Below are 243916 nucleotides of genomic sequence, written 5' to 3'. Positions count from 1 at the left end.
CCCCTTTTCCTCTTGCCTCAAAGGCAGTATGACAGGTGACCAGGTATTTTCTCAAAGTTCTGTGGCCCAGACTTAACTAGTGTGGTCTTTCACCTTCCAGCTTTTCCCTTCTCATTCCATTAGGTCCAGCCTTCACAGAATTGGATAGGAGATAGAACTTAACTTCCGGCCTCCTCCTTTTTTCTTTTTCCATTACCTGGTTCTGTCTACCTAGTGCCTTTAGATGCCTAGAAACCTTTCTCCTCTTCCTTATAAAACTTAAGAATCAGGTATTGGTCATATTTACCTTTGCCTGATTTTAAATCAGTGTATTACCTCTCCTAGGAGTATTTACAAATTACAATTTAGCTTCTAACTATGAGAGAAAGCTCCAAACCTGGACTTTGTCTGAGATTAAAAAGAAATTCTTGAATAGGTGGGGATGAAGAAGGACATGGAAGGGCTCATTTCCAGAGTCCACAGAGACTTGCCATATAGGCAACTATCTACTCCAAAAATGGAAGGACTGTAATTTTACAAGTAACTTTTATGTCTCCCACAACCAGAGTTTGTGTCTGTCTCCCTTCTCCCTTCCCTTCCTTGTCCCTCCCTTCCATTCCTTTCCTCCCTTTTCCTTCCCCCTTTCCTCCCTACCCCCCTTCCTCCCTTTCTCCCTTCTCTTCCCTTCCCTTCCTTCCTTCTCTGTCCAGTGAACTCTGAAGAAAAGAAATTTCTCTGTCACTGGAGTGTCCTTTATAGTATAAGATGTAGGAGGGACAGTGGGCCCTGCCAGGAGTGAGGTTTAGCACAAGTAGGACAGCATTTGAGGAAGGAAGAGAAACAGTGTGGTTCTTACACTTGCTGCTCTGTCTGATGGAGCCACAGTCAGAAAGTCCTTGTGAGAGTAGAGCTGGGCCAGGAAAGGGACCCTCTTTAGATGAAGGTCATACATTTGGGGCAATCCCAGGACAGGAGGATATTGGAACAGAGTGGGGCTGGGGCAATGATGTGTGAGTTAGGGGAGACGGAATTTCTTGCCTGAAGAGCCAAAGTGAATGGGTGTGACTGTGTGTGTGTGTGTATGCATATGTCTTGGGGAAAAGAGAAAAAACCTGAAAATTAGTGCTAAGTTGCCATAGATAGAGTTGTACTGCGGACATCAGGTCAGAGTAAGATTAAAAAGTGACTCGAGCATTTTTTTTTTTTAAATCAACTTTTCAGTTTGTTTTCAACTCCATATCCGTTTAACAAATATTGAATGCCATCAGGTGTCAGGTAAAATTCCTGGCTCTGGAAATACAGTAGTGACACAGATAAAAATAAAACACGGGAGAAGGGGGACAGATGAATAAGCAAGTAGTTGGGAAGTGGTGGTTGCTTTTTAGGGTAACCAGGAAGTCCTAACTGATCAGATGACATTGAAGCAGAGACCTAACAAGCTCAGGAAAGCTGAGGTGAGAGCATTCTGGGCAGAGGAAACAGTAAGTGCAAAGGCCCTGAGGCAGAAGTATGCTTAGTATATTCAACACAGAAGCCAGTATGCCTAGACTGATGTGAATGAAAGGAAGAGCAGTAGTAAGAGACAAGGCCACAGAGAAAGAAGAAGCTGTATCATTTGGGACTTTTTAGACCTACAGAAGAATCACTCTGGCTCTTGTATGGAGAACAGACTATTGAGGGGACAACAGCAGAAACAGAAGGACCATTCGCATGCTGTTGCCATAATCCAGGTGTGAGACCCTGTGATGTCTTAAGAGTAGATTTGAAACAGCAGAGGAAGAGGAGTGGTCAGATTCTAGATAGATTTTGAAAGAATCAGCTGATGGATGGATGTGGTATGATGGAAAAGAGTCAAGAATGACTCCCAGATTTTTTTGACCTGGGCACCTGAATGAGAAAGAAATGACCATCTGCTTGCTGCACTGACTGAGAATAGACAAGTATTGGTTTAAGAATATACTGAAATCGTTTCTAGCTGTAAGATCCTGACCACGTGGATACACAGGGTAACTGACCCAGATGGTCTTACCTTCAGCAGCTGACTACCCCAAGTAGGAGGAGATGTAGAAATAAGTGAATTCCATAGGCAGTTTGACCACAAGATATTAGTTGTTAGACCATCTTGAGTGGATATGCTAATGTGAACAGTCAGCTTAGAATTTGAAGGGTTTTGTTTTTTAAAATATTTTATTTATTTATTTGACAGGGAGAGAGACAGCAAGAGCAAGTACACAAGCAGGGGGCAGAGGGAGAGGAAGAAGCAGGTTTCCCACTGGGCAGGGAGCCCCATGTGGGGCTCGATCCTAGGACCCTAGGACCATGCCCCGATCCAAAGGCAGATGCTTAACAACTGAGCTACCCAGGGGCCCCGAATTTGAAATTTTCAGTCTTAAGAACTCCCTATTGTCTGATCTTTTCAAGAAGATATCCAGAAGGAGGCAGAACACCTTGTGATTAACATGGACATTAAGGGTTGAAGTTTGAGCTACATGTATGACAGTTTTTATCAAGATCTACTGAGCTTTTTACTCTGTGCCAGACGTGGTGCTAGGGGCTGGAGATAATAAGGCAAGGAAGATGTGGTCTCTGCCCTGGCAATTTCACAGCCTAGTGAGAGGGGGCAACATGGAATTGATTATAATCCTGTGATGAAGGCTGCAGTAGAAAGATGTATTTTAAGAGGGCAAAAGCCATTCAGAAGAGGGAGTGTGACCTGGGAACAGGGCTGGGGAAGCCAGGAGACCATTCCAAGCAGGAAATGTGATCAGTGCAAAGGCACAGACGTATGCTCCATTTGGGAAGAATTGGAAGGAGTAGAAAAACTGATGAAGCAAAACTTTTGATGGAACAGTGCTGAGAGAGAAGGGTACATAGGTTAGGTTTAAAGGGACTAGTCCTCAAAGGGCCCTATTTTCTTCTGGACCTCATCCTATAGGCCTAGGGAAGCTATCAAAAGGTTTTATGTAGGGAAATGGCAATAGTCGGTTTGTATTTTGTTTTATTTATTCTTTAGTCGATTTGTATTTTAGGTAGAAAGTCAGTTTATGCATTTTGGGAAACATTTTTGAGCTTCTGCTGTATGCCAGGTAGGGAGGTGAGTACTGAAGATACACCAATTCTTAAAGTACGGTCAAAAACCCTACTTTTTGAAGGAAGTCAGCACCCCTGGAGCAGAGACAGGACTGAGTTTGGACAGAAGGGGAGGCACTCCAGGAATCTTTAGAAAGTGGAGGAGCTGGGGAGGGAAAGAAAAGGTGGTCTTGGATGACCCCCTGGCAGGAATGAATGGGTGGAGGACAGTACCTTTAACTGAACTAGAAAGCCGAGAGAATCTCAGTGGGATCATGCAGGGTTTGAGGAGCTCCAGAGGAGCGAGGGATTGATGACCAGAAGGGAGACTGTGAAGAGTAAGAACAGGACCTTTGAGACCAGTCACCTGGGAGGGTTCAGGCACCACTGTCATTGTCTCCTCCTGGTTCCTGGGTCCTTCCTCCCGTCTTTTACCCTGTGGGCAAAAGGAGTCTCTAGCTGTCACTTCCATAACATTTCCCCTAGACTTTTCTAGACTTTTCATTTCTACTCTCTGTCCTCTACCTCAGGCACATCATCTGTTTAACCTGTAAAAGTGTGGGAACCCTGAATAGACTTGCACCCACGGTAGTGTATGACAACAGCCCAGATGACCTTCAGCACGGCAGCCAGAGTTGCTCTCGCCATTCTACCTATGGAACACTGGGGATGGAGAAGGGCATGAAGGTGGATGAAGAAGAGACAGTTTATGGCTGAGGTATAAAGTGCTGCTGTCCAATATGGCGGCCACTAGCCATAGGTGGCTATTTAAATGTAATTAAAATTAAATAACCTTTAAGAAATGCAGTTCCTTAGATGCAGGAGTCACATTTCAAGGGTTCTTAACCACACGTGGCTAGTGACCACTGTATTGTAAAGTGCTGATATAGAACACTTCCATGATCACAGTAAATTTTATTGGGCAGGGGCACCTGGGTGGCTCAGTGGGTTAAGCCTCTGCTTTCCGCTCAGGTCATGATCTCAGGGTCCTGGGATCAAGCCCCACATCATGCTCTCTGAGCAGCGGGGAGCCTGCTTCCCCTTCTCTCTCTGCCTACTTGCCATCTCTTTGTCAAATAAATAAAAAATCTTAAAAAAAAAAAAAGTAAATGTATTTCTAAAAAAAAAAAATTGTTGGACAGACTATAAATGTGATCTTCCTTCCAGACTTTTCTGAAGGCCTGTGAAGGCTTTCTGAGAAGCGTAGGCAAGGAGGAGAAACAGAAAGGAGGGCAGTAGAGGGTTGGGCAGTGGCAACTATGCTTGGTCTAAAAGTGAAGAAGGTCAGGAAGAGGGCAGGGAGAATTACAAAGCCAATCAGAAAATCTGGAGGAGACGTAGGATGGTAAAACCAATTCTTCTAGCTAGGGAGAGCATTCATGGGGAAGTGGGAAAGCCACACAACTTTTGGTTGTGAGGATGATAGCATAAAAGACAGCGGCAGCCAGGACATCAGTAGTTAGAAGATTCCAAGTCAGAGAGAAGCTTACTCAAAGAAAGAAGGTTGAGAGGGCTCTGAGAATGAGGCCAAAATGGTGTGTCAGGGCTAGGAAGTCAATGATTTATTGAGCTCTTCCTCTTTGGTGCCTAGCATCGTGCTAGGTATTCAGCACAGGCGAAGGAGACAATAGGTAAGGGTGGAGGAACAGGGTGGAGGAATGAATAGAACCTGTTCTGAGTTGGGAACGATGGATAAGGATTTGTAAAATCAGGAGAGATCCAGGAGACATTCTAGAAAAGTGTACCCATGGAGACAGTGTTCTATCTGCCTAGTGGAAAGATTGCTGGATGCGTGTCCCTTTCCAAAGGACTTTTTTTTAATTTTTAAAAAAGATTTTATTTATTTGAGAGAGAGAGAGAGAGAGAGAGAGAGTGCCTGAGAACAAGAGCGCACACAAGCAGGGGGAGTGGCAGAGGGAGAGGGAGAAGCAGATTCCCTGCTGAGCAAGGAGCCCAATGTGTGCTCCATCCCCTGACCCGGATATCATGACCAGAGCTGAAGTCAGAGGCTTAACCAACTGAGCCACCCAGGAGCCCTTGCATGTCCCTATTCTGGCTGTGCTTTGAGCTCTCCCCATCTATTCCTTGAGGGAAAGGACCATCTCTTTTTCAGCTTTGTGTCTCCATCACAGAGCACAGTGTCTGACCCAAGGAGGAACCCCCAAGTTTGGTTTGTTTGTTTTTAATATTTTATTTATTTGACAGAGAGAGAGAGAGAGAGGTCACAAGTAGGCAGAGAGGCAGGCAGAGAGAGAGAAGGAAGCAGGCTCCCTGCCAAGCAGAGAGCCCGATGTGGGGCTCAATGTGGGGCTCAATCCCAGGACTCTGAGATCATGACCAGAGCCGAAGGCAGAGGCTTACCACACTGAGCCACCCAGGTGCCCGGTAAAGAGGCTTTCTAAGGAACATTCCTGCAGTCAACAAATATGATCAAACCTAGGCTGGTTTAGGTCTCTCTCTAGGAGTCCCTCTCAACTCTCCACTGACTTGAGTTTTGAAACGATTAAAAAAAAAAGAAGAAGAAAGAAAGAAAGAAAGAAAAGAAAAGAAAAAGGGAAAGTAAGGAAAAGAAAATGAGTTATACTGCAACTGGAATGGGGATAAAAAAGTACAGTGAGGAGTGGAGAGGTTCAACTTTCAGGTTTCTGTTGTCTAATGCCCCCAAGGATCACCAGGCCTTCCTTAGCACTTAACTTATTAGAGAAACAGGCAAGCTGAAAAAAGTCAGGAAGCTGGAGACAAGCAAGAATTAAGAATCAGATGGCAAGAGTTTGAACTGAACGCCTTTCACACAGTAACGACATAAATCTCTAGGATGTCAGGCCAGCAGCCATGGTTTCCAGGGGGCTCATGCCTCCCTTGTTCTCACCTGGCTTCCTTTTTCCCACCTCCAGAAAATGTGTAAGAAGTGGGTTTCCCCATTCACCTAGTGGGAGAAATTCTCAGTTGGACTGAGGAGTAGTGGAACTCTAGGAATAGGCAAGCCTCTACAAGGCCTCAGACGTGGTTCTCTGGAAGGAGCAGACACTAGCTGGCACCATTTAACACCACCGGCCCCAGAGGCTCAGAGACTAACCCTAAGGACTATGGGGTTAGGCTTTCAGCATCCCACTTGCTCCAGATTCATCCCAAGTTCCACTTCTAGCTTCTTTCTTATGAAGCCAAGACTCAGGAGACCAGGTTTGCTGTCCAACCAGACAGGAAAGGATAAGAGATGGTTCTCCCCTGCAGGAAGGAAATTAAATCTAGGCTTTCTGCTTCCTGGATCTTTTTCCTGTGGTCCCTGGGGACCCTAGTGTCCAAACTCTTAGATTCTCAAGGCACTCCCTTGGGCCTTGGGGCAGGATTCCCATTCTCTGCCTCTCCATCTCCCTGGAATTTTCCACTGCAGCTGCCTCCGCTCCCAGACACCCCTCCCTGGGCAAAATTCCCGGCTCCCTCCGCCTCCCTTTCCTAATCACACCTCATTCCCACCCCCAGCCCAGAGGCCCAGCCCACAGTCCGGCCCACTCCCCACACTAACCCCGGTGGTTCCAGTTAGAGAAATGGGAGGCCAGGCCCCTATTCGAGGGTGACAGGGAGGGTCCCACGCTCTCTCCAGGGCGGGGAGAAAGGACAGTGGAGGGGCTGGTCCCCTGTGGGGCTGGAATGGGGGGAGTGGCCCTCCTCAAATCCCCATATAAGGCAGGGCAAGCAGTTAGACTCCTGGATTGGCTGATTCAAATGAGCATTCCACCTGGCAACAGGGTTTCTATTGGCTCTCAGGGAAAATAGGAGGAAGGTGGATGGAGGTTGTCGGTGGCGGTGATTGGAGGGGGGGGAAGGGATTGGAGGTGACCGGAGTGGGGGGCGGTTACCAGGGCAACAGGGTAAAAGCCCAGCAGGGTGTCCGAGACGGCAGGCGGGGCTCGGAGGTGGAGAAGGGGAAGAGGAAAGGAGGGTGGGAGGGAGAGGAAAGAGCGTGCCGGGGAGGGAGCGAGACAGGAGACTGGGTGGGGGGTAAAGGAGAGGGGAGAGGGAGAGAAATGAAGCAGGAGAGTACAGAGATGGAGAGGGTCAGAGATCGCCAAAGACATCAGTGAGTGAGAGAAACAGACTGAGATAGAGATGGGAAGGTCTCAAAGAAAGATGATCAGAGTCCGGCAAGGAAAAACCTGGGTGGGGCTCCAAGATTTTTGAGGAGATGGAGACTGAGAAACTGATGGGAAGAGTGAGAAAGAGAAATTGGGAGGTGTGTACGCCATAGGACCAAAAGATGGTATATTTAAGCACTCAGATACCAAATGATGATGATAGATCAGTGTCTTTCTTATTAGGAAAATGAAAAGACAATGATAATGATAGACAAATACAGAAGTGCGCACACACCAAGGATATCTTTTTCCAAACCCTAGCCTTCCATTCCATCCACCTTCCTGACCGTTAATACATCCAGCTCCTGAAACCCCCAAGCTTCTCAAAATGATCCAAAGATACCAAGACTGCGGGCCGGGAACTGAGGATGAGTGGAACCAGGTGGGGCCGGAACTCCAGGCCTGAACCCCTTGCAAAGGAGGCCAATACAATCCAGAAAGGCTGGGGAAGATGGCAGCAGAGGAAAGAGAAAAGCAAATTGAAAATGTAAACCAATCAGGACCCGAAGAGAGAAGTTGGGGGAATCACCAAGGGTACAGGGCCAGGTGACAGACTCAGATGAGACAGGAACAGTGTGGTCCGGGACAGGGGGGAAGGGAGATCAGAGATGGAAGGGAAGAAGAAGGGAATGAAAAGCGGGGAAGAGCCTACACAAGTATGAGAGATGTGAGGGATAAATGGTTGTGAGGGAGGGGTCTGGGTCAAGGTGAATGAGCTGGGATGAAGAGAAAAAGACCAAAGACTAGTGAGATGAGATGGGTGAAATCGTAGAGGTCCAACATGGAAGAGAAGGAAGGAGCCTGGAGGGCCTCTGACTCCTCCAGATCTCCAGAAAGATCCAGGAAGGGCGGAACCCAGTAGGGTTCACAAAAGTCAGCCTCCAGCCGGGACAGAGGGTGGACTGCCCTTTTGGCCCTCCCATCCCCTCTTAAGGCCACCCAGAGAAAGGAGATGCAAGACGAGAGGGGGAAACCAGCGTGATGTGGAAGTAGCTCCGCCACCCTCTTCCTCTTCTTTAAGCTTTTGGTTTCTCAAATACCTGCCCGGCCTTTCCATCTGCTTCTCCCACCCCAACCCTTGGCAAAATCTCAGGGTTTCTTTGGAGGTGAGGGGGAGGGTCAGAAGGATTCTGGCCATCCCTCTAGTCCGCCCCCAAAAGACTGACTCCACTTTCGCAGGCAGTAGGTCGGGATTCGGAGAGGTCCCTCCCCGCAGGAACCCCACCCCTTCCCACCTCCTCTCCCCACTCCTTTCTCCAAGACCGTCAGTCTCTCCATTTCCCCCTTCTGGTCCTGTCCTCCCTCCCGCCTCTCGCGCGCTCCCTCCCCTCGCTTTCATCCTCCTATCCCCACCTCGCCAACCTCCGCTTTCATCCCCCTCCCCTCTCCTCTCCTCCCAGCTCCCGCCAGCCCCACCCCTGGGAAGCCCCTCCCGTCGGGCAGCGCCGCCTTTATAAGCGGGTTCCCTGCCCGGGGGCGGCAGCGGCTGGTCGGCGGCAGCTCTGCTGGTGCGGGGGCGGCGAGCCGAGGACCGAGCGATCGCTGCCGGAGCGCGCCGGCCACCGCCCGCACCGCCCTTCCGCCCGCCCTCCGGACGGCCGCAGCCCTGCGGGTCTCCGTTCCAGACCCACCCCCGCCCCACCCCGCGCGCCTCTGCCGCCTCTTCCAGAGACCCAGCTTGCTGAGCGGCCGCCGCTGCCGCTGTCGCCGCCGCCGCCGTCACCGCGCCAGGTTCCGGCCGCGGCCACCCTCCGCCGTCCAGGGCCCCTCCGTCCCGGCCCCGGGACCCCGGCTCCCCGCCAGCCCCGGCCCCGGCCCCGGCCCCGGCACCATGTCGGAGAAGAGCGTGGAGGCAGCGGCCGAGTTGAGCGCCAAGGTACGGGCGGGGACGGCGGCGGCCCGGACCCCGCGCGACCCCCGGGCTCCGCGCGGTCTTGCGCCCCACGCCGTCCCCGACGGCCCCACGCTGCCCCGGCGCCGGGTCCCGGTGGACCCCTCTTCACCCTCCCCCACTCCCCGCTCCCCTGCCCGGCGCTGCCTACCCCGCTTCGCGCGGCTCCCGCCAGCGCCCTCTAGCTTCCTGAGCGCTGCACGCCGCCGCTCCGGCCTCGCTGCTCGGCCGTCGCCCGGCCCCCGTCGCCGTCCCCACCCCTCTCCGGCTCCGGCTCGCGCGTCTCTACCCCGTCCGCTTCCCGTCGGAGCGCGCCGCGGCTCACTTTACCGTGCCCCTCCCCCGCTGCCTCTCTCCGCGCCCCCTTTCCCCGTCTCTCCTTCCAGTCTGACCTCCCCTTTCCTCCGCTAAGCGGTTTGAGATCCTCCAGAGTAAATAGGACTCTCCCGGGAGGCTGCTCTCGGGCCCCTCCCCTCGAGGCCCGACTGCCTCTTGCTTCTCTCCACGGACGGCTAGTCTCTCTGTCTTCTCTCCTTTTCTTCCGTCTGTATCCATTTCTTCCCCCTACTGGCCTTAAGCTCGCTTTTCTCTCCATAGCCCCCTCCAGCCTCCCCCCTCCCCCCCCAACACAGACAGACTTAAAGAGTCTTGGATTTCTAAAAATCATGAAGGGAGGCGGGAATAGCCTTCGAGAAAACTGAAGCTCAGCGTTGCAAGACATTGCTTCCAGCCGTCCTTGTTCACATCGGCTCCCTTTCCTGGCTCCATCCCTTTGCCCTTGCCTCGCTTCCAGCCTTCCTCTAATTTCCCTAGGGAGCCTGCTGAGTGTCGCTTTGGGAAACTAATTCGGCCAACGTTTGGGGGCTGGGAGCCCGACTTGTATGGGGTTGGGGGGGGATGGGGTTGGTTGTTGAGGAGGTCACAGAGGGCTCCTAGAGGCCCTTGAAGTGAAAGGGGGCCACCAGTGGGTTTTAAGGCAGTGGCAGCGAGGGGCTATGTGTGAGAGCTGCTAAGGTGTGCCGTGGGGCCCTCCGGTGGGCTGTGCTGTGGCATGTGACTCCGCTGAGTAGGTGTCTTTGTATGTCTGAAATCCAGCGAGTGTGTGGGACTGCCCGTGTCAGTTACATGTGTGCATGTGGAGACGCGGATGTGCTGGAGCCATGTTGCTGCTTTGTGAGTGCGGAGTGGCTCCCCTGTGCCCTGGTGTGTCTCAGGAGTGTGTGCCAGAATGCCCAGACCCAGGCCATGTGTCTCCGGATCTCATGGGCCCTCCTCTTGTAGCTGCGAGTGTGAATCGGTGTCACCCTGTGTCAGTGTGTGTGCCTGTGTTGAGTAAATGAGGCCAGAGAGCTGCTTAGCACAAGACCTAGGTCACATACTCTCCTGGAAAAGGGATCATGGAAGGACAGTGACCAGAAGGACAGGACAGGGGAGGAGAGGGCCCGGCCCCTTGGACTTTGGTCTCCTGTAGTCTCCCTCCCTCCCTTCCTAGAATTCTCCCTCCCTCCCTCTGTCTGGGCAGCCCAGATGGGAAACTCAGGCCAGGGGAGCATAGACCGACCTGGTGCTGGGGCCCCTGGAGAGAAGCCAACCAGCCAGCCCCTCCCCCCCCCTCCAGGCCCAGGACAGACCCAGGATGCCAGGGAAAGCCCACCAGGTGGTAGAGATGCCCTGTCAACCATGGGGCAAAGAAATGAGGAGGGGGAAGTGGCAGGAAGAAACCGAGCTGCAGTGAGAGGGTCCGGTGTCCTGTTTTCCTCTTAGAGGGAGAAGGGAATTGAGTGTCCCTCCAGGTCAGCCGTTCTGCACCAACCCCTACTGCTGTCCCTGATCCTGGTCCAGAAAGGACACACCCTCCAGGGTGATCTACTCGCACAGAAAACTTCCCTTCACATGGAATCAGATACATAGAGTTGTAGGCCAACACCAGATCAGATCACACAGGGACACCCACAGCTGATCAGTGCCTGCCATGGGCAGTTGGGGAGGGTTGGTGGGGGAAGAGGACTGGAATCTAAACTGGAAGACACTGGGTGGTATCCAGAGAGAAGGGACTCAGGAGCATCTCCATCAGTCACAGTATAATGGGACGTTAAATGTGCGCCTGCTGGGCTCCTGGGGGGATGAAGGAGGGAGGGTATCCCAGACAGGTATCTTCTCCATCTTCAGTCTCATCTCAGCCCAGCCCAGCCCAGACACAGACCTTGTCTCTCTTCATCTACCATGTCCAGTACCCTCTCCCTTCCACGTTTCCTTTATCGACATTACCCCTGGAAATGGTCACTTCTACCCCTTCACCACACCAGTGCCGGCGTCAGGGGCACAGCATCCCACACCACCTGCCAGATGTAGGGAGGAAGAAACTACTCGAACTGGTTTGAAGTAGGTGTGCGTCTTGCTGGGCTGCTCTCCCTGTTCCCGTGGTGTTTGGCCACGGAGGAGCCTGAGGAGTAGGGGGACACATGGACAGAGAAACAAAGGCATTCAAGGAGGCTGAGGGGGAAGCTGGGAGGGATGCCCAGGAGAGAGGACTCAGGAAAAGGCCCCAGAGGTAGACAAAAGGCAGAGCAAGGCAGCGGGAGGGGCAGGCCAGGGAGGGGGCAGGCCAGGAAGGCGGAGGGCCCTCAAGAGGGGGTGGGGCATCAGGGCTGAGAGCAGATGGAGGGGATTTGCTTTGCTGAGCTGAACTCTTCAGCCTGTGAGATTTTGGAGAACTTGATGGGAGTGAAGAGCCATTACGTTGGCCATCCATTCCTCTGTTTTCATCACTCTCCCTCCTCCCTTGAGTCTTCGGGCAGGTGTCCGGTCCTAGCCCCCTTGTGGCCTTGAGGACCCTGGGACCTCTGTTTTGCCTCTAAGCTACTGTAGCCAACTCCTTCATTCTCCCAGTCCTCTAAGCTCACTGCAGCAGGAGAACGGGGCGAGAGGGACGGGCTGCAGCTCATTTGTGGTGAGAGGAAGGTGACCTCTTTCTCTCTTGCAGGACCTGAAGGAGAAGAAAGAGAAGGTGGAGGAGAAAGCCAGCCGAAAAGAGCGAAAGAAAGAAGTGGTGGAGGTGCCGAGGGGTTGGAGGGGTCGGAGGGGTTGGGGGAAGATACTTGGGGCTCCCCTCCACTTCCCTGGGGTTGAGGGACGCTGGGTCCTGCCTTGGCTATGGCCCCTCCCAACCCTTCCTGCCCCACCCTTGGCCCTTCCAGACACCCCTGCCCTTGGTGGTGGTGGAGGCACCTGGCAGCCTGACGCTGCTCCTTCTCCCCTCTCTCTGTCCTCACAGGAGGAGGAGAACGGAGCCGAGGAGGAAGAAGAAGAAACTGCTGAGGACGGAGAGGAGGAGGATGAAGGGGAAGAAGAAGGTGGGGAGGGGCAGGGGAGGCTGGGCTCAAAGGAACTGAGTCAGGGTGGGTTTGAAGACCTGAAGCAGGGCTGAGGGCAACCACAGGGGGTCTGTGCCGGAGCTTCCTGCCCTTCCCCAATGACCCGTTTCTGGCTCCTCAGATGAGGAAGAAGAAGAAGATGACGACGAAGGGCCCGCGCTGAAGAGAGCAGCTGAAGAGGAGGTTTGGGCTGGGTTGTGGGGCCTGAGGGGCTGTCAGGGATGCAGCAGGGGCTGGGAGCCCTTTGGACTTGGACCTGGATCCCTGTGGTGCGTGGGGTGGGGCTGGAGCAGGGCAGGGACTGGGGGAGGTCCCGCTCCCATTTTGCAGCTACCCCAACTCTCCTTCCACAGGATGAAGCGGATCCCAAGCGGCAGAAGACAGAAAATGGGGCGTCGGCCTGAGCCCCCTGCCAATGGGCTGGGGATGGGAGGCCCCTCAGGGCCTGGAGGTGGGGGTGGGAACAGACAAGTGCAGCCACTCTCCACCTGGCTCCTGGCTCTGGACCCTGCACCAGAGCTGCCACCCTCTTTGTCCCCAGCCTTTCTCATGTCCACCTCTCCAGACACTGCCCCTTCTATCCTCACTCTGCCATTGTTCCACCTCTTGACCTGCTCCATCTGAGCTCCCCAGCTGGTCCCAATTGCTCTTCTTCCTGTCCTTGCTCTCTTCCTCCCTTCCCCCACCCCTCCTCCAGTAGCCTCTCCTTCCTCACCTCTGCATCCTAGCCTCATGTCCTGTCCATCCCTACCCTGCCTGATCCCTGGGTCTCCCTCAGATCCCCTTCTCTCAGACAGCGCCAGGCCGGGGTGGGGCCAGGGTTGGGGCCGAGCCCCACAGCTGCCCCCCTCCCCTCCCCTCCCCTTTTTGTATAATTTAATAAAGAAACGGTCGCGCTTCTGTTTTTAACCTGTCTCCTGCTTTCCCGGGACAGGGAGGAGGGGGGTGGCAGATGGCACATTCCATCAGGACCCTTCTATAAAAAAGCAGCCAAGCCCTGCTACCAGCAACCACTCAAGACAAGATCAGTGTTCCAGGGTTGGACGTGGAGCTCACAGCTTCTTTGAGAACTAACTTCTTTCTTGGTTTTGGATTCTTGGGGATGCTCCTCCCCAGCAGAGCATACACACTTCCCTGCTAGCCCACACCAGGTCTAGACACTGCTGAGCCCAGTGGAAAGCTACCAGCTCTCTTGTGCTGAACCAGGCAAAGAAGCAGCCTCAGAAACAGGAAGTCCCGCCCCTGAAGTGGGAGAGGGATGAGAGGCCTGGGTCTCCGCCTCCTGGGACCTGGAGAGAGAGTTGTCTGGCATCAAACCTGTCCTCCACCAGGCAGGGAGGAAGTGAGCACTCGGTTGGGCAGGGGAGAAGTCCAGGGCCTCCTGTGGTTCCCAGGTGTGGTACAAGGTCTTCCGCACTCACGCTCCATCTCTGGGCCAGGCTCCTCCGGCTGGGTGGGGTGGGGAGCAAGAGTTCCCCTCTGTCAGTCAGACTTCCTTCTCTAGTTCTGTCTCCGTTTTTCTTGAGTTTGGTCTCTGTTCGAGAATTTCTCCCTATCTCCCTTGCCTTGTTAGTTAAAACCTATGGATCGGGAAAAGCTGCCGAGCACATAGGGGTCTTGAACTGGAGGAGTGTGTGTGGGTGTGACACACATTGACCCCACCATTCTTCAAGAGGACACGTATAACTCACCCAGAATCTGGACTACAGACACCTTTTGGTTTCATACTCTAACTGACCTTGGTCAATTAATCTTTGAGCCTGCCTCAGTTTCTTCATCTGTACAATGGGGGATACATTTCATGAGTTACTGTTTGTAAAGTATCCAATACAGTCTCTCCACCCCATATCTTTACTAGTATATATAGTGAAGGCTCATTATAATGTAGCTTTTCTTTTCCAGGGTCTTGGGGTGCCCCTTCCCACACCTGCCATCTTTAGGTCTGCTTTATTCCCAAAGAGACATGGGATGGGTGGGGAGGCTGAGTGAAAGTCCTGGAAGGTTAAGGGAATGAGGGAGAAGAGGAGTACCAAGAAAAGGGTTTGCCAAGAAGAAAGTGTTAATGTTGGGACTGGAGTAGCAGCTTAGAGTTGGGCAAGCAGGTAGTCCAGGAAGAAATGGTTTGGAGAGAACACAGAAGGCCCAGGGTAGGAAGAATAGTCAGATGGGTGGGGGAGGGGGAGGGTTCGGCGGGGACACCCAGGACTAAGGAAATAAACAAGGGGAGCGCCACCACAGAAGTGGAGGGTAATGCTGCTGGGAATCAACCCCCTCAGACTTTCCACTGCGAAGCGAAACTGTGAGCCTTGGGGTGTGTGTGGGGGGGGGGCGACGGGGAGGGGAAGTGGGGAAGGTGGAGGGAAGGCAGAAGGACAGGGGCAAGGGCCCTGGGGCAGCAGAACTGCCTCCCAGCTCAAGACAGCCACCTGCCTCCGCTCTACTCTCTGCCACTGCCCTGCCCATTTGCAGGGAACCTCCCCTCCCCCCACCCCAACTCCTGCTGCCTGATCTGGCCAGCTTGCCTCTAGATTCCAGCCTCCAGTCATTGGCTCTTCCCTCTATCTCTAGGTCTCTGTCCTTGTCCCTCTTCTAGATTCCCTTCCTCCACCCCAAATCTTTGCAGAACTCTCTTTTGTCCATCTGTCCCTCCCTTCTTTCTGACCTCTTCCCTTTGGGGGCTCAGCGTGGCCCAGGCCCAAGGGGAGATGTGGGAGGCTCGGTTCCTGGTTCTGCTGCTTCTGCAACTCCGGTGGGTGGCTCCAGGTAAGATGGGGCTGACCCTCTGGGAGGGCTACCCTTCAGATCCACGGGTGGGGAGGGGGTGGTCAGTAGGGATGTCTGGACCTCAGAGATGCCAAGGTCCTTAGCTTGGGTGGATTCTTCTAATGCCTTGCTTGGGGCAGTCCTTCTGCTCCCAAAGCCTCTCTTTAGTCTTCCCATTGGGTGGGGAAGGGACAGAAACCCAAGGTCTTCCTCAGCCCTGTGTCTCCTTCAGGTAACTGAGGCTTCTTCTCTACTCCTAAGTCTTTTGGCTCATGGCCCCTCCCCTTGGCCTCTTTTTTCCTCCCCAGTGGAGGCTCCAGGGTCTAGGACAGAGGTCCCAGTGGTGGTGTGGGCCCAGGAGGGGGCTCCCGCTCAGCTCCCCTGCAGGCCCACAATCCCTCCCCAGGATGTCAGCCTTCTGCGAACCGCAGGGGTCACTTGGCACCATCTACCAGACAGGTATGCATCCCTAACTCGGGCAACAGGATCCCCCAAATCCAACAGCATTGGCATCCCTACTCATAACCCCAGGCCCAGTCTAGCCATCGGTCTCCTCCTCTGAGCTGTCAGTCTATCTGAAGCCACTGGCTCAGCTCCCCCCCACCCCGCCCGCCCCGCTGCCTTTCCTGGGAAAGACTGCTCCCCTCACACCTGCATCCCTTCCACACCTGCCTCTCCAGAGAGTGGGTGGCGCTGGCCCAACCCGAGGGGAGACGGGCATGGGGACGGTTAGCGGGCAAAAGATCTCCTTTTGGGTGGCTTTCCTCCTCCTCGAAGTGGCGCAGGCTTCTTCGCCCTCGAATTTCTCAGCCCCGTCCCTCTCTCCCGCCCAGCAGCCCTCCAGCTCCCGCGCCCAGCCTGCGCCCCGCCGCGCCCTCCGCCCGGGGCTCAGGGCCTCGCCGCTACGTGGTGCTGATGCTGGCGCCCGGAGGCCTGCGCAGCGGGAGGCCGCCCCTGCAGCCCCGCGTGCGGCTGGAAGAGCGCGGCCTCCAGCGCGGGGACTTCTCGCTGTGGCTGCGCCCGGCCCGACGCGCCGACGCCGGGGACTACCGCGCGGCGGTGCACCTCCGGGACCGCTCCCTCGCCTGCAGCCTCCGTCTGCGCGTGGGCCAGGCCTCCAGTAGGTGGGGGCGGGCCGCGGGGAGCGGGGCTGGCGGGGCTGAGGCCGGGCGCCGCTGTCCCCGTCGCCCCGGAGGCAGGAAGGGCCGGGGGTAGGGGCTGTGCTTCCCAGGAGGTGCCCGGGGCCCCGGCTGAGAGTCCCCAGTAGGGGAGCGGGAGGGGGTGAGGAACAGAGTGGAAGGGGGTCCCCCCAGGAGAGCACGTGTGTGGGGAGAGGACCCTACGGAGAGACTGTCTCACCCTGGAGCTCCCCTCCCCCACCCACACTGGGAGTGCCAGGTGGAGGAGGGGAGGCACCCCTGGGTTGGGGGGAGAGTGCAGGGCTGGAGTGACTCATTTCAGACATCTGTAGCTCAGGGGGTGGGCTTAGTGGGGATCCTCAGGCAAAGTCTGCAGAAAGGGAAGGGGGGGCAGGGGTGTAGGGGGGAGGGGAAGGAGGCAGGAGGTCCCAGAGCATCCATTTTAAATATCTCCAGGTACCAGGCACTGGACTGAAGTGGGCTGGGGGGACGGGGAAGGCGGCTTTGCAGGATGGTGGTGGGAGGAGGGTTGCCTTTTGTCTTCTAGGAGAAGACAGGTGTTTGCAGTAGGGCTAATCAAACCTCCTTTATCCCTGAGCAGTGACTGCCAGCCCCCCAGGGTCCCTCAGGATCTCCGACTGGGTCATTTTGAACTGCTCCTTCAGCCGCCCGGACCTGCCAGCCTCTGTGCACTGGTTCCGGGGCAGAGTCCCTGTTCGGGAGTCCCCCCATCACCACTTAGCTGGAAGCTTCCTCTTCCTGCCCCAAGTCAGCCCCTCAGACTCTGGGCTGTGGGGCTGCATCCTCACCTACAGAGATGGCTTCAATGTCTCCCTCACGCACAACCTCACGGTTCTGGGTAACTTCTTCGGGCTGCCTTCACCCTTGGCCACAACCCCTCCCTGCCCGCCATCACCTCACCCTTACTTCTGGGTCCCCAGACCAGGTCTCCAGCAGCTAGCTAGGGCCCACCGTGAATGCTCTGGGCCTCACTTTTACTTCGCTTTGCAACATTTCAGCTGCCTTCCCCACTCCTGACTTTTCCCTGGGTCATCCAGCCTCACTGGCAGCCTTTGGTCTCCTGCTGGCCCATGTGGGGGACTCTGAGCATCCTCAGTTCACCCACATTACTCTGCTCCCTTGGGCTCTTCAGAGCCAGACCCCTTCCTTTGCTCTTCTGCCTCACTTCCCTGCTCCAGCCTCTCTGTACCTCCCCTCTCTGCCTCAACTTTAGCTTCTCCTTCTTTCCCAGGTCTGGAGCCCTCAGGGCCTCTGACCTTATACGCTGGAGCTGGTTCCAGGGTGGACCTACCCTGCCACCTGCCCCCTGGTGTGGGGACCCAGTCTTCTCTCACCGCCAAGTGGAGCCCTCCAGGGGGAGGCCCTGACCTCCTGGTGGCTGGAGACAATGGCAACTTTACCCTCCAACTGGAGGCTGTGAGCCAGGCCCAGGCAGGGGCCTACACCTGCCACATCCATCTGCAGGGACAGCAGCTCAGTGCTACGGTCACTCTGGCAGTCATCACAGGTCAGTCCCAAGTGGGAAAGGAACTCCCATCACAGGAGAGCCGGGACAGGAAGGCCAGGCCTTGGCTGGGCCAAGATGGGGCAGATCCGCTTCCTGATGCTAGGCCAGTGGGCACAAGTCGCAGAGGCAACCCTGGTGGCCTCCTCCTTTCTCGCCCCCACATAAAGAACTGAAACTGAAAATCTCCCCTGAGTCACTAGGTGAACATTCCACTCTCCTCTAAGGGACTCCCCTGCTGTGAATTGGGAGGAGGGTCTGAGAAGTTAGAAGGAGAGGTGGCAAAAGTTTGAATGGTTCAAAAGAGGGGGACTCTATCTCTAGAATCCTCCTCTACTTGGGGACCAATGCTTTGGTTCAAATTGCAGGAAGTGGTTTGGATTTGGGAGGAGTTAATAAATCCAGTCCCTTGGTCAGCAAATATTTACAGAGCAAGGGCTTTTTTTTTCCTTTCTTTTTCTTTTTCTTTTTTTTTTTTTTTAAGAGAGTATAACGTAAACACAGGAAAAAAAAACAAAACAAAACAACAAAACCCAAAAACTTAGAAAGTATGTGTTGATGGATTAGTAACTATGAGCCACGACAGCTGGGCTGTATGTTGTGTTCACCTGTGGTCACTGAACCGTAACATCTCATAGTAGGTGCTCAGTAATGTACATTAGGGGTGTCTGAGGGCCTCAGGTCATGATCCAGGGTCCTAGGATGGAGCCTGACATTGGGCTCCCTGCTTGGCTCCCTGCTTCTCCCTCTTTTACTCCCTCTGCTTGTATTCCCTCTCTCGCTGTGTCCCACTCTGTCAAATAAATAAAATCTTTAAAAAAAAAAAAGGTACATTGGTTCAGCAAATCAGTGAATATGCTAATAGGTCTTACATCTCCTTAGGGCCAATGCTGACTTTCCAGGAGAGCTCTGCTTATATGGCATACCCACAGCCCAGCTTCACTCCAAGCCCCATCCTTTCCTCACACCATGTGTCCTCTTGCTGACTTAGCCTTTCTCTCAGTAACTGCATCCCACTCCCCCTGAAACTGGCCTCCTGTTTCCTCCACATCCAATCAGCCCACAAAGCCTCCCAATTTTCTCCATCCAAGGTCTTCTTGAGGGTCAGCTGTTTTGTGTTACTTGAACAGCTTCTCTGCACCACAGCTCACCGGAAGAGATTGTTGCCCCTGTTTTGTTTTGTTTTGTTTTTTTAAGATTTTATTTATTTGTTTGACAGAGAGAAAGATCACAAGTAGGCAGAGAGGCAGGCAGAGAAAGAGGGGGAAGCAGGCTCCCTGCTGAGCAGAGAGCCTGATGTGAGGCTCCATCCCAGGACCCTGAGGCGAAGGCAGCAGCTAAACCCACTGAGCCACCCAGGCACCCCGCCCCTGTTTTATAGAGAAGGGATTTTGCTTAAGTCACACGGCCAGCAAGTGCCAGCCTTGGGGCCTAAGGTCTGGTGTCTGTGTCACCAAACCCTCAGGTTCCTCCACCGCTATGCTCAGCTCCCTGCCCTCTCTCTTCTTACTCTACAGCTTTGAGATGCTCTGTGTGTAGATGTGCAGGTCAGTTCACTGTTCTCTGAACATTCAGAAAAGAGGGCACAGTTCATTCAGGGGGCATCAATGTGAGCCTAGTCATGAAAGAAAAAAAAAAGTGTAAGGTGTGTGTAGGGGAACCAACACACCTGACAGATCTTGAGGTTTCTGAGCATTTGAGTAGAAAGTTGTGTAAGAGAATCCAAGATGGTATTTGTTATGTAATCCTTCCAGGCCAGCTTGAGTTTGAATAGTCCCCGAAGGCAGTAAAGAGCCTGGACAGCTTTTGAACTGCAGAGTGATCTGCCCAGAGCTTTGTCTTGATAAGATTAATTTGGCCCTGACCCCCGATCTCCTCCCCTCAACCTCACCCAATCAGAGCCCAGGTGAGAGCCAGGCGATAGGGACTGGGAAGTTGAGTCTATGGTTTCAAGTAAGGGGGTCGGGCCCCCAAAGATCTCTTCCTTCTGATTTTCTCAGTGACTCCCAAATCCTTCGGGTTATCTGGCAAGCTGAGAAAACTGCTTTGTGAGGTGACCCCGGCTTCGGGACGAGAGCGCTTTGTGTGGAGCCCCCCAGATAAGCAGTCTTGGAGAGGTTCCTCGGGACCCTGGCTGGAGATACAGGAAGCCAGACTCCTTTCCCAGCCCTGGCAGTGCCGGGTGTACCAGGGGGAGAGGCTTCTTGGGACAGCGGTGCACCTCTCTGAGCCGGCTAGCCCAGGTCTGAGACCCCACAATGCCGCAGCACCTGCTCCAGGCCAGTCCTCTTGATCCCACTTTCCAGACCCCTCCCCGCCCACCCGCATTCCACATCTTTTCTTTCTAACCTCCAGCTCTTGTTCAGGCCCCAACCCCCTTCCGCCATTCATTAGCTCATGATCCTGGATAAATCCCCAAACTCCGGGCCTTGATGTCTGCCTCTGTAACATATGAGAGGTGGCAAGATATCCTTTGACCCTGTGCCTAATGTACTTCTTCTCTAGGTGCCCAGCGCTCTGGGAGGGTCCCAGGTGCCCCCAAAACAGGTCATCTCCCTCTCTTTCTCATCCTTGGTATTCTCTCTCTGCTTTTGATGACTGGAGCCTTTGGCTTTCACCTTTGGAGAAGACAGGTGAGTCACCTGAGGGGACACCCCTCAGGCCCCGCCAGCCACTGGCCTCCCCTCTCTTCAGTTTTCTGAGTGGCACCCCTTCCTCAGGGAAGATGATCAAGGTGGACTCCTCATCCTGCCTTCAGAGCACCCCCCCCCCTTCCTAAGCCTCTCCAGGGACTGGAGGACCCAAGGGAGGCTTGAAGGGACTGAGAAAAGGGATAGGGAAGGGCAGGAGGCTGGGAAAGAACAGACACATTTGGCATCTTCCTTATTCTCTTTCCCTTCATCCTTCTCCCCACCGGCCCTCCACGGATTCCCACAGTGGCTTCAGAGAAGATTCTCTGCCTTGGAGCATGGGACTCACCCACCTCAGGCTCAGAGCAAGCTAGGGGAGCTGGAGCAAGAGCCGGAGCTGGAGCTGGAGCCTGAGCCCGAGCTGGAGCCGGAGCCGGAACCGGAGTTGGAGCTGGAGCCAGAGAAACTCTGACCTGGAAGCCCACAGATCCGCACAACTAGGTCCAAAATAAACTCCCCATCAGCAGCAAGCCCGAGTCTGACTCCTTCTTGTCCAGGGAAGGTTCTTGTCTCTGCCCAGCCTCTGGGGGCTCCCTTCTCCCACCTCAGCCTTCCGACCTACTTTCCCCAGCCAATCTCTCTTATCTTCCTCTTTTCTGTTCCTGGCCTCTTCGTGATTCTTTCTGCCTTGGTCTTTTCTCTTGCTCTCTCTCTCTTTCTCCTGGTAGTCGTTTTTCTGAAGCTCCGAAAAAGCCCTCACCCCTTACCTCTAAAGCTCTCTTCTGTGTCCTTCGCTTGTATTATGCTAGCTGCCCTGGTTTCCTTTGTATTTCCCCTGGCCCACCCCATCCCACACTTGGCTCCATTTCACATTGTCCTTGGCCCTTTTGCTGCAGTGCACGCGCGTGCGTGCGCGTGCACACACACACGGAGGAGCCCTGCTATGTCACGTCCTCCAGGGGATCAGGTCTTGCAACCTTTCTGGGCAGCTGGCTGAGGTTCCTGCTTGCCTCCTCCCCACCCCCATGATCCTTGGCTCTGGACAACTTGTCCGGTCCCAGGCACGAGAACACACTGCCACCCGGTGGTCACTGCTTATCATAGCATGGGAGGTCGCTGAGCAGGCGGGGGCAGGTTGGAGGACATGAACAGTCCAAGTGGTCCAGACAGGCCCCAATCCCTGCGTGCAGGCACCACCTCGGCGGGGTTCACTTTCTACGGTCTGCATAGTGTGTGCACCAAGCCACAGTCACCTAGCTGGGGCACTTTCCAGGAGAGGGACTGAACCATGCCCACCTCAGGACACAGAGCCCCGGCCCTGGGAAGGTTATGATCCGAATCTGACAAAGGGGAGTGCTGTGAACAAAGGTCCCATGTGGGGAGAAAAATGCCAGCAAGACTGCTGGCGATGGTGTAGCTTTAGGAGTCCAGAGACCTGGCTTCTGATCCTGTCTCTGCTGATCTCCTCAGCCTCTGTTTCCTCCTATTATACGGAATAATGACAATAACCCATGAAAACAGGTTGCTGTGAGTATTTGATGGTCAAAGGGCTTTGAAAACCGAGGTGCCCCGTGCATATGATTTGTTTGTCTGATCATCCATTTGTGAAAGAGGAAGCCGGCGGGTCCTGGTCATGCCAGGAAGGGTACAGAAGCCCCCATGAGCCTGCCTGCCTCCCTCATTGTCTGTCTCTGTCTTGGAGAGAGCATTCACCTGAGCTGTCCTTCTGCAGAGGGCACACACAGCCTCGGGCCCCCAGCAGCCCCCCACCCCCAGGAACCTAGAGGTCCCTCTGTGATACACGCAGGGCTCAGCAGCACACAGCTCTGCCAGGGCATTTTAACCCTGGACAGGAGGAAACAAAGACTCGTAGGGAGTGGGAGTGAGCCTGCAGGAGTGGGGGCACAAGGTGTCATGTACACGCGCTATGGCAGAGACCCTGCTAGGTGTCCCACTGCGCCTGGGTGCCACGTGCCCAGTGACACAAAACAGGAGGCTGAAGTTATCCCTGTGGAGACACAGTGGCCCGAGACTTGGGGACAGAGGGATACCTCTGTTCTGGGCAGAACCTTAGAGGGTGAGGGGCACCCTCTGAAGCCCGAGTAATGAACCATTTAAAACAGCCTGAGTTTCCGAGCCTTAGGATGGTGGTAACCGTTGCCTTGTCACAGAAACAGTGGCACAGAGAGAGGCTCTGACACTCAACAGAGATCATCACGCTGTAAGGTTAGGTCCTGAAGTTCCTTCGAGAAGCCTCGAAAGCATCATTCCCACCCTTTGCTGTGGGCTGGGGACAGTGGCTGAGGAGACACCTCAGGTCTGCCCTGTGACCCTGCTCTCCTTAGGGTATGGTGGGAGCCCCCTTTCCAGGGGTTTCCTGGAAAGTTCTGTGGGTGGCAATTTTCCTCTCTACTGGGTAACAACCTATGCCCTTTGGGCTGATGAGATCAAGCATTCACCATCATTTATGTGGGGACTTCCCCATGCTCCTGAACCAAGGGAACAGGGAGGGGACAAAGGCAGAATAAAAGGCCACCTGGTTCCTCTACCCACTAAGAAAAAGAGCAAAGGGTCGAAGGGGAAAGGGCATGGGGCTTGGGTATATAGGGCTCCTCCTTTCATTCTTTCATTCTTACCTCTTCCTCTGTGGGGTCTCTCCTAGGGGTGACACATTTCTGCTCCTCTCCTTTCCCCACAAAGCTCCACTCCCCATCTGGCAGGATAACCTCAGACTCTTTTACTGTCCGCTTACCCCCCAGGGAGCTAGCTGAATTTATCTTGCATCTCCAAGTTCATTGGCAAACCAGTGTTCCACATTGGGGTCCTGGAGGGGAAGGGACATGAAGGAGGCAGGGAGCTCAGGAAACTTCAGTGGGGGCTGGGGTGGAGGATCATCTTAAACCCTTGTTAAAAAGGAAGGAAGCAGTGTGCTTGGGTGGCACAGTGGTTAAGCTCAGGTCATGATCCCAGTTCCTTGCTCAGCTGGGAGCCTGCTTCTCCTCTCTCTGCCATTCCCACCCCACTCCCACCCTACCTGTGCTCTCTAGCTCTCTCTGGCTCTCAATCAAATAAATAAACAAAAAACCAACCAACCAAATAAATAAATATCTTTATATTTAAATATAAAATAATAATAAATATAAAATCTTTATTTATTTATTTTACTTTTTAAAAGATTTTATTTAAAAGAGAGAGAGATTACAAGTGGGCAGAGAGGCAGGCAGAGAGAGAGGAGGAAGCAGGCTCCCTGCTGAGCAGAGAGCCCAATGCGGAGCTTGATCCCAGGACTCTGAGATCATGACCTGAGCTGAAGGCAGAGGCTTAACCCTCTGAGCCACCCAGGCACCCCAATAAGTAAATAAATAAAATCTTTTTAAAAAATGAAGTTAAAACAATAGGTGCTCTATTGCCACATAAAAGTTACCCCAAAAGTCAGTAATTTAAAACAATAAATATATGATCTCACACTGTCAGGAAGCTAAGAGCAGCTTAGTGGGGTGCTTCTGGTACAGGGTTTCTTGTGAGGCTGCTAAGATGTGGCCCAGGGCTGTGGTCATCTGAAGGTTTGGCCAAGGTGGAGGATCTGTTTCCAAAAAGGTTTTCTCGGGTGGTGGCTGGTCAGAGGGTGGAGTTCCTCCCTGAGTGGGCCTCTCCATAAGGCTGCCCATGACATAGCAACTGGCTTCCTCGGGGGGAGAAAGTGGCCAAGAAGAAAGCTATCAAGTCTTCACAACCTCATCAAGAAAGGGATATACCATCACTTCTGCCCTAGTCAATTGGTCACACAGACCAGCGCTGTACAATATGGGAGGGGACAACACACGGTGTGAATTGGAAGTAGCAAGAATCACTGGGGGCCATCTTGCTTATGATAGCTTGATAGCTTGTCTCTCATGGGGCAACAGTACCTGAAAGGGAGAGGGGCCAGATGAGGAGAAGGAGCATCTCTGAGTTGCTCCATCCCTAGCTCTGCAATGGGGCTGATAGCCTCTTCTACTGTCTACGGCCAGAGTTTCTGGAAGCCAAACGAATTTCAGGGTCTTGCCAAGTCAAGTGTGTCAGGCAAGAGGCCATATTGTGCTCATTCAGATCACATTTGCCAGTGCGCCCCTGACTTTGAAGGAGTGGGGTTGGGGCAGGCATGGCTTCTAGCTGCTGTGGCTGACAGTTTCTCCAAGGGCTGCAGGTGCCAACTGGCTGAGCCCAGGCCAAGCTCTGAAATGTGCCTGCTCCAACCTCCTATGGGAGGCAAGAGGCCCAGAAGCCTCCCTCTGAGTTGCCAAATGTGGTCCGGGAGTTAGGGACAATATGGCTGGGGTGGAGGTGGGTCAGCCCTCTAAGACTCTGCTTCCCAAACAATAGCCTTGATCACCCCTCCCCCACCTCCCCCATCTCCAAGCCCTACCCCCAACCCCTTTCACAGAGGGTGTCATTGCAGCTGCAGAAGATTCTGGTAAAGAGGCCACCACAAGCCTGCACCTGGGGCTTCCAACTCCCTACTCCACAGGTTGCCGTACCCCTTCTCCAACAGCCTGGTCCCTGACACCCCATCAGCAGGTCACCAAGTGGGCTTCGCTCTTCTCCCCATCTTTCTCCTTTCTCCCATCTTGGGCTCCTTCCCCTCCTCCAGCCTGGAGACAAAACGCACACAGCAAAATTAGCTCTCTACCAGGAAGCAGGAGCCTTCTGGAAATCCCCATTCTCCATGCTTACAGGTTTGTGATGGAGCAAACAGCTTCACTTCAGTTTCTTCTTCCATAAAAGGGGGACAGTAATACCTACCAAAAATGCTTGACATGTGCTAATGTATGTGAAAGTACTTGGAATGTGGAAAATCCCCCAGTCGATGGGAGGGATCACAGCAGTGCGAAGCCTCAGAAGGCCCCAGACGGGCTTGTCAGCCTCATACTCCTCTGTCACCGTGGGAGAAGACTTCTCTTAGCCGTCAGCCTGGCCTTCCTTTTTTTAAAATTAATTAATTAATTGGCCTTTCTTAATGCAGAGGGGAGGTGGTGGGGGCCGGGGTGGGGGGAAATCATCAAGGGCTGGGTCTCCAGCAGCCGAGTTGGAATCCCAGTTCTACCAATATGGTTGCTAGCTCTTAAACTGTTCGAGCATCACTTTCTTTATCTGTGTGATCTGGAGAAGAGCACATATGTCCCATTATTGTCATAAGAATTAAACAAAATGCACAACCATATAAAGTACACAGCAGTCCTAACTGCTCAGCAGAAACTTCCTCTCTCCTCCTGTTTGGAAATCCCAGAGGGAGGGCCAGCCAGGTCCTTGGGGCCTGTTAACTCCTGAGAATCCAACGTCATGGGCGCTCAAGTTTACAGACCCAAGGGCTGGACAGTATCACACAATCCGTCTGGTCTATCGGTTGCAAATTGGTGGCCCTGAGCTAGATTCAGCCCTTTGGAATGCTTTGTTTGACTCAATCAGGGCAAGAACAATTAGCTGCCAACATTAAAATTAGGGGATATCATATAAATGTTTGGTATTCCACCTTTCCTTGAAAGTTTGGTAGAACAGGCAGGCAAGTCTGGGTTCACGTTCTGGCGTAGCTCTCCTATCATCTCAGCTGGAGCTGTGTGCTCAGGAGCTGCCCTCATTAAAAGGTGCATTCCCTCCAGCTGACGCACCTTCTCCCCCCCCCTACTGTTTACGCCAGCCTAATTTCTCACTCATGTTACCTAGCAGGCTCCTGTAGTAGTCATTTGATTTTGTGATCCTTATACTTGGCTTTCCATTCATTTATTCATTCATTCAAAAAGTATTCAACAGGAATTTAAATCAAATCAAAGAAATAGGAGCACTTGGGTGGCTCAGTCCGTTAAGCGTCTGCCTTTGGCTCAGGTCATGATCTCAGGGTCCTGGGATTGAGCCCTGTGTCGGGCTCCCTAATCATCGAGGAGCCTGCCTCTGCCACTCCCTCTGCTTTTGAGCTCTCTCTCAGTAAATAAATCTCTCAAATAAATAAACTCTTTTTTAATTTTATTTTTTTTAAAGATTTTTATTTATTTGACAGAGAGAGAGCACACAGCAGAGGGAGCAGCAGGCAGAGGGAGAGGGAGAGGCAGGCTCCCCACTGAGCAGGGAACCCAGTTCAGAACTCGATCCCAGGATCCTGGGATCATGACCTGAGCTGAAGGCAGTAGCTTAATTGACTGACCCACCCAGGCGTCCAATAAATTCTTTTTACAAAATAAAATAAAATAAAATAAAATAAGAATAACATATTCAACAGCTGGGGCTGGAGGAGGAGGATGGGCAGTAAGTGTTTAAAGGGTACAGAGCTTCATTTGGGGAGGATGAAGAAGTTCTGGAGATGGATGGTAGTGATGGCCGCCTAATAACATGAATGTATTTAATGCCACAAAACCGTAGGCTTCCAAATGGTTTTATTTTTTATTTATTTTTTAAAAATATTTTATTTATTTATTTGATAGAGAGAGAGAGATCACAAGTAGGCAGAGAGGCAGGCAGAGAAAGAGGAAGAGAAGCAGGCTCCCTGCTGAGCAGAGAGCCCAACTGGGCTCGATCCCAGAACCCTGAGATCATGACCTGATCCGAAGGCAGAGGCTTAACCCACTGAGCCACCCAGGCAGTTTTAAATGGTTTTAAAATGGTAAATTTCGCAGTAGGCATATTTTAGCACAACATATTGAATACCAATAAATATCAACACAATTCAATTTCTTTTTTTTTAAAAGATTTTATTTATTTATTTGATAGAGATCACAAGTAGGCAGAGGTAGACAGAGAGAGAGGAGGAATCCAGCTCTCTGCTGAGCAGAGAGCCTGATGTGGTGCTCAATCCTAGGACCCTGAGATCATGACCCGAGCCGAAGGTAGAGGCTTTAACCCTCTGAGCCACCCAGGCACCCCTTAATTTCTTTTTAAAAGAGAGAGTGCACCCTCATGTCTGAGTAGGGGTTAGTGTGGGGATGGAGGGAGAGAATCTTAAGCAGTTTCCATGCTCAGCACAGAGCCCAATGTGGGGCTCAATCCCAGGACACTCAGATCATGACCTGAGCTGAAATCAGGAGTTAGACGTTTCACCAACAGAGCCATCCAGGCGCCCGTCAATATGTTTAATAAAGGATTCAATAGTAATAAGGGTCTACCAGGTCCAAGCACTCTGCTGGGTGCTAAGACAGACAGACAGACAGACATGGTCACCGCCTGAGCCTGCCAGAGAGACACTAAACAGTAATTTCATAACGATTACACCTGGACGAGTATTTGCAAGGGAGAGGAAGCATGGGGTACTGGTCCATCTTACCTTATGAACGGAACCTGGTTTCAACCAGGGAGCTTGAGACGAAGGGTCATGTACAGAGGATATCGGAAGCAACAAGGTCCAGAAATTCTGGAAATCCTGCTGCAGGGTGCGGGGTGGGGGTGTGTGGCGTGCTCCCGTGTCTCCCTTACCTCTGAAGCACCTGCCTCCAGACTTCTTTCAGGTAAGAAATCATCTTCAGGGCACCTGGGTGGCTCAGTTGGTTAAGGAACTGCCTTCAGCTCAGGTCATGATCTGTGAGTCCAGCTCCCAGCTCCATGGGGAGTCTGCTTCATCCTCTGACCTTTTTTTCTTTCATGCTCTCTCTCACTGTCTCTCTCTCAAATAAATAAATAAAATCTTTTTTTTTTAAGGTTTTATTTATTTATTTGACAAAGAGAGATCACAAGTAGGCAGAGAGGCAGGCAGAGAGAGAGAGAGAGCAGGAAGCAGGCTCCCAGCAGAGCAGAGAGCTTCATGTGGGGCTCGATCCCAGGACCCTGGGATCATGACCTGAGCCGAAGGCAGAGGCCCTAACCCACTGAGCCACCCAGGCACCCCAAATCAATAAAATCTTAAAAAAAAAAAAAAAAAAGAAATCACCTTCAGTCTCAGTTAAGCTTCTATTATGTTGACTTTTCTTTCACTTGCTGCAGAGCCCAATGCTCCCCGATACACATTTGGCAGGGAAGCCTTTCTTGATCTCCCAGTTGAAATAAGGCTCCCTATAATAAGATCCCAGCACTCTGGGATTCTCTTTTGTAGCATGTGTCCAATTGTGATGCCATTATTAATTGTTTAGTGTCTAAGGAGGCTGGAGCAGTGACCACATCTAGCTTACTTATTACATCCCCAGCACCCACAGAGGGCCTTGGGCCTAGAAGACACTTGAATGTGGAGGCCTGGCTGGCTCCGTCGGTAGAGCCTGTGACTCTTGATCTCAGGGTTGTGGGTTTGAGCCCCACTTTGGGTGCAGAGATTACTTAAAAATAAAATCTTAAAACAAAAACAAAAATAACACAGCTTGTTGAATATATAAATGAACGGGCAGAACTGGCTTAGATCAGAGGTTAGAAACTTAAATGCCCATTAGGACCTGCGAGGTAATGTAAGTGAGAAAAGCAGGTAGGCTGTAAGCAGGTGCCCAGGAATGGGAGGAAGCCTGAGAAGGACACACACCCTCTCTGTAAAGGATCGCCCTAGAGCTTGCAATGAACACTTGCACTTATATCCATTAACCAAAATTGAGTCATTTAGCCACATCCAGTTGCAAGGGAGGCTGGGATCCACTAGACATTAAATCTGGGCAGCCATGAGCTCAGCTAAAGAAGGGAGCGTTCTATTACTAAAGAGGAAAGAGACAACATTTTGGGGACAACTGAAAGTCTTTGCCGAGAAATAGTGAAGATCTGAAGAATGAACAACAGTTTCCTCGGTTAGTGGTTCTCAAAGTATGGCCCATGGAGGGAGGGGTCCCCGAGACCCTTTCAGGGAGAGTTTGAGGTCAGTTTACCTTCATAAAAACAGTAAGACGTTGTTGGCTTTTGTCACTATGTTGACATTGCAATGATGTTGCAAAAACAATCTGGGTTAGACTGCTGCCTTAGCACAAATCAAGGCAGCGGAGCCAAACCAGGCTTGTCATTATGTTCTTTACCGCCAGGCCCTTGCAGTAAAAAAAGAATACAAATATTAATGCCACTTGCACTTAAGAATGCCTTTGATGAAGCAGTGAATATTAATGTTATTACATCTCAAATGTTGAGTACACTGTGTTATAAAACGAGAAGCAGCACGATGCCTTTCTGCCGCAAATGATTCACAAGCGTGTCTCTGGTAGAAATGTCTGTGTGAATTGTTGGAGTTGGGAGCTCAACTAGCTGCTCTTTTCCTGGGAGGGAAAGGGCGCGGTCACATGGGCACCTTTAAAGAGCACTGAGGGTACCAGCGCTCAGGCTGCTGGTGGAGGATGGCCTAGAGGATGACAGAATGGGGAGGCCAGGAGACCAGTGAGGAGGCAGGGCCTGTCGTCCTGGCACAGGATGGGGAAGGCGCCTGGGGTCGGAATGGATGGAACGGTGGTAGTGGAGCAGAGAGACTTGGAAAGACTTCTGAGAGAGTTCGAAGGTAACATCCACAGGAAACGGCAAATAAACACGTGGGAGGGGTTGGGTGAAGGAGTCGGAGAGTACACGCAGTTGATCTAGCCTGAGCAGCTGGGAGGTGGCAAAGCCCTAGCTGGGCAGGGACTTGCAGGAGAAGGAGGTCTAGAAGGAGGTGGTAAGCCGATGAGAAGCGGTGCGTGGGACACGTTGGGTTTGCTGTGCGGGGAGCGTCCAAGTGGAGATGCCCGATGGGCAGATAGATCTATACATCTGGAGCCTGAGAGAGACCTGGGCTAGAGAAACACTGGAGGGCTGGCCAGAGATGAAGGGCTGGAGGAAAAGGGTCTGGTCCATTGTCACTCTGGGCGTCAATCTGCAGGTCTCAGTCTAGGCCCTCTCTGCCACGCGGGGCCACCAGTAATGCCTCCTGTCCCTCCCCGCTGAACAAATGCCCTCAAGACTCTGGAGTCAGGGGCTGCTTGGGGCTTACCAAATGCCCTCATGTGTCCCCCACCTCCCTCTCACTTCTTCCTTTGAAGCCCAAACCAAACTGCAGTGTCATCAAACCCATCTTTTTTCTTGTTATGCAACAAGTTCAGTGACACTCTGAACTCCAGTCTGGTTCTGCTCAACTTTTTCCCTTGACTTTGGCATTTTCACTTTGACATCTTCCCTGAGAGGCAGGGGGGTGGGGACCCCAGCCCCAGATGGTGACGTTGGGGGTTGGCCCAGGCCTGGGGTGTGGAGGAGCCTCACCACCAGGCTTCCTGTCTCTTCGTTTACATATGTCTCTGCAGAAGTAACAAGCACTCTCCTCAGGGGGCTCCTGGCCGCACACTCCCAGCCTTCACATAGACACACCTGTGTGAGAAGCAGAAGGAAGGGAAGACACAAGTCCCAAGGTAAGATGGATTCGGTCAGCTTCATTTCTTTCCAAGGGTCTGGGAAGGGGAGGAGAACATGACAGCAGATGCGTTTTGGAATGTTCTGGACTCTCAGTTCTCTGCCTACCACTCTGGTCATCTTCTTCTGTGTTTCACACTAAGTGAACTGTGAGTTTCAAGAGTCTGGGGACTATGGCGAACTTCTCTCCACATCCCCCTGCGCATGGCTCAGTGCCTGGAGCAGAAGGTGCTCCTCAGAGTGGCGCTGAGCTAGATCGTAAGGTCAGAGAAGGCACGGATACCTGAGGCCACCCAGGCTGAGAAAGGCAGTGGGAGGCAACTAGGTAAGGGGCCATGGAGGAGAAGAGGCTAGGAAGAGGGGAAAGAGCGAGAAAAGAGAGAAGGAGGGGTGGGAAACGAATAGAAAGAATAAATGTGGATTAAGGAGGAAGGATGCCCACAAAAAAATTAAACGAAAAGGGGAAACAAAGGAAAAAGCAAGAAAATAGAAGAACAAGTGAAATCTAGTCTAGAAACGAGTCTCCCCAGATCAATTTTCCCAATGACGCCATTGCCAGAAATTCACACCAGAAACCATATTTGTTTGCAGCATGTCATAAGCCCTATAACTGAGGTAGGTTCCTTTACCTATCTTTTCTGCTTATATTTGTTTGTACATTTTTGTCTAACTTGGGGCATTTTTAGGATTTTTGAACAATATGTCTAAGGGTGCTTTCGTTTTAATGAGCTTAAAGCTCATGATTAACGAAATTATCTGAAAAGGTTAAAACTGAGCTCTTAGATATGCAATGCTGTAAACATGATAGATACACATTCTTAGGTAAACCCGTCATTAGAAAAATGGCTTCTAAGAAAGTTTTAGATGTCTCAGCTGCTCTAGAAAAGGAGGCAAGGCAGTTTAGAAAAGGATCTGCAGGTCCTTCCTGAGTTTGGTGTGGTGTGGGGGGATGCAGGAGGTGATACCCCTCAAGATGGAATGTCTTGTATAATCCCACCACCCACCTCCACCCTCTTTGTCCTTTTCCCTCTTCTAAGACCTCCATGGCCTTGCAGCGCTGTCCCCCAGGTGTTCTCAGCCTTCCCTTCTAGACATATTCTGGGAGAAGGACCTTCTCTGGGAGAGGGACCTTCTTGGTATGGTCAGATTCCTCAAAATAGAAAGGCCCCACTATCACTAATTCAAACATTTTGCTCTGGGTGGGATAGCTCTTCCTGAAAGTCCCTTTCTTGTGGGGCAAATTTTTAGGGGTGAGGCTGACAGTAGAACCTGATGGGGGAGATAACCCCGTTTCATATTTTGATAAATAATTTCTCGTGCTGTGTTAGATTCTGTGGGCTCGTACAAAATGGCCGCCTTCATAACCTCGGATGAAGGAGTTCCCCGAGGACAGGATCAGAGAGAACTCCCAACATGATTTCCCCCTTTCACTTGGGGGGCACTTGTGTAGAAGAGGTCTACCTTGAAATAAAACTCCCCCCGACCAACTGGTTCTAGGCAGAAGGGCTATAGCGGCTTAGGCCCTGACCCGGGGCCATAATGGTGAGGTGGTGGCAACAAGGGAGTTCGGTAGACCAAGGGTCTTGCACATTTTGGACACTCAACAAATGTTGAATGAAATAACTTTGATGAGGGTGGGTGATGGGAAAGGGGCAGACGGGGGCCTGGGTTTGCAGGGCTCTAAGGTTGAGCTCTGTTCCACACCTTTTGGGGGATAGAGGGGAAGGAAGGAAGGAGGGCACAGCACCCCCCACGTGGGCGTCTGAGGCAAAGGAGAGGATGGCGGAGGTTGCAGCCACTGAACCACAAGGGTCCCTTAGAGGGTCACAGTCTCTAGGAACTGTAAACGAAGACAGTAGAGAGCGTGAATGTGGTGGGGGGCCCATCCCGCAGCGGGGCTCGAGGGGCTGCCTGGGGGCTCCGGGGAGAAGATGAAAGTGTCTGTGGGACCACACACTGTTGCTGTGGTGGGGCTGTGCCCTCTTCCTCTCCCCAGTCTTGCTCCTCATCCCATGTGGGGGGCCAGGGCAAGGGGAACAGGAACCTGAAGAGCTCAGAGAGTTTGCGAATGTGTGTTGCCATTTTGGTCTCACCGTTCTCTTGGTCCCTTTTGATCTCTCTTTTGGTCTCCTGCTCTGGGCATGTGTGCTGCCTTTCAGAATGTCTTCATCCCTTTCCCTCTGACACTGCCTGGTTTGTACTACCCTGGGCTTGGCGTGGGATCAGGGATTATGAGAAGTGTAGCGGTGCCGTTGACGAGCTGCTCTGGGTCTCTCCCTCCCAGCTTCCCTCATTCTCCCTTGGGGCCTCTGTGCACTCTTTGTCCTTTTCCCTTGGTCCACCCTGTAGACATCTCCCTCTCACCCACCTTCGGCTTCAGGCTGTGCTCTGCAGGCTCCCCTCACATCAAAGCTTGTTGAAAGCCTGTGTTCCTGCCAGAGGCCTGGATGCCTGTTTACTGGCAAGAAGGGGCTAGAGCTTAGTGGCAGCTGGAGGTGGAGATGAAAAAGGAGGAGAGAGGCAAGGGGTGCTCCGGGCCAGACCAACAGAGCCGGAATTGGTTCCTGGCGTCCAAGGCCATGAGGAAGAGAGGTACAGACGTGGGGAGTTCAGTAAGGGAGCCATCAGTGTGGGGAGGCACACATACAGAAATGCACAGATGTGAGCAGAGGAACAAGAAGAGACAAAGGGAAAGAGAGAGAGAGAGATGGGGGGGCCAGAGCCTGGGGGACCAGCAAGCCCTCCCAACCTCTCTAAGGCGCTATGGCTTACAGGGTGCTACTGTACTGGGGCAGAGAGCCTCTGGGGAGGATGAGGATGTGGGAATCAAAAGCCTGCCCTTTGGGGCGGCAGCGGAAGCCCAAGTCACCAAAGCAAGCAGCAGCTGGAAACCCTTAGCTTCCTCCACCGAGCTGAGCCCCGGGTGATTTGGGGCAGTACAAGGAACTGGAGGTGGGGAAGGAGCCCTCGGCACAGACCCCAGGATCATGGTGTGAGGAAGAAGAAATGACCACCACCTGGGGGAGGGTCAATAGTGTCCCTAGCCTTCCCCAGACATCTATACTGAATTTGGAGCCTAGGGAAGGGATATTCCAAATGGAGACTCCTTTACTCTCCGCTCACCAAGGACATAGCTGGGGACAAGTCCGGGATAGGGGGGACAGTGGGAACCACTTTCAGACATAAGAGCGACCTTAGCGCACTCTCTCCCCTCAGCAACCCCATGCATGCCCCATGCTAGCTTGTAAACAGCTGCCCTCCTGAGCAGCCTCCACCCTCTGTTTCTGGAAATCTTCTCAATCTCTTCACTTCCTATCTCCCTGGTTAAAAAAAATTCTGTCAGAGACATCTAGCTGGCTCAGGTAGAAGATCATGCAACTCTTAATCTTAGGGTCGTGAGTTTGAGTCTCACGTTGGGTGTAGAGATTACTAAAAAAAAAAAATAAAATAAACTTAAAAAAAAATTTCTGTCAAGTCCCTATTTTATGTTAGGCCCTGAGACATTACTCTTTCAGGCAGATGGAGTGATTAGAGATGGCATTTTTTTTTAAAGATTTTATTTATTTATTTGAGAGAGAGAGTATGAAATGGGGGAGGGTCTGAGAGAGAAGCAAACTCCCTGCTGAGCAGGGAGCCTGATGAGGGACTCCATCCGGGAACTCCAGGATCATGACCTGAGCTGAAGGCAGTCGCTGAATCAACTGAGCCACCAAGGCGCCCCCTAGAGATGGCATTTTTATATCATATCTCTCTATATATGGAGATATATATATATATCCTCATTGGGAGGTCCATGTCCCCAGCACTCATCTGAGAACAACATCCCTGTCATGGGTCAGTGCCCAACGGGAAACAGAATCTGCCTCTGATGGCTCAAGAGACTCCAGAAAGGGGTTCTTCCCAGAGGTGGCAAGAGGGAATCAGCCAGCACATGGAGGCGCACCAGATGTTAACTGCAGCAGGCAGGATCTGGAAGGGGCAAGGGTGAAATAATGTTTCTGGAACCTAGGGAGGGTTTGAGCTGTGGATTGGGGGGCCACCTGACAGGAGCTACAGTCAGGGTGTGGGGAAAAGAAGGGGGAGGGAGGGAGTATAGCAATTGCCAGAAATTAGGCCTGAGTAGGGAGATAGTTAGGGAAAAGACCCCAACATCTTTCTCTGACCCTCCTGTCTCTCGTGGGTGCATCCCACTGGCCAACCCCAGCTAGTAGCAGGGGAGCAAGGGAGCCTGTATGCCAGTCTGCAGAGATCAACTTCCTTGTAGAGAGCAGGGCAGGGAGGCTGAAGAACAGCCCAGGTGTGGGGAGGGGTTGGGGGGAGGGCAATTGTGGGCAGGGGCACAGGAGTAGGCAACATGGATTGGGGTGAGTTGGCTTCATCCAGGACAGGGTGGGCATAGACACATACTTAAATGATCCACTTTAGTAACACAATTAATATGTCGAGTACAGAAAAAAGTCAGTGATTTTCCCTCCTCCATTCAATTCAATTTGATCTAAGTTAACCAAACACACCCCAAATCCCTTCTCGACGCTCCAGCGGGTGCTGGCTGGACCCTCATCTTTATCTTGGAGGAGATCAAGCTTCCCAAACACTTCACCGTGAGATAGAAGGTGGACATGGCCTCGAGGGCATCAGCAGGGGCCTGTGGGAGTGGGCAGGGAGCTGCAGAGCTCAGTCAGCAAAGACGGGGCAGGGACAGAGAAACAGGTCTGGACACAGTCTCCTCTTGCCGAGCTTTGGACCAAGTTCACCCTGACACTGCCCCCAAGGCAGCCACCCCTCTGAGGCCTACTTGCAGTCTGGGCCTGGAGGGTAAAGATACCAGCCCTGTTCCCACCTGCCTTCCAGACATGATCTGGTGGCCTTCCTCCAGTCCCCACTCCCTCCATGTCATCTAGTCCCCTTCCCAAAGCTCTACACAGACCCTGTCCCGTCTCTGCTCAAAATTCAGCAGTTCCTCCCAGTGGTCTGCAGAGCAAAGCCCTGAGCTTCTAGCCTCCCTGGCAAGATTCTCAACCAGGCCTCGGATGCTTTCTCACATCCCACCCCCATCCTCCCTGAGTGCTCTCCAGACTCCCAGCTGGGAGCTGGGCCCTGCCCCCTGACAGGCTGCCTAACCTAGCTGTGGCACAGTGGGTTTCCCCCCTTTCCCTCTAACTTATGGTTTGCACACTTGAGCCTACACCAGTCACCTGGGCGGGGGGGCGGGGGCGTTGTGAAAACACAGCAGGCTAGACAACCCCCATCCCACCCCACCCCCAGTCTCTGATTCAGCAGGACTGGGGTGAGGCCTGAGAATTTGCATTTCTAACAAGTTTGACAGCTGCTGCTGATCCAGGACCACACTTTGAGAGCAGATGCTCTGGGTGCCTGGGTGGCCCAGTCAGTTGGGTATCTGCCTTCAGCTTGGGTCGTGATCTCAGGCTCCCTGCTCACTGGGGAGTCTGCTTCTCCCTCTCCCTCCACCTCTCCTCCCTGTTGGTGTTCTCTCTCTATCTCTCTCAAGTGAATAAATAAAATCTTTTAAAAAAGGAGAGAGAGAGAGAATCGCAGCTCTAACCTCACACTGCTCATTGTGCTGGGTTCATTCAGAGCCTTTCTACACTCCCCAACCATCTCCGGAACTCACAGAAACCAACTCTGAAACAGTATTTTTCTGTTTTCCCCCAGAGGCCTTACAGGGCTGGTCTGAGCGTGAGCCGGGAGTTACCCTCCGTTCCTTCTCTCCCTCACCGCTCACAGTGTATCTGGCCCCCAGTCCTGGGAATTTGTCCTCAGTCGTGCCCCTCAGGACAGTCTTTTTCCACATTTCCATAGTTCTGACTTGTCTCAGTTCGGGCCTGTCTTCTCTCACCAGGATGGTCAGCACCTGGCCTCCTGTGCTTGGCCCTCCTCCAGCTTGTCCCCCCCGCCCCCCCCGTCACTGAAAAAGCTACTCTGCACACCAAATCATGTCCTTCTTGACATAAAGTCCTTTACTGGTTCCCCAGTGCCTAGGGTCATGGCCCCTCATGGCAACATGGCATTTGAGGACCTTCACGGCGTGGCCTGGCCCCCTATCTCTGTCACTACCAGTTTGCCACCTTCTCTGTGAATCCTTTTCTTTTCTTTTTTTAAGATTTTATTTACTTATTTCACAGACAGAGATCACAAGTAGGCAGAGAGGCAGGCAGAGAGAGAGAGGAAGCAAGCTCCCTGCCAAGCAGAGAGCCCGATGCTGGGCTCGATCCCAGGACCCTGGGATCATGACCTGAGCTGAAGGCAGAGGCTTTAACCCACTGAGCCACGCAGGCGCCCCTGTGAATCCTTTTCTGAGGCCACTTTGAGAACCTGCTCTGGCCACAGCCTTGTGTGGTACCTACGGGTGGTTAGGTCCCTGGCTGGGCTGTGTGGGTGCGATTGCCTTTCACCCCCTCATATCCCTTTGTGCTTCAGGCCCAGTAAGTGCCTACTGACTGATGATTGGTGTCTCCTCAGGCCCTGCCCTTTGTGCGGGGAAGGCCCAGTTCCCTGCTTCAGCAAGGCCGCGATGAATCTAGGAGCTGCTCTTAGGCATCTGCTCCTGGTGCTGGAGTTGGGTGAGTGCTCAGACTTGGGGTCCCGGTGGGAGGAGGGGCTGATTGGAAGATGCAGAGGTGAGGGGTTGGCCTTGAGGCCTGAGCTCCTTTTTTCCCCACCTAGCGATGCTCCCCGTGGTCACTCAGGGGAGAGAAGTGGTGTTGGGGAAGGTGGGAGACACAGCCGAGCTGCCGTGCAATGGTTCCGTGGGGCAGAACATAGTCTTCAACTGGATGCAGTCCACGGTCAAGATCCTGGGGCGTCAGATCAACTTCTGGATCACAGGTAGGGTGGCCCAGCTCCCTGTCCAGGGAGGAAGACACCATGGACTGAACATGCCTGGTAAACTCTTGAGATCCCCAGAGGGGTCTGGTTGACTGCTCAGGTGCGCCCTCCCAGTCCAGGGTTTTCCTGTGCCACCTGCGGTGGCCCCGAAGTGGCTCTCTGTGTCTGTTACAATTTCAGAATCTCAATGTCCATGGCCTTATTTTAGTAGATATTAGAGAAATAACGATCATATAAAACCTGTAAGTTCATGGATGTTATTGCTACAGACCTAGGATGATATGTTTTTGCTTCCATTAAAAAGCAACAGAATGATTTTTTTTTTCTAGCTTTTTAAAGAGGAATTAAGATCTTTATACTTCTTAGGAACATATTTTGCAGTAAAGGAGTTTTACTGTCACATTCAGGTTTGCCCTCATGTTCGTCTTTAAATAATTCTTCTTTCTTGTGTGTATGGCCTCAAATCTTCAACATGAAGCACCATATGAGAAAACCTCATCAGCATGAAATGTGTTTTTGTAAATATGTTTTTTATTTTATAAGTTTGTTAGATTTATCATTGTTTGTACTTCATTGCTCATTTTAATTTTTTACTGTTTTTTTTTAAGATTTTATTTTTAAGTAATCTCTACATTCAACGTAAGGCTTGAACTCGCAACCCCAAGACCAAGCATCATACACTTTACCAGCTGAGCCTACCAGATGCCCCTCATTGCTTATTTTTAATATCTTTTTAATTATGAAAAATTTATATGTAACATATAGAAGAGTAGAATAATTAGATAATGAACCCCCATGTATCCCACTCAGCTTCAACAATTACCAATTCATGGTCAGTTAATGGTTTCCTTTCATCTACATCCCCAAACATCCACCACCACATTATTTTATAGCAAATACAAAACACTGTATCATCTAGTCTGTAAATACTCTAGTACATATCTCCAAAATGTAATGACTCTTTTTTTCTTCCCCTCCTAAAATGTAATGACTCTTTTAAAAAAAGATTTTATTTATTTTGACAGAGAGTGAACACGAGCAGGGGAGAAGGGAGAGGGAGAGGCAGGCTCCCCAGCGAACAGGGAGCCGGATGTGGGGCTTGATCCCAGAACCCTGGCATTGTGACCTGAGCTGAAGGCAGATGCCCAACCCACTGAGCCACCCAGTGCCCCCAAAGTAATGACTCCTTAAAAACATATCCACAGTATCATTGTCACCCATTAAGAATGAAGAATAAGGGGTGCCTGGGTGGTTCAGTGGTTAAGCCTCTGCCTTTGGCTCAGGTCATGATCTCAGGGTCCTGGGATTGAGACCTGAATTGGGCTCTCTGCTCAGCAGGGAGCCTGCTTCCCATCCACCCCATCCCTGCCGCTGCCTGCCTCTCTGCCTACTTGTGATCTCTATCAAATAAATAAATAAAATCTTTAAAAAGAAAAAAAGAAAGAAGAATAATCCAGGGTGCCTGGATGCCTCCCTTAGTTGGGCATCTGCCTTCCGCTCAGGTTATAGTCCCGGGGTCCTGAGATCTAGTCCCATACCAGGTTCCTCGCTCAGCAGGGAGCCTTCTTCTCCCTCTGCCTTTCCCTGCTGTCCCCCCAGCTTGTGTTCTCTCTCTGTCAAATGAATAAATAAAATCTTTAGGGGCACCTGGGTGGCTCAGTGGGTTAAAGCGTCTGCCTTCGGCTCAGGTCATGATCCCAGGGTCCTGGGATCGAGCCCCACATCGGGCTCTCTGCTCAGCAAGGAGCCTGCTTGCCCCCTCTCTCTCTGCCTGCTTGTGATCTCTGTCTGTCAAATAAATGAACAGAATCTTTAAAAATAAATAAATAAATAAAACCTTTAAAAAAAGAAGAAGAATCCCCTAATGATGATGCATATCCAGGCAGTATTCAAATTTTCCCAATTTCCTGTCATATTATATTTACATTTAATTTATTTGAATCAGGATTCAGAAAAAATTTATGCATGATATTTGGTTGATATGTCCCTTAAATCCCTTTGAGTTTATGTATTTACTCCCCCAGATTTTTTTCCCTCTTATCACTGATTGGTTGAAGAAATGAAGCAATTGTCTCATGAAGTTTTGCACGTTTGAATAGGAACTGGCTGCGTTCCCATGGTGCGATTTAACATTCCTCTGTCCCTTGTATTGTCCTTAGATTGGTGCTTAAATCTAGAGACTTGATTAAGTTCACATTTAATTTTTTTAAAAAGATTGTACTTATTTGTCAGAGAGAGAGAGAGGGCATGAGGGAACACAATCAGGAGGAGTGGCAAGCAGAGGGAGAAGCAGGCTCCCCGCCAAGCAAGGAGCCCCATGTGGGACTCAATCCCAGGACCCTGGGATCAGGACCTGAGCAGGTGCTGAACTGACTGAGCCACCCAGGTGTCCCAGTAATTTTTTGACAAGAATACCTCACAGGTGGAGTTTGGTACTACCAATTTCATCACATCAGGAGCTATGTAATGTCTATCACTCTTTTAGGGCTATTAAGATTAATTGATAGGTTCAAGTGTTAGCTGTAAGTGATAATTATAAAAACTTTTTTTGGTTTTTTAGTGTTTTTATAGTTGTCTTCCATTTATGTCAAATGCTACAGACATTCTGTTTATTATAGCGGTAACAACTTTCCTTTTATTTATTTATTTTTAAGAAAGAGAGCATGAGCCAGGGATGAGAGGGCAGAGGGAAAGGGAGAGAGAGAGAGAGAGAATCTTAAGCAGGGGCCACACTCAGTGCAGAAGCCGGATGTGGCCCTCAGTCTCATGACCCAGAGATCATGACCTGAGCCAAAATCAAGAGTCAGATGCTTAATCGGCTGAGCCACCCAGGTGCTCCTAAACTGTCCTTGTAAAACAAATGTATTTAATCTAAAAAATGTGAAGGCATTTAAAGATGTTACATTAATAAGATAGGTAGATTTGGCCAAAATCATGTAGAAGATGTGTGAATGGTTGAAGGCTGGGAAACCTGGCTTTTGTCCAGGACTCTGACTTTACTAGTGAGGAAACTGAGGCCCAGGGAGAAGTCCCTGCCCAGAGTTTGTGCCAGGTTAAAGGCAGAGCTGGGGTTAGAGCTTTGGTCTTTCAACTCTCAGGCCTAGGCTCTCCTGGGGAAAGTTATCCTAGGTGCAATCAAAACTGAATTGGCCACTGTGCATAGAAAAGCACCTCTGTTGAGAATGGACATCTCTCGGGTGCCTGGGTGGTTCAGTTGGTTGAGTGACTGCCTTTGGCTCAGGTCATGATCCCGGAGTCCTGGGATCAAGTCCCATATCAGGCTCCCAGCTTCATGGAGAGTCTGCTTCTCCCTCTGACCTCCCCTCTCATGCTCTCTCACTCTGTCTCTCTCTCTCTCAAATAAATAAATAAATAAAATCTTAAAAAAAAGAAAGAAAGAAAGAAAGAAAAGAAAATGGACATCTCCTCTTCTTGCCTCCGTCCACTGGGAGAAAAATCCTGCGTTTTTGGCAAGGAAGTTCTTGCTGGGCCCCAGAGGGACGATTCAGACACCTCCCCACCCCGCCACCGTGTCCACTTTTCATGTTTAGACATGAAGAAAAGAGAATATTGGGCTGGATCTTTATTTATTTATTTATTTAAACCAAATCTGCTTTTCTTTTTTTATTTATTTTTATTTTTATTTTTTTAAAGATTTTATTTATTTATTTGACAGACAGAGATCACAAGTAGGCAGAGAGGCAGGCAGAGAGAGAGAGAGAGAGAGAGGGAAGCAGGCTTCCTGCGGAGCATAGAGCCCGATGCGGGGCTCGATCCCAGGACCCTGAGATCATGACCCGAGCCGAAGGCAGCAGCCCAAACCACTGAGCCACCCAGGCGCCCCTGCTTTTCTTTTTTTAAATCTTATTTTTAATGTCTTTTTTTTTTTTTAAGATTTTCTTTATCTTTTTGATAGAGATCACAAGTAGGCAGAGAGGCAGGTTGGGGGGGCAGGCTCCCTGCTGAGCAGAGAGCCCGATGTGGGGCTCAATCCCAGGACCCTGGGATCATGACCTGAGCCGAAGGCAGAGGCTTGACCCACTGAGCCACCCAGGCACCCCAGGGGCTGGATCTTTATTGACCCAAAGCCATTCCCTAAAATTAACAAAAACCCCAAACTCTGATCTCTTTCTGATATAGGCACACAAAGCAGAAATCAGCAGGTTAACGGCCCTTGGCTTGCCCATGTCCTCTCCATCAAACAGCTTCTTAAAGAGGACCCTATGGGGGACACCTGGGTGGCTCAGTTAAGCTTCTGCCTTTGGCTCAGGTCATGACTAAGGGGTCCTGGAATCGAGCCTCGAACTGGGCTTCCTGCTCAGTGGAGAGCCTTCTTCTCCTTCTCCCTCTGCCCCTCCCTCATGCTTGTGCTTTCTCTATCTTAAATAAATAAAATCTAATAAATAAATAAGAAGACTCTGTGATCATACTAACTTGTGTCCTCCCCTGGCCTATGGGCTCCTGATGCCCATTATGTAATTTTCACTCCTGGGCAGAGCTCAGAACACTCCCACAAACTCTGCAAGTGATTTTCTTGTCCTAGAATTCTATTCTGCTGAATTGCTTGAAATAGGCAGACTTTCAGCTGAGGCTTTATTTTTTATTAATTTTAACATTAAAATGAGTTGAAAAAGTAACACAGGTACATGGTAAACATTTAAAACCATGCAAACAATACCCAGTGTGTTGAAAACAAAATTCACCTGAGTAAATTCGGAGATCTATTTGGCTTTTTCCAGTGATTCCTAAATTGGGCAACATCCTGTCTAACAAACAGAAAAGAGCTCTGTAGAGCTGTAGAGAGGAAAGGTTTTTAAAGGCAGAAAAGGGGTGGGAAAAGGAAGGTTATTAGCAAAGAGTGCATTGTTTCAGGCAAGGTCACCTGCTTGAGGGGACAGAAGGGGTCTGTCAGGCAGATTTCCTCACTAGAGCCAACCAGGTAACTGCAGATTGACTCATTAAAGATTATGTTGCTGGGAAAAGTTGAAACTGCATTAGGTTAGGTATGAAGTCTTGGTTTGCTGATGTAGGGGTTAGCATAACTGACGCCATTTTGGTCCTGTTGGGTCTTTTTTCACAGTTCCCTTCTTTGATCACAGCTCTCAGCTAAACTGAGAGTGACATTAGCGGCTCTCCCAGCTCCTGCTCTGAAGTTCTTGAAGTTTCTGTTGATTCTTTGTCTGATACTCATAGGTCATGACTTCTCCCCCCTAATCTCTGTGACATTCATAGCTTATAACTTCAGGCTTACAATTTTGAAGTTGGTGGTTCTTTTTGTTCCTTTTCTGATGTTCCAGTCTTAGGGAGATCATTTGCTTGGTGGTTAGCAACAGCAAATATTTGGATCAATAAACTTTATTTGGATCAATAAAGATCCAGCCCTTTTCTTCATGTCCAAACGCAGAGAGTGGACACGTGTGCGTGTCTGAATCGTCCCTCTGGGGGCCACAGCAAGAACCTCCTTGCCAAAAATGGAGGTCTTTTCTCCCACTGGACAGAGACAGGAAGAGGAGACATCCATTTTCAAAGGCATCTAAACCCTTTGAGAGAGAGACACCTGGGGGGCTCAGTCCCTTAAACATCTGCCTTTGGCTCAAGTCATGATCCTGGGGTCCTGGGATTGAGCTCTGGCTTGGGTTGGACTCTCCACTCAGCAGGGACTTTGCTTCTCCCTCTCCCTCTGCCCTTCCCCCTGCTCATGCCTTCTCTCTCTCTCTCAAATAAATAAATAAAATTAAAAAAAAAAAAACCAACAGCAACAAAGTAAAGTCTTTCAGAAGATACAGTGCACCAGGGAGACTACTATGATTATTATAAGCAGGAGAATTCCCAGTGTTTGGAGTGTACTTTGAAATCATGATCCCTAAGACCCAAACCAATAAAAATCAAACAAGGAAAAGAAAGACCCCATTAAAAGAGTCACCTTTTCAAGTCAAGTAGCTTGCTCAGTGACGTTATGTAACGGAATTTCAGCTTCCCTAGAACTGTGAATCCAGGCTCAGCAGGTGGTACTGGCCAGTACAGACACTTCTTTGCTCAGCAAAGAGAAAATTAAAGTCTGCCTTATTATCAAGAATCACTTTGGGCAGAGAATCTAAGGATTTTTGTTGGTCAGCTATTATTTTAATAGTGGATTCTGTAATATTTTCAAGAGTGAGGAAGTTCCTGGTTGTATCCTTATTTGCATTTAATACTAGCTGGGGAACACTGATCTACCAAGCTAATTTTGAATCAGGGATACCTACTGGTAATTCATGTTTGAGTCTGTGGTTCAGGACTGGAAAGGTGGCTATCATGGAGACCAGTGAAATTTAAGGGTCTGTAGACCACATGGGTGGTTTTCTTCTGATTACCCTTGCCTGCTGTCTCTTCTCCAGGTTTGGGGTTTTTCACCAGAGACAGGGAAATGGACCAGGGGCTCTCTAGCGTCATGGATAGATCAGAATTTTTTATGACAATTCCAGCAGGCTGAAGGGTTACCCCCTTTAGCAATGACCTGGGAGATCCAGATGATCTCCAAGCCAATGCCAATTTTTTCCAAGCCAATGCCAGAGTAAAGGAAAGAGAGGAAGAAAGAGTGTCATGTTAAGCTTAAGTGTGAAGTTTTTTTTTTTTTTTAGAGATTTTATTTATTTATTTGACAGAGAGAGATCACAAGTAGGCAGAGAGGCAGGCAGAGAGAGAGAGAGGAGGAAGCAGGCTCCCCGCCAAGCATAGAGCCCGATGCGGGGCTCGATCCCAGGACCCTGGGATCATGACCTGAGCCGAAGGCAGAGGCTTTAACCTACTGAGCCACCCAGGTGCCCCGAAGTGTGAAGTCTTGATCTAGCTTCTTGGGTGGGAGCAATTTATCTCAAAGTCTGCTACTCCTCTTCTTAGATAATTTGATTTTGAGGTCTCCAGCTAAAAGATTTTAAGGTGCACAGGGCCAGGTGGCAGGTGGAAACTTCCTCAGCTGTAAGACATGTCCCCAAAGCTCAGGTCCCTGTAGTTTGGCTGCCATCTGGGTAGCAAAGAGGACCTGATTTAGTACCATCCAAGGAGATTCAAAGGCAGTCTTTGTTCTCAGTGATTCCAAATCAAAAGGAGGAAAGAAAATTGGAAATGTTAGTTTGGAGAGTTGCAGCCAGATATTTGAGGACTCTAGAAGAATTCAGGACCCAGTCCAATATACAGGTATGTAAGAAAACCTCAAAGAAAATTAATAGGGTTTGAATCTAATATGGACAAAAGTGCAAGCATAATTTTTGTCTCTATAGTTAGCCCCATTTTTATCAAAGATAATCACAATAAAACTAATTTGTTTGCATTAAACTTGGTCTGATTATTTATATAAGTGCTGCATGAATAGTGATTGACCATATAAACTTTTTTTTTAAAGACTGCTTTGCTGGAACCTTATGAATAAGGTACCAGCTCAGTTTTTTCAAGGGGCTTTTTTTGGCTTCATAAAGTCAACCTTATTTTTTTTAATTAATTACTTTTATTAACATATAATATATTATTTGCCCAGAGATAAATGTTGGTGAATCATCAGTCTTACACAATTCACAGCACTCACCATAGCACATACCCTCCACAACATCCATCACCCAGCCACACTCTCTCCACCTCCCGCCACAGCAACCCTCAGATTGTTTTGTGAGATTAAGAGTCTCAGATGTACAGATGTACCTCTGGCTTGGCAGAGGTACAAATACATTTTACAGTTTCTAGAAATATATGCTTTCTTTTTTTTTTAAGATTTTATTTATTTATTTGACAGAAAGAAATCACAAGTAGATGGAGAGGCAGGCAGAGAGAGAGAGAGAGAGGGAAGCAGGCTCCCCGCCAAGCAGAGAGCCCAATGCGGGACTCGATCCCAGGACCCTGAGATCATGACCTGAGCCGAAGGCAGCGGCCCAACCCACTGAGCCACCCAGGCGCCCTATGCTTTCTTTTTTTAAATAAAGATTTTATTTATTTGTTTGACAGAGAGAGAGCAAGAGAGGGAACACAAGCAGGGGGAGTGAGAGAGGGAGAAACAGGCTTGAAACCTGATATTGGGCTTGATCTCAGGACCTTAGGATCAGGACCTGAGCCAAAGGTAGACCCTTATTGACTGAGCCACCAGGTGCCCCACAAACAAGTTTTTTAACAGCGATAACAGGAACTTATTTGACTAGTTCACCCAGGTAGAATAAAAGTTGTGTGTCTGCATTGTTTTTTATATTTATTTATTTAAGATTTTATTTATTTGACAGAGAGAGAGACACACACAGGGAGAGAGGGAACAAAAGCAGGGGGAGTGGGAGAGAGAGAAGCAGGCTGTCTGCTGAGCAGGGAGCCTGATGTGGGGCTTGAGCCCAGGACCCTGGGATCATGACCTGAGCTGAAGGCAGACGCTTAATGACTAAGCCACCCAGGTGCCCCTGTTTTTATTTTTTTAATTTTTAAATTTTTAAAAAAGATTTTATTTATTTGAGAGAGAGAGAGAAAGCATGAATAGGGAGAGGGAGAAGCAGACTCCCCACTGAGCAGAGACCCTCCCCTCCCCACTCCACCTCTCCACCCACCTACCCTGCCCCTGCAACATGGGGCTCTATCCCAGGACTCTGAGACCATGACCTGAACCTAAGGCAAACGCTTAACTGACTGAGCTGCCCAGGCACCCCTGCACTGTTTTTAATGTTGATAATTCTACAGACATGTCTATTTTAATTAAACCAACAATTGTAAACTAGCTTTTAATTACTAAAGATTACCTCAGATCATGTGAACCTGAAAAGTGTTTGGTTTAATTTTTACTACATTTCTAATAACTTTGGGAATATATAATTCATATAGGCACTTAATTTTCTTTAGCCCCATTAAATAGAGTTCTTCCACAAATTAATTTTGACAATGCCATCTGGAGGTAGAAAATACCACACATATATATAGATATAGACACATGTAAACATCCATACAGATGCAAAGACCTTATAGTTTGCAATTTTCAGTTACTTCCATGAGATGGGTATGATAATGCAAAACTTACTAGCTTATAATGAACAGTTGGAAAAAGTTAAGATTACCTGCTCGGATGGCTAAAGCTTTTTATAAATATTAGTGGTGAGGGGTGCCTGGGTGACTTAGTGGGTTAAACCTCTACCTTAGGCTCAGGTCATGGTCTCAGGATCCTGGGATTGCATCTGGCTCTCTTCTCAGCGGGGAGCCTGCTTTCCCCTCTCTCTCTGTCTGCCTCTCTCCCTACTTGTGATCTCTCTCTCTCTCTGTCAAATAAATAAATAAAATCTTAAAAATATATATTAGTGGTGAGACACAATCTTTTTCATTTGTCAAAGTCTCATTTCTCCCCCTTTTGCTTTTCTTCTGAAGAATTACCTCCCTAAAGTTTATAGATAGGCAGAATACTTACATCTCAAAGGCACAGGGAAAGAATGCAAGTTCCCCTAAGAATTATTTCCTGAAGCCAAAAATTTTTACAGTACTTACAAGCCTTTTGAGATAAATAGGGAAGGTTTGGGGATTGATATAAGAATAGGTGGATTTTGCACTATTTCTAGAGAAGGTAAAGGCAGCTGCTCTCAATTCCCCAAGGAACTGGGTTGTAGCCTAAATGATAGCGAGAAACCCACCTGGCCATCCAATCACGTTATCTTCAAATTGCTCCAGAACCCTCTCTGGACACAAAGTTTCATCTTAGCATAAGGGAGAAGGCTGAAAAACTTAAAAGAAATCCTTTTAGGATTGCCTGGGTGGCTCAGTCGGTTAAGCATTTGATTTCAGCTCAAGTCATGATGTCAGGGTTCTGGAAAGGAGCCCGCAGACTCTGCTCTCAGCAGAGAGTCTACCTGTCCCTCTACCCCTCCCCCAGGGCTTGCTCTCTCTATCAAATCAATAAATAAAATCTTTTTAAAAATCCTTTTAAAGCCCCTTGGACTCTAGAGGTAGCCACAAAGAGGGTGCAAGAGATATTTTATTTTCTTTCCCTACTCCATACTACACTCAGAGATACAGAACTGACTCTGGTAGGAGTTCTCACCTTGAGCTGGCTTCTGCCAGTTTTTCCAGGATCCCATCTGTATGGAGCTTGGGTATCTACCAGAATTTGGCAAAGTTTTCCAAAAGCTTTAATTTTAGTTTTCCCTTGGCTGCTTCAAGTGAATAACATGGCCCTTTACTAAAAAAATCCCATAGAGTCCCAATGACTCTGGGAGGGGTCCAGACAGACAAAAGGGAGGGGCTCCCTTTTGAGGATAGTATGGGGGTATCTGTAAGGTCACTCAGCTGGCCGACTTTTATTTACGGTCTTGTAGTCTCTTCAGAGTGGAAAGCCAGTTCAGGCGGAGGATTACTAGAATGAGCACTCAAATAAAGGACCGAGGGGCTCAGTAGGAGTTACATCACTCTTATAGTCCTTTGTTTTAGGAATACCTTTTAAGGAAGGCATTTTGGAATTTTGAAACTTTTTTTTTTAATCATGATAAGTGTACTCTTTAATCCCACCCCCTTGTTCCCCCATCCCCCCAACCCCTCCCCTTTGGTAACCATCAGTTTGTTCTCTCTAGTTAAGAGCCTACTTCTTGGTTTCTCTCTTTTGTTCTTTGCTTGTTTGTTTTGTTTCTTAAATTCCACCTACGAGTGAGATCATATGGTGTTTGCTTTTCTCTGACTGACTTATTTTGCTTAGTATAATACTCTCCAGTTTCATCTGTGTTGTTCCAAATGGCAAGATTTCATTCTTTTTTGTGACTCAATAATATTCCATTATATATATACCATATCTTCTTTATCCATTCATCTATCAATGGACACTTGGGCTGCTTCTATATCTTGGCTAGTGTACATAATGCTGCAGTAAACATAGGGGTGAATGAATCCCTTTGAGTTAGTGTTTTTGCATTTTTTTAAAGTTTTATTTATTTATTTATTTTGTAACCTCTGTATCCAACATGGGACTCGAACTCATGACTCTGAGATCAAGAATCGCATGCTCTTCTAACTGAACCAGCCAGGCACCCCGTGTTCTTGTATTTTGGGGTAAATACCTAGGAGTGCCATTCCTGGGTTGGAAGGTAGTTGTATTTCTAATTTTCTGAGGAACCTCCATATTGTTTTCCACAGCGGCTGCACCAGTTTGCATTCCCACTAACAGTGCAAGAGGGTTCTTTTTCCTCCACGTACTCACCAACACTTGTTGTTTCTTGTGTTTTTGAGGTTTGATTTAGCCATTCTGACAGGTGTGAGGTGATAATACATTGTAGTTTTGATTTGCATTGATTTGCATTTCCCTGATGATGAGTGATGTTGAGCATCTTTTCATGTGTCTGTTGGCCATCTGTATGTCTTCTTTGGAGAAATGTCTGTTCATGTCTTTTGCTCATTTTTTAATTGGACTGTTTGATTTTGGGGCACTGAGTTGTATCAGTTCTTTATATATTTTGGTTATGAATCCTTTATCAGATACGTCATTTGTAAATACCTTTTTCCATTTCATAGGTTGCCTTTTAGTTTTGTTAATTGTTTCCTTTGCTGTGCAGAAGCTTTTTATTTTGATATAGTCCCCATAGTTTATTTTTGCTTTTATTGCCCTTGCCTCAGGAGATATCTCTAGAAAAATGTTGCTATGGCCAGTGTCAGAGAGATTACTGCCTGTGCTCTCTTCAAGGATTTTTATGGTTTCATGGTGGGTGGGAGATGGACTAAATGGGTGATGGGCATTAAGGAGGGCACTTGTTATGATGAGCACTGGGTGTAATATGTAACTGATGAATCATTAAATTCTACTCCTGAAATCAATATTATACTATATGTTAACTAAATAGAATTTAAATTAAAATTTAGGAGGGAAGGGTTTTAATGGTTTCAGTCTTACATTTAGGACCTTTTTTTTTTTTTACAAGATTTTATTTATTTATTTCTCAGAAAGAGAGAGAGGGCATGAGTGAACACAAGCAGGGGGAGCAGCAGTCAGAGGGAGAAGCAGGCTCCCTGCTGAGCAAGGAGCCTGATGTGGGACTCAATCCCAGGACACTGGAGTCATGACCTGAGCTGAAGGCAGGTGCCCAACTGACTGAGCCAGCTAAATGATGATATAATTGCAGTTATTTCTGGGTTTTTTGCTCTATTCCACTGATCTATGCTATTTGAGGTCTTTTGTGGTTTCACACAAATTTTAGGATTGTTTGTTCTAGCTCTGTAAAAATCGCTATTGGTATTTTCATAAAGATTGCATTAAATCTATAGATTGCTTTGGGTGGTACAGACAATTCATTTTATTAAATTTTTTGTTGTAATTTTATTTAATTTTTAAGTAATCTCCATACCTAACATAGGGCTTGAACTCATGACCCCAAGATCAAGAGTTGCATGCTCCTGACTGAGCCAGCCAGATGCCTTAGTATAGACATTTTAAAAATACTTGTTCTTGGGGCACCTGGGTAGCTCAGTGGGTTAAAGCCTCTGCCTCTGCCTTTGGCTCAGGTCCTGATCCCAGGATCCTGGGATCAAGCCCCGCATAGGGCTCTCTGCTCAGCAGGGAGCCTGCTTCCTCCTCTCTCTCTGCCTGCCTCTGTGCCTACTTGTGATCTCTATCTGTCAAATAAATAAATAAAATCTTAAAAAAATATATTTGTTCTTCCAATCCATGAGCATGGAATGTCTTACCATTTCTTTGCCTCATCTTGAATTTTTTTCATCAGTGTCTCATAGCTTTCAGAGTACACGTCTTTCACCTCTTTGGTTAAGTTTATTCCAAGATATTTTATTGGTTTTGGTGCAGTTGTAAATGGGATTGTTTTCTTAATTTCATATTCTGCTGCTTTATTAGTATATAAGAATGCAACAGATTTCTGCACATTGATTTTGTGTCCTACAATTTTACTGAATTCATTTATCAGTTCTAGTGTTCTTTTTGGTGGAGTCTTTAGGTTTTTCTATATATAGTATCATGTCATCTGCATATAGTTTTACTTCTTCCTTACCAATTTGGATGCCTTTTATTTATTTAGGTTGTTTAATTGCTGTGGCTTGGACTTATAGTACTATGTTGAATAAAAGGGGTAAGAGTAAACATCCTATGGCCCAGAAGCCATAAATATCTATGAAAATGATCAAATCTTACTAAAAACAACCTAAGATTGGGGTGCCTGGGTGGCTCAGTTGTTAAGCATCTGCCTTTGGCTTGGATCATGATGCCAGGGTCCTGGGATCCTGCTCCTTGCTGGGTGAGAAGCCTGCTCCTCCCTCTCCCACTCCCTCTGCTTCTGTTCCCTCTCTCACTGTGTCTCTCTCTGTCAAATTAAAAAAAAAAATTAAAAAGAAAGAAAGAAAGGGGTTCCAAGGAGCTGTACAAAAGGATAGGTTTTAAAGGCAGAGAGTGGGCCAAAGAAAAGTTTATTAGCAGAGAGTGCAAATTTCAGGCAAGGTCACCCTCCTAAGAGGGACAGAAAGGGTGTATCAGGCAGACTTCCTTACTAGTGCTGACCAGGTAGGTAACTCTAGACTGACTGGTGAAAGATTACATTCCTAGGAGAGTCTTGGTTGGCAGATGTTAGGATTAGGCTTAAGTGACTCCATTTTGGGCCTTTTGTCTCATTTTTAATGAGTAATAATAAATTGTCCTCTATTCTTTTTTTTTTTTAAGATTTATTTATTTGACAGAAAGATAGAGATGACAAGTAGGCAGAGAGGCAGGCAGAGGGAGAGGGGGAAGCAGGCTCTCTGCTGAGCAAGAAAGCCCAATGTGAGACTCAATCCCAGGACCCTGAGATCATGACCTGAGCTAAAGGCAGAGGTTTAACTCACGGGGCCATCCAGGTGTCCCAAATCTTTCTCTACTCTTGATTTTATTTCTCAGTTACCTTCTCCAGAGGCAACATTTTTTAAAAGATTTTTTAATTAATTGATTTATTTGACAGAGAGAGAGAGATCATAAGCAGGCAGAGAGGCAGGCAGAGAGAGGGGGAAGCAGGCTCCCCGCTGAGCAGAGAGCCCAATTGAGCTCAATACCCAGACCCTGAGATCATGACCTGAGCCTAAAGCAGAGGATTAACCCACTGAGCTACCCAGGTGCCCCAGAGAAGCAGCTTTTAACCAGTTTTTGTGTTTCCTTCAAGAGATGATCTATCCATATATGTATACAGTCCCTTCTTCTCTTACATAAAATAAATTCATCATATACATGTATGTATATATGTATATGTATGCATTGAGTGCTTACAAGTACCAAGTAATGTTCTACATTACATGCTGGGGATATAATATAGTGGAAAACAAAAGAGACCTTCAGGTAGTGCTTCTAACCTTGCTTTCTTTCTTTTAAATTAGATATTTTGAAGGTTGTTCTATATTCATATGCATGTGTGTTTATATATCTATATCTGTCTGTCTCTATTTCTACCTCATTTCTTTTCAGTGACTGCGAGTTCTTTTTCATAATTATACCATGATTTATTTGACTGACCCATATTGTCGCACATTCAGGCTGTTTTCAGTTTATTGCTATCACAAACAGTGAATCAAACTGTGTATCTCTGAACACATATGCAAATGTGTCTTCGTAAGATAAATTCCTAGAAGTGAAATTGGTGGACCAGGTCAGCTTCATCTTTAGATATCTTTGTGTTATGCAAATTTTTTTCAAATGGCATCTGCTATACAATTTGACTATATATTAATTTGCACCTTCCAATACGTTACTTCCTTTATGTAAATTTTATTGATGTTACTGTTTTTTTCCTCCACATTTAAGAAGTATTACATACTCATTACAGAATATTTGGCAAATGCAAAAAAGAATAAGGAAGAAAATCAAGTGCATGCATACTTCCACCATTCAGAAATATCCTCTGTTAACATTTTGATATATTTCTTTCCAAGCTTTGTTCAGTGTGGATAATGTAATAGATATATTTTTACATAGATGATATCATGCTGTATTACCTTTTATCTTACTCCTCCATAACATTTTATCATGATGGGACAATCAATTATTAGACTAATTTTTAAAAATAATCTCCCAAAGTTTAACAAATACAAAATTATAACTCTTTTATGTAGTAATAGCTACTCTGGAAAATTTACTTGACAGAAATAAGATTGTGAATAGTTCATGATATTTGTGCAAGGATGTTGTTATAAGCATTGCTTATAATACACAAGAATAAAATTCAACTAAATATCCATTAATGAGGAAAGAATTGAACTATGGTACAATGATGGAAAATTATTGAGGTAATGAAAAAAATAAGGGCTTTTAGGAGAATGGAGACATATGTATTAGTCAGCTTAGGCTGCCATAACAAAATACCATAAACTAGGGGGCTCCAAAAATGGAAATTTATGTTTTCACTGTACTGTAGGCAAGAAGTTCAAGATTAGGGTGTCAACACTGTTGGGTTCTGGAAAGAACTCTCTTCCTGGCTTACAGGTAGTGCCTTCTTGCTGTGTCTTCACATAGCAGAGACAGAGAGGAAGAAAGCTCTCCGGCATCTTTTCTTATAAGGGCACAAATTCCATCATGAGGACCTCATGACCTCATACAAATGTAAATCTAATTACCTTTCAAAGGCCCCATCTCCAAATACCAGCACACTGAGTGTTCAAACTACAACATATGAATGGGGGGCAGGGGGATACAGTGCAGTCCATAGTAACTTACTTTGTGCTAAGCACACTAAGTACAATAGAAAACCCTGGACACAGAACTAACATAAGAAGACTCTGGAAGCTGTAGAGAAGAGGACAGACTGGTAGAGACCCCAGTGTCAGAGGAACAACAAGGTGGTGTGTTATCTTTTACCTTGTATATTCTAATCTTGGAACTAAAGAAGTCAGCAGCTTGGAAACCTCAATGGACACAGACAAAAATAAGCTTCAACAAAAAGCCTGCTCTCTCTAACTAGGGGACCAGAAAAGGAGCAACCTAGAAAGACAAAATACTTTTAGATGATAACTGCTCTCCTTCTGTCAATCACCAGAAGAAAAACAGTGGCTCCTTCCCATGCCAGAAGAGGCTGAGTAGGGAGCCTAAACTTCTACCCTCCTGGGGCTATTGAGGCACCCCAATACCCCCACAGGTCCCAGTAGAAACCTGGGCCATTCATTCCCTTCAGCCAGTGGCAAGTGTTCTCAACCTCCTGCACAGTCAGTAAAGATCACATAAGAAGCCTGGATTTCACCTCCACCCAGCAGACATGGGGCACCCCTCCTTGCTGGATGGTTTTCAGAGGAGGTCTAGTAGAGAGTCAAGACTTCCACCATCACTCCACAATAACAAAGCCACAATCATAGGATTTATGGAGATCATGTAGGCAGCTAGAAATTCTACCCCTGCCCAGTTATAAGGAGCATCCCTTTCTAGTGGCAAAGGAGAATGAGAGGGAAACCTAGATTTCTATCTCTATCTGGCATTAGTAAGCTAGCACCACTCTCTTCCCTTGTTAGAGTGATGTCAAAGAAAGCAGTTAAGATAGAAGGCTCAAATAAGATCCAAAATCTCATTACATAACACTCACATGTCCAGGTTCCAATAAAAAGTCATTCATGAAGGGCACCTGCCTGGCTCAGTCAGAGGAGCATGTGATTTTTGATCTCAGGACCATGGGTTCAAGTCCCACATTAGGTGTAGAGATTACTAAAAAAAAATAAATGAACTAAAAAAAAAAGTTATTTTTTAAAAAATCATTCATGATACCCAAAACCAGGAAGATCTCAAGTGGGATGAAAAAAAAGAATCAGTGAATGTCCACACTGAGATGAAAGAGATATTGGAATTCTGCGACAAAGATTTTAAAGCAGTCACAGTAAAAGATCCTTCGGCAAGCAATTACAAACATACTTGAAACCAATGAACCAAGAAGTAAAAGATATAATAAAAGAAGAACACATGGAAATTTTGGAACTGAAAAATATAACAACCAAAGCACAAAGATCAGTGGATGGACTCAACAACAAAATGAAAAGGGTAGAGGAGGGAGCCAGTGAGCTGCAAAATAGAATAGTAGAAATTGTGCAGTCTGGGGGTGCCTGGGTGGCTCACTCATTAAGTGTCTGCCTTCCACTCAGGTCATAATCCCAGGGCCCTGGGATCAAGCCCCACATCGGGCTTCCTGCTCAGCGGAGAGCCTGCTTCTCCCTCTCTCACTCCTCCTCCTTTTTCCCTCTCTGTCTCTTTCTGGCAAATAAATAAAAAAAAAAAATTATGCAATCTGATCAACAGAGAGAAAAAAAACTGGGAAAAAAATGAACAAAGCCTAGGGACCTGTGAGACTATAACAGATGATCTAGTATTTGTGTCAATGGAGTCCCATAAGGAGAGGAAAAAGAAAATGGGGCTGAAAAAAACATTTGAAAAAAAAAATGGCTGAAATGTCCCAAATTTGGTAAGATATTTAGCCTATAGATTCCCTCTCTCCGTGTCTTTCTCTCTGTCAAGTAAATGAATAAAATCCAAACAAAAATAATAATATTTGAAATTATGCAGTGTGTTCTCTGACCACATGGAATCAAACCAGAAATCAATAACAGAAATCTAACAGGAAAATCTCCACACACTTGAAAACAACACATTTTCAGTATTCTGTGGGTCAGTAGTGAAGTCTCAAGAGAAAAAGAAAAGCACATTAAATTGAGTAAAAAAACTTTTTTTTAAAGATTGTATTTATTTATTTTTTAGAGAGCAGGGAGGAAATTGGGGGTGGAGCAGAGGGAGAGGGAGAGAGAGAATCTTTATTTTTCTTTTTTTAAGATTTTATTTATTTATTTGACAGAGAGAGATCACAAGTAGGCAGAAGGGCAGGCAGAGGGGGAGGGGGAAGCAGATTCCCCGCTGAGCAGAGATCCTGATGCAATTTGGGGTTCCATCCCTGAGATCATGACCTGAGCCAAAATCAAGAGTCAGACGTTTAACCAACTGAGCCATTCAGGGGCCCCAAACTGAGTGAAAATTTAAAAAGCATCTAAAAAAATCTTACAACTCATATTATACTTAATAATGAAAGACTGAATGCTTTCCTCTAAGAATCGGAACAGAGCAAAGATATCTGCTTTACTCCCTGTATTCAACATAGTACTGCAACCCCTAGCCAGTGCAATAAGGCAAGAAAAGTATACAAAAGAAATAGTAATTAGAAAAGAAGAAATAAAACTGTTCTAATTTGCAAATGACAAAGAATCTATATTTTAAAAAAAACTCTTAGAATCGACCTATGAGGGACGCCTGGGTGGCTCAGTTGGTTGGACGACTGCCTTCGGCTCAGGTCATGATCCTGGAGTCCCGGGATCGAGTCCCGCATCGGGCTCCCAGCTCCATGGGGAGTCTGCTTCTCTCTCTGACCTTCTCCTCGTTCATGCTCTCTCTCACTGTCTCTCTCTCAAGTAAATAAATAAAATCTTTAAAAAAAAAAAAAAAGAATCGACCTATGAGTTTAGTAAGGTTACAGAAGTTAAGAGGGGGGCGCCTCGGCGGGTCAGTCATTAAGCACCTGCCTTTGGCTCAGGTTGTGATCCCAGGATTCTGGGATCCAGTCGGATCCGGCTCTTTGCTCAGTGGGAAGGCTGCTTCTCCTTCTCCCATTCCCCCTGTTTGTGTTCCCTCTCTTGCTGTGTCTCTCTGTCAAATAAATAAATAAAATCTTAAAAAAAAAAAAAAAAGAAGAAGAAGAAGATGAGCAGGGTGCCTGGGTGGCTTAGTGGGTTAAAGCCTCAGCCTTCAGCTTGTCATGGTCTTGGGGTCCTGAGATCAAGCCCCATGTTGGGCTCTCTGCTCAGCAGGGAGTCTGCTTCCTCCTCTCTCTCTGCCTGCCTCTCTGCCAGCTTGTGATCTCTGTTTATCGAGTGAATAAAAAAAAATCTTTTAAAAAAAGATGAGAAAAATACAAAAACCTATTGTTTTCCTGTATCCTAGCAATGAATATGTGTGTACAGAAATTTAAAAAATAATGCTATTTACAAATGCTCAAAAAATACTTAGGTAGGGACGCCTGGGTGGCTCAGTTGGTTAAGCAGCTGCCTTCGGCTCAGGTCATGATCCCAGCGTCCTGGGATCGAGTCCCACATTGGGCTCCTTGCTCGGCAGGGAGCCTGCTTCTCCCTCTACCTCTGCCTGCCATTCTGTCTGCCTGTGCTCGCTCTCTCCCCCTCTCTCTCTCTGATAAATAAATAAAATCTTAAAAAAAAAATACTTAGGTAAATGTAACAACATGCACAGGATTTGTATGCTAAAGACTACACAATACTGATGAAAGTAGTCAAAGAAGATGTAAACAAATAGAGACATGCCATATTTATAAGTGGAAGACTTAACACTGTAAATTTGTCAGTTCTCCCCACATTGATATACAGGTTTAACACAATTCCTATCAAAGTCCTAGCAAGATTTCTTTTGTAGATATAAATAAGATTATTCAAAAATTTATAGGGAAAACCAAAGAACTCAAAGAACTAAGCCAATTCTCCAAAAGGAGAATAAAGTAGGAGAACTCAGTCTATCTGCTTTCAAGACTTATTATATATCTAGAGTAATCAAAGTTATGTGGTATTGGTCGAGGGGTAGACACATAGATCTATGGAGCAAAATAGAGAACCCATAAATAGACCCTCATAAATACGTCCAACAGAATTTTTTTTTTTTTAATACAAAGGTGTATTGAAGGAAAGATAGCATTTTCAACAAATGGTGCTAGAATAATTGGACATCCATAGGTAAAAAACAATCATCAGCAACAACAAACCCTTGACCTAAGTCTCACACCTTAGTTAAAAACTCAAAATGGGGCAGCCGCCCTTCGCGCCTCTCCTCGCCGACGCCATGCTGCAGTTCCTGCTTGGATTTACTCTTGGCAACGTGGTTGGAATGTATCTGGCTCAGAACTATGACATTCCAAACCTGGCTAAAAAACCAGAAGAAATAAAAAAGGACTTGGATGCCAAGAAGAAACCCCCTAGCTCATGAGGCGGACTCCAGCACTGCCTTCTGGATATACCGATTCTGCTGTTCTTGAGGGCCTCCTTACCATCTGAACCAAAAGTTTTTGTTTTAAATTCCAGCCTCAATAATTTTCCTGTTAGATCCTGCATTGCCTGAGAGCACAGATGGGGCCACAAGTTAAGAACCACCCTTTTCCAGCTTCCTCACCAGTCCCTTCCTCCTTCCAGCCACTTGAGACGGCCTAAGACTGGAATTATGGTGCTAGATTAGTAAATGTGACCTTTAATTACTAAAAAAAAAACAAAAACAAACAAACAAAAAAAAACTCAAAATGGACTATGAACTTCAATGTAAAATTATAGACCATACGAGAGAACTTTCAGGACCTAGACTGGGCAAAGAGTTCTTAAACTTGATACCAAAAGCACAGTCCCTAAAAGGAAACGTGCATAATTTGGTCTTCATCAAAATTAAAAACTTTGCTCTCCAAAAGTCTACTAAGAAGAGGAAAAGATAATTTATTAAATGTAAGAAAATACATGCAAACGACCTATCCAACAAAGGACTAGTGCCTAGAACATGTAAACAACTCTCAAAACTCAATACCAAGCCCCCCCCAAAACAAACCCCAATCCAATTAGAAAATGGCCAAAAGGTATGAACAGATATTTTACCAAAGAGGATATAGAGATGAGAAAAAGCACGTGAAAATGTCTTCAACATAATTAGTCATTAAGGAAATGCAAATCGGCACCACGATGAGGTATCATACACAGAATGGCCAAAATAAAAAATAATAACAATACTAAATGCTGGTGAAGATGAAGAGAAACTGGTTTACTCTGGCATTGTTGGTGGGAGTATATAATGATACAGCCATTCTGGAAAAGAAGTTTGGCAGTTTCTTTTTTTTTTTTTTTAAGATTTTATTTTATCTGACAGACAAAGAACACAACTAGGCAGAGAGGCAGGCAGAGAGAGAGGCCGAAAGAGAGGAGGAAGCAGGGTCCCAGTCGAGCAGAGATGCGGGGCTCAATCCCAGGACTCGATCCCAGGACTCTGGGATCGCGACCCGAAGCGAAGGCAGAGGCTTTAACCCACTGAGCCACCCGGGCGCCCCGTGTTTGGCAGTTTCTTAAGAGCTAAACATGCAACAACCCAACAATTGCCCTCCTGGGCATTTATCCTGGAGAAATGTAATGAAGATTTATGTTGACCCAGAAATTTGTATATAATTGTTTATAGTAAATTTACTCATAATAGCCAACAAATAGAAACAATGCAAATGTCCTTCAGTGGATGACTGGTTATAGCTATACAATGGAATACTTTTCAGCAGTAAAAAGAATGAACTATAGATATATACAGCAACCTGAAAAAAAAAGTCAATCCAAAAAAAAAAGTCAATCAAAAAAAATTTTTAAAAAGTCAATCCAAAAAATTAACTAAAAAAAGTTAATACTGAAGGTAATATACTGTATAATTCCATTTATATAACATTCTTGAAATGACAGATTATAGAAATGGAGTAATTACTGTATTAATTACTGTAATTAATGATTACAGAAGCTAAGGGAGGGAGAGGTTTGGAATCTAGGGTCTGGGGTTGAGGGAAGGAGATATGGCTAGAAAAAGGCAACATCCTTGTGGTGTTGAAAATGTTGTGTATTGGGGCGCCTGGGTGGCTCAGTGGATTAAAGCCTCTGCCTTCCGCTCAGGTCATGATCCCAGGGTCCTGGGATTGAGCCCCACATCGGGCTCTCTGCTCAGCAGGGAGCCTGCTTTCTCCTCTCTCTCTGCCTGCTTCTCTGCCTACTTGTGATCTCTGTCTGTCAAATAAATAAATAAAATCTTAAAAACAAAAAAAAGAAAATGTTGTGTATCTTGACTGTATCAATGCTAATATCCTGGTTGTGATGTTCTACAATTTTACAAGCTATTACCATTGGGGTAACCTGGGTAAAGGGTACTTGAGATTTCTGTATTATTTCCTATAGTTATATTGAAATAAAAATTTTGATTTAGAAGATCAAGAATAAAAAGATTAGCTCTCATAATTTCAAAATAAAACAAACAAAAAATGAAGCTCCATGTGTATGTGCTTAGAAGGATATCTAACATATTTTAAGTGGGCGGAGTAAGTGTATGTTAATATAATGCCGTTTTAAAGATTTATTTATTTATTTGAGAGAGAGAGTGGGGGGGAGGGGCAGAGGGAGAGAATCTTCAGGCAGACTCCCTGCTGAGCATGGAAGCCAATGCAGGGCTCAATCCCATGACCCATGTGATCATGACCTGAGCTGAAACCAAGAGTTGGATGCTTGGGGCACCTGAGTGGCTGAGTTGGTTAGGCCATCTGCCTTCAGCTCAGATCATAATCCCGGGATCCTGGGATAGAGCCCCGTGTCAGGCTCCTTGCTCAGTGGGGAGTCTTTTTCTTCCTCTCCCTCTACCTGCTGCTCCCCCTGCTTGTGCTCTCTCTCTCTCTGTCGAATAAATAAAATATTTTTTTTAAAAGGTCAGATGCTTAACTGACTGAGCCACCCAGGTACCTCAAAAACAATCCCATTCTAATTTAAAAACTCCATATATTTGTATGAGCAAAGAAAAAAGTATGGAGGAATCCACACCAAACTGTTTACAGTAATATTAGAAGGGTAGGCAAAGGAAAAGGGAAGATATGAGTTTGTATAAATTTTGTAATTCACAACTAAAAAGTCAAGACTATTCTCATGCAACTTTTAAAATATGTTATTTTATGTTATTATAAAATATGTTATTTTATATAACATATAAAATATTTTATTTTACATATACATATAAATACACATAAAATATGTTATTTTACTTTTAAAATATATTAAAATATGTTATATAAAATATGTTATTACTATAATATTTCCATTTCATTAAAACTTGTTTTAATACAATTGCACCAAAAATAATAAGATACCTAGGAATAAACCCAACCAAAAAGGTGAAAGACCTGTACTCTGAAAAATACAAAACACTGATAAAGAAATTGAAGATGACACAAAGAAATGGGAAAACATTCCACATTCACAGATGGGAGGAGCAAATATTGTTAAAATGTCTGTACTACCCAAAGCGATCTGCAGATTCAATGCAATTCCTATCAAAATACCAACGGCAGTTTTCACAGAATTAGATCAAGCGATCCTAAAATTTGTATAGGCCATGGAAGACCCCGAATAGCCAGAGCAATCTGGAAAAAGAAAAGCAAAGCTGGAGGCATCACAATTCCAGATTTCAAGTTATATTACAAAGCTGTAGTAATCAAAACAGTATGGTATTCGTATAAAAATAGACCCATAAATCAATAAACCAGAATAGAAAATCCAGAAGTATTACAAGCTATTACAAGCTATAACTCACAATAATATGGTCAATTAATCTTTGACAAAGAAGGCAAGAATATCCAATGGGAAAAAGACAGTCTCTTCAACAAACGGTGCTGGGAAAACTGGACAGCCACATGCAGAAGAATGGCACTGGACCACTTTCTTACACCATACACAAAAGTAAACTCAAAATGGCTTGAAGACCTCAATGTGACACCTGAAACCATAAAAATCCTAGAAGAAAACACAGGCAGTAACTTCTCTGACATCGGCTATAGTGACTTCTTTCAAAAATGTCTCCTGAGGCAAGGGAAATAAGAACAAACATAAACTATTGGAGCTACATCAAAATAGAGCTTCTGCACAGTGAAGGAAACAATCAGCAAAACTAAAGGGCAACCTATGGAATGGGAGAAGGTATTTGCAAATGACATATCCGATTAAGAGTTGGTATCCAGAATATATAAAGAACTGATACAACTCAACACCCAAAAAGCAGATAATCCTTTCTAAAATGGGGCAAAAGACCACAGACATTTCTCTGAAGAAGATAGACAGATGACCAACAAGCATATGAAAAGATGCTCAAGGTCACTCATCATGGGGAAAATGCAAATCAGAACCACAATGCCTTATCACCTCGCACCAATCAGAATGGCTAAACCTAACACCAACAACCTGAGAAACAACAAGAGTTGGGTGAGGATGTGGAGAAAAAGGAACCCTCTTGCACTGTGGGTGGGAATGCAAACTGGTGCAGCCACTGTGGAAAACATTATGGAGATTCCTCAAGAAGTTAAAAATAGGGCATCTGGGTGGCTCAGTTGGTTGAGCAACTGCCTTCGGCTCAGGTTGTGATCCTGGAGTCCTGGGATCGAGTCCCACATGGGGCTCCCAGCTCCGGGGGGAGTCTGTTTCTCCCTCTGACCTTCTCCCCTCTCATGCTCTCTTTCACTCTCTCTCTCAAATAAATAAAATCTTTTAAAACAAATTTTTTTAAGTTAAAAATAGAACTACCTTACGACCCAGGAATTGCACAACTAGCTGTTTACCCAGGGAAACAAGAACACTAGTTCAAAGGGATACAGGCACCCATAGGTACTGCAACATTAATTTACAATAGCCGAGATTTGGTAGCAGCCATCGATGTCCATCGATAGATGAGTTCATCGATAGATGAACGGCTAAAGAAGGTGTGGCATATACACACAACGAAATATTACTCAGCCATAAAAAAGAATGAAATCTGGCCATTTGCAACAACATGGGTGGAGCTACAGGGTATGATGTCAACTGAAATAACTCAGAGAAAGACAGATACCACATAAATTCACTCATATGTGGAATTTAAGAAACAAAACAAATCAGCAAAGGGGAAAAAATAAGAGAGAGAGGCAAATCAAGAAACAGACTCTTAATTATAGAGAACAAACTGATGGTTACCAGAGGGGGTGGGTGTAGGGGGATGAGTTAAATAGGAAGAAAGAAAAAAAAATATTTGGGTTATTTTGGTGCCAACCTAATATTCCAAATTAATATACTATAATATACAAACATTATCTTTTTGTCTAATGTACCCTATTAACAACACTATTATATTTGCTTCTACATTTTTTTAAAGATTTTATTTATTTATTTGACAGAGAGAGATCACAAGCAGGCAGAGAGGCAGGCAGAGAGAGGGGAGGAAGCAGGCTCCCCGCTGAGCAGAGAGCCCGATGCGGGGCTCGATCCCAGGACCCTGGGATCATGACCAAGCCAAAGGCAGAGGCTCAACCCACTGAGCCACCCAGGCGCCCCTATTTGCTCCTACATTTTCGTTTGCATTTTTAAATTATTGTTTTAAGGATAACATTCTAGAAATGAAATTAAAGGTATAAGGGTTTTTTTGTTTTTTTTTTTTTAAGATTTTATTTATTTATTTGACAGAGAGAGAGAGAGCACAAGCAGGGGGAGAGGCAGGCTCCCTGCAGAGCAGGGGAAGCCCGATGTGGGACTCGATCCCAGGACACTGGGATCTTGACCTAAGCTAAAGGCTCTGGCTTAACCAACTGAACCATCCAGGTGCCCCCTGGGTATAAGTTTTTAATAATAGATAGTATATACTGCCAAGATGGCTTCCAGAAAGGTTCCATCCATTTACACTAAGTCTAGCTAACAGTGCCTTTTCCACTAGCACTCTTGCCAGCCCTGAGTAGTATTATTTAACACTTTTCTTCCTTTCTTTCTTTTTCTTTTCTTTTTGCTAATTTGATATCACTGGTGGGGCACTTGGGTGGCTCAGTGGGTTAAGCCTCTGCCTTTGGCTCGGGTCATGATCTCAGGGTCCTGGGATCCAGCCCCGCATCAGGATCTCTCCTCAGCGGGGAGCCTGCTTCCCGCCCCCCCCCTGCCTGCTGGTGATCTCTCTGTCAAATAAATAAATAAAATCTCAAAAGAAAAATATATCATTGTTGTTTTAATTTGAATTTCTTTGATTGCCTGTGAGGTTGAAACAATGTGCTCCTTTCTAAAAATTCCCATCTTTTGTGTCAGTGTTTTTGTTCTGTTTCTAGGATTTGATTTTCCTCCAGAACACCTCACCTTCTCAACTTCCTGATCCCTGACTCCCCTGGCTCCCCCAATTTCTGAACCAGAGAGTCAGGATTTTTTTTTTCCCCTCTACTTCAATCCCTGGTTTCCTATCAGTCACCCATGATGGCTATTCCTTCCTGTAAAAGTGTTTTTCTGGGTGCCTGGGTGGCTCAGTGGGTTAAGCCACTGCCTTCGGCTCAGGTCATGATCTCAGGGTCCTGGAATCGAGTCCCGCATCGGGCTCTCTGCTCAGCGGGGAGCCTGCTTCCTCCTCTCTTTCTCTGCCTGCCTCTCTGCCTACTTGTGATTTCTCTCTGTCAAATAAATAAATAAAATCTTTTTAAAAAAAAAGTGTTTTTCTCTTTCATCTTGTTAAAATGAAAGCAACAGGCCTAAAATCGTGTCACTTATATTAAGGCCCCAAGTCGGTAAACCAAGACTTTATACCTAACCTAACTGCAGTTTCAACCCCCAGAAATGTGACCTTTAACCAGTCAACATGGGAATTTCCTGGTCAGCACTAGGAAATTTACTGATGGACCTGTTCCGGGCAGCCATCACTTTTTTTTTTTTTTTTTGGTCTAATATTGTACTCTATTAACAAATCCAAAAGGTAGAAAAGGGTGTGTAGTGAGAAGTACCCCCCCACTTGTCCTTGGGGGTATTCACTGCCTCTCCCCAGGGGCACCCAAAGTTACGCTGTTCTTCTGTTTACTTCTAGAAATACATGTTCCTATACACAGCATCTGCAAAGAGATAGCTATAGATAGGTAAATTTCTTCCTCCTTTGTAGGCGAATGGCAGCCTGTCTAATATCTTGCTTTGTTCAGTTAATGATGTTTCTTAGCTATTATTCCATTCAGCAAATAGCTTCTTCCTTCTTCTCATACAACATTCCATTGAAGGAGCGAACCATAATTTACTCGACCTATCCTTTCTTGGTGGATGGGTATTTTTGTGTGTGCGTTTGTAATTCCAGTAGATATTATAAATTACCTTCTACAGAAATTGGACTGGTTCATGTTCCTGCCAACAAGGCCTAAGTATGAGGTGAGGCAGCTACACAACTTGCAAAATAAGCCAAAATGGCGCCTACTTCTTGGAATTGTTGTGAAGATTACTTGAGATGATGCATGTAAAGTATTGGGCCCTGTAGGAGGTGGCACTCTGGAGATGATATTATTTTATTTTGGATTAAGGCGATACTGTCTTGGCCAGTTAAATGAGGGTGATGGGACCACCTCACCGGTCTGGGGTTTTCTGATTCTGCAGGAAGTTAGGGACTGAGATCAGAAAAGTCGTGGGCCCTGCCCTCCCCAGGGATGTCATGCCTTCAGGCTACCCCAGCCTCCTCCATCTGACTTCTGCTCCCAGGTGCCTCCAAGCTGAAGAATCGTGTGGAATCGAAAAAAAACCTGTGGGACCAAGGATCCTTCCCTCTGATTATCAAGAATCTTGAAGCAGCAGACTCGGGGGTTTACTTCTGTGAGGTAGATGGCAAGAAGCAAGCAGTGGAGCTGCTGGTGTTCAACCGTGAGTAGATGAGGGGCCCTCCAGCCAACTGCCTTCCTCCCTGACTCCCAATCCTCCACCAAAACCAAGCCTGAGCTGCTCGTGGCTCCTCCACAGTCCTGAAGTGCTCAGACTGCCCCCCGTGTCTCCTCAAACCCTCCTCAGGCTTCTGGTCTTGGTCCCGGTCTTGGTCTCTGTCTCACAGTGGGAAAGGAAGAAACCTGGGCGGTGGATGGGTGGGGAGAAGGGCTGGAGCCAGAGGAAGGAGGGAAAGCAAGAAAGGCTGGGAAGAAGGCCTGCCTGAGGAGGAGAGAGGGAATCTCTGCCTCGGGGGTCTTAGCAGCGATAATGGAGAGACACTCTGGGTTTCCTGGCTTCTTCCTTCCCCTTGGGGGATAGCGTGTGTGTGACACAGGTGGCCTGTTCCTTCCACAGTGACTGCCAAGTGGAACACCGGCAGCAGCAGCGGCGGCAGCAACATCCGCCTGCTGCAAGGGCAGCAGCTGACCTTGACCGTGGAGGCCCCCTCTGGTAGTAGCCCTTCCGTGCAATGGAAAGGTCCAGGGAATAAAAGCAAGGGCAGTGGCCACAGACTCTCGCTGTCCGGGCTGGACGTGCAGGAGAGCGGGACCTGGACATGCACCATCTCCCAGAACCAGAAGACAGTGGTGTTCAACATAAACATCTTGGTGCTGGGTAAGAGGGGTGCCTTTCCCCTGCAGTCTCCCCTCTGCCTCAGTGGCAGGCACACCCGCCCGCTGCTCCCACTGCTCTGCTCCTGGGTCCACTGCTGGTCCACAGAGGGAGGCTCCAGTCCCCTCCGGAGTCGGACTGTTCTATGAGGACTTCCAAGGGGGAGGAGGTGCTGCCTTGGGAACAATCTGGGGTGGAGAGACCAGAGAGGATGGGAGAGGTAGATGGTGACCTGAGGGCTTTAGACTCATGTTCCCTCCCCTTCCATCCCTTGGCTGTCCCCAGCCCATGCCTACCCTACCCCATACCCCCTCATTTTCCTATCTCCGGACCCAGCTTCTTTCTCTTCCCACCTCCAGGTTTCCAGAAGGTCTCTAACACAGTCTATTCAAGAGAAGGGGAGCAGGTGAAGTTCTCCTTCCCACTTAACTTCGAGATTGAAAAGCTGAGCGGAGAGCTGAGGTGGCGGACAGAGGGCGCTCCCTCCTCCCTGCTCTGGAGCTCCTTCACCTTGGAGAACAAGAAGCTATTTGTCAAAGAGGTCCACCACCCCAGACTGCAGCTGAAGGAAACGCTCCCACTCAGCTTTATCCTGCCCCAGGCTTCGTCTCAGTATGCTGGTTCTGGAACCCTGACCCTGAGTCTTGCCAAGGGGACACTGCAGCAGGAAGTGAATCTGGTGGTGATGCGAGGTGAGGAACTAGACTGAGAAAGGGAGGTGGAGGGGTATGGCCCAGGGCTGGCTCTGAGGCAGGGCTGGCCCCAACAGGGAGGCCTCAGCCCTGGACCTAGTTCCCTGTTGGAGCTGATCTGGGGCCTTCTGGTTTGGAGCTGGTTTTGAACTGAGACTTGACATCTGTGAGCCAGCCCGGCGTGGGCTCTGCTGAGAATCCCCAGAGGGCTTGAGCTGGGAACCAGGGCTCTAATTCTGCCTCTGCCCAGCCCTGTGCCTAAGCCCCCTGCCTCTGTGGGCCTCTTTCTCCTAAGGAGGAGAACAGAATCTGCTCTTAGTATGACAGCGTAATGTCAGGCTCGCGCTGAGCTCTTGACTTCCTTATCTCCTCCATCACTGTTACTCCACAAATAATAATGGCTAAATCTTGAGGCTCCCTCTGCATCATACACATTCAAGAGCTTTACATGTGTTTGTGAATTTACTGTGTATTTAATTAATGTCTGGGGCTGGGCTGTCGAGTCACTGTCAGGGACCCACAGATAGTAAGCACTGGGGTCAAGATTCAAGTTCAAGACCCTGGGCCTCGAAACCTGTCTTTTCTTTGTGTAACTGCTTGAAAATGTGCTCTGAGAGGCTCAAAGAGGGGGATTCGTGTGGACTATTTTGACTGCTGTCAAAATAGAGCATGGGGGCTATGAGGGAGCTCAGAGATCCAGGCTCCCAGCCTCAGGCTCTTGTCCCTCTGTAGTGACGAAGTTTACGAACAATTTGACCTGTGAGGTGATGGGACCCACCTCCCCGGAGCTGACGCTGAGCTTGAATCTGGAAGAGCGGGCTGCCAAGGTCTCGAAGCAGCAGAAGCTGGTGTCGGTGGTGGAGCCCGAGGACGGAACATGGCAGTGCCTACTGAGTGACAAAGACAAAGTCCTGCTGGCCTCCAAGGTTGAGGGTGAGTGAGGACTCAGGTTCCGTGGTCTAACCCCAAACCCTTCGCTCTTCAGTTGTGGGACCTTCCCTGCGTCGGACACCACCCAGCATCCCGGCCTCCTAGTTCCTCCGAGAGGGGTGGGTTATTCTCCAGCTGCCTGGACACACAGGGCAAATGAGGTAAGGCGAGGTGTGGTTCCTAACCCCGCAAGTACCTGCCTTCTTGAGATATACAGCCCAGGAATGGGGCCCCTCTGACCAAGAGCCTCCGCCTCTGCTGGCTTTTTTCCAAACCCAGACACACGCACATACTCACACATGCACACACGCATGCCCCATGCACAGCCTGAAACCGCTGCTTCCAGTTCCCCAGAGGGCCCTGGAGTCTCTAAACCTTAAAACCCCTGCCCCAGCCCTTCCCCTTCAGCCCTGGCAGCCTGTGAGAGCCCTGTGGACCCTGCCCTGCTCTCCCGGCCCAAGGCTGAGCCCCAAGTGGAGCTGGGCAGTGAGGCATTCCTGGGGCCCTCCAGAATGGCTGGCGCCCTGATGGAGGGCAGTGGGCTGAAACATCTCTCTCTTTCTCCCTCTCGCTTCCAGTTTTGTCCCCAGTGTTCACCAAGGCCTGGCCAAAGCTCTTGGCCATTGTGCTGGGCGGGATCTTAGGTCTTCTGCTTCTCCTTGGGCTCTGCATCTTCTGCTGTATTAAGTGCTGGCACCGCAGGGTGAGTGAGCCACCCCAGACCCCCCTTGCACTCCTCATAGGGCATCCGAGCACCCGGGGCTTGTAGACAACAGCGACAACAACAGTATCCTGAACATGTGAGCCACTCCCGCCCTGTCCTCTCAGCCTGTCCAGCCGGTTCCCTCATGGCAGACTGGGCCCTGTTCCAGATCCCATGCCAAGGGAGAGACTGGAGAGAGCAAAGAGTTAATTCTGGGACAGATGGCCTCAGCCAGAGTACCTGCTTCTCTTCTCCCAGCTCTCCCCGCTCCCACCTCCAAGGGGCGCCTCCCTTCTGGAGGCCTGGGACCCTCACGACGCTCCTTTCTTCCCGGACAGCGGCAGGCAGCACGGATGTCTCAGATCAAGAGACTCCTCAGTGAGAAGAAAACCTGCCAATGCCCCCAGTAAGGACTGGGTGGGGGGGGGGTGTGCAGAGAGGGAGGAAAAGGGGAGGGTGGCCAGTGCTGGGGGGAAGAGAGGGAAGAGAGGTTGGATGGAGGTGAGAGGGTGGGGGCTCAAGGAGGTGGTGGAGGGCAAAGAAGGGTGCAAAGGGGTGGCTGAGGAGGTGGGAAGCAGGGAGAGGGTGGATAGCAGAGGGGAGGGGGCAGCAGGCCGGGGATCTTTCTGGAGACCAGCCTGCAGCTGGGGCCCATTGGCTGCCACTGCACAAGAAGGGAGAGTGCGGCTGGGAGATGAGGGGCTTCGAGGATACAAAGGAGTCTGGAGAAGAATAAACTTGCTCTGCTTTGTTCCTCCAGCCGGCTCCAGAAGGCATGCAATCTCATCTGAGGCGCAGGGCCAACGGAGTTTCCGGCTCGTAGCCTCCCCAGCTGCCTTCCCTTGCCTTTCCTGCCCGGCTCCTGGGCTTGCGCAGAGCAGATGAATGTAGCAGACCCTGGCACTTCCGGCCCTCTCCCGCTCTCCTTGGCATTAGTCCACCTGCTGAGGCTTATACCATTTCTCCTGGTTTCCTGCACGTCAAGCCTAGCCCTATCGATGATTTCTTCCCAGCTCTTTCCCTCATGGCCCACTGGTCCCCAGGGAATCACGTGGGACCAGCCCTGCCTGGCTTGGAGGGTAAGGCTGGGTGTCTGAAGCATGAAGCGCAGGGCTGTGATTTTACTGGTCTGGACTTTGGGACCAGAGGGGGCAGACCCTAGCCTTAGATCACACAGCTGGAGGAGGGTAGATCTAGATCCAAAGGCTCCTGACTGCCAGCTTCCACTGCTCCATTTGGTCTGCTTCTCAATCCATGTTGGCAGGACACAGACTCACATCGTGACCTGTGCACCAACAGGCACCCCTGGACCCACACGTGTGTACAGAGTGCACACTTGTGCACAGACACAATTCCTTATGCCCCAAGCCGTATGTGTCAGTTTATGAGCCCGTTTCACATTCTTTGTCTGTTTAAACCTTAAGAAGATAGTGTAGAGGGGCACCTGGGTGGCTCAGTGGGTTAAAGCCTCTGCCTTCAGCTCAGGTCATGATCCTAGGGTCCTGGGATTGAGCCCCGCATCAGGCTCTCTGCTCATCAGGGAGCCTGCTTCCTCTCTCTGCCTGCCTCTCTGCCTACTTGTGATCTCTGCCTGTCAAATAAATAAATAAAATCTTAAAAAAAAAAAAAAAAGAAGAAGATAGTGTAGAGCTAGGAGTGTTGGGACCAAGATTACCATCTCCAATTTATAGACCAGAAATGGAACTCAGAGAGGTCAGATGATCACCCAAGGTTACACAGCTAGTCAGTGCCAAAGGATGAGCCCAGGTCTCCTAACCCTTAGTTCCAGGGCTATGCCTTGAACACAGAGACAAGTACCACACAGATGTCTGCAGCTGATTAGTCGCTGATGCCGAGGACCAAGCTCTGGTGAGGACCAAGCTCTGGATTCGTAAAAGCACGCCACCTCAGAAAGGGCTTGCCTCAGAGAGTTCAGAAACATGGAAGAGGAGCCCCCCTGTCTGAAATTCCTCCTCTGTTCACCTGCCGGTGGCAGAATCCTGTTACCAGAGGACAAAGCTGTCAGTTCTCCTAATCAGAGCACAGGCTGGGAGCCACAGGCCCCGTGGGAGAGAGAGTGACCAGTGACCTACCATTCACCCTGTTGCAGAACCTTCTGGAAGGTGAGCTTTGCCAGGGGGAGGGGGCAGGGAGTTGGCTGGAGAGGGAACCCTCTGAGGGACTCCTGTAAAGGGTGACAGAGCCGGGCTTCCATCCCCCTGCCCTGTACTTTCCTTCATTCCTCCTCCAAACCATCCAGGATACAGGAAAATTGGGGTTACAAGAGGCTTCTTCTTCCTCTTTTTGGTCCATTTCTCTCAGGATCCCCAGCCTCCTCTGCCTCTCCTTCCTTCCCTTTCTCACCACCTGTCTCAGTCCTGACCCTAATCTTCTCTTTCCAGCTTGCCCCTTCCAGGAGGACTCCCTCCCTCCCCATTGCTTGCTTGGTATTCCTGCCCACTCCAGCCCCTGCCACAGAAAAATACAATAAACTTACTATAAAGAAAATGCTCTTCTCTGTGTGTTCGTGTGTATGTGAGAGAGACAGGCAGACAGACAGACTCTTCTCTGGGGACCAGGATCTTCTGATCTTTGGGATCAGGCCCAGAGGAGAAGTTGCCAAGCTTGCCAGAGGAAGGAGGTGAAGTTTTCCTTGGTGGGGGAGGGGTTCTTTGGAGCCCGATTACCCCACTGCCCACCCCACAGGGTCCTGTGTGTGCAGGAGGCCCAGACTTTGGGGGAGACGCCGCAGGGTTGCGTGTGCTCTACACACATATGTGTGTGCTGGAGAAAAAGGACCAAGAGAAACTGTAATGTGTGTCTGCCAATTGTGTGCATCCCCAAGAGAAGTGAGAGTTTGTGTTCCAGGAGGAAGAAGCGGTCTCTGTGGGTATGGGGGGGTGGTGCATCCTTTGAGACCGGTGTCGCGCCCCCGCCCCAGCAGCAAACCCTCTAGCACTTGCCCCTCCGCGCTACACTCCAGGCGGGCGCAGCCTTCAGGGATACACACTGACACACACGCTTCCTCCTCCCCGAGCACCACCAGCTGCCTCTCTGAGCTGGTGTTCGTGTCGAAAAGCGGGGTGGGGTGGGGGCAGGACACGAACCGTCTCACCAATGAAGCCGGTTCCCCGCCAGCGTCCTCGCCCCCTCCCTGCCGGCGCCTTCCCTGCCCCTCCCCCTCCAAGTCGCCGCCGTCCAGTTCCCCGCCCCGCACTCGCCCCCGCGCCCCCCGAGCAGCTCCCTGCCGGCCCCCTGACCCGGGGCTCACGGGCGGCGTGTCTCCGGGAGAGGGGGGGTGCTCCGAAAGACCTGGGGTGGGGGGCAGAGGCTGAGTGAGCGGCGGACCGAGCCCGGGAGGCTGGGACCGAGGGTGGGGGGGGGGCAGGGAGGCCCGGAGGGAAGGAGGGAGGGGAGGAGGAGGGCGGGCGAGCTGGAGCCGGCAGGCGGCGGGAGCCCGGGCGAGCCGCGTCGGGAGTGCGGTCTCCATGGCAGTGCCGGACTCAGCCAGAGGTAAGACGACCCCGGCCCTGTCGCCCCGCAGCCCCCATCCCCGCGGCCCCCATCCCCGCAGCCCCCTCCTCCCCACCCGCCTCCTCTCCCCTCCGGCCGGCCCCTCCTCCCCAGCCACCTGCTGTCTCTGCCCGGGAGTACACGGTGGGTGGCGGGAGGGAGGAGCCGCCTGACCTTACCCGTTCACCCCGAAGGGCGAGGGACCCCTGTCCGCTGTGGAGTCCCCCAGATCCTCCTCCCACCTTCCTCTGATCTTTCTCTGTCCTTCACCTCCTCTCTGTCCTTCACATCCTTCCTGCCTCCCTCCTCTCTGACTCCCCGTCTCTTTCTTCCACAGCCCACCCGCTGGACCTGGGTGGGGGGTAGGTGGAAAGGGGTGCGAGGCTGTAGGGGAGAGTAGTGGGGGGGCGCTTCTGACCAATTCCTTCCACCTCCCTCTGGCTGGCCATTACCATGGCAACTAGGGTGTACTGGGCTCCGGATGGAACAAAGGTGGGGGGTGGACTAGGACTTCTCAGGGAGGGCAAGGGTCTGAGGTCTTCCACAGGAAGTAGACCCTCTTACTGCTGTGCCCCATTTTTACCCTTGTTTCCCCCCCAAAGTCATTAGCTCATCCTTCTTGCCTCCACTCTGTTCAGGATTTCACCTGATTTCCTCTTAGCCCCCTCCCCAGGAATCACTGAAGCTCAGCTTCTCAAAATTCAGGACTATCTTCCTTCCTATCGGAGGGAAACTGAGGCTGGGGCAGGGGAGGAAAGAATGGAGGTCTATGGGTGGGAGTCAGCACCTTATTGAACACTGGGCTTTTCTTCTCAGTCTCCCTGTTTCCTGCTCCCTCCTTTCACAGAGCCCCTCTTCCTTCCCAACCCTCCTCTCCCGGGGTCTCTGGGGCTTTCCTTCTATTTTCAGATACTATCACTTTGCCCCCTCTTTCTTTCTCTTCTGCTCAAACTCTCCTCCTTCCCCCTAGTTCCCCATCTTTCCATTTCTGGATGCTTCTGATGTCAGCGGTTTCCCCGCCTTCGGGTTCCCTAGCCCCCCCTCCCCTTGGTCCCAGCCTCCTTTCTCCCATCTTCCCAGATCCCCCATGAGCTAGAGGAGGATCACACAGGCTTGGGGACATGGAGCTGGGCACCAAGACCCCTGGGCCCAGGAGCTGGAACGCTGGGGAAGAGCTGGGATAGCATACATATCCCAGTTTACCAGGAACCTCAAAAAAGAAACAAGTCATGCACCTGCCAGCAGTAGGTCTGAAGAGAGAGTCAGGGACATGAAGATAGGGATTGAATAGTACTGAGCAGGGGATATAAGAAGGGACCTGGGAATGCCAGAGGGAGGAAAAAGGGCGGAAAGGGATAGGAGACAGGAGGTTAGAATACCTTCTTTCCTGCTGGTCTGGAAAGCAGGGCTCTTGAACTGTGTGGGCTGTGTGACTGGCCATCCGACTTAAGGCAGGAGAATGTTCTGAATGACCCTATGACCCCTAGTAATCAGTTATTTCTATAACTTTCTATAAGTTTCCAGAGAAGGGGGGCACAAGACATCTGTCCGAGGCCAGCCTAGGCCCTGCCTTTGCTCTTCCCCTCCCACCTGTCCTTTCTCCCTTGTAGTTTGTCCGGGTGGCTGAGCCTCACCCCCCACACCCCTTGGGGTACCTGGAAGATCCCTGACTAGTCAAGAACCAGAGGACGAAGAGACCCAGAAGTCCTGGCATGGGGACCAGAGCCGCTCAGTCAACCTCATAGCTGGGAAAGCAATCAGCTTGCCTCCCCATCAACGGGAGGGGTACTTCAGGAAGGTTCCCACCCACTATGGAGGCTGAGGACCACCTCTGCTGACCCTCGGTCTCCTCCCCACCCTGCCCTCCACACTGCCCCTTAGCTGGGTCAGTCATGCAATGCTGAGCAGCCGGGTAGGCCCAGGGACGGTCTGCTTCACCAAGGGGCAGGGATTGTACGCATCATGGGCGTGCGTGTGAGTGGGGCTCCTGGGTGAGACCCAGCCCCCACCCCCAGAAGTCCAAAGGGGGGTGGGGGGGCCGGAGGATAGGATGGCTCGGGGAGGGGCAGGGGCAGAGGAGGCCTCCCTACGCTCAAACGCCTTGTCCTGGCTGGCCTGCGGGCTCCTGGCGCTGCTGGCCAATGCCTGGATCATTCTTAGCATCTCGGCCAAGCAGCAGAAGCACAAGCCACTGGAGTTACTGCTCTGCTTCCTGGCGGGCACGCACATACTCATGGCGGCCGTGCCCCTTACCACCTTCGCCGTGGTACAGCTGCGGCGCCAGGCCTCCTCCGACTACGACTGGAATGAGAGCATCTGCAAGGTGTTCGTGTCCACCTACTACACCCTGGCCCTGGCCACCTGCTTCACAGTCGCCTCACTCTCCTACCACCGCATGTGGATGGTGCGCTGGCCCGTCAACTACCGCCTCAGCAACGCCAAGAAGCAGGCACTGCACGCGGTCATGGGCATCTGGATGGTCAGCTTCATCCTCTCTACACTGCCCTCCATCGGCTGGCACAACAACGGCGAGCGCTACTACGCCCGCGGCTGCCAGTTCATAGTCTCCAAGATCGGCCTGGGTTTTGGCGTCTGCTTCAGCCTCTTGCTCCTTGGGGGCATTGTCATGGGGCTGGTCTGTGTGGCCATCACCTTCTACCAGACGTTGTGGGCCCGGCCCCGAAGGGCGCGGCTGGCCCGGAGAGCAGGGGCGGGGGGTGGGGCCAAGGGGGGTGGGGCCGGGGGGTTGGGGACCCGGCCGGCCTTCGAGGTGCCAGCCATCGTGGTGGAGGATGCCCGAGGGAAGCGGCGGTCCTCGCTGGATGGCTCCGAGTCAGCCAAGACATCCCTGCAGGTCACCAACTTGGTCAGCGCCATCGTCTTTCTCTATGACTCGCTCACAGGGGTGCCCATCCTGGTGAGATTGGGGTCCCCCACCGGTTCTCCCCGATATCCAGGCCCCAGCACATTCACCTGACCTCCCAGCCCATCAGACATACAACAGCTTAGCCATTCGCCTTCCTCTCTTCTGCCCACCCCCACTACATCTGTAAGCCCCCTCCCCACCTCTATCACCCATCTCCTCATTCCTGTTACCCCCAGCCTCGTCTTCTGTTTTCCGGTTTCTAGTGCTCACACCACCACCCATCCTCCATCTCTCCTATGGCTCCACACTTCAGCCCCCGGACCTACCATCCAGCAGCCCAGCTCCCGTCCCCATTCCCTAACGCTCTAGGGGACACACCACAGGGTCTCTGAGCACTCCAGTGGAAAACCCAGAGAGCTCGCGCCACCACCCCAGCTTTTTGCATCCCTGTCTAGTCCCGGTTCCTGAATTTCTGTCTGTGTTCAAGTTTTCTGTATCACGTCTGCTTCCATCCCTCTGGACCTCAGGGCTTTATCTCCAGTCCCTGACCCCTGACCTTCCTCTGAATCAGTCCCTTCCCCTCTGTTCATCCCATCTCCACCTCCGACTTTGCCTCTGTCATGATCCTCTGAGAAGTGGGCGATCCTTTCCCGTCTGTCCACCCACTGCACTAGAATACTGGATCTGGGGTCAAGTGGGACCTCTGTGCGCCCGGTGGTGACCCCGCTCCATTCCCCATCCTCCCGCTAGGTGGTGAGCTTCTTCTCCCTTAAGTCGGACTCGGCTCCGCCCTGGATGGTGCTGGCGGTGCTGTGGTGTTCCATGGCACAGACGCTGCTGCTGCCCTCCTTCATCTGGTCCTGCGAGCGCTACCGCGCTGACGTGCGCACGGTGTGGGAGCAGTGCGTGGCCATCATGTCCGAAGAGGATGGCGATGACGGTCAGAGGAAGGCCTGGGCTTTGGCTTTCCCCGGCTTCGGCTCCCTTTCCTGCCCTTTTCTACTGGCCCTTCCCTGCGCGGGGACGGGCTCCCCTGGAGTGCCCCCTGCTGGACGGAACCTGCGCCGCCCCTGGGCTGACTCCAGTCTCCCCCTTTCTCTAATCACGCACCCCGATGTGCACCCACGGCTTCCTCCTGCACCGAGGGCTCCCTGCACCCGGCGGCGGCTTCCCTCCGGAAGCCCACACTACCCAGCTCTGCCTCCGCACTCCAGGCCGAGTGCCTGAGAAACAGTCCAGAGTCCTAAGACAACCCTAAAGGAAGGCTGTGGTACAGAGGGGAGGCTAAGCTCCCTGAGAGAGACCCCCCCCCCCCCAGCTATAGGGACAGTTCTTGGGGGCGGGGTTGTAACTGTTTCAGTGAATCTGTCTATATGTATGAAGCACTAGGGACTTAGCAGTGAATGCAGCAGACCTTAGACACTCTTGCTTTTCCTCTTAGAGATTATAGACTAGTGGGAACAGGATTCTCCCTGAAGCTTATAAAGGGGGCAGGAGGTTTTAAAGGGGGCCGGGAGGGGCGTGGGCATTCCCTGTCTGTAACCACCCTGCCCCTCTTCTCTCCTAGATGGAGGCTGTGATGACTATGCAGACGGCCGAGTGTGCAAAGTGCGCTTTGATGCTAATGGTGCCACAGGACCAGGGGGCAGGGACCCTTCCCAGGTGAAGCTGCTGCCTGGAAGGCACATGCTCTTTCCCCCTCTTGAGAGGGTCCACTACTTACAGGTATGGGGCTAGGGAGTGTACCTCCTTCTCTGGGTACCCCCTTACTACTTGTCTCCAGTCTCTGCTGACGATCCCGACTCCCCACTCCCTAGCCCTGACCTGCAGGGCCCCTAAGGGGTAGGTGAAAGAAAGGTGTGGCAAGAGACGCTCCCCTTCTGACCCCTCAGAACCAGGTTTGCCCATCAGAGAATGTTTTGCAAAATTTTAAGGGGGTAGAGGCATCTTGCCAAGTCCCCGCTTTGGTTCCTGCCTCTACCCCCCTTTGTCCCTATAGCACCCCTGAGTCTACCTGCTCCTCTCCCCAGGTCCCTCTGTCCCGCCGTCTGTCCCACGATGAGACCAACATCTTCTCTACTCCTCGGGCACCAGGCTCCATCCTGCATAAGTGGTCATCCTCTGATGACATCCGGGTCCTTCCGGTTCAGAGCCGAGCCCTGGGGGGCCCTCCTGAGTACCTGGGGCGAAGACAAAGGCTGGAGGATGAGGAGGATGAGGAAGAAGCTGAAGGTGGGGGGCTGGCCAGCCTTCGCCAATTCCTGGAGGGTGGGATGTTGGGGTCAGGTGGGGGACCCCCACGGGGTCCTGGCTTCTTCCGGGAAGAGATCACCACCTTCATTGATGAGACACCTCTGCCTTCTCCGACTGCTTCGCCAGGGCCCTCTCCTCGCCGGCCCAGGCCCCTGGGCCTCTCACCCCGCAGGCTCTCCCTTGGGTCCCCTGACAATAGAGCCGTTGGACTTCCTTTGGGGTTGAGTGCAGGGAGACGCTGCTCCCTGACAGGAGGTGAGGGGAGTGCAAGACCTTGGGGAGGATCCTGGGGCCCAGGTAATCCCATTTTCCCCCAGCTGACCCTCTGAGCCCAAGTGGGCCTGCAGGACTCAGAGGACAGGCCCTGGGTGAGTAACACCTCCAGACTCCGTGGAGATGGGCATTGGATCTGGGGCCTGGAGCCCGATGCTGTCTCCCATCTCAGTGACCAGATGTCCTACTCACCTTCCATCATTCTTAGCAAAATGTATTAAAGCCTGAAGTGTTACCATGGAAACCTCGGTGTCCTGTGTGCTAGGGTGGTAGAGGGTATGATGGGAGGCTTGGGGGTGGAATGGCTCATAGAAGACCAAATAGAGTAGGGGCAGTGACTAGAGGCACCAAAAGATGCCCGGACAAAGACAAATTCAAACATGAAGACATGCAGAGGGACAGGCTTATAAGAGCATCTTGTGCTGGGCATGGACGTGGGCATGGGGAGACACTCAAGTTTGCTGCTTTGGGGTGTGAAGGATCTCTGTCCAGATTTGTGAAGTAGCTTCAGAGTGGGATTCCAGGTGCCATGCCCCAACTCCCCTCCTTCCCCCAGATCCACCTAGGCCTCACTTTCTGGGCAGGAAAGGATTTGCCTGAGTTGGTGTCACAGGCCTGCATCTCATGCTGCATTCTAAGGCTCTTTTTCCAAAAAAGAGGGTGTGGGGGAGGTATCCACTCTCCTTGTCCTGGACCCAAGAGTGGAGGTAGGGCAGGCACAGAGCGGAGAGGAACACAGCTGCAGGGTTACTCTGACCCCATGGGCCCAGGGGTTGGAGTCAAGGGTCCTAAGAGGCTTCCCAGGATGTTTTCCAAAGCACAAGTCCCGCTCCAGTCCCAGCCGTTTGCCATCTGTTCTTCAGGGCCTGTTCCTCGTCCCACACTGTCCCTCCTCTTAAACACTGCTTTCTCCACTTTCTGCCAGGCTTCCCGACTTCTCTGGCTCTCACACTGGCCTCTGCCAGGGCTGAGTCTGGGCCGCATCAGCTCTCCGTGGCCCCGCTCATTCCTTCTCTCTTCCTCTCCTCCCTCCTCTCCATCTCTCCTTCCTTTCCCCTCCCTCTTCCTCCCCCCTTCCCTCTCTCTCCCTCTCGGCTCCCGCATTCCGCTTAGGCAGCCGGCCGGCGCCCCTGGCACCATGCTCCGGCTCCTCCGGTTGCTGCTGCTACTGCTGCTGCTGCCCCCGCCGGGCTCCCCCGAGCCCCCAGGCCTGGTCCCGCTGTCCCCGGGGGCGCCGCCCCAGGCCCCCGACTTGTTGTACGCGGACGGGCTGCGCGCCTACGCGGCCGGGGCTTGGGCGCCGGCGGTGGCGTTGCTGCGGGAGGCGCTGCGGAGCCAGGCGGCGCTGGGCCGCGCGCGGCAGGACTGCGGGGCGCGCTGTGCGGCCGAGCCGGGGACCGCTCTCCCCGCCGTGTTGCTTGACGCCCCGGGGCCTGACTCCGGGCCCGGCTCTGCGCAGGGGGCCTGGGAGCGGCTGCTGCTCCGCGCGGCGCTCCGCCGGGCCGAGTGCCTGACCCAGTGCGGGGCGCAGAGGCTGGGCCCCGGGGGCACCGCGCGGCTCCGCGTGGGGAGCGCACTGCGGGACGCCTTCCGCCGCCGGGAGCCCTACAACTACCTGCAGAGGGCCTACTACCAGGTGCGGGAGCCGCCCGGGCCCCTTTCGGGGGTCCTGCCCTGACCCGTGCTGCGCCGCTACTTGGAGCTTGCCGGGAGGGGGCGGAATGCCGGCGCCCGGGCCTCGGGGTGGGGCTGGGGGGTGGGGGCGGTCAGCGGACACTCTCCTTGTGAGTCTGTCCCATCCAAACGGCGTCAAGTACCCACTGAGGTCGCCGAGGGACAGCTTAAGGGAGAGTGGGAGCAGAGTTGGAGCGGGGCTGGATGGAATCCTGAGGGGGTGGGGACCAGATTGGAGATGGAGGGAAGGGGCCTGAAACGTTAGGTCTTCCTGAGATCTACGTGGAATGATAGCCGCCTCTTCCTAGGAGGGAAGTGGAGGGGATGGAGGAACCCCGCAGCGGCACAGGAAGCACGGGGAGAGAGGAATTGAGTGTGAGGCTTTGCGGGGCAGGGTCACGGCTCCTCCGCCCTGACGCCGAGCATGTGCCCTGACGCCGAGCATGTGCGGGGCGGGCAGTGGACACTGCGCAGCTACCAGTTGGGTAGCTCTTGCCTACGTGGCTGGGGTTGGGGGGGCTGGTCACACACACCTCAGCCCAGGGTCCTAGAGACCTGCGGGTTTTGCCGGTCGCTCGGGTCTCCCCCCACTTCCCCACATCACTTTAGCCATCACTCGCCGCCTTGTCTACCAAAGGGAGACCCTGAGTTGCCTCTGCGGTATGGCACCCACTCCAAAGTCTTCAAACCCTTCTTTCCTGAGCTTCCCCAGTGTACTGGTTTCTGGGGGCTCTGGAGGTTGGGAAGTAATCAGTTCTGACTGACAAGTCTTCCATAAGGTTCTGGGGCAGTTCCAGGTGTGGTTGTGGGGGGCGGCAGTGAGTGGGCAGAGGTCTGACACCCCTGCAGGAGGGCACTGACCCTCATCCTCCCTGCTTCTCAGCTGAAGAAGCTGGACCTGGCAGCGGCTGCAGCGCACACCTTCTTTGTAGCAAACCCAACACACTTGCAGATGCGGGAGGACATGGCTAAGTACAGACGCATGTCCCGGGTGCGGCCACAAAGCTTCCGGGACCTGGAGACACCACCACACTGGGTGAGACACCTTTGGCCAGGTAGACAGGGCTCACTGGACTGGGACCTGTGTGGCCCAGGCATCAGGAGACCTGAGTACTGTCCTTGGTAACCCTGCCTGGAGAGTCCCTCTCTAGGCCTTCCCAAGGATCCCTAAAGTCCTTTGTATGTCCATTCTGATCCTGAGGCCCTGTATTCTCCAAGGTGAAGTGGGACCTGGAGTCCATGCCCCAGATGTGACCAATACCCCTCCCCTTCTTTCTGCTTCCCAGTCTTGCTTGGCACCCTCCCTCCAGGAGCTCGGGTGACTGTCCACTCCCCTCCCCCACAGGCAGCCTATGACGATGGCCTGGAGCTACTGGGGCGCCAGGAGGCAGGACTGGCACTGCCCAGGCTGGAGGAGGCCCTGCAGGAGAGCCTGGCCCAGATGGAGAGCTGCCGGGCTGGCTGTGAGGGGCCCGAGGAGCAGCAGAGGGAGGAAGAAGAGGAGGAAGGAGCTGGGAGCCAGGGGGGCCTCTATGAGACCATTGCCGGTAAGGAGCTGGGGATTCACAGCCCCACGGAAAAGAGTGTTGCAAGCCAAATGGTTCACGTGTGTTGTCTGCAGGCCACTGGGTTCGGGTCCTGCAGTGCCGCCAGCGCTGTGTGGGAGACATGGCCACACGTCCTGGACGCAGCTTCCCTGTCCCTGACTTCCTTCCCAGTCAGCTGAGGCGGCTGCACGAGGCCCATGCTCAGGGTCAGTTGGGGAAGGGTGAGCCCTGGGGGTGACTGGGGTTGGAAACAGGGGAAGTGAAGGTTTGTCTCTCTGTCCATATCCTGAGCCTCATTCTCTTCATCCCTCCCATCTGTCTCTCAATCTGTAGCTGGTCAGGAGGACTCTCCCTGGCTCTCCTTTGGCACCGTTATGGAAAGGTCCTTCTGCCCTTGCTGCTTCTCATCTTCTTTAATTCCCTTCTCTCTTCCTTCCCTTTGAACTCTGCCTATCCTGCCCAGGTATGTTTGAGTGAGCTTTGGAAAGAAGCGATGGCTGACTGCGTTGGCCAGGTGGGAGGGGAGTTTTGGAGTTGTTTGGCGTCAGGAGACCACTTTTCTGGCTCTGCCTCTGTCCACCTGTTTTCCCTGCCTCTGCCCGGGGACCGCTGCCATTCTCACTCTGTGCCCCACCCCGCCCTACTGCTCTGTCTCCAGTGGGGAATCTGTCCCAGGCTGTGGAAAATGTCCTGAGTGTTCTGCTCTTCTACCCGGAGGACGAGCCTGCCAAGAAGGCTCTGAATGAGTACCAGGCCCAGCTGGGAGAGCCGAGACCTGGCCTCGGTCCACGAGAGGTAACCCTCTGCCCCATGCTCACCCTATGAGGTAACCCTAAATCAAATAGAACTGAGAAGTAGCCTTGACTCTGTCCCCACAGCTAGGCACCACAGGCAACCCCAAGCCCAGCATCTGTCTTGTCTCCCCTCCCTGCTCCCCATTGCAGACTTGACTTTCTGAGTCCAAGTGCCAGCCCTTCCCCTCTTGCCCTCACCTCACCCCTACTTGCCCTCCCTCATGTGCCTTCCTGTGCCACAGGCACTCCCTCCCCCAAACCCCCCCCACACACACACATTGAGCACAGATACCCTGAAACTGTTGAACAGGAAGGCACAGGGAAGGGTTTAGGAGCGTGCAGGCTGACCCCTAGAACCTGGGCCTGCCATGCCTTAACTTCCCTGCCCCACTCGACTTCTCCTCACTCCTCACCTTACCCCTTTCCCCCTGATGCCCACCCCACCTCAGGACATCCAGCGCTTCATCCTACGATCCCTGGGGGAGAAGAGACAGCTGTACTATGCCATGGAGCACCTAGGGGCCAGCTTCCAGGATCCTGTGAGTATCTCCCCTTGTCCCATCCTGCCACTTGGTGCTCCCCCAGGAGGAAGGGAACAGTGATGCCCTACGTTTATGTCACTGCGGTTTGCAACAAGGCTTCCCAGTCCCCACACCCCTGGGACACTTGGAGAGGAGTCTGCAGTGTCTCAGGGACAGAGGCGGGTGCCTGTAGTAGAGGGTGGCTTTGGGGTCATGCAGGCCTAAGTGTTGGTCTCTTTTCTGCCATAAATAAGCTCTGGACCTTCACTTGCCTCCGCCTCAATTTCCTTGCCTGTAAAATGGGCTCATCAGACCTTTCTCATAGAACTATTGAAGCCATATCATTTGCTACATAGTAGGGAAGGCTCTGTTCCTGCTGCTTTGTTTACTGTTGTTGTTGTTATGAGGAAACTGAAGGGCAGAGGGTTTGTTCTCTGCTAGGACAATAACATAAAGCATTTTCCCCATCTTCTTGGCACCATTGACATTTTGACCTGATCATTCTTTGTAGGGGATCATTCTTTGCCTGGGGTTTGTGGGACGTTCAGCAGCTTCCCTGGCCTCTGCCCGGTAGATATCAAAAGTAATCTCTGAGTCGTGGCAATCAAAAATGTTTCCAGACATTGCCTAACCCTGGGGGACAAATTCTCCCTGGTTGAGAACCGCTGGCTCCAAGTGTGGACTCTAAAGCTAGTTTAGTATATATCTATGTGTGTATGTTAGGTAGGTCCCACACCCAACATGGGGCTGGAACCCAGGACCCTAGGATCAAGAGTCACATGCTTTACCAACAGAGACCCCGGTACCCTTCGAAAGCTAGTCTGAATCCCAGTTTTGTCACTTGCTAGCTGTGTGTTATTGGGCGTGTTACTTTACCTCTCTGTGTCTTTGAGTCTCTTCCACTGCAAAATAGGCACATTAATACGTAATGTTGTGAACCTTACATGAAAAATCTCCACGCATTCCGCTTCCATGGAAGAAGCTGTTAGAAAACCACCTGATCAGTAGTGCCACACGAGCAGATGTTGGTGGAATTTGGCCCAGCTCCCGGGGCTCCGGACAATGAGGCCAGAGCTTTTCCCACCTCTGCCTTCCTCCTGGAAGCTGGAGGACCTCAGTGTGGTAGTTTGGAGTCGAATAATGTCAGGAATTTGGGCTGGACTTGGTGGGTGATGGCACTTTTCCTGGCTCTCCCAGGATCCCTGGACTCCAGCAGCTGTCATCCCCGAGGCACTTAGAGAAAAGCTCAGGTAGGAGATGCCCTATGGTAGGAGGGGACTGGCCTGAGCTGAAGGCGAGGGAGGGGTCCTGGGAGGTCTGGGGAAGATGGGTCTGCAAGGCCGGGCATGCACTGAGCACATCTCTCACCCCTGAGAGAGGATCAAGAGAAGAGGCCTTGGGACCATGAGCCGCCACAGCCGAAGCCCTTGACTCACTGGAAGGGTAGGTCCCTGGGAGAGCAGGAAGCAGGAGCCTCAAGGGTCTGGCCCGATGGGTCTGCCCTCAGGGGGCGCTCAACCCCCCTCTGCCCTGTCCCTTCTCCTGCAGATGTGCTCCTCCTGGAGGGAGTCACCCTGACCCAGGATGCAAGACAGCTGAATGGGTCAGAGCGGGTGGTGTTGGACGGGCTGCTCACGCCCACCGAGTGCGGGGTGTTGCTGCAGCTGGCCAAGGTAAGAAGACCTGTGAGTAGGTGGCACCCTCGGCTGTTTAGGGACCTCTGGCACAGCATCCCCCTCTTGCCCTCTCTGGTTCTCCAGCAGCTTTGGCGCTTGCCCGCACCCCCCCCCCCACCACGGTGGAACATGTTCTTTTCCTTTCAACTTAGCTGGCATAGGGTGGATGGACACTCTTTACAGAAGGATCTTGCGAGAAATTCTTAGAAAGTACAAAACAAAACAAAACATAAGGGCATAAAATAGAGTGAGTGTGCAGGTGAGGATTCCTTGGTTAGTTGGCCAAGAGTTTAATTAAGGCTTGGCCAGCGGCTGAGGGGGCATACGGGTTACTCTCCCCACCCGTTGAATCCCCTGCGAGTTTGGGTGGAATGATCCATATCGACCAGGCTGAGTCCGCCATTTCGGGAAGCTTCCATCTTCATTCTAGGTTAGCCTGCCTTCTACACACACTTACGGAGTATCTGCTGTGTACTCAGAACTGCTGGGTTCCAGCGGGGAGGTAGGTAATCTCAGACATGCGTTCAGGAGCTCCCTGGATAGAGGAGGCATCAGACAGTGAGACATATTGGTAGACGGGGGTGCGGGGGTGGGGAGGGTGGCTACAAGAAGCATGTACCTTTGGGGCGCCTGGGTGGCTCAGTGAGTTAAGCCTCTGCCTTTGGCTGAGGTCATGATCTCAGAGTCCTGGGATCCAGCCCTGTGTTGGGCTCTCTGCTCGGCAGGGAGCCTGCTCTGCCACGCCCCCCCCCCCCCCCCCCCCCCCCCCCCCCGCCTCACTTCCTACTTGTGATCTCTATCTCTGTCAAATAAAATCTTAAAAAAAAAAAAAAAAAAAAAGCAGTATGTACTCAGCCAAATATAAGTGCTGAAATGCCAAGTCACAGAAGGCTTTCTTGGGGGGGGGCATTTGAGGGGCGCATTCAAACTGTCCTTTTTTTTTAAAAGATTTTATGTATTTGTTTGCAAGAGAGGGGGTGTACACTTATGCACACGAGTGCACACATGCACGCATGCAGGTGGGGAGGGGCAGAGGAAGAAGCAGACTCCCTGTTTAGCGGGGACCTGGCCACCAGGGAGCTAGCCACAAGACTTGATCCCAGGACTTGATTCCGGCGACTCCAGGATCATGACCTGAGCTGAAGGCAGATGCTTTACTGCCTGAGTCTCCTAGGTGCCCCTTGAGCTCAGGTTTAAGGATGAGTTAACAAGGGTGCCTGGGTGGCTCAGTGGTTAAGCCGCTGCCTTCGGCTCAGGTCATGATCTCAGGGTCCTGGGATCAAGTCCCACATCGGGCTCTCTGCTCTGCAGGGAGCCTGCTTCCTCCTCTCTCTCTCTCTCTCTGCCTGCCTCTCTGCCTACTTGTGATTTCTCTCTGTCAAATAAATAAATAAAATCTTTAAAAAAAAAAAAAAAAGGATGAGTTAACAAGGCAGAGAAGGGGAGGAGAGCCAGGCCCTAAGAAAGAAGATGGAGGGGCCTCTGACCACTGAGGAAAACTCCGGGAGTAAAGAACATGTGTCAGCCCCAGCAGTGATTGGCTGGGTGACCTCGTGCAACGTATTTTAATGTCTCTGAGCCTCGTTCCTTCATCTGTAAAATGGGGCTAACTACAGTGGGTTCTTTTAGGGTTTTTATTACCCAGGTAGTCCTGGGTAACACTTTTGGAGAATATAAAAAGTGCTCGGGGGCGCCTGAGTGGCTCAGTGGGTTAAGCCTCTGCCTCGGCTCCGGTCATGATCCCAGGGTCCTGGGATTGAGCCCCACATCGGGCTCTCTGCTCAGCAGGGAGCCTGCTTCCCTCTCTCTCTCTGCCTGCCTCTTTGCCTACTTGTGATCTCTGTCTGTCAAATAAATAAATAAAATCTTAAAAAAAAAAAAAAGTGCTCAGGACTAGCGCTTGCTGTGTCCTCAGGCTATATGCTATCCAGAGAAAGTATAGGGGAGAGAAGCCAGAGGTGGAGGCACAGGCGCAGTGACGAAGGGCCTTCTGTCCCCTGCCAAGGAGTTGGTCCGTGGTGGACAGCTCATAGGAGAATTTAAGGAGGGGTTAGGTTTTCCACACGCGTGCATTAGATGGAGTAGGGTCTGGGGTCACCATCCTGAGGAAGCCGTGAGATCCCTCTAGTGGCACTGTGGAGAATGCACGGGGAAAAGAAGGAGGAGAGGCTTCTGGGTGATGCTGGAGTGCCATGGCTTTAGGTTAGGTCCTCATTTCAAGGGAGTGAAGAGAGGTGGACAGATGAGAAATATTTAGAAAGTCAAATATAGAGAAGTTCAGGGCTAAATCTAGGTGGAAGACAACGGAAGGTTGGAGTCAGGAATAACTCCAAGGATCGGCCCTCCTTTCTGTTCATCACACTAAATTCATTCTGGCCTCAGGACCTTTGCACTTGTGGTTTCTGAAGCCAGGAACATTTTTTTCTCTCACGTATTCAAGTGGCTCCTTAAATATGGTTTGTTTATTTGTTTACTCAGAATATAAACTGCGTGAGAGTGTGTTCACGGCTGTGTCCTCAGTGCCTAGAACAGTGCCTGGCATATAGGAAGTGCTCAGTACAAATTTATTGAATGAATAAATACAAGAATGGAAGGTTAGATGGCTTGGGTGAGTAGGTGGTCTCTCAGAGATGGGGTTTATATACAGGATAACTGGGTAGTGGTTACAAAAAGCAGCCAAAAGAATAGGTGTCAGGAAAGGGACATTCAAATATCAGGAGACACCCATGTGATGGGATTCATGTAGGTGGTAGTTGGGGCTGAGCATCCAGGTTTCTCACATCCTCCAAGAGTATGTCAAGGGTGTCAGAGAGAGGCACCTCGGCCGATGGGGAGCCACCTTGAGCTAGCCAGAACCTGGCCTGTCAAACTTCCTGCTGGGGCCCTGTTTCTGGAAAGACTCCTCTAACCTTGGGTCATCGGGAATGAATGATCAAGCCCTTCCTGCCCCCTTTCCCCAACAGGCCTTACTCTCTCAAAGGCCCCTTCCCTGCTGTAGGAAGCTCTCCAGAGTTCTGGGCACAGCCCCGTAGGCCAGTGGAATTCCAGATCTTTACCAGAGAGTGACAATATAGGCCTGAAAATAGTTGCTCTGTGGGAAGGGGCAGCAGCTCAGGGAAGAGAGCCAGCAGAGAACCCTGGGGGCCTCTGGCCCCTTCCGGGGAGTGGGAGGATTGGAGGAAGGTCTTGCAGCCCTGTGGACAGTGATGTGGGGATGGCCTAGGACCCAGAGAGTGAGACTCCCCGGCCGCCTCTCTTCCTCCTTAGGACGCTGCTGAGGCTGGAGCCAGGTCTGGCTATCGTGGCCGCCGCTCCCCTCACACCCCCCATGAGCGCTTCGAAGGGCTCACGGTGCTCAAGGCTGCACAGGTGAGAGGAGACCCCTGTTCCCTGGGCTGATGCCCAGAACTGGAGAAGAGGGTAGGCAGGGGGCTGGGCTCCCAGACCTGGGCATCTCCTGTGGACTGAGAGTGCCTGAGTCCCCTGCCTAGAGTCAAGGGCGGTGGGAGGGGAGGTATTCTGAGACCTAGGGACCTGGGTGATGGTCGCAGAGCCAATGGAAGGAGCAGTTTGGGGTGATGGACAGAGCTGGCCGCTGAGGCCAAACCCGTGGGTGGAGAGCATGGAAGTAGGGCAGGGGCTGGGGCAGGCCTGCCCTTCCCTGGCCCCCTCCTTTCCTGCCCTTCCTTTCCTGGCTTGCAGCTGGCCCAGGCTGGGGCCGTGGGCAGTCAGGGGGCTAAGCTCCTTCTGGAGGTGAGCGAGCGTGTGAGGACCTTGACACAGGCCTACTTCTCCCCAGAGAAGCCCCTGCATCTTTCCTTCACCCACCTGGTGTGCCGGAGCGCCATAGAAGGTAACTACCAGGGAGCCTAGCCATTCCTCCCCAGCCCCAGCCCCGGCCCTGGGTTGGGCCCTGCACCCCCTCTGCATCCACCCCTGGTGGGCTCTCTGACTCCCTCGCCCGGGTGAGGGCCAGCGATTGACCCGGCCAGCTGTGGTCCCGGCAGGTGCAGGGTGAGTGTGGGCGGCAGTGGATGGGCACTGGGGCACTCACCAGGCCCCTCTGCTTCCCAGGCGAGCAAGACCAGCGCATGGACCTCAGTCACCCGGTCCATGCAGACAATTGCGTTCTGGACCCTGACACTGGGGAGTGCTGGCGGGAGCCCCCAGCCTACACCTATCGAGACTACAGGTGGGCAGACCCCCAGGCGGTCAGGCAGGTGGACCCGATTTGGGGTCTCACTGTCTGCCACCCTTCTTCCTCTGCAGTGGGCTCCTCTACCTCAATGATGACTTCCATGGTGGGGACCTGTTCTTCACACAGCCCAATGCCCTCACGGTCACAGTAAGCTGGGTGGGGGGCGTGGGGGTGTGGTGGAGAGCCCAGCTGTGGGCTCTGAATTCAAAACAGAAGCTTCCCAGAGGCAAATGCAGGGAAATGGCTGGGTCCCCCTTAATCTTTTCCTTTCCTGGCCTCCCCGGCCCTGTCCACCACTTGTCTGGGTTTGGGGGTTCTGGCGGAAGTGGATTACAGCTCCCCGGGAGATGTCAGTGGCCCCTCCAAACCCTGCCTTCAGTGTTTGCCTCACTCCCTCAAGGAGGGTGGGTAAAGCGCACATGTCCCCAAGGTCCTAGTCCAGGTAGAAACCAGGGGCTGGAATTGGACAGAAGGAGTAGGACAGTGATTGTCCGTCATCTACTGCTCTGTCTTACCCAGCCACCTCCTTCTCTGCTAACCGCCACCAGCTACCAATGACCCCTGGTCTCCCCGAGGTGGAAGAATGTCCCCAAGATCCTTATCCTCAATCCCCAGAGCCTGATACCGCGTCCATGCCCTCAGATTGCGTCACACCTGAGGTTCAAAGCTTGGGCAGGGAAAGTCAAGGCCTGGGCAGGGGGTGGGGAGGCCCTCTGTGAAGGCCCCTTTCCTTTGGCTCCGACTCCTCTAGCCTCAGTCTGGTGTTTGTGCTCCCCAAGTGGAGGCAACTTCCCATTTCCCCCGCAGGAGCGTCCCTGAATTAAGGAGTGGGAAGTGACGGGCAGGAGAGCTGAACTCTTGCGCCCTGGCCCGCCTCCTGGCGTTAGGGAGTCAAAGCCAAGTTCTCTGAGAGCCCCCCTCTGTGGCACTGAACCTGCTCTTACCCCTTAGGCTCAGGTTCGTCCTCGCTGTGGACGCCTCGTGGCCTTTAGCTCCGGTGGAGAGAATCCCCATGGTGTGTGGGCTGTGACTCGGGGACGGCGCTGCGCCCTGGCCCTGTGGCACACGTGGGCACCTGAGCACAGGGAGCAGGTGAGGAGGAACGGGAGCAGGAAGTTCTCTCCCTCCTGGTGTGTGAAGGATGAGGGGCGGGGCCAGGACATCCCACTGAGGGTCCTGGGGGCAAGGTGACGCAGGGGATTGGGCCATGCTCTCCTTCCAACCGCTCAGGAGTGGACAGAAGCCAAAGAGCTGCTGAAGGAGCCAGAGGAGGAGGAAGAGGAGGAGGAAGAGGAAGAAATGCCCAGCAGAGACCCTTCTCCAGAACCCCCCAGCCGCAGGCTTCCGCAGGTCCAGGACAAGGCTGGGAAACCGCCTCGGGTCCGAGAGGAACTGTGAAGGACTGAGCCAGCTCCTCGGGGATGTGGCCACTTGACGGGTGAAGGACCATCTTGATGCCAGGACCCACGAGAAGCCCCCATGTGACGGGAGCAGAACAGTGAGCTCTCTGTCCCTGCACCCCTCCTACCTTGGGGATCACAAGGGCTGTCCAGCCCTGGACGCAGAGGACACTGCACTGACTAGCCTAAAGCACACCAGGCCTGGTTGATGGACCTCCAGTCTGAGGAAAGACCTAGGACAGACTGAGGACACAATCCCTTCCTAGAAAGAAGTGGCAGGGGAGAGGGCCTGACTGTTTCACATGTGGAGGATGAGAGGGAGGCTAAACCCAGGGCCCTGTCCCAGCATGTAATAAAGAACTGAAGATCCCTCAATCAAGGGCCAGTCAAGGGTATCATGGTTTCTGTGGTGTCTGCATCAGGGGAGCGGCTGTGGCTGGCCTGGGAGGAGACAGGTGTCTCTGGGCCTCCCAGAGGCGGGGCCTCTCAAAGCCTGTGATTTGTCAGGGAAATCTCAGCCACCTGCTCCCCACATGCAAATGGACCCAAACTCCTGACAGCTGCTCCTTGGGCCTCTGACTCTAAGCCCTGTCTTCCCTCTCTGAGCTCAGCCAAGACGTAGGGCAGCCTGATCCTCTGATTCCAGCCTCACAACCCTGTCAGGACTCCGTGAGTCATGGGGGCAAGGAGTGGGCCAAACCCAGATGGAAGCCGGGTTGGGGTTGCGCTCCACTTCCCACCCTTGGTCCACTCAAAGCAGGGCCAACCCTGTGTAGTCTTTCTCTCTGAATCCCCTGTACCTTTCCCCATCCCCCCAACCCCCCAGGATCAGACCCAGAGGCAGCTGGTTAGGGTTTGTTGAGAAGAAGGATTATCCAGATCAGTCCCATCTAATCTCAGCTCCTGCACCCTCCCCGTATTCACCTGAACCCCCTTCCCCACAACCCTGAACTTAGAGACAAAATCTTGGATGTCGATAATGGGCCACCTCTCACCCTCATATTCGGGCTCCTGGACTGGTTGCTAGGCAGGACCTGACTGCCACAATCATCAGCATTGGTGGGGGCTGGGGCTGGGGGGGGGGCGGCTGGAGCTGTGGTTGCTTCTACTACTCTGTACCCCTCCCAGACCCCAACCTTTAATCCTCACAGCTTTGCTCTAATCCCATGGGGCCTGATGCTCTTATCTCTGCCAACGAGGAGACTGGCCAGAGAAGCACCCCTTCAACCCTTCCTCCCCACAGGGCTGGTGAGGGGCTGCTCCTCTTTATAGCCCCCCACTCTTGCTCACACTTACCCCACCCCAGGCTGGGCCCAAGTCTCTCTAGAAGCCACACACCTCCCTTCCCGCCCTCTCCCCCCGCCCCCCCCCGCCGTTGCCAGCTGATTTCATTTGCCTGACGTTGTTGTCATCGTTGTCGTCGGCCCTACCTTCTCTGTCAGTGCTCCCCCCACCCCCCCCCACCCACCCAGAGCTGGGGCCAGGCCAGGCCAGCTCTTCTGGCAGCAGAGCTGGGGCAGGTGACGGGTTGGCATCGCTGCTGAGGGAGTGAAGAGGCGCCTGGAAACCCGGGAGAGGTCCAGTCAGAGTCCAAGTAAGGGGGAGCTGGCGTGGCTCTGGGGCCGGGGCGGGCTGGGGGCTGCAGGCTGCAGAGAGGGCTCGGGCAGGGCCAGGCTTGGCTGTACAGGACTCCAGACGTGGAGGGGCTCGTGGGGAGCTGTGCGGCCTGCCCCCCAGGCATCTCTCTGCTTCTTGTAGTGGACTCCAGGCCTTGAGTCTGGAGTGGGCGCAAGGGGCGGAACATGGCTGGGTGGGGACCACCCACTCCTATCCTATGTTCCTGACAGGAGCCGGAGCTACCCCTCAACCAGTCAGCCATGGGGGAGATGGAGCAACTACGGCAGGAAGCGGAGCAGCTCAAGAAGCAGATTGCTGTAACCCCAGAACTCTCCTGTCAGGGGACCCTAGAAAACATGGAACCCGGGACACGAGGGAGTGTGGACTTGGGGGTGGGGGAAGGAGGCTGGATTAGCTCTTGAGCAACACCACAGAGACCCCTGACCTGGAAGTGACCAGAGACTTTCTGAACTTGGGTCTCATATTTGAGATGCCCCCCAAACCCTTAGGCCCAAGCCCATCCGCCTCAGAGGCCCATGCACCCACTACCCCCACCTTGCCCTTATGCTCGCCTGATGGCTGCTTTCCCCCCAGGATGCCCGGAAAGCCTGCGCTGACATTACTCTGGCAGAGGTGAGACCTCCCTGTCCCCCTGAAGCAGGGCCAGGGGCGGGGAGGGGAAAGGAGGGGAGTTCCCTGACCAGCAACAGCCTGGTGCCCGAGCTTTAGTACAGCGTGTCCTTGGAATGAGGAACGGCATTAATTAATTCATTCAACAAACATTTAGTGAGATCTGCTCTGGGCCAGGCCCCTTATTGGAAGCTAAGGTTGCAGATGCTGTCTCTGTCCTCAAACAGAAGGCGAGGATGGTTATACCCCCTCGCAGGGTGGCGAGGAGGAAGCGAGGGATGGACTTATGAGCGATTTCTAGTCTCCTAATAGTGTACTGCATCAATTCTAAGTCACGTATTTTCACATTTTGACATCTCTGAGATTGAGATGCAGCCCAAAATAGGCAATGCCTTACAATTAGAATTGGCAGCATTTTTTCCCTTTCTCAGTGATACCTAAAAGCATGGTGCTTCGTAGAGTTGGCAGCATCTCATGTCGGATTAAATACACTAATAGTGAGAGTGAATATCGAACCCTTGCCGTGAGCCCCACACTGGGCTAAGTTGCTTCAATACATAATTTCATTTAATTTCTATGACAACCCCATAAGTTGATGCTATAAACCTCATTCTACAGACGAGGAAACAAGCTCAGAGAGGGTAAGCAACTTGCCCAGGACAACAAAGCAAGTAAATGACAAGTTAAGGCCATGGATGGACTTGAGCCCCAGCCTAAATTGAGAGACTGGGTGGAGTGTAAGGGCCATAGGACCACAAATTTCAGGAGGTGCAGTTCAGGGTTGCCCTGGCTGCCCCAGGGAAGCCAGTGGAAGAGACAGCCAGGCCAGAGTGTCGTGTGGGACAGGCCACAGTGTTGTGTGGGACCAGGCCTCCTAGGGCCTCAGGACAGTGGATGTGTGCCTCTCTTCCCAAGTCCATGTTCAGTGACTTCAGGCTGGCAGCTTGAAGTTGGTAAAGATGGGAGTATGTCCATGATGGACAGCTCTCTCCCGCCCCCATCTCCTCCAGCAGCCCACACTGGAGAGGTGCTTCTTAAACACTTGGCAATGTGCCACTGGCCATGTCTGGTCTCTCCCACTCAGTTGAAGCCGCCCCAGGGCAGGGACATATTTCTCCAAGGCTGGGGGCCTGACCCCAGAGCCTGAACAGAACCTGGTCCAGATTTTGGTGGCCTTGACACTGATATCCAGACATGTGCCCTACTCACCCTGATTTCTAGTGTCTCCTTTTTTGCAGCTGGTGTCGGGCCTAGAGGTCGTGGGAAGAGTCCAGATGCGGACACGGCGGACGTTAAGGGGACACCTGGCCAAGATCTATGCTATGCACTGGGCCACCGATTCCAAGTGAGGCTTGAGGGCCACCCAGGGGTGGGGATGGGAGGCAGAAAGGAGAGGCTTGGGTGACGTGGGCTGCCCTGTCCCCAGGCTGCTGGTAAGTGCCTCGCAAGATGGGAAGCTGATCGTGTGGGACACCTACACCACCAATAAGGTACTGGCCTCACCAGCCCCCCATTGTCCTCCGTTTCCTGGGGGACATTGTGCCTCCTCGCCTCCATCCTCCCCACCCGGGAGCTCAGCTCAGCTCCTGCCTCTGCCCACCCTCCTGCAGGTGCATGCCATCCCGCTGCGCTCCTCCTGGGTCATGACCTGTGCCTACGCCCCATCAGGGAACTTCGTGGCCTGTGGGGGGCTGGACAACATGTGCTCCATCTACAGCCTCAAGTCCCGTGAGGGCAATGTCAAGGTCAGCCGGGAGCTCTCTGCTCACACAGGTGAGTGAGTGACCCTCTCTGCCCATCCCTCTTGGGAGAGGCCCAGGGACTCCGCTCTGCAGCCAGGGCGCTGTCCTCACCACCCCCAGGTTATCTCTCCTGCTGCCGCTTCCTGGATGACAACAACATCGTGACTAGCTCCGGGGACACCACTTGGTGAGGACTGAACGCTGTGGATGCTGGGCCTTGGGGTGCGGCTCTGTCCTGGCCTTTCTGTGACAGGGTGACAGCGTCCTCCCTCCTCCCGCCAGTGCTCTGTGGGATATCGAGACCGGGCAGCAGAAGACAGTGTTTGTGGGGCACACAGGGGACTGCATGAGTCTGGCTGTCTCTCCTGACTTCAAGCTCTTCATTTCGGGAGCCTGTGACGCCAGCGCCAAGCTCTGGGATGTGCGGGAGGGAACCTGTCGGCAGACTTTCACTGGCCATGAGTCGGACATCAATGCTATCTGCGTGAGCACCCCTCTGCGCCCCAGCTCCCGAGACATCCTCACAGGGCACCCCCACACATCCTGCACTCCTTCCCTAGTTCTCTCCCCTTCTCCTTTTAATTTCCCTGGTGGGAATAATTTTACCTTACAGAAAGGCTATGAGTCACGCAAACAGCCCTCATCTACCCTTCACCCATATTCACTCTTGACATTTGACCATGTTTGCCTTATTGTTCTCCGTAGATGGAGGGAGGGATGGATGGAGAGACAGACACAGACACCTAGATATATTTTATTATCTTTTCTTTTTTCCTCTTTGGAGACTAAGTTGCAGATACCATGCCTCTGTATCCCTTAAATACTTCAGTACGTGTTTCTTAAAAACAAGGCCACTCTCTAACACGGTCGCAGTATAATTCTTAAAATAAGATTGAATAATGACACAGTAGAGTCCACAGCCTATATCCATTCTTGTTTCACCAGTTATCTCAAGAATATCCTTAAAAGCCATGTTTTTTTCTGACTAGGAACATGCATTGCATTCCCTTGTTATATCTTTTCACTTTCTTTTAAACCCGAAAAACTTTTTTCTACCTTTTTTTGTCTTTCGGGCCATTGACCTCTTTAAAGAGTGCCACCCCATTTTCTTGAAGCTTTGTCTCCGTTTATCTGACATTTCCGCGTGATGAGATTCAGGTCATGCCTTTGCCCTTGGCCCTATGTGTCCACACCCTGATCCAGCCAGGAGCCCAGAGTCGGAGTTGGGGACAGCCTCCGCCCTTCTAGCCATGTGACCCTGGGCAAGCCGCCCACCCTCCTTCAGCCTCGTGCTCCTGCTGGCAACAGGGAAATAATGCCTGCCTGCGGCTCAGCTCTGCAGTGAGGGGCAAGTGGAGGGTGTAGGGCAGCCACTGGCATGCAGCTGGTGTGGGACAAATGTCATTGGTGAAGAGTGCCGGGGACAGGATAGGCAGAGGCTGCGGGAAAGCGCTTGCCCTGGAGCCCTCAGGATGGGAGAGGTCTCAGGCCACCCAGGTCTGAGTCCTGACCCCCTTGCTGCCTGTACCCTCAGTTCTTCCCCAATGGAGAGGCCATCTGCACAGGCTCGGATGATGCCTCCTGCCGCCTGTTTGACCTGCGAGCAGACCAGGAGCTGACAACCTACTCCCACGAGAGCATCGTCTGTGGTATCACATCTGTGGCCTTCTCCCTCAGTGGCCGCCTGCTCTTTGCAGGCTACGACGACTTCAACTGCAACGTCTGGGACTCCATGAAGTGTGAGCGTGTGGGTAAGGGCCAGCCCCGCCCCCCTACTGCCACCTCAGCGGGAAGGACCTTCCTACTAGCTCTCTTTTCTGGGACCCTTTCCCCTGTGCCCTAATTACTGAATGACACTGAGCTCTACCCTTGTAATCCAGTCCCCCTTGGTTTCCCAACCTAGGACCCTCATCTCTAGAGGCCTGCCTCCACCACCCACTGCTCTAGCTGCTTTCTGCCAAAGGAGCCTCTGTGTCACCTGAGACCCGTGGAACTTGAATGTCCAGTCACTTCTGGATTTCCAGGGCCTATTAAGTGTCAGGGCCATCCACTGGAGCAAGGGGCAATCTCGGGGAACTGTAATAAGCCGAATCAAGGCCACCCCAACCTAGGGGCTTAACGAGGACCACCCTGATCTGAAGCTGAATCAGATCGTGTGGCTTCTCTTGGGAGAGGCCAGGTGCTGAATGAAAATACCTCTGGCCAGAGAGTCAGGATCCAAATCTGAATTCTGTTGCTTAGGGTCCGAAGGCCTGAGGACAAGTCACTTCTCTCTGGGCCTCAGTCTCTTCCTCTGGAAACTCAGGAATGAGACAAAAGAGCTACCTCTCCCTTTTCTAGGGTCCATCAAGGTGCTCCTTGCTTTTTTCATAGCACACTGGTGTGGCCGACCTCTCCTGTCCCTCTCGGCACCCCCAGCCCACCCTCCACAGAGATTGGCCTCAAGAGAAACCCTGCCCCTTAGGGTAATCCTCTTTGAGTCCCCGCCAAAGGCTGAGAGTCCATGGCCAATGTAACCTAGGATTCCTGCAGACGCACATGTGCTCTTTGCCAAAGCAGCATGGGCTAACAGGCTGACTTGTCTCCCTCTTCCTCAGGCATGCTCTCTGGCCATGACAACAGGGTCAGCTGCCTGGGGGTCACAGCTGATGGGATGGCTGTGGCCACTGGCTCCTGGGACAGCTTCCTCAAAGTCTGGAACTAAGGAGGCTGGAGGAGAGGAGGTAAAAGGCCATGAAGACGATCAGCAGCCCCCTCCCTTTCCCCATTTTCTTTTAAGGTTTTTTTCTTCTATGCCCCAGCTGCCACCCCCCACCCAGCTTTATCCTTTGAGGGCAGTGGGGAAAATGGGGAATAAGCCTTTGGGAGGCAGCATCAGGGACACAGGGGCAAAGAACTGCCCCATCTCCTCCCATGGCCTCCCCTCTCCATGGTCCTGCAGCTTCTCCTGTCCTGAGCAAGGATAACTGGCCCCTCACCAGCACCGGGTGGGCCTGGCAGGCTTCTGGTCTGAGGCCCCGGGCCCTGGAATTCCACCTCCCCAGAGCCACTACCTTTGTCCAGACCTGGGTGGCAGAGGGTGCTCAGTCCTGTGACTATGGCTCTGGCACACATTAGGATCCTGGCCCCCTTCTTCAGGTTTTCTCCACTTTCTACCTTCTTTATTTCCCTCCTAAAGGACCTGCAATAAACCGTAGTGCCCGGTGTATGTCTGTGATGTTTGGCTTCTGCCCCACTTCTGTTGCAAAAAGACACAGGCCCAACTTAAGTAATGAGTTATTACAGGTGCAGTGATAAAGGCTGGGTACCAAACAGCTTGGGGGCAGAAAGTACGGGGGAGGTGGAAGCCCAAGCCTCATGGAGAAGGCATGAGACAGATCAGGAGAAAGTATTCACTAGGTGGCCAGCGTAGCATCTGTCCAGTGATTCACTACCACTGGCCCACCTGCGTGTGTATAGGAAGGTTATGCTGAGAAGGAATCCGATTATAGCAGACCTTGAATACCAGCGGAGACTTTATCCTAAGGGCACTGGGGAGCCATTGAAGAGTTCTGAGCAGAGGAGTCACACGGTCAGTTGTGTTTCTCCAAAAGGTCACCCTGGCGGCAGTGTAGGTTGATGAAATGTTGGGAGGGGAGACTGGAGGAAAACGAGGCAGGAGGGAGATGGCACGAAATCTAGAGCAGGAGGGACCCCTGGGGGCTCAGTCGGTTAAGCTGCTGGCTGCCTTTGGCTAAGGTCACGATCCCAGAATCCTGGGATCGAGTCCAGCATCAGGCTCCTTGTTCAGCAGGGAGCCTGCTTCTCCCTCTGCCTGCTGCTTCCCCTGCCCGGGCGCTCACTCACTCGCTCTCTCTCTGACAAATAAATAAATAAAATCTTTAAAAAAAAAATAAAATAAGAGCGTTAGGACAGGGGGGCAAGGAAAGGGATGGGGAATAGATAAAAGATAACAGAATCACCAGGATTTAGTGCTTGGGTATGGGATATTAAGAGGGAGCCATTCAAGATAATGGCCAAGGTCCAGGTTTGGGCAACAGGGGAGATAATGCTGTTATTCCTCGGGATAGAGAATAGGGTATGAGGAAGAGTTTTGGAGGAAAGAGCACAATTTCAACTTCAGACAAACTGACTCTGTAGTTCCTACAGAGCAGTTGGATAAAGGTCAGGGCTAGTTGGAGGGACCTGAAATTACCAAAATATAAGTAAATGATAGTTAAAGTTCTGGAGGGGCACACCTAGGGAGCACAAGAGGAAAAGGCCAAGGACGGAGCTCTGGGGAACACCAGGACTTATGGGAAGTGTGTGAAAGTGGCTTGGAAGACAGGGAACCCAAGTTACCCAGGCTGCTTCTCTACCTACAGTAGCCCACTGCAAGGTTGAGGTAGAACACTGAAAAACATCATTTAAAACCACTTTCTTTAATATACAAGAAACACATGAGTCACAAAGCCCAAGAAAGCGCTGAGTCCCCGAGCCAGGAGTTTAGGGGGGGTTGAAGACAACGAGCCTTTCCAGTCTCCCAGGAAAAGATGGGATGGAGGGGACGCAACATCACTCTGCCCCTGGTGAAGCCAGTGCTGGGGCCACGCTCAGCCTAGTTCTCCACCAAGTTTGGAAAGTGCTGATTTTCCTTGTCCTGGTCCTGGCCCTGCTCCCATACTCGGCCTCCAGTTTTCAGAAGTCGTCCAGTTCCCAGAATGGCCCCTTCCTTTAGCTCCCTAGCATTTTCACTCAGGGCAGAAGGCCGCTTACCCTGCCAAAAGCGGTATGTGATTTGGAGGAGGAAGGGAGGTTGTTCAGGAGAGGGAAGATCTGGTAAAAAGGCCTCCCACCCTCCAGCCTGCCTTGGTCAGTAAGTTTTCACCCTCTCCCCCTTTACCTGTCGTGGTGCCAGAGTTCCGGGGGAGTTGTCATCCTGTAGGATGGTGAGGGGAGATCTCCCTAGTACCTTGCCATTTGCTTTCCATCTATTGTGCTTAGAACCTAAGGTGGGTAAGGGGTTAAAGCAAAAGCCAAAATTAGGGGCTTACAGTTTATTCTTTCTATACTCAACCGTGGACATTATCCCAGTTTCTTTTCCCTCTACCTTGCCCTTAGATTCTGTACCTGAAGATCGGGGCGTCTCAGGGTCTCTTGAAGGCTTGTCCGAGCCCTGGCTGGCCATGGGGGTTTCTGAGGGTTGTCCTGCTTCCTCCTTGGAGAACACCTGCTTGGAGGGAAGCTCAGCCTGGCTGCAGGGTGGCGTCTGGTCCTCAAGGGAAAACTGGGTGCCCAGAGGCAAGTCCAATTCAGAAGATGAAGTTGCCTCTAAGGGCAGAACAGGCTCTGGGGGCAGATTCGATCTGGGGGCTTCGGTCTCAAATACTTCACTCAGCTGCTTCACCAGTGGGCTCGAGGGTTCTAGAGGGGAGAAGTCAAGTGAGATAGTGGCAAATCATTCAGCAAACAGGAAAAGATACAGGAGCTTTAGGATTCATGCCCTGGTGGGTGAGGGATCGGGAAGAGAGAAATCAAGGTGAGAGGAGAAACGTTGAGAGAAGAGTGAGACTGGTTCAAAGCAAGAGGATGGAGAAGATAGCTTTATTAGCCCAACCCACGAATCCTAGGTGACAGCCTTACCAGAGTTTCCTGGGCCCACCATTTACCTCCGGTGCTGGTCTTCATAGGTGTGCGTGCAATGCCAAGGGTAGGAGAGCGGGGATCTGAGTCTTGGGCCTGATCAGGACCCTCCAGCTGCTCCCCTGCTGGTAGGTTGGGCTGTGGAGAACTCTCCACCTGGCAGAACCAAAGGCTACAAGTCTGGACCCGGACTCTTTCTTCCCTCCCAGGTCTCTAGGCCCTGGTGGATAGTCCAGGCAGGCAAGGCCAAAGCCCTCGGGCATTCAGCCTGCCCCATCCGGATTAAGAAAGTGGAAAACTGGGCCTCGGATTAGAAAGTGGAGGGTGTGAGGCGCCTGGGTGGCTCAGGTCATGATCCCAGGGTCCTGGGATCGAGCCCCGCATCCGGCTCTCTGCTCTGTGGAGAGCCTGCTTCCTCCTCTCTCTCTCTGCCAGCCTCTCTGCCTACTTGTGATCTCTCTCTGTCAAATAAATAAATAAAATCTTTAAAAAAAAAAAAAAAGAAAGAAAGAAAGTGGAGGGCGTGAGGGCTTTCTCAGAACGAGGCTAGGCAGAGGCCCACGAAGGCTGACTCTGCCTCCCCCACCCGGGCCCCGCGTACCTGGATGGGAGTGCGCAGGATGCCGGCACTGGGTGAACGCGGGTCCGCCACCCGGGCCAGGAGCTTGTTGTGCCGCGGAGGCCGCGCGGGGGTGACCGGGGCGCTCTTGGCTGAGCCCATCTCATCCAGGAGGAATAAGGTGGGGCAGGGCCCGGCCGGGAGCGAGGAGGGGATGCCTGTGAGAAATGACTCAGGTCTCAGCCACTACGGCGACCACGTCTGACCTCTGACTGCAGACCACCCGATCTTCCCGGTTCCCGGCCGAGGAGCCTTCCCGCCGCCCCGCCAGAGGCCTCTGTGGAGATAATGACTGGTGCAACTGACAGTCCGGCTCATTCTGGGCCCGCTGAGCCCTCTAACTTACTCGCTAATGAACTCAAATCACTTACCAGGCCCCGATTCCTCGTCTGGGTGCACCGCAGCTGGAGCCTCAACTCCCGACGCCGAGTTTCAAACCTCCCGCCACGCCCCTTGCTTTGACTCTATTGGTGGAGCCGACGCAGGCTCCTCTGGGCCTCCTTGTGAGACCCACCTCCAGTGCGGGACGCCATTGGGCGGGGGCGATGTCTATCATGAGAACCGTGGGGCCAATGAGCAGCGGCTCGGCTGGCCCAGGGCTGACACCGCCCTGCTCAGGGGACTTTTGTTCCGCAACGGGTTCGGAGCTGTCCGTCGTAAGACTTTGAGGCGTGCCGGTCTTCGCTTTTAACACCTTCAGTTTCAAAAACCCAAAAAATTTTATTTAAAAAAAAAATAGAGTCATGAGTTTTTACGTGATTTTGTACAGATCCAACTGGAGATGTAGTTATGAAGATTTTTCTGAGGCGACAGAGCCAGTAATCCTTATTGGCTGACGGAGTTATCAATCACTCGGCACGACCCTCTCATACTCCGCCTCATTGGACAGCTCCTGTTCAAATACCAAGAGTACAACTGGCCTTCTACTTTCCGATTGGACAGTACCCAGGAAAGTTTCTGGGATTGATTGGTTTAAACAACCGTCAGTTCCTACTCTTTGATAGAAGACACACGAAGGGACTGTAGGGGTCCCAGAATCCGAGCATCCAAAACTCCGGGACCCTCCTCGCTGCTCTGCATGCGCTCTGCCCTTGGGAGCGTGGGATTGGTTCTCTCGACCATCGCTTGCATCAGAAGCGCTTTTTCATTGGCGTTAGTCAAGAGTGGGGCAGAGGGCGGAGCACTAGTAGGCAGGCTACGTCCAACTGCCACTCTCGCGCGTCCTCCCTTTAGCGCATGCACCTAACGAGTAGTGCTCATTGGACGGCAAGCCTAGGGGGTGGGGGACTGGGAACGGTGGGAGCCTTGGGAGCTGTGTGTGGAGGAGCTGCTGCCGGTGTCATGGCGGAGCTGAGTGAGGAGGCGCTGCTGTCAGTATTACCGACGATCCGGGTTCCTAAGGCTGGAGACCGGGTCCACAAAGACGAGTGCGCCTTCTCTTTCGACACACCGGTAAGCCCATTCCCCACGCCCGCAGCGAGCACGACTTCCTTCCATCGCCCTGGTCATTCTGCCGGGGCCTGCAAGGCTTGGGCTACCGCCTTCCTGCGATGCACCATGGGACTTGTAGTCTCCCACGCTCCTCCCTGCCGTTGCATTTAATTAGCCGGAGTTGTCGTATGACTACCGCCCCCGGAAGCCACCGCGCCTGCCTCGCCCGTTCCCCATCTCGTGGAGCACTGTGGGGATCGTAGTCGCTCTCTCCCCTCATTGCCTTTCCAAGGTAGAGGCGCATCCGATCGTCGGACTACATCCCCCAAGTGGACCCCTGTGAAAGCCTGGGAGTTGGCCTTGCCTGCCGCGCACGGCCCTCCGGGTTTTGTAGTCTCGTGTGGGAGGGATGGGGCGACCCCGCACGGTCCGAGGCCGGGGTTAGGGTTGGAGGGTGGGGACTGCGGTTCGTGGGCGCCTAGTAGTCTGGAGGGGACCGTGAAGAAGGCCGGTTCTGAGAAGGGCCGAGTTAGAGAGACTCCACCCATGGTTAATGTAGACAGGGGGCGGGGAGGTGGGTCATTGGTGGTAGGGAGGAGAGAGAGAAGGGAGGAAAGCTCTAGTCGTTTCTCCTTTGACGTGACCTGGGACTGCTGCCCCCTCTCTTTTTCCCGCCCGTCACAGAGAGCAGAGGGAACCCTTTTAAAAGTATTCCCAGAGAGACGGTGTCTTTCGTGGAGGATACTAAGACCCCTTTCCCATCCCGCTCCCACTCTTGACTAGTTAGACAAAGCCTCCACCCACACCATGCTTCACGTTTTGCAGCCTCCACCCGGAACCTCCCTTCCTGCAGTTCTGCCTTCCTGTGTCACCCTCAAGCGGAGACTAGCCTTTGGCCTGGCCAGAGCCTTAACTGAGAGGGCAGCAGCCCGGTTGGGATCCGCCCCCCTCGCTACCCCTCCCGACGAGCGGCCGCTGGGCCCTGCCCAGGGTGTTGAGCCAGACCAGCTCATGGCTGGGAAAACTGCAAGTCAGAGTGGAAAGGCTACATTAATGCATCGCCAGTGCTGAGTATAGCAGCATGATCTAAGGCCCAGTTCAGGATCATCACTGCGATTTGTGGTTTGCTTGGTTTGCAAGGCTTTGATCTGAGCCTCAGACGATGTGCTGCTTCTCTGGAGTCTGACTTTGGCAAAGCTGAAAGAGGACGGCTCAGAGCAGAGCTCCAGGGTTCCCAAGCCTTGAGGAAACCAGCGTATTTTTATTTCCAACCAAGGAGTTCGGTTACCGGGGAGCTCCTACATGCCACCCAGTTCATCAAGTGCGGGTTGAAGCGCTGTCTTTCTCAGGAGGGAAAGGTTTTTCTTAATTACCAACAGATGGTAGAAGTCAGTGGGTCCCTCTTCACACTCCTGTCTGTCTCTCTTTAGTAACTGCTTCAAATAATCCAAATGGTGTTTTCGTAAGCTTGTTATACTTTCCTCCTCTCATCCCAAATCAGGAGATCTCCAGTGTGGCTTAGTTGCTTTCCTAACTGACTTCCAGCATGTTTGATGATCTTCAGATTGGGTTCATGGTAGGAAGGGAGCTTATTTGACCTCCCTAATGAAAAATGTCCCATTTGCTCATAAACATTGTAATCCACACTGTTCTAGGGAGTGGTACAGAGCAATCAATGGGACCAAGAACTGCCTTAGAGAGTGCCCTATTTTTCATATCACAGAGAATTTTTCAAGGCCACTGAGGCATGTATTATTCAAGGCAGAAGACGCCCGTTGTAGCTCAGATCTGTGGCAAGACTCTTGTTTTCCCCAATTACCTCCTCCACCTTATCCATCACTATTCACAAAGGAACTGGCATACTTGTTCCATTTTAGAGAAGCTCATCCTCTCTCCTTAGCTGTGATTTGGGGTGGACCCTTGTTTTTCCCTGTTTTCTTCCTGGGTTATATGTGTTCTAGCTGTCTTAGCAGGTGCTGCTAGATTATTCTATGGGGGGAATGGCTTTGAGGTTGGCAGTTGGTAGACTTCAGTGGGGGTTTTAGTTATTGGTCAGAGGGGAGGCAGCTGGGTAGTGGCTGGAGAATGCTGGTCTTTATGTCCCTGCCAAATGAGACTCAGGTATAGCAGTGAGCCCCGGACAAGGCATTGTTACCCTGGAGCTAGGCTTTAGCAGGAAAGGAGGGAGAAGACCCAGCGTGGACCAAGGTTTAATGACTTAGTAGGGTGTGGTAAAGGAAAAGTCTGGGCTTGCTGGCAAGCTCAGGAATTGGGTGTATTGTTCAAGTACTAGCATCTCTGCTCGAGTCCGGAAGCTTTTCTGAGTCCTGGAGATGAGACAGGCTTTAGCATTGTGTCCCTGCTTTAGGTTCTGTGTCTGGCATGCAGGCCTTTCCCCTCCTGGGAAAGGACCCCTTTCCCTCTGAATATAATCACTGGCCCTGGAAATCCATAGTATTTGACTCCCAATTTACCTCAAGGAAAGAGAAAAAGGGGAGTGCCTAGGTGGCTCCAAGAGTTAGGCGTCTGCCTTTGGCTCAGGTCATGAACCTGGGGTCCTGCTTAGTGGGGAACTTGCCTCTCCCCTCTCCCCCTGCTTGTGCATGCTCTCTCTTTCTCTCTCTCAAGTAAATTAATAAAATCTTTAAAAAAAAAAAAAAAAGAAAAGAAAAAGGTAAAGGGAGTTCTCTGCAATTGATTGGAAGGCTCCAGAGCCCAAAGAAGGATCAAGAAGGAAGAGGAATGATTACTGACAGGTGTTTTTCCACCCCTGGTATCCTTGGTTGTTATCAAATTCATAGGAGAGGGGTGAGAATCTTCGCCATATACCAGGTTCTAAATGGCTAAATGACTTCCGAGAGCCACGTGGTGTTGGAGAACAGAGCCTTCCTTTTGGAAACCAGCAGTGTCTAGCCTTGGGTCTTGGTTTCCCCACCTGGCCAGGCTGCATCTTCCCTGTGCTTTCCCTCCTGCCTCTTGTACTACAGGAGTCTGAGGGTGGCCTGTACATCTGCATGAACACATTCCTGGGCTTTGGTAAACAGTATGTGGAGAGACATTTCAACAAGACGGGCCAGCGAGTCTACCTGCACCTCCGGAGGACCAGGCGCCTGGTAGGGACAGGGCTGGGGCGAGACTGGGGGACATTGAGGTGCCACTGCACCTCCATTTTGAATCTGTCTCTTCCATTCTGACCTTCTGTTGGTCTCGATTTCCCCCTCTCACCTATTTCTGTTGGTATCATTAGAACTCAGCACCCATGTTTTTTTTTTTAGTTCTCTTTCCTTCTAAGATTAACCCACTCTGTCCTGTCCATCCTCCCCATTTGTCCCTTCCCTGGTACCCACTGCTGATCCTGGCCCTTCCTGCCTGATTGCAGAAGGAAGAGGACACCACTACAAGCACTGGAGATCCCCCCCGTAAGAAGCCCACCCGGCTGGCAATTGGTGAGTTCCATTATGGTTCCGTTTTTCCTGAACTGGTCTTCCCTGCTCTCAGGCATTCCAGGAAAGCCCCAGAAGAATGGGCCTGATCAGTGCCCCTAGAGCTCTGGAGGGGGACACAAAGAGATGCTGTATGGGAGGAGGGACATTTTCCTGTGATGGTCATCCTACCCTCCCTCCTCTTCCTTGTTTTACCAGGCATGGAAGGCGGATTTGACCTCAGCGAGGACAAATTTGAATATGATGAGGATGTGAAGATTGTTATCTTGCCGGATTACCTGGAGATTGCCCGGGATGGGTTGGGGGGACTGCCTGACATTGTCAGAGATCGGGTATGAATACCATCCCACCCTACCAGGGACTCTAGGGCAAGCGGGGCCCGAAGTCTTGGGCAAGCGCTGAGAAAGCTGGAGACTGAGGGGCTAGAGGGACAGGGGAGTGGGGAGGGCTGAGTGCTATCTCTGACCCTCTGCTTCCCCCAGGTGACCAGTGCGGTGGAGGCCCTGCTGTCAGCTGACTCGGCCTCCCGCAAGCAGGAGGTGCAGGCCTGGGATGGAGAAGTACGACAGGTGTCTAAGCATGCCTTCAACCTCAAGCAGCTGGACAACCCAGCTCGAATCCCTCCCTGGTGAGGCCTGGCCCTTCCACCTTGGGGTACAACCCCCCAGAGCATGGCAGAGAGGCCACCCTCCCAGGGGATCTGGTGGGAGAGAGGGTCGGTAGCAGGCTAAGGAGGGGGACTGGGGGAGATGAACTCAGCAAAAGGACACCCAAAGGAGAGAAGAGGGAGCTGTTGGACTGGCAGGGGGCCAATGCCATTACCCTTGACCCCTGTTTCAGTGACTTTCTTCTCCCTGGGTTAGTGGCTGGAAGTGTTCCAAGTGTGACATGAGAGAGAACCTGTGGCTCAACTTGACAGATGGCTCCATTCTCTGTGGCCGACGCTACTTCGATGGCAGCGGGGGCAACAACCATGCTGTGGAGCACTACAGGGAGACGGGCTACCCGTTAGCTGTCAAGCTGGGCACCATCACACCTGATGGAGCCGGTACTCCCGCCCCTCCCCCAGCTCCCTGCCTGCTGGAGTGTATCTTAACTGTTATTCATTGCATATGACAGAACATGTCCATGCGTTCTCTTGATAAACAATGAAAATATTGCAGATGAGACTAAATCTTCAGTTAACCCTCCAAATCCCAGTCCTTTTCTTAGAGGTTACCAGCATTATCTGTTTAATGAGTATCCTTCCAAACCCCTCTGAGCCTAGCACCCTATCCTGTGCGGTAGAGTGACAAGTAACTCCAGCCCTCGCCCTCTTTCACACCATCATCCCTGACAGCCAGTCTCCGAAGGGCCGGTGACCATAACCATGACCGCACTGCCCCTCAGGACTGCCAAAGAGGGTTTCCTTTATGGGCTCATGCTTCTGTCCCACCAGCGCCGCCTTGGGGCAGGGAGTGGGATTGGAGGCCTGGCCAGTCCAGAGCCACCCCCTCTGACCCCATTCCTCTTGCCTCCTGCCCTAGATGTGTACTCCTACGATGAGGATGACATGGTCCTGGACCCCAACCTGGCTGAACACCTGTCCCACTTTGGCATTGACATGCTAAAGATGCAAAAGGTGAGGTCCCCTTCGGATTCCAATGCTCCTCATCCCTCCCTGCCAGGCCCGTCCCAGCCCGAGGCTGAAGCAGTGTGTCAGCGGCAGCTGCCACAGTTATCCTGGTCCCCAGGACATTTGTGCTTCCTTTGAAAAGCTTTCTAGAATCATTTATTCACTCATTGAATACTACTGAGTATCTACTATACGCTAGGCACTGTGTGACTAAGACAGAGTCATATTCTAGATGGAAAGGCAGACACTTATCATCTGCTCAGGCGAATGAGTGACTAACCACAAACCGAAGGGTGCTGCGAAAGAGACCTAGAGGGGTGGTGCCTGGGTGGCTCAGTGGGTTAAGCATCTGACTCTTGATCTCAGGGCTGTGAGTTCAAGCCCTGTGTTGGGTTCTATGCCCAGTGTGGCTCCTACTCAAAAAAAAAAAAAAAAAAAACCCACAGAGAGACAGACAGGTGCTGCAGGAGTGGTGTACACCAGGAGGACCGGGCCGGTTGAGGGGATCGAGGCAGTGATACCTGCGTGCAGAGCTGAGGGGTGAGAAGGGGTAACTTCAGAATGAAAAAACACTTCGAGTGGAGGGAATCCCATTCATTTCTTTTTGTCACCTGGGCAGAGGCCTGATGACTCAAGGCATAGGGAACAATTGCACATGACTTTCCAGAACTGGGACTAGGACTAGCCAGTGTGTATCCTATATGAGAGCCTATAATCATACTCATTGGAAGCTCTGGCCAGGGACCGTCCCAGACGCTGTGAGGGATCAGTGTGAAAAATCCAGGACTGAGTTTCTCACCGGGTCTGAAGTGCGCCTTCCCTTGTAGACGGATAAGACGATGACCGAATTGGAGATCGATATGAACCAGCGGATTGGCGAATGGGAGCTGATCCAGGAGTTGGGTGTGCCCCTGAAGCCCCTGTTTGGGCCTGGCTACACGGGCATCCAGAACCTGGGTAACAGCTGCTACCTCAATTCGGTGGTCCAGGTGCTCTTCAGCATCCCCGACTTCCAGAGGAAGTAAGTGGCACCCCCTCCCCATGACTGTGGACCCCTGCCCCACAGCTCTGCTGGACGCCAGCCTCTAGGCCACACTCCTTCAGCTACCATCAGGACCTCTGTGTTCTGGCTCAGTCTTCATTCCTGTGACACTGTGGCTGGCACACTCCCGTCAGTTCAAGCAGCACTGTCCCCCAGCCCCACGGGTCCCACTGAGGGCAGAACATCGATCCCAGGGCGCTCCCTGGCCTCCTGCCTGACTCGGTAGGAAGGGGATGATCTCTCTACTTGAGACCAGTGACAGCAGATGAGGACCTGCTGTGGCCCTGTAACCCCTGGGGAAAGGGGAGGGCCCGGGACACTAGGAGAAAGACCTGTTTGATCCCAGATAATGGGAGCTATCCTTACCCTTCTCCCAGGCTGCCTTCTCCCTTCCCCTGGCTCACTCCTGGGGAGGAGACTGGGAAAGAAGGTAGCGGAGTGCACTATGCTGGCACAGTGGGAAGGGGAGGAAGGGCAGGTTGCCGGGAAGAAGGGGGACCTGTGCTTCAACCCCGTAACTCCCCACTCTGGAGGGAGCCTATTCCCTGAGCAAGTGGGTAATACTCCCTCCCCCTTCCCTTGGAACCCATGCCAAAGCACCTCTAATTATGCTTCCTTTGGCTCTTAGGTATGTGGATAAGCTGGAGAAGATTTTCCAGAATGCCCCGACGGACCCTACCCAGGACTTCAGCACCCAGGTGTATGTAGCCAGGTCCTATGTACAGAGGCTCCTGAGAGCCTCGCCGCCCCCATGCCTTCTTTCTCCCCCATGACCACTGCCTGGAATGGGCAGCAGTGTAGGGTTTGCCTCCATCCGTGCTGTCTGCCTTGACATGGGCTCCTGGGAAGTCTGTGGTTTTTCACATTGTAGAGAGTTGCCTAAGGGCCATCAGCAGAGATTGGTTTGGGGAGGAAAGGCACAAAGAAAGGTCAGATGGTCATTAGTGGACTGAAGCTAAATGGTTCTCTTGGATGTTAACACAGGGCCAAACTGGGCCACGGCCTGCTCTCAGGAGAGTATTCCAAGCCAGCCCCGGAATCAGGCGATGGGGAGCAGGTCCCAGACCAAAAGGTTAGTCTGGGACTCTATCCCTTTCAGGCTCTGAAATTAAGGGGAGACTGAGGTCTGGGAGATGTCTAAACAAGGCCCCTTGTGGCCTCTTGAGCCCCAGCTGAATCGCTGCACTGGCTTTACCTAGGAAGTTCAAGATGGCATCGCCCCTCGGATGTTCAAGGCCCTCATTGGCAAGGGTCACCCTGAGTTCTCCACCAACCGGCAGCAGGATGCCCAAGAGTTCTTTCTTCACCTCATCAACATGGTGGAGGTAAGAGCTGGCAAGATGGCAAGAAGGCTGTTCTACCCTCCCTCCCTCTGCCTGCAGCTCTCGCCTGTCTCCCTCCCGCCCATTCTTTCCAGTCAGCCCCAGTCAGGCCCTCCCTGGGACACGGGGGGTCTGCGTGCACCAGGTCTTCTCTGTGAGTAGCAGGTGCCCCCGCGGAGACTGGGAAAGCTAAGCAGCGATCCTTTTGCTCAATGGGTTTGCAGCTGAATGCAGGGTACACCCAGAGAAAATGAGATGAGGATGCTTATTGCCTGCAGAGAAAAATACCAATACGTTCTACCACGGTCTCCTATGATGGCACCGGGGTGAGGGGAGGGGCAGTTAATTACGGAAGGATCTACTCTTCTATCGGCATGCCTGCTCAGGATAGACTCCCTTCCTTTCTTCCCTCTCCCTGAGCGCCTAGTGATCCTTTCAGGCCCCTATTCCCCTCCCTGACCGTGCAGACCTCCCCACCCTGCCTCTTCTCCGTAGAGGAATTGTCGGAGCTCTGAAAACCCTAACGAGGTGTTCCGCTTTTTGGTGGAGGAGAAGATCAAGTGCCTGGCCACAGAGAAGGTCAAGTACACCCAGCGAGTTGACTATATCATGCAGCTGCCTGTGCCCATGGACACAGCCCTTAACAAAGGCACGTTGCTCCCAGCGAGGCCTGCGTGTGGTGGGGCTGTGAGGCCTGGGAGGGGCGCTAGGACACATAAGCAGAACCCACAGGGTGCCCTGCTCCCCCAGCTGGGAGTCCAAAGCAGGGCTGTCTCAGGGAGGTAGGAGCACCTTGTCTTGTCAGCGCTTTGCTGGGGCCAAAGGCGAGATCAGCCGTGCATGGGTCACATGGGTTTGGAGCAGGGGGCAGCTGACATCGTCCTGGCCCCAGGGTGGTCTGGCAAGGCAAAAAGGAGGGCAAGAGGCTATAGCCTCTGAAGAACTCACCCACCAATTCTGTCAGCAGAGGAGCTTCTCGAGTATGAGGAGAAGAAGCGGCAGGCCGAGGAGGAGAAACTGCCACTGCCAGAGCTGGTCCGGGCCCAGGTACCCTTCAGCTCCTGCCTGGAGGCCTACGGGGCCCCGGAGCAGGTGGACGACTTCTGGAGCACGGCCCTGCAGGCCAAATCCGTAGCTGTCAAGTAAGTCCTGATGGTCTGCGCCTCTGGTTTCGGGCCGCTGTCAGGGTGATCCCAGGGATATCCTCCGCCTTGTTCTCAGTCTTCCGTCCCTTCCTGGTTGGCTTCTCAGGGCTGTGTCCGTTGGAGCTGGCTCTGAGGGAAGCAAGAGGCCTCAGCAGCAGTTGATGTGGATGATTGCCACATCCCCTTGTCCTGTCCCTGTCATGTTGTCTTCTCTTGTGGGACAGGGTCACATTCTAGTGCAGCTTCTGTCCACTCGTGCTCTCAGTCTTGGCAGGGCAAAGACACATAGTCTGCATTTTGGACAGAGTTTAGATTTCTAGCAAATGGCCTGAGTTTGAACCTCATTCTTTTATTGGCATAGGCTTGAGATCTGAAAGTGTGCTTTGGTCTTAAGGGATTTCAGCCATTCTCCCCCCTCCCACCCTCACCCCTTTGACAGGCCCCTGGCTTCTGCTGCTCCTTGTCTGCAGATGCTCTGATGTCTGCCCAGGGCAAGATAAGAATCTGAAGTGTCTTCTGGGCTCTCAGGTCTTCTACCCATGAGAGGCTGAACCCCAGGGTGGGGGTTTCAGGAGAAGAGAACTTTGGGATTCTCTGGGTGCCAGAATGCTCTCTCTTCCCTAGGACCACACGATTTGCCTCTTTCCCTGACTACCTGGTCATCCAGATCAAGAAATTCACCTTCGGCTTAGACTGGGTGCCCAAGAAACTGGGTATGGTGGCTGGGACGAGTGAGGGAGGTTAAGCAGAAAATGCTAGAAAAAGAAGGGGCCTTACCATGTGTAACCTAGCGTTTCTCCAACTTTCCTCTGAAGGAGGAAAACATTACCCTAAGTGTTTCAAAATGAGCCGAGTTTGAAAAGCATGGACTAAAAATAGTAAAGCACTTGATTTTACACTGATGATTCAGAACCAAAAGCAGTTCTCATGGTGTTACTTTTATACTTGGTAAGAGGTTCTCATTTAGATAATCTTGACACGATTCTCCCAAGTCTTACTGCCCCCAACGGCTTTGAGAACTACTGACTTCACCTCATGGCCTGTCCTAGATAAGTTGAGACCCACAGAGGTATGAGAGCCTTGCGCTGTACGAGTCAGAGGCCCCCGCTCTTGACCGTAGCATATCTCAGGTAGCTCTAGGACTAGAGGCCAGGCCTCCTGATTCCCAGGCCCACCATTACATGACACCAGGACCCCCGCGACTGGAACCGCTCTGAGCAGCTCTTTATTACAGAGCAGTGCCACGGTGTGGGGCAGGGCTTTGAGGAACCCCAAGTGATTTCTCCGGGAGGGCCCCAGGGAGCTGCCAAGGTGACCCTTTTCCCACCGTTGCGATCACAGACGTGTCCATTGAGATGCCGGAGGAGCTGGACATCTCCCAGTTGAGGGGTGCAGGGCTGCAGCCTGGAGAGGAGGAGCTGCCTGACATTGCCCCACCCCTGGTCACTCCGGATGAGCCCAAAGGTAGCCTTGGTTTCTATGGCAACGAAGACGAAGACTCCTTCTGCTCCCCTCACTTCTCCTCTCCGACATGTTAGTGACTCTTCTTCCTGCCTGTCTCTCTCTTCTTTGCCAATGGGGGTCTTTTCTGCCTGCCTCCCCTTGACCCTGTCCTTTGTGTTTCTCCTGCCCTCCCTTTCGAATCTCCCTTGCCCTCTTGTTGGATGTGAGGACTGACTAGAGCACTCCCAGCCGCATTCTCTGTGTGGATGGCAGTAGCGCTGGCCAGTTGCCTCTCTGCCCTTGTCACCTCATCACTTGGGGGTGGGGACAGGCAGGCATCATACTCCAGAAACGGGGCCCATTCTGTGAGAATGGGTGAGGAGGGGGATCTATAGGAGAGCTTTAGCCTCAGTTTTGTGTCTCTAGTACTGCGGGATCCACATCATGGCGTGCCGCCATTTTGGTTCTGGAGTAAGGTGCCAGGCCATGGAAGGAAAATGCATGGAATGGGGGTGGGAGGGTTGGGAGAGGGCCGGGGGGCTGGACCGTGGGAGGCAGGAGGGGCAAGGAGTCGTGTCACCATGCCCTCACTTCTCCCCCCATAGCACCCATGTTGGACGAATCAGTCATCATCCAGCTGGTGGAGATGGGCTTCCCTATGGATGCCTGCCGCAAGGCTGTCTACTACACGGGCAACAGTGGGGCTGAAGCCGCCATGAACTGGGTCATGTCACATATGGATGATCCAGGTAGGCTGGGCTGGGCGGCAGGGTGGGACAGGGCCCCCATCCTCCCACACACACACTTCAACCCCTTCACCCCCGCAGATTTTGCAAACCCCCTCATCCTGCCTGGCTCCAGCGGGCCTGGCTCCACTAGTGCAGCAGCTGACCCACCACCAGAGGACTGCGTGAGCACCATCGTTTCCATGGGCTTTTCCCGGGACCAGGCCCTGAAAGCTCTTCGGGCCACGGTATGAGCTGCCCCTGGCTGAGGACTGGGGGCCCATGGGGAAGAATGGGTGGCGGTGAGGTTCCATCCTTTGTGAGCCAGACCTTTGTGGGACGGCCAAGGCCGAGGCTTCCTCCTTCTTGTGGCTGCACTGAGGGAGCTGAGGCCTTCACTGGTGGTTTTTCTTGCCCTGAACTTGTTGGAAAGAGTAACGCTTCCCTCCTCTCCAAGAACAATAGTTTAGAAAGGGCTGTGGACTGGATCTTCAGTCACATTGATGACCTGGATGCAGAAGCCGCCATGGACATCTCGGAGGGCCGCTCCGCTGCCGACTCCATCTCCGAGTCCGTGCCAGTGGGACCTAAAGTCCGGGATGGGCCTGGAAGTGAGTGTCCCTGGGAAGCAGGATGGGCCAGTGGAGGCTAGCCAGTCCGCTACCAGCTCCTCATTCCCCTGCAGCTCTGCTTCCCTCAGGAAGCAGAGGGGGCAGAAGCTTCTTTCCACTGATGTGGCTTCTGAAGGTGGGATTCTAGGAGGCCGAGACAGACTTGTGACCCAGTCGCTACCCCCCAGTCCCTGAGACTGGCGTCCTGAGTTTGGGCTGGAGCTCAGGGACCCCTCTCATTGTCTCCTCTATAGAGTATCAGCTTTTTGCCTTCATCAGTCACATGGGCACCTCTACCATGTGTGGTCACTATGTCTGCCACATCAAGAAGGAAGGCAGGTGAGGGGCTGGCAGGGCACATTCGAAACTGGGGAGTGCTGGTGGGGAAGAGTGGGGGGCATCCTGAAGTCTTCAGGGTATTTGTGGGAGAAGGTAAAGGGCTGCTGGGCCGGGGCGGGGTGGGGGGGGGTGGCGCAGAGACACCAGAAATGCATAGAACGCCTGACTGCAGGGATCAGCCAATGCCAGAGAGCCCAAGGCCACCTGCTTTTTTCAATAAAGTTTTACTGAGCATAAGCACACTTACTCATGTAGGTGTCGTTGGTGGCTGTTTTCACACTGCAGCAGGAAAGTTGAGTAATTGTGTCAGAGACTGGATGGCCTGCAAAACCTAAACTACTTATTGGCTGGCCCTTTCCAGAAAAAGTTGGTGGTCCTGGGCCTGGCAGGAGTGGGTGGGGGTGGTCATAGAAGTGCTGGAGGATCTGAAGACCGAGCAGGGAATGGGATTGGGATACTCCCTTCAAGCAGGTAGCAGCTAGCCTGTGGGTGCAGGGGCCCAGGATGAAAATGTGGGGGACCTCTGCCCCGGCATCACCCGGATCTACTCCAGGGGCTGTGTCAGAGACTAAGCTGAGCGGAGTGGATGCCCAGTCTGTTCATCCTTCTCCACCCTCCCCCTGCCCGCCTCCCCAGGTGGGTGATCTACAATGACCAGAAAGTGTGTGCCTCTGAGAAGCCACCCAAGGACCTGGGCTACATCTACTTCTACCAGAGAGTGGCCAGCTAAGAGCCTGCCCTGACCCCTCACCGCTGAGGACAGGGGACAGACCATCTGGCATGAGGGACAGGGGCTGAGGGATGGACTTCAGCCACCACCCTCCCTGCTCTGTACCCTTTTTCTTTCCTCAGCAGCAGGGAAGAAGCTCGAGGCCACAGGAGAATGGCCAAGCAAAGCGGGGGGACACTGGAGAGACTTTGGGGATAGAGCAGGAAGGGGATGGGAGGGGCCGGCCACCTGTCTGTGAGACGACTTCGTTGCTTTCCCCCGCCCCTTGGACCCACAGTGCTCTGCTTCTCTGTGTAACCCTGCCGGCCTCTGATGTGGAGGGGGGCTTGTTTGTGTGTGCGCCTGGGTGTAGCTTTGTGCAGCCTCTTCCACGGGAAGGGGGCGTCTGTGCCTCCCCTCCCTCTTTGTGTTTGCTCCCTGTGTGGTCAGGCAAGGAGGGCTGTGAGGGAAATGGGGATCCCTGTCGCCCTCCAGCCTGTCTTTCCCCCACCCTGTCTCTTCCCTGCCCTTCTCTGGAAAATGCCAAAATACACGATGTGAATAAAAAGTACAGTGGCTAAGTTGTGTCCTGTTAGGTACGTCAAGGGAGACCGATCTTGTCTGGGGCCAGCAGGAGAACTACCTCTGCCCCCTCCCTGGGCCTTTCTCTACTTTGACTATTTCTAGAGCTCTTTGGAAATGGGCTGTGAGATGGGGGCGGGGGAGCAAGCACTGGGGCAGTGCAAGAAAGCTAGGGGCTGGGTACTATCAGATCAGGGGCAGTGAAGTAGGGTGACACAGAGCAAAGATGGGATGAAGAACTCCGCCGTCCCTCCAGCAGTCACACCAGAGGGGTCCCAAGTGCCAAGGGCCGCCCTTCCCCCTCTGAACCCTCCTACTGGCCCCGTAGCTGTGGGACTACCTCCCCTCCCCCCATAGGTCAAAGGTGCCTGTTCAGCAATCAGGGATGCAGCTACTCCAACGGGCGGGGGTGGGGGGGGGAGCGGAGGGAAGAAGTCCTTTTCACAGAGTTGGAGACCTGCCCCCTCAGAGCTCCCTCGGTCCAGGCCAGCAATTCGATCTCAGACCGAGCAGCCGGGAGTCCAAGCTTCTCTTGGAAGCACCTCTGGCCCCTGGGGGGCTGTAGTCGTCAAGTGGGGCTCCCCCGAGGGTGGGTTCTCGCCTCCCCCGGAAGCCAGGCGGTGGGGTCGAAGCGCCCGAGCCCCAAGACGCCCCTGGAACGTTGCTACAATAAGGGGGGAGGGGTCATATCCCAGCCTTGCAGCAGCGGCGGCGGGCGGGGCTTCCAGGCGCTGGGCCGGACTAACCATGGCCGAGGGCGGGGAAGAGGCGGAGTTCTGCCTCAGGGCGCTCTACATAAGCGGCCAGTGGCAGCGGCTGCGCGCTGCTTCTGACCTTCAAGGTGTCGGTACCAGCGCCATGGCGCCCTCCAGGAAGTTCTTCGTCGGGGGGAACTGGAAGATGAACGGGCGGAAGAAGAACCTGGGGGAGCTCATCACCACTCTGAACGCAGCCAAGGTGCCGGCCGACACCGGTGAGCCCTGCCCGGCCGGGGGCGGGGGCCGGGGTTGGGGGAGGTCGGGCGTGGCAGCGCCCTCTCCCGAGCCCGCTTAGCCCGGTGTCCGCGTGGACCTGGATGCAGGGCTGGGCGCGAGGGCGGGTGGGGGTCGGGACTTTGACCTCGCAGCCGCAATACCGGGGATGGGTCGAGGGGGGAAAGGCGGGCTACATGTAAGGGTGCCCTCGGATCGTGGGGCGGGAGGGGATTTCTGGGGTCACCGTGGGTGAGCTTGGGCCCGGGACCCTACGGGAGCCGGGGATAGGAACGGAGGCCCTGCGGACGATCACGGGAGGTTGGCGACAGCCCCTCCGTATGGGGGAGGAGGCTGAGCCTGCGTGCGGGGATCCAGCTACCTGCCCCCTCGTCCTTCTGTTCCGTGCGCCGCCGCACGTAGCCCGCGACTCCTCCCCGCGCCTTGCTGGGCGGGCCGAGTTCCCCCACCCCCGGGCGGCGGTGGCCTCCTGAGCTCTCCGCTCTATCCTTCACTGGCCCGGATGGCGCCTGCCTTCCCACGAAGGGGCTGAGCAGGTTCCAAACAAGATGGGCAATTGGGGAATGAGGAGCGATCCTACAGCCTTCTGCAGGCTGAAAATGGGAAAACGCAAGGCCTCGATGAGCTTGTCACCCGCCCCTGCCACCTACGGGCAAAGAATGCTGTCCTCGGCCCTTACCCTCCCACTCACCTCAGTCGCAGAAACACCGGCCTGATCAAAAGAAGCCCTGATTTATTCCCCAAAGACCCCAGTACAAACCCCAGGAATTGGCCCTTTTTGCTTTTGCTAAAAATCCTTGCCTGGGGGCGGTAGGGGTGAACTATTTTAGAAGGGAGGCGTGGTTGGTTGGCTCCGAGAGAATGCTGAGTCTAGGAGGTGCCTAGGCCCAGAATAGCCTGGGGAAATCAGAACCACAGCTGTTAAAGAGCAGAGGGCAGGGCCAGGGTGGGCCTTGACCTCCCAGGGACACCTGGGAGGCTCAAGGAGTTGGGTATGGCCCAGCTGGGGCTGGGAAGTGGACAAAGATGATCTTGCTGAAGTGAAAAGGGCTGGAAGGCAGAACTGAGAAATAAGGTGAAGGCGAGGGCCCTCCAGAACACTGGATGGAGCCTGGAGAGTGGCTTCCTTGTGACCTCATTCCCTTGTGCCATCATTGCCACTCTCCAGAAGTGGTTTGTGCACCCCCCACCGCCTACATCGACTTTGCCAGGCAGAAGCTGGACGCCAAGATTGCTGTGGCTGCACAGAACTGCTACAAAGTGACAAACGGGGCCTTCACTGGGGAGATCAGGTGAGATGCAGGCAGGAGGGGGGCCTGTGGGGACCTTCCCCTCACTTCCCTTTTTGAGGGGAAAACCACAGTGGGCTCTTGGCTGAAACATGGCTTTCTCTCTTCCTTTAGCCCTGGCATGATCAAAGACTGTGGAGCCACATGGGTAGTCCTGGGGCACTCGGAAAGAAGGCACGTCTTTGGGGAGTCAGATGAGGTTAGTAACCAGGAAGGGAGGTAGGAGATGCCTTATTCCAAGGGAGTTGTGTCACCAAATCTGTTCCTCAACAGCTGATTGGACAGAAAGTGGCCCATGCCCTGGCAGAGGGACTTGGAGTAATTGCCTGCATTGGGGAGAAGCTAGATGAGAGGGAAGCTGGCATCACTGAGAAGGTTGTTTTCGAGCAAACCAAGGTCATCGCAGGTAACTCTGGAAAAGGGGAGCTTTGAGCCTGACCAGGGCTACAGAGGCACAGAGGGTGGGGTCAGATGCCCTGCAGCCTGACTTGATCCCCATCCCATGCTGATACAGGAAGGGGAAATTGAGAGGGTGAGAACCCTTGCATCCTCCATATCACTTCTGTTCCTGCCAATGGTATAGAGATCACTTGGAGTTCCTCCAACAGCCACCAGGGGGCACTAGGCCACCACCGGTTTTGATCCCCTGGGCAACGGGCTGGCTATCTCCTTCCTGATCATCCCTCCATTTGTGATCTCTGTCCCGCAGATAATGTGAAAGACTGGAGCAAGGTTGTCCTGGCCTATGAGCCTGTATGGGCCATTGGGACTGGCAAGACTGCGACACCCCAACAGGTAACCGAGCCCAGGAGCTCTGCCCCTCCTCTACCTGCCTGCACAGGACTGGACTGCAACAGAGATCACCTGAGCCAACCCCTAATTTTAAAGACAGGAGCCCCCAGGGTGCCTGCTTGGCTCAGTAAGTAGAGCATGTGACTCTTGATCTTGGCGTCGGGAGTCCGAGCACCATGCTCAGTGTAGAGATTACTTTAAAAAAATAAAATAGCTAAAAATAATAATAGTAAAGACAGGAATCCCCAAGTCCAGAGTAGAGTGAGTTGTCCAAAGACATCCATTCCAGGGTCTGGGGTGGTACTGGAGCTGTGGCTTTCTGACTCAGATCTCAGGGTTCTTTCCCTGAAACCATACTGCCTCTCTTCACTGGGGCCCAGGGTCTTAGCCTTTGAGTGAAAGGCAGGAAAAGGCTTACTTCATCTGGCTTCTTGTTCTAGGCCCAGGAAGTACACGAAAAGCTCCGCGGATGGCTTAAGTCCAACGTCTCTGATGCCGTGGCTCAGAGCACCCGTATCATTTATGGAGGTAGGTGGGTTTGGCTCCCACCTGATACAGGGGTGGACTCGGACCTCCTAGCCCATCCCTGACTATTCCCTCTTTCTTTTCCCTTCCCAGGTTCTGTGACTGGAGCAACCTGCAAGGAGCTGGCCAGCCAGCCTGATGTGGATGGCTTCCTCGTGGGCGGGGCTTCCCTCAAGCCAGAGTTTGTAGATATCATCAATGCCAAACAATAAGCCCCCCCCCCTTCCCCCCCGGCCGTCTTCCCTGTTCTACTAAGCCAGGGACTAGATAGCCCAGCAGCTCAGTAACAGTGCTCCTCCCCCACCCCCCACCCCACACATGCTTCTGATGATGTCGCCCCCTTTGTGGCCAAAGTATACCTCTTAATGTTTACACCTTCCCCTGTAATGGCTGGGACCAGGCCAATCCCTTCTCCACGTAACAAACAATTGGAACGAAACAGGTCACCAAGGTGGCTTCTCCATGGCTGAGAGATGGAAGGGGTGGCATTTGTTCATGGGCCCCCTCAGACCCCAGTGAGGGCAGGAGAGAGAAGCCATCCTCGTCTCCCATCTCGCTCCCTGAGGCCAGGGGCTGAGAGAACGCCCTGTCCTTTGCCCAGAGGCGCTGCTCTCTCCCGTGATGCCAACGCCTGTGTGTGTTGTGTATGTGAGCAATCCCACGTGTGGGGGGGGCAATAAACACCTGGCACTGAGCCTTGTGGCGTGTCCTCCTTCACTGTATTTACCCATATCCTCTCTCTTTCCTTTCTGTGGCAGCACAGAACACTTGTACAGAAAAATACCACAAACAGATTTCTGCAATAGCACATCTCTTAACTGCTTTTACTTGAAAAAAAAGTCTTGCGTACCAGGAGGCCATAACCTCGAGTAATAGCTCCCTCCCATCCACCTCTCTGGGTGGCTCAGGGGCTGTGGGATCCCCAGAGCTTGGGTTAGGGTCGGGGCCCAGCCTCACCAACCCCCAGCCTCTGGCTTGAAAGCAGCTGGTCTAGGCCAGCAGTGCTGCTGCCCCACCCCACTCAAGGCCTCAGCGCCATCTGTGGTGTCCAGGAAGTCACTGGTAGAGCAGGTACCGCTTCATGGCAGGGGGCAAAGGGAGAGCAGATACCTGGCCAAGCCGGGTATCCCCCAGGGCGTGACGCACACACAGGCGGCTCAGGTGCAGCAGGGAGTGTGGCTCCACTGGGAGAGAGAAGGAGGGGAAGGTAAATTTGGATGTAGCCACCAGCCAGACCTCAAACTACAGGGTCCTGCCCAAATTCCCTTCCGCTTTCCTGCTTGGAGTCTTGGTTGAGAGGATGATCTAAGGCACCCGAAATTTCCGCACCTGCTCTTGGCGGTGGTAGGCATCACTGATCTCATGCATCCCCAGTCCACTGGGGGTGAAGCTCTAGCTAAGCATCCCCCTGCCCCCAAAGCAACAGGCCAAGGCAGCTTGGACCAGAGTGGAGCTCATCCAGGCTTGGATTCCATAGAGCCTTGGAGCCGAGAATAATGAGGTGAGAGGAAGGATGGCACTCCTCCACTCTTGAATAACTCTCCACCGGGGAGAGGTACCCACCCTCTGCTGAGCACACAACTGCAGAGCAGGGTGAAGTTCCATCAGCCCTGAGGCTGGGGGCCCCATCTTTTCTAGAGGAGGCCCCACACGAACACCCTGCCTCCTTCGCTGCCCAGGGCCTCAAAGGCCCCTTAGAAGGAAAAAGCACAGACAGATCAGATCCCAGATCTGGTCCACACCCTGGGTGCTTGGCACTGTCCATCCTCTTCTACAGCTAGTCCAGTATCCATTTAGCTCTATGCACCTCTTGCTTCAGGAGCTTGTTATCTGCTGGAAAGCCCTGGAGCACCTCACTATGTTCTGAGCACTCACCACTAGTAGCAAATGGCTTTCCTGAGCCTCACTTTTATCTCTACTGCTGCTGGGATACAGTCAAGTAACAGCTGTGAAGCCTTTTTGCCATTCCCTGCACTGAATAGAAGTAGGAGGCAGGTCAGATGAAGGCCCATTCCCTCTGCTATTATAAGATGTGCAGTGAACTGCCATCCCATACCACAGCCACCAGTAACAGAACAGTCTCCCCACACCTGCCCCAGGGCTCACCTTTCCTTCCACCCAGGTAGCTGATGCGGACCTGGCACTGGCCCCAGACAGCGCTTACTGCCGGATACAGGGTCCTGCCCTTCAGTCCGCGGAAGGCTGGCCCCAGGTAGGTGCCCCCAATAGCGTAGCCCAGAGTTCCCTCTTCCATGTCCAGAACCACCAGTAGCCTCTCCGGCACCTCCAGCTGTTCACCGTGAGGTCTGGCTGGATACTGAGGGGCCCCGGGCCCCTTGCTCTGATGATACAGCTTCCCCCGCCCAATGTCCCAGCCCCACGACTCGCTGTTGCTGCCCAGCAGCGCCGCATAGTGGTCAGCCTGCAGCGGAGCGAGGGCCGTGGCCACGCCCACCACGGCGTGGGTACCCCTCTGTTCCCGGGGCCAGCTGATCTCCCAGGCGTGCAAGCCCCTCGAGTAGCCTTTCTTACCCCGAGCCCCATCAGTGCTCTGGGCCACGGGCCGTCGCTCAAAGCATAACCCCCCTTCCTTGACCTCGATGTTCTCTGAGCAGTCCTTGGGATTCCAGCCGTGGCGCTGTTGGGCTCCCAGATCAGGACGGGGAGCAGACAGCAGCTCCTCCAAGCCCTCGGGACAAGAGAGGTCAGGGTACAGGGTCTGTGGGGTTGGGGTGCTGCTGCTGCCCCCTGCCAGGGCCGTCTGGCCCATGAAGGTGAGAAGCTGAAGGAAAACCCGAGTCTTCCTGGCGCACCTCTCTTCTCAAAGTTGAGCTCCCGCACCGGACTGATCTAGAGAGGAGTTGGGAGAAATAAGGGTTTCAAATGCGGTATCCCGGCGGGGGCTCCTCGCCCAGGCTCCTCATCCTTTCACGCACGTTTGCCCACCACTTCCCTCCACTCCCTCTTGGCCCAACACCTTGCCCTCGCCCATCTGTCTCGGTCTCCCCAGACTCTCGCGAGTTCGACCCCTTTGGACCTCCCCAGGGCCGTCTCCTTTCCCCACCCCGTGCCCAGTCACCGCCCCCGAACCTCGCTTGGCTTCCCAGGCCTGGAGGTCACCGGCCCTCAATAGCAACTCAGCCAAAGGTGGCCGAATCGCGCTGGGCGCAGACTGCCGGCAGCTTCCGCCTCCAGCACCTCCCCGGGTCTCGCCCCGCCCCCACGCCCCGCCCCCACGCCCCGCCCCCACGCCCCGCTCCCATGGCCCCCCGCACCCGGGCGGTTAACCCTCTCGTCGCCGCCCCTGGTCGCGCCCCGCCCCGCCCCGCGGCCACGCCCCCACGGGGGTTCCTCGCCGGCGGTTAACACCTCAGTCGGATCGCAGCTGTGGAGGGCGCGCCCCGCCCCACGGACCCGCCCCCCTAAAGCCTATACCGGGAGGTTAACCTGTGGATCCCGCCCTGAGGTCCTACCTGTCATGGAGGCCCTCCCCTCTGGTTAACCCTTCTCGGCCGCAAAGGAGTCTGCACCTGGTTGTTGAGGCTCACAGCGAACTCTTTACCGCTTTGGGATCCCCGGAAGTGTGTTCTCCGTTGTCAAGACCTTTGAGCCGCTTGAGCAACCGACTCCTGAGCTCCTAGAGAGAAAGGGCATGGGGGTGAAGGAGGGGCTTTCAGTGTGCTGAAATCTGTTTCTGTGTCCCTTTGATTGTGGGTCACTGTTTCTGGACTGGTATCTTTCTGCCCCACTTGTGAGTCGGTCTGTTCTATGCCTGAGGTTCTGAACTCTGTTTTCAGAGGTAGGTGTCCTAGGGCTCGGTGCTGTTCTAGTCTTCATCTTGGATGTCAGTCCGTTCCCAAACTGTTGGTCTTATATGGCGGAATATAATGGTTAAGACTCTGGTTGTGAGTGAAGCAATGTCACTAATTAGCTCTATGACCTTGGGGGAGATTTTGACAAACTTCTCTTAAAACTGTTTTCTCTCTTTCTGTTAAGAGTTATTATTTATTGGGGAGCCTGGGTGGCTCAGTGAGTTAGAGCCTTGGCCTTCGGCTCAGGTCATGGTCCCAGGGTCCTGGGACCAAGCCCCGCATCCTGCTGACTGCTCAGCGGGGAGCCTGCTTCCTTCTCTCTCTTCCTCTGCCCGCCTCTCTGCCTACCTGTGATCTCTGTCAAATAAATAAAATCTTAAAAAAAAAAAAAAGAGTTTATTTATTTTAGGGGTGGAGAGTCAGAGGGTGAGGGAGAGAATCTCCAGCAGATTCCCTGCTGAGTACAGACACTGCCCCACAACCCCCGGCCTCCAGAGTCTCCATCCTAGGACCCTGAGACGATGACCTGAGCCAAAATCAAGAGTCAGACAACCCACTGAGCCACGCAGGCGCCCCAAATCCGTTTTCTCTTATGTAAAATGGAAATATGATGGTACTTACCTCATAGGATTGTTGTGGAGCTGAAATAATCTAGGTAAAGCACTTAGCGGAGTCTAGTACCTATTATACAATCACTGAGCATAACATAACTATTATTGTTAACATTTACTAGATGTCCACTCTATAGAAAGTCAATGTAGGGGCACCTGGGTGGCTCAATCGTTAAGCATCTGCCTTCGGCTTAGGTCATGCTCCCAGGGTCTTGGGATCAGGCCTGCTTCCCCCTCTCCCTCTGCTGCTCCCCCTGCTTGTACTCTCTCTCTGCAAAATAAATAAAATCTTTTTTTTAAAGATTTTATTTATTTATTGTACTCTCTCTCTCTGCAAAATAAAAGCTTTTTTTTTTTAACTTTTTTTTTTTAATTTGTCAGAGAGAGAGGGAGAGAGAGCGAGCACAGGCAGACAGAATGGCAGACAGAGGCAGAGGGAGAAGCAGGCTCCCTGCCAAGCAAGGAGCCCCATGTGGGACTCGATCCCAGGACGCTGGGATCATGACCTGAGCCGAAGGCAGTGGCTTAACCCACTGAGCCACCCAGGCGTCCCAAAAGCTTTTTTTTAAAAGATTTTATTTATTTGACAGAGAGACCACAAGTAGGCAGAGAAGCAGGCAGAGAGAGAGGAGGAAGCAGGCTCCCCGCAGAGCAGAGAACCCGATGTGGGCTCGATCCCAAGACCCTGAGATCACGACCCGAGCCAAAGGCAGAGGCTTTAACCCACTGAGCCACCCAAGTGCCCCAAATAAATAACATCTTTAAAAAAAAAAAAAGGCAATGTAATATAGTGATGAAGGATGCCAAATGTGGAGCCAAGCTAACTGGGTGTGAATACCTGAAGGCCAGTATGCATGTGACCTTGAGCAAACCACTGAACTTCCCCAATACCTGTTTCTTCCTCTGTAAAATGGAGATACTGTTGGTATCTACTGCATAGGCCATAGTGAGGATTCGGTGAGATTATATACATGTGAACTCAGAGCAGGTTTGAGTTCAAATTTAATCATCTATGCTAAGCATGGAAGATGCAACTGTGAATCCCCAAGGAGGTAACAAGACATTCATAAAACAGTTTATTGGGGTGCTTGGGTGGCTCAGTGGGTTGGGCCTCTGCCTTTGGTTCTGAGCATGATCCAAGGTTCCTAGGATCAAGCCCTATCGGGCTCTCTGCTCAGCAGAGAGCCTGCTCTGCCCCTCTGCCCTGCCCTCCCTGCTTGACTCTATGCCTACTTGTGATCTCTCTCTCTGTCAAATAAATAAAAACAAAATAAAACAGTTTATCATGTAGTAGATGAAATTATGAAAGAATAAAGAAAGTCTTATGGGAGTCAAAAGGATGGGACTCCTAACCGGGGATCAAGCAGTTAGGCAGGTGTCCTGGAGTGTTACACTGGGCTGAATCTTAAAGAATGACTAAGAATGGGCTCAGGAGGTAGTTTGCAGGATGGGGGTTGGGTTAGGGTTGCTACATGAAGAAATTATTCAAGACTGAGAGGTCAGCATGAAAAAAGCCAGAAGCAGGAGATGGGTTTGGGGAAGTTTGAAGACTTCCAGGTTCCTGCAGCTAGAAAGAAATGATGAGAGACAAGCCTACAGAAGTCAGTGCCAAATGACAGTGGCCAAGTTAAGGAATACAAATGTTCTCCTGTAGGACAGACCAGTAATGGAGACACATATGAAGAAAACAGGAGAGAAACATGGACAGATACTCATTTTAGAAAAACCACCATGAGGGGACCCAGCTGGCTCAGTCGGTAGAGCATGCCTCACTTGATCTTGGGGTCATGAGTTCGAGCTCCATGCTGGGTGTAGAGATTACTTAAAAAAAAAAAAAAAAAAAAAAAACTTAAAAACCACCCTGGCACAGCAACATAAAGGAGGTTTCGGGGGAAACAGAACTAGAAGCAAAGAGACTGGTTACAGCTGCCTGGGTGACGAGTGTCAAGAGCCTGAAATGAGGCAGTAGAAATAAGGAAGAAAAAAATTCAAGAAACACTGATGAAACTGCAAGTTATGGTGGCTGATTAGATGCTGAGGTGAGAGAAAAGGTTTAGCCCAGAAGACTGTTGGAAGGGGGTACCCCTTTAGCCACACTAAAGCCAAGGCCTTTCACTATGATGATGGAGATGACAGAAAGACAAGCCATTGGAAAGGGGCAGGGGAGTGGGGGAGGGATGTGAGTTCACTTTATGACGTGTTTTTGAGGTATCTGAGCAACAACCAGATGGAACCATCTGGCCCACACATGAAAATTGCAGGTCTGGAGGGGTAGTAAGGGGCCTGGGCTGGAGAAGTAAATTTGGGAGGTGTGACATTCTTTAGTCAGAAGCTGAACTATGAGAGTCAGAGATGGGCCCCAGAGAGAGCATGTAGAGTGAGAAGAGGGTTAAGGAGGACACAGTGAGCAGAAAATTCAGGTTTGACTACTTAATGAGATTTTTTTGGTCATTGGCAACTTTGATGGGAGAGCTCATGTGGGTTGTGGGAGGTGGGAGTCTAGGCTGAAGAGGCTGAACTGGCAGTTTCTGTCAGATGCTATGCTATGTAAAACAGGAGGGCGAAGATAGAGAGTTGGGAGAGATAAGGTGACAGCCATGTCTCAGAATTACCCTTGAAAATCCATTACTGAACCTATCAGATACAGCAGATGTGGGTTTTGTGTAAAATACAGTAGCAGGGGGGCGCCTGGGTGGCTCAGTGGATTAAGCCGCTGCCTTCGGCTCAGGTCATGGTCTCGGGGTCCTGGGATCGAGTCCCGCATCGGGCTCTCTGCTCAGCAGGGAGCCTGCTTCCCTCTCTCTCTCTGGCTGCCTCTCTGTCTACTTGTGATTTCTCTCTGTCAAATAAATAAATAAATAAATCTTTAAAAAAAAATACAGTAGCAGGAGTATCATACAATGGTGCATGAATAAAATTTCGTAATTTTAACTGAAGACGAAAACGTATCAAAAGAAGGATGTGAACCTTAAAACCTGTCATCCACCCAACCTGGATATTCTTGTCAGTGTGACAATAACAAAAAGGACATCATGACTGTGGTGGATGAAGGCTTAGGGCACAAAGGGAAAGCTTCAGCCATGGCCAACTCTAGTTCGAGATTGGGAAGTGTCCCTGCTCAGGGGCTGGTTGCTTAAAACACGGTATTCACCAGTTGTTACCACTGAATCTTGAACTGCTCAAACACTTGATACTCGTTCAAATGTTACATAATGCTACAAGAAGTTTTATTACTTTTTATTTGAGATGTAGCAACTACAAAGTAAATTCATCTTAAATTGTTCAATGATTTTTTTACATATGCTGTGTGATCCTCACCAAAAAGATCCAGAACATTTCTAGCAGCCCAGAGGCTCCTTCTTGCCTTTTCCCTGACACTACATCCTTAAAGGGAACTCTTATATGACCTGTTAGTATAGATTAGCTTTGCCTGTTCAATTTCATAAAATACCATAGAGCGTATATTCTTTTGTGCCTGACTTACTTTTCTCAGCATTAGGATGGTGAGTCATCTATCTTGTTGCATGAAATGGTAGCTCATTATTTTCATTGCTTTACATTACTCTGTTGTATGGCCATACGACAATTTATTCTACTGTTGATGGCCATTTGAGTTGTTTTTGGTTGTTAGCTGTTATAGGAAAAGTTCCTATGTACATACAGTGTAATAGAAGTCTTTTAGTGGACCTGGGCACGCATTTTTGTTGGGTGCATACTTATACACTGAACTGCTGAGTTATAAACATACAGTGTTAACCACATTTAATTTTCTGGTTTCTCTCCACAGAGAGATTTTATTCAGAAATTAAGTCAATCATGGGTGCCTGGGTGGCTCAGTCAGTTAAGCATCCAACTCTTGATTTCAGCTTAGGTCTTGATCTTAGGGTTGTGAGTTCAAGCTCCAGCTCCGTGCTGGGTGTGGAGTCTACTTAAAAAGGGGGGGGGGTGTTAAATCAGGTATTTCAGCATTTTTGCAAAAATTTTAACATATTTGCGAAGATGCCATCTGGTCTTCCCTTCCTGTTTCTCATATCTTTGTCTTCTGGGATGATTTTATCAGTTCCTCATCCTTCTTATTCGTAATTCTCTGTGGCTCTCAAGAAGTTCTTCAATTTCTCCCACAAAGCTGACACCATCAGCTTGCTAGGCCACTCCAACAATGTGTTTCCCTTCTTTGTTAATAGAAAACCCTTAAAATCCTAAATACATTCTTCTCAACATGCATGATCTGTTTTAAGCTTGATTGTTGCCATGACTGTTTACTATAAGTGATGTAACTTGCCAACACTGAAGAATGTCCAACCCATCCAACTCATTACCACATTTAGATTAGGGTCACCATTCATGGCTCTGGGAGTCGGAGAGGAATCTCACTCAGCCTCATGTGTGTGGCTTTGAAATAGCAAATTCTGCTTAGGTCAGCAAAGTGAAGGACACACCTAATGTTGGGGAGAGGTAGCCTTTGATGTCTTCAGGAGCACGCTTCTAAAGAGTGTGGTACCTCGGATGGCAGTGCAGTCTGTAAGCCACACTAAAGCCAAGGCCTTTCACTATGAGGTCCTACTTGACTTCTAAAATGTAGAACTGTAAATCCCAATCATGGAAAGTGTGGTGATCACCTAGCACTTTGCATTTAATCGCTGCAGTGAAAGCAGGTTTTTTTTTTGTTTGTTTGTTTTTTAGGGTACTGGCATTGGTATCCCCATGGAACATGTTTGGCTTATTAAATACCGGGCTATGCTACCACAATGAAAGAGGGAGTCAGAAGTGGTCACAAGGTCATTGTTTTCAATCCAGAGCTTTGTGTTTCTAGTTTGGAAACATAAAAACAGTTGGGCCCTTTCCCCCCAGAAGCTACCAGCCTCATCATATTCTAGAAAAGAGCCATTTGGCCAGTAATTTATTTTAGTAGCTCTGGGTGGTTTTTATTCCCTGTTCTCCACAGATGCAGCCCCACCAATGGTTTGCACATTTTAGAAGTTGAAATGGTTTCTAAATGTTATGCCATCCTTGGGTGGTTTTGAAATCCTTCCGTCTGAAGCTGTCTTCTCTGGCAGGAGGCTTGAACTCTGGCTTGAGACCAAGAGTATTTCTTTTTCCGCCATGTACTGCCATTGTTAGTTAAGCTCTCGTACCTGGTTCCTCTCTTCCAGGAAGTTTAGTGCTCTTTCAGTCTTCCTTAAAGGTTTACCACATGTATTTTGCTGTCACTATAGCAGTTACGCGAGAAACTGATGACCCGGGTTCCCAAGCTTTTTTGAACCTTGACTGCGCATGTGGATTTCTTGAGGTCCTTTATGTACCAGTTGGAGGAGGACATGCCAGTCCTTGGTAAAATGGGTGGATTGCCGTCACATGGGTCCTATTAGAAAAGAGGCATCCGGAAACTCTAGAACCTAGTTTTAAACACACAATTCTAGAATCTCAGTCTGCCTCCTAAGGTAACAGGCACTGAGAGGCGCAGAATTGGAGCCACAGAAAACATGGTCTCGTCTCCCACCTGTCACTCGCACGGAATGGTGGCTGGCAAGCTTCTGCCCTAACCAGTCCACGTTAAGTGCGTCTACGATGAAGCTCCCACTGTATGTCATTAAATCCTCCCGACTAAGATATGCCAATTTTTACAGATTCGTAAGCCGCAGCTCGGGAACGTTAAACGACCGGTCCAGAACTACAGAGCTGGTAAACGGCAGCATCAGGACTTAGAAACGAGAAGCCACTCGCCAAACACTAGGGCAGCGACGAAATGGCGACCGCAGTTCCGTCAGCCCGTGCCACACGCCCCGCCCCGCGCCACCGCCCCCGGTGCTCGTTTGGTAGCTGCCGCAGAGCCCGCGGCAGGCGGAGACGCGGACTCCCCAACGCGCCGAGGTCACGTGGACGGTCATGTGGGCGGGCGCGCGGCGGCGGGGGCGGCGGGGGCGGCGGGGGCGAGGGCTCGCGCGCCCCCCAGCGGCCGCATTCGTGGCCCGGGGCTGCTCGCAGCCGTTCCCTCCCACCCGCCACCTCCGAGGCCAGAGCCCTCAAGCTAGGGGCCCACCCCTGCACTGCAGCTCCCGCCTCCCGTCAACCGCCTTCCGGCGCGTCTGGAACGTTCTGCGCCGGAACAAAGGCCTAGGGCGGAAGCGAGGGTTCCAAGCTGAAAGCCCGGGCTTGGCGGGTAGGGGCTGTTAACCCGGACGCGGAGGGGCGGTTCTGGTCCCGGGCTCCAGAGGGGGGTGGGAGGGCCTACTGCTTCTGCTAGTTTCCCATTCGAGGCTTACACCCCAGTTTCTTTACATGTAAAGTGTCCACTTGTCCGTCCCTCAAAAGCAGTTTTCCTTGCTTCCCCATCTGTCTTCCTGCAGCTATCAGGGAAGACGTTTAGGGACCCTCTACAGGAGAGAATTTTTTTGTTCACCTTGGAGGGGGGAGGCCGGCAGTAGGAGACACCCAGGTTATGTTAGAAACTAGTATAAAGGAGTACACACATTATTATAATAACCACAACGTCTTTAACTCTGCCAGTCTCGCCTAGATTAGTCATCAAGTGTCTTGCTTGCCAAATCTTTTTTTTCTTTTAAGATTTTATTTATTTGGGACGCCTAGGTGGCTCAGTTGGTTAAGCAGCTGCCTTCGACTCAGGTCATGATCCCAGCGTCCTTGCTGGGCAGGAAGCCTGCTTCTCCCTCTGCCTCTGCCTGCCATTCTGTCTGCCTGTGCTAGCTCTCCCTCTCTCTCTGACAAATAAATAAAATCTTAAAAAAAAAAAAAAAGATTTTATTTATTTGACAGAGCACAAGCAGGGGGAGCAGCAGAGAGAGGGAGAAGCAGGCTTCCTGCAGAGCAGAGACCCCAATGTGGGGCATGATCCCAGGACCCTGAGATAATGTCCTGAGTCAAAGGAACACACTTAACCACTGAGCCACCCAAGCCCTTGAGTGCCAAATCTAATACGCTTTTGTTTATCCTTGCTAATTTTAAAAATACAGACTCGAGTTTCCCAGTTTTTCTGTCCTTTATATCCTCCAGGGCATCTACTCCTCGTGAATCCTAAATGACAACTGGAAGGGTGCAAACCTGAGGATCCACAAATTCTTACATAAAGACGAACTGTGTTTACTGCTATCAGAGAAAGGCCAGGAACTATAAGAGGGGATCCTAACCTAAATTCTGGAGCAGGAAAGGCCATTCTGAGGAAGTCACATTTAACTGAGGCCAAGATGATGAGCAGGACTTCCACACAGAAGAGTGAGATCCCCTGAAGAAGGAAGGGGCTTCATGGTGGGAAGACTTGAAAAGAAGGCTCTCTGGTCCAAGGGTGGCTGGGTGCAGTAACGAAGCTCAGGAAGGTAACGTAGCTCAGGAAGGTAACGTAGGAGTTGGAGAGTAGATGGAGTCACACTTCTCACAGGGAGGCCAGTGGGGAAAAGAGTCATTGAGGGAGAAAAAAAAAAAAAAAAAAAGGACAAGGATGACTCCAAGGTTTCTGGTTTGAACATCTGAATGCTGATACAGGGAGCACTGAAGAAACAGAATTAGGGGGAAAGATACAGGACTTGTTTTTGGATCTGTTAAGTTTGAGATGTCTGTGAGTCACATAAATGTTGAAGTAGGAGGTTAGCTATATAAGCCCAGCACTGAGAAAAGAGTTCTTGGTTGAAAATAGAAAATTTCAGCAAAATATGCAATGGTATGCTGAAGCTGGGTTGCACAGGCTTGTGAGAACCGATAATTTTTCATGAATTCTGTAAGCCAGATGTTAAAGGCAGCCATTTAAAAAAAGATTTTATTAATTTTAAAAAAGATTTTATTTATTTATTTGACAGAGATCACAAGTAGGCAGAGAGGCAGGCAGAGAGAGGGGAGGGGAGCAGGCTCCCTGCTGAGCCCAGAGCCCGATGTGGGGCTCAATCCCAGGACCCTAGGATCATGACTGGAGTTGGAGGCAGAGGCTTAACCCACTGAGTCACCCAGGTGCCCCTTATTAATTTTTTGAGAAAGACAGCACAAAGGGAGAGTGAGAGGGAGCCGCAGACTCCCTGCTAAGCAGAGAGCCTGATGTGGGACTTGATTCCAGGACCCTGAGATTATGACGAGAGCCAAAGGCAGACACTCAACCCACCAAGCCACCCAGGTACCCAAGGCAGCCATTATTTTTTTTTAATCTCATAATTTAAATAAATTTTATTTTATTTTTTAAGATTTTAAGTAATCTCCACACCCAACATAGGGCTCAAATTCACAACCCAGAGATCAAGAGTCACACACTCTACCAACTGAGCCAGCCAGGTGCCCCTAAATAAATTATAATTTTTAAAAATAAAAGATACTTACAAGGGGGTGCCTGGGTGGCTCAGTGGGTTAAGCCTGAGCAGGGAGACTGTTTCTCCCCCTCCCCACCCCGTGCTCCTGCTCTATTTCACACACACTCTCTCTCAAATAAATAAAAATCTTTTGAAAAAATGTAAATACCAGAACATATACAAAAGAATCTTTTCATAACCTTGGGGGTGAGAAAGGGTTTCTAAATCAGACACACACAATTCGGAAACCTTACTGAAGCAGTTGGCAGTAAAGAGCACAGACAAATATCAAATTTCTGTAAAGTGACACTATAAACCAAGTATAAGGACAATTAGGAAAAGATACTCTGCATGTAAAAAGGACAAAACATTAGTGTATCCAGGTAAGGTTTTAAAATATGCCCACAAATTCTCTGATACTTCTCCATTCAAAAGGTGAAAGCTAATTCCCCTCCACTTGAGTGAGGGCTGGATTTAATAACAAGTTCCTAAAGAACATAATAAAGTGGAAGGGGCACGTGTCTTTGGAGACCAAGTCATAAAAGGCAGAGGGGCTCCATCTTGGTCTCTCTCTCTCTCCGATCACTTGCTCTGGGGGAAGCCAGCTGCCATATTGTAATGACACTCAGGTGGCCCTATAGAAAAACCCATATGGCAAGAAACTATCTTTTTCTTTTTTTTAAGATTGTATTTATTTATTTGACACAGAGAGAGATCACAAATAGTCAGAGCAGCAGGCAGAGAGAGAGAGAAGAGAAAGCAGGCTCCCCATTGAGCAGAGAGCCCAATGTGGGGCTGGGTCCCAGGACCCTGAGATCATGACCTGAGCCAAAGGCAGATGCTTAACCCACTGAGCCACCCAGGCACCCTGGCAAGAAACTATCTTGCCAGCAGTCATAGCAGTGAGCCTTCTTGGAGGCAGATCCTCCAGCCTCAGTCAAGCCTTCAGATAACTGTAGCCCCTTCCAACAGCTGGATGAAACCCAGCTAAGCCACTCTTGGATTCCTGATCCACAGAAACTGAGATAATGAATGTCATTTTAAGCTACTAAGTTTTGAGATAACTGGTTATCATCAGGTAAGAATTGCATTTGGCAATAACATAGATCCACCCCCAAACCTAGTGGCGTAAACTATTTTCTCTTTTGCAAAATTAAATCTTGAGAGGCAGTTCAAGGTTGTTGTAACAGCTTCATGATGTTCTGCTCTCTACACTTGTTCTAGAATCTTAGCACGTGGCTTATATTCTCAGGGTCATCTCATAGTCCCACATAGTTGCTAGGACTGCATCCATCACATTCCTGTTTTAGACAGTAAGTAAGAGGAAGGGAAGCAGAAAAAAGGGACCTTCTCGAAGTTTCCCCCAGTGACTTCACTAATATGTCATTGACCTATCAGAAATGGAGGCTGGGAAATTTTTTTAGCTGGGCACAACGCTTCCCCCAGGAATATAAAAGTTCTGTTTGTTAACTCAAAAATGAGAAGACTGAAAGCCCCAGCTAAAAAATAAACAGTCTGAATAGACAGTTCTCCAAAGAAGATACACAAATGGCTAATAAACACATAAAAAAAATTGCTCAACATCTTTAGCCATCGGAGTCATGAAAATCAAAACCACGACAAAACACCACATCACATCCGCTAGGATGGCTATAGTCAAGAACCATAGATAACAACAACTGTTGGCCAGGATGTGGCGAAATTAGAACTCTCAGACACTGCTGGTGGAAATGTTATATGGTACAGCCACTTTGGAAACTGGTGTGGCAGTTCCTTAAAAGGTTAAATATAAAGTTACCATATCATACAGCAATTCTACTCCTTACAATTTCACTTGTAAGGAAAAATTTGCCAATAGACTAAATTGAAATGTCTGAGGTCAGGTTGTAATCGTAATAGATTTTTTCACTTTTTACAGATTTTTTTTTTTAATTTTTAAGTAATCTCTACACTTAACTTGGGGGCTTGAATTCACAGCCCCAAGATCAAGAGTTGCATGTTCTACTGACTGAGCCAGACAAGCCCCCCTTTAATAGATTTTCCAAATGAAAATAGTTTCCTTCTGAGCATTAGCATATAATATTTTATTAGGCTCTTACCAAAAATGCTTAGTACATAGCAAGTGCCCAATATATATATTTGACTAAATGAATGAATATGTTGATACTGTAAATATTTTTTTTAAGATTGTATTTATTTATTTGATGGACAGAGATTACAAGTAGGTAGAGAGGCAGGCAGAGAGAGGGGGGAGGAAGCAGGCTCCCTGCAGAGCAGAGAACCCAGTGTGGGGCTCAATCCCAGGACCCTGGGATGATGACCCAAGCCAAAGGCAGAGGCTTTAACCCACTGAGCCACCCAGGCACCCCTGTAAATATATATATATATATATATATATATATTTTTTTTTTTTTTTAATTTTATTTATTTATTTGATAGAGAGAAATCACAAGTAGATGGAGAGGCAGACAGAGAGAGAGAGGGGAAGCAGGCTCCCTGCTGAGCAGAGAGCCCGATGCGGGACTCGACCCCAGGACCCTGAGATCATGACCTGAGCCGAAGGCAGCGGCTTAACCCACTGAGCCACCCAGGTGCCCCATATTTTTTAAAGATTTTATTTATTGGGACGCCCGGGTGGCTCAGTGGGTTAGGGTCCTGGGATTGAGCCCCACATCGGGCTCTCTGCTCCGCGGAGAGTCTGCTCCCCCCCCCTCTCTGCCTGCCTATCTGCCTACTTGTGATCTCTGCCTGTCAAATAAATAAATAAAATCTTTAAAAAAAAAGATTTTATTTATTTATCTGACAGAGATCACAAGTAGACAGAAAGTCAGGCATAGAGAGAGAGGAAAGAGAGAGAAAGAGAGAGAGAGAGAAAGGGAAGCAGGCTCCTTGTGGAGCGGAGAGCCAGATGCTGGGCTGGATCCCAGGACCCAGAGATCATGACCTGAGCTGAAGGCGGAGGCTTAAACCCACTGAGCCACCCAGGCCCCCCAGATACTGTAAATATTTTAGAATGAAATCTCCATAGGGCAAGGGATGGTATCCTCCTTTGGAATCCTTTCATTATAGCACAGAATTCAATATTTTGATACTAAAATTATTATTTTTGTATTGATATCAATTGGGTATGTAATCAAAAGAAATGAAAACAAATGGCCACACAAAATTTTGTCTGTGAATGTTCATAGCAACATTACTCATAATAGCCAAAAATGGAAACAGGTGCCTGGGTGGCTCAGTTGATTAAGCATCTGCCTTTGGCTTGGGTCATGATCCTAGCGTCCTAGGATGGAACCTTGCACCGGGCTCCCTGCTCCATGGGAAACCTGCTTCTCCCTCTCCCACTCCCCCTACTTGTGTTCCCTCTCTCGCTCTTTCTCTCTCTGTCAAATAAATAAATAAAATCTTAAAACAAACAAACAAAAGGAAACAACCCAAATAACCATCAATCGATGAATGAAAAAATAAAATGTGGCATAAACCACACAATGGAACATTGCTCAGCAATCAAAAGGGGCAAAGTCCTGATAGATGCTCCAACATGGACGAACCTTGGAGGTCTAATGCTGGGGTGAAAGAAGGTAGTCACAGAGGACCCCATGTTATGTGATCTCATTTATGTAAAATGTGCAAAATAGGCAAATCTATAGATTTGCAAACTCTACATCTTTATTCATAAATGAAAGTGATGCTGAGGGTTCATGGACTTGTATGTTCTCTATATACACTTAAGTTTAAATATTACTTTTATAATTCTGGGAGATTCTATCTAGACCATTCTAGAGCAAAGATGTCATCAGAGAGGACATGGAGTATCTAGCTGTCATTACACAGTGTAGATTCAGTCCTCGTCAATGAAACACAAAATAAAATCTCTAGTGGCTCCTTCCAGTTTTTAGGATAAAGTCCAGCTTCCTCAGTGTGCTCAGCTCTGTTTGCAGCTCCTACCTCATGTCCCTAAGCCTCCTGTTCCATCCAGCAGAACTACCCACTTTTTTTAAAAATTTTATTTGTTTGTTTGTTTGTTTGAGAAAGAGAGAGAAGGAGGAGGAGCAGAGGGAGAGGGACAAGAAGACTTCACACTGAGTGTGGAGCACCACACGGGGCTGGATCCCAGGACTCTGAGATCACAACCTGAGTCAAAATCAAGAGTCAGCCGCTTAACTGACTGAGCCATCCAGGCGCCCCAGACTATTTTCTTTGCACGGGTACTGACTGGCCTCTCTCTCCTCCAAGACTTACCAAAGATGCTTCCTCTGTCTGGAATCTCTGCCCTGAATATATTATATTATCTAGATACATGTACTATAAAATTATCCCCTGTCACTCAGTAAAAGCTCTGCAAACGTCAGGTATCACTATTATAACATCTGTCTCATTATATTGAATTACTCGTTTACTTAACCCTGTCAGTGGACTGTGAGGCTCCAGATGATAGAAATTGTCCTTTATCGTCCTTGGGTGACCAGTACTCACAGACTGGCACAGAGTAAGCGCTTAATAAAAGCAGGGCTCAATGATACTTCCCTCATCCTTCTGTCATGTCTTTTCTTCCCACCTAATATGTCTTCTTCTTTCTTCTGGGCCAAGGAAAATCACAGCCTTTCCCTCTAGCTACATCAGACCACATGGACTTTTCCTTTCCCACTCCAACAATACAGTTGGGTTCATTTGCCTCACATTTCTAACCTTCCTGTTTCCACATTTCCTTTCTTATTCCTCATGACAATCCCAGGACTGAGGAAACAGGAAAGAGGTGGGGAGGGCCAGGGAGATCCAGACAGAGGGTCAACTATGTGTAAGGCAATTTACCCACATTTTCTCTTTTGACCTTCTAAGAATCCTTATGGAAATGGATGTCTTTATCCCTAATTCACAAATGTGAAGATTAAACCTCAGGATAAGTTAATATAACCTGCTGAGGAACACCTAGGGATTAAACGATAGGGTGGGTTTTGAACCTGGTGTCTCAGACTCTGACAGTTCCATGACATCAAGTGACCAGATTTGTCTATTAACTGTTTTATCCAAGCTGGACAGGGCAGGAGGTAACAGGTCCTGGTTTCTAGCCCACCAGATCTTCCATCAGATCACTTTGTGTGTCATAGTAAGTCTGTAACACACGATTTAACAATAAATCATGATATCTTACCTTGTTGCCTGTTTTATTTATATTAGATCCCATAAGATTGGTACTATCTCTCTTTCTCCTGGCAGGAATTGGGTCATAAATATTAACCACTCTGAGCCCTAGTCTCCTCTTCTTTCAAATATCTATCTCACAGGACTGGTGTAAACATTAAATCACTTGTGAAGACATCTCACACGGTATCTGGCACAAACTCTCAGGAAATACTTGCTGAACCTTAACTTCTTTTTCATCTCCTTCAACAAGTCACGCAGACCTGAGTGCCTGCCTAGGGCTCTATCAGGTCTTGTTGTCTACATTACAACGTTGGATGAGGAGTATTTCAGTGGGTGCTTGTTGGATTTTCTCCCTTACTAGCCCCTAAAAGTTTGCATCAAACCAGTCAGGATATGAGGAAAAGTGAAATGCTCCAAACGGGTTTAGCAATCTACATTGCATTAGCATAGATTACACACACACTCGAACCCCGTCTGTTGGTATCACTTAAGCCTATTTTACAGATGAGAAAGTAGAGTCTCAGGTAAATTGCTAGTAAACAGATTTGCCAAGACTCCAACCCAGGTCTTAAGATACACTGGCCTGGGCTCCTTCCGCTCCACCAAGCCACCTTGCAAAGGTCAGCCAAGTGCAAGGCTGGAGTGGGGGTAGAAACCAGACCGGATACCTTGGTGTTTCTTGCTCCTCTTCCCCCCCTTAGCTTCAGAGCATGTTTCTTCTGAAGTCACAATACTTTTGCTTTGAGGATGTGCGGTCTCTTTAACGTCTTGAGTGACTGTCGCGTAGCCCCGCCCATCTCCCCTCCCCACTGCCCTGTTCCAAGCCCCACCCACTGCTTTTTGCCCTGGGCCAATTAACGCCCAGATTTCACAGGACTGGGGAGTTGGCTTCCTGACCCGGCGACCAATGGTCCACTTGCTCCGGGGCGGATTTTTCGCGTCAGTTGGTCGCCGACCCCTCGCGGCCCTCCTCTCAGCGGAGGCGCCGTTGATGTAGCCGGGTGTCCGGCCCCATCGTTTCCATAACAACAGTACACAACGCCTCCTGGCGCCTTTCCCCTCTTCCAAAACACTCCTTCCTTGTCAGGGCCAAGACCCTCTCCGGAACCTCATTTTTTAGTAGGGCGGAACCAGGGTCCGAGCCCCTTAGTGAAGGATTGGGTGGGAGGGTTGGAGAGGGCGTCAGTCTGGTGCCTCAGAGGGGACGGGGAAATGGGGCTAGACAGGGTGGGAAAGTGAAAAGAAATGACTGGAGCAGGGGTTAGGGAAGGCAGGGAGGGGAGGAGTGTAGGAGGTTGGTAGGAGAACATGGTTGATGGAGGATGCGGGAAGACCTGGGGAGAAGGGAGGTCAGGAAGCAGAGAGGCAGAGCTTCGAGAAGACAATTGGAGACCCTGTGAAGGGCAGGAAAGGCCTGGGAAGGCACTCTGAAGGGAGAGAGGTCCTTGGTGGGAAGTCAAGGTGGAGGCTGGGCATCAAAATGAGATGCTCACAGGGATAAGGAGGGAAGCACAGTTGGAAGAGATCAGGGGTGATGGGAAGGGCACCCCGTCAGTGGAGGCCAGGGAGCTGGAGGTTGGCTAGAGCTCAGGACACATTCCTTTTGGGGAGGCGCACTGAGCTTGATCTCTCACTCCAGAGCCTTCAGCAGGGAAGAGAGATGTCAGATGAAGAGCTGGAAGACTTTGAGTCAGACCAGGACGATCTGGAAAAAGAAGATGATGAGAAGGAGACGGAGGAGTGGAAGGACTACAGGAAGGAGGGAGAAGAGTACTCAGAGGAAGTGAGAGCTGGAAACGGTGGGGTCCTAAGGCTAAGGGAGGGGTTTGGGACGAAAGGGATGCCTGACTCCACTTCTTCTTGCAGTGGATGCTCAACCCCCTCACAGAGGACATGATGAAGGAAGGGCTTTCTTTGCTCTGTAAGACGGGCAATGGACTGGCTCACGCTTATGTCAAGCTGGAGGTTAAAGAGAGGTGCGCTTATGGGGGACCAGAAGAGGGCTGAGGTTGTAGGGTCCAATCTCCTCTCTCACCCTCCTGCCTGGCTGTTGCCGCTGGGAGTCTGGATCTCTCTTACCTTGGCCAGTGGAAGGGAAGGATAGAATTTACTTTCCAGGAGCCCTGTGGGTCCCTGCTTCAGAGCCGGCCTGGGGAATTGGAGACTATGAGCGTCTGTCAGGGGGATTCCTACTGGACTGGACTCCTCCTCTTGTCCTTCAGAGGGTCAGTTCTCAGCTCTTCACAGATGGAAGCCCCTGCTCCCTGTGAAGAACCCACCCACCTTCTCTCCCCCTCCCCCACCACTCCCATCAGTCACCCTTCTCTCCAGTACAAGCCATCTCCACATTGCCCTCTGCTGTAGGTCTCTGCCAGTCCTTGCTGGATTCTTTAACTCTGGCCTCTGCTGTCTGCTAGGGACCTGACCGACATCTACCTGTTACGGTCCTACATCCATCTGCGCTATGTGGATGTTTCCGAGAACCACCTCACAGACTTGTCCCCACTCAATAACCTGACCCACCTGCTCTGGCTCAAGGCCGATGGCAACAATCTGTGGAGCGCACACCTGAACGAGCTGCCGTACCTGCAGATTGCTAGCTTTGCCTATAACCAGATCACTGACACTGAGGGCATCTCCCACCCTCGTCTGGGCAGCCTGGATCTCAAAGGTGGGCCTTTCAGTCGGGCTACACAAGAGTCTCTCCTTCTTAGCTTGGGGCCAGCAGAAGCGGACAGTGTGGTCTTGGGCTGTGCCACACAGTAATCTCCATTCATTCATTCATTCATTCATTCAGACAGCCCTTATGATTCACTACGACATTTCTATGTGCTGGAGATGTAGCAGTAAACAAAACAAAATCCCTAGTCTCATGAAGCTTATATTCAAATAAGGGAAACAGACAGCTACCAATGGGCATAATAATTAAATAAATTTATATACGATGTGCAGAGGAAATAGGTGCTGTGGAAAACAGATTAGGATAAAGGGACTGGGTAGAGGCACAGGTGGTAATTTCAAACAGGCTGGTTAGGACAAGTGTCAGTGAGAAGCTGACATCTGAGCAAAGAATTGAGGGAGAAGAAGGAGTTAAGCATGGGGGGTACTGGGCAGTCCTCATTCCCTCCTCAAAGGCTTGGATGGACATGTCCATTTGGCCCTTAGACTCCCAGACCCCTTGCTTCAGGGCCCCAGAGGTGTCAAGTCTGGAGCCGTCCCTCCTCATAGACACCTCACATTAGAGAGACAGGATGATACAGAGGCTCCTATCATTCAGGTTCTACCGCTGGAAGTTGGGACAGCTCTATGAGCTCATACCACCTCTTGCTCCTTAGGGAACCGCATCCGCAGGGTGACTGGTCTGGACCCCCAAAAGCTGATCAGCCTGCACACACTGGAGCTGCGGGGGAACCAGCTGGAGAGCACCCTGGGAATCAACCTTCCTAAGCTGAAGAACCTCTTCCTGGTAGCTCACTGGGTTAGAGGGTGGTTGGTACAGGAAGAGGGCACAGCTCGGGGCTGAGGGGTGGGGGGCAGGGTGCCTGGCTTCTAGTAGGCTCAGCTATTAACCTCACCATCATCATGGGCATTTGGTATCATTTACTGAGCCCTTCCTACTTTGTAGGGCTGATAATACATAACACATGGGAATAGAGACAATTTGCTTTGATACAGGTAGTAGTGTAACTTACAAATATCAGACTAGAGAAGCCACCTGAATGTTAAGTCTTTTTGGCTCTTGAGCCTCTCGATTCTAGGGTGGTGCTGAAGCCATTTCTGCTCAGTGGAGCAGTGGGGCACATGGGCTTTGGCGTGGGTCAAAGCATCTCCTTCTGAGTCAGAGGGGGCTTTGGTGGGATGGGGGGGTGGTTACTGCTGACCTTTCTCTGGACTGGCAGCTTCTCCTAGACTTCTTTCATGTCTACCCCCATCTCTACCCACTTCCACTCCCCTCCTGCACCCCTGCACTGCCACTCTTACATTTCCCGCGTCTCTGACTTCTCTTCCCTGTTCCTACTACCTTCTCCCGATCTCTGTGCTATATCCTGGGGGCTAGGCCCAGAACATGCTGAAGAAAGTGGAGGGCTTGGAGCACCTAAGCAATCTCACTACCTTACATCTTCGAGACAACCAGATTGAAACGCTGAGTGGCTTCTCCAAAGAAATGACATCACTGCAGTATCTCAATCTGAGGTATTCACCCCTTCCTGGCCCCACCTTGTCCCTGCACTGGACCAGGAGTGACTTCTGACCCCACATTCCTCCCTGGTCCCAAAGCCCCAATCCTAGCCTGCTCTTAGACTCTCCTCTCATCCTCCATCCTGGTCTTTTTTTTTTTTTTTTAAAGATTTTATTTATTTATTTATTTGACAGACAGAGATCACAAGTAGGCAGAGAGGCAGGCAGAGAGAGAGAGAGGAAGGGAAACAGGCTCCCTGCTGAGCAGAGAGCCCGATGCGGGGCTCCATCCCAGGACCCTGAGACCATGACCTGACCCGAAGGCAGAGGCTTAACCCACTGAGCCACCCAGGCGCCCCTCCATCCTGGTCTTTAGCCCTCCTTTCCTTACTGTGTACAGCCTCGGACCCCTGAATCTTTATTCACTCAGTCCACAGTTACTGAGAATGTGCGACATACCAGGCTTGGTGCTGTAATCTGGGAACATCTAAAGGAATCAGAGTTGGTCCCTGTTTTCAAGGGATTCACAATCTGGCTCCAATTCTCTTTTCTTGGTCCTATTCCATGTAAATTTTCTCTGCCCTTCTCCATCTCCTGGACTCCCATTTCCCTTCCCATTTCCTGCGCCCTACTTCTCCTGAGCCCTACTTGTAAGAGATGGCTTCCTTACTGGTATAAAAACATAAGATGTTCTCATATTTGAGAAGAGAAGAATATTTGAAAGAAAATCTCTAGATGGAAAGGCATGGGGATTGATCGGATTGGGGGGGGTGGACTTTCTTTCAGTAACCCTTGTCCATTGGAGGATTTTATGCGTGTTTTTTTAAGCAAGATGGAAGGTAACTGCCTCCTTAGTCAACATGGCCAAATCTTCAAAACTGGCAAAGGAAAGAGAACCTCCAAGATGGTTGCATCTTGGAGTTCCCAATTCCTGCCATGGCTCCTGGAGAAATCTCTTGTTAATTAGTTCTGCTGTGTTGGTCTGGTAGAGTTGGCGGGGGTGGGGGGGTTTGCTCTTTTCCTATTAATAATCTAGACAGAGAAAATAGGCCCTCCTCAATGGCTACTAACTGGGGTTGTTTGGACATAAGTGTAGGGGAGATGCCCCTTAATGCCTGGGAGATGCCTCTGGGGCCAAAGATGCTAGATCCCTAGCTCCAGGCTCCTTTCTGAGGGAAGTACCAACCTAGCACCCACCTCCATGAGCTCAGATCCCAGTTCCTTCTCCACTGGCCTGGGTCCTGCTTTCTAACCTTTGATTAGGTATGACTGATACACAAGCACTTTGACACTGCAAGGGAGATATCCCCCCTCCTCTCCAACTAACTAACGAGACAGGGTTGGTGACATAGCTTTGCTGCTCCAAAAGGAGAACTACGACCAGCACGTTACCGAACAGACTGTGGCACTCATAGTGTTCTGGAAGGGCTGAGGCAGCACTAGAGTAGGGCTGGACAGCCCTGCTCTGCTCAGGTTACCTGGCTATGCAGATCAAGCCAATCCACAGAGGCAGTGTTTCTAGGGAAACCAGAGCCTGGTGAGAGATTCTCCCAGGGGATTTCTTCCTGGTGGTGGGGCCCCCAAAGCCCATTAATCCCCCCGGGGTGAATCCCTCCTGACCACACCTGGCAGGGGCAACATGGTGACTCACCTGGGGGAGCTAGCCAAGCTTCAGGACCTGCCCAAGCTGCGAGCCTTGGTGCTGTTGGACAACCCGTGTACAGATGAAAACGACTATCGCCAGGAGGCCCTGGTGCAGATACCACACCTCGAGCGCCTGGATAAAGATTTCTTCGAGGAGGAGGAGCGGGCTGAGGCTGAAGAGATCCGTCAGAGGTTGAAGGAGACCCAGGAGGAGGAGGCTGAGGCTGAGCATAACTCGGAACCGAAAGTGCCATCCGTGTAGCTCTTTGAGCCTCTGAGGATGGTGAGGAAGCTGACAAGAGAGGCGGGAAGAGGAGGCCAAGGGTCTGTCAGCCCAAGCCAGAGAAGTTGCTATAGGAGGAGGTGGTTGAGGAAGGAATATGGCGAGGAGATCCCTTGGAGAGACCAGGCTTAGGAGTTAGGGGGTGTCTTGGGGTGGGGAGGAAGGACCAGAGGGACTTGGGGGGAAAAGGCTTAGGAGAATACTTTAGGAGAGGAAAGTTAAGGGAGAGAATTGGGGTGGCAGGCAGAGATGCCCATGTGCAGCAGCCACACACGAAGATCAGCTGGAAAGGACCGGTCTGGGGTGTGGTGGTGGGGGCGCTGGGGGTGGAGGGTGGAGGTGGTGGTGAAGGATGAGAGCTGGGCTGAGGAGAGGAGGCAAGGGAGGAAAATTTTGCACTAAAAATCTGAATCTAAAAATAACAGGAAACAGGGATGAGGGGAAGAAAGGAGGACAGGATAAGGCAGAAAGAGAGTGAGGTGACCAGCCCAGGGGAGTGTCGTGGCTGGGCACTCTGGAAGGGGGCACAGGAAGCAAGGGGAATGCAGTAAGGCCCAGGGGCTTTCCTTCCACCCTCTTCCTCCAGGAGATCAAAGACACTGGCCCTAAGACCTGAGAAGACTCCCAGTGAGCAGAGCTTCCACATTCAACCCCTCATCCTGAGACAGAGCATGCATGGCTTCTCTTGGCCATGGGAGAATTCACAGCCTGCTGCCCAGGCTCTGTAATGGGCATCTGGGCAGCGTCTGGGTGGGTCCGATTCCTGATCCCTGCCTGGAACCTGTGTGTGTGTGTCTGGGGGGGAGGGGTGTGTGTGTGGGGGGGAGCTGCTCAGGCAGGTGTAGGGGAACCAGGCCGGGATCTGCCCAGAGGATGCTTGCAGAATTGGCTGCAGAGGAGCTGCGGAGGCGGAGGGGTGTGTGAGAAACAGTTTGGTTTTCAAATAAAGAGACATTTTGATACTCTTGTGTCTGATTGGGGTTGTGAGACACCAAGTCTGTCATAGGCTTCACTGGTGTGAGGCTGTGCCTGTTACTTTCCAGGGGAGCGGGGCGTGGGTGTGAGCGCGCGTGGGTGTCGGGCCTCTGGGCCTGGGTCGCCCCCGCCCCCCCATTTCTCTTCTCCCGGCCTTCCCCCATCTCCCCCATCGGCCCCCCACCCGCGCTCCTACGTGCTTCTCCGCCGGAGGCTCTGACTCATCGGGGGCTCCAGGTCACATGCGCCCGCCCGGCCCTATCGGCGCCTCCCCCCGCCCGCCCCCCGCCCGCCGCCCGGGAGCCGCAGCCGCCGCCGCCGCCGCCACCACTCACGCTCTCTCTGCGTCGCTGCCGCCGCCGCCCCTGCCACCGCCACCGCCACCGCCACAGGCTGAGTCTGCAGCCCCGAGGTGAAGCCCCGGCTGGCCCCTGCGCCCCTCTGGGCCCCCTCCCCTAGCCACCGTGGCCCCCCCACTCCCCCGGCCGCCCTCTCCCCTGGCCTGCGCGCATCCCTCGCCCCGCGGGGCGCTGCGCACCTGCTCCATCCTCCGCACCTCCCCCGGGCATCCGCCCTCCCCGGCCTTCTGGGACCGCTCCTCTCGGTTTCCGGCTGTTGCCCCCTCCTCATCTGAGCGCCAGGCCTCCCTGCACCTGTTTCTAACTGCGCCTTTCTCTACCCTTGTCTGACCCTCTCCCCACACCTCTTCGCCTCGGGTTCTGTCCATGTTAAGTTCGGGGTCTTCACGGGCCGTGCATTTTTATCCTAGCACATCCCCTGGCTTTGCATCTGGGGAAACGTCTTCTCCGATTCCTCGGCATCCCTAGACTTCAAGACTCCCTTCTTTCCCACCCCCCCCACCCCCTTGCCTCTCTCCTTTTACATTACCTCCCGATGCTGCCCCGGGGAGGGATGGGAAGAGGGGAGAATTTGTCTAGAGGGTGGGAGGTGTTGGGGAGGAGGGTGTTGGGGGCCGGGGAGGATGGGCCCAGCCTCGCCTCTTCCCCCAGATCTCTTCTCCCTCCCCACTCAACTCCCAAGGACTGAGGGCTTCCCCAGAACCCTCTCGCCAGACTTCTCCACTGTACATCTCTTGGGAAGAGAAGGAATGGATGTTTGGGAGAGGGACTAGGATCTTGGAATGGGGGTTGTAGTGTTAAGTTAGGGTGGGATGTGGACTCTGGAGGAGAGGCCCAGCTACCCAGACAGCTCATCCTCTTCTTGGATCTAAGGAGAAATGCAAGCCTAGCAGCCATTACACTCTGAGATCTGGGGGAACCCCACCAGTGGGCTGCTGGAGCTACTGAGGGGGCAAGGGAACCTCTCCCAGGGCCCCTCCCTCCTCACTGCAGTGTCCTCCCTTCTCACCGTTTGATCCTCCCCCTCCCCCCACTGCAGTGACCTCCCCTTCCTCACTGCATTGACCTTCTCTCCCCATGGGGTGGGGGGGATCCCTTCTAAAGGCAGGACTGCAGCCAGCTCCTCCCCACCCCCCACCCACTGCAGTAACCTCTTTCCCATCCCTCCCAGCCTCTGGTCCCTCCCACTGATCAGGCTCCACCTCTCTAAACCTCTTATCTTTCTCCCTTTCCTTCCACCAGAGATCTCAGCCATCATGTCGATAGAGAAGATCTGGGCCCGGGAGATCCTGGACTCCCGTGGGAACCCCACGGTGGAGGTGGATCTCCACACTGCCAAAGGTAGTGAGCTTGGCCTTGGGTCTTCCCACAGCCTTCAGTCAGGTTTTCCCCTGGCCCTGGAGGGGATGACGCCTTGATTCCCAGTGGGGATGGGATGCTGAGCCTGGCTTACGAGCCTGGATTGTGGGGGTTGCATCCTCTCTGTCCAGGGGAGCCAGGATAGGCCAATCTGTGTGTCCTGTTTCAGTGTATGAGGTATACCGTTCCTCTGCACGTCTGTGCATGTACCGGGCATGTGGGCATGTGTGTGCTGACAGCATAGCTTCATGTCTGTGGGGTCCTCCTTGTGCATGTGGGACCTCAGCTGCACAGATGAGGAAGCCACTGACTCTGTGTGTTGTGTGTGTGCGTGTGTGTGCATGCGTGTGTGCATTAGAGAGCAGTGTGGGGATGGGACTGGATGTGGCAGGCAGTTTGGAGCTGGAAGGCTGAAGGAATCCCTAGGCCCCTGAGTATCCTTCTGTGCCCCTTCTTATTTCATGTTCCTCTCCCAGGTCTTTTCCGGGCTGCGGTGCCCAGTGGCGCCTCCACTGGGATCTATGAGGCCCTGGAGCTGAGGGATGGGGACAAACAGCGTTACTTAGGCAAAGGTGAGGCCCTTTCTCTTTTCCAGGCTCTCCCAGGCCTCAGCTTTATACTCTTAACCTTACACCAGTTCCCAACCCCCTTTTTGCATGCCCCCCACTTCTGGTCCCTTCCACCCTGACGCAGTTGGGCCTCCCTGCCTCTCCCCAGGTGTCCTGAAGGCAGTGGACCACATCAACACCACCATCGCTCCTGCCCTCATCAGCTCAGTGAGGCCCACTCTTTGCTGGGGGCCAGGGAAGGGGGAGGTGGGCTGGGGCACTGGTGGGCAGGACCACGGTCCCGAAGGAATCTTGGATTAGGGGAGAAGGGATCCAGGGGAGAAAGGTCCACCTCTTGGGAATCATGGTTACCAAGGAAGGGTGGGAAGACTCCTTTACTGCTCCTTGCCCCTGTGGGGTTCAGGTTCTCTAATCCAGACAGACTGCTCTCCCAGGAACCCTGGCCAGAGGGGAACCTGCCTTAGGGCCCAGCCTCCACGCTGGCCTGGGGTGATGGCGGTTCTGCCCACAGGGTCTCTCTGTGGTGGAGCAGGAGAAGCTGGACAACCTCATGTTGGAGCTAGATGGGACTGAGAACAAATGTAAGCTGGGCTGGGCGAAAGTGGGGAGGCGGGAGGGGGAGGACGTGTGGAGCACATAGTGTGGAGCACTATGGGGGCTTCCTTAGGAAGGACTGTCAGGAGTTACCCCAGCTTCCATTCTCCTCCCAAAGCCAGAATAAGAGAAGATGAATTTAACTGCAGTGGGAGGGAGTGACATTAGACAGAAGGAAGAACTTCCTTGCAGCATGAAGAGGGCGAGCTGGCAGGAGATAGCCTGTGGTCTCGGGATGCTTAGAAATAGGTGGAGCTCTCTGCCCTTTCCCATCACGTCGTGTGTGTGTGTGTGTGTGTGTGTGTGTGTGTGTGTCCCCGCTACTTTCAGGGGAGCACTGATGAGGTATTGCAGGAATGGAGAGGGAGGAGGGGGTCTCCTTTACTGGCTACTTTTGGGAGTACAGGTGGAGGCTGGGGCTTGAAAAGATAGGGCCATTTTTGTTCAGTGCCTTCCTCTATAATCTCCCAGCCAAGTTTGGGGCCAATGCCATCCTGGGTGTGTCCCTGGCCGTGTGTAAGGCAGGGGCAGCCGAGCGGGAATTGCCCCTGTATCGCCACATTGCTCAGTTGGCTGGAAACTCGGACCTCATCCTTCCTGTGCCGGTGAGCCGTGCCTGCCCTGCCTGGGCCTCTCCCGGGGGTGGGCGTTGGGCGGGGGGCATGAGACCTTGTGAGGAATGATGGGGGAGAGTGGATTGAGGCAGCTAAAGAGAAAGGATGGGGGCAGGAGACTTTGAGTCTGGGAAGTGGGGGCAGACACTCTCGGGTTAATACTCTTGGGGATGGAGGAGGGAAGTGCTCTGTGAGTTTTCTGTCCTGTGCCCCCCCCCCAGGCCTTCAACGTGATCAATGGTGGCTCTCATGCGGGGAATAAGCTGGCCATGCAGGAATTTATGATCCTCCCAGTGGGCGCTGAGAGCTTTCGGGATGCCATGCGACTCGGGGCAGAGGTCTACCACACACTCAAGGGCGTCATCAAGGACAAGTATGGCAAGGATGCCACCAATGTGGGAGATGAAGGCGGCTTTGCCCCCAACATCCTGGAGAACAGTGAAGGTGAGGCCAGGAGCCCCACTCCCTGCTTGAAGTTTCACTCTCTCCTAGGACATCAGGAAGGGCCACACACTTCACCAGGTCCTGAGGAGTATGGTGGCCTTTGAGCTAGCTCCAAGAGGTACCAGTACTGGAACTGGGTCCCAGAAGAACTGCCACATTCACATGCAGGCCTAAGAGGACAGTCTTTACCGGCCCAGCTAGATTTGTTATCTATCTATCTATCTATATAGTTTAAGATTTTATATACTTGAGAGAGAGAGTGTGTGCGTGCATGAGTGGTGGGAGGGGCAGAGGGAGAGGGAGAAGCAGACTCCCCACGAGCAGGAAGCTTGATGCGGGGCTCTATCCCAGGACCCCAGGATCATGAGTTGAAGACAGACGCTTAACTGACTGAGCCATGTAGGCACCCCTTGTTAGCAACTCTAAGTTCTTACTGGAGGGCCTGGAAATGCTGGGAAGTGGTCTAGGTGCCTTGTAGGATCCATCCTGGACTTGAACTTCATAGGACTCTCAGTTTGATGAGATAATATCATACTCTATGGATTCTATTCTAAGTCTGACCCATTTCCACCCCAACCTCTCAGTGAGCCTCGAAGATCCCTAATTTTTCTCTGCCTTGGCAAGAGCTGTATGGTGAATAAAAACAACAGGAAGTGGTCGAGAGTTCAGGTTCTGGGGCCAAATTGCCTCTATTTGAACCTTGACTTGAAGAGTTACTGGCTGGTGATCTTTCTTACTTAACTTCTCTGTGCTTGTCTTTCTTATCTATAAAATGGGAATAATAACGGTATCTACCTCTTAGTATCATTGTACTTAGGTGACATAGTTAGCCCTCCATAAATGATAGCTATTTACAAACAACCTGATACGAACAGAATTGCATTCCTCTGCCATCTTAAAAGATGGCCTGCCCTTCCCAGCCCTGGGGAAGACCCCACCAGCAACTGTAGTCAGGTTTCTCCCCAGCAACAGTCCTCCACTGGCGCTCTGAATTTCTTTCTTACTCTCATTCCTCTTTGCCCACCCTTCCTGCCGTTAATCTCACTATATTCCATCCCCAGCCTTGGAGCTGGTGAAGGAAGCCATCGACAAGGCTGGCTACACAGAAAAGATTGTCATTGGCATGGATGTCGCTGCCTCGGAGTTTCATCGTGATGGCAAATACGACTTGGACTTCAAATCTCCTGCTGATCCTTCCCGATACATCACTGGGGACCAGCTGGGGGCCCTCTACCAGGACTTTGTCAGGGACTATCCTGGTAAGAACAAGGGGTGTGGGAGGAAGGGCAGCGTGAGGGTCAAGGGACAGCCAGGGATGTGTGGGACAACTCTGGACTGTATGTGGTGCTGGTAGGTGTCAGGCAGAGATCTAAGAAGAGCCTGAAAATCAGGACCGAGGGCGGGGAGGAGCCCGGTCCTGAGACCAAGAGCAGAGACAAGCTTTGTAGGTAGTTTAACTTTGCGGGTACCCATGGTGAATCTGTTTTATCTATTTCTGTCCTAATTAAAGTCATGCGTTCCATAGTTACCAGGATCACGGGGAGGGCTTTGGAAGTAACCAGTGGCGGTGAGAGGTTGACAGGGCCCAGCAGGGAACTTGTATCTGTCAGTGTTTTTTGTTTTGTTTTGTTTTTTAAGATTTTGTCTATTTATTTGACAGAGAGAGAGAGAGGGAACACAAGCACGGGGAGCAACAGGCAGAGGGAGAGGGAGAAGCAGGCTCCCACTGAGCAGGGAGCCCCATGTGGGGCTCGATCCCAGGACCCTGGGACCATGACCTGAGCTGAAGGCATACGCTTAACCGACCGAGCCATCCAGGCGCCCTGTGTCAGTGTTGTTTTTTAAAGATTTTATTTATTTATTTGACAGAGATCACAAGTAGGCAGAGAGGCAGACAGAGAGAGAGGGAGGAAGCAGGCTCACCGCTGAGCAGAGAGCCCGATGCGGCACTCGATCCCAGGACCCTGGGACCATGACCCGAGCAGAAGGCAGAGGCCCTAACCCACTGAGCCACCCAGGCGCCCCTTTCAGTGTTTTTGACTAAGTTGTGGATGCTGAGTGGACCAGCAGGCGCTATGAGAGTAGAACAGAAAGGCTGACGAGGAGCCAAATTACCCTCTCCAAGACTTCAAGGGCTATGACCCCCGCATGGAGGAAGCTGGTTTCCATTTCCCTGAGAGAGAGCAAGAGAAAGTAGACATAAATGCAGAATGAAGGATTTCGAATAGCATTGAGGAAAAGCTTCCCAAATGCAAAATGCAAGAGAGTGAGAGTCTTTTTGAGAAAGACTCTGAACCATTGGGTTTTTTGGAAGATTTTCCTTTTTTTTTTCTTTTATTTTCTTTTAAAGATTTTATTTATTTGAGAGGGAGAGAGCATGGGGGTTGGGGGAGCAGAAGGGGTGGGGGAAAGAATCCCAAGCAGACCTCATGCTGAGTGTTTGGAGCCCGATGCAGGGCTGAATCCCACAACCCGGAGATCATGACCTGGGCCGAAACCAAGAGTCAGACACTCAACCGACTGAGCCACCCAGCTGCCCCTGGTAGGTTTTCTGAAAGAATCGAGCTGAGAATCGGGCAGGCTTATCTTGGAGGCAGGGAGGCAAGGATAGGCAGGCTCAGTTAGCCAGGGGAATCTATCCATTTCAGGGAGCCACAGTGGGGAGGTGTTCCTGCCTGATGCAGAGCCCCTCTTGCTCTCTCTCTAGTGGTCTCCATTGAGGACCCCTTTGACCAGGATGATTGGGCTGCCTGGTCGAAGTTCACAGCCAATGTAGGGATCCAGATTGTGGGTGATGACCTGACAGTGACCAACCCAAAGCGTATCGAGCGGGCCGTGGAGGAAAAGGCCTGCAACTGTCTGCTGCTCAAGGTCAACCAGATCGGTTCGGTCACTGAAGCCATCCAAGCGTGAGTGTCCTCTGGCTCTTCCTGACCCAGCAGCCCGTTGCTACAGGAAACCTCCGGCCAAGTGCTCCCAGCCTTGTCCTGGCACAGAGGCTGAAGAGAGTGGGGAACCTGTAGTCACTTTCCACCCGATGCTTTTTGGCCCTCCCAAAGAGCTTTGTGCTAGACCAGTGTTGGGGCTGGGAAGGGAGTACCCTGCACGAGGGGCTGGGGGTCAGTGCTGGTGTGTGGCTGCAGGTGCAAGCTGGCGCAGGAGAATGGCTGGGGGGTCATGGTGAGTCACCGCTCTGGAGAGACCGAGGACACGTTCATCGCCGATCTGGTGGTGGGACTCTGCACAGGCCAGGTGAGTGCAAGGGAGAGCTATGTGCAGTTGGTGGGTTCTGGTCAGGTGGCTGGGTCTCTCTCTTCACGTGTTTTCGGGTGTCAGGGGAATGTCAAAGGAGTGTTAAGTTTTCTTATAGGAGACGGAGGGGGCAGCCACTGAGCTGCTTATCTTTGGGCACATTTCAGATAAAGACTGGAGCCCCGTGCCGTTCGGAGCGTCTGGCTAAGTACAACCAGCTCATGAGGTGAGGATACCGGGGAGCTGGGAGCCCAGGGCCCAGAGGGTTAAAAGCTCTGTTTGCTCACCATCCCACCTCCAGCACCCAGGGCCTGGAAAACAGTAGCTATCCAGAAAATACTTATTTTGGAATGATGGCTTTACTGATGAGTGGCTCCCATAATCATGTGGGAATGCCCATGCTTGGGCCAGGACATCGAAGCAGCTGCTGTGATGGATTTGGAGGATAGGGGGCCCCCCTGGAAAAAGAAGCAGGATCCTCTCTGCTTCCCTGACTCTTTCCCCTCTGGCTCCTCTCTCTCAGAATTGAAGAAGAGCTGGGGGACGAAGCCCGCTTCGCTGGACATAATTTCCGCAATCCCAGTGTGCTGTGATCCCTCTCCTTGCCCGGAGACTAGGAACCCCTTTGCCACTCTCCTGGAACCTCCTTCTTCCTGTTCTGCTCTGTGACATCTCTCCCCGGACCCCCTGCTGACCTGCTGCACTCTTCCTTGGCTTGTCCAGCCCCAGCTGTGTGCTCTTCCCCCTCTGGGTTCCACACTCTCCACTTCTCTGTCCTTTCTATTCTCTCTCCTCAAAAACTGGCCATGGAACTGAGGATTATAAGGGAGTCCATGGAAGAACAGTCAGGGTCTGGGAAGGGTGCATCTGGGTCGGTTGGTGAGGCGTGTCGAGAGGGGTTGTATGTCACTGTGTGTGTCTCTTCCACCTGTCTTCCATGTTGTGTAGGAGTCAGGAGGCGCGGCCAGCCAAGGTGGAGGGGCATGCTGGCGGCATGATCGTGCCTTGCCCAAGCTCTTAGTGGATTATTTATTCATTTATTTATTGTTCATTTGTCTTAATCAATTCCTCATTTCTCCCTAACTCCAGTATTCAAACCTGGCCTGACAGGAAATGAGTGTGTGTGTGTGTGTGTGTGCGCGCGCGCGTGCGCGCGCGCGCGCAATGTGGCCAGAGATTCGGGGATGGCCTGGGGCTGGGAGGTCTTGCTGGAATGGGAAGGGTAACAGAAAAGGGCCTTGCTCATCAGCTCCTTTGTGTCCACCAGCCCTTAACCGAAGCTGGCTTGGTCCAGAGGTAGGGCTGTGGGCCTGGGGGCTCTTTCCCCTAACTCTCTCCTCAGCCCCGGCTTCCCTGTTCTTCCTCCAGCTGCATCAGAGAAATGTCTCACTCCCCTGTGCCACATTCCACAGTTGCCACCACCTCTGTGGTGTGGAAATGAGCACCACCATTAAAGTCTGAATCACAGTGCTTTGTTGTGTCTGAAGAGTCTTACTCTAGTCCGTTTGAGAGGAGAGAAGATGGAGCACCCGGAAGTTGGTGAACCTGCATAGCAGAGCTGGGGAGGACCCCAAAAGAGGAGGAAACCGAACAAGTATGACTAAGATGATGGCACTGGCTACCCATCCCTGGCCAGGTGGGGACCCTGCTTCCCCTGCCTTGCCAGCAGAAGCCTGGCCCCAGGACCGAGGCAAATGAAGGGTTCTCAAGTCTGGAGTCTGAGCATTCCTAGAAGTGTCAAAGATTTTGTGCGTGTGCGTTTTTAGGAAGAGGGGTTCAGAGTGTTCTCAGATTCCTGTAGGAGACCAAGCCATGGACTAGAGAAGTTCCTATCTAGGCCTCTCCTCACGGGCCATTCCGAGCTGCACCAGCACTGAGTGGGCATCACCTATGAGATAGGGAACTAGGGAGAGAAGAGTGGAAGAGTAGAACCAGAGGACACAGAGGAGGGTCTGAGGAAATGGAGTCTTCTGGTAAACTGGGGAGTCAGAACCACAAGTGCTGGGTTGGCCTGCATAGGGCCCCCACGTGCTGCTGGAGACCCACTATCACTCTTCAGCTCCAAGGGGGCCCTGACTGACTTTGACTGGGGCCCAGCAACCACCCAGGGGGAGAAACCCTCTCCTAGGGCTGGGACACAGAACAGTCCCAGCATGTAGGGGCTACACATGGGGAGTTGTGGCCACTAGAGGGAGGCAAGGTTCCGCTGGACGCCATACTCACTCTGAGCTAGGGGTGGGATGGGAGGAATTTCAAGGTTGTCCCCTCTGTGGGCCTCCTGAAGTGCTTCTGCTCTGAGTTCTGGTCCCGTGCTCTCTGCCACTCTGCCCAGCTCCAGGACTAGAAGAGGATTTGTTCCTGTATGGGCAAGACCCATTTCTCTGTTCTTCTTTCTGTGTCACTGACACCTCAGCCATTTTCAGTTCAATGAGAGCTTCTTGCCCCTGTTCCTCTATGCCTCTTAATTTCAGTGTGGACATCTCATCTTTCCATTTTCTCCTGTCTCCTGTCACCCCTTTCCATTTCCCTTGGGGCACACTGTACTTTTCTCTGGGCCTCTCGGTTTTCTCTGGGGTCCATGATAGCCATCTTTCTTCTCCAACTCCTGGACTGACCAGGACTGTTTTGGACCTCTGCCCTTTACTCCCTCCTTGCTAGGTGGCCTTCTCTGGCAGCCATGCCCACCCCTAGGACCCCCCCTCCCCAGCTCCCGCCAGGTACCCGGTTGGATTGGGTTACAGCTAGTTGTCTGGGCCTCCCAGGCCCCTCTCCCCACTTTCCCTTTGTGCCGTTGCCTAGATACCAGTGGGTTGTGGGGGGCTGGGGCCATAAAGGGAGCTGGGATGTGTGTTGGTGGGGCGTGTGTGTGTGTGTGTGTGTGTGTGTGAGAGATGTACCCCAAAGCTGAGTGGGGAGTCTGGTCCTCAGGTCAGAGAGGAATTGGAGGTGGTAGACCCTGGCTTCTCTGATGCTTCTTATCTTCCATTCCTACCTCTGCCTAAATTTTTCTTTTAGGTTCAGGTGTGTCACCATCCTAGCCTATCCCTCAGTGGTTAAAAAATAAGAGAGAGCAGTTCAGCCTAGAAGGGAGACCGGGAAGGGCCTGGGCCATGGGCCCAGTGGGAGACTGCACTGGGAAGTGCAGAAAGAGAGGAAATGCAATGGAGAGTGAGGAGGAGGAGTCTTGGAACAAAGTTGTGGGGGTGGGGAGAAGGAGCTGGGGCCATTCTAGGGCACTGAGGAAGGGAGGGCAGGGATCAACGGGGAGAAGGAGATAGGGAGCTGGCCTGGTCTCTGGAGGGCCCTGAGGGATAAAAAAGGTGGGCATGGGGTAGAAAAGTGAGTGGCCAATACAGAGGCTTTGCAGAAGAGTGGTGATTCACTGCTAGGCCACAGAAGCCTTCTGGCTCGGGTTCTCCAGTGCTTTAGAATCTGTTAGAGCTTTTTGGTAGTCCCAGAACCTGGCTGAGCCTGGCCCAAGGAAATATGAGGCAAAACCCACTGAGTTGCTACAAATCCAACCTCCTTCCTTTCCAGAAGCCTGGTGGGAGCCTACCATTCAAGGCCCATCCTTGGCCTCTAGCTGGCTTGCCCCCTCACATGCCCTACTCCCACCCCCAATCTGGAGAATTAGTAAAGGCTCCCAATCCAGGCTCCAGCTCCAGCTCTTCCAGTTTCCCAGCCCGCTTCCCTCCCATTCTCTGGCCTTCCCAATCTCAGCTGCCAAAAATCACCCAGTGTCTTGGTGTCCTTTGTCCTGCGAGATGTTGCTGTTTGGTGTGGGGCCAGGGAGACAGCCCAGAAGAAGACACTGGTGGTGGACTGGTGGGGGTGCTAGCTTCAGGCTGCAAGACTGGAAATGGCTGGCCGGCTGACAGGGGGAGGGTTGAAGGAAGAACCTGTGGTCTGGGGGTGGTGGGGATTGTCTCCACAGTAGGAGGGCTGGGATTGGGGGATCACGGTACCTAGGGATTTGTCTCCACCTTGAGCCTAATCCCCACTGGACCCCTTCCCTGTGGCCCAGAGTACAATCTGTGATGACTTGGAACAGGTTTGAGAAGGAAAATGGAGCCACCACCAGACGTAAGGGCCTGAAGATGGTGCCCCGCTCCTATAAATGAACCTCTTCCCTACACGGGGGTGCTTGCCCTCTCCCATTTCTATCACTTCCTTCTACTGCTTTCTTTCCCATCTCCACTCTGGTCTTTCCCATCTCTGACCTCCCTCCATACTGCCACCAAAGGCCTTGTTTATCTTACATTTCCTTCTAATCTTCTTTACCCACTTCCCCCTCTGCCCCCACCCCACTGTATCCAGCTTTGTCTAGCCAACCTAAACCCTCTTCAGTTCTCTTGGAAACCCCCCATCTCCAGAATCCAGCCATCCTGGTGTCTCCCCACCCCTTTCCCACCCAGCTCTACAGGTCCCTAAGAATATACCTCTGCCCCCACCTCCTTCATCCCTTCTTAAGGTTCCTCACCTTTCCCCTTCTCTCCATGCTGACATCTCTGGACTTTCTCCAGCTTTCCATCATCACCCCCCACCCCTTCTTATGTTCTCTATTCTTTTCCCAACACCAATCACCTCCAAACTACTCTCTTCCAGAAACCCCATCCGCATATATAAATGTCTACATCTTTTCAATTTCTTCCCCTCCCCATGACCTCAAGCTTCCATCCCATTCTCCGGCATCATAGCCCCCACCTCTCCTGCTACGTGTCACCCCAAGCTTTAGTCACCCCTCCTTGTCACATATCTCACTACCCCCCAAAGCCCCCACGTAGCTCCATTTTCACAATGTACCCCTATTAGACCAATCTCTGCCACACACCCAACAACCTTCCACTTCCTCTCTGCCACAGACCCCCTCGGCCCCAAACTTCTCCAGTCTCCCCCCTTCTCTGCCCTTAAAACCGATAGCCCCTCCCACCTAGCCCTCTCCGGTTCCCCACATTCCGCCTCGGCGAACCCCTCCCCGCGCCCCAGCCCCCTCGGCCGGCCTCGGCCAACTCACACAGCGCCTCCCCCTCTCCGGATCCCCCTCTCTCCCCCCTCGCAGCTTGCCTCGCGCTCCCTCCCTCGCGTCTCCCTCCTGGCCCCTCTCTCCTCCGTTCCTCCGCGCTCCCTCCTTCTCCCTCTTCCTCCCTTCTCCCATCCCCCTCTCCCAAGCTCCCTCCCTTCGCCGTCCGCTTTCCTGTGCGAGTCGCCGGACGCGCCGCCCAGCCCGCCCGCAGCCCCGCGTCGGGCCGGGGCCTCGGGCCGGGACCCATTTAGGGGGCACCGCTGGCCTCGAAGAGGGGCTAGGAGGGGGTGAGGCGTGGGGGACGACAGCCCGGGAAGGGGCGGGGGCCGCGGGCGGAGGCCGCCTAGGGGGGCCGGGGATCGCGCGAGTGCGGGCTGCGCGGGGCGGGCGCGGGCGGCAGGCGGGAGGCGGCGGGTCAGAGCCGAGCGGAGGGCCGGCCGGGCCGCGGGGGCGAGCAGCGCGGCGGGGGCGGGCGGCGCGGCCCGGGCATTCCGGGCGGCCGGGGGGAGGTGGCGGGCCTCAGGAGGGGCTGAACGAGAGCGCGGACCGGGATCTGCTCCGAGGGGCAGGCGGGCGATCGGGGCCAGGTGGGGGAAAAGGGGGGGGATGGGGGCCGCCCTCCGGGGGGGCCGGGGCCGTCGTCGCCGCCGTCGCGGCGGCGACTGAAGCCGGGAAGAGGAGAGGGGGGCGGGGGAGCGGCGGCCGCCGCCCCCCGGAGGCGCCGGAGCCCCGAATCTCGCTCGGAGCCAGCCAGCCGTCCCGAGCTACCACCAGGTAAGACCTGCTGCCGTCCCGGCCTCGGGCCTGCCCGGGTTCTGGCCCGCGGCTCCCCACCCCCCACCCCTCCCAGTTCCCCCTCCCGCCGCCGCCGGCGCCTCCATTTGTTATTTTCCCGACCCGGTACCCCCACTGCGGGCTCTGCCCGGGCTGAGGCTGGGGTTTGGGGGGTTCAGGGGGTGGGGCCGGACCCGGAGGAAGGATGGGGGCCCGGGCACCCGGAGGACCGGGAAGGTGGAGGGAGGTGGGAGGGTCTCTCAGGAGGAGGGCTGATGGGGCAAGAGGGTAGCCAGGACCCCGGGACCAAAAGAGAAGCACCGAGGTGGAGGGTTGGCAGAGGAAAAAGGTGGGGGGGATGCCCGCGAGGGGGCTTCGGGCAAAGGCAAAAAAGGAATGGAGATATGGCAGCGAGGTGGGGCATTAGGGCTCCAGGAAAAGGCCCAGAGCCCGGGTTTCAGAACTCGGGGTTGGGGGTGCAAGGTATAGAAGGGAAGTGAGAAATGGGGAAAGGGTGTGGTAGGTGGAAAGAGAGGATTGTAGCTGATGAGGGAGAATGGAACCTGGGGAAAGGGAGGCTCTGAAAGGGCCGAGGAGAGGTCCACCTTCGAGAAGCAGCAGCAGAGGTGTTATTGGGTGGAAGTGGGAAGTGGATGCCTTTGTGATTCGATTTTCTTTCGCCCACTTCAGGCCACCTCTGACCTTGTTTTTCCAATCCCAGCCACAGTTACTTCTTGGAGAGGAGCCCACTGGGGTGGAGTAGTGTGGTCCCCCTAGAACTAATGAGGAGGAAGATGGGACCATTGAAGGAAGAGTTAGGGAGAAAGGGTTTCTGGGAGGGTGGAGAAGGAGGAGAGAATTGAACAATCTTATAGGCACTCCAGGCAAGTTGTGACCACCTCCCTCAAATCCCCCTGGAGCTGTGGTTTCTGTGGAGGGGGTCGTATCTTCATTTCTGTTCGGATCTCAGAGATTGCTCTTTGTGCAGCGCGCTTGTTTCCACGGGGCAGGCACTCTCCAGCTCCCTTCCTGGAGGGTGCCATGGAAGGGTAGGAGTTGCTTTGGCAACTGGAGGGGGAGTGGCTGGTAGATGGACTCCTGGGATAGACTCTTGAGGGGCAGGTTCTACCATTTTGTTGCCATAGTAGTGATCCAGTGGGATGTCCTATAGGTGGGGGTTCAGGATTTTGATGGACCTCAGCCTTTCACTCTCTCGTTGGGACTCTTGGTTTGTTCTGGAAGGTGTTTCTGGTGCGGCTGGTGGATGGGAGGTTCCCCAGGGGGTCCACCCACCTTCCATCCAGTAGTCTGTTGGAACAGGTAGACATGTTATTTTCAGGTCATAGGTGTTGCTCCCGGTTCCTTCCCCTAGGCATGGTGAGAGCATGGGAATGCTCCTGTTGAAGTTACACCATCTTTCGGTAGTTCTTTCTGGCCTCTGCCTACCTTATTATTAGGAACTTTTTGTATTTGGTAGTCCTTTTGCTTCTTTGCACTGATAGTCTGACATTTTCTTAAGCTTGAGTCTCCCTGAGTCTCCCTCTCCCTCTTTCCCGGACATCATGATAGTGACCCCTGCCCTCAGCTAACCTTCGACCTTCTATTTCCCTGACTTTGTGGGAGGGACTGGGCTCTCCAACCAGCCCATCCCTTGTGAGGGTGGCCCAGGGGAGAGGGCAGTGGAAATACTCTGGAACAGGAGCCAGGATAACTGGGTCTAGTCCTCACTGTACCTCTAACTGTGGCCTTGGGTCAGTCACTTCTCTTTAAGTCTTGGCTTTGTTGTAAGATGAAGGGGTTATAGATAAGATGATTTCTGAGGCCCCTCTGACAACCTGGCATTCTAAAAAGGCTTAGCTTGGTGCATTGTTCTCTAGGAGTCACTTTGGACTGGTCTGTTAGTCTGGCAGGTCTGGGCCAGCAATCCTGAAATTCACCCTGCAAGCCTTTCCCAGAAAGCCTTGTGTCTCGATTGTGTATTCCCTCTGACGTCCTTCTCATATTTCTCCCTTCTTTTCCTGTTCTTAGAGACTCTTTCCCTTTTTCTCACTTTTGCATCTCCCCAGTCTGGTATTTGTCATTTTTCTTTTGCAGTAAGGCTGTGAAGGGGAATGTGCATAGTGTGTTGCCGGATACACAGTAGGTGTTCTTGAAGTATTTGTTCCACTGACAGGCTACTAGGGCAAGATGGAGTATAGCTCACCTTGATGCTAAAGCATGCTCTAAGTTCAGAAACATCATGTACAGCCCAACCCTAACTGCTCTCCCCTTGCCACTCCTTTCCCCCAGGATTACCTACACTTTTATGACTGCTTTTCTCCTTCAAAGTTACTCACTGATAATTTTATCAGATTTTATCTGTTTAAAACAGTGGCAGTAGGGGGAGGGCATACTTATTGCTGTATTTTTCAGTTCCATTCATGCATTTCTCTGAGCTTTTGGATCTCCTCGCTCTAACTGACTTGGTGAATGGATTCTGAGATTGGGGTGAGACATGGGGACTCTCCTCTAGTGGGGCTGGCAAAGACACACCAGTCACAAATAGTCATCTTTGCTGTGCTTTCGTTGAGTTTGTTTTCCCCTTCTCTTCTGTTGGGTTTTGTTCTTTGGATTTTGAGGGGGTTTGACAATGTCTTAAAACCCATCTACATAACAATTCCAAAATGTGGTACTAGTTGTAGTTGAAGAAAGATGGCCGGTTTGCTGGGCAGAGCATGGGTTTTAAGTTCAGCAGACCTGGAGCTGTGTCTCAGCTCTTTGTGACTCTAAGTAAATCATTATTTAAGTTTTCTGTAAAGGTTAGGTTCACTCCTCACGGCCTGTCTCAGTAGAGTTCAGCGGAGATGAGTAATAAATAATTACTCTGTATTCCTTGGGAGAAACATGCTATCGACTGTGAAAATGCCATTTACCTAGCCAGGCCTCTGCCTCAGTAATAAGTGGCTAAGTTTACCCTGTTCCTATCAAAGCCAGCAGCATTTTATTCGAAAGACCTACTGAAGTGAGTGGGCTTACAGGTCAATGGCAAGGACAGAACAGAGCACCCATATATATGTGACACCAGTGGGAGAAAACGGTGGGAAGAGACTGTTTTTGCTCTCAAAAGACTTCATGGTCAATAATATGGAAGAGATGTGACATTTAGCTAGAAAAACAAACAAGTGTGAGTGAAAATAGCTGGCTGTAGATAAAGGTACAGATACAGACAGGTGGTGTGTCCCTGTCAAATCCAAGTGGGGGTACAGACTCAGAAACTGGTAACTTTGTATTATTGTATTATGTGCTCACTGATCCTCACTGCTTGGGTTGGTAAAGTGAAAGTCCTGACTTTCTAGCCTAAGGGAACCCAAGCACTAGACAGGGGGCCTCAGGGGGGCTCCCAGAAATGAAGTTCTGCACTTTGGGAATACCCAGGTTTGCCTTTGTGTTAGAGAACAGGACATTCTTCTCCCACCTACTCTGATGTGAAAAGATTCTTTTCATATCTCTGGGACTGATCTGAGCCTTCTGAGAATTCTCCCCCCTCCCCCCCTCCCCAGCTTCTGATGAGACTATAGCAAAGTCTAGAAGAAACAGCATGGGCTTTGAAGTCAGGGAGACGTGGGTTTGATTCTGGTGCTGTCACAGGCTTCTGTATATTCATCACACAAAGTTGGGCAAATCACAATCTCAATCTTTGAGCCTCAGTTTCCCCACCTGTATAATGGAAACAAGAATACTGGAGGGTTGGTTATAAGTATTCAGTGAAATTGTAAGGGCTTGACATAAGACAGCACTCAGTAAATGACTTACTATCACAAATACCTTTTTTTTTTTTTTTTTAAAGATTTTATTTGACTGGGGTGCCTGGGTGGCTCAGTCATTTAGCGTCTGCCTTCTGCTCCGGTCATGATCTCCGGGTCCTGGGATCAAGCCCTGCGTCCAGCTCCCTGCTCAGTGGGACGCCTCTTCCCTTTCCCACTCCCGTTGCTTGTGTTCCCTCTCTCACTGTCTCTGTCAAACAAAATCTTAAAAAAAAATTTTTTTTTTTGAGAGAGAGAGCACAAGCAGGGGGAGTGGCAGGCAGAGGGAGAAGGAGAACCAGGCTCCCTGCAGAGTAGGGGGAGCCTGATGTGGGACCTAATCCCGGGACTCTGGGATCATGACCTGAGCCAAAGGCAGATGCTTAACCAACTGAGCCACCCAGGTGCCCTGAGCTACATATCTTTATGCTTCCTGGTAAGGTTCTGTGGAACTCATGGACACACAGGTATTTCCTAGGTATCATGAAGGGTAAATAATGTGACCTCACAGGTCCATCTGAATTTTCTACTTTCTCCAGAGATGAAAGAGATGATGTTGCAAGCAAAGTCTGCTTCACTTGTAGATAGCCTGGGTGGCCCGCGGGGCAGGCCAGCAATGTCTTGGAAGCTTGTGCCTCCTGGCCCAAAGGCCCAGGGCTGGGCTGCGATAAGCTCAGTGATATCCCCTTCAGACACTGTTCCCCAGTTTGGAGACTCTGGTGGTCTCTTCTAACAGGCTTCACTGAAAACAGATCCTGCAAGTTCCAGGTGCCTGCACTGGACACTTGGGAGATCCTGCTGCCTGCTTCCCAGACCACAGCTGTGGGGAACTTGGAGGGGAAGCAGAGAAGTTTCTGTATTCAGCTGCCCAGGCAGAGGAGAATGGGGTCTCCACAGCCTGAAGAATGAAGACACGTCAGAATAAAGACTCAGTGAGTAATAGCTGAAATTAGAGACCTGAATGATGAAGGTTGGAGGAACTAGGGGTGAGGGCCTGGAGAAGTAGAACAGAAATAAGACACACCATGAAGTTAGGTGCTTCCTTCCTTCTCCCTCAGATGTCAATGAGGAGTGGACGGAAGAAAGAGGCCCCTGGGCCCCGGGAAGAACTGAGATCGAGGGGCCGGGCCTCCCCTGGAGGGGTCAGCACGTCCAGCAGTGATGGCAAAGCCGAGAAGTCTAGGCAGACAGCCAAGGTATTCTGTCCTTGGGTCCTCCCACAGGATGCCCAGGCACTGGAGCTGAGGGTGTATGTGTGTGTGTTGTGGGGGAACTTCCTGTCTGGCAGAGGGTGATGGTGGAGGCTTTGGGAGGTAGAAGACAGGGATTTTCTCTTTTTTCTCTAACAGAAGGCCCGCGTCGAGGAAGCCTCCACCCCAAAGGTCCCCAAGCAGGGCCGGAGTGAGGAGATCTCAGAGAGTGAAAGTGAGGAGACCAATGCACCAAAAAAGACCAAAACTGAGGTGGGAGACCCTAGCAGCCATCCTGATGCATTTTCTGACCACTGTTAACTGAAAACTTCCTTTCACTCACGATTCCTACTGTAATCTCACCTGGAATATGAGAGGCCTGGTGCTTATTAAAGGAGTCCTGTCTGTAACATGTCAGACAGGGATGTAGCTAGGCCACTAGATGACCAGGCAGGGCCAGAGGGGACTGGGAGTGTGGGGGATTCTAGGCTTTTTTCCCAGGTCCTGGTTTTCATGAAGGGGCTGGGGAGGAGATTAAAGGTGAGAGGTCTCAAAAGGAAAATGCAGGGGTGGTCTTTTTAAAAACCAGAGGTTTCTAGCATGTGTAGTTAATGGGATGAAAGATGAGAAGAGGGTGGATATAAGCTGGTGGAAGACCGGGATTTGGGTTTAGCTGTGGATGGGGAGAAGGTGCTTGAGATGGACACTTGAGGAAAGAATGGAGTTTCCCAGGGAGGGAAACAACACTGGCTGAGAATGTGGGGAGAGGGAGGGAATCCCCACATGGTAGGTGGGTTGAGCAAGAGTATTCATCACATGGTACAGTGGTATGTTGGGAGAAATGATTTTGTGCAAGGGAGGCCCCAAATGTAGGGGGAGCAAGGAAAAAGAAAAAAAACTGGTCCTCCTTCTTCTGCAGCAGGAGCTCCCTCGGCCACAGTCTCCCTCTGATCTGGATAGTTTAGATGGGCGGAGCCTCAATGATGATGGCAGCAGTGACCCTAGGGATATTGACCAAGATAACCGAAGCACGTCTCCCAGCATCTACAGCCCTGGAAGTGTGGAGAATGACTCCGACTCGTCTTCTGGCCTGTCCCAGGGCCCAGCCCGCCCCTACCACCCACCTCCACTCTTTCCTCCCTCCCCTTCACCGCAAGACAACACCCCCCGACAGCCAGAGCCTGGCTTTGAGCCCCATCCTTCTGTGACACCCACTGGATATCATGCTCCCATGGAGCCCCCCACATCTCGAATGTTCCAAGCTCCTCCTGGGGCCCCTCCCCCTCATCCACAGCTCTACCCTGGGGGCACTGGTGGAGGAGTTTTGTCTGGACCCCCAGTGGGTTCCAAGGGGGGAGGGGCTGCCTCTTCAGTGGGGGCTCCTACTGGGGGTAAACAGCACCCCCCACCAACCACCCCCATTTCAATATCAAGCTCTGGGGCTGGTGGTGCTCCCCCAACAAAGCCATCTAACACTCCAGTGGGTAGTGGAAACCTGCCCTCTGCTCCACCACCAGCCACCTTCCCCCATGTGACACCAAACCTGCCTCCCCCACCTGCCCTGAGACCCCTTAACAATGCCTCAGCCTCTCCTCCTGGCCTGGGGGCCCAGCCACTACCTGGGCATCTGCCGTCTCCCCATGCCATGGGGCAGGGTATGGGTGGACTTCCTCCCGGCCCAGAGAAGGGCCCCACTCTTGCTCCCTCACCCCATCCTCTGCCACCTGCTTCCTCCTCTTCTGCCCCAGCCCCCCCAATGAGGTATCCATATTCATCCTCTGGTAGTAGCTCTGCAGCGGCCTCTTCTTCCAGTTCTTCGTCCTCTTCCTCTGCCTCCCAGTACCCAGCTTCCCAGGCACTGCCCAGTTATCCCCACTCCTTCCCTCCCCCGACAAGCCTGACTGTCTCCAATCAGCCACCCAAGTATACTCAGCCTTCCCTTCCATCCCAGGCTGTGTGGAGCCAGGGTCCCCCCCCACCTCCTCCCTATGGCCGTCTCTTAGCCAACAGCAATGCCCACCCAGGTCCCTTCCCTCCTTCAACTGGAGGCCAATCCACAGGCCACCCACCAGCTCCAACACATCACCATCACCACCAGCAACAGCAGCAGCAGCAGCAACAGCAGCAGCAACAGCAGCATCATGGGAGCTCTGGGCCCCCTCCACCTGGAGCATATCCCCACCCCCTGGAGAGCAGCAGCTCCCACCATGCCCATCCTTACGCCATGTCTCCCTCCCTGGGGTCTCTGAGGCCCTATCCAACAGGGCCCGCACACCTGCCCCCACCTCACGGCCAGGTGTCCTACAGCCAAGCAGGCCCCAACGGCCCCCCTGCCTCTTCCTCCTCTTCCAACTCCTCCTCCTCTTCTTCCTCTCAAGGATCCTACCCATGTTCACACCCCTCCCCTTCCCAGGGCCCCCAAGGAGCCCCCTACCCCTTCCCGCCGGTGCCTCCGGTCACCACTTCCTCGGCTACGCTTTCCACGGTCATTGCCACAGTGGCTTCCTCGCCAGCAGGCTACAAAACAGCTTCCCCACCTGGGCCCCCGCCCTATGGAAAGAGAGCCCCGTCCCCAGGGGCCTACAAGACGGCCACCCCACCGGGATACAAGCCAGGGTCGCCTCCCTCCTTCCGAACAGGGACCCCACCCGGCTACCGAGGCGCCTCGCCGCCCGCGGGCCCAGGGACCTTCAAGCCAGGCTCGCCCACTGTGGGGCCAGGGCCCCTGCCACCTGCCGGGCCCTCAGGCCTGTCATCCCTGCCTACACCGCCTGCAGCCCCTGCCTCTGGGCCGCCCCTGAACGCCACGCAGATCAAGCAGGAGCCCGCTGAAGAGTATGAGACCCCCGAGAGCCCAGTGCCCCCGGCCCGTAGCCCCTCGCCCCCTCCCAAGGTGGTAGACGTGCCCAGCCATGCCAGCCAGTCAGCCAGGTGAGCCTCCGGGCCGGGGTGCAGTTGGGCCTGGAATTGGGAACGACAGAGCGAGGCAACGGAAAGAGCGGTGCGGGGGAACCCCACTCGTTTTCGTGGTGCTTTCTGAAGTACTCCAGAACTTGGCCTCGCCCTCACGATCTGCGTGGGTGGGCTTGGGGGGCAGGGTCACCGCCGGGCCGATCTGGCAGCTCGCCGGCGCTAAGCGCGCGCCGTCCTCGCGCCTGGCAGGTTCAACAAACACCTGGATCGCGGCTTTAACTCGTGCGCGCGCAGCGACCTGTACTTCGTGCCGCTGGAGGGCTCCAAGCTGGCCAAGAAGCGGGCCGACCTGGTGGAGAAGGTGCGGCGCGAGGCCGAGCAGCGCGCGCGCGAAGAGAAGGAGCGCGAGCGCGAGCGGGAACGCGAGAAGGAGCGGGAACGTGAGAAGGAGCGTGAGCTGGAACGCAGCGTGGTGAGTGCGTCACTACATGCGCCATCCGCCTTTCTGGCCCTTTGCGCCGCGCAGGGTGGGTTGGGGGGGGTCATTGCGTCCCCTTTCGGAACGGAGGAGGCACGGCAGCCCGAGAAATCGAGACGGAAGGATTCAAGCGGGAGGAATCCTCGCATTCCTGGGTCTGGGGGAGGACAAATTGAGATCAGAGTATCTGCAGATGGTAGGAGGAGCCAAAATCCAGGAGAAAGGGTTAGGGAAATTCCCGCTTAACTGAGTTCTAGTAAGGTGAAGCATTTTGATTTTCAGCTGGCGAGACAAATGAGTAGCTCAGGACCAGCTGCCTTTTTCCAGACCTGCCGTTTTGACACTGTTTTCCCCCTGTATTCCACAGAAGTTGGCTCAGGAGGGCCGGGCGCCAGTGGAGTGCCCATCTCTTGGCCCTGTGCCCCATCGCCCTCCGTTTGAGCCGGGCAGCGCTGTAGCTACAGTGCCCCCCTACCTGGGTCCTGACACTCCAGCCCTGCGCACTCTCAGTGAATACGCCCGACCCCACGTCATGTCTCCTGGCAATCGCAACCATCCCTTCTACGTGCCCCTAGGGGCAGTGGACCCGGGGCTCCTGGGTTACAATGTCCCGGCCTTGTACAGCAGCGACCCAGCAGCCCGGGAGAGGGAACGGGAAGCCCGTGAACGAGACCTCCGTGACCGCCTCAAGCCTGGCTTTGAGGTGAAGCCCAGTGAGCTGGAACCCCTACATGGGGTCCCAGGGCCAGGCCTTGATCCCTTCCCCCGACATGGGGGCCTGGCTCTGCAGCCTGGCCCACCTGGCCTGCACCCTTTTCCTTTTCATCCGAGTCTGGGGCCCCTGGAGAGAGAACGTCTAGCGCTGGCAGCTGGGCCAGCCCTGCGGCCTGACATGTCCTATGCGGAGCGTCTGGCAGCTGAGAGGCAGCATGCAGAAAGAGTGGCAGCCCTGGGCAATGACCCGCTGGCCCGGCTGCAGATGCTTAATGTGACCCCCCATCACCACCAGCACTCCCACATCCACTCCCACCTGCATCTCCACCAGCAGGATGCCATCCATGCAGGTGAGGCTCCTACTACTTTCTCTTGGTTCCTGGCAAGTGATTGGGCTTTTATGTTCCTCAGGCCAAGACTTCCCTCCTCTAAAGTCTGGCATGAGCCTCTTTCTGGAGATTGCTCCCCTGATCTTTGGCACCCTGTCACCCCCCATCTTCTCATGCCCCAGCCTTGCCACAGGGACTGTAATAATGCACAACCTACCCCACTTCAGAGTCTAGCATTCCACGCATGGTAGAGGAAACCTTGGAGGGAATGCTACCTTTCTGCCCTCAGACCACACCTCCCAACCCCCTTCACATACCTGTTTCCTTGCTCCTTTGGATTAAACTCTGTTACCATTTCTTGTGATCTTTCCTCCTTCCAAGTGGAGGTGTTTTCCCCATCTCTAGATCTACAGCCTTCCAGAAAGAGCCCTTATAGCTTTGGCTGGGGGTATCTTGGGTACTAATTTACTGTCCTTTTGCCATATTATTGTCCAGAACATTGCCAGATCTAACCTTACAGTCCTGGTCATTCTGGGCTCCCTTGTGCTTTCTCTCTTAACCTTCTGTATCTCTTCCTGTCTTACTTCCTAAACTTTCTAGTTCCCTCTATCTCCTTTAAGCCATCCACATCTCTTTCCTTTTCCTCAGACCCCTCTGACAAACTGTAATCTCCTGTTATTTGGCCTCTGTGTGTCCCTGTGTTCCTTACTCCAGTAAGGTCTTGTCCTGGCCACCCACCAGTCCCCTAGTTCTTCCTTTGCTCTTCATTGTTCCTCACTGGGTCTTTCTGTGTTTGATTGTCCATCTCTTCCCGGCTTGGATCCATTTACCCACGTGCGTGGTTTTCTCCAAACTTGCCTTTTGGTGACACCTTTCTCTTTACCTTCTAGCCTCTGCCTCGGTGCACCCTCTCATTGACCCCCTGGCCTCAGGGTCTCACCTTACCCGGATCCCCTACCCAGCTGGGACCCTCCCTAACCCCCTTCTTCCTCACCCTCTGCACGAGAACGAAGTTCTTCGTCACCAGCTCTTTGGTAAGGATGAAGGTGGGGATGGGGAGGATCTGATGAGATAAGGGCAGGAAGGAGGAGATTGGGTGGTGGGATGGGCCTCTTTGGGATTGGGGAGGGGATGCAGAGGTACCCAGAGGAGCTGGGAATAGAAGGAGGGCTGAGGCCCTGCCCAAGAGAGGTGCGGGTTGGAGTGCCAGGCGGAGGTTTGAATCCTCTCAATTGCTGGCAACTTGCAGGACTGGCTTTTCCCTGTAAGTGTTTTAGTCTCCGTCGCCTCTGTAGCTAGCTGTCTCCCAGTCCAGAGTAAGTGCTCAGCATTCCCTCGGTCCTGTGTCTCCTGCCCTTCCTGCCCACAGCTGCTCCTTACCGGGACCTGCCAGCCTCCCTCTCTGCCCCAATGTCTGCAGCTCACCAGCTGCAGGCCATGCACGCGCAGTCGGCTGAGCTGCAGCGCCTGGCCCTGGAGCAGCAGCAGTGGCTGCACGCCCACCACCCGCTGCACAGTGTGCCGCTACCTGCCCAGGAGGACTACTACAGGTGCGTTGGCTTCCTGGGGTGCGGAGGGTCGGGCTGCGGGTTCCTGGGGGGGGGAGCCCCTGCCCCACTTTCCAGCTCTGTGACAGGGGGCCTGGGCAGGGTTGACCTCAATCTCATGGCTCTGCTCTTCATCCCCTCTCCACCAGTCACCTGAAGAAGGAAAGCGACAAGCCACTGTAGGACCTGCCATCAAGAGAGCACCCATGGCGCCTGCATCTGGACCTCCAAGGCCTCCCTCCCAGCCCGCCCCCCAGAGCAGAGGAGGGAGGAGTGTTGCTCCTTTGCAGGGTTTCAGCAGCTGGGCAGAGGGAGGGAGGAAGGGACAGAAAAAGGCCAAGGCTCCTGTGGTAGGCAGAGGTGGGGAGGTGGCGTCGGGGTGGGGGCAGAAAGCGCACAGTATCTTGGACCAGGTCCCTTTTTCCTGTCCCCCTGCTTTCTTCCTCCCCCGTGCCCAGCCCTCGGTGGCCACCGCCCCTCCCCCGCCCCGTTGGTGTGATGATTTCATCTGTTAGATGTGGCTCTTTTGCGTAGCATCGTGTGCTGCCCCTGCCCGTCCCCAGTCTCTGTGCGCGCGCCCCTTCTGCGATGTATGCCCCTTGCCCCTCCCCCACATTAATAATTTATATATATAAATATCTATATGTCGCTCTTTAAAAAACATCCCAACCAAAACCAAACAAAAACATCCTCACGACTCCCCAGGAAGATGGCTGTGACTGGTTCTTTGCGGGCTCTGGGGGCGGAGTTGGGGGTGAGGTGGGGGTGAGCAGTGCCTGGAGAGAAAGCTGTGGAACAGGACTCCGTGGGTGTAGAGACGTGGAATCGCAGAGGAGCTCTCGGCAGGACGCAGGTGCTCCGCTGGAGCGGTACTGCGGAGCTATTCCCTCCCTGCCTCGCAATGCAGGGAAGTCCAGACGCTGGATGCCCGGGTGGGGTGCGGGAAAACAGGCACGCCTCTGATAGAGTCAGACCTAGGAAGCCGCTCAGACTTTGGAGGCCTTTCTGCTGCTGACCCCACAGCTAGGAGCCACCAGAGTCCAGAATTCTTTTTTTCGAATAGATTGAGAAAGGGTCATGAATTGGAGGTGCAGGGCCGTATTTTCATTGGGTTAAAGTGATTAGAACTCCGGAGTCCTAAGTACCCCATGGTTTGAGGAGGGAGCGGGCGACCATTTCAAATGCCTAGAAAAGAATTGGAAGGCGCCACGCTGGTGCGCGCACTTAGCGTCACAAGGCCATTTTAGGAGAGCACAAGAGCCGCCTTAGCTTTCAGCGTTCGTCGCTGCGAATCACTACGTTCTCAAAAACTGAAGGGGGTGTGGCCAGCCGTCCTAGCCAATCAGCTTCGATCTCATTTGCATAAACACCAATCCAATGTTCCCAAACTCTAGAAATGGGTAATATAAATGAGCTCCCTTCCCCCCCGTTTTTTCTTTTGAAAGTTGTAACGTCCTCCGTCGCTTATATAGCAATAGGAATTAGAAAAGGTCACTCTGAGCTCACCCTCACCAATAGTGGCGTTCCTGGATACCCCATGTTCTCTCCAGGCTACTTCCTGTAGTGTTACAGCTCTTTTAGAATTTGTCTAGCAGGTTTTCCGGTTTTAACCGGAAGACCCTCCCTATACGGCGTTTATAACAATAGATCTTTTTTAGTTCTAGTGGGTTTATTTGTTCCATCACTTTCGAATGTTCGGTGGTATGCGTCCTAAGTGATGCTCTCTTTTCGAAAGCAATTAGGTGTTTGTGGCGTGCTGCGCTACGCCCCCCGGCTTCCTCGGCTTCCGGCTGCAGCTGATGCTGCTTCCCTTCCATCGGTTTTGAGAGCTACTCTTAAGAGGCATCTCGTTTCTCCTGAGCATTTCCTTGGTTTCGCTGCACGTGCAGCTTTTGTTACCCTATGGCGTCCGCCTCGGCCCCACCCGCGGCCCTGAGCGCCGAGCAAGCCAAGGGTGAGAAGCATATTCTGGCCACCGCGTGGGCTTCCTGCTGGGGAAGGGTGCGGGTGGAGGGGACAGAGCGAAGGGTGTGGTTGCACCGCCGGGAAATGGGGGCACAGGGTTCCACCCTCTCTCCCGCAGGAGGGGTCCTAGAGCGAGGGAATCTGGGTCGAGTTTAGCGGGTTACTCTGGCTTTAGTCCACTAATTTCCTGCCCTCTTCCCTGCGTTCTCGGCCTGGGCCCGCCGGCCGTGCTTCGACTCCTACCCGGGGATGCGTCTGCGGTGCAGTGGTCCTGGCGGAGGTAATCCAGGCGTTCTCGGCCCCGGAGAACGCCGTGCGCATGGACGAGGCTCGGGACAACGCGTGCAACGACATGGGCAAAATGCTGCAATTCGTGCTGCCCGTGGCCACGCAGATTCAGCAGGAGGTTATCAAGGCCTATGGCTTCAGCTGCGACGGGGAAGGTGGGTCGGACGAGGGTTGGTGGTGGCGTGGGTCCGAGAGAGGGCGCTGGATCCCACTGGGTCCCTGAGCCGTCCTCCCTTGCCTCGCCACACGGAGGCAGCCACAATCCGATGAACAGTATTGGCCATAGGAGCCGCGGGTCTGTTCTGAACTTGTGCCAGGTGAAGTCCTAAGTGCTTTTTGTACTTAGCAGTAATTATATTGTTATCCCACTTTAGGATGAGGAAACAGACTCTAGTAGTAAACTAAGTGCTCGAGGTCACAGCAGAGCTGGAGCCGACCCCTCTTCTGATGAGTTCTAGTGGGGTGTCTGCATGGCAGTATGCTTCTGCAACCCCTCCAGGGGATTTTAGCTGTCTCTGTTGGAGGGCTGGCTGGTCAGTTTCCTTGATGAGATCATGGTGTTCCCCAGGGTTGCTGATTGATTCAGCCCGGCTGACCCAAGGCCCTCCTGTGTTCAGGTTATAGACTTGGGGCCTTATGCATGTTCATACCACGGGTTCTTGTGAGTAAATTGCCAGAACGGTTCACCTGATCATGAGAGGCAGGGTGTTTAGGGGTATTTCATTCACTGTTTTGCCTGGTCTAGACCAGGAAATGGTGGATCCAGACTACCCAGGACAGAGGCCTGCTTGTGCCTTGTTTTGTTGACAGCTACCTGACCAGAGGGGTAAGAGCCAGTGACTCATGCTCGAGCTGCCCGCCCCCCACGTCTGGGCATACCTGTCCCCTGAGGGCGTGGCTTGATGCTCCACTTCCCCTTGCAGGTGTCCTAAAGTTTGCCCGCTTGGTCAAGTCTTACGAAGCCCAGGATCCTGAGATTGCTAGCTTGTCCGGCAAGCTGAAGGCACTGTTCCTGCCCCCCATGACATTGCCTCCCCACGGTCCTGCTTCTGGTGGCAGTGTGGCTGCCTCCTGAGGGTCGGCCCTCCCACTCGGGGAAGACCTTCATGTTCCAGAGGATAATAAACGTGCCTGTGACTTAGCCTCCGTGTCAGTCTTTTGTGACCCTGACAACCCCCACCTCCTGGCCCCAGGTTCCCTCTGCCATTCTAGGCTGCTTCAGCTCCCTGCCCTGATCCTTCATAAGCTCCTGCTGGGAACGACCCTGCCCAGGACAAGATGGGAGGAAGGACATGCCCCTCAAAACCTTGGAGGAAAGTGGGGGGTTGTGTGGTGAGCCTGCACAGGTGCCACCTCCTTTGAGGAGAGGGGCCTCCTGGGCTGTTTTGGAAGCCCCTTAGCTTCTGGGAGCTGGGAGGCTCCCCCATTGGTCGGTGCTCCCTTGGCTGGGGTTACTTCCTGGTCTTTGCCCCCACCTCACTCCCCCTCCTTCCAGTGGCTCTGTCAACTCGAGCTCCAGGTGGAGCTCCAGGTGACTCCTCCCCTCCCAGGGGTAGGGGTGAGGACAGGCTGGCCCTGGATGATCCAGTGGGACTGGGGGGAGAGGCCTGCGGCTGTGGGCAGTCTGAGGCCAGCCCCTCCTACCTGTCCCTTCTCCAGGGATCATTAAACCAGGGGCCTGCTGCTGTGGTGTCATTGGCTTGGCAGGCTTCATTGAGGAGGAAGTTGCTGAGCTCCCTCTATTCCTCCTCACCTGTTTGGGCTGCTGTGCACAGCTGCGCCCATACTCGGCCCTACCCCTCGTGGCCCTCTGCCTGTGACTCCCCTGTTCATCTGGGGAGATGCTGTCCCGTGGGTAAGTCCCGTCCCCCCCGGGTGCCACAGTCTCCTATTAGTTTGGGAGAGAGGTACAGGGTGTATGCTCCCCGCTGGCAGGTGTGGGACCATGAGCGTGACCTGCTGCGTACCTGGCCTGGGTTTTCTTCCTGTCCCTGCCTCAAGATGTAAGGAGCTCCAGTCTCATACCCCTCTGCTTCCTCCTCCTTGTCTCTAGCACCTTCCCTGTGACAGACGCATCTTTCTTCTCTCTCCCTTGCTTGTCTCCCTTCACTCTCTGGTCCCCCTGGTCCCCCGCTTCTGCTGTCTGCTTACCCCAACCCCTGGGTAGTGCACATCACCTGAAACATACCCTGTCTGAAAGGCAAATCGGAGAAAACTCCCCGCTTCCCACGGAATTTCCTGATATCTGGGGTTTGCTCCACTTTCTTTCAGGGTCTCTTCCCTTCCCCCTCCCATGCATCATCCATGCAACAGACGCTATCGCGCATCCCCTATAGATCAGGTACTTAGTAAGGTGCTGACAATAATTTAGCGAAGAAGACAGACATGGTCCTTGCTCTCAGAAAGCTTCATTCCAGTGGGAGGCATGGACCCTTCATTCCAGTGGACACTTCATTCCAGTGTCCAGACGACACAGAGAACCCAATAAATAGGACTAATTTCAGATTTTCAGAAGTGTCATGCAGGAAACGAGACGGCTTCAGGTGCCAGCAAGTGTCTGGGGGTGCCAATGGCATTGTTAACTGGAGGGATCCAGGAGGGCTTTCCGGAGGAGGGGACAGGAGCGCCAAGAGCTGGATGATGAGGCAGAGCCAGCCATGTGGTGCCCATGGGCAGAGGCCCTGCTGTGGGCACACGGGACCAAGGACAGGGTGCAAAGAGAAAGCAGGGGAGAGGGAGGCAGAGACCTGAAACGGCATGTGCGGGCAGGATGGTGTGTCCGTGTGTGGGTGTCTGCCCTGGGCCAGGGACACGTGTAGATGGATGTGGATGGTGAGGTGTGTGTAGTAGGCCTGTGTATGCAGATGCGTGTGTACTCATCTGTGTATGACGAGCAGGGTGTGCGTGTGCAGGACCGGAAGCTGATCTCGCCTGTGCATGGCCATTGATGAGCTTGTTTATTGGATGTGTACTCTGCACTCTGGTGTTGTGTCAGCCTTTGAACTCCCAAAGGGAGGGGCCAGGCTGTGGAACCCTGGGGTGGATCTCCCTATGTAGCTCCTCTTTCTGCCCCTATAGCTCTGGGAGGGAATTCGTGGTCTTTCAGTGGGACTCAAAATCCAAGATGGAAAGGGTAGTCAGGGTTAAGTCATCCAATAGACAGACCAAGCTTCCCAGGTACCAGAAGGAAGAGGGAGGGGAGAATCCATTTCTGGGGGTGTGTGTGTGTGGAGAACTGATGTTTGATATTTGAAAAAGTAATAAAGTAGTCATCATAGGAAACAGAGACTTTAGTTGAGCTTTAACACTCGGTTATTATTTTGCCTTATTTTTTATTGAGGTAATAGCATACATAATGTGCATGAATGCTTACCGTGAGGGCTTAACCTGAATTAAACATACGGCCTGATGAACATCAAGTCTCATCCACCTGTGCACACACCAACCAGCGTTCCCAGCACCCCAGCTGTTTCCTACAAATTGCCATCTCCCAGGCAATTTCTTTGTTTTCATTAAAAGAAATACATACCCATGCGACAACTTTCAAAAAGGGAAATGGGGGAAGGAAGACATCCGCATGGCCAACAGACACAGATGCTCAACATCGCTTATCCTCAGGGAAATGCAAATCAGACCCCCTGAGATAGCACCTCCCGTTTGTCAGGATGGTTAGAATCAGAGAGATGAGAAATAACAAGTGTTGGTGAGGATGTAAAGAAAGGTGCTGGTGGGAATATCAGCTGGCCCAGCCACTGTGGAAACTAGTATGGAGCTTCCTCAGAGAATTACAAGTACAAATACCAGGTGATCTAGAAATTCCGCTACTGGGTATTTACCCGAAGAAAATGGAAACGGTAATTCAAAAAGATATAGTCACCCCTATCTCATTGCAGCATTATTTACAGTAGCCAAGATAAGGAAGCAACCTAAGTGTCCATTGACAGATGAATAAGTAAGGAAGGTGTGGGGTACATATACAATGGAATATTACTCAGCTGTAAAAAGAATAAGATCTTGCAATTTTTTTTTAAAGATTTTATTTATTTATTTGACAGGCAGAGATTACAGGCAGGTAGAGGCAGGCAGAGAGAGAGGAGGAAGCAGGCTCCCTGCTGAGCAGAGAGCCCGATGCAGGGCTCGATCCCAGGACGCTGAGATCATGACCCAAGCCGAAGGCAGCGGCTTAACCCACTGAGCCACCCACTGAGCCACCCAGGCGCCCCAGATCTTGCAATTTTTGACAACAGTGATGGATTGAGGGGTTACTATACGAACAAAAGTCAGAAACAGATCCATAAACACAGAGAATAAACTGATGGTTTGCCAGAGGGGAGGTGGGTGGGAGAGGGGCAAAATGGGTGAAGGCGAGTAGGAGGTAGAGATGTCCGGCTATGGAGTGAATGAACCATGGGGATGAAAGGCATGGTGTAGGGAAGATAGTGGTATTTAAAAAAAAAAAATTAAAAAGATTATTTATTTGTCTATTTATTTATATATATATTTTTTATTTATTTGAGAGAGACAAAGAATGAGAGCATGAGCAGGGGGAAGGGGGAGCGGGAGAAGCAGGATCCCCGCTGAGCAGGGAGCCCACTTTGGGGCTCTATCCCAGGACCCTGGGATCATGACCTGAGGTGAAGGCAGATACTTAACTGACTGAGCCACCCAGGCGCCCCTTGCCAGTGGTATTGTAATAATGTTGATGGTGACAGGTGGTAATTGTGCCATGGTGAGGTGTGGCATACCACATAGACTTGTTAAATCACTATGTTATAACACCTGAAACTAATGTCATGTTGTGTGTCAACTCTACTTCAATTTAAAAAAAGAATAGGGGGCGCCTGGGTGGCTCAGTGGGTTAAGCTTCTGCCTTCGGTTCAGGTCGTGATCTCAGGGTCCTGGGATCGAGCCCTGCATTGGGCTCTCTGCTTGGCAGAGAGCTTGCTTCCTCCTCTCTGCCTACTTGTGGTCTCTCTCTCTGTCAAATAAATAAAAAGTAAAAAAATAAAAAAAAAAAAAACAGGTAGAGGGATGCCTGGGTGGGTCAGTTAAGTGTCTGCCTTCACCTCAGGTCATAATCCCAGGGTCCTGGGACCGAGTCCTGAATCGGGCTCCCTGCTCAGCGGAGAGCCTGCTTCCCCTCTCCCTCTGCCACTCCCCATGCTCGTGTTCTCTCTTTCTGACAAATAAATAAATAAAATCTTAAAAAACAGAAAACATAAAACAGGTATAAGGGAGAAGTAAATGTCACTCCCAGATCTCTCCCCCAGCCACCTGGGGGAGGGATGCCATCAATTCGAGCTTTCTGTGTATCCTTGGTCGGGTTGCTTTTCTCTTGTTTTGGTTTGGTAGTGTTTGTGTTTGTATGTGGAATTACACATGGGGAACATCACAAGCTTCTGGTGTGTAGGGCTCTCAAGGTCAACCAGCCCCGAGAATATGAGCCACAGGCAGGGACCTTAGTCCCTAGCCCCCAGGGGACAGGCCCCTAGTCAGAGTCCTGAGCTCTGGCTGATTCGGAGCAGGCCCCTGGAGGAGAGCCTATGGCTCAGGCACAGGGTGGACAGCACCGAGGGGGCTGGCGGCTCTACTCCCTGCCTGCTTCCCTAGAGCTGCATCCCCTCGAGTTCTGCTCCTTGGCTCCACTGCCTGGCTAGGGCACGGTGTGACAAAGACTTGGGACAAGAAGTAGAAAAGGTGTGAGTCTGACAGCTGTGCGGCGGTCATTTTGTCCGTCCCTCTGTCCCAGCGGCTCCCCAGATATCTGTGTCGTGGGAGGTGAGAGCACCTTTGTATGGTTTGTAAGCACCTACTTGGCTTTGGCTGTTAGAAAGTCTCCCCTTGGGGCGCCTGGGTGGCTTAGTGGGTTAAAGCCTCTGCCTTCAGCTCAGGTCATGATCCCAGGGTCCTGGGATCGAGCCCTGCATTGGGCTCTCTGCTCGGCGGGGAGCCTGCTTCCCCCCCCTCTCTGCCTGCCTCTCTACTTGTAATCTCTGTCAAATAAATAAATAAAATCTTGAAAGAAAGAAAGAAAGAAAGAAAGAAAGAAAGAAAGAAAGAAAGAAAGAAAGTCTCCCCTTCCCTGCAACCCCCAGTGGCCCTGAGCTCCCAGCCTCTGTTTTTGGAAGCCCCCAGGGCCAGCACACAGTAGCTAAAGTCACTGGCTTTGCGAACCAGTGTGTGGGTGACATCCCAGCGCTGCCACGTACCAAATGGCCAGCCCTGGGCAAGTTCCCTACATTCTCTGAGCATCAGGTTCCTTGTCTGTAGAAGGGAGAGAGGCACCAGCTTCGCAGAGCTCTTATGAGGAATAAATCGGCTAAGGCACGTCAGTGACATCATAGCACAGTGCCTGGCATGGAGTGAGACTCCATGAAATGAGACTTGTCACTGTCACTGTCATCGTGAGTGTGGAGTGTGGACCAGGGTGGGGGAAGAAGAGATGGCGTGTGACCGTGTGGGTTCACATTTATGAAGCATGGCCTTCGCCAGTAGGGCGCAAGGCACATTTGTGTCCGTATTCCGTGTGTCGTCACGCTTGGGAGTGCTATGCTCCCGAATCCGATGGCAGATGTGTGGGAAGTGGGCCCCATCCCCACCCCCCACTGCCACCCTGCTTTGCAGTCTCTTCTGCTCTGCTCTAAAACGAGAAGTACAGTGAGTTCCCCAAGGGGTCGGCCGCGCCCCTTCCTGTCCCCGCCCTGCTGGCTGCCCCCAGGCTGTGGAGTGGCAGCCCCAGCACCAGGACAGGAGGCCAGGACTGTGAGGTAGCCTGGGCGCTCCAAGCCAAGCGCACTGAGCCATTAGCCAAGCCCCAGAGTGTTCGGCCTGCCGGGACTGCCCTGCTCACCTCACTCCCCTGCACCCCCAGGATGGTGAGGTAAGGTCCTGGGACCCACGGGATGGGACACAGGAGGCAGGGGCGTCCTGCGGCCAGAAGGGCCATCTCTTCACTGCTCCCCGGGGGCCTGCAGGTGGTTTCACCGAGACCTCAGCGGGCTGGATGCCGAGACCCTGTTGAAGGGCCGTGGGGTCCACGGGAGCTTCCTGGCTCGGCCTAGTCGCAAGAACCAGGGGGACTTCTCCCTCTCCGTCAGGTAAGGGCCCTCCATGCCAGCCTGGGCAAGTGTTTCGGCACCTCATTCCTGGTTCCCTTGTGGCAGTGCCTGCTCCCCTGGGCCCCCACTCTAGCACTGATGTGTCCCCCACCACTGTGTCTGTCTGTGCCCATCCCTTCCCTCTGTGTGTGTGTGTGTGTGTGTGTGTGTGTGCGCGCGTGCGCCCCAGCCCATCGCCCCTATGTCCCCACCTCTACTCTTGCACCTACTGGCCTTACCACCCGGTGCCCCGCAGGGTGGGGGATCAGGTGACCCATATTCGGATCCAGAACTCGGGCGATTTCTATGATTTGTATGGAGGGGAGAAGTTCGCGACGCTGACAGAGCTCGTGGAGTACTACACCCAGCAGCAGGGCGTCCTGCAGGACCGAGACGGCACCATCATCCACCTCAAGTACCCGCTGAACTGCTCCGACCCTACCAGCGAGAGGTGAGGGACTTGCTGGCCCACTCCCACTGCTAGGGCTGCCCCACTGCCTTCCCAGAGCTCTGCAGGCCCCTTTCTTCCACGTGATCCCAGGCCCGTGTCTCAGGGGACGGACCTGCCACCCCTTTCCCTCAACCCCCCGAGAAAGCAGGGGCCATGGCCTTGCCCTTCTTCAGGGTCCCAGTTGGCTGGTGTCCCAGGCCCTCCTGGGGATGCAGAGGCCTAGTGGCTGCATCTGGTAGTAGGCCAGCTCTGTTGTTAGAAAGCTCTTCTTCCTTCCTTGGAGCTGAATCTGCACAGGAGGACATTTAATGTCTTGTCTGAGCAGCGCGGTGATGATGGGTCTGCTTGTGGGGGCTCCATGGGGCTTGACCAGTCCCTTGACCAGAACACGGAGCTGTGGAAAACTGTGTGACAGGTTTGCGCGTGCAAGGGGCCTGGTACCTGGGCACCGGGTAATACTGAAGGCGTTGCCCTCCTCCCTCCTGTCCCTCTCCAAAGACATGGTCCCCGGGACTGGGCAGGCCGCAGCACGTATGGTCTCCCTATAGCATGGGTGGGGGTGGGGGACCCGAACCCTTGGGATCACATGGTGGCTTCTTTTAGCCGCTGTGTCCCAAAGACAGCTCCGTCAAAGTGAAGGGCAGCCGAATAATTCCAGGGCCATTGTTTTTCACCTTCCTGGGGCCAAGGCAACTTGCCTTATTCTGTATGTGTGTGTTGATTGTTGTCATGATTGTGACCCTGGGCTCTGCCAGGTTTCAGTCTATCTGAGAGGCACGCCGCTCAACCCACATCTTTGTTCCAGTCACTGGTTAAAAGTTGGAATTGGGTGAGGCTGAGGTAAGGGCCTCGTGGCCACTGGACGCCACTCTCCAAGCCAGCCTAAAGCCATGGATCCATTCCCTTTGGAGCCACCTCTTTGAGGAGTGAGGCCCAAGCATGGGTGACTTTGTTCATGGTGGCCCTTCTTGGTGGTGGCCCCTCTCCCTCTGGCCCTTTTCCTCTGCTCGGCCTGCCACACTCATGGGGGTTTGCCGCCCAGGCCCTCTTAAACTCTTCGCGTCCTCTCTTCCTCTTTGCCCAAAGTCAGCATCTGCCCTGCTACAGGGTGGGTTGATGGAGGCCCTAGAGGAGGAGCAGGAATGGATGGAGCTGAAGAGGGAAGGAGAAGCTGGGCAGACCCCCCACGGCCCAGTGGGAGCCTGAGGCCCAGAGAAGCAGGAGAAGGACAGAGCTGGCGGCGGCTGCGGGAGAGGGAAGGACTGAGGTAGCGGCGAAGGCTTAGCTGACTCTGAGAGGCCCTTTTGGTTCCCCAGGCCAGGATGCCAGGGTGCCCGGCTCACCCCTGACCCTGGGATTTTGTGTGGGAGGCTTTCTCCATACCTCCCTTTGTGTTCCTTGCCCGAGTAGCTGCCCCTCCTCCTCAGAGGGAATTTGCATTTGTCTTGCCAATGGCTAGCTCTCTGCTTGTGGTCAGCCTGATATTTGCATGGAAACTTCCTCATCCTGGCCCAGGGAGACCAGGGTCAGCCCCCTCCCCATTGCGGGGTGGGGGTGGGGGGAGCTCTGGTCTTCCCTGAGTGGTGGGATGGGGTGACCTCCCCTACCCACCAGGTGCTGCTTCTGGACAGGGCAAGAGTGAGCTGGGGCCAGACAGACTGGCCCCTCTCACCTCCCCCCATCCCTGCGGTTGGAAAATGCCCCCTCCCCTGGTCCCTGGGTTGAGGAAACCTCACACCCTCACTTCTCACTCTCTCCCCAGAAGGAGTTTTGTGTTTTTTCCATCACGTGGTTTCCTGTGGGGCTGGGCATTGTGGGGCTACAGTTTCCTCCTGGGAAGGGGGTGTGCTTCGGGGAAAGGTCCTAGTTCTGCTTTCTGCCCTTCTGAGCCCCTCCGAGCCCCAGCCTCATCTCCATCTCTGGGCTACCCCAGAAACCCCCCCCCCCCACTGTTTCCCACCCCCCCCACCCCCAGGGTTGTCTGTCTTCCTTGGTACCCAGGGGGAGTTGTCCCCATTGTGACTCCCTCGTGACTCCCATCTCCATTGCTCTTTGTGGTTTGGCCTCTGTATTTCTCTTGGTCTCCCTCCTCTTTTCCTAGTGCAGTCCTGACTTTCCTGAGACCCTTCCTTGGTTTCTCCCCTACAGTTCTTCTGGGTATAGCCTGCCTTTCTGCCTCTGTCTTATGCTCTCAGAGGTAGGCCTGGTTAGAACTCCCAAGGCTTCCCTATCAGCTCAGGGCCTTGGGCCAGTGTGATCAATAAGCTTCAGGTTCCTCATCTGTACAATGGGATGGTACCTACCTCTCAGGATTTTCGTGAGAGCAATGGACCTAAACACCGTGGTGGATCTGAGGGGCACCTGGCTGGCTCATTTGGAGGAGCATGCCACTCTTGATCTCGGGGTTGTAAGTTTGAGCCCCACAGTGGGTGCAGAGATGACTTTAAAAAGATATATATATATATATATATATATTTTTTTTTTTTTTTTAAAGATTTTATTTATTTATTTGACAGACAGAGATTACAAGTAGGCAGAGAGGCAGGCAGAGAGAGGAGGAAGCAGGCTCTCTGGAGCCCGATGTGGGGCTCGATCCCAGGACCCTGGGATCATGACCTGAGCCGAAGGCAGAGGCTTTAACCCACTGAGCCAGCCAGGTGCCCCTAAAAAGATATTTAAAAAAAAATATCGTGGTGGATTTTTTTTTTTAAAGATTTTATTTATTTATTTGACAGAGAGAGATCACAAGTAGGCAGAGAGGCAGGCATAGAGAGAGAGAGAGGAGGAAGCAGGCTCCCTGCTGAGCAGAGAGCCCAATGTAGGACTTGATCCCAGGACCCTGAGATCATGACCTGAGCCAAAGGCAGCGGCTTAACCCACTGAGCCACCCAGGCGCCCCAATCGTGGTGGATTTGAAAGCATCTAGCACAGTGCCTGGCCCTGTCCCTCTCTGTGAACATCTCTGCTCAGCGTCTGCCCCTGGGCTTAGATGTCCCTTCCCCTATGTTGCCTTCTCTAGGTGGTACCATGGTCACATGTCTGGGGGGCAGGCAGAGGCACTGCTGCAGGCCAAGGGGGAGCCCTGGACATTTCTTGTGCGTGAGAGTCTCAGCCAGCCTGGAGATTTTGTGCTATCCGTGCTCAGCGACCAGCCCAAGGCTGGCCCAGGCTCCCCACTCAGAGTCACTCATATCAAGGTCATGTGTGAGGTAAGGCAGCCAAGCTTTTGATAGGGCCTCCTGCCAGGGCTCCTGTCTATACCCCAAAGCAGGGGTGGTGGCGTGGGTCAGCCTGGGCTTCAGTCCAAGGCTGGGGTCCAGGGAGGGAGACTCAGATCCTGCGGAATGGCCTGACTTGGCATCCCTCAGGGTGGACGGTACACTGTGGGTGGTTCAGAGACCTTCGACAGTCTCACAGACCTGGTGGAGCATTTCAAGAAGACAGGGATCGAGGAGGCCTCGGGGGCCTTTGTCTACCTGCGGCAGGTGAGAGGGGCGGGCCTGGATGTCTCCTTCCCCTTCCTGAGTGATCCTGCAGACCCAGAAGCTTTTGGGATCTCGAGTTGCTGACTTCTTGCCCCCTCCCTGCCCAGCCATACTATGCCACTCGGGTGAATGCCGCAGACATTGAGAATCGGGTCCTGGAACTCAACAAGAAGCAGGAGTCGGAGGACACAGCCAAAGCTGGCTTCTGGGAAGAGTTTGAGGTGCATGGTGGGGCCATCAGAGTGACTGGTGTGGGGTCCAGACCCCATCCCTTCTCTCCCCACCCCTTACACTGGTCTGGCCCACCTTCCCTCTGGGCGTGGATGTCCCTCCAGGGGCCAGCACTTTACTTCTTCCTCTCGCCCCTCAGAGTCTGCAGAAGCAGGAGGTAAAGAACTTGCACCAGCGGCTGGAAGGTCAGAGGCCAGAGAACAAGAGCAAGAACCGTTATAAGAACATTCTCCCGTGTGAGTACCCTAACCCCAGGGCAGCCTCCATCCCTCCCGCTTCCCAGGCAGTGTCACTCAGGAGACTCCCCTTCCCTGAGCCAACCTCCCCTCATCTCATACAGTCTCTATCCCCAGCTCGAGGAGGGTCCACCTCCTCACCCAGCCTCCCCTCTTCCAGAAAGCCTCTGCCCCATGCAGTGGAGCCTCCCCATACCCCACGTCCACCATCCTCCTTCCTCTGAAACCTTCCTCCCTGCCCCCCAACTCCCCAGCTGCCCACAGTGCTCTGACAGCCTCCTGGCCTCAGAGACAAGACTGGCCTGTGAGCTTAGGAAGGGTCTGCCCCAGAGGCTGGTGAGTGCCTGGCTGACCCAGGCCCATCTCGTTTCCTCCCCGCCCACTCCCAGTTGACCACAGCCGAGTGATCCTGCAGGGACGTGACAGTAACATCCCTGGGTCCGACTACATCAATGCCAACTATGTCAAGGTTGGTGGTACCTGCTCGTCGAGGGAGGAGAGCCTGGGCCCTGGGGATTCCCCATTCACAGGGGCACTGGATCCATAGTCACGTAGGCACAGCCGACACGTTAGGTGGTGAGGGGGGGGGGATGCGGGGGCCCACAGGCCTGGGGTGCAGCTCTCTACACTTGCTTCCAGAACCAGCTGCTAGGCCCCGACGAGAACACTAAGACCTACATTGCCAGCCAGGGCTGCCTGGAGGCCACGGTCAATGACTTCTGGCAGATGGTATGGCAGGAGAACACCCGCGTCATCGTCATGACCACGCGAGAGGTGGAGAAGGGCCGGGTAAGGCCGAGTCCCGTGTGCCCCTGACTCCCACAGCCCTCCTTCCCGGGGTGTAACACCCATCACCATGAAATCAAAGAGAATCCAGGTGCCAGGGCAGAAGGGAACCTCAGAGGGCAAGGTCCAGCCCTTGTTGGGAAACTGAGGCATAGAGACCATTTTGGGTACACACTGTCTCCCAGATCCCTGCTTCCAACCTGGGGCTCTCCTGACCACCAGACCCAGGTTTTATTTTTCCAATTATTTTTTAAAAGATTTTATTTAGGGGCACCTGGGCAGTTCAGTCAGTTAAGCATCTGCCTTTGGCTCAGGTCATGCTGCTGGGGTCCTGGGATCAGCCCTGCATCTACCTCCCTGCTCAGGGGTGAACCTGTTTCTCCCTCCCCCTCTGCTCTTCCCCTTCTCGCGCTCATGCTCTCTCTCTCTCTCTCTCAAATGAATAAATAAAACCTTAAAAAAATTGTTTTAGAGATTTTATTTATTTGACACAGAGAGAAAGCATGTGAGTGGGGTCAGGGGGAGGGGCAGAGGGAAGAGCAGACTCACCGCTCAGCTCCAAACCTGATGCAATGCCAGGCTGGATCCCAGGATCCTGAGATCATGACCCGAGCCAAAGTCAAATGCTCAACAGACTGAGCTGCCCAGGCACCTTCAGACCCAGGTTTTAAATGGGCTTTCTTCCTTAAAGTGTCTCAAGCAACATGCCCCTTCCCACCTGTCCCCATCCTAGCAACAGCCCTCCTGTCCTCTCTCTGCCTCCTAAGTCTCTGGAGTCTGCCCCTCATCCTCACCCCGCTGCCCAGCCTGGACTCCCTCCCTATAGGCTGCCCCCATTGACAGCACATCTCCCCTGGAGTCAGAGGGGTCCCCCTCAGAGCACACACACTATGTCAGGTTGTGCCTTCTCTGAGAATCTTCCTGTGGCTCCCAGTTGTCTTCAGGATCCAGTCCCACTCTAAGAGCAGGCCTTCCAGGCCTGGTGGCTTCCCTGCAACCACCTGCCTCAGGTTCCCACGCCTTCGCAAGAGTGCACTTTCTGCTAGGAAAGGACTTCCTCTCTCTGCACTATCTCTGCCTAACAGACTCCTTGTTTTTGAACCCCAGGCTCAAATGCTCCCTCCTCTGTGAAGCCACCTCTGATTTCCACCATAATCTAGAGGGAGAATTAGTCTCTCCCTTTCTGCCGTGCTCCCCAGGGGGTCTGTTTCCCCTGTTCACCTGTCTCTCTGTGGATGGTGGAGGCCCAGGGGCATAAGCTGCGTCTTCCTCTTTGTTGTGGGCTGGGCTGCACCAGCCGGTGTTTACTGAGAGAACTGTAGGGTCAAGGGCTTTGTCAGGTCTCACCACCTGTTAGTGACTAAGCCAGGACCGGATCCACCTCGGATTCCAGGCCAGTTCATCCATTCATCCAGCTGATTGGGCCAGCACTGGGGACACAGGACCTTGAAAAGGGCCTGGAACAGGCCCCTGAACATCCTCACCTCCACTCTCCCTTTGCAGAACAAGTGTGTCCCATACTGGCCAGAGGTGGGCACACAGCGTGTCTACGGACCCTACGTGGTCACCAACTGCAGGGAACACGACACAGCGGAGTACAAGCTCCGGACCTTACATGTCTCCCCGCTGGAGAATGTGAGTGTCTTCCAGCTCCCTGCTCCCCAGGACCCCCTCCTTGGATCTGCTCTTGCCCGCTGGGGTGGGGGATGGGGCGACATGTGGGAACAGAGGGCACTGGCCCCATGCGCTCTGCCCAGGGGGACCTGGTTCGAGAGATCTGGCACTACCAGTACCTGAGCTGGCCTGACCATGGGGTCCCCAGTGAGCCTGGGGGTGTCCTCAGCTTCCTGGACCAGATCAACCAGCGGCAGGAAAGTCTGCCTCACGCAGGACCCATCATTGTACACTGCAGGTGAGAATAATGAGGTTAGCAGTAGTAATCAAAAGAGTCGCTGGCTGGGAAATACTGGGGACTGAGGGCCATGTGCTCTGGTAAACGATCATTTCCCGTTCATGCACTCAGTGCTCGGCCTGATCCCAGCCGCCTCCGGGCTTCTGGATGGCTCCAGATCCAAGGCAGAAACTTAGCTTGTAGCAACGTTGCTGATGGAGCCTCTGCCTGGGGTGGGGAGCGGGTGGCTTCTGTAGAGACTTAACTGCATGGGCCACCTCCTGCAACCTTCCGGAATACAGATGAGCAAACACCCCGGTGACTTGCCAGCCAGCCCGTGGGAGAGTCTGCGCGGGTGCTCACAACAGACCTAGGTTCCGGTGGCTCCCGCTTTCTCACACGGGCTTACTCAGCCTGTATTTCTTCTTGGCCCTGGCACCTTCCATCTGGGGTCAGTGTGGCTCCTTACGTTTTCTTTCTCCGAATCTGTAGCCCTGAGGGTGCTTAGCCTTCTTCTCTCTTTCTGCCTTCCCAGCTAGGGAGTCTAGCTCGGTCTCCAGGGTGGTGCAGGGATGGGAGATGTTTTCCCAGAGGGGCAGCTGTATTACTAGCTCCATCAAGTTCTTGATCAGGAGCCCTTGTTCCTGCTAGGTGGTGGGGGTGGCCATCACGGAAGAGTGGGGGGCCCCCTCAGTTCTGAGGGTTAGAGTCCTGGAGATGGGCCTACCCATGTGGCCTGGTCTGGGTCGATGGGACCCTGCGGGTGCAGGTTCCTGGACAGAGACCAGTAGGTTTAAACTCCTGCTGTTCTGCTCACTGGCTGTGTGATCGCAGACAAATTACTTCACTTCTCTGACCCTCAGATTCCTCATCTGTAAATTCAGGATCTCCTATGCTTGCTGTGAGGATTCACTGAAACCCTGTCCCTGTGTCTGGAATGCAGTAACCTCTCCAGAAATGGGAGCTATTGATGGTTTAATAACACATCCAGGCCTGGAATGGGGAAACAGGAGCCTGTTTCATCTACTTCCCTTCCCACTCCCTCCAGTGACCCCAGGCTGAGGGCCTCACGCATCTTCCTTCTTCCCACCAGTGACTTTAGTCCTAGGGCAGGGCTGGGTGAGCTGAATCTGGGGGTGCCCCCTGCCTGTCATCTAAGGGACTCTGCAGGGGTAGGCCCATCATTAAGAAGGACCCTCCTTCTACTCCCCTACTACTTCTTGAAATCCCCATGGCCTTTATTTAGATGTTACAGGAAGGAAGTGGGTAAGGGGGGGTTATTTTTGACAACCTGGGTTTGAAATTAGTGCGACTCAGGCCACGAGCCTGGCAGCTCTGCCAAGAGGCAGAACTGGGGTCTCTGAGAGATCCTGAGGTTCCTGGGACCTGTGTGCCCCAGGATGTGGCAGAGGGTGAGGAAAGAAGGGAAACCTCATGCCTCACAGTGCCTCCACACCTCCCCATCTCCTCCCCCCAGCCCCCTTTGTGCCCTACAGCCTAGAAGGCTGCCCTTTCCCTGTCCTCAGGGTCTGAAGAAACAAAACCCTCTTAAAAGCTCTAAATAAAACTTTTGAATGGTGGGGAGGGGGGCTTGACAGGGAAGGCCTCATTCAGGCCAAGGGTTTGGGAGCGAGCTGGGGGAGGCCCAGAGTGCCTGGGGGGCAGGCAGGATGCTGGTGGGGCTTGGGGGGGGGGTCCTAGATCTTCCAGAGTAGGGAGTAGCCCCCAGCCAGCAATGAGGAAGTGAAGCAGGAAGTAGGGGAGTGAGGTGCTGGGAAGAAAGAAAGGGGGAGCAGCATGGGGGGAGGGGGTGGGATCCAGCCTGGGGGCACTGGAGAGCCAGGCCCGCCTACAGATCCCTGGGCTGAAGCGCTGAGCACAGGTGCACAAGCTGGCTAACTTCTACCTCTGGCTAGCGTGCCCGGTGACCCTGGACATGTCACCTCCTCTCGCTGGAGCCTCCGTTTCTGCCAGAGCTGAATGCTGGGGCTCCCCTTTCCCATGGAGGCATGGCCTGGGCCTCTGATGGTGCCCCCTTCCCTCCCCAGCGCAGGCATTGGCCGCACGGGCACCATCATTGTCATCGACATGCTCATGGAGAGCATCTCCACCAAGGGTGAGGGTGACTTGTGGGGGATGCAGGTGGGGGAGGGGGCTGGGTGAGCAGCCCCTCGGTGTCCACCCCTTTCTGGGCCTGGGGTCCAACTGCCACGCCTGCCCAGGGTTGGACTGTGACATTGACATCCAGAAGACCATCCAGATGGTGCGGGCTCAGCGCTCGGGCATGGTGCAGACGGAGGCACAGTACAAGTTCATCTATGTGGCCATCGCCCAGTTCATTGAAACTACCAAGAAGAAGCTGGAGGTCATGCAGGTGGGTGCAGCAGGGCCTGGTAGGGCGCTGGGGGGTTGTGGGTCTTGCCATATGCTGCTGGGACCACGGCCCTTCCACCCCACCTCTGCCCACAGTCCCAGAAGGGCCGGGAGTCAGAGTACGGGAACATCACCTACCCCCCAGCCATGAAGAATGCCCATGCCAAGGCCTCCCGCACCTCCTCCAAGTGAGTGACCCCTGCCTGCCACCTCCCTGCAGCTGCCCGTCCCTCCTCCCTGCCTGGCCTTCCACAGGGGCCGCTGTTAGGGAGGCCTGGGTTCAAGTTCCAGCTTGGCTCTTACTACCTGTATGAGCAAGTGTTTCCCCGAGTGCCCTCTCTGTGGGGCCTGTGCTGGGCACCGGTGGTGTTACTAATGTGGGAGATGCAGCCGCTCCCCGCAGGGAGCTTCTGGTCTAGTGAAAGGACTGTGACCCGCTCTCCTCTTTCAGTTTGTTCATCTGTGAAATGGGGGGAGACAGGGGGTTGCTGGTGCTGGGGCACCGGCCCTGTCTCCTGACCTGTGCCAACTGCCCTCACACACTTGCCCACCACACCTGCAGACACAAGGAGGACGTATATGAGAACTTGCACAGTAAGAACAAGAAGGAGGAGAAGGTGAAGAAGCAGCGGTCGGCAGACAAGGAGAAGAGCAAGGGTTCCCTTAAGAGGAAGTGAGCCAGGGTACGCTCCCCACCACCACTCCCTCCCCGCCCCACTCCCCCAACCCCCAACCTTCGGGCTCCTGCCTGCCCTGCTCCCAGTGTTCCCTGGATCCAGTGCTTTCCCCTGGTGGGATGGGGTGGCAACTACCTCACCCTGCTTTTCCCAGCCTTTCCAGACCCTTCTTGTACCCCTTCTGGGTTCCAGGCACCCTCTTACTCCCTTCTCCCTGCAGCCTCAGGCCTGATCCCCGCAGAGGCCTCCATGGACCAAGCCACAGCCGGAACCTAGGAGCCCGCCCCCATTCTATTGTAATTTAAATGGCTGCGTCCCTACTTCCCTCTTGCTGACGTGTATATAGCCCAGCAAGGCCTCAGGCGGTGCTGGGGCCCTTTACTCTTGTAAATAAAGCCCTTAGGATTACTGTGTGTGGGGGTCTCTAATTCTGAATGCTTGGATGGGAGGGGCTCAGAAGGGGACAGAGAGGGAGGTGACCAGGGAGCCCTGTGTGTGTGTGTGTGTGTGTGTGTGTATTTTCACATTAAAGCTCAGCCTTCACAGTCAGACCCTGTTCTGGACACTGCTTAACATAGGAGTGTGGCCAAGGGCTGGGCTCCTCAGTCTCTCCTTCAACGTGGAGACTGATCAAAAGTACAGTGCAGGGGCACGTGGGTGGCTCAGTGGGTTAAAGCCTCTGCCTTCTGCTCAGGTTATGATCTCAGGGTCTTGGGATTGAGCCCCGCATCGGGCTCTCTGCTCAGCAGGGAGCCTGCTTCCTCCTCTCTCTGACTGCCTCTCTGCCTACTTGTAATCTCTGTCTGTCAAATAAATAAATAAAATCTTATAAAAAAAAAAGGTACAGTGCAGGAAATACAGTCAATGGTATGGTAATAGTTGTGTGGTGACAGGTGGTGGCTGCACCTGTTAGGAGCATAGCCTGCTGCCCCAACTTGTGGGGATCACTATGTTGTACACCCAAAACTGATGTAATATTGTGCCAACTGTACTTCCATTTTATTTTATTTTATTTATTTTTTATTTTATTTTATTTTTTTAAAGATTTATTTATTTGACGGACAGAGATCACAAGTAGGCAGAGAGGCAGGCAGAGAGAGGAGAAAGCAGGCTCCCTGCTGGGCAGAGAGCCTGATGCAGGGCTCGATCCCAGGACCCCAAGACCATGACCTGAGCCGAAGGCAGAGGCTTAACCCACTGAGCCACCCAGGCGCCCCTATTTTTTTTTTTTTAAGATTTTATTTATTTATTTGAGAGAGAGACAGTGAGAGAGAGCATGAGCGAGGAGAAGGTCAGAGGGAGAAGCAGACTCCCCATGGAGCTGGGAGCCCGATGCGGGACTCGATCCTGGGACTCTAGGATCATGACCTGAGCCGAAGGCAGTGGTCCAACCAACTGAGCCACCCAGGCGTCCCTGTACTTCCATTAAAAAAAAAAAAAAAAAAAAAAAAAAAAAAACATATCTGGGGCACCTGAGTGGCTTAGTGGGTTAAGCCTCTGCCTTTGGCTCAGGTCCTGATCCCAGGGTCCTGGGTTCTCTGCTCAGCGGGAAGCCTGCTTCCCCCCTCTCTCTCTGCCTGCCTCTCTGCCTGTGATCTTTGTCTGTCAAATAAATAAATAAAAATTAAAAAACCCCACATATCTATACAATAAAATGGAGCGGGAAGCTCCTGACAGGGCAATCCTTGTCAGGGACGAAGGTCGCAACCAGCAACGATAACTCATTCCAGACTTGTCATGGGTCGGGGCACTGTTTCAAAGACTACACATTCAATCTAGGTGCCTGTGCGATTTCCACTGCACTGCGGTGGAAACTGAGGCACAGATCGACTACCCATGACTTGCTCGCAGGCACAGAACTGTTGAGCAGTGAGGCCGTCTGCCTCCAGAGCACACGCTCCTGGAGCGACAGCTGGGGTCCCCTGAATGGACACACGTGCAAGCCTCCAGCCCTGACTTCCAGATCTCAGCGCTCAGGAAGCGCAGTCCTAGCTCCTGCCACCCCCGCCCTCCTTCCGCAGGTTCCTGGGGGCTCCCGGTGGAGCGTCTAGCTCCTCCCTTCTCCATAGCCGCCGCCTCCACCTTGAGCTCCTGACCGACCGTTTTATATTTGCCCCCTCCTCCCTGTCCTGTGTCCAGGGTGAGGCTGAGGCTTTCTCTTGATTGGCCCGTGAAACCTGTGAGGGTCCCTGTAGCAGGAGAGGCCGAAGGACAGTCCTCCCTCACGGTCTTTGGCATGTGCTGTGTCGCCAGGTGTCCAGTGTGTCCCAGACACTGGAGCCGTCCTGGGGGCATGGTGTGGGCACGACAGTTCCCATCGCTGTGGAGCTAGGAGATGGACCCAGAAGCGGGCCATGGGGCCGCAGATACAATATGGACGGTGTTAAGAAGGAAGCAAACAAAGGAGACAGAGTGAGAGGGGGAGAGGAGAGCTTGGATTGGGCCACACAATAGGCCCTGGAGCCCTTGGCCTCCTGGGGGTGGGTGGGGCATCACCTGTGGGCCTCAGGGCTTCTCTCCCAGCAACGGCTAGAGCTGCACAAAGAAAGGAGGGTCCCACCCCTCTAACCATCCCAGGGCTAACTGCCTGTGGGCTGGGACTTGCACCCAGGGCATTGAGGTGGGTCCAAGAACAGCTCTGCCCTGAAGGGGCACGGCCCAGCCCTCCCGCCCCCACTGAGCCCCACTCCCGCCATACCCCTCCCCCACAGCAGTGGCTATTTCTCCCCTCAGGACGCCTGTGAGGTTTGTAATGGGTAGGCTCCGTGCTGGTGCTCCTGGCCAGCGCTGGCCTCCCGGAGGGGAGGGCTCCCCATCACTAGGGCTGAGGACAGGGGGCGCCCCGCTGAGCCCTGCCTTCTCTTCAACAGGCAGGGATGCCCAGCAGAGGCTGAGCCCTCGCTGACCTCAGGGCTCTCTGGCCCTGGGCCAGGTGGGAGGCCTCAGAAGAAGGGGGTAGCCATGGGGAGAGGCCAAAGGAGCTGGAAGAGAGCCCCTCTCTTTTCTCGTTGTAGACCGGGCTCCCAGTGTAGGCCCAGGGGCAAAGGAGGCAGGTGGGAGAGAAGGGACGTGTGGAAAAGGGTGGGAGGCCTAGCGAGGCCTAGCCAGCGCCTCAGAGGAGGCGCCTAGGGCTGGCCACGGGAGGGAAGGGGTTAAGGCCGTGGGGGGGCAGCCTATGGCAGGAGGACACACCTGTGCGCAGGGGCGGCGGGCGGGGCCCAGGTGAGGAGCCTGCGCTGCCAGGCGGGCGGAGAAGGAAGGAGGAAGAGTGGAGGCTGGGGCAGGCGGGCTCTAGGCCTTTGAATCTTGGGCCTTGACTCCCCTTCCTCTCCTCAGCACTCACTCTGTGGGGGGCAGGCGGCTCGGTGACAGGTAACTGGCCACTGGGAGAGGGAGTAGGGGGACGACCTAGGGACCACAGAGCGGGGCTGAGGGCCGATGATGAATTAGTGTGTGTATGGGGGGGTGCAGGACAAGCTGTGTGGGCTATGGGGGAAGGGGCTCCAAGGCGGAGAACAGGTGGGCAGGGGCCTGGGTCTCCGGGGCTCCGCAGCTCGGGGTGGGACTGGTGGCGGGCTGCAGGGCTCACCCGGAAGTGTCTTGAGGGACTCGGGTGGTGGGGGGATGGGAGCCAAGGTTCTGCAGCCTCTCCACAGGGAGCCTGGGCGGAGGACTGCCAGGCCCGGAGGTGGGCAGGCTGGGTGGGGGCCCCCGTCTTACCCAGCAGTGTTTGGGTGCTGGTTGGGAGTCTCTAATACTGCCGGGTAATGATGGAGGCCCCTGTCTCCGTGTCAGCGACATCTATCGCCTCAGGACCCCCCCGGGCCCCTCCCGATGGCTGCAATCCCCTCTCCGGAACCTCCCCACACACTGTGGAAGCCCCTTCATCTTGAGTGAAGGGTGCTGCAGAAGAGGTGGCTGTCGGGTTGGCTGGCTGCCCACTGAAGGGACACAATGGCCCTGAGGCCCTCCCCCCCCCCCCGCCAGTGGGATTTGTCATCTGGTGGATCCAGAACCCACCGCTAACCTTGGGCTTGGCTCGCACACTCTCAAGAGACCTTACCTGGCCTGAGGCCAGGGTCCCGGTAACAACGGGTCAGCTGTGGCCGGGAGCCGCGTGTCCGCCGGCTCTGGGTCCGTCTTCCAGCACAGTGTTGGATGGTCTAATTGTGAAGCTCCTAACACTGTCTGGTAAAGATGGCCCCCGGGCCGGCTCCCTCGGCAGTGACCTTCAGGGAACCCTGAAGACCATGGAGGCCTCCTGAAGAACCACCTCTGACCTTTACCCCTCTGGGTGGGGGGTACAAATACTAGAAAGGGGGAACAATGGGGAGGAGACAAAATGGCTGCCCCTGGAGCCGCAGCAGGATTTGGAAACATAGTCCTTCACTGGGTACCTGCATTCTCTTCCCGCCTTGGGAAGGGGAAAGAAATAAAGTGTGCCTAGGAACTCGTGGCGGACTGATTCAGGTCACTTGACCTGTCTTTGGTCTGGTTGTCGATTTCGTCTTGGGCTCCTAGCTCCTGAGGAGTGGGAAGCCATACGTGCTTCATCTCCCTGTCCCTTTTACGACACTAACCTGCAGAGCAGGGGAACATTAGGTAATCTAATTTTCTTCAACGATCCAGGATCCAGAAGCGGAAGACGAATCCCTAACCTGGAAGACTTATGTCCTCCCCTACCATGTACTCTAATTCCTGCACATATTTTTGCCCCCAGTGCTAATGGTTCCCAATGTTCCCCGTCTCCCTATAAAAAGAAGGAATGGGAAGCTGTGGCTTCGTTTCTCTGGTGCTTGAGTTGTCAAGCTGTGTCTTGGGACCGGTATGAGGTAGCCGGCTAGGAACTGAAAAGGGGCACCTGATCTGTTCGGAGCCCAAGGCTACCGGCACAAAGAGCCTACCTCCATAGGTAAAACCTTGTTCTACAAACAGCTTCTCACATCTGGAGACTGAGAAATCAGATGTGGGTAGCCCCCAGCAAGGAACATGATCCGCTAGGCTTTTGGAGTCCCTCTACAGGCGCAAATAGCTTCCCTCACAGCTACATGGAAACTTGTTACCAAGGAAGCAGCTCGTGTTGGGGTCATCAGATTTTTTTGGTTTGGCTCAGCAAAGCCACAGCTGCTCCAGCCTTGAAAAAGGAAATGTTGGTGAATAAACGCTGGCGATGTGGTAGAAGTGGAGGGTGGAGTGAAAAGGGCAGCTGGGCCATGGGATCCGAGGACCTGTTGCTCCCAGTTTGGGTCCTGTTTTGGATTTGACTCAGCTGGGCTTTGAGGGTGAGCATTAGGGCCTTCTGGCCCTTAACGCTTTCTTAACCGCCATGGTTAGAACCTTTGCGCCCCCTGCTGGCAGATATAAAGACCCAGGCGTGCGTGATCTGAACCCACGCATGCGTGCCTCACCTCACCCAGCTCAGACACAGGACGCAAGGAGACTTCAGTTTAAATAATAAAAATTTATTGAGAATTCCTGGGATGATGGTTATCACCTCCCGACCTGGAGGGAGGAACCAACACTGTAGGCAATCACTCCGAAATCACACCGTCCCAACACCTCCAGCCAACACAGGGAGGAGCAGTATCACTGCTCCAAAAACTGGTCAGGCTTTGTTCATCCAAGAAGGGTTGGGAGGACAGATGCAGGAGGGACCATCACGTGATACTGGGGGTGGGATGGGGGATGTGCTGGACCCCAAGCTGGCTCCTAGAAAACCAGGGGAGGAACCAGATCCACTTCTTCTCCGGGAGTGGAGTTCCTGGTTACCAAGCTCATTTCTTACCCTTGATGAGGCTGTCACTGTGGAAATGGGACAGACAGACAACACGATTAGAGAACATAAATGTGAGAGGCTGAGCACCTCTGGCCACTCCCTCCTCCCTGAGGGGGCGTGTGTGATGCAGTGGGGAAAGAGGAGCTATAAGACCCCAGAGAAACAAGGAGGTGTCAACACCTTACCTGCCCCTGTGGATACCAGGTCACCAGACGATGGGGAAACAAAAGAGAAAAGAAACGCACCGGTGATTTGACAGTTTCAGACCCCACCTGCTCTAAATCTCCTTTGCTCCCAAGAGAAAAAGACAAATGGGTGGAAGCCAGGAAACTCACTCTGAGAAGAGGCTGGTTCCCTTGGCCATCACCACTTCCCACCTCTCCTCTCTAGCATCCTTCCACGCCCTTAAGCAGCAATTTTAGGGCTTCTGAATAGAGTATGGGGTATCGTCTTTCACTACTTATCAGGACCAAACGTCACAGCTCGAATGCTTTTGACAAGAATAATCCTATTTGATCCCATAAAACCCAATCTTAGGAGAGTCAAGCTAGGGACTGTCAACCACCCACATTTGTAACTTTGGCTCAGAGGGGGTCTTTCAAGCAACCAGACTCTGGTCCCATGCTCTGTGACACCCCACTGTATCAGTCCCATGTCTTACCGGGTGAAACTTTCATCCTGGAGGTTCAGGACGAGGTTGTCCGCAGTGAGATAGATACGGTTCTGTGATGTGGCAATCTGTAGGTCCGGAAATAAAAAACTAGATGCTAAATAAAATACTAGATGGCTAGTATTCACACCTGGACCCCAACCTTGCAATTGAAGAACCACTGATCGAATACACGTGGGTTAGGAACACGGCTACAGCAACGAGCGACAGCCTGGTTTCTGCTCGCAAAGATCCAGAGCAGCGAGCCGACTATGATCTATCAGCACCATAACAGAGGCAGAAAAAGGCCAGGAAGCCCACAGGAATCATGGGTGATGGAGGAAGTGTGTTGGAGAAGCCAGTTTGAGTTGAAACCCCAATGAGCAAGATTCTAATCCCCTCACTCCCAACGTGTTTTCACTTAAAACGATTCTGGACTCACAGCTGCCTTTCGGGGAACGCGGTGCTCCCAGACTCACCGTTTTGGAGATGTTCTGGGCTGCTCGGATCTTGCGCAGTTTGATATAGCCAGGGTTCTTACTCAGGGCTTCTCCCAGGTGAGCGGGTTGGGGTTAAGGGTTCACACAAAGTCCAGTCGCAGCCCCCTGGGGCCAGTCTTAATACTGCAGCCCTTCACCGGGCTGTCAGATCCAAGGTTGCGCTCAGATACCTCGTGCCTGGTCCCACCCGGTCCCCACCTGTAGGCCCCCCTGTAGGCAGCTGCCAGAAACTGGAGGCAGCAGCAGAAATGAAGGCAAGGCCGGCAGTGCTATTGATCTGCCTTACAGTGAGGAGCCAGGCCTCGGGCACCCCACTAAGATTTCAGATCCCATTCCAAACCTCCCACCCCCAGGGAGCCAAGACCAGACAGCACGGAGTCGCATTCGCCTTAGTGTCATCAGCCGGCCCAGGAGGGAGAAGGGGGAAGCATCACGCTCCAGGGACTGGGCAGAGACCTCTCTCTGCAGCAGGATATCATTCTGGCGGCCTCAGCCTCACCCTCCGCCTGCACGATCTTCTGCCGCTGCTCCTGTTTTGCTTTTTCTACCAAAAACTGGGCTCGCTGGGCCTCCTGCTGAGCTGTGTTGGGAGAAAGTGGGGGGTGGTGTCACAGATGTGAGGTCTCAGGGACCCCGTTCTGCCTCCTGCATTTGCAGAAGCCCTGGCTCAAGTCCTCCTGTAACTCACCCACTTGTTTGGCTTCCACAGCAGCCGTGTACTCTCGGCTGAAGCTCAGCTCCGTGATGGCCACGTCATCCAGGATGAGGCTGAAGTCCTTGGCCCTCTCTGTAAGCTCCCGCCGGATCAACAAGGATACCTGGGGGTCATGGAGGGGTGATATGAAGAGACTGGAGAACTGGAAAAGAGGGCAACTGCTGTGATCGTCTGATTATCACAGCTCCAGAAAATGGCAGAAAACAATCCTTTCTTGGTTCTTCAACTAGAACACCTGAGTTGGAAGGGATTTGGTCCAATCTTTCTAGTAGGTCACAGTGACTCATTTCCCACTCTCCCCAACCTATGTACCTCTAGACCTTGCTAGTGTGAGAAAACACCATGCTTCCTACTGCCTGAGCACCCATCCTGACTTGCCCTGTTTCCCACAGTGGCCATCACTGCAGCTCTGAGGTGAAAAGGGATCTAGGGTCGTGATCCTTTTCCAACAAGCTGCTCTTCCCAATATGCACTGCTTCAGGTCTAGGAGGGAAGGTGGGAAGCCACGTATATGGTGACAGCTCAGACCTGGGCCCGCTGGGTAATCAACTGTGACGCATTGAACTTGGCCACCACACTCTTCAGCACCTCGTTGACGATGGAAGGCAGCACTCGCTCCTCGTAGTCTAGCCCTAGGCGCTGATACATGCTGGGAAGCTCCATGGCATTCGGTCGAGACAGCACTCGCAAGGAGATGTTTACCATCTGCAAATCTGAGAGAGAGGTCAGCAGAAGCTGGCCAAGGCTCCAGGGTCCTCACCTGGCCTTTTAGCCAACCACCATTCTCCAAGCGTTTTCTCCTCCACATGCCGCTCTCTACACGGGGTGCAGCGCTGTGCAAGGTGACAGGCCAAATGTAGCCTCTTCCACTGTAAAGTGCTGTCGACTCACCAGCTCTCCAACCAGTAGAGCCGACCTCTCATTTTTGCTTCTGTCCTGTGTTCAACCTCTACTGTAGGCTCTCTTACACTGCATGGTAATCACCTGCCTTCTTTATGAGACTATATGGACTTGAAGATAAGGATTGTGTTTTATGAATTCTTTATCCCCAGGGCCAAGGATTCAGGGAATGTTAAGCCATGTGCACTAAAAACAGTACAGCACAGGTGAGCTACTTGAATTAGTGTGTACATGCCTGTGTGTGAGAAAAGGGACTGGGGAATCTCAAAGACACAGCTTCTACGGATAGTATAGAAGGGAACAGGTGCTCCAGTGAAAAGTGGGACCAAGTCTGCCCAGGACAGGGGGCAATAGTGGACAGAATCAATCAAGCAGTTAAAGAAGACAAGGCTTACACTAAGGCTTTGATCTAGCCAGTGAATAAGAAAGGACAAACAAAAACAAAAAAAAAAAAAAGAAAGGACAAACAGTGCTGTCACTGAACTTACATTAGCGGGGCGACAGTTGATAGGTATGGGTGAACACACAGTGTGTCAAGAAAGTACTGCTCTGGGGGTGCCTGGGTTGCTCAGTTGGTTAAGTGGCTGTCTTTAACTCAGGTCACCATCCCAGAGTCGTGGGACTGAGCCCTGCATTGGGTTCCCTGCTCCTCCCTCTCCTTTCTGCCTCCTCTCTGCCTACTTGTGCTGTCAAATAAATAAATAAAAACTTAAAAAAAAAAAAGTATTGCTTTGGGGCGCCTGGGTGGCTCAGTGGGTTAAGCCGCTGCCTTCAGCTCAGGTCATGATCTCAGAGTCCTGGGATCGAGTCCCGCATCGGGCTTTCTGCTCAGCAGAGAGCCTGCTTCCCTCTCTCTCTCTCTGGCTGCCTCTCCGTCTACTTGTGATTTCTCTCTGTCAAATTAATAAATAAAATCTTAAAAAAAAAAAAAAAGTATTGCTTTAACCAGAAGCAGGTACTTTTATTACAATTCTTTTTTACAGATTTGGAAACCAAGGCCCAAGAGATGTGACACTATCCTCTTGCCCCTGGATCTCCTGCCAGGCTCCCTTGCTTACTGTATGTAGACATCTGCTACGGACTACCAAATGACCAGACCTACCTTTGGAACCTGTAGGGGAGGAAATTTTTCGGGGTCTGGCCCGAATGTCATAGATGATGGGGTACTGGAACCAGGGGATCCTACAGGGGAGGGAACAGGAACAGGTATTAGGAGCCTGCAGTTCCATTAGTTTTGCCTGGTATTTCCTCCCCACGTGTTTCTTGGCCTGTTCCACCTCTTAATAATCACGGACAAGGAGAAATTCTTTTCCTCCTCTGGAGAAGAGGAGTTTGGGGGAGCTCCCAATGTCCAGGAGAAATAAAGGGCAGCGCGGAGTTCTTTGAAGTCCTACTGCAGCCACTGGTGGGTTGGCTTTCAAGGGTGAAGGGTCAGGGTCAGTCCGCTGGGCCCGCCATTACCTGAAATGAAGGCCCTCGGCCAGTATGGTGTCCTGCTGCACGCCACCGATCCGATTAAAGAATATGGCTCTATGTCCGCCTTCCACTGTGAGGAGAGGGGTTGGGATCAGGCTAAAACGCTGCTGAGAATATGTACTAGCCTCTGGTGGGGCGGGAAAAGGGAGTGGGTGTGCGCGGGGCCCCGGCGGGACCGTACAGGGAATCTGGGGGGGACGAGAAGAATCCGGAGAGCTGGTAGAGGTTGCTCACCGGTGAACACGGATTCGCGGACGCCGTAGGCCACAGCGCCGGCCCCCAGCAGCAGCTTCAGCGCCGTGCCCATACCCCGGGGCCCAGAGGGCAGCCGTCCCGCTAAGTCCTTCAAGTTCTGGGCCATGTCCGATCCTGAGGCCAGCGACACCACAGGTCAGAAGCCGGTGCCGGCCCACCTCGACCCCACTCCAGTTCAGAGATCACACCCTTCACACGAGGGTCCGGGGCGCAAGGTGCTCGCGGGAGAAAGGGCACCGGAAATGCGCTAGCGTCTAAACCCGCCCCATCGCCCACAGCGGACCCGAACTTCGCGCACAGGAATTACGTATTCGGAAGTTCCCGCCCCCTTCTGGAACTCTGCCCTTCCAGAGGAAGCGAAGAAGCTTCAGTAGCGCGAAGCTGCTAGCTGTTGCCATTTCCGAGTGCCCACTTTCAAAATGGCAGCAGGAAGAAAGTTTAAGATTAGGACCAGCCGGAGGTTTAATTTAAGGACCTTAGCGCAATTTCCGGTCCGGTGGCAAGATGGCTGCGCCCAATGGCAGATTCCAACCTCGTGAACGGCGCGGTGGGGAGCAGGAAGAGGGCTGGGATGCTGTGGCTCCCAAGCGGCCCCGACTCGGGGCGGGAAACAAGATCGGAGGACGAAGGCTTATTGTGGTGCTGGAAGGGGCCAGTCTGGAGACGGTCAAGGTAATTTGGGACAAGGAAGTGGAGAAGTAGATCGATAGGATGGGACCCCGAGGGTTGAGCGTCAAAGTGGATGGGGAGGCAGGGTGAAACATCGTCTTGGAGGAAGAGTGGCGTAGTTTACTGTCTCTTGGTTTAAGATCCTGGCTTGGCATCACTCTAATTCCATCCTTCTTGAATCCCACCGCAGCTGTCCCGTCTGGCTGCCTATTGATTTACTAGGATTCTGTGATAAAGTCATCTAAGGGGAGGGGAGAGGAGATTTGTCCATCGGGTCGTCCCATATCTTAAGACAAGCTATTAAACAAAGGAGAAAAGTAGTTGGTGCGGCTCAGTTCGCTCAACCCTTTTGCTTGTCAGGACTTTGTGTTTTATTTCGTTTACATGTGATTGTTGGCCACCCTCCTTTAGATTTACTATCCACTTGGAAACACTGGGTCATATTATCTTTTAAGTCTTTTTTTGTTTTTAACCGTCACGCGGCCGTTTCCTGAATAAATCAGCAATTCCATATCTTAAAAGTGCAGTGTTCTCAGTCTCTTGATTTCTCTTACCCTTTAGATCTAAACTTGTCCAGTGAGTAAGCCTAGAAAAAATAGCCCTGGTTTATAAGTCATACTTTGGTTTTAATCTTGTTATTTTTTATTTATTTTTTTTTAAAGATTTTATTTATTTATTTGACAGAGAGATCACAAGTAGATGGAGAGGCAGGCAGAGAGAGAGAGAGAGAGAGAGAAGCAGGCTCCCTGCTGAGCAGAGAGCCCGATGCGGGACTCGATCCCAGGACCCTGAGACCATGACCTGAGCCGAAGGCAGCGGCTTTAACCCACTGAGCCACCCAGGTGCCCCAATCTTGTTATTTTTTTAAAAAGATTTTATTTACTTATTTGACAGAGATCACAAGCAGGCAGAGAGGCAGGCAGAGAGAGAGGGAGGGAAGCAAGCTCCCCGCTGAACAGAGAGCCCAATGAGGACCCCGGGATCACGACTGGAGCCAAAGGCAGAGGCTTTAACCCACTGCAGCCACCCAGGCAATCCTTAATCTTGTTTTTTTATACTTAAGCGTGTGATCTTGATTCAGAAAATGATTGTCCTCAGTTTATAAGGTGGGGGTTAATACTTTGAGAGTGCTTTGGATGTATTACTATTTTTAAATTTATTTTTATTGGCCTTTCCCATCTTTTTTTTTTTTTTAAAGATTTAATTTGTTTGACAGAGATCACAAGTAGGTGGAGAGGCAGGCAGAGAGAGGAGGAAGCAGGCTCCCTGCCGAGCAGAGAGCCTGATGTGGTGCTCAATCCCAGGAGCCTGAGACCATGACTTGAACCGAAGGCAGAGGCTTTAACCCACTGAGCCACCCAGGCGCCCCTGGAAGTATTATTTTGATAGTAATGTATGCTGTGATTCTTTTCCATCTTTACTTCAACCACTTTTACTATACTAAGCTTCCAGTCTAGAAAGCCTGCCCCCCCCACTTTTCTTAGGTAATGATGTTTCTAATTATAGGATCTGATATTCATCCCTCACTTAATTGCTTGTTGTATTTCCAGCCCATTAATTCTGGGTGTCATGTAAACACAAGGGGCTCTTGTTTCTTCATATGTTCAGTGGGGATGATAGTATCTACCTTACTGGGTTGTTGAGGGGATGAAAGGAGATAGTATCAGTAAAGAGTTTAGAATAATGTCTGTCACTTGGAATTACTACTATTGTTATCGATTCTAGGTTCTTTATCAAGTTGGTAAGCATCTGACTCTGATTTTTGCTTAGGTCATGATCTCAGGGTCATAAAATGCATCTCGCTCCACACTGAGCATGGAGCCTGCTTAAGATTCTCTCTCTCCCTCTCCCTGTGTCCCAACCCCTCCCATGCCTCACTTATACAGTCAAAAAAAAAAAAAAAGAAGTTGAAAAGGTCATAGCCAAATTAAAATTCTTACAGCATGCTTGAAGAATTTGGTCAAATTGTCATTAACGGTATTCCGGGGGTGACTGAATTCACAGCTAGCTGACATCTGTACTGTTCTCTTTTCCTTCCCTTGTGCTGCTACCTTGTTGTGCTAGCCTAGCTGGGCCTCTTCTCTCCCATTTTGTTCCTTATATTTGAGACTCACTGGCCTTTGTTAAACTCTGTGGAAGCACGAAGTTCTCTGATATCTTAAGGCCATTACACATAATGTTCTTTTTTTTTTTTTTTTAAAGATTTTATTTATTTATTTGACAGAGAGAAATCACAAGTAGATGGAGAGGCAGGCAGAGAGAGAAAGGGAAGCAGGCTCCCTGCTGAGCAGAGAGCCCGATGTGGGACTTGAAACCAGGACCCTGAGATCATGACCTGAGCCGAAGGCAGCGGCTTAAACCACTGAGCCACCCAGGCGCCCCCACATAATGTTCTCTTAACGGAAGCCCCCTTTACTCAGTTCTTTGCTTCATTAATTCTTTTTTTTTTTTTTTAAAGATTTTATTTATTTATTTGACAGAGAGAAATCACAGGTAAGCAGAGAGGCAGGCAGAGAGAGGAGGAAGCAGGCTTCTCGCGGAGCAGAGAGCCCGATGCGGGGCTCGATCCCAGGACCCTGGGATCATGACCTGAGCCGAAAGCAGAGGCTTTAACCCACTGAGCCACCCAGGTGCCCCGCTTCATTAATTCTTAATGTTCATTCATTTAACAATTATTGAGTCTAATTTTGCTGTTCATTCTTCAATTACTAGTTTCAATATTATTTCTTCATAGAAGTGACTCCCTTCCTGGTATAAATCAGGCCTTCCTGTTTTATTTCTTCATTTTATATTTTTAAAAAGATTTAATTAATTAATTAATTAATTAGACACAGAGAGAGAGAGATCACAAGTAGGCAGAGAGGCAGAGTGAGAGGGAAGCAGGCTCCCTGCTGAGCAGAGAGCCCGATGCAGGGCTTGATCCCAGGACCTTGAGATCATCACCTGAGCCAAAGGCAGAGGCTTTACCCACTGAGCCACCCAGGCACCCTCCGGCCTTCTGTTTTAATTCTTTAGTGAACCCAGTGGTTCACTTTTCTTTTATAATATTCATCAAAATTTGGTTGTCGTTTCATGTCTCTTCTACTAGAAGGATCCATGAGGGCAGGGAATAAGGTTTTAAAAATTCTTATATCACGGGGCACCTGAATGGCTTAGTGGGTTAAGCTCACTGCCTGCCTTCAGTTCAGGTCATGGTCTCAGGGTCCTGGGATCAAGCTCCATGTCAGGCTTTCTGCTCAGGAGGGAGCCTGCTTTCCCCTCTCCCTCTTCCTGCCTCTGCCTACTTATGATCTCTGTCAAATAAATAAATAAAACCTTTTTAAAAAAAGCTTATATCTCCAGTACCTGTTATAGGAAATGAATATACATATGTTCATTCTCTGATTACTCTAGTTAGTGGTTTTCAGGCTTATTAACCACAAACCACAATTTAAAAAATTACATTGTGAGCGGGTACACACAGGCAACTGTAAGATACCAGAAGTTTCATAAACCATTGCCTACCATGGTTACTACATGTACCGTTTTCTCATTAAAAGAACAAAACCCGGGGCGCCTGGGTGGCTCAGTGGTTAAGCCGCTGCCTTCGGCTCAGGTCATGATCTCGGGGTCCTGGGATCAAGCCCCGCATCGGGCTCTCTGCTCAGCAGGGAGCCTGCTTCCTCCTCTCTCTCTGCCTGCCTCTCTGCCTACTTGTGATCTCTGTCTGTCAAATAAATAAATAAAATCTTTAAAAAAAAAAAAGAATAAAACCCCTAGTTATAACTACTGGGTAGAAACTGGGTTATTCTATTCAAGAGGTGCTTCTTTGGTAACTAAGATTGTCCCATGGAGGTGGTTCTTTGTTCTTTTCCTGTGTTTACTCTGACGTTTTTGTCATTTCAGTTAGTTAGTTACATATCTGAAGTTGTTCCCGGACATATACCAATGTTCTGTTGATGCACAGAAAATATAGCCTTTCAAATCTGGCATTTCTATTTAATGGTATGTTTTTAAGACTTTTTATCGACTGTTTTAACACTCCTTGACTCCAAATTGCAATTTGCAATTATTTCTTTTAGCTGCTATAGATCAGACCGGATCTTTAGTTTTGCACTTTTAGCTGCTGACTTTTCTAGTGTACACAAGAGTTCCCAGGATAACATCCCACCCTCACTCATGCCCCTGTTATTCCAGGATTATTTCTGGCTTTGTGCTTGATACTTGAGGAACATGTGGTTTCATGTGGAACATGTGGTTTTATATAAAACCACTGTTCTTCAATATACTTTTTTCGTTTTTGAAAGAGTGCACAGGTACCTGGTGAGACGGGAGGGGCAGAGGAAGAGGGAATCATGACTGGGGCCAAAATGAAGAGTTGGACGCTTGACTGAGCCACCCAGGTGCCCCTCAGTATACATCTTTATCCATTCATCTATTAAGGGACACTTGAGTTACTTCCTAATTTTGGCTATTGTAAATAGAACACTGAAATAAACATACAGGGCTGCATAGATCTTTTCAAATTACTATTTTCATTTTCTTTGGGTAACTACGGTAATGGAACTACAGGATTGTATGATACTTGTATATTTAAATTTTTGAGGAATTCCATACTGTTTTTTCCACAATGGCTGCACCAATTTACATTCCCACCAATAGTGCACCAGGGCTCCCTTTTCTCCACATCCTTACCAACACTGAGTTCTCGCCTTTGATACTAGCCATTCTGGTATTGTGGTTTTGATTTGCCTTTCCCTGAAGAGTGATGTTGAGCATCTTTTCATGTGTCTATGGTCCATCTATAGGTCTTTGGAAAAATGCCCGTTCAGGTTCTCTGCTTATTTTTGAATCGGATTGCTTGTTTTTTGGTGCTGAGTTAGGCAAGCTCTTAATAGATTTTGGATATTCACCCCTTATCAGATATGTCATTTGCAAATACCTCCTCCCATTCCCAAGGTTGCTTTGTTGGTTTCCTTTGTTGTGCAGAAGTTTAGAGCATGTCAAACCACAGGCTATGTCCTTCTTTCCTTTTCCCTCTAAGAACAGTTATGGTGGGAGGGGAGAAAGGGTCAGTGGCCACATAGTAACCCCTTGAAGGGCTTGATGGGTTCCATCTCGAGTTTCTGATTCAGGAGATCTGGAACAGACCTGAGAATTTGACTGTCTAACAAGTTCCTAGATGGTGATTATGAGGATGCTGATTTGGGGACCACACTTTGAGAACCACTAGTCTAGGTAAAAGAAGGTTATGTTACTTTCTGTCATGGTCCCTGTTCTTTAGGTAGGGAAGACATATGAGCTACTCAACTGTGACAAGCACAAGTCTGTGTTGTTGAAGAACGGACGGGACCCTGGGGAAGTGAGACCAGACATAGCTCACCAGGTAACTCCAGGGACAGAGCTGGCAACCCCCTGAACCTCTGGGCAGAAGATCCAGCAGCTGCTGCTTCTCTTCAGTCTGAACTAAGCCTCAGTTTCTGCCTCCCTCAGAGTTTACTGATGCTGATGGACAGTCCCCTGAACCGAGCTGGCTTGCTACAGGTTTATATCCACACACAGAAGAACGTGCTGATTGAAGTGAACCCCCAGACTCGAATTCCCAGAACCTTTGACCGCTTTTGTGGCCTTATGGGTGAGAGCTTTAGGACTTAATGTTCGGAATGAACCCTGCGTTAGTGAAGAAGGGAGGAAGGGGACATGGGATAAATGAAATGTGAACTTTTTAAGAGTGGGGTGGGGAGTGGGGAACACGTCTGACACAGAACAGGGAGGGGCTCTTGATTACCTTCCCAGGTGTGCATGGGTTCCTGGCTGAGTGAAGAAGGGAGCTGGAACTCACTGTCATCCAGCTAGTCCTATGCTCAAAGCTGCTTGTTCAGAACATTTTTAGGACCGTGGTGTGGTTGTGAAGGACATTGGGAGCCAACCTTAACTATGGGTTTTTCTGGTTAGATTTCTGGGTAGAGGAAATGGGGTCACCACCTAGCTTGAACTCTCTTTCCCCTCTCCCAGTTCAGCTTTTACACAAACTCAGTGTTCGAGCAGCTGATGGGCCCCAGAAGCTCTTGAAGGTGAGGTATTGGTCCCCACTGGTTGGGGGTTCTGAGACTGTTTCTGGGGCTGATTCCCCCTCCCCCCTTCTTTCTTTAGGTAATTAAGAATCCAGTATCAGATCACTTTCCAGTTGGATGTATGAAGATTGGCACTTCATTCTCCATCCCAGTCGTCAGTGATGTACGAGAGTTGGTACCCAGCAGCGACCCTATTGTTTTTGTGGTGGGGGCCTTTGCCCATGGCCAGGTAAGATCCGGGCTCAACTCTTGGATTCCTCATAGAGCTAAGGCTTCGTATAGAATTCTAAGAACAGCTGGCATTTTTTGATGATCTTGGGAAATACAGGGTGAGAACAATGCTGGGAGACCAGTGGGGTCTCCTTGTCCTGTCTTAGGCTATATCTTTTGAGGGCCACTGGCATTATTTTTGACAGTGACAAGTCAGGACCTTCTTTATCCTTTGTACAAATTTGGTATTAAATAGTTCTGCGAAATACTAGCTCAGCTGTGTTTTTCCTGCCCCAAAGAAGGGCTTCCCCTATTAAGAGAGTGACAGCCAGCACACAGAAGTCTTTCTCTCTTTTAGGTCAATGTGGAGTATACAGAGAAGATGGTGTCCATCAGCAACTACCCCCTTTCTGCAGCCCTCACCTGTGCAAAACTCACCACAGCCTTTGAAGAAGTCTGGGGGGTCATCTGACAGTAGCGCCTTGTTCTGGGACAAAGACTGTGGCCATCCCTCCACCCTGCTTTCAGCTCACTGCTCAGAGGGGAACTTCTTGCACTGAGACAGTGGGGGCTTGGGGACGGGAGGCTGTACATTTGCTATTTGTTTACCCTATAAATACTGTTCTTGTAGACCTGGCTGTTCTTTGAGGGTTTCTGAAATGAGCAGCAGCTAATGGTGTGAACTGGCGACTCTCCTCAGCCTTCAGGAAAAGAGGTGAGGTTACAGTGTTTGTAGCCGGGTTCCAGGCAGGGCCAGGAGCCAGCCCTGCCTACTTCAGCTATGGGGGGCGGGCGCAGAGAACTGTCAGTAAGAAAGCAGTCAGCAGGGCTAGCAGTGAAAAACTGAACAAAGAGAAGTGATTTTATCTGGTACAGTTCCAAGGTAGAAAAAAGTGGAGCAGGTGGGCCTGGTACCCTCCCCTCCCCCCCATGGGGGGGGTTGGTGGTAACGGCACATATACAATCAGAGTAAATTGGCAGAAGAAAAACACAATAGATCCTGGCTAGAGGGGGAGAGATAAGGCAACGTGCATGGGGGAGCCTGGAGGGGAGACACGGGCCCTCTGCTCCTCCCACGAGAGCTTCCCCTCTGGCCCCAGGTGGAGGCGTGGCTGGTTGCAGTACCGAGTCTTCCCACCCCCTGGCTTCTCTGTTCTGTGCTCTGAGGCGCAGGAGTGCTGTGGAAAGGGAACATCTCTGCACCAGCCCCGCTCTAGGCCACCTGCAAGAGAAGAGACTTGATGGGCAGGCTGGTCAGAGGCCCTCCTTCTAGTGCCTGGTCTACAGCCCTTCCAGCTTCTATCTGGCAAGCCCAAGTTCGAGGAGTCCATGCCCCACGCTGGGTTTCTGAGAAGCCAGGCTACCTTGGGATTTACTCCAGATGTCCCACACTCCCTGCCTGTTAGCCCCAATCTAGTGCTCTGTCCTGTCACTTGGTAGTTTAGCTTTGCCATTGCGGTATTTACTCACCGGGGAAACAGATTATCCCATTTTCTTTAACTTTTCTTTCCTTGGCACCATTGCTTTGTGAACATAAGGCAATATGAAGAGTAGGCTCAAGAAGAAGACGTGGCCGAGAAAATACACGGATTTGTACACCTGGAGGAGATAAAGGCCACTGAGGTAGACACAGGGCAGGGATTATCCTTTACTGCCTGAGCTCTCAGTGACATCTCCTCCCCCGTCCTTGCCAGTAGGCCCTCACTTACCTTCAACCATTTGTCCCATGTGAAGAGACAGAAGGCAGTCATTGAGTAACCCATGAAGAGCCAATGGATGGTCTGCTGCACCAAATAGTAGAAGGGTTGGAGGACAGTAATGGAAGACAGCCTGCTCAGGGCTGGGCTCTCCTGAATGAGGCTGGCAGCCTGGGGAGTGAGCGGAGAGGTCATCAGTGTCTGGCCCCTTCTCATAGTCCCCGTTCATACACCACCCTTCAGGCCTACCTGTCTCTCCACAATAACAATGAGGAATTCCATCTGGAAGCAGACCAGGTATCCTGAGTGTAGTCCATGCCAGAGGGCCAAGAAGAGCAATGAGAGTCCCTGGGATAGTTCTTTATTTCCAAGGAACTTGAGTCGTTTGAAGAAGTAACTAGAGAAAAGGGTGGGTGGGGATGAGCCTCAGACCAGTCTATGCACCGCTGCCATCTTGCCTCTGGCTTCCTAGCGCCCCGAGGTGTGCAGTGGTGGTGGCTGGCTCCTGCTTGGGGCCACCCCAGTAAGGGAGGCAGTGCCATCGGATTAGCTTTAGAGATGAAAGGAGAAGTTCCAGCTCAGTTTGGTGACAGAAAACAGGCCTCAAGCTTAGCCGGGTGAGCCGGGACAAGCCACTCTGTCAATAGCTGCCCAGGTGCTTGCTGCACACTTATGCCTCGGGCACAGGGGTGCGCAGGACAGACCAGCTCCAGCGCGGCTCCCACTGGTGCACTGGGGACAAGTTAACAATGCCAACGAGGAACATAAAACCAGTGGGTAGCAGAAGTAGGATTAAAACTCGAGGCACTTCTTAGGGTGCTTGGGTGGCTCAGTCGATTGAACATCTGACTCCTGATTTTGGCTCAGATCATGATCTGAGGCCATGAGATCGAGCCCCGTGTTGGGCTCTGCTCTGGGCATGGAGCCTGTGTAAAATTCTCTCTCCTTCTCTTTCTGTCCCACCCCACCCTCCTTCTCTTCCTCTCTAAAAAACAAACAGAAAACTCAAGGCATGTCTGGGTCTTGCTTGTGTCCTGTCCTACAGATATGACAGGAATGGGTTCTGGGGGGATGGGAGCGGGGACAAAACTATGTACAAGTGTGTGGGTGTGAGGATGACTGGAGGTTTTCTACCCAGATGGGAAAAGAGGACAGTACATCTGTACCTTCAAATCTGGGAAAGCAGAGGGAGGAGGAGCTAGGGCCCAGACCTCTCTGTCAGTGGCTTACCGGGCCACCCAGGCATTGGTGTTGATGTTGAACGAGGCGATGGTGCCAGTGAAGCGGGGGGTTGTTTCAAAAAGCCACACCTTCATGTTGGCACAGGCATCCCACTGTGCCTTCCCATGTTCGTCAAAGCCATTGAAGCCCAGCCCCGTCAGAATGCACACTCCTTCCTGAGGAAAGGAGCAATTCCATGAGCGTTCAAGCTATGCTCCTTGCCACAACGCCCCCCCGATTGTTGAATGAGGACCCATTTTCATTTTGTGACTTACTGTGACCAGCCAACAGGTGACATATTTGTTCAGCACAAACTTGCCCCAGAGCAGCATGTACATGCAGCGGAACCAGAAAGGGTGGTTCTTGAGAGAGGGAAGAACGGCCGCGCGTTAGGGATGCTCCCCGGGTAAGGCAAACTTCCCTCAACGTTCCTCCTCTCTGCACGCGTGGCTGACTGCCACGCATCCACCTGGCAGTCTGCTGGGTGGCCCTTCGCACAGGCTAAGTAAAAGGAAGACGTAGGGAACCCAGCGGACATCCATTTGCCTTTCTCTTTGGAGAGTCCCAGAAACAGCCTCTTCCCTAACTTTCTAAAGTACCGAGCATTTGGGACACCAAGTACTAAGGGACTTTTTAGATATCCATGGTCAATGTTAATTTAAGAGACAAACCTACCCAGAGTGCGTAGGGAGCTGCTGCAAGCCTTTCAGCTGGGCAGGAGCAAAAGCCAGCACTTCCCCCTCCCTCGGTTTTTGAATTCCCTAGAAGCCCCCAATCTATCAAGAGAAGAAAACAGGCTGGAGAGGACCGGAAGCTACTAGGCTCCAAGGAGTCCCTGGCTGCAATACGTCAAGCTACGAGCTGCTCCCGAGGGAGGGGAGGGGCTGCTCAACGTGCACCTGGCACAGCCCTGTGCCCGCGAAGGTCGTTCAGTGCTGGCTGATGAACATGTCCCGGCCCGGCTGGCATGGACACACCAACTCTCCCAGATCTAAGAGCAAAACCAACATGCATTTGTCGATGGTGTTACCCACTTCTCGCCTAGCTACAGGGATCCTTGCCAGTTCATTTCTAACTTGGACGCGGCCATGCGGCTGCTGCACCAGTCACCACTCACTTCATAGTCTTCAGTGAGGAGATAGTCTTCTGTGATGTGGGGGCTAAGCACAGTGTAGCCCACTAGGTAGACAAGGCCCAGACTCAGGCGCCTGAGAGCAGGTATGGTGCTGGAAAGGAACAAGCAGGGTCACAGCGGGCAGAGCCTTGTCCCTTCACCCTCTGACCTTAATCACGCAGAGGAGTGTTTCAGAGTGTGTGGGACAAGGCGCTCTTGGTGCCAAGCCAACAGTCCGTGTCAGGGAGAGGCAGCTCGACGCATGGCCTCGCCGGTCTTCTCTGGCTACACTGGGCCTGAAGGGCCAAGGTGGAGGACAGGAGAATGCCCGATTCTCAATCTGCTCCTTCCTACCCTGGCTGAATCAAGGCTCAGCCACAGGCCAGGCAACTTCTCAGGAAAGGGATTTTCCCAGTAACTTCAATTTTCTATTCTGATATGTGTATGCGTGTGTGTGTGTGTGTGTACATACATATATACATATTTTCATATATTTAACATCCCTGCCCCCCAAAAAACAGAGAAAATGGGTTTTGAAGGTAGGGACATGGCTGCTCAGGCAAAATCCTGTGGCATAAAAGTGAATTTTTATGTCTGTACTAGAGGGTCAGAATGGATGGCTGGAAGTAGTGTTAGCTGAAAAGGACCTGCTGGCCACAACGAGCAGGAATAGAGTACCCATTTCAACAGTCCTGCGCCTGCTGTGGCCCAGGCCTGTGAGCCAGGGCCACGCTGGAGAACTCGGGCAGGGCTGGCCTTCTGGAAGTCGTCTAGAAGTGGCTTTGTATAAGGTGAGACACCTATACAGAGGTCTGGACCAAGAGGAGGATTTACCTGTTTGGTATCTTCCCTGGTGTGTCAGTCAGCTGTCCCTGCACCAGCTTCATGTAGTGGTTCATTGAGAACTGGGGTCCTACCAAGAAGGCCCCATAGAAGTAGGAGAAACCAGCAACTTCCAGCAGGGAAGGGACACCCCGTATGGCATATTTCTGTTGCTCAGAGGACAAGGAATTCTATGCCAAGAAGAGAATGAATGGTTCAGGATAGCCTTGCATCTCCCCTCAAGAGCCAGTCTATGTGTTCCCCACCCTTGAACCCACAAAACCGGGCTTCTTCAGACAGCCGTCTCTTTGAGGGCATGGTATGGGGAAGAGGAGCCACTTCACATGGAAATGAGGGGTAACTTAGCAACAGTTGACTGCTGCTTTTCCAAATGCCAGGCTGGCACTGATCTCTGGACTTTGTGCATGAGCGGGGTCCGGGGAAATTAGGTTTGTTGATCCTTGCTCAGTGCTCTCTGAACAGAACTCACACAGGCTGGGCAGGGGCGAGAGGCTCTGCTCCTGGCATCTGGGTGCAGTCTTTTGGTAGCAACAGCCTTTCTCCTTCCCTCTGGTTACATTCCTTAACCTCTCTGCGGAGGAATGGGTACTTACCTGATCCTTCCCTCCGTCAAAGTAGTCAACAGCCAAACCTGAGCAGAGAGAGAAGGTGTGGGTAGAGCAGAGGGAGGGCACTGAGGATGTGGCCTGTGGACTGAGTGTAGCCAGGAGCAGACCAGAGGGCACCCAGAGCAAGAAAGTTTATGGTGGGATGGGGGAGGAGCCTAGGTGTAAATGGGGAAGGCAGTGAGCCAGCACTCACCAATCAGCTTCAAGGTCAGGACACAATGTGGCATTGTCCACTTGATATCGTAGTTGCCAGTGGCTGTGTAATAATATCCGGCAAGAAGGTAGGCCTGGTGCAGTGGGGGTGGTGAAGGAAGAACTTAATTCTACCACCTGCTCCTGCTAGGGTTTTATTTTCTCCCTGCTCTGAAACCCACTGTATTCTTTCATTTTTCCTTTATCCTGATCTCCTCCTTAAAGGCTTATTTATGTACCTAAAAATGAAAGAAACTGAACCCACAGAGGGAAGAGACTTGCTCAAGGCTTCTTGGCAAAATGAGGGCAGAACGGAGAATTCAGAGCTTAGAGTCCATGGCTCATTCCAAGCTGAATTCCTGTCTTGCCTTTAAGTGACACCCCTCATGGCCAGCCAGCTGGGCTAAGCCCGGTCAGCACCAAAGAATCCCAGTGTCCCAGCCCTGTGCAAAGGGGGGTTAGCTGGTGTCCCTCCTTGGACACAGGTAACATCTCAGCCCTGCCGTGTGCAGATGAGACACTTGGTGCCTGTGAAAAGTGACCTCTCCGAAGTCAGGCTGCTAAAGTGATGCCGGGAGAAAGGACTAGAAACTGGATCTCCTAGTTCACTTATGCTGCACCACAGTCACCTCCCTGCTCCCCTAAATCGCTGTCTGCTGTAGCTGCGATCTGAGCAGCCCGCCATCAGAGCCTGCCCAGGGGGTGGCGCGGTTACCATCTGGAAGCAGTAGGTAGTGAGGACGGCAGTGACTGTGCGGCCCATTAGTCGGAGGATGAGGAACTGAAGCACAATGCAGAGCAGGGAGTGGTAGAGCTGATTTCCTGCAAGGCAGAGGGGAGCGCAGTTTAGGCTGTGGTTGTTGGGGTTGTTTTTTTTGCATTCCCACCCTTCCTGAAACTTCTAAACACAAGGAGAATTTAAAATTTACAGAAGAAACTTGGGTGTGAGGATTTTTTCTTTGAAAAGAGACTCATGGGGCGCCTGGGTGGTTCAGTGGGTTAAGCCTCTCTGCCTTTGGCTCAGGTCATGATCTCAGTGTCCCAAATCAGGCGCTCTGCTCAGCGGGGACCCTGCTTCCCCTGTCTCCGCCTGCCTTTCTGCCTACTTGTGACCTTTCTCTCTGCCAAAGAAATAAATAAAATCTTAAAAAAAAAAAGAAAAAGTAAAAAGAGACTCATATTTTGAAGGAAGGGAAGGAAATGAATTGTATCAATAGAAGGGACTGGCAGGGAGTTACTGAGTTTCTGAATGTTTGAGCTAAAGGGGTGCTGCTGATGAGCGGACAGTGCCGGCGAGAAAATGATGGGGTCCAGCCGAGGTAGCCATTCTCAAAATATCATCTGGGAGAGGAATGTCCGGAAGAGGCGAATTAAGCTGTTCCTGCACACACGAACCCTCTTTCAGCAAGCACACCATTATAACTTCCCTATCCATCAGATTCTCTGGAGAAATTCTGTTCAAGTCTGCTCCTTCCTGGGTTCTGGCCAATCGCGATGCCACTGCTGAGTTTACTCACCAAAGTTAAAATAAGCAATTGAGAGGCCTGTGAAGGTGTGGAAGAGATGGATGAGGTAGGTGTCCTTGAAGAAAAGGTAACGCCGATAAAACACAGCCAAGGGGTAACCTAGAGGGGAAAAAAATCAGTGAGAGGGTGAACCATTCCTGATGCCCTCCTGGTTTTGTCTTAGAAGTTTAGCGGGCATGAAATGCAGCCCAGAGTGGAAAACCCATACATTCCCCGGAGTGGAAAACCCATACATTCTGTGGACATCGGCAGAGACGGTAACGGCATCCCCAAGAATCAGAAGTCTTTTTGCAAATACAACTTTAAAACTGAAGATAGGAGTTTTACATGGAGTCGGTACAAAACTGGGTCCCCAGACTAGGTGTTCCTTATAGCCAATTAAATATTGTTAGGAATTTTCTCTTGTGTTGTTCTAAATGATTCAAGGAATTATTTTGAGTACCCAATGATGCCCAGGGATACTATTTTACACCTTTATGATCTATCTTATTTCATTACCTCATCTGTTAGCAGAATAAGATCAGCTTACTAAGAGGACAAAAGTAAATTCATGCCAGGCTGCAAAGTCGGATTCCTGCCTACGTATACATTTGCGTACTCCTCACCTACTGAGGTCTGGACATCAACTGTGTTATGACTCCGTGTGAATATCCTGGAAAAATGTTATCTACAGCTGTGGTCCCAGCAAGATCCCAGGGCCATGACTGAACTACAAGGGCTATCTCGGGCTGGGCTGAAAGCGAGCAAAAGATAGCTTGCTGGATTAAAAAGGGTCAATAACATTTGGTATTCCTCAACTACAATGAGCCTGTTCTGAGGTTTTGCTACATGTTCCTAGTCAGTGTTCTAGCAAGAAGTCTGGCTCCCGTGCTCGGCAACACCCCTATGGCAGTAGTGTGTGTGTGCAAAGAACTAGAATCCTTGCTTCTTTCTGGAAGGACACCTCACCTATCCCAACACTGTGTAAATAGTGTTCATGGATTACAGTTGCTGCAATTCTTGATGTCAAATTATAGACTGCACTTAATTTTTCATGGGCAATATGGTGGGGAGCTTGGTGACCTCCATAATGCTCAGGAAAGTGTTATACCCAGAGAAAATGCTCAATTATTTACCAGGTGAATAAGAAGATAGATAATTGTGTTACATATTGGCCTATGTTCTTATAGTCTGTTTTCTCGCGGCCTGGGTACTTATGTATCCTGTTTGTTATTTTATGTTTTTTCCCCCCCTCACGTAACAGTGTATCAACTATCTGATCTCCTTGGTGCCAAGATCTGCCCATGTTCTTGGACTGCTGTTCTCACTGTGGGCTAGGCTCTTTATCAAATTTACAGCTTTGTGCAAGTAGTTAATTTTACAGATATCCTGTGTATCACCGGCTCATTCATTCAACACAGGTTTGTTAAATGCCTACTGTATGTCCAGTATTCTGCTTATAGAACATTTGATGAGGGAGGAGGTGGCATGGAACAGTTTACTTTCTCGCTAGCTGAGATGAAGCGATATAGGATTACTAGCTCAAGGGAGAGGGAGGCATCTATGATCCCTTCACAGTCAGACGAATGAGCAAAGAAATAGGATTGAGTCTCATTATATATCACATGGGCAGAAATTTGGCAGGAACCAGAGCCAGGTACTAGAAAGTATATAGAATAGGGTCTGATAGCCTTAAATCTTTTGCTTCTTATTTTATTTTAAAGATTTTATTTGACGGAGAGAGAGCATGCAGCCAAGGGGGCAGGGGTAGAGGGAGAAGCAAATTCCTCACTGAGCAGGGAGCCTGACGACAGTGGCCTCTGTCCCAGGACCCTGGGATCATGCATGACCTGAGCCGAAGGCAGATGCTTGACTGACTGAGCCACCCAGGCGCCCACAGGGGTATAAATGAATAGAAGCAATAAACAGGGTAGATCTCAGGATGCCTGGGTGGCTCAGTTGGTTAAGCATCTGCCTTCAGCTCAGGTCATGATCTTAGGGTCTTGGGATCAAGTCCCACATCAGGCTCTCTGCTCAGTGGGGAGTCTGCTTCTTCCTCTACCTGCCACTCCCCCTGACCATGTTCTCTCTCTGACAAATAAATAAAATCTTATTAAAAAAAATAGGGTAGATCTTAAATATCTAGAGTACTGATGAGTAAGTTCTACACAGCCAAGAGTTTACCTTTAGGCACGAGGACCTTTGATCAACTGGAAGCCCTAAAGCCATTTCGAATGTTTGAAATTAAAAACAAAACAAAACAAACAAAAAAATAAAAAACACAACACACACTACTCTGCTTCCTGAAGTGTGAATATAATTTAATATTTTCTTGGGGATCTGGGCCATAATTACTCTAGAGTACAGTCATGACCTACCGAGGTATGTAAACCTGCTTGCTCTCACTCTTGTGGGCGCTCCACGGTCCGCATTCTGAGTTCTTGTATCCATTTCTTAGAGCTTTTATGCCCCTTTACTCGCTATTCAGGGATCAGGAGTCACTTCCTGAGCTTTTTCTGTGTGCCTGCCAAGGACAGTTCCTTTCCCTATGTCTAATTTACCAAAGCGTCCCTTAGAAACCATAACTATGTTTTAAAGGTGTTAAAAAAAAGATTTAAGAGCAAGAGTCTTGTGTGCTTTCCTTACAGATGCAGGGCACAGGCCTGGTGACATTTGTCCTGGCCCCTCAAGGCCCTTTTCTCTAGTTTTCAGGTATATGCGGGAGGTGGATGGGGGCTGCTGGGTTCCACAAAGGTAACTGAAGGGTTAGTGCATGCTAGTAAACACAGAAGATGGAGCGGTTGGCAGGAAAATGAGAAGGCAGGAGGCCAGGTTACCAAAAACACAGATCATCACGGAGAACAGCAAAGCCCGGGGTGAAGCCGCAGAGAGGAAGAAGGAACTGTGCGGGGTGAGTTGCTGGGACAACCCAGAGCTGATTTTGAGTGTGTAAACACCAAACCTTGGTCTTGGCTGCCGCTCAGCTCAGCGGGCTCTGGAGCCTGGCTGCCCGGCAGGGATGTGCTGTTTTGAGGAGAGTGTTATCCTACAAGCTGTTTCTGAGTCTTAAGGCTTTTCTGTGGGAGCCAGTGCTTAATATAACGGCTGTAGTCCCCAGAAGAATCTTTAAAAGCCAAAGAAAGGGCGCCTGGATGGCTCAGTCGTTAAGCATCTGCCTTCGGCTCAGGTTGTGATCCCAGGGTCCTGGGATTGAGCCTTAGATCCAGCTCCCTGCTCAGCGGGAAGCCTGCTTCTCCCTTTCCCACTCCCCCTGCTTGTGTTCCCTCTCTCACTGTCAAATAAAATCTTAAAAAAAAAAAAAAAAAAAAAAGAGCCAATGAAAGCACCTCCTCACTCATTCCCTGCCCTCGAGTCTGATTTGGTAGGTCTGAGGGAAGGTGATGTGCAGCCAAGGTTAAGAAAGACTGCTTTAGAACGCCTGGGTGGCTCAGAGGGTTGGGGCCTCTGCCTTCGTCTCAGGTCATGATCCCAGAATCCTGGGATTGAGACCCACATCGGGCTCTTCTGCTCGGCGGGGAGAGTCTGCTTCCTCCTCTCTCTCTCTCTCTACCTGCCTCTGCCTACTTGCGGTCTGTATCTGTCAAATAAATAAAATCTTTAAAAAAAAAAAAAAGAAAGAAAGACTGCTTTATAAAAAATCCTAAGGCAGAGCAGCAGTCTGTATTAGGTTCTGAGAATAAAATTCTAAGCCTGTTGACTAGGGGTTATGGTCTTTTTTAAACAAACAGAGGTTTGTTTTATAAAGTTTTTTTTTTTTTTTTTTTTTTTTTTTAAAGATTATTTATTTGTCAGAGAGAGCAAGAGAGAGCACAAGCAGGGTCGGGGCAGAAGGCAGAGGGAGAAGCAGACTTCACACTAGCAGGGAGCCCAACACAGGACTCGATCCCAGGACCTTGTGATCATGACCTGAGTTGAAGGCAGACACTTAACCAACGGAGTCACCCAGGTGCCCTGTTTTTTTTTCTTTTTCTTTTTTAAAGATTTTATTTATTTATTTGAGAGAGAGAGAGATCACAAGAGAGGTGGGGGCGGGGGAAGCAGGCTCCCTGCTGAGCAGAGAGCCCGATGAGGGGCTCAATCCCAGGACCCTGAGATCATGACCTGAGCTGAAGACAAGGCTTAATACACGGAGCCACCCAGGCGCCCCCAGATGTCCTGTTTTATTTTATTTTATTTATTTTAAAATTTATTTATTTGACAGACAGAGATCACAAGTAGGCAGAGAGGCAGGCAGAGAGAGAGGAAGAAGCAGGCTCCCTGCTGAGCAGAGAGCCCGATGTGGGGCTCAATCCCAGAACCCTGGGATCATGACCTGAGCCGAAGGCAGAGGCTTTAACCCACTGAGCCACCCAGGTGCCCCCAGATGTCCTGTTTTATAGACAAATTTATAGCTTCATGCAACTAGTGAATTTTCTAGATATCCTGTGGATCACTGGCTCATTCATTCCTTTGAGAAATGTTTATTCAACACCCACTAATAACAGGTGCCCTGTTTATGAAACATACAAGAACTTGCTTGGCTATTCTGTATCCGTTTCTTCTTTGATTATTGTTTTAAAGAGGGGGCTTCAGAAACTTATCAGAAGATGCAGAATGCCGATCTAACAAACATGCTAAACCCAAGGATCCCTAACTAGAATGGGAATGTTCCAACGGCAAAAACTAGGGCATCCAAAATACTGTGAACCTCAAGGCACACTGAACTGGGTCCTCGTCAGAGGCTCAAGGAGTCTTGGAGTATCCCAGCAGCATTCTCCAGCTAGTCACTGGATGTTTACTGGGGTCCAAGTGCCAGCTGAGTCAGAAACTGGGATCTGTCACGACCTAGATGGCTCATGGCACTCCTGATTCTCTGTATACTAGCTGTGAAATACTCATGAATCCTACAGGTTCCAAAGTTTCATTTGAAGAAAGAGAAATGAGCTGTTTACATTCCAGTCTGATACATTTCTTTGACCTTTCAACCTATATAGCTATTTCTGGGATCTGGAGGAATAGGATATGATCCTGTTTGATCAGTCAGTAGTTCATATGACCCCGGTGAAAAGAAAATACAGCATTTTTGGCAAGTGTGGGGGAGAAGAAAGGATTAGACAGAACTGCTGTGTGTTGGCTTAGCCCGACACTAACACCAAGTTTTGTCAAAAGAGACAACCACCTCAAATACCATGCGGAGGGCTGACATGACATCCACAGCGCACCGCAGGGGTGTTCAAACATTTTGGTCTCGGGACCACTTAAGGCTCTCAAAACTAACCGAGGACTTCAAATGACATCGTCAGTGTGGATGCTATCTATTAATATCTCCTGTGTGAGAAAACAAAACAAAGAAAAATGTGAAGTATTTAATTACTAATTCATTCAAAAACAGTAAATGGAAGACATTGTAAGTAACATACGTCTAATGAAAACAACTCTATTTTCCAAAACAAACCAATAAAACCATTTAATGAGAAGCATGGCACTCTTTTACATTTTTACAAATTTCTAGCCTTTGTCTGGCTCAGTAAAAGATAGCTGGGTTCTCAAATCTGCTTCGGCATTTAGTCTGTTAATATGTTGTTTTGGTTAAAACATATGAAGAAAATCTGGCTTTACACAGATATACAGTTGGAAAGAAAATCTTAATAGCCTTTTCACATTATTTTGAATATGATTCTTCGATGCCATACCAAAACTGGACAAGTAGTTTATTAAAGGTTAACCTGCAAGCAAACTGGTTAACTTTCCATGCTGTTACATTAAAATCCATTGGCCCCTCATGTGCTTTTTTAAAGATTTTATTTATTTATTTGACAGACAGAGATCACAAGTAGGCAGAGAGGCAGGCAGAGAGGGAGGGGGAAACAGGCTCCCTGCTGAGCAGAGAGCCGGATGCAGGGCTCAATCCCAAAACCCTGAGACCACGACCTGAGCTGAAGGCAGAGGCTTAACCCACTGAGCCACCCAGGCGCCTCCTTTCATGTGCTTTTAATGAATCTTTTACCCAGGCGTGATTTTTTTTAACACCATGGACTGGTCATTTGGAAAATACTGGTTCACTGAGTTAGGCAGATCTCCCAAATATTGACCTCTGTTGTTAGAATACGATATCAAAAAAATCCTATTTCTCAATATCACCACTAATTTCCAGCAGCCAAGTCTTTATATATAGAGAAGTTGTCAAGCTCCTGGTGATGGATATAACTTTACCTGTTCCAGTCCCCAGACTCTGGGAGGCACTGGAGTTACTTTCTGTCTATACGGACTGTCTACTCTGGGGATTGAATACAGATGGAGTCATATAATATGTAGACTTTTATGTCTGGCCATTTTCACTTAGTATAATGTTTTCAAGGTTCATTTATGTTGCTGCACATATTAATTCTTCATTAATTTTTTTTTAATTTGAGTACGCTGACACACAACGTTCTATCAGTTTCAGGTGTACAACATAGTGATCCAACTCATCTCCACATGAAGCTATGCTCCCAGTGCATTACTCTTTATGGATGAATATTCTTCTGTATGGATACACCGTATTTTATTTATCCTCTTAATAGCTGATGGACATCTGGGTTGTTTCCACTTCTTGGGTTTTACTGAATAAATGGGACATTTGTGTCCAATTTTACGTGTGAACATGTATTTTCTGTTCTCTTAGGTATATATATATCTAAGAGTGGGTCTCTCAGTCCTTTTACCCTCTATCCCTGCACCTCAGTTGGTGGTGTAGACCAGTTTTTCAAATTTCCCATTTGTTATGGACCAAATTTCCCATCTGTTGTGGACCAATACAAAGTCACAGGCTACAAAAGTTCCTAAATGTTTGCTCTCACTTTCTCACCTTGCTTTGACTGGCAAAGGGTGGCTGGCTATAATCTGAATAGATCGTACTGACGACTATTTTCTATTTCAATGAAGGCTGTTTTTCTGGCTCCTCCTAACTATGGCTGATTTCCAGGATTTGGTGTTGACCCTGCACCTTGTTGGTGACACTGCCTCTCTGGAAACTGCACTACTCTCCTGTGCCTTAATAGGATGTTCATGCCAAAGACAAACACATCTTCAGCTTTAATCCTAACTTCTCAAGTTTCAGTTCCCCATTTCCTACTTCCTGGTGGGGCATTCTTAGTTTGGTATCTCATGCCATCTAAAACACGGTCTTTAGGAAAACATGACTTCCCGCCTACTCAGCCTTCTCTTGGCTGCTTTTTTTAATTTATGGGGCTACCATTCCCCAGGTTACACAACCACATGCAAAAGCCTGAAGGTGTCTTGTCTCCTTCCTGTCCTTGGGTCTCTGGACATCACTCTTTTCCAATGGTTCTCGCTAACGTCCACCCCTCCTTTGCTTTCTGTACTATGTTCAAGCATAGTACAGAAGGCCTTCAAGCACTCGCCTTTGAACTCCTGCTGCACTTGAGTGCCGGCTGTGACCTCCCACTTGATCTCTCCCGAAGCCTGAGGCTGCCAGCCACCCTCCACCAGAGTACTCTTCTTTCTACTCCTGCTCAGAAAACAGTGACCCCCAAATGACTACTCACCAGGGGACCAGTCCCTAAGCCCAAGACTCAAGGTCTATCTTCTAAACTACATTTCTAGTTTCTCTGCCGCAGCTAAAACCGATCTGCTAGTTTTTGCCCCAACATGTCTTACGTCTTTTGTCTCTAGACCTTAGGTCACACCAATCCCTTTATGTGGAACACCTTCTCCAACCACTCCTCTACCAAGTGAGGTCCTACCCATTCTCAGAAAGACAGCTCAAGTGCTTCCTTCTGTATGGCTACCCTCAGACCACAATGAACCCATGACCCCCTGTATTATGGATTCATACCTTATATACATGGCACTTAGTAGGACCAAGACTCGTTTGGCAAATCATTATATATTAGAATATGCCACTCCTTACATTTTTGTTTTATATTACACTTTTTACCTGTTCAATCTCTTTTCCTCAAGGCCTATGTCTTTGAATTTCCCATAGCACACTAACCTATATACTTGATTGTTTGTTTGATTGATCAACAGTAATGGACTCAAGCATCAGTTTCCTCATCTGTAAAATTGGGGATAGTACCAGCCTTAATGAGTTTGTCTAAGGACTAAAGAAGACAATGCATATAAGGTAGCTAGCATAGTGCTAACTAACTATTGTAGGTGGTCAAAGACTTATACAAATACACATTCGCAGAGAGTGAGAGGGAGGTAAATGGGGCAAACTGTTTTCCAAACACCTTCTTTCACCTTCCTGCTAATGGACTTTACCACCCCTTGTCTCCCCAGACCCTTACCACACTCCTTAGCTCAAATTTCTCTCTCTTTTTTTTTTTTTAAAGGGGCACCTGGGTGGCTCAGTTGACCTGCCTTCGGCTCAGGTCATGTTCCAGGGATCCTGTGATTGAGCCCCGCGTCAGACTCCCTGCTCAGCGGGAAGCCTGCTTCTCCCTCTCCCACTCCCCCTACTTCTGTTCCCTCTCTCGCTGTGTCTCTCTCTGTCAAATAAATAAATAAAATATTTTAAAAAAAAGTTAGTGGGAAGAAAAGCAAGCCTTTTCTGAGAAATTCTGGGGCAAATGGGTATCAGAGCTTCTGAATCTAATCTTCATTCCTGTGACAACCAAATGACTAAGGGATTTCCTTTCCATCTGCATTTCAGAAGAAGATTCATAGCATATTTACTTTATAAGGATACTGACTTTGGCTTGTTAAAGAGCACTCTTTCCAAAATGCAATGCTGAATAAAGGCGCTGGATGGTTGGAAGAAGGCGGACTTTGGAGTGAAGACAGATCTCGGTTTGAATCCCCATTCTGCTACTTACTAGCTGTCATCTCGGGCTGGTTGATCGTTAACCTCGTAGTCCTCAGTTTCTGTTAAACTTTTTGCTCCTCAGCACAAGGAGTATCTAGCTTAGGGCTTGTATATTAAGCCTGGTATATATCAGGTGCTCAGTAAACACGAGACTGCCCCACACCTGCTTTAGTGGTGAGGGGCTCAGCGATCTTGTCCAGTCGCACCCGTTTGCCGATGTCTCCCAAATTTTCATCTTCAGCCCAGACCTCTCCTCAGGACCCCACACTGGTATGGACTACTCAACACTTCGAGAAGGCACATGCCTAAAGAGATACCTCAAATCCAACAAACACTGCTGCCTTACCTTCCTCACTTGAAGCTGCTCCTCCCCTTGGCCGGCCCCATTTCAGCAAACGGCAACTTAGCCTTCATTCCCTTAGGACTGAAACCGTGCAACCTTGCCTCCATTCTTTTTTTTTTTTTTTTTTTTAAAGATTTTATTTATTTATTTGATAGACAGAGATCACAAGCAGGCAGACAGGCAGGCAGAGAGAGGGAGAGGAGGAAGCAGGCTCCCTGCAGAGCAGAGAGCCCGATACAGGACTCGATCCCAGGACCCTGAGATCATGACCCGAGCCGAAGGCAGCGGCTTAACCCACTGAGACACCCAGGCACCCCACTTGCCTCCATTCTTGACCTGCCCCCCTTCTGGCCTCAACCCAATCAGTCCATAAATCCTGTCTGTCTACCTTGAGAGTAAACCCAGAATCTGGCCACCTTGACCCCTGGTCCAAGCCAACACCACCTCTGGCCTGTGTTACCATATAGCTCGCTGCCTGACTCACCTCTCGCTTCTACCATAACACAGCACCCGCAAGGCTTCTATTCTAAGTTAGATCAGCTCATTCCTCTGCTCGAAACCCTCAGAAGGCCTCCAACCTCGCTGAGGAAAAGCCAAAATCCAACCAGAACCTATGGGATCTGTTTGCCCTTCCCAGACCGAGCTTTCTCTGACTCATCTCCACCACTCTGCCCCAGCCAAAGCTCTCCCTTATGGGTAGTCGGGCAGGTTCAACCCAGAGCCGCCACCTTAACAGGTTCCTTGCCTGAAATGCCCTTTGCACAGATAAGCTCAAGCTGTTCAGGTCTTTACTAAAATGTCACCTTATCAGTGAGGCCTTCCCTGACCTTCCTATCTAAAACTGCACATGCTTCCCCCCAACCTTCACCCGCCACCAACACATACTTCCTGTTCTCTGCTTCACTCTTCCTTTTTCCCCTTTGCACTTATTAACTGCTTTTTTACACACATGTTTTATTTATTTACCAGTCTTTGGAAATAGGAATTTTTGTCTATTCACCCCTCCCGCCACTACGCCAGGGCTTAGCACAAATCCGGGTACAATAAAGGTCTCAAAAATATTTGTTGAATGGGTGAGAGAACGAAAGGATGAATGAGGGAATATTCTATTCTCTAGGCTGTCAATAAAATATTGATTAAGCAGCCATTATGTGGTCAGCACTGCATTAGGCCAAAAGGGGGCTGTGGCAGAATTAGAAGAGGTTTTTTAACTCTTAAGGAGCTTTTTAGAGAGGGAGAGAGAAAAGGGGTACCAAACACTGATGTTCACTATTTGCTACACAAAACAGCCAATGCTAGAGAAGTTAGAAAGGAGAGAGAGCAATAAAGACCAGAGCAGTCAGGACGAATTAGTTAAGGAAGACAGTAATGTGGACACGTGGAGGTAGGAAAGAGCCTGGACGAGTCACTTCAAGAGGGGCCCGCTAGCAGAGGGGTAATACAACCTAACAGAGCAGATAGGAAGGTTTGGGAAACTGGGCAGAGTCTGAAACTGATACAAGAGGAAAAAAAAAAATCCATAGGATTGACTGGATGTGGGAGACAATGGAAAAGGACAAATTGGAAGATGAGTGAACCACTGTGACAGTCTTCCAGAGTTTTGCTGGAACGGCTCCTAAAATTGGAACAACTCTCTATCCCCTGTCATATTTTTAAGTCACCATCTGTCATTGATAAGCTTAAACAAGAGCAAATGATGTTTTGTTTTGTTTTTTTCCCCTAAGTCCGTTGAAGCTGCGCTGTTCGTACACATGGAAAATGTCTGGCCAATGGCAGGCTAATCGGCTCAATCAGACTTCCTGTCGAAAGAGGTCTAAGCTCATTTTTAAGTTCCGATAAACATGTTCATATGTTCCCCTCAGAATGACCATCTTATTCTGAATTCTAGTTTTAAGATGGGTAGATACAGTTGCTGCGAATTTGTCACCTAGATAAGACAAGGGCTGCTCATGCTGTATGTTAATTATACTTAATAAAAATAACTAAGGGGCGCCTGGGTGGTCCGGTCGGGTAGGTATCTGCCTTTGGCTCAAGTCATGATCTTGTGGTCCTCGGATTGAGAGCCCTGCTTCCTATTCTCTGCTCAGGCAGGGAGCCTGCTTCTCCTTCTCCCTCTGCTGCTCTGCCCGCTTGTGCTCCCTTTCAAATAAATAAAAATCTTAAAAAAAAGAATAATTAAAAAAAATAAGGGGCTGCTCCTCTTTGCTTTACTTTTGTGGCATCCTGTGAGATTTTTATACTGTGGGGCAACTTACTATGCCTTTTTTCTCCTTGTCTAAGGCCTAAAGGGTGACTTTAAGGTAATTGGGAAAGGAGCGTCTTTGGAGGAGTCTCGAGCTCATCTGTTTTAGACAAGAGCACATATGGAAGCCGCAAATCTAGAAACTGATTCCTTATCCATGCTCACGTACCCCGTGGAAAGTCTTTGTGTATCCCTAGAGTACACATATCCCAACATGAAGACACCTGGCCTTGAGGTTTCCCTTCTGGGAAGTAAAAAAGAAGGCAGTACTACTGACAGAGACACAAAGACTGGAGGGGGAAGCTGGCTCTGGTGGTGCTGCTGCTGGTGAGAGCTGGAGCCCCGGAAAAAGATAAGCTCTCCCCGGGACAGGCCATGAAACACAGGTGGGCCAGGGGCGAGTCTTGGAAAATGCCTATAATTCAAGGCAGTGGAAGCAAAAGAAATGGAGATAAAACAGGAAAATAAGGAGATAAATCAGGTTGGTGGAAACGTGAGAAAGGAAAAAGTATTTTAGCAGGAAAGGAATTTAATCACATCAGACCTTACAGAGCCCAGCGAGGGTGAGGAAGAGGATAAGGTCACTGAAGTCACAGTGACGTCATTAGGAACTCGGCAATGGCAGCAGCTTGATGGATGTGGAGACCAGGAGAAGGTGGCCAGTTAAAAAGGCAGTGAGCAGAGTGCCTGGGTGGCTCAGTGGGTTAAAAAGGCAGTGAGTGGATAAAGGGGAAATACAGGCCGGATATGAAGGCTATCGGTATGAGAAGTTTGGCAACAGACAACTGGCCAGAGAGCATGGCCGCTGAATGAAGGGAACCATTCCTCAAACAGAGGCATTCTGTCCACATGTGTTTGCTGGAAGAAAGCAGTAGAGTGGAAAAGAGACTGCATATGCCACAGGAGCAATGATTTACCTCAGAAAGGAGGAAAGAACCCTGGCTCTTTCCCTGAGGCTGGAAGGCCAGGAGAAGAGGCCGGCAAAGAAACATGGAAGGCAGAGGCTGAAGTTCATGAAAAGAACCTTAATCTCCGGGGCACCTGGGTGGCTCAGTGGGTTAAGCCTCTGCCTTTGGCTTGGGTTGTGGTCTCAGGGTCCTGCTATTGAGCCCCGCATCGGGCTCTCTGCTCGGCAGAGAGCCCGCTTCCTCTCTCTCTCTGCCTGCCTCTCTGCCTACTTGTGATCTCTGTCTGTCAAATGAAAAAATAAAATCTTAAAAAAGATCCTTAATCTCCTCAGTGAAAGCAGTGACGGGGCCATTCTTGGGAAGAACAATGTGACCGGGGGTGGGTGGGTGGACAGGAAACACAACCCATTCCAGGGGCATCGATCGCCCAGAGGTGAGTCTCTTCTCCTTCGGAAGGTTAGTGAAAACCGCAGGGGGCAAGTCCACAGCTGTGGAACATTTCTCCTTCTCCAGAAGTTCGAAATTCTATAGGAATACAGGGGAGTGCTCAGACTTCTGACTGAAAACAACACTGCCAGTTCACGCCTATCCTTGTCTGAACAGGATCTGCTCCAGCTGGGGCACTGGTGGATGGCACGTCTGCCCTACGAGAAGTTTCTCAGAAATGATTCCAAGCAATTTAACTGGTAAGTAACTTCATTATATGAAAACAAATAAATCATACACAACAGAACTTGCAGCTGGCCTGTATCTTAAAGACACAACATGCGACCTCAACGGTGTTTGTCTGAATAGCCACTGTTTGCTAAGGATGCTGGAGCCCAAGAGCACATTTCCTGCGTTTTCCACCAGGCCTACATGGGAGAAAACTTAAAGATTTTATTTATTTATTTATTTGTCAGAGAGAGAGAGAGCGAAAGAGCACGCGCACAAGCAGGCAGAGAGGCACGCAGAGGTGGAGAGAGAAGCAGGCTCCCTGCTGAGCAGAGAGCCTGAAGTGGGACTCCATCCCAGGACCCTGGGATCATGACCCAAGCCAAAGGCAGCAGCTTAGCCGACTGAGCCACCCAAGTGCCCTGGGAGAAAACTTAAGAAGCTCCACTTGAAATCTATGCTTTTAGGGCACCTGGGTGGCTCAGTTGGTTGAATGGGGACTGCCTTCAGCTCAGGTCATGATCCTGGAGTCCCAAGATCAAGTCCTTCATTGGGCTCCCTGCTCAGCAGGGCGGGGTGGGGGTCTGCTTCTCCCTCTGACCCTCCCCCTCTCATGCTCTCTCCCTCTCTCTCAAATAAATAAATAAAATCTTAAAAAAGAAAAAAAATAAATCTATGCTTTTACGTCCTTTTCTCCAGATTCAGAGGAAGATGTCTCTCCCTCCTCTTTAAATATCTCCTCCTCCCCTTGGAATTCTACCCATCTCAGTCTTTCCGCAGAACTTCCCTTCCAGTCTTTCTTGCTAGCTTTCTTATTCTTTCCTTCTTCCTTTATTATTGTCACTGACACCGGTTAGTATCAAGGAACATTTACTGAATTCTTACTACACGTCACACACTGAGTTAAGCACTTTATACACATTATCCCACTTAATCCTCAGAACTATTTGAAGTAAGAAATAATATTATTGTCTTCAGTGTCTGAATGAGCAAAAACACATCAAAGCAGTTAGATAACAGGTCTGTGCTGATCAGCGAGTAACTGACGTAGTTGGATGCTAACCTCTGGTTTCACCTCTAGGTCCATGACTTAAGCAAGCCCCTAGCAAATGACCTCCCCTACCTTCAAACAGCACAGGCTCTTGGTTTTCCCCTTCTAGCCACCCGCCCACCTCTTGTCCCTTTGCTGCTGCTTCTGGCTACTGTTCAGTTCCACTTCGTCCTTTTGTTAATCTCCTAGAATCATTGGATAACTCATTGTCTCTATTTCTCTTTTTTAAAAAATTTTCTTTATTTGACAGAGATCATCAGTAGGCAGAGAGGCAGGCAGAGAGGGAGGGGGAAGCAGGGTCCCCGCTGAGCAGAGAGCCCGATGTGGGGCTCGATCCCAGGACCCCAGGATCATGCCCTAAGCCGAAGGCAGAGGCTTAACCCACTGAGCCACCCAAGCACCCCTTTGTCTCTATTTCTTGTCTATCCCTTTCTTTTTCAGCCTTCAGCTCTGCTTTTAAGGACTGTTTACTGACAAGATTATGTCAACTCTTTGGAATTTCTAGTTACAGATGGCTGAAAAAAAACCCCATTTCATCCTTATTTTACTCGGATGTTGTAATTTTTCTAGACTATGGAAGGTTATCATGGATAATGGGTATTTTGTTTTGGGCAATACTGAAAGGCCATATTGGAAGTACCTATCAAATTTCAGTCAAATTTTTCTAAGAATCCCAGACCAGAATATAAAACAGGACTGCTTTTGAACCTGGCTTATTTGTAATTTTTGTTTGTAGTTAAATTTTATCAAGTATTATCCCATGAAAATTTTATCATAATTACTTCTACTTTGAAGATCTGCCACTAAATTCTTTTTCCATCAAAAGTGGAAATTCCTTGTGCTAAACAACTATGTAGAGAAAAGACAGACATGGAAATAGGAAGGACACTGCCTGACCCTGTCTAGTCAATGTATCGGTAACTGATGAGGCATTTACACTGAGTTACTGATCACTCTGTATCCGGAAGAGTGTTTGTAGATTACAGATATTTAGGTGAGAATGAAGCTCTCACCTTTGGAATTTGTTCAGAACTGGTTCTTTGTTTCTCTTCACCAGATTAAGCTTATTGACATTACGGGCAAGGTGCCAACACACCTTCCACCCTCTGACAATCTTGTATAGCTCGGGCTGAGTCATATGCTGAATGGTTATTCACAGGATATATGGATTCTTAGAATCTGAAGCAATCTTAGAAATTACTGAGTCCAAAACCTTCATTAGATAAGACACAGAGGCCCAGAGCGGATAGCTAACATGCTCAAGGTTAAGAGAGAACAGCTCAAGTTAGAATCCACATCACCTGACTTCCATTCTGATATTCTTGCCACATGCCTTGGCACTTGGCAGTGACCTGCGAGTGAATCACTAATAACTACCTGTGTGCTTTTAAAGCTACAATCTACTTTCAAGCACCTGGTTGCAGACACAGGCACACTCATGTTCATGTTTGCTTATCCTCCTATCTAAAAACAACTATATAAAACTACATTTTCTTCACAATGATTTATTTATTTGAGAGAGAGACACACACACACAGAGAATGAGCAGGGGGATGGGCAGCGGGAGAGGAAGACCTGTAGATTCTCCACCGAGCAGGGAGCCCAATGTGGGGTTTGAGCCTAGGATCCAGAGACCACAATCTCTGAGCGGAAATCAAGAGCTGGACACTCAACTGACTGAGCCACCCTGCTGCCCCCCGACCCCCAAACTACATTTTAATGTTAAATCTAGGTGCTCTCCTGTACTTGCTTTGTTCATTCGATTCTTGGGGACTCCCAGTCCCTATCTTCATGCAGTGCAGTAAGAATACAGCAGTTCCTTTCTGAAAGTCTCCTCCTGCTGAGTATCTCAAATATTTTGACAACTCTGACATAGGATTGAAGAAAACTGGGACAAGTGATCAAAATGTCCTGGGGATAAAAGAACAGAGGGACATTTCAAAGGTAAATGAGTGGATGGCTGTTACTTGTGAGAAAGAACAAAAAAGGGTTTTCTATGAAGGTTAAGAAATACTAGTTTTTTAGTCATTTAACCCAACCAAACCACCTAAACGAGCTGCCCCAAAGTCTCACCAAAAGTAATTCTTTAATTGCTCCATTTAAGTCAAGTGCTCTCAGTAAGAAGCAAGGCCATCTGAAGCTCACAGACACACACGCTGGCTAACTGGTAAAACGGACTACAGAAGCTGAAAAGTTATGACACGATGCAAGTGTTGTTTGGTGTCATGCCACAGGGAGTGAGAGACACGGAGGTTGTCACTAGCTTTTTAGTCCCGGAGTTAGCTGTCCATCATGGCGAGCCCTCCTGAGCATTTCAAGTCTGACTAGACAGCAGCAGGGACATCAAGCACGTGATCTGCAAGTCTGAACATCTGGTTATAGTATTTTTCTATACTACTAGTTTGTTCGAATGGTCACGGAGTTAGTTACTTTAGAAAACTGTTTTTTCCTAAATCTTAATCTACATAAATTTACAGACCGAAGGAATGTTAAAGCTCAAAGAGTCTGCTGACTGGCATTTCTCCCTTGCAGTGGAACAGGGACAAAAGCTGTTCAAGACTGACTCTGAAGTGCTTTAAGGTACCAAAATGCCTTAACAAGCAAAGATAAAATGATACTCCCGTCACCTGTATTCAGTACACTTTTTTTAAAAAGGTTTTTTCACTTTTTTTTTTTTAAAGATTTTATTTATTTGACAGAGAGAGATCACAAGTAGGCAGAGAGGCAGGCAGAGAGAGAGGGGGAAGCAGGATCCCTGCTGAGCAGAGAGCCAGATGCGGCCCGATCCCAGGACCCTGAAATCATGATCCAAGCCGAAGGCAGAGGCTTAACCCACTGAGCCACCCAGGTGCCCCAAAACTCTTTTTTTTTTTTTTTAAAGATTTTATTTATTTGTCAGTGAGAGAGCACAAGCAGGGGGAGTGGCAGGCAGAGTGGCCAGAGGGAGAAGTGGGCTCCCTGCTGAACAAGGAGCCCAATATGGGACTTGATCCCAGGACCCTGGGATCATGACCTGAGCTGAAGGCAGACGCCTAATGGACTGAGCCACCCAGTCCACTTTTATCACATTTTAATTCTTTGTAAATTAATACACCATATGGTGACAAATTCCAGCCAGATTATCTGATCAACCAGAATATCCCTGGGCTCAGAAATCAGGAGTAATCTAGTTCAGAAATTCAGCTCTGCAGCAGGGGTGAACAGATCCCTTAGATCTCAATGTGTTCAACTGTGAAACAGGGAAAGTGCTAGCCGTATCTGCAGGCTGTGGTACAGATTAAAAGAGAAAATACCTGTAAAAGTGTCACACATGGATGTCCTTGAGGCCACTTTAAAAATATTGACATTTGAGCAAATATTTTAAATAAGTCTATCTATACCGAACTTAAACTTCGAGGCTTCTTTTAACTGGCCTGGCCACTGCCCACCTCATGATTAAACTAAATTAAACCTACAGCAAGTTTCAAAAATAAAGGTTTGTAAATTGCACCTCATACTCCCAGGAAGAAGCCCAATGGCCACAAAACTACTAAAGCTTCTGCTTCAAGGCCCTTCCTTTGCAGAGGCCCCTTTTAAGGCCCTGGGGGGTTGGGGCGGTGGTGGAGGCAGGAGCTAAGGACCAGTTCACATGGTCATATGTATCCGTGAAACTTATATAAGCTATTTTTGTATCCTTTTTCCTAAAAAAAGGTCCCCACGATTATATAAACTTCAGGTCCCAAATCCAAGATTTGGATCTGGGATTTAAAAAAAAAAAAAAAGCAACCACCATAACAAAACTAGGCACTGGTCAGAAAATCCTTCTACTCCCAGGATCCCATGGGTACAGGGCTTCAACCAAGGTCTTCCAAATGACAGGCATACTCCCCAACTAAGTTCCAGTGGGGGTTCTGGGTGGGGGTGGGGCATTTGGCAGCAGGGGGTTCCTGGCTGTTGGTGGCTACACAGGCCTAGGGAAGGGTGAGGCTGAGAAGGCTCTGACAGGATTGAGACTGGTAGGCAGGAAGAGCCAGCTGGGGCGTAGGATGCAAGGGTGGTATGTGGGAAGCAAATGTGGAAGAGAAGGGGCACAAAGACTGTCAAATGTAGACTTTGGGTACACTGTCACCCCTAGGCAAGTGTATGGAGTAATGGATTGCCTACAACCCCTCTTCCTTGCTCAATAACAGTCTGACACACAGAGGCTGAAATGCAGTGTACATCAAGAGACTATGGGAAGCAAGGGAATGCTGCCAGAGCTAGAGCGAGGAGAAGGGAGGGAAGGGGGGGCCCCTGGGGTGGGGGTGGGATGAAGTAGCCTGTATTGCATATGCTAAAGCAGTGTGTTTCAGACAGCAGGGGCATCTGTTTAAGTCCAAGAGAGAGGAGAGGATTGCAGAAATCATCCAGCAGAGATGTTTATCACCTGGGAAAACAGGCCCTTTCTGGGCACAGTGAGAAGCAATGGACTGGCTGGGCTCCCACAGCACCCCCCCCCCCCATGGGTCTGCCCCTCCTCTTGCCTCTTCTTTTCCTTTTCTGCCCTTTCTGTTCCTGTTTTCTTCTCTTCCTTCCCTTGCACAGGCCTGAAGTATCTTAACCCCCTTATTAAAAAGATTTTATTTATTTATTTGAGATAGTGAGGGAGAGAGTCAAAGGGAGAGAGGATGAGCAGGGAGAAGGGGCAGAGGGAGAGGGACTCCCAGCTTAGCACAGAGCTCCAGGGACTCAATCCCAGGACTGTGAGATCATGACCGGAGCTGAAGGCAGACACTTAACCTACTGACCTGCCCAGGTGCCCCCTCTCCCCGATTTTCAATGCTTTCTGGATTTTACACATTATGGGTTCTCTCTCAGTAATGCCTAGCTAGTATGCAGTAACGTGGGTTTTCCTCCCCTTTTAATTCATGGCACTGGTCTTCAGTGGAGAAATGCCCTTTGCTCCTGTTGTGACTTGATCTGGCTAGGGCTGCCCAAGGGTTGCCCTGTCCCATTGGCTAATTAGCTGCTCTTTCTTCAACCCTCCCAAATACTTGTCATGAGGATTTCTCTCTTGTGTTTAGATTTGCCAAATCTAATCTTTGTAAGTACAAACAAGGTGAGACTTTTTCCTTGGGCATTTTGGCAAATGAAACAATAAATGCTTTCTTACAGTCAAGATTCTAACAAGAAAAATAACAGCATTATACCCTGTAATTGTCCTCATGAATCTGAGCAGGTGTAATTGTTGGGTTCTCACTCTACCTGAGATCATACATGGTCCCTCTTTAGTCTTTTTTTAAGTCTAGAATTCAGTGAATTTTAGTCTGTTCACAATGTTGTGCAAGCATCCCCAGTGTCTCAATGCCAGAACATTTCTATTCCCCGGACAAGAAACCCCATCCCTCCTAGCAGTCACTTCAACCCTTCTTTCATCCCCTGGCAACCACAACCACAAGCCCACCTTTTGTCTTTAAGAAATCTTCTTATACTGGCGTCGCCTGATTGGCTCAGCTGGTTGAGCAAGGAGTTTCAGGACTGAGTCCCCCATTGGGCTCCCTGCTCAGCAGGGGTCTGCTTCTTTCTCTGACCTCTTCCCTCTTGTGCTCTCTCTCAAATAAATAAATAAAATCTTAAAAAAAAAAATTATTCCGAGGACGTCTGGGTGGCTCACTAAGTTAAGTGGTAGCTTTTGGCTCAGGGCTCAGGTCATGATCCTGGGGTCCTGGGATTGAGTCCCACAACAGGCTCCTGGCTCGGTGGGGAGCCTGCCTCTTCCTCTGCCTGCTGCTCCCCCTGTTTGTGCTCTCTGTCTCTCTGACAAATAAATACAATCTTAAAAAAAAAAAGGCAGGGGGGGGGCGCCTGGGTGGCTCAGTGGGTTAAAGCCTCTGCCTTCGGCTCAGGTCATGATCCCAGGGTCCTGGGATCAAGCCCTGTATCGGGCTCTCTGCTCTGTGGGGAACCTGCTTCCCCCTCAATCTCTGCCTAATTGTGATCTGTCTGTCAAATAAATAAATGAAAACTAAAAAAAAAAAAAAAAAAAGGAATGTGCTTATTCTGGGCATTTCATATAAACAGAATCATACCAAATGTGCCCATTTCTCAGCCTGACATTAACATAACAAAAACATTAGGGTAACAGTTTCAAGGTCCATCCATGCATCCACCTGTTGGAGAACAAATAGTTGTTTCCACTTTTTGGCCTTTATAACAATGCTATCAACATTTGTGTATAAGTTTTTGTGTGAACACACACCTTCAATTCTCTTGAGTATAGAACTAGGGGTGGCATGGCTAGGTCACGCTGTAATTATTTAACTTTGAGACACTGCTCAATTGTTTCCCATGGTGGCTGTACTGTTTTCCATTCCCATCAGCGACCCATGAGGGTTCCAAGTTCTCCACAGCCTCACCAACACTTGCTTATTTCATTTTTTTTTTTTTTTAAATAACCATACCAGCAGGTGTGAAGTGGTATGTCACTGTGATTTTAATTTTTATTTCCTAAATGACTAATAAGCTGAGCATTTTTCTGTGTGCTTATTGGCCATTTGTACGTCTTGCTTAGACAAGTGTCTATCCATATCCTTTGCCCATTTTTTAATTGAGTTATGACTTTTTATTACTGAATTATAAGAGTTCTTGACAGATTCTGGGTACTAGATCCTTATCAGATATATGGTTTACAATTTATTTTTAATTCGATGGGTTATCTTTTCATTTTCTTGGTAGTATCCTCTGATGTACAAAAGTTGGAAATGGGGGCGCCTGGGTGGCTCAGTGGGTTAAGCCGCTGCCTTTGGCTCCGGTCATGATCCCAGAGTCCTGGGATCGAGTCCTACATCGGGCTCTCTGCTCGGCAGGGAGCCTGCTTTCTCCTCTCTCTCTCTGCCTGTCTCTCTGCCTACATGTAATCTCTCTCTGTCAAATAAATAAATAAAATCTTAAAAAAAAAAAAAGTTGGAAATGATCTACTTTCTATGTCGAGCATTTCAATACTAATTGAAGATTTGGGAAGAATTTAAAAAACATTTTAAAATTATATATTTTATTTATTCATTTTTTAAAAAGATTTTATTTGTTTATTTGAGAGAGAGTGAGAGGGGAGAGGTCAGAGGGAGAAGCAGACTCCCTGCTGAGCAGGAAGCCTGATGCAGGACTTGATCCTGGGACTCCAGGATCATGGCCTGAGCTGAAGACAGTTGCTTAACCAACTCAGCCACCCACAAGCCTTATTTTTTAATTCTTTTTTTTTTTAAGTAGGCTCCACACTCAGCATGGGGCCCAATGCTGGGCTTGAACTTACAACCCTGAGATCAAGACCTGAGCTGGGTCAAGAGCCAGTTGCTCAACCCACTAAGCCACCCAGGCACCCCTAAAAATTACATTTTTTTTTTTTAAAGATTTTATTTATTTGTCAGAGAGAGAGGAGCGAGAGTGAGCACAGGCAGACAGAGTGGCAGGCAGAGGCAGAGGGAGAAGCAGGCTCCCCGCCAAGCAAGGAGCCCGATGTGGGACTCGATCCCAGGACGCTGGGATCACCACCTGAGCTGAAGGCAGCTGCTCAACCAACTGAGCCACCCAGGCGTCCCTAAAAATTACATATTTTAGAATAAAAAAATACTTTATAAAACCAAAGGGTAAGACTTGAAAAAACTGGGAGCTTTTGGTGATCTGATGACCTAAGTCCCCATAAACAATTATGTCAGGTTCTTAGTATAAATAATATAAATGCATGCCATCTAGTTCCCAGTTTTGCTTTTGTTTACTACTCTTTAGTTTTTCATTAAAAAAAAAAATTATTTAAAAATAATCTCTAGGGCGCCTGGGTGGCTCAGTGGGTTAAGCCGCTGCCTTCGGCTCAGGTCATGATCTCAGAGTCCTGGGATCGAGTCCCGCATCGGGCTCTCTGCTCGGCAAAGAGCCTGCTTCCCTCTCTCTCTCTCTCTGGCTGCCTCTCCATCTACTTGTGATTTCTCTCTGTCAAATTAATAAATAAAATCTTAAAAAAAAAAAAAATCTCTATATCCAACATGGGGCTTGAACTCAACCCTGAGATCAAGAACTGGATACTCTACTGACTGAGCCAGCTGGATGCCCCTGTTTATTACTCTTTCAGAAGAACCAACAAAGAATTTAAAAATGGAATCAGATTATCCTTTGGCTAGAGAATGAGGATTTCTAGAAGCAGTTAAAACAGCTCAACGTTTTTTGTCAGGGCCCCAGTATATTGGTACTCGAACTATAATCAATCTTTCCCCCTTTTGTCGGAGGTAGACACCATAGGAGCCTTACAGGGCACAACTCCAGCTGGCCTGCTTGCTGGCTTCCAAACTGAAGTTTTGTATTTATGGACAGCGATCCAGAGCGGTGTCCAGGTCCATCTGAGTTTAGAATTGCTACCACAGCAGAAATCGGAAACTTCAGGAGCTAGAAGGCACTGACCAGGTCTACGGGGATGCCACTTCTCATTACAGCATACAAAACTATACAGTGATCAGAACTTTAACCTCCTGGGATCTCATATCCTCCTCAGATCTGCACGCGACATGTGCGCATGAATCCTTTTTCTTTTACAGTGAACTGCCTGCAAAATTACTATCTCACTGTTCATAATTTTATGTAGCAGTATGACTATGTAGGCTTTTCTTATGAAAATGCCATAGCAACATGAATACTTGGTATTGAAAGCATCTTTAATGGACAAAAGCTTTTTATTTTGCATTTAAACTTAGCCTATGCTTGGACTGGGGGCATTTATTTACTTATTTTTTGTTGTTAAAAGATTTCATTTATTTATTGACAGAAAGAGAGAGAGCAGAAACAGAGGGAACAGCAGAGGGAGAAGCAGACTCCCCACCGAGCAGGGAGCCCGATGTGGGACTTGATCCCAGGACCCCGACCTGAGCTAAAGGCAGACGCTTGACTGACTGAACCACCCAGGTGGCACGCCCCAGAGTGGGGCATTTACATAGTCACCTTGTTAACTTCATGTGAGCCAAGAACAAAACCTGGGTCTGATCATTTTTTGGCATGATCTTCACCCTGCTTTCTGACAATGTCCTTATAGCTAGAAAGCAGTAACATTCTACCAGAAGCCTCTATTACTAACAACTTTGGTACATATGGCGCTTAGATAGAATACTTCATTCAAGGTGTCTGGAATTTAATGAATCTCGCTTTATCTTCAAAGCCAGTGCCTGAATAGAGAGGAACTTGGATTTAAAAACCAGTCCATTTTAAGCCCAAAGGCAATTCTTACCCAGAAATTACTTATCTTTATTTTTAGTGTCTTACTCTCTACCTCCCTTCTCATTTTGAAAACAGGCAGAAATAAAGACACATGCAACATCTTTTGGGCTGCATGAATCATGGACAGGCTTTGAAGGTCTCTAGGGAACTACTGAGGCATTACCACGAGAACTCCAGGGGGTGGTCCTAAATCTCCTGGCCCCTGACTTCAGCAGTTGCTGGAAAAATGTCAACACAGAAACACACACACACACACACACACACACACACAGAGACACCCCTACCTTAAACAGTCTATGTTTGAGAAGGGCAGTTTGCCTAGAACAGCTTTTCCTGGCAGCTGCAACTAGGCCACCTCATTTTTGTTAAAGCTACAAGTCACAGTTTATATTAACTGTATTCAGAAATGTGAGTCAGTCGATGAAGAGAAGGCTGGAGTGCTCGAGGTAGGTGACGCAAGCCAGAAAGGGAAAGATGGAACTAGGAGTCCAAGCCCCTTATGGAAAAAACTCCTCCATATTTAACCTTCTCATCAAAAGTGTGAAACAGACAGCGGAGGTAAGGATATGAGTTAGAAGGTAGAGATGACAATGATATCATTGACATAATAATATTAACAGTAACATTCAGTAAGAAGAATGTATTTGAAGAATAAGTGATGTTAGCAAATGGCATTTCTAACAAGTTCCTAGGACACAAGCCAGGAGATGCTAGGAGGTACTCATGCTGCTGGTCCCAAGACCACGCTTGGAAAGGGAGGGATAAGTATTTATTAAGGGAAGGAAGGAACAATTATTTAAAACTACTTTGGGGACAGGGGATGCCTGGGTGGCTTGGTCTATTAAGCATCTGCTTTTGACTCAGGTCATGAGCGCAGGGTCCTGAGATGGAGCCCCGAGTCGGGAGCCTGCTTTTCCTTCTCCCTCTAACTGCCGCTCCCCCTGCTTGTGCTCACTTGCTCTCTATCAAATAAACAAAAATCTTAAAAAACAAAACTACTTTGGGTCAAAGGTTTACACATTTTACCTCATTCAGTCCTACTGAGCTTCCCAATTTGCCTTCCCCACTTTTCTAGGACAGAGGAGAATGAACACATCTGCGCCACGGGTATGACTGAGTGATTCTCTGGATGTTGGGCATTTCTTTGACGACTACACTATTTTTAAAAATTCACATAAATTTCGCACTCTTTCCAAATATTGCTTGTTATGAATTAAATCCAATTTAAGTAACTATTAGATAAACTGCTTAATGCTTAACTTCAATCCTTTAGTGAAACTGCCCTTTGGGAACACGAGGAAATGGATGGCTGAAGTTTAATAATTAGTCTATGGTGACGCAACTAGTACATACTTAATCTGAACACAGTCTGTACCTGGGCCAGCAGGTGTTGGAAGACAACGCACATCCCACTCTTTTATTCTGCCATTTTACCCCCACCTACCCGAAAGGTCTATTAGGTGTTTCTCTCCGACTCCTATATGGGTCCTCTATTGTTCTAATCAAATTGGACCACCTGCTGTTCCTCAGATTCTCTTACTTTTCCTGATCTTCACATGTATATTCATTATTCTTCGTAGCTAGAAAGATTCCTCTCTCATTTCTACCTTACTAGAATCTTCTATAAGGTCCAGCTGAAATACCATTTCCTTTTTGAAGGCCAGTCCCATTTTTGAAAGGCTGCTGCAATAAACACCTCCAGTGAGTTCTGATGGCTGCCCAGATAGATTTAAGGTCAGTAGATATATAATTATTTTTGTTGAATTAGGTTGGGCATATAATCTCATGGGCCCAAATTTCCAGATGCCTCTGTAAATGAATGATTCTATTTGACATTAAAGTTATAATGGCATTCAAAACATGAAGTTTTGGGGCACCTGAGTGGCTCAGTTGGTTATGCATCTGCCTCCAGCTCTGTCATGATCCCAGGGTCCTGGGATTGAGCCCTGCTTCCCGCTCTCTGTTCAGCAGGGAGTCTCCCTCTCCCTCTGTCCTTCCTCCGTGCTCTTGCTCTCTCTCTCAAATAAATAATCTTTAAAACACAAACAAACCAAAAAACAAAACAGAGCATGAAGTTTTGTGCAATGTAAGATACCGAAGTACAGACAAAAAGGAGATGAAAGAATGTATTTAAAAGAAGTTGCCAGGGGTGCCTGGGAGGCTCAGTCCACTGAGTATCTGGCTCCTGATTTCAGCACAGGTCTCTTGTGAGAATTATGAGATGGAGCCCCGTGTCAGATGTGGCACTAGGCGTGAAGCCTGGTCAGGATTCTCTCTCCCCATCTTCCCCACTCTCCTCTCTCTCTAAAAAAAAAAAAAAAAAAGAAATCTTCAAAGACAAAGATTTATATTATGACAAAATCTGTGGCTATGAATTAGAATAAAGTCTCAAAATGTAGACTTTACCTAGACTTTAAGAATTGGAAGAAGGCTTGAAAATCATCTATGGTCAGAAGTCACGTTTGTTTGGTTAATGCTGTTTAATTTCCATCTATCTTGGCTTTGGTCTCTTTATATTGTAATTTCAGTGCTACTTGAAGAAAGCTTTTTGCACTGAATAATAGATTTAGTTCCGAAGGGCCAGACCTGACTGCAGGACCTACTTTGATTTTAAAGGTTTTTAACCTTAGTCATGCTAACCTGAACCTCTGAGGAATGAGTCCTTACCCCACCAAGTGCAATTTCTTCCTTCCTTCCTTTAAAAAAAAAAAAGAAAGAAAAGAAAAGGTTTATTTATTTATTTGAGAGAGAGAGAGGAGGGGCAGAAGGAGAGAGAATCCTGAAGCAGACTCCCTGGTGAACGAGGAGCCCAAAACAGGGCTTAGTCGCATGACCCTGAGACTATGACCTGAGATGAAATCAAGAATAAGACACTTAGGGGCGTCTGGGTGGCTCAGTCGTTAAGCATCTGTCTTCAGCTCAGGTCATGATCCCAGTGTCCTGGGATCGAGCCCCACATTGGGCTAAGCTTCTCCCTCTCCCACACCCCTGCTTGTGTTCCCTCTCTCGCTGTGTCTCTCTGTGTCAAATAAATAAATAAAATCTTAAAAAAAAAAAAAAAATCAGCCTCTTAACCGATGGAACCACCCAGACACGGCCCAGGTGCAATTTCTGATCAGTCTAACAGCCAAGCCACAGTCATGGCCAACACTAGAGGAGACCACTCAGACTAAGCAGGTGGCCATCTAGTCCATTTGGCCAGCTCCAGCTTTGGCCGCTGAGAGGTATTTCATGTGCTGACTCCATCTTGGCTTACCCACGTAAGTGAAGAGAACAGGACACCAAGGGCATTTATCTTTTCCACCCCCACACTCTCTTTGCAATCCCAGTGTGATCAAGAGCAGGGACTTTAGAGCGAGGTAGAAATAGGTTTGACCTCTGACAAGTTACTTAACCTCTGAAGGCCCCAGTTTCCTATCTGCACAAGGGTGAGGATAACAGTACTTTAATTATCTCATGGGTAACCTGGCAGGCGTAGGTGGGGTATGTTGAGTACTTCAGATGATGTTGTAGGCATACCAGTCTTTCATGAATGTCAGCGATTGTTACTACAGGCCAGGTGTGGTGAATGTTAACATACTCTATCAACAAGAATTGTGTTCTCTGCTCTTTGTACATGCCTCTCCATGGTGTTTCAAGCCCTCCCTGGTTCCATTATGATACCAACACTGACTCCTAAAACCCTATTCTGTATTCCAACTTCTCTCCTGAGCTCAAGCTTGGGTTTCGTAACTCTTAAGACACCTGGAGGTGGCCTGGGAACCTAGAGCAAATCCAAAACAAGACCACTGTCTGGCAGGGCACAGTATGGGACGCTCCTCTGGACCTCTCTGCATTTCTGAGATATCATTATCTTTCCAGCAGAAGGACTGAGTGGGTTATTATTTTTATTTTTTTTTAAATTGCTTCTTCATCCTCCATTTAATCAGCGGCCAAGTCATATAGTCACATGCTCACTTAGTCAATAAATACTTCTTGCCTTTTTCAGAAGCCAGGTATGGTGTTCCACTCTGGGAAATACTGTGATGGGCAAAACTGACATGATTTCTGCTCTCATCCACAAATACGGAATCACTAATGGGAATATACACGTGAGAGGAAATTTCAGTGGGTATGAGAAAGTGCAACAGGGACATCATACAAAATCAGAGTCAGGGGCTCCTGGGTAACTCAGATGGTTATGTGTCTGCCTTCAGCTTGGGTGATGATCCCAGGGTCCTAGGATAGAATCCCACATCTGGCTCCCTGCTCAGCGGGGAGCCTGCTGCTCCCTCCCCCTTTGCCAAACCCTCCCCCTGCTTGTGCTTTCTCTCTCTCTGTCAAATAAATAAATAAGATCTTTAAAAAATAAAATAAAATAAAGTAAGAGTCAGGAAAGAACTCTCAGATCACAGGAAGTGACAATCTGAACTGAGACCCCAAAGATGAAAGGAGTCTGTCAGGTGAATAATGAATGAAGAACATTCTGGGTAGCTGCATTAGCAGGTACAAAGGCTCCGAGGTAGGAAACCACTTAATGCCTTTCTCTGAGGAACTGAAAAGAAGGCAGTGTGGTTAAAAAGTTGTGAGCTTGCTTGAGATGAGGCTGGTAAAGCAGGCAGGGGCTCACTAGCTGTGTACGGAAGGAGAGGCACCGGATCCGACCACTTTCTTAGGGGTGGAGGGAGGGGCAAGAACAGAATTAGAGAACAGTTGGGAGGCTACTCCTGTGGTTCTGGTGACAGATGGCCAGCGGCTGTGGCGAAGGAGAAAAGGGGATGTATTGGAGACACAATTTGGAGGTGGTATTGACAGGACTTGGGGACTGGGATGTGGGGAGAGGCTGAAAGGGAGGTGCAAGGCTGAGTCTTAGATTTCTGGTGTAAGCAGCTATAGATGCAAGTGTATACAGAAGCTACTTTTCAAAAGATTCTGCGTTCCTAAAATACCTCACATGAGATCCCTATTTTCTCCTCTTGGTGCAACCACCTTGTCTCCAAGTCCATATAACCATCTGGATCATTGTTCTTTCTCGCTGGCTTCCCTACTTCCTGTCGGTGTCTGCTTCAAATCACCCCATGCTGATAATCACCCCATTATTTTCCCAGTACAGCTCTGGTCATATTATTTCTCTTTCAAATACCTCCCACGGTTCCCTATCACTGACTTAATTAAGCACGAACCCCTTGCTTTGGCTCTCCAGGCTCTATGATCTACCTTTCCAGTCTTCTTTATTTTTTTTTAGTGGGGGGCGAAGGAGAGGGAGGGAGAATCCCAAGCAGTCTCCATGACAGGCGCAGAGTCCAACGTGGGGCTCCACCCCAGGACCCCAAGATCATGACCTGAGGAGAAATCAAAAGTCGGACCCTCAACCGACTGGGCCACCCAGGTGCCCCTTTGGTCTGATTTCCACCGCTTCTTTATTTAAGTCCTGTTTTAGTGCCAGTGGACTACTTCCTGTTCCACCATGTCCACTCCACGTCTACCACTCCAACGCCTTTGCTCACGGTATTCCCTTCCGTCTCACCATCTCAGTCTGCTGGAACCTTATTCAGCTTTCAAAGTTCATTAAAGGTCCAATCTCTCAATCTCATACAGCTTTGTAATTCTCTTATGGCACTTAGATTTGTCTTTTATTGTGGCTGTTAGAGTACTTATTTCTGGCTCATTCCCTACCCCCAAACTGTAGACAATACTTTGGAGTGCCTGGCTCTGATTACTCATACTGCAGGGTCCATTGTAGGGTTTAACTCCCAGTAGGTACCTTTGCTTGAATTTACTTGTAACAACTCGTGTTATGGATGAGGGAGCAGAAGGCTAGCTGAGGACAAAGCACAAGCAGACACCCCTCAAGCTCTCCCCTCTCCCCACTCCTGGGTGGGATAGGTGTAACATTCCTCCAGGAAACTTCCAGGTATCTTAATGCTAATGTTTCGCTTGAGGTAAAAACAGCCTTAGCTTGATAATAGCAATGCAACCAGTGTCCAGAGCGTCTTCTTTAGTATATCAAAGTCCTTTTGGACACCTCCCATTTTCTCTACCTCTCCCAACTCCCAAGTATATAAATGGCCACTCTTCACAACCCAGGTGCCGAAGTTTTGGCCCACAGGTCCTGTCCCTGTGCTTTCATAAAATCACCTTTTTGCACAAAGATGTCCCAAGAATTCTTTCTTGGCCCTCAGCTCCAGACCCCACCAACATTCCAGAACTATATCATTAAGTATCCTAAAGAGTAGTAAGACCCCAGGTGTTGAAGGGGATGTTATTTTCAACACCATAGCAAAATTGACCTTCCATCAAATTCCTTGTGATCTTACAAAAGACAAACATACATGCATCTCTTTAATGGAGTTTTCTGGATGTTTAAAATAATCCAAGGCAGTGGTACTCAGAAACTTATCCTTTCCTTGAAGTACTGACTATAAAAAATTATGGCATCTAACTCAGGGTTTTTCAAACTACTTGTAACCGATTAATAGGTCCTGAAACTAATTTAGTGGGACAAAGCAGTGCTGAAAAACAAAACGGAAACTAGCTACATACACAGCTTTATAAGGATAAAGAATTTTCCCTGAAACTTTTGTTTCATATATACATATATATATGTCATGATTTGTTTCATTCATATATATATATATATATATATATATGTCATGATTAACTATTTCTCACCATGGGTTACAGTCACAAAGGTTTGAGAGGAACTGCATTAATGATTTACTGCCTACCCCAAGATGAGTACACAGAACTTGAGCAGGAAAAGTAAGATGTTAAGAAAATAGCAATGAAACTGTCTAATTAAAAGTTATTCACACTTAAGGGGCACCTAGGTGGTTCAGTCTGTTAAGCATCTGACTCTTGATTTTTAGCTCAGATCAGGATCTCAGTGTTGTGAGATCAAGCCCCTTTCTCGCTGGAGCATAGAGCCTGCTTAAGATTCTCTCTCTCCCTCTGCCCCTTCCAACTCCCCACCCCAAACACTCTCTCTCTAAAAAGCAAAAACTCCTAAAAAAAAAAAAAAAAAGATATTCATACTTTAAAATGTGAATGTCTGATATACCTAACTCTTCCCTTGGGATGTCTGTAAGTGCCTTTAACCCACATTAATTGTGAATTAATAGAAAGTGGGTTAGAATCATTTTGGACTATAGGCCTTCTTGGTACATCTGACAAGGATTTCCTCTAGTATCCCCATTACCCAAGACAGCAGGGGTTCTGGAACCAGGAACTCCACTGCTGAAAGGCTACGGGTCTCTAGGTTACAATACGCAGAAATGGTAATACCTTTGTAAGGAAAACATTTACAACCAGACTGCACTCTTTCTTCCATGCACATGTCAAGCCTATCAGTTTCTGTCTGCATGTAGATATTTAATCCATACCTAGAAAACACAATCCTATATATCAATGAGGAATGGCTATGCCTGATAACAGGCAACAGCACATGGAAGATAGGAAGGGGGGATCTGGGAAATGGCAGAATGGCAAGGGGGTTCAGGAGTACAGTAGATGTTTTACACCAAGTGTTTATCGCTTGATGACTGGTGGTGATGGGAGGAGAGTAGAGGGGAAGGATATGGAGAAAACAATTTCCCAGTCAGCTGTATGCCCCCACGATAGCACAGCAGTAGCTCCCCAGGAGCGCACAGGCAGTATTCGATCACAGCACAAAACGGACAAATTCCAAGCCCTAATTTCAGCCCTAGCTCCATTCAACAGGTTGCCCCTAATAATTTGTTGCTACTTATGTTACATTCTCAATTTATAGTGGAGGAATCAACAGTGAGCTTCCAAATGAATGAACATAAACACTCTTAAATGCCAATTACAACACCAACAAATAAGTGGGTGAGAAACAAGTCTCAAGGAGTAGAAGTTCAAAGCTGCTGTGGTGTGAAGAATTCTAGATTGGGGTTTTGATAAATCTGGGTTAGATCTGAGAGATACTGAGGTGTCTTTTGCCTTTTACACTTCTACAAGGGAGGGATAAGGGGACCTTTAGTTGGAAGAAAGGAAGATCAGCTTGGTTTTATATGTAAAAAGCAAGTAACAATTATAGCAGCTGCTAAGGTTATTTAAATATAAATGAATGCCTCTCACATTATCTAGATCTAGTTAACACCCTTAGGTGATATCATATTCAATGTTTCTACTGACTACTGGATACATTCCAAACTTCTTTCTGGCATATAAGGAATCCCACATCTAACTTTTATCCCCAACTTCTCATGACTCTGATCTCTAATCTCTTGTCCCAGTCCTGTTTGCTTCATTCTTCCCTACCCCTACTCTCCTAGCTGGAAGTCCCATAACCTTCATAAAACCTTCCAACTACTCAAACGTTTATGCATCAGCTCTTGACCTTTGAATTCCTACAGGACTTTACAAGCTGTCCTTCTAGGTAGGCATTAGTGTCCTCATTTCATAGATAAGCAAATTGAGGCCCAGAGGGGTTAAGGAACTCGCCCAGGGTCCCACGGTCCACCAGCAGCAGCAAGGCTGGGTCTGACTTGCTTGCCTTCCCAAGTCCACACTTTTTTCCCCCTCATTGTGCCATGCTGCTTCCTTGTATTAAAAAACCAAGGAGGAAGGATGCAGCAAAAAAGCCTATAAAGCAGTTATAATTCAGCTTGTTTTGACATAAAGTCAGACACATCACATCCTTTGAACCATATGGGTAATAAACGCTTAGAGTAGCATAGTTTTTAAAGGGGGTTGTCAGTCCTGTTTCCCAAGCCCAGTATTAAAATGATATCCCAGGATAAATGACAGGTGAGTAAAGTTAAGAAGGGGGGAAAAAGCAACAAGGTATAAGAAGAAAACATCAGAAACAAGACAGAAAAGTAAGTGTAATATAAGCTGGCAATGCAGAAAAAGACTCCGAACATGCAAGGACAGAATTCGGGGCTTAGGGACCCACAAAGCTAATACCTAAGTTAGGGAGCCTATCCCTACCGACAAGAAGCGCGCATGTGTGAGAGTTGATATTAATAACAGACAGCAGTACACATGGACAAAGAGTGGAACTCAAGAGAGAGACAAATAAGGATAGGTCGTGGGGACATAGGGGAGATCATGGCATAATGAGGGGCCAGAAGGGTACAGCAGGGGTCACAGAGAAAGGTAAAGAGGTTCAGAGGGCACGGCGCCCCTAGACTCGAGGAAAGACTTGTCTTCCTCTCGATAGCTGGTCGGCGTGATTGAAGATTCACATCCGCACCCCACAAAGCCTTCCTGGGTGGCTCCGGAAAGTGAGGGGGGGGTCACGTCCCCATTCCCCGGGGACTCCGCGAGGGGGCGGAGCGAGGCAGGAGGGTCCTTACCCATAAAGATGGAGATGATGAGCCGCAGCGCCTGTTCCGACGCGCCCAGGGACGTCGCCAACTTGTTAAGGCTCAGCTCCTCGAAACCAAACCGCAGCACCTTCGCCAGCTCCGCCACCGTTCCCACGTCCCCCTCAGCTGCGGACGCCATCTTTGCTCCGGGCGTCCCCCAGGGACCCCCCAGCTCCGCGCGCCCCGAATGTGGGCACAAGGCTGTAGCTTCACCCCCAATTCCGGCCGGGAGCCCGCCCACGGCGTGCGCATTGGCTGCGGGCCCGCCCAGCGGCTCCAGACTCCCCCGGCTATTGGTCGGCCTGAGAAGGGGGCGGGGCCTAGGGAAGCAAGGTAGGCAGAGGGCGGGTCTGAACGTTTGTAAAGCAAAGGTGACTCCCGCCGAGAATGAGCGCGGGGCGGGTCGGGGGCGGGGCTTGGAATCGGGAACTAGAGTTGCGATTGGAAAAGACTAAAGCCGGCGGCGAGGTGATTGTACAACTCGTTTCTAACTGCTTGGGGGAGGAGTCGGTGAGGGCGAGTGTCCTGCCGGCTCGTGCGCTGCCTTCCCATTGGCTGAGGCGGGAGCAGGCGAGAGTCGGGACGGGGGGGGGGGGGCGTCACCCGACCGCGAGGTTACTCTCGGTCGCCGGCGCGCCGGGGTTACTGGGGCATGTAACGGAGAGGGCGGGAATTCCTGGAGCGGCTTCGCGAGCGCCTCCTAACGGCAGCTCCGGGCCGTTCTCAAACCGTTAGCACGCCGCCTTCACTGCGCATCGCTTTATGCGCAATCTGCTGTGTTAAACCCTCACCTTTCCCGAGAGGCGAGGAAACTGACGTATTCCGTTTTAGTCTTTGTTGGTTTTATTGACAATAAACGAGTTTGTCACTATGTAAGTAGTGCAGGTTCATGGTAAAGGTTCAAACAGTTTAGAGACATAAAGTAAGAAGAGCTCTTTCCTCCCACCTTGCTTCCCAGTCTTACTTCTTACGGGTAACCACCGCTCAGATTGCACTAACGAAAATGTGCCGAGCCCTTCGCGTTTGCCTGCGACTGTGCTGGGCTCTGGGGAATATAATGATAAATCCAAAGCAATGGAGTGGGCATGCTGCACGGTCATAGTGTTAATGCATGTGTAATTGAAAGCAAAAGTAAGTGCTCTGAAGCAAAGGAGCAGGGTACTATAAGAGTATGTAACAGAAAACCGAGTTTCTTGTAATAACTGGAATTTGCGGAACATTCTTGTACATTATAGCTTATACTTCTGTAGCACTTTGCTCCTCACAAAGCATTTATAACCATATTATTTCACTTAATTTGGCTGTGAAACAGGATGTTAATTATGATTCCGTCTCATGGGCAGAGGCTTGGAGAAGTTAAGGAATTTGCTAAGTTCCTTTTCCAGTAAGTGGAAGAGACAGAATTTAAACTGAAATCTGTTAAATTTCACTTTCCTCTCCCCCGTTTTTAGGAAAAAAATTAAAAATATGAAATATTCAGAAAAGCTGAGAATAAGATACACCCCCCCATTAGGAAACAAGTATCTGATATACAATTGAGGAGCCTAGTATATGCCTACTCCGTGGCATTTCCCTCCTTCCCTTCTCAGAGGTCAAAACTTTACTGACGTTGGTATTTATCGGTCCCATTCCTATTTTTATATCTTACATAATGTGTACATCTAGAGA

General features: G+C 51.1%; 19 protein-coding genes, 2 long non-coding RNA genes and 2 other non-coding genes across 39 annotated transcripts; 17 read left to right on the top strand and 6 right to left on the bottom strand.

Annotated features, from left to right (window-relative positions):
* The first annotated feature begins 7509 nt into the window (after positions 1 to 7509).
* PTMS (parathymosin) lies at positions 7510 to 13355 on the top strand. The gene is made up of 6 exons (XM_045071881.1): positions 7510 to 7563; positions 8368 to 9057; positions 12056 to 12127; positions 12347 to 12425; positions 12568 to 12629; positions 12800 to 13355. The coding sequence occupies exons 1-6, from the start codon at positions 7510 to 7512 to the stop codon at positions 12848 to 12850; spliced, it is 1008 nt and encodes a 335-aa protein (XP_044927816.1). The 3' UTR covers positions 12851 to 13355.
* A 96-nt stretch (positions 13356 to 13451) lies between these two features.
* Positions 13452 to 21033, top strand: LAG3 (lymphocyte activating 3). Of its 3 annotated transcripts, none has more exons than XM_045071822.1 (8): positions 13452 to 15209; positions 15518 to 15668; positions 16046 to 16329; positions 16950 to 17207; positions 17601 to 17876; positions 19874 to 20116; positions 20379 to 20506; positions 20811 to 21033. In XM_045071822.1, the coding sequence occupies exons 1-8, from the start codon at positions 15152 to 15154 to the stop codon at positions 20973 to 20975; spliced, it is 1563 nt and encodes a 520-aa protein (XP_044927757.1). In that variant the 5' UTR covers positions 13452 to 15151; the 3' UTR covers positions 20976 to 21033. The 3 variants fall into 3 exon arrangements, with proteins under 3 accessions (XP_044927757.1, XP_004766722.1, XP_044927758.1); XM_004766665.3 differs by having other exon boundaries at positions 16043 to 16329; XM_045071823.1 differs by lacking the exon at positions 19874 to 20116 and having other exon boundaries at positions 16043 to 16329.
* An 8958-nt stretch (positions 21034 to 29991) lies between these two features.
* On the top strand, positions 29992 to 70531 carry CD4 (CD4 molecule). Of its 5 annotated transcripts, none has more exons than XM_045071537.1 (11): positions 29992 to 30068; positions 30691 to 30795; positions 37277 to 37377; positions 37481 to 37642; positions 64868 to 65026; positions 65441 to 65701; positions 66058 to 66390; positions 67123 to 67323; positions 67899 to 68023; positions 68282 to 68429; positions 68784 to 70531. In XM_045071537.1, the coding sequence occupies exons 3-11, from the start codon at positions 37329 to 37331 to the stop codon at positions 68906 to 68908; spliced, it is 1563 nt and encodes a 520-aa protein (XP_044927472.1). In that variant the 5' UTR covers positions 29992 to 30068; positions 30691 to 30795; positions 37277 to 37328; the 3' UTR covers positions 68909 to 70531.
* Positions 57142 to 57843, top strand: LOC101684189 (short transmembrane mitochondrial protein 1-like). The gene has a single exon (XM_004766660.3). The coding sequence runs from the start codon at positions 57399 to 57401 to the stop codon at positions 57579 to 57581; it is 183 nt and encodes a 60-aa protein (XP_004766717.1). The 5' UTR covers positions 57142 to 57398; the 3' UTR covers positions 57582 to 57843.
* A 491-nt stretch (positions 70532 to 71022) lies between the features above and the next one.
* Positions 71023 to 77172, top strand: GPR162 (G protein-coupled receptor 162). Its single transcript, XM_045071738.1, has 5 exons — positions 71023 to 71536; positions 73147 to 74453; positions 75153 to 75342; positions 75970 to 76127; positions 76433 to 77172. The coding sequence occupies exons 2-5, from the start codon at positions 73587 to 73589 to the stop codon at positions 76982 to 76984; spliced, it is 1767 nt and encodes a 588-aa protein (XP_044927673.1). The 5' UTR covers positions 71023 to 71536; positions 73147 to 73586; the 3' UTR covers positions 76985 to 77172.
* Positions 77173 to 77860: 688 nt separating this feature from the next.
* On the top strand, positions 77861 to 89117 carry P3H3 (prolyl 3-hydroxylase 3). The gene is made up of 15 exons (XM_004766659.3): positions 77861 to 78564; positions 79486 to 79638; positions 79948 to 80149; positions 80224 to 80355; positions 80808 to 80944; positions 81393 to 81482; positions 82662 to 82714; positions 82840 to 82907; positions 83013 to 83137; positions 86408 to 86509; positions 86843 to 86993; positions 87215 to 87332; positions 87410 to 87485; positions 88290 to 88430; positions 88569 to 89117. The coding sequence occupies exons 1-15, from the start codon at positions 78067 to 78069 to the stop codon at positions 88734 to 88736; spliced, it is 2214 nt and encodes a 737-aa protein (XP_004766716.1). The 5' UTR covers positions 77861 to 78066; the 3' UTR covers positions 88737 to 89117.
* A 186-nt stretch (positions 89118 to 89303) lies between these two features.
* On the top strand, positions 89304 to 95933 carry GNB3 (G protein subunit beta 3). Its single transcript, XM_004766655.3, has 10 exons — positions 89304 to 90332; positions 90586 to 90672; positions 90950 to 90988; positions 92224 to 92330; positions 92412 to 92475; positions 92596 to 92758; positions 92848 to 92914; positions 93010 to 93211; positions 94262 to 94478; positions 95325 to 95933. Exons 2-10 carry the CDS (start codon positions 90616 to 90618, stop codon positions 95429 to 95431), a joined length of 1023 nt encoding a protein of 340 aa, XP_004766712.1. The 5' UTR covers positions 89304 to 90332; positions 90586 to 90615; the 3' UTR covers positions 95432 to 95933.
* Positions 95934 to 97132: 1199 nt separating this feature from the next.
* CDCA3 (cell division cycle associated 3) lies at positions 97133 to 99901 on the bottom strand. Of its 2 annotated transcripts, none has more exons than XM_045071739.1 (6): positions 99340 to 99901; positions 98951 to 99245; positions 98376 to 98505; positions 97837 to 98130; positions 97610 to 97713; positions 97133 to 97483 (listed from the first exon to the last, which is right to left on the bottom strand). In XM_045071739.1, the coding sequence occupies exons 2-6, from the start codon at positions 99068 to 99070 to the stop codon at positions 97325 to 97327; spliced, it is 807 nt and encodes a 268-aa protein (XP_044927674.1). In that variant the 5' UTR covers positions 99071 to 99245; positions 99340 to 99901; the 3' UTR covers positions 97133 to 97324. The 2 variants fall into 2 exon arrangements, with proteins under 2 accessions (XP_044927674.1, XP_004766708.1); XM_004766651.3 differs by having other exon boundaries at positions 98951 to 99126.
* Positions 99902 to 100003: 102 nt separating this feature from the next.
* Positions 100004 to 113374, top strand: USP5 (ubiquitin specific peptidase 5). 2 transcript variants are annotated; one of them, XM_004766652.3, is made up of 20 exons: positions 100004 to 100420; positions 103387 to 103512; positions 103779 to 103845; positions 104041 to 104174; positions 104325 to 104470; positions 104706 to 104890; positions 105369 to 105463; positions 106285 to 106478; positions 107128 to 107199; positions 107484 to 107571; positions 107699 to 107824; positions 108317 to 108470; positions 108789 to 108963; positions 109591 to 109679; positions 110308 to 110499; positions 111015 to 111158; positions 111237 to 111382; positions 111592 to 111745; positions 112000 to 112084; positions 112721 to 113374. In XM_004766652.3, exons 1-20 carry the CDS (start codon positions 100205 to 100207, stop codon positions 112812 to 112814), a joined length of 2682 nt encoding a protein of 893 aa, XP_004766709.1. In that variant the 5' UTR covers positions 100004 to 100204; the 3' UTR covers positions 112815 to 113374. The 2 variants fall into 2 exon arrangements, with proteins under 2 accessions (XP_004766709.1, XP_004766710.1); XM_004766653.3 differs by having other exon boundaries at positions 100005 to 100420; positions 110308 to 110430.
* A 733-nt stretch (positions 113375 to 114107) lies between these two features.
* TPI1 (triosephosphate isomerase 1) lies at positions 114108 to 117667 on the top strand. Its single transcript, XM_004766644.2, has 7 exons — positions 114108 to 114348; positions 115536 to 115659; positions 115771 to 115855; positions 115930 to 116062; positions 116366 to 116451; positions 116889 to 116976; positions 117067 to 117667. Exons 1-7 carry the CDS (start codon positions 114123 to 114125, stop codon positions 117183 to 117185), a joined length of 861 nt encoding a protein of 286 aa, XP_004766701.1. The 5' UTR covers positions 114108 to 114122; the 3' UTR covers positions 117186 to 117667.
* A 104-nt stretch (positions 117668 to 117771) lies between these two features.
* On the bottom strand, positions 117772 to 120617 carry SPSB2 (splA/ryanodine receptor domain and SOCS box containing 2). Of its 3 annotated transcripts, none has more exons than XM_013063575.2 (3): positions 120447 to 120617; positions 119080 to 119823; positions 117772 to 118157 (listed from the first exon to the last, which is right to left on the bottom strand). In XM_013063575.2, exons 2-3 carry the CDS (start codon positions 119741 to 119743, stop codon positions 118030 to 118032), a joined length of 792 nt encoding a protein of 263 aa, XP_012919029.1. In that variant the 5' UTR covers positions 119744 to 119823; positions 120447 to 120617; the 3' UTR covers positions 117772 to 118029. The 3 variants fall into 3 exon arrangements, 2 of the variants coding, with proteins under 2 accessions (XP_012919029.1, XP_004766702.1); XM_004766645.3 differs by lacking the exon at positions 120447 to 120617 and adding an exon at positions 120064 to 120182; XR_006604275.1 differs by lacking the exon at positions 120447 to 120617 and adding an exon at positions 120064 to 120182 and having other exon boundaries at positions 118023 to 118157; positions 118849 to 119823.
* Positions 120618 to 135804: 15187 nt separating this feature from the next.
* On the top strand, positions 135805 to 141894 carry LRRC23 (leucine rich repeat containing 23). Of its 3 annotated transcripts, none has more exons than XM_004766649.3 (8): positions 135805 to 135945; positions 136466 to 136609; positions 136693 to 136802; positions 137244 to 137497; positions 138162 to 138292; positions 138884 to 139020; positions 140638 to 140932; positions 141519 to 141894. In XM_004766649.3, the coding sequence occupies exons 2-7, from the start codon at positions 136487 to 136489 to the stop codon at positions 140909 to 140911; spliced, it is 1029 nt and encodes a 342-aa protein (XP_004766706.1). In that variant the 5' UTR covers positions 135805 to 135945; positions 136466 to 136486; the 3' UTR covers positions 140912 to 140932; positions 141519 to 141894. The 3 variants fall into 3 exon arrangements, with proteins under 3 accessions (XP_004766706.1, XP_004766705.1, XP_004766704.1); XM_004766648.3 differs by having other exon boundaries at positions 135842 to 135961; XM_004766647.3 differs by lacking the exon at positions 135805 to 135945 and having other exon boundaries at positions 135989 to 136609.
* Positions 141895 to 142184: 290 nt separating this feature from the next.
* ENO2 (enolase 2) lies at positions 142185 to 150568 on the top strand. The gene is made up of 12 exons (XM_045071832.1): positions 142185 to 142319; positions 143509 to 143607; positions 144102 to 144197; positions 144343 to 144401; positions 144706 to 144775; positions 145260 to 145393; positions 145624 to 145846; positions 146908 to 147105; positions 148554 to 148755; positions 148990 to 149098; positions 149266 to 149324; positions 149622 to 150568. The coding sequence occupies exons 2-12, from the start codon at positions 143523 to 143525 to the stop codon at positions 149689 to 149691; spliced, it is 1305 nt and encodes a 434-aa protein (XP_044927767.1). The 5' UTR covers positions 142185 to 142319; positions 143509 to 143522; the 3' UTR covers positions 149692 to 150568.
* LOC123389645 lies at positions 148731 to 154171 on the bottom strand. Its single transcript, XR_006604289.1, has 3 exons — positions 152833 to 154171; positions 151322 to 151456; positions 148731 to 148845 (listed from the first exon to the last, which is right to left on the bottom strand). It is a non-coding gene; the product is annotated as an uncharacterized LOC123389645 (long non-coding RNA).
* Positions 154172 to 154576: 405 nt separating this feature from the next.
* On the top strand, positions 154577 to 166556 carry ATN1 (atrophin 1). Of its 3 annotated transcripts, none has more exons than XM_045071830.1 (10): positions 154577 to 154895; positions 159430 to 159609; positions 159736 to 159873; positions 160027 to 160140; positions 160787 to 162798; positions 163030 to 163252; positions 163626 to 164322; positions 165192 to 165335; positions 165671 to 165851; positions 165998 to 166556. In XM_045071830.1, the coding sequence occupies exons 2-10, from the start codon at positions 159583 to 159585 to the stop codon at positions 166029 to 166031; spliced, it is 3570 nt and encodes a 1189-aa protein (XP_044927765.1). In that variant the 5' UTR covers positions 154577 to 154895; positions 159430 to 159582; the 3' UTR covers positions 166032 to 166556. The 3 variants fall into 3 exon arrangements, with proteins under 3 accessions (XP_044927765.1, XP_044927766.1, XP_044927764.1); XM_045071831.1 differs by having other exon boundaries at positions 159414 to 159609; positions 160790 to 162798; XM_045071829.1 differs by having other exon boundaries at positions 159414 to 159609.
* Positions 166557 to 167409: 853 nt separating this feature from the next.
* On the top strand, positions 167410 to 167471 carry LOC123389676. The gene has a single exon (XR_006604306.1). It is a non-coding gene; the product is annotated as a U7 small nuclear RNA (small nuclear RNA).
* CUNH12orf57 (chromosome unknown C12orf57 homolog) lies at positions 167414 to 169242 on the top strand. The gene is made up of 3 exons (XM_004766635.3): positions 167414 to 167802; positions 168080 to 168256; positions 169025 to 169242. The coding sequence occupies exons 1-3, from the start codon at positions 167751 to 167753 to the stop codon at positions 169174 to 169176; spliced, it is 381 nt and encodes a 126-aa protein (XP_004766692.1). The 5' UTR covers positions 167414 to 167750; the 3' UTR covers positions 169177 to 169242.
* Positions 169243 to 174762: 5520 nt separating this feature from the next.
* Positions 174763 to 185741, top strand: PTPN6 (protein tyrosine phosphatase non-receptor type 6). Of its 3 annotated transcripts, XM_013063606.2 has the most exons (16): positions 174769 to 174981; positions 175076 to 175198; positions 175455 to 175649; positions 178669 to 178858; positions 179018 to 179134; positions 179242 to 179355; positions 179505 to 179601; positions 179991 to 180070; positions 180241 to 180390; positions 181891 to 182022; positions 182145 to 182299; positions 184327 to 184394; positions 184501 to 184652; positions 184748 to 184839; positions 185214 to 185334; positions 185549 to 185741. In XM_013063606.2, the coding sequence occupies exons 1-15, from the start codon at positions 174974 to 174976 to the stop codon at positions 185326 to 185328; spliced, it is 1788 nt and encodes a 595-aa protein (XP_012919060.1). In that variant the 5' UTR covers positions 174769 to 174973; the 3' UTR covers positions 185329 to 185334; positions 185549 to 185741. The 3 variants fall into 3 exon arrangements, 2 of the variants coding, with proteins under 2 accessions (XP_012919060.1, XP_012919061.1); XR_006604257.1 differs by lacking the exon at positions 184748 to 184839 and having other exon boundaries at positions 174763 to 174981; XM_013063607.2 differs by lacking the exons at positions 174769 to 174981; positions 175076 to 175198; positions 175455 to 175649 and adding an exon at positions 175675 to 176916.
* Positions 185742 to 188018: 2277 nt separating this feature from the next.
* On the top strand, positions 188019 to 190800 carry LOC123389649. The gene is made up of 2 exons (XR_006604293.1): positions 188019 to 188700; positions 189958 to 190800. It is a non-coding gene; the product is annotated as an uncharacterized LOC123389649 (long non-coding RNA).
* PHB2 (prohibitin 2) lies at positions 190775 to 195878 on the bottom strand. Its single transcript, XM_004766629.3, has 10 exons — positions 195579 to 195878; positions 195330 to 195414; positions 194971 to 195050; positions 193497 to 193681; positions 192942 to 193071; positions 192730 to 192833; positions 192233 to 192310; positions 191766 to 191842; positions 191290 to 191295; positions 190775 to 191130 (listed from the first exon to the last, which is right to left on the bottom strand). The coding sequence occupies exons 1-10, from the start codon at positions 195703 to 195705 to the stop codon at positions 191103 to 191105; spliced, it is 900 nt and encodes a 299-aa protein (XP_004766686.1). The 5' UTR covers positions 195706 to 195878; the 3' UTR covers positions 190775 to 191102.
* On the bottom strand, positions 192396 to 192659 carry LOC123389682. Its single transcript, XR_006604312.1, has one exon. It is a non-coding gene; the product is annotated as a small nucleolar RNA U89 (small nucleolar RNA).
* An 87-nt stretch (positions 195879 to 195965) lies between the features above and the next one.
* EMG1 (EMG1 N1-specific pseudouridine methyltransferase) lies at positions 195966 to 203161 on the top strand. The gene is made up of 6 exons (XM_004766632.3): positions 195966 to 196271; positions 201532 to 201633; positions 201741 to 201882; positions 202263 to 202321; positions 202401 to 202550; positions 202890 to 203161. Exons 1-6 carry the CDS (start codon positions 196104 to 196106, stop codon positions 203001 to 203003), a joined length of 735 nt encoding a protein of 244 aa, XP_004766689.1. The 5' UTR covers positions 195966 to 196103; the 3' UTR covers positions 203004 to 203161.
* A 200-nt stretch (positions 203162 to 203361) lies between these two features.
* Positions 203362 to 242495, bottom strand: LPCAT3 (lysophosphatidylcholine acyltransferase 3). Its single transcript, XM_004766633.3, has 13 exons — positions 242237 to 242495; positions 209724 to 209831; positions 208922 to 209028; positions 208208 to 208301; positions 208000 to 208037; positions 207398 to 207576; positions 206567 to 206675; positions 205725 to 205811; positions 205459 to 205625; positions 204478 to 204625; positions 204241 to 204399; positions 204002 to 204130; positions 203362 to 203753 (listed from the first exon to the last, which is right to left on the bottom strand). The coding sequence occupies exons 1-12, from the start codon at positions 242385 to 242387 to the stop codon at positions 204014 to 204016; spliced, it is 1464 nt and encodes a 487-aa protein (XP_004766690.1). The 5' UTR covers positions 242388 to 242495; the 3' UTR covers positions 203362 to 203753; positions 204002 to 204013.
* Positions 242496 to 243916: the final 1421 nt, after the last annotated feature.

The sequence above is a fragment of the Mustela putorius genome, unplaced genomic scaffold (genome assembly GCF_011764305.1).
Source record: "Mustela putorius furo isolate JIRA1106 unplaced genomic scaffold, ASM1176430v1.1 tig00003988_pilon_pilon_pilon, whole genome shotgun sequence".
NCBI lineage: Eukaryota > Metazoa > Chordata > Mammalia > Carnivora > Mustelidae > Mustela > Mustela putorius.
The sequence above is the reverse complement of the archived record's forward strand: the minus strand, read 5'-3'. Positions and strand labels throughout refer to the sequence as shown.

Coding starts and splice junctions, on each gene's coding strand:
- P3H3 (XM_004766659.3), top strand. CDS start 78,067: ATGCTCCGGCTCCTCCGGTTGCTGCTGCTACTGCTGCTGCTGCCCCCG. Junction 80,945..81,392: donor CTGGCCTCGGTCCACGAGAG/GTAACCCTCTGC, acceptor ACCCCACCTCAG/GACATCCAGCGCTTCATCCT. Junction 82,908..83,012: donor GCCCTTGACTCACTGGAAGG/GTAGGTCCCTGG, acceptor CTTCTCCTGCAG/ATGTGCTCCTCCTGGAGGGA.
- LPCAT3 (XM_004766633.3), bottom strand. CDS start 242,387: ATGGCGTCCGCAGCTGAGGGGGACGTGGGAACGGTGGCGGAGCTGGCG. Junction 209,029..209,723: donor AATTGCTTATTTTAACTTTG/GTGAGTAAACTC, acceptor TCTGCCTTGCAG/GAAATCAGCTCTACCACTCC. Junction 205,812..206,566: donor TCCTCACTGAAGACTATGAA/GTGAGTGGTGAC, acceptor CCCTCTCTCAAG/AACCACCCTTTCTGGTTCCG.
- PHB2 (XM_004766629.3), bottom strand. CDS start 195,705: ATGGCCCAGAACTTGAAGGACTTAGCGGGACGGCTGCCCTCTGGGCCC. Junction 195,415..195,578: donor CCGCGAATCCGTGTTCACCG/GTGAGCAACCTC, acceptor CTCTCCTCACAG/TGGAAGGCGGACATAGAGCC. Junction 192,311..192,729: donor AGGCTGAGGCCGCCAGAATG/ATATCCTGCTGC, acceptor CAACCCGCTCAC/CTGGGAGAAGCCCTGAGTAA.
- SPSB2 (XM_013063575.2), bottom strand. CDS start 119,743: ATGGGCCAGACGGCCCTGGCAGGGGGCAGCAGCAGCACCCCAACCCCA. Junction 118,158..119,079: donor CTACCTGGGTGGAAGGAAAG/GTGAGCCCTGGG, acceptor TCTCTCTCCCAG/TGGAGCCACACTCCCTGCTG.
- LRRC23 (XM_004766647.3), top strand. CDS start 136,361: ATGGGAAGGGCACCCCGTCAGTGGAGGCCAGGGAGCTGGAGGTTGGCT. Junction 136,803..137,243: donor AAGCTGGAGGTTAAAGAGAG/GTGCGCTTATGG, acceptor GCTGTCTGCTAG/GGACCTGACCGACATCTACC. Junction 138,293..138,883: donor AGCTGAAGAACCTCTTCCTG/GTAGCTCACTGG, acceptor CCTGGGGGCTAG/GCCCAGAACATGCTGAAGAA.
- LOC101684189 (XM_004766660.3), top strand. CDS start 57,399: ATGGGGCAGCCGCCCTTCGCGCCTCTCCTCGCCGACGCCATGCTGCAG.
- CUNH12orf57 (XM_004766635.3), top strand. CDS start 167,751: ATGGCGTCCGCCTCGGCCCCACCCGCGGCCCTGAGCGCCGAGCAAGCC. Junction 167,803..168,079: donor GAGCGCCGAGCAAGCCAAGG/GTGAGAAGCATA, acceptor TCTGCGGTGCAG/TGGTCCTGGCGGAGGTAATC. Junction 168,257..169,024: donor CTTCAGCTGCGACGGGGAAG/GTGGGTCGGACG, acceptor TTCCCCTTGCAG/GTGTCCTAAAGTTTGCCCGC.
- LAG3 (XM_004766665.3), top strand. CDS start 15,152: ATGTGGGAGGCTCGGTTCCTGGTTCTGCTGCTTCTGCAACTCCGGTGG. Junction 15,669..16,042: donor TGGCACCATCTACCAGACAG/GTATGCATCCCT, acceptor TCTCCCGCCCAG/CAGCCCTCCAGCTCCCGCGC. Junction 17,208..17,600: donor GCACAACCTCACGGTTCTGG/GTAACTTCTTCG, acceptor CTTCTTTCCCAG/GTCTGGAGCCCTCAGGGCCT.
- PTMS (XM_045071881.1), top strand. CDS start 7,510: ATGATCCAAAGATACCAAGACTGCGGGCCGGGAACTGAGGATGAGTGG. Junction 7,564..8,367: donor CTGAGGATGAGTGGAACCAG/GTGGGGCCGGAA, acceptor CGCAGGCAGTAG/GTCGGGATTCGGAGAGGTCC. Junction 9,058..12,055: donor CGGCCGAGTTGAGCGCCAAG/GTACGGGCGGGG, acceptor TCTCTCTTGCAG/GACCTGAAGGAGAAGAAAGA.
- ENO2 (XM_045071832.1), top strand. CDS start 143,523: ATGTCGATAGAGAAGATCTGGGCCCGGGAGATCCTGGACTCCCGTGGG. Junction 147,106..148,553: donor CTTTGTCAGGGACTATCCTG/GTAAGAACAAGG, acceptor CTCTCTCTCTAG/TGGTCTCCATTGAGGACCCC. Junction 148,756..148,989: donor GTCACTGAAGCCATCCAAGC/GTGAGTGTCCTC, acceptor GTGTGGCTGCAG/GTGCAAGCTGGCGCAGGAGA.
- GNB3 (XM_004766655.3), top strand. CDS start 90,616: ATGGGGGAGATGGAGCAACTACGGCAGGAAGCGGAGCAGCTCAAGAAG. Junction 92,331..92,411: donor CACTGGGCCACCGATTCCAA/GTGAGGCTTGAG, acceptor CCCTGTCCCCAG/GCTGCTGGTAAGTGCCTCGC. Junction 92,759..92,847: donor GGAGCTCTCTGCTCACACAG/GTGAGTGAGTGA, acceptor CACCACCCCCAG/GTTATCTCTCCTGCTGCCGC.
- PTPN6 (XM_013063606.2), top strand. Junction 175,650..178,668: donor TCCGACCCTACCAGCGAGAG/GTGAGGGACTTG, acceptor TGCCTTCTCTAG/GTGGTACCATGGTCACATGT. Junction 178,859..179,017: donor ATATCAAGGTCATGTGTGAG/GTAAGGCAGCCA, acceptor GGCATCCCTCAG/GGTGGACGGTACACTGTGGG.
- CD4 (XM_045071537.1), top strand. CDS start 37,329: ATGAATCTAGGAGCTGCTCTTAGGCATCTGCTCCTGGTGCTGGAGTTG. Junction 65,702..66,057: donor CATAAACATCTTGGTGCTGG/GTAAGAGGGGTG, acceptor TCCCACCTCCAG/GTTTCCAGAAGGTCTCTAAC. Junction 67,324..67,898: donor GCTGGCCTCCAAGGTTGAGG/GTGAGTGAGGAC, acceptor TCTCGCTTCCAG/TTTTGTCCCCAGTGTTCACC.
- CDCA3 (XM_045071739.1), bottom strand. CDS start 99,070: ATGGGCTCAGCCAAGAGCGCCCCGGTCACCCCCGCGCGGCCTCCGCGG. Junction 97,714..97,836: donor TGAGACGCCCCGATCTTCAG/GTACAGAATCTA, acceptor TACCCACCTTAG/GTTCTAAGCACAATAGATGG. Junction 97,484..97,609: donor GAACTCTGGCACCACGACAG/GTAAAGGGGGAG, acceptor CGCTTTTGGCAG/GGTAAGCGGCCTTCTGCCCT.
- USP5 (XM_004766652.3), top strand. CDS start 100,205: ATGCACCTAACGAGTAGTGCTCATTGGACGGCAAGCCTAGGGGGTGGG. Junction 111,159..111,236: donor GTCACATATGGATGATCCAG/GTAGGCTGGGCT, acceptor TCACCCCCGCAG/ATTTTGCAAACCCCCTCATC. Junction 111,746..111,999: donor AGTCCGGGATGGGCCTGGAA/GTGAGTGTCCCT, acceptor TCTCCTCTATAG/AGTATCAGCTTTTTGCCTTC.
- EMG1 (XM_004766632.3), top strand. CDS start 196,104: ATGGCTGCGCCCAATGGCAGATTCCAACCTCGTGAACGGCGCGGTGGG. Junction 202,322..202,400: donor GGCCCCAGAAGCTCTTGAAG/GTGAGGTATTGG, acceptor TTCTTTCTTTAG/GTAATTAAGAATCCAGTATC. Junction 202,551..202,889: donor GGGCCTTTGCCCATGGCCAG/GTAAGATCCGGG, acceptor TCTCTCTTTTAG/GTCAATGTGGAGTATACAGA.
- GPR162 (XM_045071738.1), top strand. CDS start 73,587: ATGGCTCGGGGAGGGGCAGGGGCAGAGGAGGCCTCCCTACGCTCAAAC. Junction 74,454..75,152: donor TCACAGGGGTGCCCATCCTG/GTGAGATTGGGG, acceptor TCCTCCCGCTAG/GTGGTGAGCTTCTTCTCCCT. Junction 76,128..76,432: donor AGAGGGTCCACTACTTACAG/GTATGGGGCTAG, acceptor TCCTCTCCCCAG/GTCCCTCTGTCCCGCCGTCT.
- ATN1 (XM_045071830.1), top strand. CDS start 159,583: ATGAAGACACGTCAGAATAAAGACTCA. Junction 162,799..163,029: donor CATGCCAGCCAGTCAGCCAG/GTGAGCCTCCGG, acceptor CGCGCCTGGCAG/GTTCAACAAACACCTGGATC. Junction 165,336..165,670: donor TCTTCGTCACCAGCTCTTTG/GTAAGGATGAAG, acceptor TCCTGCCCACAG/CTGCTCCTTACCGGGACCTG.
- TPI1 (XM_004766644.2), top strand. CDS start 114,123: ATGGCCGAGGGCGGGGAAGAGGCGGAGTTCTGCCTCAGGGCGCTCTAC. Junction 115,660..115,770: donor GCCTTCACTGGGGAGATCAG/GTGAGATGCAGG, acceptor CTCTTCCTTTAG/CCCTGGCATGATCAAAGACT. Junction 116,063..116,365: donor GCAAACCAAGGTCATCGCAG/GTAACTCTGGAA, acceptor TCTGTCCCGCAG/ATAATGTGAAAGACTGGAGC.